Source organism: Denticeps clupeoides, chromosome 3 (assembly GCF_900700375.1).
Source record: "Denticeps clupeoides chromosome 3, fDenClu1.1, whole genome shotgun sequence".
Taxonomy (NCBI): domain Eukaryota; kingdom Metazoa; phylum Chordata; class Actinopteri; order Clupeiformes; family Denticipitidae; genus Denticeps; species Denticeps clupeoides.
In genome coordinates, this window is record NC_041709.1 from 558,946 (window position 1) to 836,747 (window position 277,802).

General features: G+C 43.6%; 19 protein-coding genes and 2 pseudogenes across 63 annotated transcripts; 11 read left to right on the plus strand and 10 right to left on the minus strand.

The window, feature by feature from the left end:
* Positions 1-1,337: 1,337 nt before the first annotated feature.
* Positions 1,338-4,565, plus strand: rab36 (RAB36, member RAS oncogene family). The gene is made up of 11 exons (XM_028972701.1): positions 1,338-1,525; positions 1,702-1,772; positions 2,459-2,550; positions 2,631-2,705; positions 2,904-3,005; positions 3,098-3,162; positions 3,621-3,672; positions 3,774-3,855; positions 3,983-4,073; positions 4,167-4,283; positions 4,480-4,565. Exons 1-11 carry the CDS (start codon positions 1,486-1,488, stop codon positions 4,530-4,532), a joined length of 840 nt encoding a protein of 279 aa, XP_028828534.1. The 5' UTR covers positions 1,338-1,485; the 3' UTR covers positions 4,533-4,565.
* A 965-nt stretch (positions 4,566-5,530) lies between these two features.
* depdc5 (DEP domain containing 5, GATOR1 subcomplex subunit) lies at positions 5,531-28,337 on the plus strand. 5 transcript variants are annotated; one of them, XM_028972693.1, is made up of 44 exons: positions 5,531-5,674; positions 6,764-6,814; positions 7,276-7,355; positions 7,475-7,562; positions 7,690-7,736; positions 7,905-7,990; positions 8,095-8,178; positions 8,253-8,302; positions 8,402-8,471; positions 8,560-8,638; positions 8,832-8,893; positions 9,032-9,101; positions 9,258-9,330; positions 9,478-9,581; positions 9,715-9,789; positions 9,929-10,063; positions 10,264-10,325; positions 10,581-10,654; positions 10,758-10,827; positions 10,911-10,947; positions 11,042-11,162; positions 11,304-11,530; positions 11,676-11,876; positions 13,842-13,977; positions 14,575-14,669; positions 15,027-15,086; positions 17,761-17,944; positions 18,373-18,536; positions 18,839-18,959; positions 19,102-19,269; positions 19,436-19,652; positions 19,735-19,868; positions 19,945-20,050; positions 20,282-20,344; positions 20,767-20,912; positions 21,008-21,088; positions 21,216-21,348; positions 21,717-21,825; positions 21,924-22,163; positions 24,107-24,276; positions 25,035-25,206; positions 25,292-25,352; positions 25,635-25,717; positions 27,823-28,337. In XM_028972693.1, the coding sequence occupies exons 3-44, from the start codon at positions 7,286-7,288 to the stop codon at positions 28,119-28,121; spliced, it is 4,827 nt and encodes a 1,608-aa protein (XP_028828526.1). In that variant the 5' UTR covers positions 5,531-5,674; positions 6,764-6,814; positions 7,276-7,285; the 3' UTR covers positions 28,122-28,337. The 5 variants fall into 5 exon arrangements, with proteins under 5 accessions (XP_028828526.1, XP_028828528.1, XP_028828527.1 ...); XM_028972695.1 differs by having other exon boundaries at positions 21,924-22,103; XM_028972694.1 differs by having other exon boundaries at positions 17,788-17,944.
* Positions 28,338-29,475: 1,138 nt separating this feature from the next.
* On the plus strand, positions 29,476-31,673 carry ywhah (tyrosine 3-monooxygenase/tryptophan 5-monooxygenase activation protein, eta polypeptide). Its single transcript, XM_028972703.1, has 2 exons — positions 29,476-29,819; positions 30,367-31,673. The coding sequence occupies exons 1-2, from the start codon at positions 29,733-29,735 to the stop codon at positions 31,018-31,020; spliced, it is 741 nt and encodes a 246-aa protein (XP_028828536.1). The 5' UTR covers positions 29,476-29,732; the 3' UTR covers positions 31,021-31,673.
* A 592-nt stretch (positions 31,674-32,265) lies between these two features.
* On the plus strand, positions 32,266-40,286 carry slc5a1 (solute carrier family 5 member 1). Of its 2 annotated transcripts, none has more exons than XM_028972700.1 (15): positions 32,266-32,533; positions 33,267-33,338; positions 33,636-33,740; positions 33,818-33,877; positions 34,571-34,675; positions 34,783-34,888; positions 35,546-35,626; positions 35,921-36,129; positions 36,965-37,100; positions 37,274-37,381; positions 37,970-38,120; positions 38,857-39,025; positions 39,098-39,313; positions 39,421-39,536; positions 39,640-40,286. In XM_028972700.1, the coding sequence occupies exons 1-15, from the start codon at positions 32,393-32,395 to the stop codon at positions 39,875-39,877; spliced, it is 2,013 nt and encodes a 670-aa protein (XP_028828533.1). In that variant the 5' UTR covers positions 32,266-32,392; the 3' UTR covers positions 39,878-40,286. The 2 variants fall into 2 exon arrangements, with proteins under 2 accessions (XP_028828533.1, XP_028828532.1); XM_028972699.1 differs by having other exon boundaries at positions 39,421-39,526; positions 39,663-40,286.
* A 1,065-nt stretch (positions 40,287-41,351) lies between these two features.
* On the plus strand, positions 41,352-45,931 carry LOC114787057 (uncharacterized). The gene is made up of 4 exons (XM_028974804.1): positions 41,352-41,358; positions 42,348-42,770; positions 43,132-43,326; positions 43,654-45,931. Exons 1-4 carry the CDS (start codon positions 41,352-41,354, stop codon positions 43,677-43,679), a joined length of 651 nt encoding a protein of 216 aa, XP_028830637.1. The 3' UTR covers positions 43,680-45,931.
* On the plus strand, positions 42,655-47,727 carry rnf208 (ring finger protein 208). The gene is given in 3 exon segments (XM_028972702.1): positions 42,655-42,793; positions 45,938-47,346; positions 47,348-47,727. Coding segments are annotated over 2 exon segments (825 nt in total). The 5' UTR covers positions 42,655-42,793; positions 45,938-46,626; the 3' UTR covers positions 47,453-47,727.
* Positions 47,728-48,620: 893 nt separating this feature from the next.
* LOC114786361 (uncharacterized) lies at positions 48,621-52,607 on the minus strand. Its single transcript, XM_028973416.1, has 6 exons — positions 51,737-52,607; positions 50,022-50,192; positions 49,801-49,936; positions 49,443-49,516; positions 49,252-49,334; positions 48,621-49,132 (listed from the first exon to the last, which is right to left on the minus strand). The coding sequence occupies exons 1-6, from the start codon at positions 52,265-52,267 to the stop codon at positions 49,060-49,062; spliced, it is 1,068 nt and encodes a 355-aa protein (XP_028829249.1). The 5' UTR covers positions 52,268-52,607; the 3' UTR covers positions 48,621-49,059.
* Positions 52,608-54,753: 2,146 nt separating this feature from the next.
* On the plus strand, positions 54,754-56,929 carry cimip2b (ciliary microtubule inner protein 2B). The gene is made up of 6 exons (XM_028974805.1): positions 54,754-54,758; positions 54,831-55,045; positions 55,427-55,581; positions 55,814-55,946; positions 56,072-56,284; positions 56,623-56,929. Exons 1-6 carry the CDS (start codon positions 54,754-54,756, stop codon positions 56,715-56,717), a joined length of 816 nt encoding a protein of 271 aa, XP_028830638.1. The 3' UTR covers positions 56,718-56,929.
* A 110-nt stretch (positions 56,930-57,039) lies between these two features.
* On the minus strand, positions 57,040-64,282 carry LOC114785151 (iporin). Of its 3 annotated transcripts, XR_003749016.1 has the most exons (12): positions 64,158-64,282; positions 61,417-62,719; positions 60,833-61,283; positions 60,033-60,695; positions 59,828-59,959; positions 59,259-59,338; positions 58,974-59,148; positions 58,796-58,901; positions 58,670-58,716; positions 57,944-58,601; positions 57,309-57,501; positions 57,040-57,207 (listed from the first exon to the last, which is right to left on the minus strand). XR_003749016.1 is itself a non-coding variant. In XM_028970956.1 (11 exons), the coding sequence occupies exons 2-11, from the start codon at positions 62,572-62,574 to the stop codon at positions 57,378-57,380; spliced, it is 3,579 nt and encodes a 1,192-aa protein (XP_028826789.1). In that variant the 5' UTR covers positions 62,575-62,719; positions 64,158-64,282; the 3' UTR covers positions 57,040-57,377. The 3 variants fall into 3 exon arrangements, 2 of the variants coding, with proteins under 2 accessions (XP_028826789.1, XP_028826788.1); XM_028970956.1 differs by having other exon boundaries at positions 57,040-57,501; positions 60,033-60,680; XM_028970955.1 differs by having other exon boundaries at positions 57,040-57,501.
* Positions 64,283-65,102: 820 nt separating this feature from the next.
* Positions 65,103-75,464, minus strand: atp8b5b (ATPase phospholipid transporting 8B5b). Its single transcript, XM_028974806.1, has 27 exons — positions 75,410-75,464; positions 74,800-74,858; positions 74,612-74,725; positions 74,351-74,449; positions 74,212-74,273; positions 73,980-74,052; positions 73,824-73,894; positions 73,631-73,713; positions 72,950-73,108; positions 72,121-72,209; positions 71,832-72,025; positions 71,505-71,713; positions 71,321-71,364; positions 71,031-71,196; positions 70,742-70,930; positions 70,503-70,618; positions 70,246-70,410; positions 69,997-70,108; positions 68,248-68,353; positions 67,960-68,101; positions 67,632-67,815; positions 67,326-67,549; positions 67,130-67,213; positions 66,736-66,981; positions 65,870-66,008; positions 65,657-65,787; positions 65,103-65,419 (listed from the first exon to the last, which is right to left on the minus strand). The coding sequence occupies exons 1-27, from the start codon at positions 75,462-75,464 to the stop codon at positions 65,156-65,158; spliced, it is 3,579 nt and encodes a 1,192-aa protein (XP_028830639.1). The 3' UTR covers positions 65,103-65,155.
* An 11,042-nt stretch (positions 75,465-86,506) lies between these two features.
* On the minus strand, positions 86,507-143,642 carry unc13bb (unc-13 homolog Bb (C. elegans)). 27 transcript variants are annotated; one of them, XM_028974943.1, is made up of 52 exons: positions 143,396-143,642; positions 137,004-137,033; positions 133,196-133,295; positions 130,418-130,535; positions 130,178-130,301; positions 129,324-129,397; positions 129,163-129,220; positions 127,612-127,641; positions 126,796-127,009; positions 116,257-126,129; positions 115,711-115,986; positions 115,542-115,611; positions 106,669-106,715; positions 106,363-106,441; positions 106,223-106,228; positions 105,487-105,561; positions 105,096-105,315; positions 104,417-104,644; positions 104,101-104,242; positions 103,653-103,822; positions 102,274-102,389; positions 101,764-101,927; positions 100,963-101,113; positions 100,810-100,878; positions 100,533-100,622; positions 99,875-100,012; positions 99,402-99,532; positions 98,486-98,571; positions 98,360-98,395; positions 97,712-97,753; positions 96,499-96,625; positions 96,186-96,282; positions 95,953-96,096; positions 95,292-95,369; positions 95,114-95,191; positions 94,933-94,953; positions 94,424-94,474; positions 94,309-94,329; positions 93,727-93,750; positions 93,113-93,193; positions 92,339-92,353; positions 91,873-91,899; positions 91,067-91,155; positions 90,801-90,947; positions 90,402-90,525; positions 90,222-90,275; positions 89,997-90,077; positions 89,754-89,901; positions 89,186-89,242; positions 88,720-88,812; positions 88,405-88,564; positions 86,507-88,222 (listed from the first exon to the last, which is right to left on the minus strand). In XM_028974943.1, exons 1-52 carry the CDS (start codon positions 143,415-143,417, stop codon positions 87,937-87,939), a joined length of 14,982 nt encoding a protein of 4,993 aa, XP_028830776.1. In that variant the 5' UTR covers positions 143,418-143,642; the 3' UTR covers positions 86,507-87,936. The 27 variants fall into 27 exon arrangements, with proteins under 27 accessions (XP_028830776.1, XP_028830774.1, XP_028830773.1 ...); XM_028974941.1 differs by having other exon boundaries at positions 94,309-94,326; positions 115,521-115,611; XM_028974940.1 differs by having other exon boundaries at positions 115,521-115,611.
* A 1,039-nt stretch (positions 143,643-144,681) lies between these two features.
* Positions 144,682-148,553, plus strand: stoml2 (stomatin (EPB72)-like 2). The gene is made up of 10 exons (XM_028972949.1): positions 144,682-144,885; positions 145,466-145,618; positions 145,785-145,884; positions 145,968-146,026; positions 146,190-146,291; positions 146,474-146,608; positions 147,074-147,218; positions 147,449-147,528; positions 147,630-147,758; positions 147,861-148,553. Exons 1-10 carry the CDS (start codon positions 144,844-144,846, stop codon positions 147,999-148,001), a joined length of 1,086 nt encoding a protein of 361 aa, XP_028828782.1. The 5' UTR covers positions 144,682-144,843; the 3' UTR covers positions 148,002-148,553.
* Positions 148,554-149,882: 1,329 nt separating this feature from the next.
* On the plus strand, positions 149,883-163,121 carry sec31a (SEC31 homolog A, COPII coat complex component). 6 transcript variants are annotated; one of them, XM_028972942.1, is made up of 28 exons: positions 149,883-150,051; positions 150,819-150,898; positions 151,097-151,220; positions 151,341-151,539; positions 151,633-151,869; positions 152,104-152,246; positions 152,355-152,454; positions 152,546-152,707; positions 152,884-153,036; positions 153,152-153,370; positions 153,566-153,640; positions 153,741-153,782; positions 154,436-154,582; positions 154,977-155,100; positions 155,202-155,380; positions 155,566-155,692; positions 155,806-155,951; positions 156,139-156,309; positions 156,708-156,932; positions 157,198-157,293; positions 158,894-158,996; positions 159,501-159,872; positions 160,021-160,056; positions 160,405-160,463; positions 160,579-160,800; positions 160,940-161,059; positions 161,149-161,220; positions 161,527-163,121. In XM_028972942.1, exons 2-28 carry the CDS (start codon positions 150,820-150,822, stop codon positions 161,704-161,706), a joined length of 3,912 nt encoding a protein of 1,303 aa, XP_028828775.1. In that variant the 5' UTR covers positions 149,883-150,051; position 150,819; the 3' UTR covers positions 161,707-163,121. The 6 variants fall into 6 exon arrangements, with proteins under 6 accessions (XP_028828775.1, XP_028828776.1, XP_028828779.1 ...); XM_028972943.1 differs by lacking the exon at positions 160,021-160,056; XM_028972946.1 differs by lacking the exon at positions 157,198-157,293.
* Positions 163,122-165,336: 2,215 nt separating this feature from the next.
* Positions 165,337-168,708, minus strand: enoph1 (enolase-phosphatase 1). Its single transcript, XM_028974167.1, has 6 exons — positions 168,167-168,708; positions 167,931-168,032; positions 167,347-167,549; positions 167,105-167,237; positions 166,378-166,501; positions 165,337-166,287 (listed from the first exon to the last, which is right to left on the minus strand). Exons 1-6 carry the CDS (start codon positions 168,248-168,250, stop codon positions 166,148-166,150), a joined length of 786 nt encoding a protein of 261 aa, XP_028830000.1. The 5' UTR covers positions 168,251-168,708; the 3' UTR covers positions 165,337-166,147.
* A 280-nt stretch (positions 168,709-168,988) lies between these two features.
* On the plus strand, positions 168,989-173,218 carry hnrnpdl (heterogeneous nuclear ribonucleoprotein D-like). Of its 6 annotated transcripts, XR_003749246.1 has the most exons (9): positions 168,989-169,189; positions 169,660-169,828; positions 169,909-170,070; positions 170,266-170,397; positions 170,475-170,580; positions 170,695-170,853; positions 171,486-171,586; positions 172,032-172,135; positions 172,872-173,218. XR_003749246.1 is itself a non-coding variant. In XM_028974164.1 (8 exons), exons 1-7 carry the CDS (start codon positions 169,101-169,103, stop codon positions 171,554-171,556), a joined length of 888 nt encoding a protein of 295 aa, XP_028829997.1. In that variant the 5' UTR covers positions 168,989-169,100; the 3' UTR covers positions 171,557-171,586; positions 172,032-173,218. The 6 variants fall into 6 exon arrangements, 4 of the variants coding, with proteins under 4 accessions (XP_028829997.1, XP_028829996.1, XP_028829995.1 ...); XR_003749245.1 differs by having other exon boundaries at positions 171,486-172,135; XM_028974164.1 differs by having other exon boundaries at positions 172,032-173,218.
* A 6,703-nt stretch (positions 173,219-179,921) lies between these two features.
* On the plus strand, positions 179,922-190,399 carry LOC114785265 (myosin heavy chain, fast skeletal muscle-like). The gene is made up of 41 exons (XM_028971248.1): positions 179,922-179,946; positions 180,204-180,239; positions 180,435-180,653; positions 180,758-180,901; positions 180,978-181,134; positions 181,307-181,334; positions 181,427-181,538; positions 181,640-181,732; positions 181,821-181,884; positions 181,958-182,056; positions 182,135-182,238; positions 182,696-182,834; positions 182,916-183,034; positions 183,123-183,272; positions 183,344-183,514; positions 183,598-183,898; positions 183,992-184,062; positions 184,163-184,250; positions 184,549-184,666; positions 184,751-184,874; positions 184,964-185,100; positions 185,208-185,463; positions 185,551-185,793; positions 185,879-186,055; positions 186,136-186,281; positions 186,369-186,459; positions 186,536-186,925; positions 187,024-187,150; positions 187,238-187,356; positions 187,457-187,653; positions 187,738-187,921; positions 188,022-188,187; positions 188,273-188,397; positions 188,485-188,793; positions 188,874-189,077; positions 189,168-189,293; positions 189,375-189,545; positions 189,632-189,736; positions 189,823-189,918; positions 189,992-190,123; positions 190,288-190,399. The coding sequence occupies exons 3-41, from the start codon at positions 180,447-180,449 to the stop codon at positions 190,306-190,308; spliced, it is 5,811 nt and encodes a 1,936-aa protein (XP_028827081.1). The 5' UTR covers positions 179,922-179,946; positions 180,204-180,239; positions 180,435-180,446; the 3' UTR covers positions 190,309-190,399.
* Positions 190,400-197,081: 6,682 nt separating this feature from the next.
* On the minus strand, positions 197,082-207,092 carry LOC114785409 (myosin heavy chain, fast skeletal muscle-like). 2 transcript variants are annotated; one of them, XM_028971655.1, is made up of 41 exons: positions 207,049-207,092; positions 206,909-206,947; positions 206,222-206,440; positions 205,986-206,129; positions 205,753-205,909; positions 205,502-205,529; positions 205,275-205,389; positions 205,089-205,181; positions 204,942-205,005; positions 204,756-204,854; positions 204,572-204,675; positions 204,341-204,479; positions 204,140-204,258; positions 203,902-204,051; positions 203,660-203,830; positions 203,276-203,576; positions 203,113-203,183; positions 202,943-203,030; positions 202,637-202,754; positions 202,429-202,552; positions 202,209-202,345; positions 201,856-202,111; positions 201,526-201,768; positions 201,260-201,436; positions 201,034-201,179; positions 200,856-200,946; positions 200,390-200,779; positions 200,165-200,291; positions 199,959-200,077; positions 199,662-199,858; positions 199,394-199,577; positions 199,128-199,293; positions 198,917-199,041; positions 198,521-198,829; positions 198,237-198,440; positions 198,021-198,146; positions 197,769-197,939; positions 197,578-197,682; positions 197,395-197,490; positions 197,190-197,321; positions 197,082-197,102 (listed from the first exon to the last, which is right to left on the minus strand). In XM_028971655.1, the coding sequence occupies exons 3-41, from the start codon at positions 206,426-206,428 to the stop codon at positions 197,082-197,084; spliced, it is 5,814 nt and encodes a 1,937-aa protein (XP_028827488.1). In that variant the 5' UTR covers positions 206,429-206,440; positions 206,909-206,947; positions 207,049-207,092. The 2 variants fall into 2 exon arrangements, with proteins under 2 accessions (XP_028827488.1, XP_028827487.1); XM_028971654.1 differs by having other exon boundaries at positions 205,089-205,389.
* Positions 207,093-221,399: 14,307 nt separating this feature from the next.
* Positions 221,400-228,614, minus strand: LOC114787060 (myosin-7-like; the record flags this gene model as incomplete). The annotated part of the gene is made up of 5 exons (XM_028974807.1): positions 228,588-228,614; positions 227,074-227,175; positions 226,892-226,987; positions 226,674-226,805; positions 221,400-221,408 (listed from the first exon to the last, which is right to left on the minus strand). Coding segments are annotated over exons 1-5 (366 nt in total), but the record flags the coding sequence as incomplete, so codon positions are not given.
* Positions 228,615-229,169: 555 nt separating this feature from the next.
* On the minus strand, positions 229,170-238,555 carry LOC114787063 (myosin heavy chain, fast skeletal muscle-like). The gene is made up of 39 exons (XM_028974810.1): positions 238,341-238,555; positions 238,105-238,248; positions 237,872-238,028; positions 237,622-237,649; positions 237,395-237,509; positions 237,209-237,301; positions 237,062-237,125; positions 236,876-236,974; positions 236,692-236,795; positions 236,462-236,600; positions 236,261-236,379; positions 236,023-236,172; positions 235,777-235,947; positions 235,393-235,693; positions 235,216-235,289; positions 235,046-235,133; positions 234,740-234,857; positions 234,532-234,655; positions 234,312-234,448; positions 233,959-234,214; positions 233,629-233,871; positions 233,363-233,539; positions 233,137-233,282; positions 232,959-233,049; positions 232,493-232,882; positions 232,268-232,394; positions 232,062-232,180; positions 231,765-231,961; positions 231,497-231,680; positions 231,231-231,396; positions 231,020-231,144; positions 230,624-230,932; positions 230,340-230,543; positions 230,124-230,249; positions 229,872-230,042; positions 229,681-229,785; positions 229,499-229,594; positions 229,267-229,412; positions 229,170-229,194 (listed from the first exon to the last, which is right to left on the minus strand). Exons 1-39 carry the CDS (start codon positions 238,545-238,547, stop codon positions 229,170-229,172), a joined length of 5,835 nt encoding a protein of 1,944 aa, XP_028830643.1. The 5' UTR covers positions 238,548-238,555.
* Positions 238,556-246,772: 8,217 nt separating this feature from the next.
* Positions 246,773-256,274, minus strand: LOC114785411 (myosin heavy chain, fast skeletal muscle-like; annotated as a pseudogene).
* An 8,309-nt stretch (positions 256,275-264,583) lies between these two features.
* LOC114785410 (myosin heavy chain, fast skeletal muscle-like) lies at positions 264,584-274,518 on the minus strand (annotated as a pseudogene).
* Between the last annotated feature and the right edge of the window lie 3,284 nt (positions 274,519-277,802).

Sequence of the window (277,802 nt, forward strand, 5' to 3'; positions counted from 1 at the left end):
CACAGAAAAAAAATAATATACACACACAAACACACACACACACACACACATATATATATATGTGTGTGTTTGCATTTCTTACCCTGGGTGCTGTTCCATAGACACATACAGTACAGGCCAAAAGCTTGGACGCACTTTCTCATTCAATGCATTTTCTTTATTCTCATGAATTGGTAGAATCTACCAAATTGTTTTACCTTTTTTTTACTGAAGGCATCAAAACTATGAATGAACACGTGTGGAGTTCTGTACTTAACAAAAAGTGGAGACCTGACCTCCACAGTCACCGGACCTGAACCCAATCCAGATGGTTTGGGGTGAGCTGGACCAACAAGTGCTAAACACCTCTGGGAACTCCTTCAAGACTGTTGGAGAAGCATTTCAGGTGACGACCTCTTGAAGCTCATCGAGAGAATGCCAAGAGTGTGTAAAGCAGGAACCAGAGCAAAGAAACTAGAATATAAAACATGTTTTCACTTATTTCACCTTTTTTTGTTAAGTACAGAACTCAGTGAGAATCTACCAACGTAAATGGTCATGAAGATAAAGAAATCACGTTGAATGAGAAGGTGTCCAGACTTTCCCAAATGGCTCTGGGGCTTTGGTGAATTAGTGTATGCGTGTGTGAAGCTGCTCATGCTTCTTCCAGTATAAAACTCTAAATTACAAACCCTGGAAGTTGTGGATTAGCACATGCGACAAGAAAGGCCAATAAGCACATTTTCCACACCATACATGTGTTAATTGTAAGAGTCTCGGTGGGAATTTAACTCAATTAGTGGAACTTGCAATTTAATTAAGTTTTGCCGGCGTCATGGCAGGCGACCTGGGATGGCCTTGACTAGGGACGACCTGACACTAACCGTGGAGCGATGTGCGATGGACACACACTCAAGTACAAAGCCAGCAAGTCTTTTTTGGTAATAAGGCATGGTTTTGTTATTTTTTTTTACGAATAAGGAAGCATTGCAGCAAGGCCACCATCAACTCCTGGGCTGAAACTGTCACTGTCCTCTGAATGTGTGTCACACAGAAGAGCTGGACAGTGGAGCTCAATCTAACTTGCTTGGCATGACACAGCAATCCGCGGCCCCGGCGCGATTTCCGGTCTGCGGGCGCCCCCTACGGCGAGGATGTGGCATTACACGCGTGTGCACGGGGAGAAAGAATTAATAATATCGATTTTTTTTTTTAAACCAGAACTGATGCCTATAATTACGGTGTCATTCTGTCGCCATAAAATGCGTCGCTCCGTCCTAACTGCTATTTCAGTCAACGTTGCCCAACATCTGAAATCCCGTCCCTCGCTTTCGAAAAACACGTGGGACAGCGAACAGGCGAAAAACCGACGAACACGTCGGGAGGAAGAATAATTAGACTACATTACACACACCGCCGAACGCCCGGCGACAGTCCCCGCTTCCTCGTCACGTGACGGGGGGCCTGGCAGAAACCGGGTTGCTATGGAGACTGGCACCGGACCTGATGCAGAAAGCACAGCGCCCGGCGACACACCGAAGCAAACGTGAGTACCGGCGTGCCCTAGATTTCACTGTTTTAATATGTCGCGTTTATTTTATTTTTTTTATTTTTCTTGCACGCAATAAAATTGGAAACGGAAACACCGGAAATGTGCATGCAAAGTCAGGCGTGACTTCATTTGTTTGGAGACCGTGAAAAATGAACTCTGTGTCTGCGCAGAATCGCCGGCGGGAGTGATGCGCTTCGTGGCCCCAGTCAGCAGAGACAGGGTCATACGTGACTTTCCAAAGGTACCTTCCCACGTCAGATCACAGGCCCACACACACACCCACACACACACACACACACACACACCCAGCACCATAAACCCGGTTTTAGAACTACGAAACAGATGGTCTCTTTTTGCAATGCAGTCTAAAACAAATAATAATAATAATGCAAAAACACCCAAGTCACAATGCCCAGTCACGTCAGCACTGTGTATTATTTTGTGTCATGGTGTTTATGATGGTATGCACACATATCCTGGGGGACGTATTTCATGAGATCGGGTGCATTTCAATAACACAGTTGTGAACTGTAAATGTTGCTTGCACGCAAAATAGAGAACTTTTGTTTGTTAATGCTAACATGAAATTGCAGACAGATGGCATGCCTTGAGCACTCGGTTTAACTGCCCCCAGAATGTCATATGGGGCTTCAGGCTGAAAGCGGCTTTTATGTAATTTACCTGGCTTATATACACTGGACTAGGTGGAGAAGAGATACCCATTGATTAGTGATTATCTACGTGTATTGGAGACGTCTGGGCAATCTGGCATAGAGCTGGTCCTAATTTTGAAGCATCAAGTGTGTGCACTCTTGCAATCTGAACGTACCAAAACGTATTAGGTATGAACAAAGGCTTCCTGTGTGCTTGTCTGTACTATAGACAACAGGCCCTGTATAATGCAGTCTTGTTTCTCGGATTGTGCAGTGCTATGACCTACAGGCATGTCTACAGATGAAGACTGACTGGAACACCCAGGCAAAGAAGGCCTGTAGGGACAGGACAACAGCACACCAGGGGTGAGCGCTTCTGTCACTACTTGACTGAATTAATTGGCAGGCAAATGTTTATTGACGGGCAATTTTTAATTTTATCAAAGGTGGGACAGAACAAGGATGTCTAAAGTGGTCGTAGTTGGAGACCTGAATGTGGGAAAGACATGTTTAATCAACAGGTAATGTAATGATCAGTTCAGTCATGAAATCCAGGAATAGCTTCATATTAAAATGACATTTTACATCAGAGAGATTAAAAACAGATGTTATGCACAATGTTTGGTGTAGCAATACAACAAAAAAGCCGAACAAATAATAGAAAACAACCATTTTTGTTGCAGCAATTTCTCTCTGACAAATGTGTTTGTTTCATAAAGGTTTTGTAAGGATGCATTTGACAGAGATTACAAGGCCACCATTGGGGTGGACTTTGAGGTTGAGAGATTTGAGATTGCTGGTTTGCCATTTTCACTTCAGATGTGAGTAGTTCAGATTGATGATGATAAGATACTAATACTAATAGGATATTACATAATCTTTAATGTGCAATGCTATATGTTAATGATTTTAGATGGGACACCGCTGGCCAAGAGAAATTTAAATGCATTGCATCCGCATATTACAGAGGGGCTCAAGGTAAGGCAGGTTCTGGCCACTAGCATACATGTTCATTTATTTATAAAGTACCAACTGCTATACATCAATATACAATACATACCTATATAAGCACAGACATATCCGAATAATATTCTGTGGCACAGAATTCATTTTTTTAACTTACACCTGGACACATTTTGTCCACAGATTTCACAGAAGTAAAAAGCTATTTTTCAGTTTGTGCACTGAACCGACACCAGCGGCTGCCATTTTGATGATGAATTTCTGTATTGTATGAAGGACAGAAAATAATTTTGACGACAAAATGTCATTTCTTTCACAAAATGCATTTTGTCTACAAAATAAGAAGTTGACACTTGGCGCCGATATGAATAGTTTATTCAATGCAACTATTACATTCACAGATCTTATCCCAAATCACATCAGACACACTTCTTTTATTTGATTCCTTTTCTTGCTTCTTATTTGATTAACAGTAATTGTGACAGCCTTCGACATGTCGGACATTAAAACCTTAGACCACACACGGTAAGATGAACACCACTGCTTTCAACAAAAGAAATACGGAGAAATACGGTTCACACCAGTGAGCTCCAAGGACACTGCTTTAAACGGTGTCTCTTAAACAGGCAGTGGCTGACAGAGGCTCTGAAGGAGAATGAGCCCAGTTCATGTTCTGTCTTCCTGGTGGGCACCAAGAATGACCTGCTGGTGAGGGTCTGCATTGCACTCACGCTCTGATCTTTAATCTTACCAAAAGCAGTCTTATCATTTGTGAGACATTTCCTGAGTAATGCAGGCCTAATAAAACTTTTAATTCTACTGATGTTGCGTGAAGTCTCCAGAGGCTCGTCTGAGGACTGAAATAGATGCTGTCAAGGTGGCACTGGAACTGCAGGCTGAGTTCTGGTCTCTGTCATCCAAAACAGGTCATTTAAAATTGTATGTGCTTTTCACCGAGATTTGTCTGTGATTAGAGGTGTGTGCTGAGAAAAAGAAATGCATTTTTCACCATACCTCAGGGGAGAATGTGAAGGAATTCTTCTTCCGTGTGGCAGCGCTGGCATTTGAAGATGCCATATTGAAGGAGCTGGAGGGAGCAAACCCTCCATCACGCATCGGTGAAGGAAGCATCCTCAGTAAGAGACGACATCTGGAACACAGTCTTACAGTTTGCCAAATATAAATAAAGCAGTAATATATGTTTTAATAGAATTAGACATATGGTATATTAAAGCTGTTGTAGAATTAGATAACTATTCATAGAATTATTCACTTTAATTGAGACTAATCTAGACTCTAGTTTAAACCAAACATTTAATCACTCTTTGCCAGGTGACACTGTGGACAAGGCTGAAGTCCAGGGGATGAAAAAGACCTGCTGCTGAAACCAAATGGTGGTGGCCTAGCAGGTAAGGAAGCAGACCTGTAATTGGAAGGTTGCTGGTTCGAATCCGCCAAGATGCCACTGAGGTGGCACTGAGCAAAGCATCGTCCCCACACACTGCTCCCCGGACATGACAGGCACCTGGGGGGGATCCGCAGTGTGTGGAGACGGTGCTTTGTTCAGTGGCACTTTGGTCTTTCAGGATTCGAACCAGCAACCTTCCGTTTACGGGTCTACTACTTTACCCGCTAGGCCACCACTGCTAAAAAGAAAAAGAGAGAAAAAGTCTTCATTTGTCCACATATAATAACATTAGACTTGCTTTCTGCTCCAAATTGTCTTTGGACATGAACATTTAAGCATGTAGCATTTCAAACCAATTCACACTGACCATAAAGACACTTTCAAAGTGTGCAAATGACAAAGACATTTTCAGGAGCTGTCAACTGTGAACTGGAGCGGAGCTGATGCAACCCAGATCTGCACTCCTTGTACTCTATTTCCCTCCTTCCGTGCTCATTTTTGGTCAGACTGGTTATAAACACTGCCTTTATCTGATCTCGTCACTGACTGGGAGACTGAAGTCGAAAAATGTCTAAAGTCAGTGAAGAGATCAGATAAACCAAATGTGTTAGGTATTAAAGTGTTTTTCTTGCTGATTTTTTGGACAACACAAATGTTTATTAAGTTTTAAATAAAATAATTTTGTACATTTTTAGCTAAATAAATGCTGCTGTTTGATTTTTGTAATGTTTTGTCATTTTACACGTTTGTATATTTATTGTGTGCTGTATACAGTCAGAACAAAACGATCATTTATAACCTAAATACAGAAACGGATATAAATTGAAATAGAATAAAACATAACGGAGTAAACAGAGTTGGTGGGTGGGCACCGAAGGCGTGATGAAAGACGACAATCGGATGTGGCCAATCAAGACAAACGTTGCAGAATATTTAGCCAATCAGTGACAGTTACACTCTCCAAAGGGCGGGATTCTGTCACGCAAACCGGAAGCGTACTGTCCTGTGCTTCAGGAGCCACAATAACACTGACAAGATGGTTTAGTCACTTCGGTAGAACGTTAGGTCGGTTAAGTATGTATTAATTTACGAAGACAACTCTAAAAGCAGCTTCTGAAGGTACGTTTTGCGAAACGCCTCTTGCAGTGAACTCGTTAACAAAGTGGCGAACAAATAAGTTGGTTAGCATCTAGCTGCATTGCTATGTCTGCTGCCGTCCCTTAGCGCTGAAGTTTTAAGTTGAAGCTCCTTAATTGCCGTTGTGCGGCTAAAGCTTCAGGGATCTTCAAATGGACCAGTAGCATTATAATGGACATGCTGTGTAGAGCATGACACTGGACTAAACGACTACTCTGTACTGTTCAAATTCAAAATTTATTTGTCACATACACAGTCATACACGGTATGATGTGCAGTGAAATGCTTTTTGCAACTGCTACAGACCACAGTATTGCAAATGTTGCAAGTAAACCAATATGCAAATATTGCAAACATAACCAAATATTACACTTTTACGTCTTTAACATAAAATATGTGTAACTGGTAGGGTGAAGGTGTGCAAATGAGTTACAGTTTATTTTTTTTACAATGTTTAAAGAAAGGAGAAAAAGGGCCATAAAAAAAAAAAAAAAAACCTGTTGTTGAGAGCTTGGACAGCCTGCGGGAAGAAGCTCCTCCTCATTCTCTCTGTGTTGGACTTCAGGGAGCGAAAGCGCTTCCCTGATCGCAGCAGAGAGAAGAGTCCGTTGTTGGGGTGGCTGAGGTCCTTCACTGTCTTCCTGGCCCTGGTGCAGCACCGTTTGCTGTGGATAGATTGAAGGTCAGGGAGCTTGGTGCGGATGATTCGTTCAGCTGATCGAACCACCCTCTGTAGGGCTCGCCTGTCCTTCATGGTGCTGTTCCCGAACCAGGTTGAGATATTTCCCGTCAGGATGCTCTCTATGGTGCAGGAGTAGAAGTTCCTGAGCACCTTGGAGGGCAGTCTGAAGTCAGACTCAGGCGTCTGAGGTGGTAGAGACGCTGCCGGGCCTTTTTCACCACGGTGTTGATGTGACAGGACCATGACAGGTCCTGCGTGATGTGAACACCGAGGTAACGGAAGCTGTCCACTTTCTCCACTGGGCTCCTGTTGATGACAGGGGTCTGGTAGGTCCTCTCCTGCTTTGTACTGAAGTCCACTATTAACTCCTTTGTCTTGCTGACGTTCAGGTGGAGATTGTTCCTCTGGCACCAGTTCACCAGATTTCCAACCTCCTCCAGGTAGGACGTCTCGTCATTGTCAGAGATCAGGCCCACCTGATCAGTACCTCCAAACATGGACAGATACATACTGCATATTAGACTTTTCCACCTGTTGGACTTTTTTTCTTGGACAAATCATCACCAACCCTGCACTAACACCAACTGCATGCTCACGCTACACAGGAAGGACATCTCTCTTTGTGTGTGGAGTTTTTCCTTGTGTGCAGAAGGGTCAACTGTAGGGCCTGTCAAAGGCCATTGAGACATATTGTATGTGGTTATGGGCTATATAAGAAATAAATGTTGTCCTTGTCATTGCATTAATAATCTGAAAAAACGATTGAAGCATTTATCTATATTGATTGCTATGAGCAGAGCAATAAGAAATGATTCTGTATGGTGTTTCTGCTGACTTTTGACCACTAAAATAACCACGTGGACCGATACGCAAACCGTAACCTGAAATTGATTTTCTTCAGGCTATTAAAAATGACCATCACCATGAGAACAAACAAGACTTACAAGCTGGTGGTGCATAAAAAGGGCTTTGGTGGAAGCGGTAAGTTGAAAGATCTCTGACACGTGTCATTGTCATTTTAGGTGTTCCTGATTATAAACGTGTGTGTGTAGGTGTTTTCTACTTAGTAAAATTGTCTCATTGTGCCCATATCCTCAAAGACGATGAGCTGATGATGAATCCCAAAGTGTTCCCCCAAGTCTCTTTAGGGGACATTGTAGAGATTGCACACCCCAATGATGAGTACAGGTAAGCTTTTTTTTTTTTTTTCATTTTCTTTGTAGTTAATTACAAGGCACATAATAATCTACATTTTCTTTATTTGTACTTTCTCTGTATCTTTTCTCACCTCTTTCTTATTCTCTTCTCCATCCAGTCCTCTTCTACTGCAAGTGAAAAGCCTGAAGGAAGACCTTCAAAAAGGTAATGCATATCCGTTGTGTTCTTCTGATGAAACAGTGCATGGTGACTTGTCCTTGAATGTCAGCTTCTTTCTTTCAACTAAACGCAGTGCTGTAAATGTAATTTATATAGCCTGTGAGAAAGCATTAAGCATTTATGTTGTTATAGCGCTTTCTAATGTTCTGACAGAGACCATCAGTGTGGACCAGACTGTGGCTCAGGCTTTCAAGCTTCGTGCATACCAGGATGTGGTCATCACCATCGTGGATCCTAAGGTTGTTAGAGATAGAAGCTTTACACCCAAAATCATAATGATTGTGCGTATGATGACCGTATGATTCATGAGTGGTTCTGGCCAAGTAATGTGTCATTTTGGCAGGATGTCACCCTGGATCTGGTGGAGCTCACCTTCAAAGACCAGTACATTGGCCGAGGAGATATGTGGCGACTGAAAAAGAGTTTGGTGAGTTTGTTTCACCCAACCCTCAATTTTGACAGCATTTCAGTGACATTGTGACACTTTTTTTTGCTATCTAGGTGAGCACATGTGCCTATGTGACCCAGAAAGTGGAGTATGCTGGGATACGGTATTTATGTCTTCTCAGAGTGCTTTGGCATCTCTTATCATTGGCTATCCTCTTTCGTCTACCTGTGTGTGAAGTTCTCGTCCTGATTTCTGTCCTCAGGGCCCAGGCCAGTGAATTGTGGGTAAAAGGTGAAAAGGTCACCTGTGGTTACATCAGTGAGGACACACGGGCAAGTTGTTGTACTAGAATAATTTAAAAAAAATATATATTTTCTGCTCTTAACAAATGTTTTATTCAATATTTTATGTCTTACACAGGTGGTCTTTCGCTCTTCCTCAGCAATGGTTTACATTTTCATTCAGATGAGTTGTGAAATGTGGGACTTTGACATCTATGGTAATTTTTCATTATTGCTTTATATTTTTTCTAGGTCTGACACTGTTATTCCAATGCTGAAAATTCTTTTCTGAGAGTGGTTAGTCTCAGCGCCCATATAAAAGAAACAGAGTGTGGTCTACAAGATTTCTCTACAAGAAGAGACACCTAGAGGTGTTTCTGATTCTGCGTTTCCTTATTCATTGATTTGTAGGTGACCTGTACTTTGAGAAGGCTGTCAATGGTTTTCTTTCTGACCTGTTCACAAAATGGAAGGTAAATATACTTAAATGTACATATCATATACAGAAATTCTGGCAGTTATACTTTCATTTAAAGCAAAAGCATCTGATCTTGAATTCTCATGCTATTGATGTACATCATTTACTATGATTTTGTTCACTGAATTACCAGGAGAAGAACTGCAGCCATGAGGTCACTGTTGTTCTCTTCTCACGGACGTTCTACATTGCTAAAACAATTGGTGATCTCCCCTTCCTCTCCAGTAATAGTGAATCTCAGAAGTTATTCAAGTATTGCAAATTAATGTTTGGAGAAGCCAGATCCACAATGCAAGTTCTGTGTTGTTCTTGCTGAGGATTTTCTGCTCTGATTGGCTGTACTCCTCATCCTTTCTCAGATGAGTTTCCAGAGATCCTGAGGGGTTCCATCAGGCAGGATCACGAGGGAAGGTTTTATGAAGATTTCTACAGGTCTGCCAGCTCAATTGCCATGATTTAATACCGTTTCTGTGACACATTGCTCATATTGGGTGAATTTCTGATGCTGTAATATTAGGCAGTGAACTTTTGTTCCATCAGTAAGTGACTGCTCCTCTTTCATTCTTTTTTGTGATGTAGGGTTGTGGCTCAAAATGAGCGCAGAGATGAATGGACTTCTCTGCTTATCACCATTAAGAAGCTTTTTATTCAGTACCCAGTGCTGGTGCGTCTCAAAGGAGCAGGTACAGCACACACTGACCAATCTGTGTTTTCTGGCTATAAGCCATTGACTCCATTAGCGTTGTTTTGTTACACGTTGATTCTTTGTGTGTGTGGGTGTGTGTGTGTATTAAATATATATCTGGATCAAAACAGATGGGTTCCCCTGTGGCCAGAACTCCACTGCTGCTCAGGGAAATTATCTGGAAGCAATCAACCTGTCCTTTAATGGTAAGTTCTTGTTTTTCATGCATTTATTGCAATAAACAAAACACGCTTCTTACATTTACAGCATTTTCTATCATTCTTAGAGCTGAAATGTTATAAAAACTTCTCTGACCTTGTATCATTTCCCCCCCCCTCTCTCCAGTTTTTGACAAGCACTATATCAACAGGAACTTTGACCGCACTGGGCAGATGTCTGTAGTCATCACACCAGGTGTGGGTGTGTTCGAGGTGGACCGACTACTCATGATCCTCACCAAGCAACGCATGATTGACAATGGTTAGCACTGACACAATGATTTTATCTCATTCTACCTCCTTGGCATTTTCCAACGTATGCCATTTAAAATGTTATGCATGGATGAGGGAGTTGGTAGCGACAACATGTGGTGGCGACGGTTAGAATTATTGCAGCCATGATGATGCTTATTAGCAGTTATTATGATGTTATTAGCAGTGCTGTACTTTTGCTTTACTCAGGAATCGGCGTGGACTTGGTGTGTATGGGAGAGCAGCCTCTCCATGCTGTGCCACTGTTTAAGGTCAGGCCACCTTCAGACGTATTTTCACTTGCAACGTGTCAATTTCATTGTCATAAATGTAATATGTCAAACCTTTTTGTGTGATTATTTTCTTTGAAACCTCGGTTCTAACACTCCTGACCTTCCTTTTAGCACCAGTGACATAAGTGTGTGAACTTGTTTACTGAGGAACCAGTATTTGCAAGATTAACATCACATGTGACATATTGAATGCTGATTTTTTTTTTTTGTATTTTTTGGTTTATGCTTCATCAGCTACACAACCGCACTGTACCTGGAGACTCCAGGTTGGGTGATGATTACAACCTGCCTCATTGGATCAACCACAGGTATGACAGTAGAAAATGATGGATGGAGCTGATTTCTTGCATATGGAACTTGTTTACATTTCTTTACTTTGTGTTTTGTGGTGTGTGTGTTTTGTGTGTGAAGCTTCTACACTTCTAAGAGCCAAAGCAGCAGCACCTGTTTCACCCCACGAATAAAGTTGGCAGGACGTAAGGTAACAAACCTTTTATTAAATAGTTTGTTTGCCCTTGTGTGGCTTTATTATTGTTTTTGAATTTTATATTCTATATGTATAAGGTCCATGCTGATAAATCCAAGAGCAGCAAAGAACATTGTAAGATCACTATTCATTTCCTATTTATTTTCTTTTAGACATAAAAAAAAACTTGCCTAAAAGCCTAATGTCTAAATTGTTGTGCTCTCTACAGCTCTGGGTGCACCAAAGGACTCTGAGAACAGCCTGCCTATCCAGGTGGACTATGATGCCTATGACGCTCAGGTGTTTCGGTTGCCAGGGCCATCGCGAGCCTCACGAAGCACCAATTTTCGGTAACTTAGCAAGCACAAGCTCTCCTGATGGCAATATGCCTAAAGGACATCAGTCAGGGTTATAACTCATGCAGCCAGTGTAAATTGCAATACAATACTGCAAGAGCATTTTATAGAATTAATATAGAAAATCTTTTTCAGATCGGGACGCGAGAGAGACTCCAGTGGCAGAAAGAGTTGGGGTTCGGCAGAGGCTAGTGGCGCAGTTTCAGGTATTGGAGGTGCTTCACCACCCATTCGGCCAGATGAACAACGTAGCCTGGCTTCTGATGACAGCTTGGGTCGCGTCTCCAATATTCTGCTCATCCCACGTCTGCCCCCCGCACAATATGAGGTCAGCAGCTCACTGGGCTACACCAGCACCAGAGGTGAGGCCACTGAAGCTTTCAAAGAATGGCAGTAGACATATTTAGCTTTAGTCACAGTGCCCGTCATGTTTTTTTTTCTTCATCATCACGTTAGCCGGGTATGACTGCTCTGATGTGTTAACCTGTATTTCTCGGCACCGGGTAGAGCTCTTGGAGAAGATGCTGGAGTCTCAGAGGGACTGGAGCGCTCCGGGCCGCTTCACGGTTGGCAGTGCAGAGTCCACGCTGTATGTGCGTCCTGGCGGCTACACCCCACAGCGCGCCCTGATTAACCCTTTTGCACCATCACGCATGCCCATGAAGCTCACCTCCAACCGCCGCCGCTGGATGCACACTTTTCCTGTTGGTAAGGGACACGTACACAGAGCTGACCTTGTGTATGCATGTTGTACACTACCAGTCAAACAATTGGACACCGTTTATGGGTCTTTACAATGTAGAACAAACACCAAAGATACTTGATAGAAATAACACACCCAAGGTTATGTAATAAACAAAAATAACAAATAAGGCACAAAGTTGAACTTTGAAAGTGGAGCAGGGAGCTTTTGCTGTGATTAGAGCATTTGACATGCTTGGCTTCTCTCCACCTCTCCACCAGTTGGACATTGGGGAGGGTCCTGTCCTGAAGGTTTATGCTGAACACTTTATCGTCCGCTCATGTTAAGGAGTATCTCGTGAAGTGGCTTTTGATGATGACAATAGTGAACAAAGCAGCCATGAAGGTAAAAGAGGTGGATTAGTCTCCACAACCACCACAGAGTGGGTGTGTCCAAACGTTTGACTGGTGTGTGTGTGTGAGTGAGTGTACAGTTGTTTCTATGGTGTATTGAAATAAAGTTATTTTGTAAGTTTCAATTTTTAAGTGTATGCGAAGAGTCAATATTTACAGTGTTGGCCCTTTTTTTCCAAGACGTCTGCAATTCGCCCACGCATGCTGTCAATCAACTTCTGGGCCAAATCCTGACTCATTAAACCCATTCCTGCATAATCAGTGCTTTGAGTTTGTCAGAGTTTGTGGATTTTTGTTTGTCCTCCCGCCTATTGATGATTGACCCAAAGTTGTCAAGTGGATTATGTTCTGGGGATTTTCCTGGCCTTGGACCCAAAATTTCAATGTTTGGTTCCCTGAGCCACTTAGTTATCACTATGGCCTTATGGCACAGTGCTCCATCTTGATGGAAAAGGCGTTGTTCTTCACCAAACTGGTCTTAGATGGTTGGGAGAAGTTGCTGGAGGATGTTTTGGTGCCATTCTTTATTAATGTCTTTGGTCTTAGTTAAAATTGTGAGTGAGCCCACTCCCTTGGATGAGAAGCAGCCCCACACATGAATGTTCCTAGGATGCTGTACTGCTGGCACGAGACAGGACTGATGGTAGCACTCGCCTTTTCTTCTCTGGACAATCATTTTTCCTGATGCCCCAAACAATCGGAAAGGAACTTCATCAGAGAAAATGACTTTACCCAAGTCCTCAGCATTCCAATCCCTGTACTTTTTTGCAGAAGATGAGTCTGTCCTTGACGTTTTTCTTGGAGTGTCTTCTTTGCTGCCCTTCTAGACACCAGACCATCCTCCAAAATTCTTCACCTCATTGTGCATGCAGATGCCCTCACACCTGCCTGCTGCCATTCCTGAGCAAGCTCTGTCCTAGTGGCACCCCGATCCAGCAGCTGGATCATCTTTAGGAGCTTGTTGGACTTACTTGGGCACCCTGAACCCTTCTTCACATCACTTGAACCTCTCTCCTCGAAGCTTTTGATGATCTGATAAATGGTTGGTTTACGTGCATGTTAGTAGCGCAATATCCTTGCCTGTGAAGCCCTTTTTATGCAACGCAATGATGACTGGACGTGTTTCCTTGCAGGTAACCATGTTTAACAGAGGAAGAGCAATTATTTCAATCATCACCTCCTTTTAAAGCCTCCAGTCTGCTAATCCAACTCAATCAGCATGACAGAATGATCTCCAAAAAATGGGCTTATGCTGATTTTTATGGTAAAGAGGGACTGCAATTCATCTGATCACTCTTCATAACATTCTGGAGTATCTACAAATTGCAATAATAAAATCAGAAGGAGCAAACTGTGACTATTTGTCATTCTCAAACAGCCATGTGAGTGGCCATGTGAATATATTAATGCACACAACTATTCTGTTTACATACCAAAGATCAGTCAATTATAAGCAAGCACACAACAGGGAAAACTACACACACCTAAATGTCTACATGTTCCATATGTGAAAGGTGTGTTGCATACATGGTAGCCAGTGCAGTGCAGACTTCAGACTCACAGTGGTTATGTATGCAGGCCCATCAGGAGAGCCCATCCAGATCCATCACCAGACACGACAGAACATGGCTGAGCTACAAGGCAGTGAACAACGAGACCCCGCCCATACCTCTGCCGAGCTTCTGGAGCTGGCCTATCATGAGGCTACAGGGAGGTGAGGCATGAGTACTGGGATCTTACATTTCTTCATTAAATGAGATGCCTGTTACTGTTGATAACCATGTAATTTGCGCAAGTGGTGTAATACGGACCCAGCCTTTGAATTAATAAGCAGCATCTGTGTGTGGTGGGTGAGAGGCACAAAAAGTGGGTAAATAAATAATATGATTGGAAATATTTTAGCAGTAATTGCATGGACTGTTCAAACCATGCAAACTCTTAACAAATAAAAGCTGGCACCAGTAATTATGCACATTAGCCAAAACATTATGATTCCCCCTTTTGCCACCAAAACAGCCCTGGCCTGTCAGGCATGTTTTGGTGACTGAGATCAAGCTGTCAGTAGCATATCCTTAAGTCCTGTAAGTTGTGAGGTGTGTCAGACTTATACCTCATTTAACAGATGCTCAATTTGGTCTGGAAAATTTGGAGGCCACATTTCAATATCAATACATTATTGGACCATTTTTGTGGCAGGATGCATTATCCTGTTGAGAGAGGCCACTGCTATCAGGGAATGAAGGGCTACTTTGAAGAGGAGCTGAACTAATATCACAAGGAAAATATAATGTATATGTCTCAACATGTTTAGGAGAACAACATCCCGCCATGCAGGGGAGAATGGACTATACGTCACTGGAGGTGCTGAGGAGTTCTCTGGCAGCCCTGGCAGCAGTAACAGTACTGGTATATATATGCATATGCACACTCACGCTAGCTTTCTTATCAGACTTTTAACTATAATATGCACCGAATTTGTATAGAATATGCAGCAGAAATACAGAAAAATTAGAGTGACAATGGGGCCTGTAGTGAATCTTGAGTATACCCAGAACATTCTTTTCATTAAAAATTTATCAAATGTCATGTGTGAGATAACAAGCATAGAATGAGTTCAGTGGTCAAGCATTCTGTTCTTAACTTACAACCTCTGCTGCGCCGTAAACTGCTGCAGAGTCAGTGTGCCATTGGCCATTAAAGGTGAATGAATCCACACAGTTTTCAACAAAGTAAACGTTCATTTGCATTATTGTACCTGATCAGGCACGCCCATCAACCGTGGCTCTTCTTTTGAGAACTATTCTTCTGGTGGACCAGATCCAAGTGAGTTTACAACACCTGCGTGCACATACACATGCAGTCGTGGCCAAACATTTTGAGAATGACACAAATACTGGTTTTCACAAAGTTTGCTGCTTACGATTTTGTTATGGTACTTTGGACTGTTGTGAAGAGTAATCACATGAATTGCAAAGTCCCTCTTTACCATGAAAATTAATTTAGTCCCAGAAAAACATTTGCACTGCATTTCAGCCCTGGCACAAAAAGACCTGCTGAGAGAGTGTTGAGGAGCCCAAGGCTGGAGATCATGTGAACATGCTGATTGAGTTGGAATAGCAGACTGGATGCTTTAAAAGGAGGGTGATGCTTGAAATCATTGTACTTCATGGTTACCTGCAAGGAAACACGTGCAGTCACCATTGCGTTGCACAAAAAGGGCTTCACAGGCAAGGACACTAACATGCACCTAAACCAACCATTTATCAGATCATCAAAAACTTCAAGGAGAGGGGTTCAAGTGTTCTGAAGAAGGCTTCAGGGGGCCGAAGAAAGTCCAGCAAGCATCAGGACCGTATCCTAAAGATGACCCAGCTGCAGGAGACGGGGTGCCCCCAGTGCAGAGCTTGCTCAGGAATGGCAGCAGGCAGGTGTGAGGGCATCTGCATGCACAGTGAGGTGAAGACTTTTGGAGGATGGCCTGGTGTCAAGAAGGGCAGCAAAGAAGACGTTTCTCTCCAAGAAAGACAGACTGATTTTCAGGGAAGACAAGGATTGGACTGCTGAGGACTTGTTATTTTTCTTTTCGATTTGTTTGGGGCATCTGGAAAAGGTGACCGTTACAATCAGTCCTGCCTCGTGCTAACAGCATCCTGAGACCATTCATGTGTGGGGCTGCTTACTCACAATTTTCCCAGAACACAACCATGAATATAAAATGGTACCAAAACATCAACAACAACTTCTCCTAACCATTCAAGAACCGTTTGGTGAAGAACAATGCATTTTCCAGTGGTCAATCCTCAAGAGGCGGCTGGACAATTAAAAATCCACAAATTCTAACAAACTCCAAACACTGATTGTGCAGGAATGGGCCCAGATGTTGATTGACAGCATGCCAGCGTGAATTGCAGAGGTAAAAAAAACACTAAATATATTGACTCTTTGCATAAACCTGAGGTAATTTAATTTACATTTACAACATTTATCAGACGCCCTTATCCAGAGCGACTTACAATCAGCAGTTACAGGGACAGTCCCCCCCTGGGGACACTCAGGGTTAAGTGTCTTGCTCAGGGACACGACGGTAGTAAGTGGGGTTTGAACCTGGGTCTTCTGGTTCATTAGCGAGTGTGTTACCCACTTGGCTACTACCAGCTATTAATTGTCAATAAGCCTTTGAATCTTATAAAATTCATGCAATTATACCTCAATACATTATAGAAACATCTGACAAAAAGATTTAAAAACAAAAAAGCAGCAAACTTTGTGAAAACCAGTATTTGTGTTATTCTCAACACTTTGGACACACGTACACATGTTCACATACAGTCACACATCCTGAGAGAAGTGGACCTGGGATATCTACACAGCAATGCACCACACAAACACATGCAGCACAGCATGGTTATGCTCTGGATCTCGCTGGTTGTCTGAAGGCTTGCTTTGACTGAGGACTGGAGCTGATGATTGCGACGTCAGACCAGGCCGACACCTGTCTGAATTGGCACAGTCGATGGAAAAAATGGTTCTTTAGTTCAGAGCACCCCTTTCAAATGTCATAATTCCTCACACGGCAAAGAACCTCTTTTTCATGAGTGTTGCGGTCACGTATGTCTTCACAGGTCAGGCCCCTCAAGGCCAGACCTAACCAGTCACGATCAGGCTAACAGGAGTGTCACTCACCCCAAAGCACAGAATATTCTAGAAGAATATTCATCAATTTCACTCAATTATTCATCACTGGTGTAGAGTCTTTTAAAATGTGGGGGTTCCTATGTGGCACCCGATTACCCTCCTCCGTCCCCAGTTTTTTTTCTTCTTCACTTCATTTCTTCTTGTTACTATTTTTCTCTCTTATTTGCCTAAATTTCTCTTTAAATATAAGGTAATTTTTTTTTTTAACCTTAAACATCCCAACACTAATGCCTGTGCCTGTGCTTGGTAGAGCTTTGCTAACTGGAATGATTAGTGTTGGCTTTTCCGAGTCTGTGCCATGGCGCCGATTATTTGATCTGTTTTGTGTGTGTGACGTTTTCACGCGTTTATCTGGCCTGCACAGTCTGACCTGTCACAGCCATTAATGGGCCGCATGCTGAGATGCACACTTCTTAATACCACTGTAATTATAATCAGTGTAATTGTGACAATGACAGTAATCCTCTACTCTCTTTTTCTTTCTTTCTCCCTCTCTCTCTCTCTCTCTCTCTCTCTCTCTTTCACTGTCTTTGTTCCTTGCTCACCGTTTCATGTGTCCATGTTTTTCTCTTCTCTTCACTTTACGTTTCTCTGTTCTCCACATTGTCTGTTTCATTATTTGTCACACTTTTCTTTTCTGCCTCTTTCCCCTCTTCCCCCTTCCCGTCCCTCCTTCCATGTGTTCTTTTTGTACCTGTTTTTGTTTTTTGTGGGTGTGGTGCGTGAATGTGGTACTGTATGCTTTGTGTGTGTGTGTTGGGGGGTTTCTTGTGTGCGTGTGTGTGTGTGTGTGTGTGTGAAGCCCTGCTGCTGTCTGCGCCCCCGACAGTGCCAAGTTTTTGCTGCACGGTGGGGGTGGACTGGAAGTCCCTGACCACGCCCGCCTGTCTACCGCTCACCACCGACTACTTCCCAGAGAGACAGGCACTGCAGAATGACTATACTGAGGGCTGCTATGACCTCCTGCCCCACACAGACCTGGACAGGTACATGATACATTTAGAAATTTACATTTGTCCATCAATAAAACAAGTAATGATGATAAAGTTCAGAATTGTTGTGTTTTTATGACCGCGTCTAGAGTTACTCTCGGCAGTGGGTCTCTTGGTGATGACTTGGAGACGCCACATCTGCAGTGTTCTGAGAAGATCCACTTGACCCCTGGATAGTTTCTAGATGTATTAATATCAGAGAATGTTATAAGGCTGGGATAGTCATGAGTGTTCAGTCCAGCTACATTTCTTCAGTCTTCAACCAAGCTGTACCATGATTATTTCATCAAATAAAAGTTCTGTTGTTGCCGTTTTCGAATCTGAAGCCGGAAAATAGAAACTGTTCCTAGATCAGGCCATGCGTTCTTTTGATTTTTGTTTTATGGGCTTTTCTCCATCTTCGTGGTTGCACCACGCTTCAGGCGGGATGAGGACGCTCCGGTGATGACGGCCCCCCAGGTTTTTGAGGAGTTCATATGTCAGCGGCTCATGCAGGGCTACCAGATCATTGTCCAGCCGAACAACAGGAAGCAGCCGCCACCCACGACAGCTCCACCACTTAGCAGCAGTCCCCTCTACTCCCGAGGTGACCTGACAGTTTTTCATACTCTCCAATGTCTGTAGCATTTCTACCAACTTCCACTTTTTATGCCATTTTTATCATTACAATTTAATCAATTGTGTGCATGCAGTTTTTCAGAAATGTTAATGTAGTGTGTACACTACTGTGAAATTTAATAGGAGTATTTTACACAACATGTAAAATGTGCTTGATGTAATTGTGCAAATATCATCAAGCACAACATTTAAATGTGTTCTCTGTGTCTTACTCTGTTAATACTGAAGTTTAGATGGCCATATTGACATGTTGATAATGTATGTGTGTAGGGTTGGTGTCGAGACGCAGGCCAGAGGAAGAGGAGAGTGTGTACTGGCTCAGCATGGGCCGCACCTTCCACAAAGTCTGCCTGAAAGACAAGATCATCACTGTCACCCGCTACCTCCCCAAGTCAGCCCCACCCCACACCTCCACCTAACATGCCAACACCGAATGGCTCTGTTCTTTCCTTCTCAATTAGATGTCTGAACATGATCTGTACATTCGAGACGGTTTAATCTTATTCACATGCCGTGTGTTGTCACTGGGGTAGGTACCCATATGAATCTGCCCAGATTCAGTACAGCTACAGCCTGTGCCCAGCGCACTCGGATTCCCACTTCCTGTCCTGCTGGGTGGAGTTTGGCCACGAGCGTCTGGAGGAGTACAAGTGGAATTACCTGGACCAATACATCTGCTCTGCAGGGTCTGAGGACTTCAGGTACCCGACCCACTGCTGCCCCCTGCTGCAGTATAAGTAATATACATCCACCCTCGCACTCAGCAGTTGAAAATGCATCTTTCCCTACATGACGATCGCTTTGAATATTTAATATTTTTTATATTCAATATTTATACCCATTTCTTGTTTGGCTTCAACGCGGCAGTTTAATCGACTCGTTGAAATTCTGGCGAACGCGGTTCCTGCTGCTGCCTGCTGGTGCTGCACGACGGGTGGCAGATGGAGATGGTCACTGGGACGTGTATGGCGAGGGCTGTGGAGCGACAGGAAGTGCAGACTGGGCGCTCCTGGATGGCTTCATCCGGTTCCTGGAGGGGCTGAATCGCATCCGCCGACGCCACCGTTCGGACCGCATCACTCGGGTGAGAAGATACCTAACAAATTGAGGTTGGTGGGTCATAGTAGTGCTGTTGAAGGTTAACTTGACTTTTCTTCTCTCTGCAGAAATGTCCTGGCATGAAGGGTTTGCAGGTCACTGGAACCCTCTCTGCTTACCCTCCTGAGCCTGTTGCGCCCCACCTGGCCAAGAAAGGAACATCAGCCCTCTCTGCTCTGCTGGAGTTGGACCAGACACAGAAGTAAGAACATTTGATGTGTTAAAGTTACACGTGTTGTGGTGGAACCTTCATGTTGAGTTCATTTCATTACCTGTAGGAGTCTGGAGGAGCAGCAGGTAGCCCAACATTGTGGGAAGTCAGGACCTCCAGGCGAAGCTTCATTTGCTGCTATTTCCACCACTTATGTAGATAGTCCCCGTAAGGTGAGACCCATGCAGCTCCAAATTGGACGTCATAAGGAAAATCGTGGAAGCTCATTTTTTTATTTATTTAGTGTAATTCTGTACTTGGGTGAGTATAGAGGAACATTTTGCTTTGCGCTGCCTTTTTTCCCCCTCTCTTTTCCCTTTGCTCCTCGCACTTTTCTCTTATTCCCCCCTGTTCTCCTCCTCTCTGATGATTTCGTGGTGTTTTCCTTTCTCCTGTGCTGACAGGATGCTACCTTCATTTTGGATTTTATTCGTAGCCCTCGCTCATCCTACATCTTTCACTCTCAGGTCAGTCACCGCTCCCATCTTCTTTTGCTTACAGGCGTGTCTCGCTTTCAAGTACACTTTGCATTTGCTACATGTCGCATCATCACCTTCACACCAATAAAATAACAGCCCTCCCTTGTTACGCCACAGAAATGGCAAGGCATGTGTGTGAGAATGTGAATGGGTTTTGAATCTGTCTTCCTGATGTCTTCCCCTAATCATAACAGTACAGTTAGTAGTTAGAGGTCATTAGGATGAACACTTAAAGGTGCTATGTATAAGATTTAGGGTTGACTCAGTACAGCTTTAAAATGTGCTTCATACATCAGATCATTATTTCATGGCAACTTGCGTTCTACATGTCATTTTTAACAATTGCTTTCTAACCCCACATTGTCTAAAGAAAAAGAGACAAAAAACATCAAAGGCCTTTCTGCTTCCAGATATCAACTGAACAACCAGCCAATAATACTATAGAGCTTGGAGTAACAGAGAAAGGAGCAAGCCAGTCTAGTGACAAGACATCTGCTGGTGGGGCTTCAGCACAGACCAGTGGAGATGTTGCCCCTGGCATCGCTGTAGAGTCCAGGTATGGGACATCTCGTCATCATTTTGCAAAAGAACTGGCCCATTTACTAGGCTGGGGTCTCCTTAACGTGTCCGCTTCTGTCCAATCTGCCACAGTGGCCAGTCCAGTGCTGCCGGACTCATACTGTCCTCATCATCAACCTTGTTTGAGATCCTAGAAGCAATTAAACACCCAACGTAAGCTTTACTTCGTCTCCATGGCTGTTGCTTGCTGTGTGTCTCTTTCTCCCATCATCTCCACTTCCTGTGTGTTCGTGAATAGTGATGTATGCATGTATGAAGTCTGTGTGTTTTTCCTCGGCAGCACCGGGGTGCAGCTCTTACCGGAGCAGAAGGGGCTGCCGCCCAACTGTTTCATCAGTGCGGAGGTGGTCCACTGGCTGGTAAGCACAGTGGAAGGAGTGGACACGCAGGGCATGGCTGTAGACATCATGCAGGTAAGCGGGCATCTGATGTCTGTAATGTCATTGGGCAGTGGTGACCTAGTGGGTAAGGACGTGGACTCGTAACCAAAGGGGGTTGTGGGTTCAAATCCCATACCGCCAAGGTGCTACTGAGGTCCCCTTGAGCAAGGTACTGTCCTCACAAGCTGCTCCCTGGGCGCCATTCGTGGCTGCCCATTGCTCGCTAAGGACGATGGTTTAAATGCAGAGGACACTTTTTGTTGTGTGCACAATGCTGTGTATCATTTTCATTTTCTTGTTGCACAAACGTTTTGAATAAGGCAACTTAAGAAATGACCGTGTTAAATAGTTTGTGAACTGTACGCTATCGATGTGTGTTTAACATGTGGTCACATGTGTAGAAAATGCTGGATGAGGGTTTGGTGGCTCACGCGTCTGGAGAGGCCATGCGCACGTTCGTTTACGGTTTTTACTTCTACCGGACTGTGGGCGAGAAAGACAGTGAGAGAGGTGAGGTCCACACACTTGCAAGTCTGCGTCTGTCTTGATTCGGGTTTTGCGATGGATTTCCAACCTTGTGGCTGACTGTCCTCCACCCAAACCCACAGCCCCCTCCACCCAGCTCCCTCCGACTGGTGCAGGGGTGTGGTCGGCGGCCGGCCTGGAAGACTTTGCCTTGTTCCAGCGGAAGTGGTTTGAGGTGGCATTTGTTCTGGAGGAGCGGCGGCCGTGTGACCTGCCCGCATTCCTGCTGCCCTGGTTGCCCAGCCGACCAGCATCTTACGCAAGTAGGCACAGCTCCTTCAGCCGCAGCTTCGGAGGACGCAGCCAGGCCGCCGCACTGCTAGGTACAACACAGCCTGCCCCCTCCATCAGACCATGCCCCTGGAACCCCGAAAAAAAGTTGAGGGAGAGCCAAGAGGTGGTGTCACACGAGAAAGTCAAGAACCAGTCTTCACCATAAACAACTAAATATCTAGTAATGGGCAGAAGATATCTTCTCGCCCATTACAATAACCCTACTAATATCAGAGCCATAAAGAGAGACCGAGGGGAACAAAATCTCATTTGAATGGCCATGGTGTTGACCCCATAACAGTTCATAACATTCTATAGTCTCTGTTAACCCTCATGCATAATCAGGGTTCACAAATGCTCAAATTAACAGTCACCCCTAGTAGTTTATAACTTCACCTCGACTCTTTGTTTGACACCATAACTTTGAATATCATTCAGTCTTTTGGAACCTCATCATACCTCATAGTTCACACTCATCAGAACAGATCTGAATCCTCTATAGTAACTTAAATGTACAGTTTTTACAGTATGAGATCATGTCTCTGAACGTTCGTTATTAAGCAAGGCGATAAGCAGTTCTGATAAAATTATGTTGATGTCCTTGGTTTTATGGTAGAAATTCATATTACATAACACCTGGGGCTTATTGGGACAAAGTCCAACGTTGGTGTGTTAATACACAAAGTGGTTTGTTTGTATTAATAAATAAGCAATATGTCATTTTTTTTAATAATTGGAAATCAAAAACAGTCATTTTTAAATTGAACACAAACATAAATATTACAGATTCAGACTTTTGGAGTCTAGCAGAGGTACTCAGCTCTGTTCCCTGAGAATGTGACTGGACTTACATCACCCACCCCTCCTACCTCCTCACTCTACCCTCAACACCCCTTGCTAGCATCAGTAGTGATCGGTGGACTGGAGTTGGTACAGTCCGCGGATATCTATGGTGGCGTGAACCAACTGTCCAATCTCAGCCTGCCAATCGGGACCCAGAATGGCCTCTGATCCGATAACTAATTCCTTTCGGTGGCATTTGAAATGTCCGGAGGACTAACTTGTCTGTCTTGAATGCGATGGCCGGGTCCGAGCACTGACCAGTGTGGAGCGGCTCTGTGTTCGGATCTCAGTATGTTTGGTACGTAGTGCATGCTCTTGCAGCTGTAGTGGCTGTGGTGCAGTAGTGCAGTGGTGTGGACTCGTCCCTGCTCTCTCTGTCTCTCGCACTCTCCCTCCCTTCTACAGAGGCCTAACCTAAATTTCTCCGCTCTACGCCAACACGGTTGAATGCAGCTTTTGTTTGGTTCTGATTCTGACTTTTCGCAGCGTTTGAATGGCAGCGCTCCCTGTGTGTCTCTAACTCGGACTTGTCTAAGTAACATTGCTGTAATTGAAAAGAGAAGGGTGGTCACTGAGCCTACGTTCCTATGATGGCTGTCTCTAGGTAGTGGATATGAAACTAGTTTTGAGAAACTAGTTTTCATTCATTTCACTTCATTCCACTATTCTATGTGTATACTTTGGATTATTATTTCATTACTTTTAATATACACACTGAAATAGCATCATATAGTCATAGGCATTTAGTAGTTTTGTTATTTAGTCAGTTCTTAAATAGATCTTACGTAATTGCATACAGTTCTCATGCATTCTTTAGCATTTAACATACACGGCAGCTGGTGAACATTTTAAGTTCATTACACAAATGAAAGTGAATTATTACATCATTTAAACAGAGAGCAGCAGTCTGAAGGCTGTTTCCTGGTTGTAGTGACCTTGAAAGTTTTGAGTATAATTATTTCTGGCCAGTGATCATCAGTTTTAGACTATGACATGAACTAACTCTACGTCTGGCCTGTATAACTGCATCCACTTCTCATCCGCAACACCAGCATCCACTTCCATCCACTGCTCCGCCTCTCTCTCTCTCTCTCGCTCATTCTCCCTTTACTTCCCCTGCCCTGGCCTTCTGCCGCTTCTCTCCCTTCAGCTGCCACCGTGCCAGATCAGAAGACCGTCACCTTGGACGTTGACGTGAACAATCGCAGCGATCGCACTGAGTGGTGCAGCTGCTATTACCATGGCAACTTCTCCCTCAACGCCGCCTTTGAGGTCAAGCTGCACTGGATGGCCGTCACCGCTGCGGTGCTTTTTGAAATGGTGAGGAGAGTGTTTCCAGAGTGGCCCACAGATCAAACTTTTTCAACTGACCTGGAAGCTCATGGTAGTCACGACTGAACAGCACCTGCCTTCTCATCAGTGGCATTTTCTTCAACACTGTCTCCAGATCATTAGAATTAGAATTTCAGCACGTTCATTCCCACTATAAAGCAGTACAGACTGTAGCCCTGCCCACTGTCACGGTGTGCAAAAAGCTTCAGCTGTGTGGAACGCTTGGTTAGTGATGATTGGTTCTGTGTAGCCAGTCTGCACATCTGCAGAAACCCCGAAACATTTCAGAGCTCATCAAGTACAGACCAACAGATGGTCTAGCATCCATTTATTATAAACCTCCAGGACATTTTATATGGTGGTTGATGAGATAATTATCACTGTAACACAGTCATGTTGAAGGCAAAGGTTCTGGTTTAGCAGAGTATAGAATTTATGGACAAACATATTGCACTGAAAAGGGATTATTAGAAAATTATAGAAATGGGAATTATCTACTTGTTGGAGTAATTGCATCTTTTGCTCTGGTTTTCCTGATTGAAGCATTATTTTGAGATTGCCAGGGGGTCTTGGAAGAATGTGCACTGTCTGCTGGTTTAATTAATCATGATTAATTGCATGATTAGCAGTGGATAAATAATATGGCAAATACATTAATGGGGACAAGCATGTTAACTACATTTAAATGGACATTGACCAGTTATTAATGTGAGAACATCAAGTGGAGTTGATCTCTTGACCCTCAGGTGCAAGGCTGGCACAGAAAAGCCGCGTCCTGCCACTTCCTGCTGGTGCCAGTGCTGGAGGTCCCCTTTGCCCTGCCCTCCTACCTGTATGGTGACCCGCTCCGTGCCCAGCTCTTCATCCCGCTGCACATCCACTGCCTGCTGCGCGATGGTTCAGACAACCTGTTTGATGGTGAAGTACAAGAGTGATGTTTTAATGATTATATATGATCCCAGGGCACATGGGAACACCAAGAAATGACATTTTTCTCCAATAGGGTTTGAACCGGAGACATATTGGGATCGAATGCAGCTGTTTCAGGAAGCCATCCTATACAGGTGGGTCACTGGCTTTAAACATCAAGCCCTCTATAATGTGGATAATGAACACAGAAAGGTGCCTAGAGGGTAACCAGAAGACCCAGGTTCAAACCCCACTTACTACCATCCTGTCCGTGAGTGAGACACTTAACCCTGAGTGTCTCCAGGGGGGGACTGTCCCTGTAACTACTCTGGATAAGGGCGTCTGGTAAACGCTGTAAATGTAAATGTCTGCATGTGTACATTGTTCACCACACGTCGATGTCTGTAGTAATGAAACAGCCACCTTGTTTTAAACAGGTTTGGATTTGTGCAAGACAAGTTTTCTGCCTCTGCCTTCAATTTCCCCTACGAAAACAAGCCTCAGTACATTCATGTTACAGGTGTGTATCTTTAAAGCGTCCATGTCGCACACAGAAACAGAAACACGGTTTTTTGTAATTACAGTTTGTACTCACAGTGGTTTGAATCTGCAACTGGATACCACCACAAGAACAGTGCACGTGGAGTTATGGGAAGCTATTGCTCATAAACGATGTCATGCTCTGCATCACAGACGGACAAAGCAACACTTAGCCAAATTTTGATAGGGCAGAAAGACTCTACGGTGTCTTTCAGCCCTATCAAAACTGCCCGTGATCCGAACTTGTCTCGTTCATCATACTGAAATGCCACATCGGGATCTTGAATGGGATCTAACCAGTTCACTACTACATGGAGTGCAAAATTATTAGGCAAGTTGTATTTTTGAGGAATAATTTTATTATTGAACAACCACCATGCTCTCAATGAACCCAAAAAACTGGAAGTAGTTTTTAGTTTGTTTTTATTTTTAGCTATTTTAGGGGGATATCTGTGTGTGCAGGTGACTATTACTGTGCATAATTATTAGGCAACTTAACAAAAAACAAATATATACCCATTTCAATTATTTATTTCTACCAGTGAAACCAATATAACATCTCCACATTCACAAATATACATTTCTGACATTCAAAAACAAATCAGCGACCAATATAGCCACCTTTCTCTGCAAGGACACTCAAAAGCCTGCCATCCATGGATTCTGTCAGTGTTTTGATCTGTTCACCATCAACATTGCGTGCAGCAGCAACCACAGCCTCCCAGACACTGTTCAGAGAGGTGTACTGTTTTCCCTCCTTGTAAATCTCACATTTGATGATGGACCACAGGTTCTCAATGGGGTTCAGATCAGGTGAACAAGGAGGCCATGTCATTAGTTTTTCTTCTTTTATACCCTTTCTTGCCAGCCACGCTGTGGAGTACTTGGACGCGTGTGATGGAGCATTGTCCTGCATGAAAATCATGTTTTTCTTGAAGGATGCAGACTTCTTCCTGTACAACTGCTTGAAGGTGTCTTCCAGAAACTGGCAGTAGGACTGGGAGTTGAGCTTGACTCCATCCTCAACCCGAAAAGGCCCCACAAGCTCATCTTTGATGATACCAGCCCAAACCAGTACTCCACCTCCACCTTGCTGGCGTCTGAGTTGGACTGGAGCTCTCTGCCCTTTACCAATCCAGCCACAGGCCCATCCATCTGGCCCATCAAGACTCACTCTCATTTCATCAGTCCATAAAACCTTAGAAAAATCAGTCTTGAGATATTTATTGGCCCAGTCTTGACGTTTCAGCTTGTGTGTCTTGTTCAGCCTTTCTTACCTTGGCCATGTCTCTGAGTATTGCACACCTTGTGCTTTTGGGCACTCCAGTGATGTTGCAGCTCTGAAATATGGCCAAACTGGTGGCAAGTGGCATCTTGGCAGCTGCACGCTTGACTTTTCTCAGTTCATGGGCAGTTATTTTGCGCCTTGGTTTTTCCACACGCTTCTTGCGACCCTGTTGACTATTTTGAATGAAACGCTTGATTGTTCGATGATCACGCTTCAGAAGCTTTGCAATTTTAAGAGTGCTGCATCCCTCTGCAAGATATCTCACTATTTTTTACTTTTCTGAGCCTGTCAAGTCCTTCTTTTGACCCATTTTGCCAAAGGAAAGGAAGTTGCCTAATAATTCAGGGTGGTAGTAACCTAGTGGGTAACACACTCGACTATGAACCAGAAGACCCGGGTTCGAATCCCACTTACTACCATTGTGTCCCTGAGCAAGACACTTAACCCTAAAATTGCTCCAGGGAGACTGTCCCTGTAACTACTGATTGTAAGTCGCTCTGGATAAGGGCGTCTGATAAATGCTGTAAATGTAAATGTATTATGCACACCTGATATGTCCTGCACACCTGTTGATGTCATTAGACCACACCCCTTCTCATTACAGAGATGCACATCACCAAATATGATTAATTGGTAGTAGGCTTTCGAGCCTATACAGCTTGGAGTAAGACAACTTTAGAATATCTCTGTTTCCAGAGCGTGACTTTTTTTAATTGATTCCATGTAATGCTTTAGCATTGTTTGGATTGACTGACTGTGATTGGAGTCCAACTGACCATCTATGCCACCTCTTTCAGGCACAGTCTTCCTCCAGCTGCCCTACTCCAAGCGGAAGTACACCTCCGGGCAGCCGCGGAGAAGGCGTAACTCCACCGCCTCAGCCAATCAGGGTCTGTTCGGGACCGACGAGCGTGTGGGCTACAACTGGGCGTACAACACGATGCTGACCAAGGCCTGGCGCACCGGCGTCTTGGGAGACGAGAGGCTGGCAGAGCGGCTGCTGCGTGACTTCACTGACTTCTGTTCCAACAAGGACAATCGGCTGGTGTCCTTCTGGGACAGCTGCATGGAAAAGATGAACTCGAGTGCACCATGATGAATGGATAAAAACTCTATGTTTTCCCAACTGTGTCCTCCATGAACCGAAGCATAATCTCAGTCAATCTGCAGCTTCTCAGCCTCATATCTGAATTCACTGAATAACAAGTGCTTTGGACTATTTTCTGACTGTTCTGCTGCTAAATCACTGTGGAATTGTGTGAATAATGTACGTGTATATATAAATATAAATGTATAAAACAAGATAATTGGAGTCATTGACTGCTCTGGCATAAGTTTGTCTGTATTGCTAGATATATTTATTTTATATGTTGTTATTACATTGTAATGCACGACTGTTTGCTTAACACGTGTCATGTACTCTGATCTCAGCAGCCGTGGGTGCCAATTACTGGAAAGCAGCAACCAAAATCACCTATAATCACATTGATTTATAAAATAAAGTTCTATTTTATAATCAAGATGAAACAAGGGCAGTGGTGGCCTAGGGCAGTGGTGGCCTAGCGGTTAAGGAAGCAGCCCCGTAATCAGAAGGTTGCAGGTTCGAATCCCGATCTGCCAAGGTGCCACTGAGCAAAGCACCGTCCCCACACACTGCTCCCCGGGCGCCGGTCATGGCTGCCCACTGCTCACTCAGGGTGATGGGTTAAATGCAGAGGACAAATTTCACTGTGTGCACCGTGTGCTGTGCTGCTGTGTATCACATGTGACAATCACTTCACTTTAACTTAAACTTAAGTGCCAGACATTCCAACGTTACCACTTTCCCTCATTTCAGCACCAGCCATGTTTTGCTTATGATTAATTGATTGAGATAATTATTATATTAATTCGTTTTGTGACGTGTGCTTTACATTAGTAGAGTGCAGCGATGGCCTAGCGGTTAAGGAAGCGGCCCCGTGATCGGAAGGTTGCCGGTTCGAATCTTGACCCGCCAAGGTGCCACTGAGCAAAGCACCGTCCCCACACACTGCTCCCCGGGCACATGACGAGTAAATGACACACTGCTGCCCGGGCACGTGTCATGGTGCCCACTGCTCACTCAGGGTGATGGGTTAATGCAGGGGACACATTTTGTTGTGTGCACCGTGTGCTGCAGCGTTCCACAATGTCAATCACTTCACCTTCAGCTGACAGTGGGTCAGTGCAAATCAGCACATCAGTAAGGAGTCAATAGAAGACCGCAGAGTTCTCCCCTGCCCTCGGCGGCCATTGTCTCTCCGCCAGCGTCCTCTGGGACGCGCATGCGCGCTCGGCTGCTGCGACCGGGGAGAATGCAGCACGCCGCACTGCGCATGTGCGCGCCTGCAGCGTAGCGCTCTATTTTTAGACCGTGACGTCACCGTGAAATATCAGCCTGCGCCGGACAAGCCCCGCCCCCTCCGCGCTCAGGCGAGATTGACAGGACGTTTGCGGCAGCGGCGGCGGCGGCGGCGACAGCGGCAAGACATCCGCCACCGGACAGCAGGAGCGAGCCAGCGTGTCGGGCCGGGAGGAGGAGAAAGAGGTCGCCTGCAGTCATTTGTCGCCGCATCCCGCACCGGCGACGCCTGTGACTGTGTGTGTGTGTGTTGCGTGTGAGTGTGTGTGCGTGTGTGGGGAGGGGACTCGTTAACCTTCCCGGTCTTTGTGGACATCTGCTCGGAGAATGGCTGACAGGGAGCAGCTCATCCAGAGAGCCCGTCTGGCGGAGCAGGCGGAGCGGTACGACGACATGGCCTCCGCGATGAAACTGGTGAGTGGACGCGGGGACCGCCGTGTCCGGCCCGGGGACCACTGAATGCAGGCGACGAGGACCGGCGTGCCGATCCCATTTTTAAACGTCGAAAGTACCGGCACCACATTAAAAATGTCCAAAACCCGCGACCTGGAACGTTGCGGTCCGCTCGGTGGCGGCGCGGAGGGCGGGGCGGAGGGCGGGGCTTACGGCGGGATGCTGATGAGGCGCTGATAAAAATACTAAATCAGGCCAAATTCCCGCATAAAAGAGGAAAGAATAATATATATATATTATAAATATATGTTATAGATATATTTTATTTACAAATGCCGCGGTTTCCCGCGAGTCGTCGCCTCGAACCCGCACAGTCCGGCTCCATCCTTTGTGTGCGGGTGGCAGGCGAGCTGTGTTCGGAATACAAACGTTCATTAGATTCGATGCAAGGTCAACCATACCCGACTTACGGCCTTTGCATTTTACCGTAAGTGCCATGATGGTTATTATGAATTTTAAATTCTCAACACAGTAAAATATGCACGTTTTATTTTCTTGTCTGCGCCAGGTGACCGAACTGAATGAGCCCCTCTCCAACGAGGACCGCAACCTTCTCTCGGTGGCGTACAAGAACGTGGTCGGGGCTCGGCGCTCGTCGTGGCGCGTCACCTCCAGCATCGAGCAGAAGACGGCTGCTGACGGCAACGAGAAGAAGCTGGAGCTGGTGCGCGCCTACCGCGAGACCATCGAGAAAGAGCTGGAGACCGTGTGCCAGGACGTGCTGGCTCTGCTCGACCAGTATCTCATCAAGAGCTGCGACGAGTCCCAGCTGGAGAGCAAGGTCTTCTACCTGAAGATGAAGGGCGACTACTACCGCTACCTGGCCGAGGTGGCCACCGGCGAGAAGCGCTCGGCCGCGGTGGAGTCTTCGGAAGCCGCCTACAAGGAGGCCTTCGAGATCAGCAAGAGCATGCCGGCCACGCACCCCATCCGCCTGGGCCTGGCGCTCAACTTCTCCGTCTTCTACTACGAGATCCAGAACGCGCCGGAGCAGGCCTGTCAGCTGGCCAAGGAGGCCTTCGACGACGCCATCGGACACCTGGACAATCTGAACGAGGACTCCTACAAGGACTCCACGCTCATCATGCAGCTGCTGCGAGACAACCTGACACTGTGGACCAGCGACCAGCAGGACAGCGAGGGCGGCGAGGCCAACAACTGAGCTCTAGTAGCCGATCCTCCTTTTCAACCCCGCCCATCATCTTCCTTCACTCTCTCTCTCTCTCTCCCTCTCCCTCTCTCTTCCCCCCCTTCCTTTTCCACCATCCGTTCCTTCACTCCCCTCCCCTTTCCTTGCCTCAGTGTGCCCACCCTTTTTTTTATGCTCTATATGCCCCTCCCTGCCAAATAAGGAGCCACTGAAGATTAGCATACTGATGTCCACTAGACCTTCTTCGACGACCATCATAATGTCCCTGTAACGCTAAACAGGGTGTTATCTGCATAAGTGGTTCGGCCGTGGGCCAAAAAAATGAATAAATTATAAGTCCACCTTTCCGGTGTCTTGTTGTGTCCATCCCTGCCCTGTTGTCCCCTTAAGCCCCGCCCCCCATGGACGAAATGTGTTCTGTCTGTATTTCTGCCAATACACTTTAACCTTTGTGTGCGCGCTGCTGTCCCCTGTGAATTGTGCAAACCACCCGCCCCTTAAACCAAAGCCCCGCCCCCACCACCCTCTGCCTGAAACGCTGGCGAGGGAACCATTACTTTTATGTATTATTGTTTGTTTTTCTGTTCATTTTTTTTTTAATACTGAGAATAATAATGATACTGCAAAGTCATGATAAAATGCCATTAAAGAAGTTGACTACCAGAGGAAGCTTGTTGCTTTTTCACTTACTTACTTACTTACTTACTTACATGGACAAGTGTCTTCCACAGCAAGACTTCCCAAACGACAAAAAATGTTGAACCAAACTCTTTATTCTGGAAGGTTTATGAACACTATGTACACTAACACAATAATATATCAAATAAATGATTATTTATCGCAGCTATTAATGGCTCGCTGAGAGAATACAACAAAAATGATCATTCTAACAACAGAAACCCGACCTTCAAACTGACAGCAGACTAAAGTCAGACTAGAATAACATTTTTATCCCCAATATGGAATAATGCAGTTACCCCCACTTATCTGTAGTTCTCTAATCAGCCTGTAGGGGTCCTTGAGCCGCAGTTTGTCGCTCTCCAGAACTGGGTGGCCGCTGAGGCATCCTCAATAATTCCTGATGTCGGGTGTGGTTCACGGCAGATGTGGGAAGTGAGCTTCCTGCTGGGCTGATTAACGATTCGCAGTTCGACTTGTACAATCATTGATTTCTGACAGCTTAGTAACCGATTCTCACACCACCGGATATTTACACACGCACACACACACACACACACACACACACTCACACACACTTACCTGGGAAGGCAGGCCATCATAAGCAGTAGGGCAGGGCCCTCAATGTCCAGATCATAAACCCTTTAAGAGCGGAAAGCGACACACTAGGCTCGTCTGACTGTTTACCTCCACAAACGGCAGCAGGATGACATGGGAATATTTCGGCTTTTCCCTGATCCGAAATGCGGACGCTGTCACCAACAGCACAAGGAGGCCCGTCGACAACCCAGCGGACATCTCTGTAATTGTTATATACTTTTTGGTGGTTTTAGCTGTGGGAATATGGGTAAGTGGCACCAAAGATCCTTATGTATTATATTTAAAAGAATTTTATCATCATGCCATTCACTCAAAGTTAGGTTTCATTTTGCTAAGTGCAGCCTTTTTTGGGCTTTTTGATTGCTGCTATCTCAATATGTGGTAGAAGGGCTCAGATGAAGGTCCACAGCTTGGAACCAGCTCCAGTGTTAATTCTCAAAAATGACCGAACATCCATCATGGTGGCTCTGATTGACTCACCCATTGAGCATAGATCTAGAAACAAGCTGCACTTATTAAAAACTGGTGTGAATGAGAAATGGGAGAATTAACACTCCTTTCCATACGGTGTTCAGAGAGTCATTTCGGTGATGATTGGGCACCTAGTTTTGAAGCATCAAGTGAACAATCAATATTTGCAACGGAAATAAAATTCCCCAATTTTACCTTGCAGAAAGCAGGTTTAGAACGGGCATGTTGTTAGGACGGCTATCACCTGGTATGATATCCAGTGTAGACTTTGAGATTTTGTAAATGATTTAAAAGTCTGGTTTCTGAGCAGCAATGCTCTTCGATGCAAACAGTAACATATTAAAGATAACATCATTTTTCTGGCATCAGAAGAGGTATATCCCTGTCCTACATGCCCCAATTTCTGATCCGTAGCAGTTTTGTCTCAACGAATTACAACGTTTGGCTAAATGCAGATTTCAGACGCTTTTCGTATATTTCATTCTGTATAAAAATTGTATTTGTGACAGGCGATGCTGAGCACCAGCCGAGGGACAGTGGGGGGATTCTTCCTGGCTGGACGGAGCATGGTCTGGTGGCCGGTAAGGCATATCCCATGAACCTTTGGGCTGACAGCAGTGCAGTCATATTTTTAAAGAACCATTATCCAGTAAAATGTACTTCACCCTTTCTGTTTGCCCTACGTGATTTTGAAGGCTGCTGGGGTTACGATAAGGAAAACACTAAAGGTTTTATTGCCAGCTGTAATATTTCCTTTTGCCCAACATGAACCTTTTTATTACACAGAGTCACTTAATTAGAAATAAAAAGCAATAAATATTCAAGCAGATTAGAAGGTTCAAGTTTAGAAGTGATATGATGTGTCCTGTGTTCTGCAGATTGGCGCCTCTCTGTTTGCCAGTAACATTGGCAGTGGCCACTTTGTGGGTATAGCAGGTACAGGAGCTGCTACCGGAATAGCCATCGGAGGGTTTGAATGGAATGTAAGTTGCTTCAGTCGCATCAGCCAACATCTCAGCTCCGTTTGGCTCTTTCCGCGTGACCCCCTGTTTGCTTGCAGGCCCTGGTGATGGTGGTCATACTGGGATGGCTGTTTGTGCCTATTTACATCAAGGCAGGGGTGAGATGCTTTTATGGCCCATTCATTGACTGCCTGTGTGTGTGTGTGTGTGTGTGTGTGTGTGTGTGTGTGTGTGTAAAACCCATGAATAACATGCCCAGCACACCCCTCCATAATGATAAATAATGGATAGAAACATTACTGGGCTATGGGAATCTGGGTATGGGTGTATGGGATATCTTTCACACATGTAAATCCAACCTGTAACGTAGTCAGGGTCTTCGTTCATGCAGTCATGGTCCACGGGTGTCTGTAGGCCCTGGACTGAGATAGGGATTAAAGACCCTCTGTGTAAAATACACACCCACCTGTATGAGAATGTTGCCAGATCCAAACTAAATCCTTCTGTCTTTCCCAATCTTGTGAAAACGACACCCTTTAGCAAATCTGGTTTGGTGGTCATGTGTTAGGGTTCTAAAGTGAGAACTCATTTAGTTTTGAAAAAAATACATCAGGAACCCCTCAAGGGAATCCTTCAAATGCAGCATTCAAGTTCATTAAACTGGCTTGATGTTCAAAGGTCAAGGTCACTTTTCTGAAGTTTGAATGTGAGGTCACATATCATTTACATTTTTTTACATATCAGGAATAAATGCCTCAAGGGGCTTTCTTAAGATTGTATTTGGACTTGTGATTTATTTGATTTTGGATTTGGTCAAAGATTAGACTGAAGGAGCCGCCTCTATCCTGTAGGTGGTCACCATGCCGGAATACCTGAAGAAGCGCTTCGGGGGTCAGCGTATCCGCATCTACCTCTCAGTCCTCTCCCTGGCCTTGTATGTTTTCACCAAAATCTCAGTGAGTTTAGTCTGACGCCCAGGCCCGGGTTCACACGTTTCCTGCTTGAGTTTATATACTCAAGATAGATCATCATGTCTGAACAAATCCCTGTCCCCCCTTTTCAGGCAGATATGTTTGCAGGAGCCATCTTCATTAATCAAGCCTTGGGGTTAAACATCTACTTGGCCGTGGTCCTGCTGCTTCTCATCACTGCTCTCTACACCGTCACAGGTCTGCCAGCCAAACCAACAAATGAACACATGGTGGTCCTTAACTTCCTCTCACAGTACCGTCCACACCAAAGCACATACTCGGTATCTTCACTGAGCAATAGTGTTTCATGGATGTGCTAAGAGCACTGACACGCTCGGCTTTAACCATAAAGCTGGGTCAGAATGGCCATCTTATCTGTGCATGCAGAGCACTGTTTAAATATGACGCTGAGATAGAAAGTCATTATTTAGAAATTTGAAAAGAACAGGAGCAGTAATGGAGGCCTTTCTGCATGAGACATTATGTGGCCTAATTACACATTTAACCTGATAAGCATCTCCTGATGCCTGAACCTTTATTCCCATTATATAAAACACATGAACTTGCATGCTGTAAATCAATAACTCAAGATACTGGAGAAGAATTTCTATTACTAGAGTTTAAACACATTAATTAATACATTTATATATATTACACATGTAATTAATACATTTATTCTATAGGTTCTATATTCAGAATGCATTGCTTAGATTTCAATTTCCTAATATTTTCTCACAATTACAATAATGAAATGTCTTAACGGTGTGTTTCATAGCCTTATAATACATTTTCTATATTTTTATATACTCTTATTTGGGACAAACTAGTGAAAATATTGTATATCTGTGTTTACAGGTGGTCTTGCTGCTGTCATCTACACGGACACCCTGCAGACTGTGATCATGGTAGTGGGCTCCTTCATCCTGATGGGCTTTGGTAATTTGCATCTCCCTTCCTGAAAGAAAAAGTACAGCTGTGTTTAACAACTCACAGTGTGATCTTTCCAGGAAGTTCGGGACTTTCCTGTCGGCCTTGTAAAGTATGAAAAGTGTAAATAGTTGTGGGATTTGCCAAAATTCCATTGTCGGCATTATGTTAAAACCTAAAAATGGAATCATGTTCTATCTGTGTACGTCTTATTTGGTTTTGCTTGTCCTGTCTATCATCAAGCTAATTGGTAATAAAAGTTATGAACTGAACCACATGCAAAATCCAATTTCTATTCTTCAGCTTTTGATGAAGTAGGAGGCTACGAGAACTTGAAGGATCTCTACATGAACGCCATCCCCTCTAAAGTGGGGAACATCTCTGCGGAGTGCTACACGCCGCGCCCCGACTCCTTCCATCTCTTCAGGGACCCCATCACAGGAGACCTCCCATGGCCTGGCCTGATCTTTGGCCTCACAATCCAGGCAGGCTGGTACTGGTGCACAGACCAGGTAAAGTCTAGCGCTTTCGTTTGTTCCTTTCACACCGCAGCCGAATGGGGTGGATTTCCCAATCCAAACGTCTTAGGATTCGACACACCGTTCAGATATCAAGGCCTTTTTGAGATTACAGGGATAATCATTAGTTTCATACCACTACCACCTTAGTTCACCCACGACACCTTCACAAACTTTACAAAGGCTTGTTTTTTTCAGCACTTTGAGCAAGGGGTCAGGATAAAAAGTGAACAGCATTTAAAGGAACAGGCCATCAAATTGGCCATTTTAAACGAAGCTGCTTATGACTAGAGAATAATAGTCATGTCATATTTTGAACACATTTGTACCTCAGGTGATCCCCATAGCTTGGGAGCATTGAATAAGATGCTTCAATGTATTAACTCTCTTGCATGGACACTTGACACGTTTTTAACCTCTTTAAACTACCATGCTTTGTCTTTTATGATAAGAACACTGGTTAATAGGCATTCAAAATGCTTAAAAGACTGAGTAGCCTCTATACATAGACAGGCATGCCTTTAGTTAGACGCTGTAGACAAAGATAAGATATATAGCCAGACGTGGCAGAGCACATCTTAAAGAACGGTTGTGACACATTTAGGCAATCTGTATTAGTTCTAGTGGCACCATTAGTAAAAGTCAATCGTTATCTGTGTCCTTTGCTCTTGCTGGTTTCCCCTATTTGGACATTTTCTCTTGTATTCCCTTGACACTTGGCAACATTTCTAGGCCCCTGTGTGAGGTGTCATTATACTGGTATATAGAGTGATACTCTCTCTCTCACTCTCTCTCTCTCTCTCTCGCTCTCTCTCTCTCTCACTGTCAGGTGATTGTACAGCGTTGCCTGTCTGCTAAGAATCTTTCCCATGTGAAGGCTGGGTGCATCCTCTGTGGCTACCTGAAGCTGTTGCCTATGTTTCTCATGGTCTTCCCAGGCATGATTAGCCGGGTGCTCTACACCGGTCAGTGCCAACAATTCAATAAAAATAGCTAAACTGCCAAAAAGGAAGGCAATCTGCATGACAAATGTGTCCAATCAGCAGGAAAAAGGTGTACAACTAAGGACACCTATGACAAAAAGGTCAATAATGTCTTGTTGTGACTCACTAACACGTTTGTCCCCCCTTCGCTCTAGATGTTGTTGCATGTGTGGAACCAGAAGAATGTAAGAAATATTGCCAGGCCAGTGTTGGCTGCACCAACATTGCCTACCCTAAAATGGTGGTAGAACTTATGCCCAATGGTAAGTTCAGCTTTAACTTCAGATTAGAATGAGATTTTGGTCGTCACATGTTTGCAATTAAAATGATAGAAAATTTGGTAATTAAATAATTTGTATGCCATATGGTAGTACCGTTTTTTTTTTGTGTATTTGACACACTTTCAGGCTTTTGCATGTGAAATTGAAGATTCTGTGGTAGTGGTTGCCTAGCAGGGCAGTGGTGGCCTAGTAATCGTAATGTTGCCGAAAACCCAAAACCACCAAAGGTGTCACCGAGCAAAGTACCGTCCCCACACGCTGCTCCCCGGACGCCTTTCATTGCTGCTCGCTAAGGCTGATGGGTTAAAAGCAGAGGACACATTTGGTTGTGTGCACCGTGTGCTGTGCTGCAGTGCATCACAATGACAATCACTTCACTTTCACATGCACCAAATACATCATTCTTCTGTGCAGGACACTGAGGCTGTACACTCTCTGTGGTGTTTTTTTGTGTGGAACAGAGCACATGACACTTGGCACCTCATGAGCAGGCAGTCAGCCATGGCGTCAGGCCCAAGCAAAATGTCACATGTCCAGTTCCCAGCTTGTCTTCCTCTGGTGTGTGTGCAGGTCTGAGGGGTCTCATGCTGTCCGTCATGCTGGCCTCCCTCATGAGTTCCCTCACGTCCATCTTCAACAGTGCCAGCACACTCTTTACCATGGACATCTACACCAAAATACGAAGAAAGGCCTCAGAAAAGGAGCTCATGATCGCTGGCAGGTGTGCATGCTTGTGTCATAGAATTATTGAGATGCTGTTTAATAAGTATGACAATAAACAATAAAAGAATAAAAGTGTTATTTTAATAGCACCACCTGCTCAAAGATTGGTGGAGACCATATACCATTTTTCAGCAGTATAATGTGCCCAGGCGAGTAACAAAAAATATTTAGGAGTGATTTAATTCACATGTTGAAGAGTTCAAGGACTTTAAAGGACCTTTAAATTCCCCAATTATGGCAAATCATTTTATTTATTTTTTGTGAGTGGCAAATACGATTCATCTTATTTTAATTTATCTAGTTTGATGTATTTTCAATCTAATTTATGTTTAATCTAATTTAGGGTAAAATTTCTTTCATTTTCAAGTACTTAAAATGAAGGAAATGAGAAATAAAATACTGCTAAAAAATACTGCTCACTACCTCTGACTTCTGTCATAATTCAAACCTTCATATCAGTTCTTCATCTTAAATTTTGTCTTCAGTTAAAACACATTAGAAGCTTTAGTCTCAAATGTGAGAAAAGTATTCAGCTTTAAATTCCCCAATCAAGCATCTGTTGTATGTGCTGGGCATTAAAAATATTGAATTTTCGTATTTGTTTTTCTTATTTAATTCATAAAGGTAAACCTTCATATAATCTACAGAACATATGTACTGTATTGTATTTTTATTTGATGTTGAAAATTATTGCAGAAATGTCCATCTCTCTTTTATTGTAATTTTCCCTGCAGGGTTTTCATGCTCTTCCTTATTGGCGTCAGTATCGCCTGGATCCCAATCGTCCAGTCTGCTCAGAGTGGGCAGCTCTTTGACTACATCCAGTCTATCACCGCTTACCTTGCCCCACCCATCGCTGCGGTCTTCACCCTGGCTATTTTCTGCAAACGTGTCAACGAACCCGTACGTTCCGTTCTGTTCCAGCTGTTGTGTGTATTGTATTATTACACTAGCGTCCTCTCCCTCGCGTTCCAGGGGGCGTTCTATGGCCTCATTTTGGGCCTGTGTGTAGGCCTGACCAGGATGATTGCGGAGTTCGCTTTTGGCACCGGCAGCTGTGTGTCACCCACCGACTGCCCCACCATCATCTGTGGGGTGCACTACCTCTACTTCTCCATCATCCTGTACACCCTCACCGGGATCCTGGTGGTGGCCATCTCCCTCATGACCAAACCCATCGATGACATTCATGTAGGTCAAAGCGTTGGCAGCTCTGTCAGTCTGACCTGATGCCAGGCTGCTTTCTGTTCATTTCATGCTTCCTTTACCACCATCCCGCCCCCTCATGTGTGCATTAGTTGTACCGTCTGTGTTGGAGTCTCCGCAACACAACTGAGGAGAGGGTGGACCTGGAGGCCGATGACTGGACTGAGCAGCAGAAGGACAGCTCCATGGACATTGAAGGTGGCAAATGGTTTTGTGGCACAGAATAGCCTGTAAAAACACTAGATCACAGGACATCACAACCCTGAGTCTAATCGAGGCATGGGCATCATCATCATCATCATCATCATCAGTAATGTTTTTCATCACTTTACAGAACCTAAAGAGGAACCCGGCTTCTGCAAGAAAGCCCTGAACTGGTTCTGTGGGTTCGAGCAGAGCAAGGGCCCGGAGCTGAGTCCAGAGGAACTGGCGGAGATTCAGAAGAAGCTAACCGACACAACAGAGAAGCCCATGTGGAGAAACGTGGTCAATGCCAACGCCATCATACTTCTTTGTGTCTGTGTCTTTTTCCATGGTTTCTTTGCCTAAAGGAAACAACCTTCCTGAGATTCGCAATATGGGTTTTAGTTGCACAGAGGACTGAGAACCAAACTGAGAACCTGCCAAGGAACCAAAATCTCATCCCATCTACCCTCGATAGTGGAGTGGCTGTCTGGTTATTTGTCACCTTTTATTTATCCCTTTATTTAACTGAAGGTGTGATTGGAGGTTCTATTATAAAACATCTCAAACATCAAGCTGACACTCTCACATGGGTGGAGGAGCAGTCTGATGTTTGGCCCCTACACACTGTTTTACAGTTCCATAATGTTTGTCACGTGAATGTATTTATTCAAATTCATGGTAATGATAGTATCTTTGCACACGTTGTACTGGAATTTTTGTGAATAAAACAAATGTAAATAGCAATTACAGTGCCACACCATTTCAAATAAAGACCCCGAGCCTTTACTATCAAATCCTAGTAGGTACATTCACTGCAAAGAAGAGCCAAGATGAATGAATCAATATGAGCGTGCTCTGAATCCATCTGGCCTTTTTTTGTTCTAAAATAAAGTCACGGCCAGTGTCCTTCTCATTCTCTGCATTCCTGATTCCTGCCTACTTCCCTCACCCCCTCTCCATCTGTTCTCCTCCTTCTGTCTAGTTGCTGTGTTGAAACCAGCAGAAATAAGCATCCTTTTATTGTATTTCAGGAAACCCAGTGAAATCTTGATCATACCCACTCCTCACCCTTTACATCAGTTCCGTACCTGAAGCATTCCAAATGATTACAGCAAATACGATTCATCTTATTTTAATTTATCTAATTTGATGTCAGTCTTCCTCATTTGGGTTTTACAGTGTGAACCGGGTCTCCATCTAATTTTCACTATACATTAGCCTCAGCAAAAAGTAGGTATACAGCTCGGCAGATATGATATATATTACAGACTGGCTGGACAGACCTGTGGTCAGCTGGAGCTTAAATTTCCTCACTCCAGCCTTGTGTCACTGTGCCTTAATAAGTAATGATAAGTAATGTGTAAATTATATTGGATAAGATAAAGCATCCACTTTCTTGCAACTTTTATCTGCTGGATATAAAGAAGTCCATAACATTTACATTTACATTTACAGCATTTACCAGACGCCCTTATCCAGAGCGACTTACAATCAGTAGTTACAGGGACAGTCCCCCCCTGGAGACACTCAGGGTTAAGTGTCTTGCCCAGGGACACAATGGTAGTAAGTGGGATTCGAACCTGGGTCTTCTGGTTCATAGGCGAGTGTGTTACCCACTAGGTCACTACCACCCATAATTGGGCAATCACCACAAAACCATCTGTCCTTGTAAATAATCTCATTCATGATCGTGCAGACACATTTACAGTACAAATGCATTTCACCTTCTCAGCTGCATAATGATAAAAATGACAGAAGCTGAGTGTCACACAACACTGTGACAAACGTCAGATGTTGGGTTGCAATACACAACAAATCAGCCAAAACATCATGCCTAATGTTGAGTAGGTTGGAATTTGGTCGCATGATCTGCCGTCTAGACGTTCATATTCGGGCTGTGTCAAAGTAGCTCAAAGTAGCTGATAACAACGTTCACGTTATCTGTACGTAATGTAACGTATTCTGCCCGGTGACCCCGGTTATTCACTTCACCTGGTCAGCGGTCCTAATGCTGTGGTTATCTCTCACCGTGGTGGATTGTAGGTCAGCATCCAATCCTGCGCCTTCTTACGTAACGTGTGTGCGGCTTGGTTTCATGCATTCTGCATTCTGCATGTTGCACAGTGTTCCGTACTCTTTTATTCTAATTGCATTTGCATTCCTTTGCATCATAAATGAAAAAAGAACGATACGATGGTATGAAATTGGTCCTGCGTCACACCTTTCTCCTGAGTGTAGAGTTGACCATGAGCCACATTTTATTATAAAAAGAGAGATAAAGAGAGATGCTGCTGGCTTTCATCTGTGTTTTGTGAAAGGGGGGGGGGGGGTTCTCAGGGCTGCGTTCTGATTGGCTGGAAATTTTAACTGGCGACGTGAAAACGTGATGCAGCCTGCAGAGGCACTGCAGCGGAGCACTGCAGAACGAGCGAGCGAGAGAGATGGAGAGATAGATAGATAGAGAAGAGGAGGAAGGGAGGGTTATTTTTATATGTGTGTGTGTGTGAAAGGGACTAAACACACACACACAAAAGCAGAATACACACGTTCACTTATACCTCTCACACAGTCAAAAAACACAAGGGAAGGGTGGGGGAGAGAGAGAGAGAGAGAGAGAGAGAGAGAGCACATGAATAGTGAAGCACTGACAGAAGCCGAGACGCAAAGAGACGGCGGGCAGGAGTCTCATCTGCTGTGAGAGAGAGAGGGAGAGAGAGAGAGAGAGAGAGAGAGAGGGAGAGGGAGAGCGAGCAGAAGAACGAAAGCCGAAGAGACAGATTCAGCAGCAGGAGTAGCAGAAGGAGAGAAAGAGAGAGAGACCAGTGGAGATAAGAGGGAGCTTTTCTACTGGACAACACTTCGGCTGAGCAAGTGAGGAAGGATGGAGACAGACAGGAGCAGAGGACAGCAGGGGAAGAAAGAAGCTGCGTGAAGGACAAAGAGGAGGAGAAGGAAGAGGAGAAGAGAAAGGCGTCATCACTCGCTCCATCACCACTCTGCTCGGAGGCAGACGAAGTGACGCACTCCTCCTTTTCTGACAGCTCGTCCTCCATCTTTTCTCTGCCTCCTCGCCTGTGTCCCTCTAGCCGTCTACTGAGCAGCGGAGCCTCTTCATCTCTTCATCTCGTTCCTTCCTTCGGTTCCTCCTCCCTCACGGATCATAGTGCTGCCAACCAAACAACAGGAAGGATAAAAGCGGGTCCACCTGCGCTGAAGACACGGCCTGGACAACAGAGAGGACACGGCGAGGTCCCAGGTGAGGACGCGCCGAGGTCCCAGGTGAACACCTTTCCTGTTTTGTGGTTTTCATGCTGCATCTCCATACATGGGGGGGACACGGCGTCAGCGTCTCACATTATCTCAAGACAGCTGGAGTCCAGATTCAGGGGGGGACGCTGCAGCGGGACACCGCGTCCACGGGGCTGCGATTGCATAACATGCCGCCAACGTGCCCCTCCCACACGCGGCTCGCGAGCGGCGGCTCAGGTGCTTGGCGGCCTTTCCTACTAACGCTGACCCCCAACACGTAGACACACACACACACACACACACACACAGGATGTACAAGATCCGTACGAAACTCACACACTGCCGCTGCGTTGTCATTCACAAAACAGCGCTGCTGCATGGACGAGGCGGCCATTTTGCAGATGCGCAGGTTCTTCCTGAGGGCCGAGGACAGCGGGGCAGGACGCGGAAGTTCCTGCGGGACGAACTTGGCTGTGCCATGCTGAGATATAACAGTGAGGTGATAGCATCTCCTTCTCAGGACATGGTGAGCATACCGCAGCCATCTCCGCATACTTCGACGGGTGAGGACTGCGCGACTGCATGCATGAAAAGTAGAGCCAGGGTGAGAAAGAAGGGATGATAGGAAGGAAGGAAGTGTGAAAAGTAGAGACGGCGAGAGAGAGAGAGAGAGAGAGAGAGGGGGGAGGCAGAGTCGGATGTGATCTGGAATGTTCTGGGTGTGTGTGTGTGTTATGAGGGAGATGGAGGATGAGAGGAATGTGCTGTGTGTGTGTGTTCTTGTGGAATGCTGGAAGGTGTGATAAGACGGTCCTGGTTGCCAGTTCAGCACTTCCTGTGTGTGTCTGCATGTGTGTTAACTGCCTTCTTTCTCTCTTCACCACCGTCAGGTAGGCTGGCACTTAATGGCCGGTAATTTGTGGTGGGGTCAGGCTGCCCGACCACAACCACAACACTTAATCCATCCCTCTGTGTGCCTGGAGTTGGCATGGGTGAACGGGCAAGTGGGTGAACCTTGTGTTAAATCACAGTTACATGAGATGGGATGTCATATATGGGATAAATCGGATGCAGAGGAACCCACACTAGGTAGTGGAGCTCACGTGGCTTTTCTCCACCAGCTTGGGACAATGGTGATGAAGAGGGCATCTGAATGGCTGGCAGGGCCTTGTGCACGTTGAAGCATTTTGCCTGTAAGGCCAGAGGAAAGATCCGTCCAGAAGCTTCAGGGACCTGCTGAGATCCACCTGCCGGCCAGAGGCTCAGTGCTGATGTTCGGCATGTTAACTAAAGGAGTTCTAATAACGGCCATGCAGGACGTTGAACGGGCGAGGATGTGAACTGGAGCTGGGTTGCCACCTGTGCATCAAAAAACTGATTATCAGCATCCTGGCCAATGAAATAACTTGCACGTGATTTTCTTTTACAGGATGGATTTTTCGTCATAGTTACAGAGTTCAGGCCACTTTAAAACAAACGATTTTGAAAGACGACACAATTTGGTGAGCTTTTGTACCACTTGCTCTGTAGCTGTTTCCAGGAAAAGACGTCCCAACACAACATGAATAGCCCCGTCCACGCCTCAGCCATTGGTGTTGTTGCTAAGCAACGTTCTTCAATCAATTGTCTGGTCCGGAGCAGATTTCTGTCATTTCTGTATGTAATCGAGGTCAAACGATCTAACTGTGAGATGATTGTTTTTGTGTGAAAATGTCATGTGTCGGCTTCTGATGCTTCTATACGTTGAACTAGATGTCCGTGTTGGGTTTTGTGATGCGGGCACGGCTGTTTTTACCTTGCTGTCTGTAAACTGTCTGTCTGTGTTAGACTGCTTTGCTGGATCAGTAATGGTTAGCGTTGGTGGTAAAGTTGAGTCCTGAATGGCGAGGACATTACAAGGTACCTGTCTTTTGTCTGCCAGCTGGTTGGACTCTTTTGTTTCCCATGTAGACACGTTTCATTTGAGGGTGTTCAGACGGTGTGGGTGGGGAGCAGAACGCCACTTCCATGAATGAATTACACCTTTAATGTATTGTATATACTGTATAATGTATCATACATACTTAATATAATATTTACATTTATGTACATTCTCTCCATAGATCAGGACACATTGAAGCATTACTTCATTTCATCATCAGATTCTTTTTTTTATTTCTCAGCCCTAGTGTTAAGAGTACACTAGAGTACACTACACTGCGTCCACACAACTGAGGAGGTACATGAAAATAATAAGAATTAATCGTCCATAAATAGAATCACCTCCATCGCCACCATCCTCTCTCTCTCTCTCTCTCTCCATCACCATCTAGGTCACCTCACTTGCTTTGTTCATTTTTGCGTTGTCATTCACCCCTCACCAAATACCAAAATGTGTCAGTCATCTTTCGCATGGTTCACGCACACGTACATCAGCATTAGTGACAGTGCTTATATATATGGTGCATATCATTAAAAAGCACACGACCACTTCACTTGTTTTTCAGTGTAATGGTGTAAAGCCGTAGCAACAAAAAGACTGTCTTATGTAATCAGCACATGTGACCCGCATCTTACTACATCCCTACTCTCTGGGATATTTTTATGTAACGCAGATTATGGTAATTCTTTCAAAACACTATTTTACATTCTGCTTTTGTAGATGGCAGTAAAGACTAAGCTTTTTTTTTATTATGGCACATTTTATAATTTATAAGTAAAATGATTTCTGTTGAAACCACTTCCTGTTTCTCCTGCTGATAAACTGCTGACCTGCTGCTGATGCGAATCTCTGATCAAAATCTGACATGAGCTGCACTGGTGATTATTTATAATCCTGACAGGATGCATGGGTTGTATTACTGACATGGTGTGAAGGCAGAAGCACTGCACTGGGACAAAATGTCCCAAACTCTATTTATCCTTCCCTCCCTCTCTCTCTCTCTCTCTCTCTCTCTCTCTCTCTCTCTCTCTCTCTCTCTCACACCTTTATGTCCTTCAGGGATGCAGATGGAAAGCTGCTGAACAGAGTTTAGAGTAGCATGGATGCTGAGGTCATTAAGGTTTTTTCTTTCCTGACACGATCCCTGAATTATTTCCCTATTTGCTGCGTGCAGAAGATGTGCATTTTCAAAGCGTCTTGTGCTCTATGTACAGACTAATGTTCTCTTTCCGTCTTTCTTTCTTTCATTTCAGATAAACTATCAAACTACGTGATCCCAGACAAACAGCCATGACTCCTGAGGCTCTTATCACATCCACGAGGGCCAGACACTCACAGCTGGCCTGACGGAGTCCCCCGACATCCAGGCTGCTGGGGGAACCATTTTGAGACCTTTCCACTGCCTTGTGAAACCGCCATCTAAAAAAAGAAGCCTTCTTATCAGAGCAAAAGAGGCCTGGCTCCTCTCAACATATCCGCAGTTGTTCGGGCCTAAAGACGAGCAGGCCTGTGGTGTAACCGCTCAAATACAGGAAGGAAGTGGCGCTTTTGACATTTGCACACGTGCAATCAGCGTTGCATCAGATGATGCAGAAATTGAACACGAGGATTTATCTCTGTGCGCTGTAAAAATGAGCCCTGTCTTTTTTTAGGGACTTACTTGTGAGCAGAATCAGCTGCACACGTTGCGTCTCGACACATCAGACGTTTGGTGCTGAGGCAGAGACGGAAGCGAAAAGGCAGCGGACAAACCACGGACACAGGAGAAGACAGCGAAGCCATGGACATGGCCATCCGCCCCCATGTCCCCTCAAATGGCTGACAATCTACCCGTGCCATTGCCCAATACAACCAGAACACCATCAGCAGCCGGCCGGAGGCTCTGGAGCAGCTTCTGAGACCACGACGCGAGGAATCAGCCATCACCTAATCTGAGACGCGAATGTCCTGCCTCAGGCGCCAGCCTGTGACCATCCCCATGGACACCGTCAAGATCATACAGTCGGAGAAGTTCCCCAGAGAATGCCCCATTCCGGTCACCCAGCCCCGCTTTGCCCCGCCCCCCCGGGTGGCCTGGGACGGAGGCGGACGGGTTATCGAGGGGGAGGTCATTGTCAACCAGGCCTGCAGCGACATCACGCTGGAAGCCGCCGGAGTTAAACCCCCCGCCGCGGCCCCTCCTCCCCCGCCGCTGATTCGCCGTGACCATGGCAACACCGGCGGGAGCTTCCTGGCCCAACGCAAGGCCAGTGTGGCCGGACCCACGGAGATCTGCTACCATCAGTTCCACTACAAGATGGACGACGTGATCGTCAACCAGTACGTCCTGCGCTCGTCCTCCACGTCCTCCTCCGCGTCCTCGTCCTCCTCGGGGTCCTCCTGCTCGGGCCCCGTCATGCCGTGCGAGCCGCTCGACTGCCCCACCTGCGGCCACATGTACAACTTCGCCGGGAAGCGGCCGCGCATCCTCTCCTGCCTGCACTCGGTGTGTGAGGAGTGTCTGCAGATCCTGTACGAGTCCTGTCCCAAGTACAAGTTCATCTCCTGCCCCACGTGCCGGCGCGAGACCGTGCTGTTCACAGACTACGGCCTGGCGGCGCTGGCCATCAACACCAGCATCCTGGGCCGCCTGCCGGCCGAGCCGGGGGCCGCCATGCAGTGGGGGGGGGGACGGCGACCGCAGCTGCTACCAGACAGTGCGCCAGTACTGCCAGTCCGCCTGCACCTGCCACCTGGCCAACCCGCTGTCCTCCTGCGGGATCATGTAGGGGGACTTCACACACTCACTGTCCAATGATGATAAGAATAATAATAATGTCAAATCTACACAGATGTACCTAATATATTTAATAGCACAGGACAAGAGCAGAGAGAAGAATAGCAGATAAATGTATTTTATGTATGAACTTCTCCTTTTACCCTCCCCTTGTTTGGATGTGGTCGTCATCTCTCTATATGGGAATGCCAAAGGGGGTGCAACCCCCCTCGTCCTGTTTAAAAAATGAGAAAACTAATAAAAGAATAGAAAACGAATAAAAACATGCACAGGGTGTCGCTCCACATTGTTTTACGGTTGTGCTTCTGTGGCCATTCATTAGACATCTTACACTAGAACAAGACTAGTTAAATTAAAGAAGAAAATGGCCTCGATATGTAAAAATTGGATCATGAAAGTGAAGTGATTGTCACTTGTGATACACAGCACACAGTGCACACAGTGAAATGTGTCCTCTGCATTTAACCCATCACCCTGAGTGAGCAGTGGGCGGCCATGACAGGCGCCCGGGGAGCAGTGTGTGGGGACGGTGCTTTGCTCAGTGGCACCTTGGCAGATTGGGATTCGAACCGGCAACCTTCTGATCACCATTGCACCACTGCCACAATGTAAAAGATTGCCTTGTTTCCTGTATGGTTCCGGAACTCTTACTGACCCAACGTAATGCCAACGTAACGGGTAAGGAAGAGGACCTGTAATCGGAAGGTTGCCAGTTCGAATCCCGTACAGCCAAGGTCCCTTGATCAAAGTACCGTCCCGACACGCTGCTCCCCGGGCACCTGTTTTACCATCACTTTCACTTTCAAATCGGCAGAATATATAAATGAAAGTGAAATGAAATTTGAAGTATCTTATTTTCATTTGCCATAAAAATAAACTGAACAAAAACTTAAAATTAGCTTTGATCTAATTGTCCCCAATTCTTAAATGCCACGTATTTACAGGCTCACTCATTCCTGCATTTTTCTAGCCGCCACTAAAAGACTCTGCATCTGGTTCCCTCAGATGCTGCATATTTTATCCAGTCACTAGTGCCTGAGGCTTCAGCACATCAATCCAATGGCATTTTCATGCAAAATGTGAACAGCATTTGTTTGTCACAGCTCTGAAATACAATAAAAGAATCACTCACACCCAGAACATTCAACTTTAAAACTCAGTCCTTTTATTCTATAAAATAGCAGCATTGTACAAACGAAAGTTACAAAAGATTTAGCATAAATAGTTGTGCATTCAACAAAAAAAGTGCTCTTGGTTCTGTAGGATCTTGAATTAATGAAGTACTAAATATTATATGGACCCGTCAGACTTGTGCTGCATAACTATGAGATCCACCTTCTGCCTCAAAGAAGTGCCTTGTAGCAAAGTGCCCTGTGGCCATAGAGGGTATCTGGTCCACACAGATGAGATCTTGTCCTCATCCACCTCAACTGATTCAGCACAAGAACTGGGTGGTAATCAGGTGAAAATCCAAAAACGTGTAGGACAGAAGCACTTCATCTGCTGGAATCAGATGATTTTTGCCCTTGCAAAAAGAGTGAACCTGTATGGACGATATGTGGAGAACCTTGCTGGTGCACGAGTGCGGACGAGGGACCGTCACTTCTTCTTGAACACGCTCCCCAGGCGGCGCATGCTGGTTTTTTTCGCTTCTGCTGGCACCGTCTGTGATCTTTAAAGGAAGAGGAAGCGCAGTGCAGTGGAAGGTCACAGTCATGCCTATCAGTTAATCAATGAAAAATATGTGCAAGTGTAGAAATGTGAGCTGTTCCAGTGGCGGCCAGGACTCACCTTCTGGCTGAAACGTCTGGCTTGGCCTCATTCCTTTTCAGAGAACCAATCTTGATCTTACTAAACCGTCCCTGCTGAGGAACCTGAACATGTGAAGTCAATTTAGATCCATTTTGCTGGAGAAATGCAAATATACATTCAATACATGAAGCCGTGCAAAGAAACATTAATACGGGATGGTCTGTGCTTACATTGTCTCTTACTGGGTGCTCCTCCTCAGGTTCCTCAGGTAGGTCTTCTACTCTGTTGGTCATGGAGCGCCCACCTATAAGACACAAAAGAACACTTAAACACATAAATAAGAACAGAAGCAGTAGCTACCAAGACCTAGAGAATTTATTTGAACGGATGTGAGAATTTAAACATTTTTTCCTTATTTGAATGTGGAAGGGAGCGTGTGGAATCAAAACTTGGCCGTGTGGTTTTATTGTACACTTTAAATGCATCAATAAATGACACGTGTCAATGACAGCCTTTAGTTAGATGTTGGTGGGAGAACAGCCTTGATTTGGATATGCACAGTAACATGGCTTTGGTGCGGAGACCTACTGAGTCTCCCGGTGAATGAAGCCGTGTCTGATGCGGCCCTCCGCCGGAAGCCAGGTAGGATGAGCTGGTCGCGACGTCTTTCAGGCTGTTGCCTGTTGCCTGTAAAACTTGCAGTTCTGCATCTTGACGATGAGGCCTGGAATTGAAACGTTGAGCGTGTAATTTGGTTAAGGAACTCCACCGTGGGCTTTCCTCCATCAGAGAAATCTGTGCATCCCTACCGCAGCATCCCACTGCTCATACTGTCGGTTCTGGAGGACCTCCATCTTCATCTCCAGGCCACGATTCTGTATCTGCAGATGGGCAATCCTCTCCAGCGCATGGCATACTTCTTCCAGGTACAGCAGACCAGGGGACAGCTCCTTAAAGACATTATCCTGGGCCTCCAGGTCCTGAGGAAATATGACGATATTCGTCTCCTGACTAAACTATCAATAAAAAATGGACTCGAGTTCATCATATTATCATGTAGTCCGGTGTTGATCTGCTCAATTTTTAGGAATTCGATATAAGAAATTTGCCATGTTGGGGTGGTAGTGGCCTAGTGGGTAACACACTCGCCTATGAACCAGGAGACCCAGGTTCAAATCCCACTTATCACCATCGTGTCCCTGAGCAAGACACTTAATCCTGAGTGTCTCTGGGGGGACTGTCCCTGTAACTACTGACTGTAAGTCGCTCTGATAAATGCCGTAAATGTAAAAATAATGTTTTAACAAACAAGATGCTGTATAAATGTCTCTATAAACGGAAAGGCATCCCCACTATCCACTACAGAATGTGATGTTCTGAACCCCCACACATTCCACTGCACATTAGGCAGGAACCATTCTAGTCATGTTTGGCAAAGCCTACCTGGACAAACTGGTTTATTGGTATTGCGCACGCCTCTTATACATGTGGTAACTTCTATTCATTGTGTGTGTATGTGTGTGTGTCTCTCTTCTAATCATTTTAGAGATATATGACCTTCTGTCCTACAGCTGGTTGTAAAGCATCATTAATCATTTGGCAACCATGAAAACTTTGACAATCAAGGTTTAAAGGGCGTACAACATTTTCACCTTATCTGCAGACATGGACGTTGCCAGGTTGTACTAGTTTTAGGACCCCACAACTAGAGAGGGACAAATGAAAAGCGCACTTTAATTGGATGATATTGGGATGAAGGGGATTCTCTCAGTGGGAATCAAAAGTCCACAGTTCCAATAGTCACATCATAAAGGTCACGGATGTGGAGTATTACTGACCTCCACTGACCTCATAAACCCATGTTATTATCCTCATGCTCTTTTAGTGCAAAGAGAATATGATACGCCTGATGTCCTGGTATTATGAACACTTCAGAAGGCAGCATATCTAAGGTTACATGCAACTGAACTTTTTTATGTTAGAAAGCTGGTAGAAAGTGTTAGAATGCCAATTTGTTAAATGTAAATGTAATGTAAAGGCTGAGCTTAAATTGCCAACTTTTCACTCTCTGTGAAAATCACAACTAAGCATGAAAAGATTAGCATTAGACATTATTAATAATAAATATGTGTAAGGTTTTATCTGTAAAACTTCAGAGGAAATTGTTTCATTCTGCATTTGTTACAAAAGAAAAAAGAAAATTATAAATACAAGAAAATTATCTGGTGATCCAACTAACCCTAAATAATAACTTACATTATCAGAATATGATTTACTAAAGTAAAGAAAAATGCACACCATATAAAACAGCATTCATACTGAAATAGTCCCAAAGGTAATTAATCAACAAAATACTATTATTTCTATAATAAAATATTAACTGAAAGATTAATACAAATATTTTCATGACATTATAATGTAATCTTAATTCCACACAGGCACGAAATAAACTGCGTTCGGGACGTAAAACGTGGGGCGCGTGGGCGTCCTTGTGAAGGAGTTGACTGCAGATTGAAACGGTTACCTGTTCTGCAGAAATACGGTCCAGGTCTGTTTGTAACCTTTGACCCCCTGTTTTAGGGGTCTGTTGGAGGCTGCTGGATCTCTGGCCGGTGCCTCGCTTCTGAACTCCACGTGATTGTGCCGGCACGGTGACAGACTTGGATCGTCCCCGGAATCCTGGGCAATTCGGAGGCGGGGGTCCGTGTCTCAGGATCTGGCTGTGAGCCGGGTCTGTTGGACGTAGTGCCTGTTCCACCGGAGGCCCCTGAGACATGCGAGAAGTGCAGGATGAGTGGAGAGACTGAATGGAGAACAGGGAAGGGGACGAGGAGTTCTCCAGCCGCCGAGCCACGGGGGAACACGCGTCCTCTTCATCCGGAGCCTCTTGGGTTGGAGTTCCAGCGCTGACCGTTTCCATTCCAGAGTCTTTGGACTCAGACCTTGTTGGGCCCTCTGAGAACCTGTAGATCCCAACTCCGTCAGAGTCCAGAGCAGACCGGCCCTCTGCCACCCAGGTTTCCATTAGACTTCCGAAATTCCGATATAAATTCATCTCCGGCAGGTAACCCGGGTAATCCGGCAGGTGCCTGAGTGCTCAACAGGAAGTGCTTTTGCTCACCGAAGACAAAACACCTTTGCAATGCTCCGCCTCCACAATTCAGCGGTGTAACACACACACACACACACACACACATTCATAAATACACTTTCTAGTTCCGCTAGTTTCAACACACCAACCAAAGCAGCTCCATTGGCAGCTGAAGAAGCCATTCATTATGCTGTCAAGACGCCTCCTGGACCTGCCTGAGCACCGCGCGCCGAGCCCTGGAATGCATCAGACGTGGTGGAATCACAGCGCCGGGGCACGCCTCACATCATAGCTATGTAACTGGCGAAGGCGAGAGACGTGTCCAACCGTGTCCAGAACGTGTCGACGGACGCCAGTTTATTCATAACAGCAACATTTCAACTGTCATTGCACAACAGTGTTAAAGAAATGAAATCTTTCCGGCCAGCCCGAGAGCTGGAATGGGTTAAATGGAGATGCCTCCTGAGTGATAACCGCGTTCCAGCACGTACAGATGGAGGGTGCACAGCACAAACGAGGATGTAATGTGTTTTGTAACTATTTCCTCTTGTGAATTCACATCATACCGTTCTGTTGGTCATGTCAGTCAAAATGTGGTTTTTGTGCCCATTTAATAAGAAACTCAATTCAATTCTGTTAAGCAGTTATGAGACTGGAAATTTTGATCAAAAGAGAAGAAACTTTGGTGGCTTGGAACTGTTGTTAATATGGTTATCAGCAAAAATGTCAGCAGGAGACACTGTGTCTTCATGGCGTCAGCCTTGCAGTTACTTTAGTTTCTGCATAAAAATGTAAAAAAAAAGTGAAGTGATTATGAAACACTGCAGCACAGCACACACAACGAAATGTGTCCTCTGCATTTAACCATCACCCTGAGTGAGCGGTGGGCACCATGACAGGCGCCCGGGGAGCAGCGTGTGGGGACGGTGCTCAGTGGCACCTCAGTGGCGCTTCGGGATTCGAACCGGCAACCTTCTGATTACAGGGCCACTTCCTTAACCGCTAGGCCACTGTAATCAGAAGGTTGCCGGTTCGAATCCCGATCTGTTAAAAGCAGAGGACACTTTTTGTGTACAGTACAGGTCAAACGTTTGGACACCTTCTCATTCAATGTGTTTTCTCATGACCATTTACGCATCAAAACTATGAATGAACACATGTGGAGTTATGTACTTAACAAAAAGGTGAGACCTCCACACACACATACACACACACACATTTGTAACCAGAAGGTTGCCGGTTCGAATCCTGTTCTGTTAAAAGCAAAGGACACATTTCGTGTATATATATAAAATGTTTTGTGTGTGTTTGTGTGTGTTTGTGTGTATTTATAGGCAGTGATTTGCATGCACACCCCCTCTGGCCCTCCCACTAACCTAGAACACCAGCCATAAACACAACTTTATACAGCTTATCACAGTATATTCAAAGGTCTTATGCACCAATACAAACCAGAGAAAACGAAATCCCCGTTTATCCTAAATGCAGAAAAAAAAAAAAAAAAAAACGACATATCAAACTCTCACATATTGAAATACATAAACAGTTGATTTCATAAGTTACCCATTTTCATGAAACAATGAGACCATGTGGAAGAGGAAGAGTCTCTGTTATCCTGTTGCTCTCCATCTGAAGACTTCTGCTCGGAGGAGATCCAACCCCAGATCTTCCAGGGGACACTACACCGCTGCTGTCGGTGGCAACAGGGACCAACAGGAGGGTCTGTCGCGATGTTGTCCCCTCTCGGATCCAGTATGGAGCCGCGTTATGGGATTACTTGGGCACTGAAGGTCATTACAGTCACGATTTTTGTCGTGTTTTAACATGTTCTTACGTTACGAGTCAAGTCCCGAAACAAAAAGTATTTCTGCGGTTGTGCGTGTTTTGTGTTTGTCGTCACCATGGCAACAAGCAGTAGTCTTAATTTTTAATGAGGCGGAAATAGGCGAAAAGTCTATGTGTGTGTGTGTGTGTGTGTGAGTGTATATATATATATATATATATATATATATATATATATATATATATATTACACACATATACATACATGTATACATAAATACATATTTATATTCTTTTCCTTCTTTTGTTTTTCTTTTCTTTTTTATTGGGGTCTAGATTGGGGGATTGTTTGAGCTGTTTTCTCTTGCAACCTTTTGAGAATATTGTTCTAATCTCTAGTCCCAATAAACAAAACCAAAAAAAAGCAGAGGACACATTTAAGAAAGTGAAAGTGAAGTGATTGTCATTGTGAAACACTGCAGCACAGCACACGATGACACAACGAAATGTGTCCTCTGCTTTTAACCGTCACCCTTGGTGAGCTGTGGGCACCATGACAGGCGCCCCCGGAGCAGTGTGTGGGGACGGTGCTTTACTCAGTGGCACCTTTGCGGATCGAGGTTCGATTCGTATCACCAGTCTACACCATCTTTACAACATAACTAGACATGGTGTAGCTCTATGTGGCCATTGGTCAGTGCAAGGTCAACATGAGATGAAAATGCCCAACTCTGGTTGTGATCAGTTATGCAGGATACTGCCCACAACTGAAGTTCCATTTCGGACAGACGTTCGGTCAGCTCACAGCTGGGCTCCTGTCTTCTTCTGAGTCTCGCCGTTCACTGCTGCAATCTGGACGCACCGCCTGCAGAGAGACAGATCCAGGATCTGTGGACGACATGTGGAGGAGCCGACAGAGAGACCGGCCACAACTGACTCGCACCATACCAGGCTATACTGGTAAAACTTAACTGGGGTTACCAGTATAATGCTGTTCTGACAAGGCCCTCTTTCACTTGAGCCTACAGAAGCACTTTCTGTGCCACTGCTTATTTTGGGTTCTAAAAAAAGTGAAAATGCAATATTGTACAACTTGTTGCATTGTTGTACATTTATGGCATTTACCAGACGCCCTTATCCAGAGTGATTTAAAACCAGTAGTTACAGGGACAGTACCCCCCTGGAGACACTTAGGGTTAAATGTCTTGCTCAGGGACACGGTGGTAGTAAGTGGGGTTTGAACCTGTGATTTTGTGGTCTTCTGGTTCATTGGCGAGTGCGTTACTCACTAAGTACACTAACCCAAATGTGTGTGTCGATGTTTTTTTTTTTTTATAAAAGGTTTCATTCCAAAACGACAGAACTACTTCTCTCGGACGTACACTGAAACCTGCCATGACGCTCTGGCCGAGTTTGAACGTGACCGGCAGAGGAGAGTTCAGATAGCGACTTCAGATGGGCCCATTACTACCTGCCAAAACAGCCATGGCACCAAAGTAAAAAAAACTAAACCCCAGACAATGCACAAAATACAATAAAATAAAATAAAAACCTGCCACACACAGTCACAATAGTCCCAGCGTTGGCACATCCAAATGGAATGATTTATGCTGGAGACATATTGTATAATTGCCCTCAAATTAGATCACTCACATTCATGGCAGCGTTCATTCCAGTGGCCTTTACGCTGTGTGTGTGTGTGTGTGTGTGTGTGCGCGTGCTCTGTAGTCTAGGAGACTAAACACACCTCTCACAGCCATCTCTATGGAGCCAATGACTGTCAAATCCCCGAACCCTTGGAAACCATGTGGCTCCCCCTACCTCATGGATGAGAACAGTCCACACAAGTATTTTATGTCAGGTAGAGAAATGGTCCTATTTGTCTTCATTTTTGTTTGAAGGGAAAACATGTGTGTGGGAGAAAAAACTATACTTCCTCATGACATCTTCCTGCTGTGGCTGGCTTGTGTGTGTGTGTGTGTTGAGGTTTCACTGGCTATGTGCCCAAGTCCCGCTTCCTCATGGGCACCAGCTACCCCATCGCAACCAACAAGGCACTCATTCAATTTGGCAGAGAGATGAGGAATGCAAGTTCTTCCCTGGGCCACCCTGGGGACGATGCTGTCACTCTACCCCACGTTCCTGCCATCTACCCACCAGACCGGGGCCTTCTGCCCTCATACACAGGCCATGTACTAGGTGAGCATGTTAGAATCCTGCACTGTTAGAGAGCAAAAATGAGATGCAAGCGTGGGTGCGAACACAAATGAGTAATAATTTTTTGGAGAATTAGAGAATGATTTTGCTATCAAAATGACTAACTTTTTGTGTTTTTATTTTTATTTTGCAATGAATTTTGTATTTTTCTTGTCCCATCCAAGGTCTAGGCCTAGCAAGACCCTAAATGAGTGAGATAAGAACGAAATTGACAGACAGACAGATATATATTGTGTGAATTGCATTCCTCACTACATCGCTATGTCATTTTCTTTGCTGCAGGCTACTACATGTAAATGTGTCATTACCTTTGTCCACAGGCTACAGGTTCAGATATGGACAAACCTTTGGACAGTCAACTCACAATGCCCTGGGGATTAATGGAGGACAGAGGAAGACAGACGTACAGACGTAATTCCACATACAGTCATCCATCCCCTGGAACAGTGATTAAATGGAGATGGTTTAAGCACCACTCAAAACAATTGTCCCACATGTTTGAATGTACGCAGCAAGATCTAGAAATGACCACCATGGGAGCATGACATCTATAACACTGATGCACTGATCTCAATGCAATACAATATACTGGATTTGACAGCTCACTTGAGATAATGCTAAATGCAAAGCAGCAAAACATAATGAATAAATATCATTTTATTGAACCACTTGTAGCCTTTTCAACACTTTAAGTGAAGGAAACGTCTCACAAACTGCTGTCAATTCATCACGTGGGTGATTGCACAAGACCATTTCATGAAACGCAGCACGTTTGCACATAATATTGCACATACTGTTATTACTGTAAAGCATGCCGGCCAGTGGCTCTCTCTTGACATGCTAGGGACTGACCATCACAGATGGAAATTCAGAATGTTTAGGCTGCATCCAGTTTCACTGCTGACCTGAGAGAAAACACGAACAATGTGTAGAAATAGCATTTCAACCGTTTCTTTCCAATATTAAAATGACCAGTCGCAGAGCGAGATGTAAAGCATGATAATACCATCTGTGTTTTTCAGCAAAGGAGTGTTTGTGCTTGTCAGAGAAATAGGCAGAAGCTCCGTGTCTTGGATTATTGTTCTGTGGTCAGAGTAGGGTTCCCTTGGGACTGAGGTTCTGGCTGCCTGCTTGACCAGTCGCTCTTGGCTAACAGATCCAGCCTGGACCCCTCCAAACTCAGCCATTGTGAGGGAAGTCTGAAAAAGGGAAAAGCATGAATTATCGGGAGGGATAAAAGGGGGTAAATATGTAATGTGGGTGGACTGTCCCTGTAACTACTGGTTGTAAGTCACTCTGGATAAGGGCGTAAATGTATATGTTCTGGCGTTAAATTACGCTGTGACGGGTGAATTCCATGTTGTCACGAGGAGGAAGGACTTTATAGAACTTGATCTGAAGCTGAAGGAGCGTGCAAGTCTCTGCCCACTCACTGATTGCCCCGAAGGGACAGATTTTTATTTCCTGCTTTGCACTTGTCACTGTTATCATTAGTGCTCATGCATGGTGAGAATGTGCATGCAGTCCCGCCCGGTGCTCAGATTAGAGCCTTACCACACATTCCACAGTGCTTCCGTAGTGGCGACAGTCACTCTACTCCCAAATTGACTACTTGTTTGTACCTATACAGCAGACACTCACCTCTTTGATGTCTTGGTTTCTTTGCGCTGAGGTCCTCCTCCAGCCCCAAACAGCCTGGCCCAGCGCAGCCCCTGTGGAGAATGGCCCTCCATGGCACCAATCCCAATCTGCTGCTTCCTACTTTCAGACTGTTTCATGGTGCTTTCCTCATTCCACTGATTGTCTTGATTGCTCTCAGAAGTCATCATCACCCCCTCTATGACAGATGGCTGCCTCAGCCACCATCCAGCAGCAGAGTCTGACTCGCTGCTGCCTCCCAGTGGCCAGCTGAACAACGTGCACTGGCCTGTCACGTTTACGGAGACTGTCTTTTGGATGCGGTCCTGAGAATCCAGACACGCCATCTGTGACCGGGGCGCCATCTCTCGGTCCTGCACTGGTATTCTTTCAGAGTTGATTCCACGTCCCTTCAACTTATTGGACGGGATTTCTGTCATTTGGCGGAAAGAGCAAGCTGATTGGGCAAGCTGTCCAGGATGAGAAGAAGGCGTCTGATGGGGTTTGTTCTCAATCAGGCGAGACTCAGAGAGCAGGTGTAGGTCAAAAGGCAGAGCAGAGAGTGGCTGCAGGAGCAAGACGAGCTCCTGATAATGTGTCCAACATGGTCCCTGCCACTGTGAGAGGAAACCCCAGTGGCGGTAGAACATCTGGATAACGTCTAGAGACAAAAGATGAGGTGACTTCCTGGGTACCCTCATAAAACATATAAGTAGTACCGACATTTACCTCGACAGCTATGCAGGTGACTGAACCAGAACCCCAAGGCCTGTGAACTGGCAAACAAAATACAAAAACACAAAGCTTGAGAAAATAAAATCACACAGAGAGTTACAGGAAAGCAAGCAGGCTTACTTGAGCAGACCCAGTATAAAGGCATTAAATCTCAGGCTGTTCTTGTTGAGCTGCGAGCATTTCTTCACTATGGAGACCAGGCTGTGGAGCCCCTGGGTGGATGGGCCTGCAGTAAACAAGACGAAGCGTCCATCATAATACAAACTTGTCACCTGTGTTTACAGCAGTCTATACGGACCTGGGCGTGTAGAGGCTAGAACCACGTCCCAGGGATGATTGCGTCGCTGCCCCACAATCAGGTCCAGTTTATACGGTTTAAGCTCATCCCACAGTATACTGCTGATGGCTGGACATAGATGTTTAAGGACCAGGTGACTAAGAGCAGGATTCAGTGAGCTGTTCCCTACTCTGATCTGTTCTCAGAAGATAAACAATTACCCCAGATTAGTGTATAATGAACATTATTAATGAATAATGTAATGTATTAAAGTATAAACTAATATAGTTTTCTTTTTTGATCTACCTTCTCATCTGGGTTTTGAGAGCTGTTCTCAAAATGTTCTGTGATCCTGTCCACTGCTGAGCTCACAGCTTTCAGAAACGCTAGAGAAAGGCAAGAGGGTTGAATATCATTGTCCATAATTTCCACGTTTTAATCTACGTTGAAAATATCTGGCAAGGTTACACAGGCCCAATGCAGAACATACAGTACGTAGAGAAAGAAGGACATGAAATTAGACTCTGTGGTAATGATGAGAAAGCAAACTGGGATCATCTCAAATGCACACGCAAACACACATATGCAAGTGGATTAGCCAATCATAGGCAGAGGAGGGGGAAGTAGGTCACAAATCAAAGGAAGCCCCTTCGGGGAAGTGAAGGCACTGCTGCAGAGTGGGCTGTCTCTCATTATCCCTGCACAGGGAGACAAGCAACACACCAGAGGGATGAACTGTCTCCAAAATCCAACCCAGCACTCTGCCTTCTGTCACAAAACTAAGTGCCAGAATAAAAATGTATCTTCTACCATTTCGGGAAATGTTGAGCACTACTATTTTGTGCCATTTGTACTCTGCTTCTTTTGGCTGGTACCTTTTTTCTGCAGCAGATCAATAGAGAGTGGCTCAGTAGAGGCGTCTGGAGATAAGATGAACTTCTCAGGTGGCCTGTCTGTCACGCAGGCAGACACACTCTGCTGCATCTGCTGAAGTTTCCACAGGAAGCCTGAACAGAACCATGCAAACAACATGCATCTGTCATACTGTCACCACTGCAAAGTGGTCTGCCAAATACTTACGGCGTGGCAGCAGCTCTTTTGAGGCGTGGGAGTTTGGAGAGAGGTCACAGCCTTGACCGCTGTGTCCCCAAGAAGACGGAGGCCGGGGAGAAGTAATGGAGGTGGGGCAGGGTGGAGAGTTAAGCGAGGTCACAGAGGTTAGGGCAGGACCAAAGCTGGAGGCTTTGAGCATGAGAGCGGGACCCGTGGACTCTTTCTCAAATGTCAATGGACCAATGGGTTGAAACAGGGGAACTCCCATGGGTGTGGGGCTCTGGTTTTGGTTTGATCCTATGACTGTCTGCTTTTGGTTTAAGTTGGTTAACTGAATCCCATGTTGGCTACTTGTTTGACCGTAATGTTGTCTAGAGGGGTCGTCTGAGATGGTGTGAGGGCTAGTAACATGAGTCCAGTTGCTGCGAAGGTGCTTTGGGACAGGGCTGGGGGTACAAGTGGAGCAAGTGTCTGAACTGGACGTTCCCAATGGCGATGGACGAACAAGGGCGGGAATCGCTTTGCTTTTGCCTTTGCCCTTGCTCGATTTGCAGAGGTACTGGCTCAGCAGAGAGCCCAGGGGGCGCTGTTTTCCCGCAGGGGGCTGTAGGATAAAAGGCTGAATTGGCAGAGATGTGGGTCTCTGCTCCTTGCTGTAGCGAACCACGGTGGGATCTGAGGAGCACGCCTCTGGGCGATACACAAGTCATTAAACAGCAGGTGTTAATTAAACAGTAAAAGCCATTTACATTTAAAGCATTTATTAGACACACATTATCCAGAGATAAATTTGATATAATAGCTTTTATATTTTTCAGCACACTCACCAGCAGTTTTTGAGCCGGTTGCGATGCAGTCCTCATGCGGATGATAGGATACTTTCCGATTGTCCCAACTAGTGGAAATGGCTTCAGCATCTTTACAAACTTCTGCTTTATTGGGGGAGAATGCTCTCAGTAGCTGTGTTGAATGAATTTCAGAGGAATGGTCTTCAGAGCTGGTCTTAAGGGAAGACATACTTCCATTTTCCTTCTTGCAAAGAGCAACCTCTGCATAGCTAGCAACATGGGGTTGGTTTGGAGGTGAGAACATGCCCGCACCAGTCTGCAGGTGACAGGGACAGCTTGGCAGACGAGGCAGAGCTTCAGACTTTGGTGAGAGAGTGAAATTGGTGATCGCCTCACAGCTACGTGACAGAGGGTCTTTTCTGCACAGTATCTTCTCAGGGGGTCCTCCAGGGTTTCTACTGGTCATCTCGTCAGCTTGTTCATCTTCCTTCTGGTGGAAGACATGGTCAAATTGTTTCTTAAATTTGTCAGATAGCTGTAATTAGTTTTACGGTCAACTATGTATCAACTAAAAAGTTGTGCTACTGATCTTTAAGTGACGTTATTGACAGGTTAATGCCTACCTTTTGCACCATAACATCAGGCTTGGTCTCCTCCCCTTCAACTTGCCTAAAAAGGAAGTACTCAAAGTGTGGCAATGGGCTGTTCTGGCTGTGGCCTTCAGAACAGCTGGTTACTGAGGACCAGGATGGGCTGGGTGATGACTGTGTGGACAGATCGCAGGGCACCAGCTTGTAGTAATTCTGGGTGGTAGCTGTTAGTCGAGTTTGAGTCTGGAGGCAAGAAGCCAAGTCAGATTCTTCCATAGATGACAGACCTCGTTCCATTCGGTAGATGTTGCAGTTTGGGTCCAGAGCCTGGGGGGACCAATAAAAGCCTGGGTTGGAGCCCTCTTGAGAGAGAGACTGTCCATCATGGAATTCACCATCAGGCTTATCGAAAGCATGCGACACAGCTGGAACAGCATTATTGGCTTTGTTGAAGATTGTGCTGAAGTTGACCAGCACTCCATCTGAGCTGTTGCAAGAAGAGTCACTTGCATTGTCTACATGGCCTTCCGTTAATGATCCTGGATGATGTCCAGAGCGCCGAAAGGCTTCCTGACTCAACGTTTGCTTATGGTTATTGAAAAGATGATTTTCTGGACCACACCAATCTTGTTCTTCAACCACTGGTGTTCTTCTAGAATTCCAGTGCCGGTGCTCTAACCCTTCCAGACAGAGCCCATCCAAAACTTTAGACATCACAATATTTTGACTAGGCAGCAATTTGGTTCTATTTTCAGGGATGTCTTTAATAACGCCACGGGAATCTCCGTGAAGCTGAAAAGAAAAGTCCTCTTGATATCTGTGCAAGTTGTCTCCCTCGAAGTCATCATCCTCGTCCTCATCCTGGTTACTATCTGCAAGGAAAGGATTTTGCCACCGTGGTGTTCCCCGTTCTCTTATCTGCTTCCCTTTTTTAACCTTGAGGTTTAATACATAATTTTCCGGTGTTGCTTTAGAAGACTTTTCTCCACCCTCTTCTCTAGAATTTGCACATTGTAAAAGGCTGCTGGACTTCACATCATCTCTATTCAGACCACCCTGGGAGGGTTCTGGGGCAGAACGGGTGTAGGTCAGGCTTAAAGAGCAGGGATGGCTGGGATGTTTCCACCCATGAAGCAAAGGTCCTTGGTGCATGATCAGGGTTTCTCCTGAGAGATTGTGGGAACTGTCCATCTCACCTGTCCACCAGTTAGAGGTGAGCAAGTTTAAAGCCTGGGCCTTAATTCAAATGGGTGACACCAGGATCGTGATGAAAAGGCCATGGAAATTTGAATGTAATTTCAGTATTGGGGTTTGGGATATTAGTTTCCAGAAGCATCTACAAAAATCAAGAAAACCAGATATGTTAAGCTTTCTAATGCCCTGTCCACATGGGAACATTCTTCTCTAAAACGGGACAATTTCTATCCAATTCATACGGAGAAAGGATGCATAAAAATACTGAGCCCTCAGCGTCGTCCATGACAGTGTTTCACTGAGCTATAACGATAAATTCAAACACATTCAGTATGAAGAATGAATGAAATGATCTCCACACTACACACTTACTAAACGAGGACACAGAGAATGAGAAACCATCTGTCCCCGCCTGCCGCGTACAGTTGTCCTTTAACATCCTTACTGAGGACTACACTGAGCATGCACACTGATTTATTCCACGAGACTGGACTCCAGGACATGGCACACTTATCTGGGCGCTCGGCATATGCACACAAATGAGGTTTGGTCATAGTGATGGGAGTTCTGGCATCTGAGAGATGTGTAAATAATCTATACAACAATACACCTTATTGTATAGTTCATTCTTTACAATAAAAGGAGTAAAAACCCAAGTAGTCCCTGTCTCTCTTAAGTCTTTTATTGTGAAATGTCATCACTGTTGATGAAGATGGATTCGATTTGGTGGAACTGTTGACAGCCAATCACATCTGTCCAAAGGGATATAATCTGTAAACGATAACATCTGGTATAGAGAGAGGGACCCAATCTGCTGAACCCACACAACCCCATCCACCCCAGACCCCCACCGCTTCTCAGACAACAACAACAACAACTGAGAATTAATGCCCCAGATATTTCAACAGACTCGTCACTGAACAGCATATTCTAGAAAACCATTAGTCACCATTTTAATAGAATATTGTGATGCTGGGCATCAGTGGAAAATTATTCCCAGGTTCTGTTTAGTATTCCGAACCAGAAGAATGACTACATTTCAGAAATGAGAACTGCTTTACATCTTCACTTTGGTGGGATTCAGGAAAAGATCTTTGTCCTGAATATTCAGACTGTGAACCAGAGCCTGATTGAATCGTTTAATATCTACAGTTCATAGTAAGATCCAGTAATCATACACAGAACTGCACTGGGTCGTTTTTAAGATCCCGAGTATATGGCATGCATCTGTATAGATGCCAGGAGGATCATGTCAATATGGGGGGACACACCCCCATATCCACACTAAAGGAAAATTCCATCAAACGCACCGCGACGTAAATCGTTTCTTTCGCTAGTTATTTTTATTAAAACGAGCAAAGGAGAAATAACTTCATGCACATGACCGGACACGGTGCCGAACGTTCCAACGAATAATTTAAAAAAAGGACCAGAATACAGAATGTAGGTCAGGGGCTGACTGTCCTTAAAAAAAGCCGCGACACGATTCCCTCATGCCCCCATAATAAAGCCTTATTATAAGCAGCCCCCAGCCCGCGTGTCGGTAAGTGTTGTGGGGTGTGGGAGGAAGCCCGACCTACCCCGTCCTTCGTGCCAGCCGTCCTGGAGGGACGTGGGTCGTGTCGGCGCAGCGGAGCGGTGGTGGGAGGTTTTCCCGGGATGACCGGGCGTCGGTGCGTCACTGCGCACAACTTGCGCGTCTCCTTTAGGGGTCATTACAACCCCGACAACAAACTCGTCCCTCGTCCGACGTGAAAACATCGATTATTCCCTCTGGGTTTCATAAACCTCGGTTTTTATTATTTCAGCAATCAAGAAACGGTCAGTTATTAGGATTTTTGCCATAATACATAACATAAGAAAGTACAAGTGAATAAAAGCAGCATTGCCATACATACATGCCAATGTAGAAAGAAAAGGATTTATATTACACATGCAAATCTAGTCAAGACAGCAAAAAAATGTTTGTCTTTTATGTTGTAGAACATTCATCTCGTTCACGTTTCCACCAACTCATCAAGATCAGTTCAAATCTGAGTGTTGAACAGTGCTCTTCAGTGGGGGTGCTCTTCACTTCCTATTGGTCAGTCGCACAGCTGAAAAGCCTCATGAACCACACTCACCTATAAACCAGAAGACCCAGGTTCAAACCCCACTTACTACCATTGTGTCCCTGAGCAAGACACTTAACCCTGAGTGTCTCCAGGGGGGGACTGTCCCTGTAACTACTGATTGTAAGTTGCTCTGTATAAGGGCGTCTGATAAATGCCATAATTGTAAATGAATAAAATAGTAAGGAGACATAAATTGTCATCGTTGTATTTGTTTATTGAAGAATATTAATTCCCTGTAATGTTTTAGAAAAAAAGAATGAGGTTTAATTCAACATCCACAGTCTCAGTGTTCAGAGGAAAAGAATATTCCCATTTTAGGAGCTCTTTTTTTTAATCCATAGCACAGGGACGTACTGTGGGTGGGAGTCTGTCGTGACCCCTTCAAACGTCCCCGATGGCAGCAGTCACGGTAGCATCACCAGCTCACACTGCTGCTCTACAGGTGAGGGGGTGCGAGGGCGGGTTTATAGCTGCTGGTTCTCTGGAATGGTCCGGTACATCTGTGGTGAGGACTCAGCCACAGGGGAACCAGCAGCAGAGGAGCGCATGAACAGGGCGGGCCGAGTCTTGATTGGCCGACGCAGGAAACCTCCAGAAGTGACCAGGTCGCCGTATCCACGCGCGTGGGAGAACGCATAACCTGAGCGGCGTGTGCTGATTCGCCGAGGCCGGATGCGACGAGGGGGAGGAGGGGGAGGGGCTTTAGCCTGTCTCACTTTGTGCCGCACCTGGACAGAGACGAAGGGGCATAGAGGGAGGGAGTGAAACTGATCAGAAGATGTCCAGGGGGTCTGAGACATTCTGAGAGTGACATTCTGTGACTAAGTTCAGGTTTCTGATTCAGGCAGCCCGGGCCGACCAGACCTCTGCTATGGGGTCTGTCTCTAATGCCCAGTTTCCTGCTTTGTTATGAACCTACTGCAGTTTTTATTGCAATGTGTGTGTGTGTGTGTGTGTGTTTGCACCTTATCATTGATATTAGGCTTCAGCTGTAGCCGTAGGAAGCGATAGGCCAACACAGGCAGGACACACAGAATGGATGTGAGAAAGACGGTCAGCCACACGTTGGGCTGATTCAGGGAGTTTCTGGCCACACCTGAAACCCAAACAGACCGATCACATCAAGCAGTGCGTCACAATGCGTCCACTGGGGGTGGACAAAGAGGGAGGGGACTTACCTATGAATGGGAACGAGGAGGGGAAGATGAGGTACATGCCGTTGCTGTACATAGTGAAGGAGACGGCGAAATACACGGACATGCTGCCCCACAAGAAGAACTGATTCACCGCTGTCCAATAAAACGTGTCCAGACCCAGCTTAACAAAGGCACAGAAGCCATCAATAAGCAAGCGCTTCTATAACGGTCACAATCATTGCTGAGGGATGGACGCGTATGGTTTTTACTAATATTGGTGCTAGATGCTAACTACCGTAAAGTCAAAGATTTACATAAGTAGCTTAATAGCTAAAACCCAAAAATATCCATCATGCTGATTGTACATGTGAGAATGAGGAAGAAGCATCCATGAGAGCTGTCAGTCAAATTTAAACCATGCTGACAGAAGCAATCAAGCACCAACTACAAAAAAATGTAGTTAGTTTATCTTCTTCAAGAAACAGATAACTACAGCGTGGTTATTTCTTGTTTAATCTATTTATGTAAAAATTACTTTATACTAACATACTAACCACACAGTTCAGCACTGTGCTTGGCACCAGTATGAAGATATCTATTGTCATTTCAAATTGTATATGTACAATATAAATATTCTAAAAAATTATATTATAAAATATTATAAAAAAATGGTGATGTTGTTGGCAGAATGGCAGTCGTCAGGAACTGGCTCCAGACGGGGCACTATGGCTCTGCAATTCTCTGTGTTTGTTCCCAATCGTCCTGATCGTGTGCAGCTTTTCGGTATAAATGTTTGCCATTTGTGCTTTGTCCTTATCGGGTCCTTAACATGTCTGTCATGTGTTGCTGCGTGAAGCCACGTGCCGTTTGTGATAAGCCGTGCGAGTTTTGTGGGGTTAAGGACATACTTGCATGTTGACGGCTACAAGCAGACACGTCTGGGCCAGCAGGGCAAAGGACTGGTAATCGGCAATGTCCTTGCCGTCATCGCGCACCGTGTCGTGTATGGCTGCGTAGGGGATGAAGAAAAGCACCAGGGAGCTGTAGCAGCTGTGCATCAGGCAGCCCACAAACGCCCGTGCACTGAAGTACATGTTCAGCTGGCCAGGACCGTATAACTGGGGGTACTGGAAGCTCCACCGGTCATTCACGTCCTGTAGAGGCAAGTTCAAAAGCCACTTACTACCATCCCTAAACATGACACTTAAACCTGAGCTGCTCCAGGGGGACTGTCCCTGTAACCACTGAGTTGCCCTGGATAAAAGTGTCTTTTAAATGTCACCTAGACAAACGTAAATTTACCTGATCAAAGAGACTAAGGCCGAGGACAGGTAGCGCCGTGTACACCAAGTTGTACAGGGTAATGAACCATTCATCATATACTGTCTATGAGGAGAGTAAAGAACAACAACAAAATGTTTTGAATTGGACATTGGACAAATATGGCCACAGTGAACCATATTTCCATCTTGTCTGGCCAACTTTTACTTTCTCTTACCTGTGCAGAAAAGCCACAGAAGAATCCGTACCAGAAGTGTACAAAGGTGAAAGTGAAGTTCTTGTAGAAGAAGTAGCACAGGAACTTGCACATGCGCAAGTAAGACCACCGTCCATGTACCAGAAGGAGGCGCTGCAGGTAGCGGAACTGAGCAAAGGAATAGTCACTGGAGAGCACCGCCTGCATGCCCTCCTGCCCGCTGATGCCAACACCAATGTGGGCCACTGGAGGAAGATGAGGCAAAGAAAAAGTTGAGGACCTATAAAGTTTCTGTCCCGTGTTTCTTCTTGCTGTTATAAAACACACCCTTGATCATGCTGACATCATTGGCTCCATCCCCAATGGCCAGGGTGACAGCTTTCTTGTGCTGCTTCACCAGTTCCACCACCTGGGCCTTCTGCAAGGGTGTCACCCGACAGCAGATCACTGCCTGGCACATACAAGCCGTCCTCAGGAGCTCCAGCCTCAGGTCTTCTTGAAGAGCAAAGGCCTGAGGAGAAATTGATGGTGAACTGGTTAAAGTGGTCATAAAGGGTCAAGCCCAACCTGTAATCAGCTAGAATGAGTTATTAAGAATTGAAAAAGTTTTATATCAGACTTTACATCGAAAATTAAATTGTATTATCTTGCTTACAAGACTATGTCCATTGATGACAAGACCATACTCCCCATCCACCTTCTCATCCTCCACCACCAGAGACTTTTTAGCCAAGATTCCACTCTTGAGGAAAGGTGGATCATCTGAAGATCCTGGGCACATTTTCCTTCTTGCATTCCTGCCAGTGATTGACAAATAAATTGAGGGTTGTGAGGCAAAATATAGTTTCCAGAAGGTCTGTTCACATTTTTACACCATGGAGGTCCATGTAGATATTGACTGTCTGCATGTTCAGGATAACATCACACAGCAGTTACGACATACAGCAGTTCCTCCTTTACTTCTTCTGCTGTGTTCGCTGCCACAGTGAAGACCTCTTTCATCTCCTCCCTCAGCATGTTGCAGGAGTAGCCGATATTCTCAGCCGTCTCTGTAATGCAAAACACTCAAAATTGAATGAAGGCATTCTTTGAAAAAGAGTGATGATTTTTTGACATTGTGATACAACACAGCAGGCCTTTAACCCATCATCTTGGTGAGCAGTGGGCATTCATCAAAGGTGCCCAAGAAGTAGGACGGTAGTGTGTGTGGGGACGGTAGTGTGTGTGGAAGCAGTGTGTGGGGACAGTAGTGTGTGTGTGGGGACAGTAGTGTGTGTGGAAGCAGTGTGTGGGGACGGTACTTTGCTCAGGACGGTAGTGTGTGTGGGGACGGTAGTGTGTGTGGAAGCAGTGTGTGGGGACGGTACTTTGCTCAGGACGGTAGTGTGTGTGGGGACGGTAGTGTGTGTGGAAGCAGTGTGTGGGGACAGTAGTGTGTGTGTGGGGACAGTAGTGTGTGTGGAAGCAGTGTGTGGGGATGGTACTTTGCTCAGGACGGTAGTGTGTGTGGAAGCAGTGTGTGGGGACAGTACTTTGCTCAGGATGGTAGTGTGTGTGGGGACGGTAGTGTGTGTGGAAGCAGTGTGTGGGGACGGTATTTTCCTCAGGACGGTAGTGTGTGTGTGGGGATAGTAGTGTGTGGAAGCAGTGTGTGGGGACGGTAGTGTGTGTGGAAGCAGTGTGTGGGGACGGTAGTGTGTGTGGAAGCAGTGTGTGGGGACAGTAGTGTGTGTGGAAGCAGTGTGTGGGGATGGTACTTTGCTCAGGACGGTAGTGTGTGTGGGGACGGTACTGTGTGTGGAAGCAGTGTGTGGGGACGATAGTGTGTGTGGAAGCAGTGTGTGGGGACGGTACTTTGCTCAGGACGGTAGTGTGTGTGGGGACGGTAGTGTGTGTGGAAGCAGTGTGTGGGGACGGTAGTGTGTGTGGAAGCAGTGTGTGGGTACGGTACTTTGCTCAGGACGGTAGTGTGTGTGGGGACGGTAGTGTGTGTGGAAGCAGTGTGTGGGGACAGTAGTGTGTGTGGAAGCAGTGTGTGGGGACGGTACTTTGCTCAGGACGGTAGTGTGTGTGGGGACGGTAGTGTGTGTGGAAGCAGTGTGTTGGGACAGTAGTGTGTGTGGAAGCAGTGTGTGGGGACAGTAGTGTGTGTGTGGGGACAGTAGTGTGTGTGGAAGCAGTGTGTGGGGACAGTAGTGTGTGTGTGGGGACAGTAGTGTGTGTGGAAGCAGTGTGTGGGGACGGTACTTTGCTCAGTTGTACCTAGGCGGTTCGGGATTTGAACCGGCAAGCTTACAATTACAGATCTGCTTCTTTTTAATATTATAAACAAAATAAACTACAGCATAAAATAACTAAAATATCTCAGGGTGGTAGTAGCCTAGTGGGTAACACACTCGCCTATGAACCAGAAGACCAGGTTCAAACCCCACTTACTACCATTGTGTCCCTGAGCAAGACACTTAACCCTAAACTGCTCCAGGGGGAGACTGTCCCTGTAACTACTGACTGTAAGGAGCTCTGGATAAGGACGTCTGGTAAATGCTGTAAATGTAAAATCAGTAGATTAAATGAGACTGGGTTTCAATTGAGAGCAACGTACCTTCAGGGTTCCTTAAAAATGAATGTTTGAAGTGATTCGGGGCGGAGCTGTAATGTTATGTACTGTAATGCCCAGTGGATCTGGTCTCACCCTGCTTGTCACCAGTCAGCACCCAAATCTTGATGTCAGCCTTAGCGAGCTGCTCAATGGTCTGAGGCACCCCATCCTGCAACTTATCTTCCACGGCAGAAGCACCTAAAAGCTGACCACAACAAGCACATGAACTTTACACGGAATATTCCGACAGAGGTAAACGTAAAATCAAATTGTGCCCACGCCAGTTTCCATTCGATACGAATACGTTAATTGAGTCTCGCTTTAAAGATTGCTGAGAGTCACCTGCAGCTCTTTCTCAATCTCCTCATAGATGGCATCCAGCTTCTCTTCTCGGTCCTCCAAAGAGGTACTGGCCGCGTGGTGACGCAGTCTCCACTCCTCGAAGTACTCCTCATCCAAGTCTTTGTAGGCCAGCACCAGAGTCCGAAGGCCATCACCTGCATATTCCTGACCAGCAGGGACAGAGACATTTCTTTATTTTTTTGCCGTGACAGTCCAGACGAGGACACTTGCAGCGGCGGTGGCACAAACGCACTCACATTGAGGTGTTCAGTGGTGACCTCCATCAGTTTCGAGCAGGAGGGATGTAGCCTCTCATAAATAATGGTGTCCGCTCCTTTGCAATAGAGGGTCAGTTTCCCTTCTGGACTACGCACTAGGAGACACACACACACACACACACACACACACACACATTAAATGTGCTGGCCACTACTTCAGTTCAGTAAAAATCACTTCTTCATGACATAGTTTATCCACAGCATAAATTCATAGTTACCAATGACAGACATCCTCTTTCGAACATTGTTGAAGTCCAGCACAGCCAGCAGCTCATAGGTGATGCTGGTGCCCATCTCTATCACCTCAATGCTCTCCGGCGTCCGAGCTTTAAACACAAAGCCAAAGTTCCTTGCTGCTGTGACCAGGGCTCCTTCATCCGGGGACTGCGCCTGATACACCAACTCACCTACGCGAGGAGAGCAGAGGTCAAGCAAGTCCTCATTCCTCAAACATTGGACTGCTGAACCAAGCACATGCCTGGAAAACCCCCAGCAGGTGGCACTCACCCTCCTTCTTCTCCTCTGGCATGACGGTGTGGCAGAGCGCCAGCAGGCGGAAGAAGGCCTGAACCTCTGCAGAACCCTGCTTCACTGCCTCCAACAGACTGAGGTCGTGAAAACGAAACTTGGGGTCAGCCAGCCGGTTCCAGCTGAAGTCCACGTGTTCGGTCTTCTGTGAGATGCATGAGAATTTGCATTTGCTAGCTGTCAGATTTGGCTTCACAAAATGAAATAAAGATTTCGTACTAGTCAAATGATCAAACGCATGTCATATCGAAATGTAAAAATCTGCATACCTCTGTAATCTCCATTCTCTGTCCAGTGAAATCCAAGACATCCCCTACAGAATGGTATGAAAAAGGTTTTTTCCAAAAACCACACATTCACAATATCATAAATTTCCTCAATGATGAGCTTTTGGAATGATTGAAAAGCATTGAATGGAAGTCTGCTGATGTCTTGGGAAACAGAAAATCTCACCATAAGACCTGCCATTGATGGAGCATTTGTTGAACGTCATGATGTTCTGTGTGAGCGTGCCAGTCTTATCACTAAAGATGTATTTAATCTGGCCCAGCTCCTCGTTCAGAGTAGTGGTGCGAGCTTGGGCTGGTGTGTCACTGTTGGTGTGGTACATCTTCCTGTCCCAGTCAATGTAGTAGCTGTTGCCCAAGCGAATAATCTCCACACTGACCCACAAAAAAACAGGGGACAGAGACTCGTCATATTTGTTGCTGAGTAGGTACTCAAATTGGACAGTCAAGCCCGACCTTTTGTAATGTGAGAAGTAAACCTGCACAGGCAGACCTGACATAGAGAGAGATGGGCACTACTGTGTTGAGAATGATGACGTAGGACCAGAACGTGAGGAAGGCAGAGAAGGCGGCGTTGGCCCCATTTTGGCGGGGGAGGAAGACAGTGAAAACTGAGCCATCCTGGTATTCCCAGATCCCCTTTCCAATAGCCAGGACAGTACACATGAACACCAAGAACCCAAAGATCTGTCAAAAGTTACAACAGAATGTACCATAAATAAACCATAGAATGTACCAATGTACCATATGTATGCTATACAGTGTGTGTATAATATACTTACACAAAGCACCAATACATTCATCAAATGATCAATGCTGGTGCGCTTGAACATTGTCTTCCCACAGTTTTGCATCAACTTTGTGTCTTGACCTGAGAAGGACACAATGATGGTTGTATTACATAAATATAATTTTCACTATTTTTCTTCACTATTTGCAAAAAGTATGATATCAAGTATCATATGATATAAAAGTATCATCCTACTCAATAACACCCTCATCTATGAACCAGAACATAATAAAATCACAGGTTCAAACCCCACTTACGACCATTGTGTCCCTGAGCAAGACACTTAACTCCAGGGGGACTGTCTGTAACTACTGATGGTAAGGCGCTCTGATTAAGGTTTTCTGCTAAATGCTTTAAATGTAAATGAGCAAAGGAGAGTAAATACTTTACCGTAATATAACACTTTAGTATTCACTAAATATTTAAAATATCTTGCTACATTTTTGCTCTGAGGTTGAAAACAAACTGAGTCCCATGAAGTCCCACAGGGATCAATTTCAGGTCCATATATATTGACCAGCTTTGAGTAAAATTCAGGTGAGCTTTAATTATTGCATATGCATTTTTCAATGTGTGTAAACATTTTATATTTAAATGAGTCAGAGTCTTCCCTACGTTCCCAAGGGCCCATATGCTCATCTACAACTTTGGGTTGGCATTCATTTTACTTCCTTTGCTAATTACCTAGGAGAGGACTAAGGTTGTCCAAGTCTGAAGCCCTCCATGATGAGAGTTGGAGACACCTGCACTGGGAACACAGGACCTTGGGAACATCGATGCAGCTATGTACAGCCATGGGGAGCTATGACATTTTCTCATACCTCCAAAGATGACCAAGCCAAAGCACCACTCTGTGTTCCTTAGGGTGCAGCCTCTCAGCAGTATCTTCTCATTGTCGAGAGCGTACGTATGGCTTTGGAAGGTGAGGTTCCCAGTGAACTTATCCAGACGATTGTTTGGGGGCTCACATCGAACCTCCCCTATGAGTACAAATTGAAATCAGATCTTAGACACAGCATATTTGTTAAGGTTTGTTAAAGTTTCAATTAGTTTAACCGTGTACAGTTTCATCTCTTGCTTTAAATGAAGGTTTCAGGTTTAAATGCTGAGTGTTTCTTATATGATTTTTAAAAAGAGATTTACATTTACAGCATATAGGAGATGCCCTTATCCAGAACAACTTAGAATGAGTAATGTCGTGGCCTGACATTGTGTGGTTCCACGTTACGGTCCAGAGTCCTGATTGTATAAATCTACCCTGGCTGGGTATTCTTGTTGTTGGGTCGTTGTGCCTTGGAATAAATGCCCTGTCTGTGTAAGTTGTGCAATTGCATCCTATGTTTCCTGCTGGCATGAATTTGAGTCACAGGAACGGTCCCCCTGGAGACACTCTTGCTCAGGGACACAGTGTTAGTGGGTGGGCTTTAAGGTGTTTGTGGTCTTCTAGTTCCACCCCGGCACCATTCCCTAATCATACTTACATCTATCTTCGTTTGACTTACCATCAAATGCAGACAGTTGCTCTATACTGTCACCCATGTCTCCAGTGACGGTCAAAGCCTGTTTCACTTTCAAATTAGTCTCCCTGAAGAGTGAAAAACAACAAGAAAGAGTGAAGTTCTTTAATCTTTGAAAAAACGTCTACAGACTAGGATGTCTGCTGAAATAAACGTGAGGGGTGTATGTAATTCTGACCCGTCCAGCTCAGCTGTTTCAATGTAGACCAGGTTCAAAGGCTCACTGCTGGACAACAAGAGAAGATCTGCCTGAAATATCAAAACAACATGGGAACTTTCAGATTGCAAATGAATTTTCATTCCTTAGTTCAATTTAGCTTTCAAACCCTCTCACCGTCACAAACTGGTTGCTCTCCAGCTTTATGATGTCGCCTACTTGAACATTCATCCATTTCTCACTTTTTAGCCTGAGTGGTTCAGAAGGAAAGGACGTGAATGAAAAATGAACAATTGTCAACAATGCAATCAATCAACAATTGAACGAGCATTTTGATATGATCTGATGTGCTTGTCTGCATCAGGCCAAAAATGAAAGTACCACCATTGATTAGGCAGAAAGAACTCACTCTCCATTGAGAAGCACCTCCACCTTTCGATTGTTCACCTGTCTGTCACTTCTGTGTCTATTCTGACGGGCCAAGAAATGGAAAGATTTTAACAGAGAAAGAGCAATTTTACAGGGATAAAGCTTGCTTAACAACTCACAATGTCATCTGAGGCATCTTTGGCTGCTGTCATTGAGAGCACCAGCAGCAGAGGCACCACGGTTGTAAACCACGCCAGTGAAGAAATCTCTGGAATCAACTAGAAAGGAGACAGAGAGAATTTTCCACTGGATGTTTTGTGGACACTTTGGCTAAAGGTTGTTCGTTGCAGACTTTTTAACAAAAAGGAACTGAGTGGCTCAATAATTATTTAGTGCTTCTGCTTCTAATGAGAGCAGTGAAAGTCCTTTCAGATAAATACCTGCAGAATGAGGAGGCACAAGAAGTAGGCATTGGCCAACCTCTGAAACTGCTCGAACAGATTGAGGGGCAGGAACGTGAGCAAATTGTATTTGGAGGTCTTGATGGCATTATTCTGGAGAGAAGATGAAAATCAGTGAGCACATTCCCTACGTACAATATAACACACGAGTTAGTCTCAACACTCACAGCATATTTATATGACAGGTTAAACTCTCTGTCATTGGCTCGTAGATGCCGCTCCACCTCTGGAAGTTAGAGAAAACAAGAACTTTAAAAATAACTTTAAATTAGCACATTAAACATCTTAAATGTATGTTGAACAAGACGACCATACCCCATATCCCTGAGCAAGACACTGAACCCTGAGTTGCTCCATGGAGACTGTCCCTGCTGATTTTAAGTCATTCTGAATAAGGGTGTTCGCTAAATAGCATAAATGTTGCTTTTACAGTGTTCTTTTTACAAGTATCTATAACAATAGGTACAGAGTAGCTAAATGCAATATACTGTACCTAAAATGAACGTTAGACACATTTTACGTCATTTACCAGAGGCCCTTACAATCAGTAGTTACAGGGACAGTCCCCCCCTGGAGACACTCAGGGTTAAGTGTCTTGCTCAGGGACACGATGGTAGTAAGTGGGATTTGAACCTGGGTCTTCTGGTTCATAGGCGAGTGTGTTTTACCACCCATTTTATTACATAATATGTATACACGCACTGTAATAAGGCCTTAAGTGTGACTGCGGTGCAATTGGAAAATGTGGGATCCTATCAGTGATCTGTGTGCCGTTACCCTGAACCTTCTTCCCACCGCACTCCAGACCTAACGAGGACAACAGAGAGCCCATCTTCAGTCCTTACATGTCCATGATTCAGCCAGCAAAGACAGTCAGAGGACGAGCCAGAAGACCATCCTGTAAAACAGGTTATTTGACTGAGAAACAATGCAGCGATGGAACCAGGAATGATAAGGCTCGCAGTATCCTGAGCTAGAGTTAATGTGGTTAATAATAAACCTGCCTGTGAAGGAAACGGCGAGTGTTATCAGGGGGTAGCTGCTAACAAAGGTACAATTTACTGACAAAAACCTGTAGACCTGCTGCAGCTTCAGACACAAAGTCGCTACCAACACTTATTACGTTGGTATAGCATGTTCTGGTATTTTGTTCAACAGCAATGCGGTTAGTTAGCAATGCTCCCATAGTTTCTGGCCTATTTGACACATCATTTGGGTTTGGGTTTATTTGAAATATTCTAAATGAAAACACACACCCAACGTGTGAATATGAACCTTGTCATGAATCTTATTCGTAGATTACAGGTTATTGGTTGAACTAAAATTGTCTGATGCCACAGAGCCTTTTTATAACATAAACACAAGTAATGAGAAATTAAAGCAGAAGTCTAACCATGTCTTGTAATGTCACCATGTACCTCAAGAGGTTATAGTTATGTATCAGTTATTTCAGGGTTATTGTACAGTAGTGAGAAAAGTGTTTGCCCCCTCTCTGATTTCTTACTTTGTTTGTCACATTGAAATGTTTCAAATCAAATAATTATTTTCAGTCAAAAACCAAATTTTAAAAAACCTAAAAAAAACAGGATTTTATTAAAAACATAACTTAACAGTGGTTCATTAGAACTGAGTTCACTAGAGCGCAATGACGACTCATCCAAGAGGTCACAAAACACCCCACAACAACATTAATTCTGCTGTCCACAAAAATTCCTGGAGAAGAATGTCCGGCCATCTGTTCGTGACCTCAATCTGACACGAACTTGGGTTCTGCAGCAGGACAATGATCAAAAACACAGCAACATGTCCAACTCTGATTGGCTGAAGAAAGCAGGATGAAGACTCCAGAGTGGCCCAGTAACAGTCCTGACCTAAATCCTATTGAGATGCCAAATACTTCATTGCAGTTGTTGGTAATAAGGGCGGCCCAACCTTATATCACGTTTAGGGGCAATCAGTTTACCACACAAGGCCATGAATGTTTGGAGGTTGTTTTTTCTCTCCTAAATAATAAAATCCTTCATTTAACTGCATTTTGTGTTCACCTGTGCTTTTTTGACTAATACAGGGAGTGCAGAATTATTAGGCAAGTTGTATTTTTGAGGAATAATTTTATTATTGAACAACCACCATGTTCTCAATGAACCCAAAAAACTCATTAATATCAAAGCTGAATGTTTTTGGAAGTAGTTTTTAGTTTGTTTTTATTTTTAGCTATTTTAGGGGGATATCTGTGTGTGCAGGTGACTATTACTGTGCACAATTATTAGGCAACTTAACAAAAAACAAATATATACCCATTTCAATTATTTATTTTTACCAGTGAAACCAATATAACATCTCCACATTCACAAATATACATTTCTGACATTCAAAAACAAATCAGCGACCAATATAGCCACCTTTCTTTGCAAAGACACTCAAAAGCCGGCCATCCATGGATTCTGTCAGTGTTTTGATCTGTTCACCATCAACATTGCGTGCAGCAGCAACCACAGCCTCCCAGACACTGTTCAGAGAGGAGTACTGTTTTCCCTCCTTGTAAATCTCACATTTGATGATGGACCACAGGTTCTCAATGGGGTTCAGATCAGGTGAACAAGGAGGCCATGTCATTAGTTTTTCTTCTTTTATACCCTTTCTTGCCAGCCACGCTGTGGAGTACTTGGACGTGTGTGATGGAGCATTGTCCTGCATGAAAATCATGTTTTTCTTGAAGGATGCAGACTTCTTCCTGTACAACTGCTTGAAGGTGTCTTCCAGAAACTGGCAGTAGGACTGGGAGTTGAGCTTGACTCCATCCTCAACCCGAAAAGGCCCCACAAGCTCATCTTTGATGATACCAGCCCAAACCAGTACTCCACCTTGCTGGCGTCTGAGTCGGACTGGAGCTCTCTGGCCTTTACCAATCCAGCCACGGGCCCATCAAGACTCACTCTCATTTCATCAGTCCCTAAAACCTTTCTTGGCCCGGTCTTGACGTTTCAGCTTGTGTGTCTTGTTCAGTGGTGGTCGTCTTTCAGCCTTTCTTACCTTGGCCATGTCTCTGAGTATTGCACACCTTGTTCTTTTGGGCACTCCAGTGATGTTGCAGCTCTGAAATATGGCCAAACTGGTGGCAAGTGGCATCTTGGCAGCTGCACGCTTGACTTTTCTCAGTTCATGGGCAGTTATTTTGCGCCTTGGTTTTTCCACACGCTTCTTGCGACCCTGTTGACTATTTTGAATGAAACGCTTGATTGTTCGATGATCACGCTTCAGAAGCTTTGCAATTTTAAGAGTGCTGCATCCCTCTGCAAGATATCTCACTATTTTTTACTTTTCTGAGCCTATCAAGTCCTTCTTTTGACCCATTTTGCCAAAGGAAAGAAGTTGCCTAATAATTATGCACACCTGATATAGGGTGTTGATGTCATTAGACCACACCCCTTCTCATTACAGAGATGCACATCACCTAATATGCTTAATTGGCAGTAGGCTTTCGAGCCTATACAGCTTGGAGTAAGACAACATGCATGAAGAGGATGATGTGGACAAAATACTCATTTGCCTAATAATTCTGCACTCCCTGTATTTAAATTTGTTTGATGACCTGAAACATTTGAATGTGACTGACATGAAAAAAGTATGAAAGAGAGGGGGCCAACACTTTTTCAGACCACTTCATATACAGCACTAGCATAACATCAGTGTAATTCCTCCTGATTTGGGGATCATTTGAAGCATTCTCTGAAGGTTTTAATCATGCATTTCAAGTTTTGTTATAATTTGGATTGGCGATTGGATAATGATAGCAGAACCGACAAAGCTAGTCATGAATCAACCAGTAACAGGTGTGCACTCTGATGTGCACAACTATCACAACCCTATAAAACCATAAACAGCTCACTGATTAACCTCTGTATTGCTGGAGAAAATGGAGAACAGCACCACCACACAGGCAGAGGAAGCCCTTTGAAACCAGGATACAAAGGCAGAAGTCCTAATCTCTGTCAGCGGATGGTTCATAACCCTGAAATTCGACCTCTCAGTGCACATAGTCCTCACACTGCCGTCCAACCCTCGATTTTATTAATCTTATCTCTCGCACTCCTCATTCGTAACTGCTGGGAACAGGTAAAGACACAATAAACTGCACACACCCTGCCCTTGTAAAACTAAGGAAAACACGCTCATGTGCATATTGCAAACTCTTCCCAGCATAGAAGTTATTCCCGACCAAACAGTGAAATAATCAAGTCAAGTGTTTAAGTCATTTTTGTTCATTATGGCCAAACATGTGCATTACCCTGCACTTCATGCAAGTGTCTGTCTAAAGTAAAATCAGTGTTTTTATTCCCATTCAAACATTTCAGATAAAGTATTTCAACTAATCACTTTAAACTTGGCCATGAAGGTCATCATGACCAAAGAAGAAACAGCCTTGACCCCCAACTCTACATGAAGATATGTCCTAGCTAACTGTCCATGATGTGTATGATGAGAATAAATTAGAATGATTGTACACTATAAAACTGACACAAATAAACCCAAAAAGTCATGAATAAAGACAAAAAAGACTCCTATTGACATACCTGGCAATAGTCCTTGTAGGAACTGTAGAGTTCGGACCACTTAAAAGAACATAATACAACTCATGTGACTCCAAATCCAAGCAGATATTTTCAAAGGAATACAATTTCCAAAAAGCCCTTCTGCCCCGAGAACCAGCCTCAGGTGGAGTGGACAATGGTGCAGTGTGGAGGGCGCGGCAGGTAGGGTGGATTCCTCGTTTCCTGAATGAGCAGGAGAATACTGACGTCAGTGGAGGGGCTCTGGACAGGAGGCATTCTGGGTGGAGGCCTGTTGGTTGGTGGGATACGATCCCGGGCCCGTCTTTAGACTGCACGGAGGGCGGGAGTCCACCCCCTCTACACCAACACCATTAGAGAGTCTATTAGAAACCCCAGCAGAAAGTGAGCAAACAATGGTGTGATCTTTGGACTGTGGAAGTGGTGAGAGTGAACAAGTGGCAATAAATAAACGGATGGGAGGAAGCCGCTGCTGCGCAAATAAAAAAATCCCATATGACCATGTATATGAAAAAAAGGTGTCCACAAAAACTGACCATATTACAAATGGTTACTGACCAGTGTGCTCCTACCATCCTCTCTGCATCCATGTCATGTCTGGAGACCTTTTCTCTCTCCATTCTGCAGATTACTCTCCGTTGCACAGGCTCATATGAGCTACATAGGCATTCATATTTTAATGCCAGAGGGCATCACAGCAAAATGTGTCCTCTGTCCTCAGTGTGTGTCTCAGTGGCACAGCAAAGTGTGTCCTCACTTGTCTCAGTGGCACCTTAGCAGTTTAAATCCTTCTGATTACAGGTCTGCTTCCTTACCTGCTAGGCCACCACTGACCGAATAGCAATCAAAACGATGTTTGGGCAGCTTTGGGAAGTCCGAGGAGACATGAGACCAGGGGCGATGGGGGCGAGGCAGAGGAAGAAGAAGGCCTTTTGGCCTTTGGTTGTTGACCTTGTGTGCGGTGACGTTTGCCTGTACATTTGTGGCCAGGCCTAGTTTCCTCCAAATGTGACACCTGGCACCAAAGACCAGAGAGTTTTGTTTCTCATTGTCTGAGAGTCCTTCCGGTGGCTTTTGGCAAACTCCAGGTGGGCTCCCTTTTACTAAGGCATGGCTTCCCTCTGGGCACTATACCTGATTGGTGTCTTTGCTGCAGAGTGGGGAAGTGGTGGCCTAGCGGCTAAGGAAGGTTCAAATCCCGACCCGCAAAACCAAAGCACCGTCCCCACACACTGCTCCCCGCTGCTCAAGGCTGATGGTCAAAAGCAGTGTCTGCACAATGACAATCACTTCACTTTCGGATGGTTGTCCTTCTAGAAGGTTCTCCTCTGTCCACTCTGGAGCCCTTCTCCCATGGTTACCCAGTTTAGGTGGCTGGCCAGCTCTATTAGCCATTCTCACCAGAAGATGCTACTATAGCAACAAAAATTCGGCCTGCCTCTCAGACATATTGGCATGGATGTCTGAGCAACACCTCCAACTCAACCTATCCAAAACCAAGATTCTGATCTTTCCGGGCAACAACTCCCCTCAGCAAAACCTTTCAATTCAAATTGGCTCGCTACTGTTAAAGTTTAAAGTGAAGTGATTGTCACATGTGATACACAGCAGCACAGCACACGGTGCACACAGTGAAATTTGTCCTCTGCATTTAACCCATCACCCTGAGTGAGCAGTGGGCGGCCATGACAGGTGCCCGGGGAGCAGTGTGGGGGGACGGTGCTTTGCTCAGTGGCACCTCAGTGGCACCTTGGCAGATCGGGATTCGAACCGGCAACCTTCTGATTACGGGGCCGCTTCCTTAACCGCTAGGCCACCACTGGGTTAACACCCACGGCGTCTGCAAAAAGCCTTGGAGTTTGGACTGATGACAAACTGAGTTTGAACCATCACGTTGCTCCGATCTCCAGATCCTGCAGGTTCACTCTCTACATTCGCAAGATTCGCCCTTTTCTCTCGCAACAGGCTACGCAGCTCCTCGTCCAGGCAATGGTCATCTCCAAACTCGACTACTGTAACTCTCTCCTGGCTGGAGCCTCTGCAGTCACCATAAAACCACTCCAGATGGTCCAAAATACGGCAGCCCGTCTTATCTTCAATCAGCCAAAATACACCCATGTTACACCTCTTCTTACCTCCCTCCACTGGCTCCTGGTAGCTGCTCGCATTGAGTTCAGATCCTTGATGCTGCCTACAGGGCTGTAAATGGAACTGCCCCCTCCTATATCAATACAATACTACCTAGCTACACCCCTGCACAGAAGCTACAATACTACCTCCTACATCAACACAATACTACCTAGCTACACTCCTGCACAGAAGCTACAATACTACCTCCTACATCAACACAATACTACCTAGCTACACTCCTGCACAGAAGCTACAATACTACCTCCTACATCAACACAATACTACCTAGCTACACTCCTGCACAGAAGCTACAATACTACCTCCTACATCAACACAATACTACCTAGCTACACTCCTGCACAGAAGCTACAATACTACCTCCTACATCAACACACTACTACCTAGCTACACTCCTGCACAGAAGCTACAATACTACCTCCTACATCAACACAATACTACCTAGCTACACTCCTGCACAGAAGCTACAATACTACCTCCTATATCAACACACTACTACCTAGCTACACCCCTGCACAGAAGCTACAATACTACCTCCTACATCAACACACTACTACCTAGCTACACCCCTGCACAGAAGCTACAATACTACCTCCTACATCAATACAATACTACCTAGCTACACCCCTGCACAGAAGCTACAATACTACCTCCTACATCAACACACTACTACCTAGCTACACTCCTGCACAGAAGCTACAATACTACCTCCTACATCAATACAATACTACCTAGCTACACCCCTGCACAGAAGCTACAATACTACCTCCTACATCAACACAATACTACCTAGCTACACTCCTGCACAGAAGCTACAATACTACCTCCTACATCAACACAATACTACCTAGCTACACTCCTGCACAGAAGCTACAATACTACCTCCTACATCAATACTACCTAGCTACACTCCTGCACAGAAGCTACAATACTACCTCCTACATCAACACAATACTACCTAGCTACACTCCTGCACAGAAGCTACAATACTACCTCCTACATCAATACTACCTAGCTACACTCCTGCACAGAAGCTACAATACTACCTCCTACATCAACACACTACTACCTAGCTACACTCCTGCACAGAAGCTACAATACTACCTCCTACATCAACACACTACTACCTAGCTACACCCCTGCACAGAAGCTACAATACTACCTCCTACATCAACACAATACTACCTAGCTACACCCCTGCACAAAGCTACAATACTACCTCCTACATCAACACAATACTACCTAGCTACACTCCTGCACAGAAGCTACAATACTACCTCCTACATCAACACAATACTACCTAGCTACACTCCTGCACAGAAGCTACAATACTACCTCCTACATCAACACACTACTACCTAGCTACACTCCTGCACAGAAGCTACAATACTACCTCCTACATCAACACAATACTACCTAGCTACACTCCTGCACAGAAGCTACAATACTACCTCCTACATCAACACAATACTACCTAGCTACACTCCTGCACAGAAGCTACAATACTACCTCCTACATCAACACACTACTACCTAGCTACACTCCTGCACAGAAGCTACAATACTACCTCCTACATCAACACAATACTACCTAGCTACACTCCTGCACAGAAGCTACAATACTACCTCCTACATCAATACTACCTAGCTACACTCCTGCACAGAAGCTACAATACTACCTCCTACATCAACACACTACTACCTAGCTACACTCCTGCACAGAAGCTACAATACTACCTCCTACATCAACACAATACTACTTAGCTACACTCCCGCACAGAAGCTACAATACTACCTCCTACATCAACACAATACTACCTAGCTACACTCCTGCACAGAAGCTACAATACTACTTCCTACATCAACACAATACTACTTAGCTACACTCCTGCACAGAAGCTACAATACTACCTCCTACATCAACACAATACTACTTAGCTACACTCCTGCACAGAAGCTACAATACTACCTCCTACATCAACACAATACTACCTAGCTACACCCCTGCACAAAGCTACAATACTACCTCCTACATCAACACAATACTACCTAGCTACACTCCTGCACAGAAGCTACAATACTACCTCCTACATCAACACACTACTACCTAGCTACACTCCTGCACAGAAGCTACAATACTACCTCCTACATCAACACAATACTACTTAGCTACACTCCCGCACAGAAGCTACAATACTACCCTCCTACATCAACACAATACTACCTAGCTACACTCCTGCACAGAAGCTACAATACTACCTCCTACATCAACACACTACTACCTAGCTACACTCCTGCACAGAAGCTACAATACTACCTCCTACATCAACACAATACTACTTAGCTACACTCCCACACAGAAGCTACAATACTACCTCCTACATCAACACAATACTACCTAGCTACACCCCTGCACAGAAGCTACAATACTACTTCCTACATCAACACAATACTACTTAGCTACACTCCTGCACAGAAGCTACAATACTACCTCCTACATCAACACAATACTACCTAGCTACACCCCTGCACAGAAGCTACAATACTACCTCCTACATCAACACACTACTACCTAGCTACACTCCTGCACAGAAGCTACAATACTACCTCCTACATCAACACAATACTACCTAGCTACACTCCTGCACAGAAGCTACAATACTACCTCCTACATCAACACAATACTACCTAGCTACACTCCTGCACAGAAGCTACAATACTACCTCCTACATCAACACACTACTACCTAGCTACACTCCTGCACAGAAGCTACAATACTACCTCCTACATCAACACAATACTACCTAGCTACACTCCTGCACAGAAGCTACAATACTACCTCCTACATCAATACTACCTAGCTACACTCCTGCACAGAAGCTACAATACTACCTCCTACATCAACACACTACTACCTAGCTACACTCCTGCACAGAAGCTACAATACTACCTCCTACATCAACACAATACTACTTAGCTACACTCCCGCACAGAAGCTACAATACTACCTCCTACATCAACACAATACTACCTAGCTACACTCCTGCACAGAAGCTACAATACTACTTCCTACATCAACACAATACTACTTAGCTACACTCCTGCACAGAAGCTACAATACTACCTCCTACATCAACACAATACTACTTAGCTACACTCCTGCACAGAAGCTACAATACTACCTCCTACATCAACACAATACTACCTAGCTACACCCCTGCACAAAGCTACAATACTACCTCCTACATCAACACAATACTACCTAGCTACACTCCTGCACAGAAGCTACAATACTACCTCCTACATCAACACACTACTACCTAGCTACACTCCTGCACAGAAGCTACAATACTACCTCCTACATCAACACAATACTACTTAGCTACACTCCCGCACAGAAGCTACAATACTACCTCCTACATCAACACAATACTACCTAGCTACACTCCTGCACAGAAGCTACAATACTACCTCCTACATCAACACACTACTACCTAGCTACACTCCTGCACAGAAGCTACAATACTACCTCCTACATCAACACAATACTACTTAGCTACACTCCCACACAGAAGCTACAATACTACCTCCTACATCAACACAATACTACCTAGCTACACCCCTGCACAGAAGCTACAATACTACTTCCTACATCAACACAATACTACTTAGCTACACTCCTGCACAGAAGCTACAATACTACCTCCTACATCAACACAATACTACCTAGCTACACCCCTGCACAGAAGCTACAATACTACCTCCTACATCAACACACTACTACCTAGCTACACTCCTGCACAGAAGCTACAATACTACCTCCTACATCAACACAATACTACCTAGCTACACTCCTGCACGCTCTCTCAAATCGGCAAATGAAATGAGACTGAAAATTCCTTCTTCACGGGGTCTCCGATTCCAATCATCTCTGTTCTCTGTTGTTGTCCCTGGCTGGTGGAACAACCTGCCCTCCTCCACACGACTACCACCACGACTACCTCCGAGACTATCACCACTTTTAAGAAGCAGGTGAAAACCCTCTTATTCAAAAAGACAAATCTAACACTTACACACGCACATGCGTACACATTGCACAAAACAATAAAAAAAAATATATACATTATAATTTTTTCTTCATCTAGCACTTAATCTCCGAGCATGCTCTTTGCTGACTTAGTTTTGTAAACTCAAAATTCGATAGAAATCGAACGAGAATTGCTGGTGTCTTCCTCTTGTAAGTCGCTTTGGATAAAAGTGTCTGCAAAATAAAGTAAAGTAAAGTAAGCAGCAAAAAACAGAGGTAATAGCAGCACAAAAAATAAGATAAATATGTATCTGTGTATATCTACAAACTTACAATTTAAACAATTTAACAAAATGTACCGAAGTGTGTTAGTTTGTCTGTGTGGTCAGCTGTGAGGTCTTTGTTATAGAGTCTGACAGCAGTTGGAAGAAAAGACCTTCTGAACCTCTCCTTCCCACATCGTGGGTGCAGTAGCCTGCCACTGAAGGAGCTGCTCAGTGCTGTCAGTTTCCTGCATGGGGTGGGAGATGACAGCTTAGCCACCATTCTCCTGTCACTCACCACCTCCACTGGGTCCAGAGGGCCTCCTAGAACAGAGCTGGCCTTCCGGATCAGCCTGTTCAGCCGCGTCCTGTCCCCAGCGGAGATGCTGCTACCTCAGCAGACCACACCGTGCTGATTCTCATCCAGCAATTCTCGTTCGATTTCTATGGAGTTTATAAAACTAAGAGCCCTGATAAGGCCGAACTTGTCAGAAAAAGAACATGCTCGGAAATTGTTATGTGCTGGACGAAGAAAAACATTTATTTTATTTATTTAGAATTTAAGCAAAGTAAAGATACTTTTACTTGATTACATTTTTTCAGTACTCTTTCGACCTCTGGTGCAGTGTCCCAATGTATGTGACCTTGTCATGACCTTCACACTACCTGAGAGAGACAGGGGAGAGGTTCTGAGAACATAACTTTCTTCCAGCCACGTTTTACTACGATTAATGGCGTATTGCTTAGATCCCCCAATTCCAATTCTCAACAGCCTGACCAGTGCAGACATTCAGCAGAAATCAGAGCTTCCATTAAATGCACCAAGATCACTAATAAATAAACTGAAAAAGGTTGAACAACCACAGTATGTGTCAAATACTTTACTTTTATGTACAAAAAAATATATATTACAGGGAATGTGTGTATAACGAAATTGATTCACTGAAATTATTTATCAATAGTTAGTTATTGTACAAATACAAAGTTTGACAGATTCATTTTACCTGGAACACAATATTAGCTGTAAAGATGGAGATTAGTGCAAAAATAATAATGACCGTAATAAATTTAGAAAAACTGAAACACTAAAGTAAAATCTTGCTCAACTTGGCACAAGGAACACTTCTGTTACAAATAGTGAAAAAATAAACAGCCATACACATACATAAAGCACACCTATATTCACACAGTAAATGTGATATTCTACTATTTGTGCACAGTTTAATGATATATATATGTATATAGACACAATTCATCTACTCTGAATTAATTGGCAAGTGTATATTAGAAATACGGGTAGTTTGGCAGTGGAAATACTATTCTACACTGATTTCTGTCAAGTTACATGCTATATATAAATGGCATTATGTAGGAATCACTTCAAATAGTCAGTGGCCAGTTCACATGAACAAAAATATATTAAATGGGGAAACAGGAAAAATAAATCCAACAGAACATACATTAAAAAAAATGACAAGTAACAGTAAACATTGACAAAAACATTAATACAAAGCAATAGAAACATTTTTTTGGGGGGGACCCTATAAAACTTAATTAAGGTTTAATCAGACAAAAATATTTAAAATTTATCAACATTTCACTAAATAAGGCCGCTTAAAAAAAACAAAACATCAGATTTGCGTAAACCTCAAGCTTATAATTTGCTCCGCCCATTTTCTATTGCCCACCCAAATCCCTCCCACCCAACAATAAACAGAGTGACGTTAAATACAGCATAATAAATAAAAACCATAAATAACAAATAAATAAAGTGAAATTGGTGGAAAGCAGCGATGCAGCTACTGGCTGTTTTACCATCTTTCTTCCACGTTTAATGCCCTTAGATCACTGAAAACGGGACATGGAACACTCCGGAAGTGCTCCGGAAGTGATGTGTGTATTGCTGCTCAGGAACTGAAGTGGGTGAAGGCACAGTGTAAATGAACACATTCCCGTGTCTTTTCATGAAATGTTCATGCTCATGACCCGACACCAGCTGTAAAGTGACTGATATGCGATCATTTCCATTCGCACCATCCACAATATAAGGCATCAGAATGACAGACAGGCCAAAATGAAACGTGTGACCCTGTATGTTCCCGTGGAGGCGCCCGAGTGGACACAGTGAGTCCAGTGACGAACACACGTAAAACAACCAACATTGCGTGAAATTGTGTTGTGGGTTATTCAGGAATAGCCGTGTTAAGTCAGTCTGGTGGGAAGCGAGATCGATGCAGTCTGTGATCTGGGTGACAGATGCACAGTCCTCAGTCGTAGCCCCATCCCTCCATAGGTCTCATCTGCCCTCCTCGGCTGAACGGGTCTCTGACTTCAGTTTGACGAACTCTTTTGCCACCTCGTCGTTGCTGCGCTGCGACAGGATGCGGAGGGCGGTCAGGCCCGTGTCATCCATGTGCACTCGTGCTCCCAGAGGGCACCAGCAGGCACAGCTGCCCCTCTGTGCCACGTCACGCAGCTGCATGACGGCAACACCGACCATCCGGTCCGCCCTTCCGAAGCAGTAGTCCTTCACACAGACCTGGAGCTCATAACAATCAGGGCCATCCTCATTTCCCAGAATGCTAAAAGAAAATGTGTGGTATCAGCAACATAAAACTAGTACTGGCGTATAGAAAAGGAGATATTTAAAAGGCACGCAAAACGGATCAGAACGACAATGAACAAAAATTACGATCCAGAAAAATAAAAATCAGTCTGCACTGGTGGTTCTTCATGGTGTAAATGTTGAAGTTCCAGTACTCACAAGTGGAACGTCTCGTTGAATTTAGGCGCCCAGCTGTTATTCTTAGACTTAGTGGTGAACTTGCGCTTTTTGTCACTGAGGTGCGGCCCTATCATGGTGATCTCCACAAACGGTCGGAACATTCCAGAGGTCTGCCACTTCAGGTCATTGGCTGCCACGACTTGAGAGGGGAGGAGAACATGGAAATCATTTCTCATGAAAATTGGACATAGAAACAAACAGTGTTACAAAAAATGAAGATTATCTGAATAAAGCAGGAATAATTCCATCTCTAGAACTGATTCTCAGTTATGTATAAGGAAGACCAGTACACACCTTTGACTGTTACTTTATGTTCTCCAGTCCCAGGATGAGTGAACAGGTCTATCTGAATGGACACTTCTCCCACTGGTTTGTCCACTCCGGAACCTAACATATCGAAGCATGAAATCCATTCCGATTAGTAACAGCAGCAGAATAGTAGTGTAAAGGTGTAAAAGGTGAGGGACTGCAACGATCAGGGCGATTTAAAAATGTAGTAAAATTACCATATTGGCCCTTAATTGATGGGCTGGGCCATTGAAGAGTTCAGGACAGGAGGGGGGGGGGTAATGTAACCTGTCCACTGGCAAACTGAAACTATGACCCTTTCTTCCATGTTGGAATGTATCTAAGCGTCATTTAAGAAGAGCAACGTCCACCATCGCATGAATTGTTGCACGCGTGCCGAGGTCACAGGGCAGGTCAGATTCATTGGAAGCAGCAAGTGGACATGCACCCTGTGAGGTACAGTGACACCTACCCCTGCTGGGCTGTATTTTCTCACTAGGCGTTATCCTGATACCCTTCCCATTGTGCACTGATGCGAAAGCAGTGAAGAAGAAGACAAAAAAAGCAACAAGAGACCAGAGACAGAATGGCATTAAAAAACAAGAACAAGAGGGCGAAGCAAACAAATGATCATTGGAAAAGTGGACAAGAACATAAACACATGACACGGTAGCATGGTAACATAGTAACATGGTCACATGGTAACATGGTAGGGTGAGTGCATCGCACAAAACGACCAGCAGAGGACACTGAATAACCAAAAACAGAATTACTTGGAACTCACATTTTCTGGAACATATTCTAATGACTAAGATCTATATATACCGAATTAAAAAAGAAAACTTTGCCATCTATAGTTGAGACAAAGTCCTACATGTTATGATTCTATACCTACAAAGAACAAGATCAATTTAGTTGCTAGAGTAGACACACACAGCTGCTGTGTGTTTATGCATGGGTGTGTTTGTAGTGAGCGTGTGCGTGTGTGTGTGTGTGTGTGTGTGTGTGTGTGTGTGTGTGTGTGTGTGTGTACACATTACCCTGAGCGTGTTGCGTGGTGACAAAGGTCTTGATGAGCGTGTCAGTCGTCTGTGTGTACAGAGAGAGGGCATGGCGTAAGGAGGAAAGTTCCGGACTCTTCTCCAGAAAAGCCTTCTTCAGGCCGTTCCCTCCAGCATGGAAGAATTGCTGAGACAGATGAGAAATTTCGTATTTTAATTCATTACACATTTTTCCATTATGGCACTAATGTCCTTCTTCTTCAACTGGTGAAATGCTCTCACCTTGACTGTGTCCAGAGCCACATGCATGACAGCGCACTGCTTTGGTGTGAGGCTCTTGGCCTCACCAGAGACCATGTGCTCCTGAAAGACCAATGAAAGCCCAGTGTGGAAACCACCAGCATTCTTCTAAAACTACAGACTGGCATCTAAAAAAAACTTCTTTTTTTTTTTCTCCTCGAGTTAATGTTCTATTTCCTGTCTTGGTGAGTGATGATCAGCTCATACCTTCAGTTTGGAGAGCTGCCCAAGTTCTTTGGCTGCTGAAAGAATCTGAGCACCCTATAAAAAAAATGAACAGGATTGATGGAGGAGGACCAAATGCCAATGGCTCAATTACTTTTGGCTAATTATTCAATAAGGAATAAATAAATAACAATACCCTGAATGGCAGAAAAAAATGCTTACGAATGTGTCATTGCCCTGAGGAAGAACAATGGTCTTCTCCAGACTGTTCATTACGATCCTCCAGAGCTCCTTCAGGACTCGTTTCAGCACGGTTTTCTCACACACCGCTGCAAACAGAGTCAGTCTGTGCGCACACACACACACACACACACACACACACACACACACACACACTTCCATTTACTGGATTCATGTTGCAGGGTAAGTTTCAGAGCTTCAGGGTATTTGCCTGATGTCTGTCTGGACTACCAATACGGCAACAACCTGTCTCAGATACAATCTGCTTTCATGTCACACACTCACGCCGGAGGAGTAAATGCCTGAAGACACTCTGAACTACCACAATCCCTTTACCACCATTTCAGGCAAAAACAGAAGAAATGTGATGAAGACACTCACTTCCCATCCAGGAAGTCCAGAAGGGGCCGCAGAATGTTGTCTGTGTCTGCCTCCACCGTGTTTCGGCTGTTGCCGTTGACTGGCCCTTTGATTTGGTAGAGCAGGCTGGCCATCTGCCGCAAACACTCCTCGATCCGGCCCTGAAACCTATAGAGGGGAAAAAGGTTGATCAGTGCTACCATGTTCCTGCCTCTGTGCGAGTGTGTGTGTGTGTGTGTGTGTGGGTGTGTGTGGGTGTGTTTTGTATTGCACGTTGATGTACTGACGTGTTCCCAAACGTGATGCTCAGCTCATCCAACACGTTGTTCAACTTGACCTGCAGGTCATTCAGAAGGTCACTGGCCTCAGGGTCCAACTACAGACAGAGATGGGAAACCAGAGGGACAGACACATGTGAGATAGTGGTTTCTCTTCTCTGGTTGTTGTTGATCTAGTCACACTTTGCCCACCAACAAAAAGGCTGGATACCTGAATGTCCCACTCCAGCAGAGTATAAGAACATCTAACACAGGACCAGACTGTTCATTCAACCAACCTACTGTTATGAAGGCTATGGGCCTTCATAATAATCCATAGCTGTAAGGTAATATGACCAACCAGGTGACAATTCGCTTCCCAAACCCGATTTATAAATGAATAAATAATAAATGTAAGGTACGGTGATAAACAGGAAGCTGTCACAGCACAGCGAGAGGGGAGGAAGAGAAATCACTCGTTCGTTCAAGAGCACTCAGCCTCCCTCGGCTCTGGCTCCCTTCGCCATGTCCGACCCGAAGTGCCTGGGCCACCCCCCTCGGGCCACAGCCCGGCTAATGGGAACACTGTCCACCTAATTAAGCTAATGCTCCAGAGAAGAGTCCGATTCATGTGCTGCCAGGAAGGCAAGAGCGTCTACACGGGATCCATTAGGTAAAATTAAACGTGAAGGATTCTTTTTTTTTTTTTTTGCGTCAAGGAAAGGAGGGGCTGTGAGAATAGAATTTGAAAAAGCAGCACAGAGAATATGCATGAGCCATATTCATAGTGAATGAGAGTTGTGTCATCTGGCAGAGCTTGAAATGAACAAACTCACCTGTTTCTCTCTGTCAGTCTTTTCGGGCTTTTCAAAAAAGGAGTGAGAAATAAGAAATATAAGAAATGCTTACGTTATGTAACAGGAGGAACTAAAAGGTTTACAGTTCGAAACTTCACCTAAAGAGCAAACTACTGACTCAGTTCCCGAAAACCACAAGCATGGGACCAGTAGGACAAACAGCGACAAGATAGATCAACGAACGTTCTTCTTATGAATACTACACCATGTCTAAACTAAATAGTGACATAAAAATGACCACCCAGCATCAGTTACAGACAATTGGGGAAAAACTATATTACTAAATTAAGTGTATTCTGAGATAGACACTATTGTCTTTCTAAAAAGTGCCCCAAAAAGTACTACAAAATGTCAGTAAAGAACTATTAATGAAAATGAATGATTATTAAAATATTTATTTTATAATGCCAGTGCTATGTGTACAATATATTTTGCAGGAACCCACCTTCTCCTGACAAATCTATTGGAAACCAAAAAAAGAAAAGAAGAACAAAACAGAAATTCATTGTTCTAATTTATAACTGCAAGATATTGAGTGAAGTGGTGTATCAGACTCTGATGAAGAAAGGTTTTTAGTTTGAGTAGAATAATGGTGGAATGGAAGAGGGAGGAATTACCAAAAAGCCACAGGTCACTAGTTATTTAATGAATTAACGACAAGACAGATTAAATTAGGGTACGGGGCTTTTTTTCCCCTATTCACGTCAGTGCATTAACAACATAAGAAAAACTTCTCATTGTCGGTCTATGTTGGCCATATATTGTATAAAAGAGATGCATAGAAATATTGGCAGATACGATCATTCTGCAGAAGTGAACGTTTTTGGATCATCCTGCAATCATCATGCAGAAAAGGATGTTTTCCAACTGTGAACCACCGCTTTTCAACGTAGTGAATTTTTGGCACCGATAAGAACAAAGACGCACCAACTCTCAGATTTGAGAGCAACACTTGGTGGTCGGAGTCCAGTCTGTGCCACGAGGTTGGGGTGGTTAGCCGGGGGCCAGATTTCATTAATGAGCATGAGCCACTCCCCCCAGACTGAGCATCAAAGGCACTTCATGACTTGATGGTTCCGCCTCCAATGGCGAAATGGCATGTCTCACAACTGCTGACGAGGACTGATGGGACTGATGTCACCAGCACTGAGAGGTGGGCCGAAGTGAAAAGTGCGTGAGAATGAGGGGGGGAGGATCAACCCGCACAATGACAAAGCACCTTCTGGTTCCCATGACAGACCTCTGGCGCCTGTTCTACCTCGTCTAACACCTCCTCCTCTTCCTCATCACTTTCGTCCAGCTGAGGGTCGAGTGGAGCAAGGAGAGCAGACAGTCAGCCTTTATTCGCCAATTATTTCTCATATATATTTACACATTGGCAAACAGGGATGTGCTCTAGACCTATTCTATTCTGGGCCAATATCAATATTATTCACTTTAAAAAATGATTCTTCCTGCTGCTCTTTAGTACCACCTACTGTTTTTTTCTCAAAAACTGCAGCTTAGTAAGCTACCACTATGCTACAAATGATCCAACACAACATTTATCCCATGGAACAGCGATGAAACACAAAAATCAACCTCTGCTATCTGTCAATGTCATCTTACTTGTCACTAGGCCAATGGCAAAGTGCATATTGTCTAATGCATCTGTGGATCTACAAAACGGTCATATTCCCTTCAATACACACAATGCAGAAGAGGAATAAAAAGAAGTGGTGACTGTAATAAAAAGTAAAAAAAGTTAAAGTCAAATGAATAACAAATCTGAGTGTGAATACCCATGTATGAGCATACATGAGTATATATAGTCTGTCCTCAAGACACACCCACCTCATATGATATCGTTCTGGTGTTCTGAGAAGAGAAAGAAAAGAGTGGCCATATGCATCATGGTAAAAAAAATAAAATAATAATAACTAAACTAAAATGAAGGATTTTATCAATTCATTGACTTGTTGGTAACTAACATGGGATTTTAGATTGTAGATGACATACACTTCAGAACAGTGATTAAAATTCACTAGGACCATTTGTGTATTTCTGAATCGTATCCACTGTAGCATCTCAATTTCAGTCAGAGATGATAATTAAAGGAATATCGCACAAATCAGAACAAATTTGTAGTGATCAAGAAATCACTACTCCTTCAATTTTATTTCAGCAGCGTACTGCACTTCCATCACCTTTGCATTCTCGACAACATGCATTTAAAGGGATACGGCTAAAAACGTGTCAGAGGTGCCATGAGCGTTTCTCTCAATCTAAAACTAGTAAAGCTACATCAGTCACAGGTTATGCATTCACACAAATGCGCTAACTACAATAAAGCGATCATTTCAGTTCATGATCATTGCATTAAAAACACCCAAATCTCTTCTGCGCGGTGTCTTCACTAGTTAGGTGAATACCTACCGTTCCATCAGCAATTTCCTGCTGTGATATGGTCATAGGGAGACACAGAGCGTTTGATTAACACACGATTCTACACTTTACTAAACTTTCTGCATGTTCTGGGTGAAAAACGCACCTCCACCTCCCCCTCCTCCTTCTCCTCATCAGGCTCCACCTCCTCATCCAGCTTTAGCCAAACAAGATCAGAAGACACTCAAACCTCTTACACGGTGTTAAAAGTTACCTCACATGCATGACTTCAGATATGTCTGCCCTTTTCACAAAATGTTTGTGATGCTGGCGTTTTGAGAAATTATGATCAGATAAATGTGTTTAAAACCAGCAGCTTTTCCAGTACAGAGAATACAGTGCTACTGATACAAAAACCCCAGAAAATATGTAAATGTCTTTTGAACGCTGGCTCTATATTTGCTCTCGATTTAATCCATGATCTACATTCCATAGAAAAACACGGGACCTTGGGAGTGTCTAAAGATTTAAATAATGTCACTACTAATACCTAAAACAAGCTAATGTGCCAAAATAAAAGGCTGTAAGTAGAATAGAAGGGTCTCAATGACACACAATCTATCAGCATAGTCTACAGGGTCGGTTCTATTCTAACACATGCAGAAACATTCCTACCCCGGCTTCCACTGCAGCAATCTGAGGATGCAATTCATGAGTAATATTTGAGAAAAAAAACACAAATTTACACAAAACCTCTTTTTTTTTTTAAATAACAGAACCGCACTTTTTTTTACCAGATTCAACCCCATACTTGAAATACCGGCAAAAAAATGTGATCCCACCCGCCGCCTCTTACTTGTTTGGCACCCATGGACTCAAACATCTTCTCCAGCAGGACTCTTAATTGTTGGACGTTGTTCATTAGCACACACGGCTAGAGAGCGAGAAAATGGAAAATGAATGACACAAAATGTACAAATTAAAAAAATCTAATGCAAATCTGTATTTTAAAATGTATTTTTTACAAGACTTACAATTTTTTCCTTGTCACAGTAGGCTGGGAAGCTCTTCGTCAAAATGGCACAGTACTGCACCAAGACTTTAGAAATGGTCTATTTTACAGGGAAAAAGAAGCAACAAGTCATAACCGTAACTCTAACAAACCCAAGGCAAATTGCTAGCTGTGTGTAACGTAATTAAATGCTTTTTAATTATAATTATACAGATACACCATATATCTAGACCAGATTTGTAGCAAATGTATGCATTGGAATCAGGGTCATTAAAAAAAAAATAAAAATAAAAAAACATTTGTTCACAATCCTGAAAAATAATACAGTAGGAGGACATAATGCAGGCGAGAGGAAAAAAAAAAAAACAAAAAACAAAAAAAAATGTTCCCCCGGCCAAGTCCTCCCCTGAGAGTTGACTGAGAGAGCTGGATTAAATGGCTTCCCCCCTAATGAGAACATATTGAGTTCTTAGATTAATTTATGAGGTCACTTGGGACCACTTTTAACGTAAGTGCCATTTCAGCGAACAAGCAAGGAGCTATAATGTGGTCGGGACTGTGGCACTCAGGGCTGCTGGCGGCCAGATGAAAATGGAGAACACTTACATCTCGAGTGCAGTAAAGGCGTCTATTCGAAGGGGAGTTTGGGATGTGGAAAGGAGAATGTCATGGTAGACATTTACCTTGGCAAACCGCCGGCTATACTGGGACAGGACTCTGGGATCGGGGCATTCCAGCTTCTTGATGATCTCAAAGCTCTGATTGAGCTGCGTGAAGACGTCTACCACCGAGCAGGAGAACAGGGCGAGTTCGGACATCTGCTGGAACTGCTCAGAATATTGTTGTCGCCAGTCAGTTTGCATGTACAAGCAGCTCAAAGAAAGCTAAACATGAAGATCCCAGTTCTGGCACTCACTCCATCCTTCTTATCTCGTTCCAGGGCCCCATGCATGAACTCCATGGACACGTCCTCATTCTCGTCCAACCACTGGAGCACGAACTGCAGAAACCACCTGCACAAGGGAAAAGCTCATGCCTGCACCATAGACGGCCCCCATTCTTCTTCTGAATGTCACTTTATACCACATAACATTACAGTTATGTAACTGTTCAGATCTGAAAGTCGGGTCTCTCAGTTTCAGATTTTTAACAATATTCTTAATCTGGGTGACCCATGATCCAAAATGAAAAAGAATGCCTCATGGCGTCCCCACAAAGCATGCACTCACACTGGGTAGTCTGGGATGACCCCTTTGAAGGTGGGCAGATCCTTCACGTACTCGTTGTACAGCCACTTCACCTTGAAGTGCAGGTTCATGTATTCAGCACTCTTACACAACCTGTGCTTTTCATGCTCTGAAATGAAGGAACACAACACAACTGAAACACATGAAATAAACACTGATCAAAACCACCATAACAGGTCCCTTTATTAAACCAGACCTACCTTGTACACAACACTACGTTCAGGTAGTTGCTTCTAACAATCTAACACAAGGAAGATCACTGAAAATATACGATCTGGACTTTTTTTGTTTGTTTGACCTTCTATCCAAAAACTAAAATTTGGTACTGCTGGTGTTTAGAAGTCTGATCGAGGACAATATTTTCTAGACACATACAGTTAAGGTGGATTTACACAGTTGCAAGTTAGTGGACAATTTGTAAATTGATATTTGCATTGTAACCCCAAAAAAACTCCACCTTCATATATTTATATTTGCATTGTAACCCCCCAAAAAAAACTCCATGTGAGGTGGCAAAAATACCCTTTAGCTACACTCAGGAGATCTGAAGAGGAAATGTGGACTTTGAAGTGCACTTCTTGAGGGTATGAGCCCTGCATTTCTCCACCAAGACAGCAGGAATGTGGGAAATGGAATTGGGGAAGCGTTAGGAACACAACTGGGAAAATTAATCTATGCTACTTTTTTTGGCTACAGAAGAAAACGTCAGACGTGGATTATAGGTCATGTAGCGGCTTGTATAAATGCGGTGAAAATGTGGTGTTGCAGCTGTGCTTGAGAAGTGTATTAAATATAGAGGAATTTGATAGTCTCCAGCTAAACGTGGCAGGGAAATAAAATTCTATAAGATTGGAGCATGTTGAATTTATGCTGCTTTTCCACTCATCAACCTCCCCCACCAGCGCGGTTCGGCGTCAAGTAACCCTGAAATCTCTTACACCCCTCTTCCTCTCCCCGTTACAGTTCCATATCCCTCTACCCATCTGCCTTGCTCTTGATCGTGTCCCTCTGATTCCTCTACTCGCCAGGCAAAAAATGTCAAATAATGAACATGAACCAAAAGTGGTAAAACGTGGCTGCTACTCCAGGACCTGACCCGCACATATGGGGGGTCTCTGTCTCCAAGAGCACCTGGGGAGTCTGGGAACACTGCTGCAGAGGGGGAGAATGGGATGGGGAAACATGAGCATCTTACCAGCGAAAAACACCCGCCCACGCCGGCGAAAGGTAGAGGGGGCTGAACAAAGACAAGGAGCATGATGAAGGGGAGAAAAAGAATGAAATAAGAGGGAAATGACAGTACTGACAAGGATTATGTGCCACACAGGATGAGAGGCATCTGCGCTGCATCTGCACAGTGTTCACCAACGTCACACCTTTTGAATGTGTAAATATATCTGAAATCCAGATTTTACATTTAGTTTAATAGAGAGGTGCATGTAAGCATGAGTGACAACTCTCACACACCCAGTTTATAGATGGATAGATACGGTACTCCCCCACTGGTCCCAAAAGGGAAATTCAGGAAATTCCAGTATGTTGACCAATCGGTCAATAGGTCACACACCAACATCTCCTTCTTTCCCCTCCTGTATCTAAGCTCGTAATATCCCTGGTCATCAGGCTACATAAGGTGGACATCTCAGTTCCGTGGAAGCTTCCAAATCAAATATGAATATTGTGACATTAGTAAACACGCCCCAAATGCGAAACGCTCATTGTTGTAATGAAAAACTGCATAACTCATCTCACTCGATGAACCTGAACGACAAACTAGGTAACTGCAGCCTCAGTTGCTACCACAATTACATCTCTATAACTGCCCTAATCCACAAACTCTTACCCCTGTCCCACTGCCTGTGCGCAACGTTATCCATGACTGAAACACAGAGGGCAACAGGGCAATGGGGACTGCTCACACACAATCGACATGTGCTGGTGAAGGGCTGTGGTGTGTGTGCTGACTGACCTTCCATAGCATACTTCATATCCTGAGCGAACTGAACCCACATCACCTCGGCACTCAGCTTTCCCACGTTCAGCTCCTGGGGAAACCTGCAGAGACATGGAGAACATGTGGGACAAACAGTCACACTTAAATGGTCCCTTGTCGGTTCGTATTTCCTGCTTTATTAAAGTGTGAACTGCAGTGCTAGAACTGGATCTCTGGGGTAATTACGGTCATTCCACCTATACACACACATGCATCATACTCCCCATTCCTTGTTCAGCTGTCTATAGGACACTTTGATAGAGGCTGTTCTGAAGAATCAAATACAGGAAAAATTGTATGATTCAGGAATCAGATTCTTCAGACCAGACTCTCTTTACCTTCATAACTGAATTGACGGTGACACAACAAAATGTGTCCTCTGCTTTTAACCATCACCCTTAATGAGCAGTGGGCAGCCATGACAGGTGCCCAGGCAGCAGTGTGCGGGGACGGTGCTTTGCGTTTTTTTTTTTTTTTGCTGTTCAATACACCGCCTCACAGTCTTAACGTTTGTTCTACAATGTACACTGGGACGTCACTTCTCTGCACAAGGTGGTCCTCAAAATATGATTGGCTTCATTACCATTCAGAGACCAGATGAGTTGCTGTTGTGCTAAATCTTCAGATGCAACAAAGCCAATATATGTCTGTTCAGAAGTCCTCTATAGCAAATGCAACAGAAACTAAAGATACTTTATAAAATAGTCACAGCAGGAACAAAAAAATTAACCCAAAATTTATAGAACCCATTAAACACAACATTGTGTTACAATAAAAATGTAGGAGTCATTTGCCAAGAGACTTCAGCTGCCCTATTATTTCAAACCAATGAGCCAGTCAATGGTGGGGTGTGTGTGTGTGTGTGTGTGTGTGTGTGTGTGTGAATACTGACTGGTTAAGGACAGGCGTGTATGAGTTCCGGTCCTCCTCGATGATTGACACGATGAGAGTGATTAGTTTGGGCCAGAAATCCAGGTTCTTGATGCTGGGTCCCTGTTCCTCGGGTGGAAGCTCCTCTTTGTTCTGATGAACCAAGACACAAAAAAAAGTCAGTCAAGCAACTTGCCTTCATCAACTGCATATTTCAATATTCACACTTTTCCAAGTATGAATATTGTCACAAAACTGAGTCATTGCTATGTGGCACGTCACATCACCACGGACACAGTGCAAAATGACCTTGATGCATGTCATTGGCCTTTGTCCACATGAGCTGAAATGAATGCACTTAATGCTCTGCATTACGCCAGCCAGGGAATTTCATCATCGACGGCTAAATTATGTTTGGTGGTTTTAAATACTGTAATTACAAATGTCAAAAAGTGCTACTGGGCCGGCTTGACAAGGAGCTTGGCAAAGACCCACCGGGTCCGTGGCAGGGTACTGGCGGCTGTAGAGCTCCTGGCAGTTGTTAAAGATGTACTCGTAGGTGGAGTTGAGGCAGGCTTTCACACAGTCTCGTACCACCTGGCTCGCCCGGGGTGGGCTCTGCAGCTCCTGGACCTGTAGAGCGTCAGGAAGTGGTGACGGCGTATTCAAAAAGAAATTAATATGGCTGCAATGACATAGTTTCACATAAAATAATCGAGTGGCTACACCAAATGCCACTTGATACCAGGACCCTGGGTTGCTTCGGGGTACAAGCTCTGTAATTAGTGCCATCTTAGTCACCCTGAATAGGAGCCACAGCTAAATGAAATGTAAAGATCCAGCGTCTTTAAGATTAGTCTGCTCAATTAATTTCTCAGTTCGCATTTTCTCGCATTTAGCATTCAGCACCAGCCATTAAGCAGTTTGAGGGGGAAGATAATCTTCAGTTATAGGTGTACGAATTTCTCAGTGCACCACATTTATGTGGTAAGGTGGTAGTAGCCTAGTGGGTAACACACTCACCTACGAACCCAGGTTCAAATCCCACTTTCTACCATTGTGTCCCTGAGCAAGACACTTAACCCTAAGTAAGTTGCTCTGGATAAGGGCGTCTGATAAATGCTGTAAATGTAAATGTTATGTCACCATTTACCTTCATCCTAAAAAATGTAATGCTGGTCAGCAGGTCCACCGTGGACTTGAGATCCTGCAGCCGGTCTTTACTGCTGGCAGCAAAGTTATTCTACAGAACAAGACAATTCATTCAGATCCTCTAGTTGCAATTACACACTTTCAGTTTAGATATTATCTGAGTTGAAAGGTAAAGGTAAAGAAAGGAGTCAGCATTCACTACCTACAAGGTAGAGCATGCAACAATTACACTCTCTGTAAAGATAATGGTAATGAATACATAAATATAAAGTACATACTCGGTATGTGGAAAGATCAATACGCAGGGAGTTGTGCAGCTGGTCCAGAAGTTTGACAAAGCGCTCTTTCTGCACAGGTAAACACAGGGCGTATGAACAGGGAGCCAGCAGAAGAAAATTGAATGAAAATGAGCAGAGGAATGGACTCCGTACCCCAAAGTTGGAAGCAGCAAATCGGTGGCTGGCAGAGACGTTGGTGGAGGCCGTGGTGTGGGCGTAGAATGCGTTGATGTTGGCCAGCAGAGTGCTCATCACAGCTGGGACCCCAGGGCACATGTACTTGGAGGACAGGCAGGCAAAATGCCTATTGCAAACAGATCGTGTTCAGAAAGCATTCTGTTCCGTTACACTGAGTGAACATTAACCAGTTCTACATGCTGGCATGCAAGATGCTGTCCAAAGAATTTTCAGCCATTATTTCTGCTTATTGTTCACAATACAAATTCAATAAAAGCATTTTTTTAGATGACAGCCAGGCCCAACCTGCACTTGTGTTATTGGGTAAGAAAATGTCTTGACCAGTTGTCAATTCCCTACCACACAGGCCAGCAAATCAGTTTAACGTTTTAACTAATTACTTGACTGGGGGGGTACCAGCACGTTCAAGGTTTTTCCACGCAGTGTGTCATAAAGGGTGACGTTTAATCGCCTCTCAGTAATTGGATGGATGTGTCGTTCCCCTCTATCAGCCTGAGCTATGGCCACATGACGTTCATGAATAATGTGCTTGGTTAATGGACAGTGTGTCAGCACCACATCTTTCAGGGACAACTCCCTTGTGGCATCATTCATCTTCATTGTGAGACCAGCGGGCTACTAAATTAATTCTGTCAGTGAACTTCTGTCTGCTTGTCTAATGCCTAACTGTCACAGTTTAAAAAAAAAAAAAAAAAAGTTCTCTCCCTCCCCTTGTTAAGGCAAATCTGACCAATTTTACTTGACATCTCCACTCACGTCATCGCCTGGTAGATGGATTCAATGCCATAGCGCATGGCAAACTCATCCACTATCTCCTGCCCCACGTCATCAAAGTAGACCTTCCAGGCGTCATCGCCACGTGCATCTGGAATTTTTACCACCCCCTGCCCCAACACATCTGTTGTGTTGTGGAAGAGGTTCTGGGAACGGATGAGACACAAGAGAACAAAACCAAAATTATTAATTATTATTATAAATATAGATCACAATACTCTAAATTAAGATTATATTCATGTTTATATTGAAGATATCAACTTATCACAAAGCAGTAATTAAAAAGTCATCCTTTATGCTTGATACAATAATTGCAGAGTACACTGACACACTAGTTAAGTGATAAGGGAGTTGTGTTTGTCCCTGAATTATCTAGTAAACACCAGTAAAACTGTATTTTTAAATCCAGAAAGAGCACAAAGTGTGTGCAGCAAATACAACAGTGCAGCAGAAACGCAAACTAGGACACATAGGTCTTAAAACGTGGTTTACCTCATGCAGGCAGGTGTACTGGATGTGATAAGGGGCAACCTTCTCCTCACCCTTGATTTCCACACTAATCTGTAGGCGTATTGCACCAGAGACCGCAGACTTGTCTGTTCTTTTTTCTGCACGCACGAACACACACACACAATAACTTACAACTGTTCCACAGCATGAACAAAACAAGTGCTTAGACAATAACTTAAAATCAGCTGACAATGTATGTGAATTTATGGCGTATACTGAGAACAAACTGATACACAAGTGCACACCCAGACACACTCCGCACAAGCTTTTTTGGGAGAGCCAGCTTCACTCTGGCTATTTCCCGTGACAGCCACATTATTAGGGTAATTCGTACGTGTCGGCATAATGGGCGATTTCCGACTTAAGCCCCACGACCGAACAAGAGGGAGAGCTTCTCTAAAAGGTAGATGAAAGAAATGAGACCTGAATGCATTTTGTACATTCTGGTAGGAGTCTAGGAAACGGAGGAATGACAAGACCAGAATAAGTATGACAAGACCAGAAAGTACAGAATATCTATTGTTCTTTCAAAATGTTAATGATGCAGTGAAGCAGAATGAATATGGAAAAGGGGTCTGAGAGCGATAGACAGGGAGGTGGAAGGGGGCTGGCAGCGCTCTGATTGGAGGAAAGGAGAAGCCTGCAGGCTCTCCGTGCCGGGGTAATTGGCCGAGAAGAAGAGCAGAGGCAGCCAGAGGATACGTGGGTAATGGAGTTCACACTCATATCTCAGGGCTCCTCGGCACCTCATATGTAGAGCAGGGCTGAGAGGCTTCTATCCATTCGCACGGCAAAATGACTTCTGACAACGAAATCAAACTTTTTAAATATTCCTGATACTCCAAATTTGATCAGAGCTATGACGCAGACTTTGGGGTGGTTGGACAAATGCACCAAGGTTACTCATGGGACACAATGCTGTAGAAAAAGAGGAAATTCAATAATAAAACGCTTAATGAAATCTGCAGCTCACTGCACAATGACTGCGGCGGCTTTCTGAGGTCGCATCATATAACTGTAGCGTATAATGCCGGTGATCCTGATTCTGAAATATTAGTATGGTTGTACGAATATATCCTGGAATGAGCTGAACGGAGCTCCGATTCTAATTTTCTCTCAGCCTTGTTGGGAGCTGTGATGGTGGTGTCAGGTCATGACCCGAGGTTAGAACCCAATAGTGTTTACAGACAGGCTGACAGGGACTAGACAAAAATCACACACACACACACACACACACACACACACACACACTCAGCAGACAACGACAACAAACAGGCCCACTCATGAACATCTTTTGGACTCTGATAATAGAATATTATATTTATTTGCCATTTACAAAGACACACAAGGCTCCAACTGACCGAGGTTGTACCAGACATCCATCTCCCCGCTGAGCGTGCGGACTTCAATGATGCTCTGACCCAGGAAGTCATCAGACTCCCTCTTCAGACGCTGCTTCACCCGGGACTTGATGTCATCGTCCTCATCCCAGACTCTGACTTTAATGCGATCTGAAGAATTATGGCATTCACTAGACCAGAGGGGGGAAAAACAGACTGTCCAACAGAGGCAGCAAACAGCAGACAGGTCAGAAATAAGCGGTCTGCCTGAACAGAGGTCTACCAAAAGCCATATGACATGAAACCAAACCTCAGAGCACATGATCCGAGACATCTGTACCACTTAAGGATGGTACAAGCTCAAGGTTAATTTAACCTGACATGGTTCATCGGGACAAGGATTGCTACAAGGGTAAAGCAATAATTCATTGCCATTTAGCAATAAAAATGGTCCTGCATGTGGACTCACAAGTGGAACTTCTCTTCCCACACTGGATTGAGGTTGCCATAGATGGTCTTTGTCCTCTTCTTGGTTTTGCCAACCTGAACAGTGACATAGGGATCGCTTGAACCAGTTTTATCCTTCGCCTGCAATCCTTGGGCACACACAACTGTGGAAATGAAATCAGAAACACTATAAAGGAGGGGACAAACCACAAAATGTGTGTCCATATATAATCGTCCATTCTGTCCAAAACCCAATATGGTTGACAAACCAGGATCATGCTAATGAGGTGCTGTAGGCAAGACTTGTATAGCAGGCTGGACTGGTTCCAGACTGGTACCTGTGATGGTGATCTTGGCTGACCATTTGGAGGTGCCATCCAATACACTCTGCTTGATGGTTTTCATCTGCTGGGCATGGATGGCCTTGGTGACAGCAAACACGTCACGGATGACGTCGAAGATCTCCGGTTTGTTGCGCTCGCGGATCTTCATGCGATCTTTCATGGCCATTATGATGTTCTGTGTGCGGTCCTCTGCACCATGTTTACAGCTCTTTTCCGCGGCACCTGTATAGCATATGAGAGAATGATCAGAGGCCACATGCAACATGCAGAGCTGTCTCCTGAGCTTTTATGTTTGTTGAATTTCATACATAATTCAATTCGACTGTACAGTTCAACAAAGAAAAAAAAAATAAAACCAGTCTAGACAGTCCCATTGGGAAAGTAACAACTGCATTTTAATATTTGTAAAAAAAAAAAAAAAAAAAAAAAAAAAAAACTGCACACACTTCTGTCCATGACGAATGAGTTCACCATGCTATATGAAAATCAGAAATCATTTTGGTCAGATTCCTTTAAATCAAATCACTGATATTTTAGCTAATGGACCAGTCAGTGGTGAAGCTGTCAGGAAGGGCTTTCCATTTGGATAAGCTCACCTCACAAAAGCAGGATTGGACAGGTTCTGTAACCTCCATAAACCCCGAAGCGACGGCCCCAGTAACATTTTACTCACGCTGCAGGCAGTCAGCATTGAGCAGCTCCTGGCACTTTTCATGGCATTTGACCCCACATTCAGTGCAGCGCATGCCCTGCCGAGCGATTCCCCACAGGAGCCCCTCACACTCGTAACAGTAGGTGGGCGTGGTTGCCGTCCACACCTCAAAGTTGTGGGGGGTGGTGCAGGAGATTGGGTAGATGAGTGCCTGCAGGGTCTTCTTGTAGACATGGTTTTTCTGCAGAAATTAATGGATGTTTGTGAGGAAAAAGAAACCAAAAAAAAAATGTAATGTAATTTAATGGTGAACAATACTGTTATAAAAACAAGGTACCATCGGAAGCACAAACATCTCAAAGTCTTTCTTCGCAAGCCCTTTCATCCATTGGCCTGTGTTTAAAAAGCTTACCAGCTCCTCGTCCTTGATAGATGAGCGTGTGGCCATGGCAGATGCAATCCCAGCCTTTCTGGCCTGTACCAGTGACTACATTGCAGGCAGGAAAAGAAACAACAATCAGACATAGTTTTCAGCATGAAATCCCATGATTCAACAGTTATCCACAGTGTTAGGTCTGAGGAGAGGTAGCCCACCAAGGTTCATCAAAAGGAGGTAAGAACATTTCCTAGATTAGCCACTTCTAAGAAAGGGAAGGTTATTGTAGGAGTAGGCATAGGCATGGAAATATGGAGCAACCCCAAAAAACACCACCCATCCAGGTTTAGTGCAAAGACTAAGCAGCTAAACCCCTCAACTCCATACTCACGCCCCCAATCTGAAGCGAATGTCACTGACGTAGGAAACAAATTCTAGACAGAATACCAGTATAAATGGAACATGGAGAGAAGTAAAAGATGAGAAAATGTTGATCTCTTATATTAAGTAGGGGGCCAGGCAAGTAGGTCGCAAATACAAAGTAATATTGCCAAATTTGAAAATATGTTGCTGTAAATTTTGGAGCATTTCCATTAATTAATCTGAACTGTGCTCTACATGTATTTGCATACGAGTATAATACTGATACTGTGAAAGCAGTATTATACAAGGACTACTTGTGCAAAGTAATCACTACTTAATATAGAGTCTGAATTCTGTCCCCACATCCACTAAAGGGTTGCCAGTCAGGGATCTTCGCACAAAGACTTACCATAGCCTGACCAATGATTGCATTCAAGAGAGTTGCAGAAGGTTCATTTAAAATGTTTACATGGGGAAGAAGAGGAAAAATTACAGGACTCATTTGTAACATTGCCATACGGTGTTTGATGGACGGACTCGTGCACTCACCACATCGCTAACCAAAGGAATGGGCTTCTTCTTACGGAGGTCGGGCATGCTGTCAATTCCAAACAGTCCACTGCTGCCCCTGGAGACAGAGCCATATACATGGTTGCACTAACCCCAAATAAATCATTTTGCTGGGATGAAATATGACCGCAAACAACTACTAGTAGGCATTTTAGGGTTGATGACCAGAGGTCGGCATTGTCAATCCCCAAAACAACAGACCAAAGTCTAAAATCCCAGAATTATTGGTGTGACAAAATAATTTCACATGGTGACCACTACAAATAATCATCGGTTTTAACTTACCCAGCTTTGATCCACGCTTGTTTGGAGCTGTCTCCATTCTGCTGACCCTGTGCAGTTCAGAAACATTGTTAGACGAGTTTCTAAAGAGCACAGCACCAAATGGAATCCCTGATCTACATAAGACATTTGGGAGGGTGATGGTGAATGATTGAGTTTTATTTCAAAACACAAGTTACCCGGACAAACCTCACACTCCTGCAAAAGCATCCAGTGCAAAAGCTTGTCAGAACCTTCTCATAAAGTCTCAAATGAAATTTCGGGTATAGTGACCGCATGGACATAAAACCGCCTAGATCGTTTCTTCCTGAAAACCACATTTATAAGACAAATAAACAGTTACATTTCTTAAATTAAAAAAAAAAAAAAAAAGAACATGAAGCCTACAACAAAGTATACACCCTGTGATGGCGTCCCCCAAATTTCATCGTTCTTGTGGCACAGCACTGAGTAAACTTAAAAAACACGAATCAAGCACAAAGTCCCAGCACAAACACAAACCTGCCTCAAGTAAAAACCAACATACAATGCAACATGATCACAAAAAAATGATCTTTAACATGATCTTTAAAAATTAAGACTTATAGTACAACTCATGAGATGTGCAAGACTGAAAAAGAAAAATGAATAATGGGGAACATGCTTAGTATTATCACAGAAATGTGGACTTAGGGTACAAGTGATTTTAACCTGATCATGTTCCCTGGTTCTGTCTGTGGAAAACAAAAAACAACAAAGCAAAGGGTTATACAACAGTACACGGATATTAAACCATTGGCTCTGAAACAGGACCTCTACTGATGATGGATTTACACGTTCTCGGTAATAATATCATGATTTCCACCAAGAGCTGATTTACCTTCCAAAATCGTGGGCTTGCATCCATGTTCAGTTCTAGACAGTCTGCGTCTGCTCTCTCTTCTCTCCTTCAGGACATTTTGGAAGTTGGTCAGGCACTTTGGTTGACTAAGATCAGCCTTACGTAGGCTTAAGTCTGTAGAGTCTTGACTGATCTCTAAACTTTGGGAACAGTTTTCCTCAGTCTCCGAACAAAAAAATTCTTTTCCTATTTGAGGTTTGTTCATACAATCTGTTGTATGAAAGGATAAATATTCCATGGTAGTACATGGAGTGCCAGCTGTGGAGTCTCTTTGATCCTCCTGTGCACTGATTTGAGGAGACTCATGATCATAATAATCATCAACTAGGGAAGACTCTCCACTGTCCTGCTCTTCAAATGGCCCAGAACGAACAGAGGGAGCATCAAAATCTTCCATTTGCCATTTGTCCGAATCGCCCTTTGCAACTTCTCTTGACAGGTTCTCACCAATCTGAAGGTCTGATTCCTCTAACTTCTTCATAGATCCTTTTAGACTTTTTCTAAAGCTGGTCACAGCCTTCCCAATCTGCACTGCATCAAAGCCTGCATTTGGACTGTCAGAATCATCCACTCCTTCATTGGGGAACATCTTCTCACGCCATTCTCTCTCATTGCTCCCAGCTGAATCAAAGTCCAGGTTCTCTACAGATGGACAGTGTTCACAAGAGGACTGGACATCCTGGCAGCAATCTTCACACTCAGTGAGTTCTACAGTGGAGCGGCTCAGGCTCCTGGATAGCCCACTGCCTAGCTCATCAGCATAAGCATCTATGGTGTGATACCCTGAGCTCCGGGAGTAAGGGCAGTTTGCCGAACAGTCACACTCAACAAGAGCTGGAGGCTTCCCCCTAGGTGTCCTCCAGTCTACTGCACTGGACGAACTGGACGGGGAGTTGAAGTAATGTCCAAACAGCAAGGACAGGTGCTCTGAACTGCCCTGAGATGTGTGACCTGGCGTGCTGCTGGTCTCTGCTCCTCTGTACCCATCCCATGACTCAGGACCTTCTTCCAAGCTGTATGGACAGGAGCAGGCGTCCTCCTCACTCCAAGCAGCATCCCCACTCCAAGGGCCCTCACCACTTGTACTATCGGGCATTCCTGTACTTCTCGACTGGAATCTGCTGTCCTGCCCAATTCCACTGGAACTGTGACAAGAGGATAGTGAACTGGTACTTTGGAAGTCCCCATCATATAGTCCCTCCATGAAAAATTGGCCTTCATGTTCAACTTTGCAGGGGACATCCGAAAAGTGGCATAGATTTTTCTGAACAGGACGTATTGAGGCGACGCGTTGATAAGTAGGGTCACACCTTCTGGTTTTGGAGGAGTCTAGCCTCTCTTTACTTCTGTCCCTGCAGTACTGATCCAACAGTGGGCTGCTGCTCCTCCTTGTGTGAAAAGTAGCAGCAGTGACTTCTTCTTTACTGCGTCCCATTTGTCTTTTAGGTGTCTGTGGGTCAGCGGTCGCTCCAGAGTAAAGCTCCTCAATCTCAGTGAGCACAGCATCAACACAGCAGGACACCTCATCCACAGACCCTTTAACAGATGTCAAGTATTGCCTGAGGTCCGAGATCTCTTCTTGAATCTTGTTTATTCCTCTGAGTTCTTTTAAAATGTGATCAACTATGGTACTGGACGTTCCTCTTTCGCTTTCAACCTCTTCTTCACTGGGATTCAGTGACTTGTCCATGGGACCAACATCTAAATAATATGAGCGGCTGTCCACACCAACTGCTGCGTTTTGTGATGCAACCGCATTGGGGTGTTTGGTGCATGTGACCCTAACATTTCCCTCCCGGTTCAATTCTACCTCGCCAATAAAGGATTTACTGGAGGTCCTGATGTGATGACCACGACCATTTGGAACAGAGGCCAAATGTGAAAAATCACAGCTAACAGTTTGTTTTGGCCTACATAACAAATGCTCTTCAAATTCCACAAAAGAACCGTGAAGGGATGAGTCCTCCACTTGGCCTTGTAAGAGTTTCTGGATCTTCTTTCGAATTCCATGTCTTGTTGTGGGACTCTGGGACACCTTGGCTAGATCCCTCTTCTTTGGTGACGAATACTGGGGGACACCCATAGCATTTGTTTCATCTTGTTCACAGGTGCGGCTCCTGGGGAACATTCTGCTCAGATGAATTTTCCTAGCGATCAATCAGCGCTCTAATGCTCTGATACAGATGTTCCAAAAGGACATCCATCTCACCTGAAGTGTGAGAGAATTTTCTTGAGTATCTCATCACACAGCATTAGGTCATGGCAACAGCAAAGTGAACTGAAAAAAATATTATATTCTAAAGCAGTTTTTATGGATCAGTGTTCCTTTCACATGAAAACAAGATGGTCTTAAGATGCATTCAATTCAATCAATTTAGGATGTAATTTCAAGTTGTCAGGTATGTATCCAGTCCAAACAATGATGATCAGTGATTTCATAAACCTTCTTACCCTATGCATGGACATCTTCTTGTAAGAAACAAAGTATTTACAGACCAATAGTTCACTTTTACATTGCACTTAATCTTTCGGTTCAGCATGTCAAAATCACCAAAATCTAGTTAAATAATGCCCTTCAGCTTCCGGCACACAAAGGGACACAGCACTCACTAAAAGCAGAGATACAGGAGGTTTCCAACCCTATTATTAGTAGCTGCAGTCTAATCTTAGCGGCGCTCTGATGGCCTCTGAGGTTAAGTGCTGTGAATTTAACACAAAAAGGCTCCTATGTCAATGTTTACAAAAACTACTACTTTATATGACTTCATATGTGCACAATATTTTACACATTCTAAAAACGTGAAGGTCTTTAGAAGAATATTGCCCGTTTAAATTTACGAGTTCCCGTGTTTTCCACGGAATCGAAGCTACGTTTCTAATTAACCATTGAGGCAGACAGCAGATTATCGTGAAACAAAGAGGAATCACTGCTGACATCCGCAAGACAGGATAGCAGAGGGTGGCTTTTGGAGCAAATGACAGAGCTGGCATCTGTTGGGGGGAAAAAAAGACTCCATTCCCACTGCGCGTCTGGACATTTTAAACACAGGCTGAGTGATGATCCAGCTGCGTGCACTGTGTGTCATTTTGTGTTAAGTGAGATCCTGCTGCTTGTAATCTGTGCCACAGCGTTTTCCCCCTCACTGCTCCTATCACATTGTGACAGGGACAAGCCTGGGTGCCTTTTAACCCTCGCCATGCACCCTGTCTCAGTCACCATGGCAGTCTAAATGGAGGTCTGAAATTAAAGTATAAAGGGTCGCAGTTGTACTTGCTCAAATGTACTTCGATTCCTCTTAAGGGTAGTAGTGGCATCAGTCCCACTAGTGTGTTAAACGGTTTCAACAACAACAATGATAAAAATGGGTGAGACGGGATTGTTGGCAATGCTGGTAGGGCTGGTAGTAGCCTAGTGGGTAAGACACTCGCCTGTGAACCTGAAGACCCAGGTTCAAATCCCACTTACTACCATCGTGTCTCTGAGCAGGACACTTAACCCTGAGTGTCTCCGGGGGGGACTGTCCCTGTAACTACTGATTGTAAGTCGCTCTGGATAAGGGCGTCTGGTAAATGCTGTAAATGTAAATGTTGGCCACTCGTTTCATCTACACAGCCTATGAGCATCAGGCTTCTATCTCAACCAGTGCTACGGCAGATTAGCAAATCATAAATCAATCCCAAAGCTTGCCTAACTTTGACACTATTGGAACGGGCACCCTCATAGGAAAAAGTATTAGCTGGGTCCTAAAGTGAACACGAGGTTTAATTGTAATCTCCTCCTCCTAACAGGACTAATGGGCCATGTGTGTACGTCTCTGTGCTGCCTGTGTCCAGAAGCCCTCTGCAGCAAATACTATTGTGCAGCAGATGTCACAGTCATTCAAGTAAGCAATGGAAATGCAACTTCCTTCTAATGGACGCTGGTACCTGTTCCAGGCACAGCTGATGGAAGTGACCCATGTTGAAATTCTGCGCCTGCCTCCGTCTGTTACTTTCCTCAAAATGAATTCAGGGGATGACATGATCTTTTACTCTGACTGGGGCAGTATGTAGCAAGGGCGACTCTGTTTGTGGGGACACAGTTTGGCAGAATGCCTGGAGTCTGGAAATGGTAAATGAGAGATTGGGTTCTCAATTGGCTTTTTTCTAGGAAACATCGTTGATCAGCCAAATCAATTCGCTTATCCCCCCCCACAACATGTGGCACTAATGCAAATAAACCTCTTTGCTCTACATCCCAGCATTCTGTGAGTATGCAGAAAAGTTCCAGCATTAGCCATCTATGCCATACATAGCCTCCACTGGTGGAGGATGGAGTGGCTGCACTCTTCGCCAGACACTCAATCATCTCAAACCTCCCACCTGGGGTTTAACCTCCATCCAATAGCTCTCCTACACTGAAGGTGTGCATTAGCCTGATAAGAGAGCAGGCAGTAGAAATGCATAATTAACTATGCCGCTGAAGTGTGCCAGATCGATTGAATTATTAGATGATGTCCAGATGATGCAAAAAAGCCAGGACCAAATGCAGGACAGACATCAGTTCTTGCTGAACACACACAGGCATGTACAGGGGTCAAAGGTGCCAGAGCCCATCCCAGGATACTGGGCATAGGGCAGGGACTGTACCAGGGCGGGGCGCAGGCATTCCACAGGGTGCACACACACATATGCCTTCGGGCAGTGGGAGGAAAGAGGAGGCCCCAGAAGTGTGTGTGTGTGTGTGTGTGTGTGTGTGTGATATATATGTTCTGAGGGAAATTCTTCGGTCCTAAAACATGCTCAATGCCAAGAAAGGAAAATACCATGATATATAGAACAGTACTAGTACTCAAAATAATAAATTATAAGTACCTATGGCAGGTATAATAATATGAAATTCATTAGTTCAATTTAGGTAGAGATAGAATAGGTACTGCTACTGCAAAAAAAAAAAAGAAAAAAAAAGCCATCTACTATGCCACACCTCTATTCGAAATTTACTGTTCAAAATGTTCAATCCTTCATTCTAACCTCTTTGCCCCAGTCCCTGTCAGACAGCATTAAAATGCCATGTAAGAGTAAATGAATATATTCCAAGGTGGCTGCAGGCATATCTTTTATCTCTGCTCTGTGCGTTATGGGCTGTGGCCTGAGGAAAACGCATGAATCATTTTATTTGTTTTGAATCAATTTGTCAGAATGTTTCAGTCTTTCAGTCAATCACAGGGCATTGATTTCATATAGCGAGGCCAAAATGAGAAATAAATAAATTATTTACACACACACATACACACACACACACACACACACACATATAAGAATTTAAAAAGTTATCATTAAGTAACTATTGTTGATAGAAAATCTGACATCACTCAGAACACTTCTCATAAAAACAGTTCATGCAAAAAAATACTTTATACTTAATACTTAAGTCAATGCATCTTACCTCATGAAGGCACAACACTCCTAAATTACAAGGCTATGTGATCGGTTTGTGTCAGTATCCACGGGGATTAACAAAATGTACATTCCAAGAGCCACAAACAAGCAGGTACAACTGAGCAAAATACAAAAAAAAAAGAAGGTGTTTTTCATTCTTATTCTGTACTTCACCCGGCCTGATAGAGGCACAGCCTGGGTAATCCATCGCAGACCAGCGATGTGAAGAAAACGGACTGAAGACTCACATAACAGTTCTGGTCGCAGAGAGTATCTCTCGCTTCTATCTTGCTGCTTCTCACTTGCTCTCCTCTATTCCTCTCACAGCAACTCCCACTTCATCGCTCATGCTCTCTCGCTCTCTCTCTCTCTATATGTCCTCTGGCAATATATTCCAACAAAAACCTAATCTGAAACTGTCAAAACGCCAGCAGTCCCACCCTCCCCCTCCTCTTTTTATCCCATCCCCTTGTCCATTCCCTTCCTCTTTATTCTCGCACACCAGTCTACTGCGCAAAGCCCGTGGAATAAACGCTGATGGAAATTAAACACTTAAAAAAAAATGCATAGTCTGCAGCAAATGAAACATTAAGCAACAAGTACAGTAGCTTCTGACTGACCAAACAATACATTAAAGTGAAGGTTCCTGTCATTGTGATTTACAGCATTGCATAGCACATGGTGCACACAACGAAATATGTCCTCTGCATTTAACCAATCACCCTTAGTGAGCAGTGCGCAGCCATGCAAGGCGCCCGGGGTGAAGGACGGTACCTTCCTCAAGGGGACCCCAGTGGCACCTTAGTGGTTCAGGATTTGACCCTGCAACCTTTCAGTTGCGAGTCTGTGTCCTTAGCCACTGGGCCACCACTTTCCCTGCCCCAGCTGTGCATGCCATGTCTTGAGTGAATTCAATTTATACCTTCTCCTTTGCTAAATTCAATCAGAGAGGGGAGACATTTACACAATCATCTTAAGCCACCCCTCCCCTCTGTAATCACCATAATGGAAGACACACCAACAAAACCATAAACCTGACGTACATCAGAATGTGAAAACAATCCTTTAATGGAATATATTTCCACCACGTTTCACCATAATATCTCTTTCAAGGCCCTTTACTGCCCAATTTATACTTATAATCATGAGAGAAAGCAAAAATACCACAAAACATATATGCTTTTCATATTGAAATATAGAAAATCACAACAGAAGTGAGAATAACTAAGGTTCACCACTTTCTCTCTAAGGGTCTCCTCAATACATTTACATTTACAGCGTTTACCAGACGCCCTTATCCAGAACGACTTACAATCAGTAGTTACAGGGACAGTCCCCCCCTGGAGACACTTCAGTGTTAAGTGTCTTGCTCAGGGACACGACAGTAGTAAGTGGGATTTGAACCCGGGTCTTCTGGTTCACAGGCGAGTGTGTTACCCACTAGGCTACTGTTTATACTGTCCTGTGCTAAATACCCTAAACACTACAGATACTATTTTTGAATACACTAGAGACAGAGCTCCACACCTTAATACACATTTGCCTGCAGCATACACAACTCATCTTACCACCAGCATTACAGATCACATGATTCTAATAAATTGTTTTCTCTGAATATTTAGCTTTTTTTTTATTAAAAATATATATTAGTTCTATAGGATAGACAACATGGCCTTAGCAAAATGTACCAAAACAGATGTCGCATACAGTATCATATTGTACAAATTACACAATTAAATGATAGATTTTCAAATGAAGTTACACTCCAGATGTAAACCCAGAAATGTTCGTGTTTTTAGAGCAGCCTCTGCAGGCAAATAGGACAACACACACCACACACACACACTCGCTATCTGCTCCACGTCCTCTCACTCCCCATCTTTAATTACCCCGCCAGACTTTATCGGCGATGAAGAGAGACAGCATCGCTTCTCTCTCTGACCTTGGCAAGTGCAGATTAGTGTTACCAGTTCTGGAGAGGTAGGTTCTTTCAGAGTCCTCCCATGCCCAACAAGTCCAACCCCAGGGTAGAAACTGTAACGATGGGTCTGGCCCTGTTTAGGCTGATAAGGCACTGGGCTTCACACATCAACCTTCTCTCCAACCCAAAGCGTCTAACCCGTGCCTATACAAGAGTGAAGAACTGCAGTCATACTGAAGCTAAAGCAAACCCTTTAACTTATGACAGGCCTGGTTAATGTCACTTGATTTAAAATGAGTCCTAAGATATCTGTGGTGGGGCTGGTTGGGATGAGAACTGTTTTGAAACCACACATTTGGTGAAAAAAGGAAATGCACTTCCAACATTCCCCAAAACTGTCAAGAAATAAAACTCAATCATAACACTGGTAAAAACATGGCAGGTCCACAGCAGGATTTATACTTACCCATGAGTCAAATACTATGCCTTATGGGCTTGGATATAGGGTCAAGATTAGGGTTAGACTTTAGATTGGGAACAGTGTGCGAGTTTTGGGGAAAACTAGACTTCAGAAGGAACAAAGGAATAAGGAAAGAAGTTGGTGGGGTGAAGGGGATGGGTTCCCTACTATACCTCCTGAAGCTGAACTCTCACTTTATTGATAGCTTTGAGCCAGCGTAGTCTGGATGGAGAAAATGGAAGGGGAGGTCCATCATCCTGAAAACTAAGAAATGCATTTCAAGTTAAACATTTGCATTCATGTGTTTGATAATATTTTCATCTTGTTCCCTGTCATTATTTCAGAATATTCTGAAGAACACACCTTTTTAGCGATTGATCAGGTCTCATCTCCACGGAGCTTATGTCTGCTTTTAAAGCACCTCTTATTGTAGAAGGTTCAGGGCCCTCTTCTTCCCGCCAGCCTGAGTGGCCATTGGATGCCAAGTGTCCACTGCTAGAAAGTTGGAAGCCACTATGGTAGGAATGATGTGATTCTTCTAAGTCTAAACCAGCTCCATTCTCTTGGCCGATCTCACTTAGTTGAGAACTCGTTTGACTTAGGTTTCCTGAAGAGCCAAAATGACTGCTGTCCACTGGGCTGCGTTGTGGATAAAAAAAAATAAAAAAATAAAAAATTATACATTATACATCATTTTAACACACACACACACACACACACACAGGATTGGGGTTTAGTACATAAACATTTTTATCACTAGTGATAAAAAAATATATAGACACAAAAAGACAGCATAAAAGGGATTTTTCACTTTTAGGAGCACTGGGGACTATTTTTGCACTCTATTAGCTATTTAGTGCATCATGAATGGCCTAGTTGAAAGCCATTTATGATGATGCTGCTACTAGCCTTTTCATTTTCAAAAGGTCCTTTTCATGCTGCACTCCTGAGGGTACGTCTGCTGGGGGTGAGGGATCACACAAAGACTCATTTGGGGACAATGACAGCGGAGGGTCTTGCTCGGCTATGTTTATGTGAGGTGGCGTTGAGTTATCTGTTGTACTTTTCAGATCCTCCTTTAGGACATCTCCTTCTGACTTTTTGTCTGTGCTTATCAGAACTTTTTCTGTAGCTAGGTTTTGGTCATCACTATTATTTATGTCAGCATCTTTTTGCATAACCAATTTTTCAGGTTCTGTTGCTGCAAGTGTTCTGTTAGGTGCTACGGCCTCCACTTTCAGCCGTGTTGTGCCAAATGAGGATTCATTTGGCTTTGTGGTCTCATTCTGCCACGGAAATCCAAATTTTGTTCCAATTGCAGATGCCAATGATGCCTGGTCCTTGGACAGTAAAGGCTTTTCTTCTTGAAACAATCCAGTTGAAAAGGACTTAAATCCAGACAGGATACCACCTCCACCTGGTTGTGACAATGTAGGCAAACCTCTTGGCACACTGGGTGCAGATGAAAACAATGATCCCAAGGATTTTCCACCATCTCCAGATCCAACTGCGAAACCAAATTTTGAGGCAGACAACCCAGATATGTCAAACAAGGATTTGGCTGATTCTGATTGTGGAGTTACGTTTGATTCTTTGGGTATGATGTAAGGTGGAGAAACAGATGTGTCTACCTCCTTAACTTCAGGTTCTCCAACAATAATTAGTGGTTCCTCGTGTATGGTCTCTTCCTCAGCTGTGATTTCATCACCTTTACAAATAAGGGGCTGACCAGATTCATTGAAGGCATTCTTAGCTGGTGTATTAGTTAGAATTGTGCCATTAGCAGGTACAACTTGGCTAATATCTGAGATTTGTTTGATATTTTCTTGTTCAGGGGATATGATCGAGTCCCTCTCAGAATCAGCTTGTCTCATTATTTGACCACTGATTACACTCTCTTTGTGGATCTCAGGTGGAGGTTTAACTGTAGGCTTCACTGCTTCTGTGGTCTCAGGAGGTTTGAACATCCCAAAGAGGTCATTTTTTAATGAGTCTGTTGGTAAACTGCTTGCAAAACCAAAGATAGAGGGTTTCGTTTGAGTCTGGGGTCCTGAGAGAGTTGAGGGCTTGAAGAATGAAGACTGTGTCTGTGAGAAAAAGCCACCGGATGTTTTAGATGGTGCACTTTGAACAGAAAACATCTTGGACATGAAACCTGAAACCATGTCAGCTGAAGAGTCTATAACAGACTTCGCTACATCAGGAGGCTTGCCTTCATCTTCAGCAATAGCACATTTAGGCTGAGTAACAGTATCTGGACTAGATTCACTATGGAAAGCCTGATTATCTGATTTTAATGACTGTTCTGGTACTTGGGTTTCAGGAACAAAGGATGAACTAGGCTTGTTTTCCACTTGACCAGCTGAAGGATCCTTTTCCCCTATGCTCCTCTGATCAGCTGTAGGTGGAGAAATATCTAATTCATTTGATGTTTGAGACAATGGTGTTTCCTGTTGTAGTGTAACAATGGCTTTAGGGTCCTTTGTATGATCAACATTTCTTTCAACTGCTGGCACAGTAGTGTTCTCTGGCACTAAAGCAAAGTTTATATCATCCCTTACATCATGCGATTTGGGAGGCTCTGGTTTCTTTTCATCTGTGAATGGCATACTGAAAAGGCCAGAGCCAGCATTTCTTGGTGTACTTCCCTCACCACCTTGGGACAAGAGAGAAGGAACCTTGAAAAAGCCCTCTTCTTCTGATGCTTTGGATTTCTGAAAGGGACCTGTCTGGCTGGGACTACCAAACATAGAGAATAAACCTTTTCCAGGGATGTCTTTTGAGGCAGATGCACCAGGAAGAATTCCACCAAATAATGATGAAGCTTGTGGGGTAGTCTGTTGGGAACCAGAACCTCCAAACATAGAGAGTAATCCTTTGCCAGGTGGTTCCTTTGGAGCTGAATGTGCAGATGCTGCTGCGGATGGACCAGTTTGATCAGGACTTGATCCAGAGAACATAGATAACAGACCTTTTCCTGGAATATCCATTGAAGTAGAAGCTCCAGAGAGAATTCCACCAAAAACAGATCCAGACTGGGAAGCTGTACCTTGCAATCCTGCAGCTCCAAGCATTGAAAATAAACCAGAGGCAGGAGATTCCTTGGGAGGAACAGTGCTGTTAGGTGATACTTCAGGTATAGAATCCACATGTTCTTTAGGTACTTGAGCGATGACATTGGTGGAATTTATAACTGTAGAATCAACTGGAGCTAGCAGTGCTTCAGAACATGTAGAGCTGAGGGTCAATAAAGTCTCTGTCTCACTCAGTGGTTTATTTGAAGTGGTTACATCTGAAATGGATGGTAAAGATTCTACTTCTTGATTGGGTTTCATGTGTTCCTTGGAGCTCAGACTATCAGAGCCAGAGTTAAGATGGCTTTGAACTATGGTTTCGGCAGGTGACACCATTTCTGTAGCAGATTTAGTAGCTGAGGTAGCTTGTGTTGGTGGCTGCTGTGGACTTGATGTCCCAAACATTGAGAGTAAAGTTTTTGCAGGACTGTCATTTGAACTAGATGACCCAGACAATAATCCTCCAAGAACTGATCCAGACTGGGAAGTACTCTGTTGCACACTTGGGCCACCAAACATTGAGAACAAACCTTTAACTGGTTGCTCTCTTGGTGGAACAGGGCCTGAACCAGACGTATTTGAAGCGGTGGTTGGAGGTGTTGACTGCACACTTGGTCCACTAAATATTGAAAACAAACCTTGCACTGATGTCTCCTTGGGTGGCTGTTTTTCTGAAAAGCTGGATTGTGCCATTGAAGGTGGTGGTGGTTGTGAAGCTGAACCACTAAAAATAGATAAAAGTCCTTTAACTGGTGTCTCATGTGGTGGGGCAGGCCCAGAAGTAGACCGAGATGTGCCTGTATTCTGTGTATCATTCACTGGCCCAGATGGTGCAGGCTGTGGACTAGATCCACCAAACATTGACAGTAAACCTTTTCCAGTGCTTTCATTTGAAGTGGATGAACCAGGTAAAATACCACCAAGAATGGAACCAGACTGTGATTGTGTCTGCACACTAGAGCTACCAAACATTGAAAGTAATCCCCTACCGGGTGGTTCTGTTGCAGGGGGAACAGTGGTGCCAACTGAAGCAGGTTCAGTTTGTTGTGAAGTGTTGGCACCAAACATTGACAGCAGACCTTTTCCATTTGGATCTTTGGAGGGAGATACTTGAGGCTGACTTTCACTGGAAACCACTGGATCCAGCTGCTGGCCAATACCAGCAAACATAGAAAGAAAGCCTTTGCCTGGAGAATCTCTTGTTGGAATACTTTGCTCTTTAGGGGGAGTCGATTCTTGGTTTTGAATTTCAGTGGACACCACACCCTGTGGTGGATCCTGCTGATGACCAAGACCAGCAAAAATGGAAAGTAAACCTTTGTCCTTTGGCTGCGCAGAGTCTGCTGTATTTTGAGAAACTCTTGTGTCCTGAGGTGTTGTCTGTTTTAGGCTTGATCCACCAAACATGGACAATAATCCTTTACTTTGAGATTCTGCTTCATTTCCGGTTCCTAAAAGCATATCACCAACAGAAAAACCAAAAAGTCCACTAGTTTGTTTAGGTATGCGTTCCTCTTTTGTCTGACTTGTTGGTGGAGCAGTCTCAGACCTCCTTGGAGCAGGGATTGAAAATACTTGAGAGGTAGTCTTGCTTGGTAGCGGACTCTTTAAGGTGTGTGATTGATCGTTCTGGCCAAAACTGGTAAGAGTTTGTTGCTTCTGAATTCCTTTGGGTCGTGAGGAACTCTGGTGAGCACTCTCTGCTACTTTGTCATTTCTCTGAAAGACATCAGACGATTGTTTGATTGTGGGTTTTTGCTGTGAGGAGGTTTCTGAACCGACCAAGTCTCCCATTGATCCCAATAGATTGGATCTCCCAGCACCATCATTATTAGCATTTTGACCAAGAGCAGTCCCATCCGTCTGTGGTTTTACTTCAGGGGATTTTGATATATCAGGCTCTTCAATTCCTACTGCAGATTTGAAAAAGTTCAAGAAACCTGTTTTTTCTACAGGTTTGTTTGCCGTCTGGTTGTCTTTCTGCAAAGTTAAATTATTAGATTTGTCCTGTAGGTTTTCAGTACTTTGTTTAGGATGCAATGAACTGTGAGATACTGGCTCCGTTGGTTGTGACATTGTGCTTTGTCGAGAAAGTCTAGGCTTCTGAGATGCAGTGACTGCTGACCCTCCTTGAGACAAGGGTGGTGTGGGTAAAATTCTTGAGGCTGACACAGGCTTTGATTCCTGATTGCTTACGCTATGTGTGCCTGACTCTTCCTTAATAATCCTTGATTTCAGGTTCTGGAGTCCTGTAGAAAGTATATTCTTGCCCTGCTGGTCAACTGCTGGATCTTTTCTATAATCAGGAGGGGACCTTAAGCTAGAAATATCTTTATTAGATTCAGATTCTGGTCTTTTTCCTACTATAGAGGATATGAAAGATGATATTTTCTTAACTGATCTGTTTGGTTGTTCCTCCCCAGGAGAAACATGTTTTCGCCACTCTTCTTCTGGAGTATCATCTACATGCTTCACTCTTACTCTGGATGATGAAAGATGCCTCTCTCTTGGCTTGTAACAGCCATATAAACCAATAGGGGATGCATTTGTTGTTGAAGCAGAAGCCAGTGACACAGACACCTTCTGTGAAAGAAGTTCCTTCATGCCTTCATTAAATGCCAGGCAGCTTTGGTTATGAGATGTAAGATCCATAGCCTGTAGGAGAGGGTCTTCATATTGGGGTCCATCCATTCTAACTTTATTTAGTCTGTATGAAGAAAAATGTACAGGAGCTTCGTTCTGAGAGGCAAAAGAGCTCTCAAACATCTGTGAAAAGCGCTCCAAATTTAGGTTCATAATTTGGTTCCCTTTTCTGTATGCTGCAGACAAGTCAAGTGGAACGTTAAGAAGTTGACCATCCTCTCCTGGACACCAAATTAGCTCATCTTCATTATACAGTGGGATTTTGAAACCACATACAGTTACCATTTCATTAAAAAGCCAAGCACTGGGATAGCCATCAGAATGACAGTCCATTGATTCTCCATCTGGTGTGCATGCATATACATATTGCCCAGAACCATTTGTAAGCAGAGCATAAATATATTCATGGTCAGAGTAAACAAAATACCCATAATCCCCATCATCTGCTGGCCACCACATCCCCTGTTCCAAAAGTGAAAGCCACTGATTGAACCATTCTCCTTCTTCAAGATACATAGAGTCCTCTATCTCACAGGTGGTAGGTGTTGGGCAATAATCATTATAGAGTCCAGCTGAGTCAAGATAATTTCCGTTATCCATCGAATACCCATAATAGCCTAGGGTTTCATCAAAATCCATTGGTCTATTTGCTGAATAACTAAGATTTGGTGCACTCTCTTCATAGTAACCCTCATGATATGAGACCCCATTCAAGCTGTAGCAGCTGCCCTCATTAAATGAGTGCCATTTACCAAATTTACCATGCCCTCTGTTAATGCTCAAATTCAATGCGCCTCGGTCATCTGTCAAATTGTCAGAATTCCCGATATTGTCCAAGCTGTTAGTCCACATTCTTTGTTGCTTATACCCACTTATATCTCTGGCAGAACCTGGCTGTTTGTACATTTCATTGTGTGCATTTTCCATCCAAGGATTCACAGATAAATTATGTGGATTCCTGTATGTATCAGAAGCATTCCATGATTGAGAGGATTCCTTTATTGAGGTCCAATCTGTTGACTGTTCATACCAAAGATCAAATGGGTGGTACTCTTGTGATTGCTCATTTAATTGTTGCCATAGAACAGATGAGTTAATCCAGTTTTCATCATTGTTAGGCACAGCTCCATATTCTGTGGTTGTTCTTGGTTGTTCTTGTAAACTAAACTGTCTTGGTATGTTAGGAATAGAACTGCAACTCATTTGATCATACTGTTGAGGTACAACTGGGGACGTATAGAGCGGAAAGGAGTAAAGGTTTTGTACACTGTACGATGTTCTTCGCTGGTTCAAATCACTGGGATCTTGGTAGTGATATAATTGTGGTATATTACCAGTGCTACTAGACGTGTATGGCACCCTGCTTTGCAATGATCGTTCATAACTAGACGTTGTTCTTAAATCCAGGCTTTCTGAATCCCAAGAAAGAGGTGCATATCCTCGCTTATAATCTGGACCATGATAATAAGTCATTTCAGGCATCATGCTATTCTTTGTATTTTCAACTGATTTTGGAATGGAAGGATTTTGAGTTGTTTTATATATGCTTTGTCTTGGTAAGGTATGAGAGTCTATCTTCTGTTGTGTATTTTGTGAGGATGGTTGCTCCGGTTTAGATGAAGGCACTTCCTCTGTTGACATTCTTGTAAACAGACCTGACAGAAAGCCTTGTGGGTTTCCTGATTTTTGCTCAGATTTTCTGCCTTGTTCTTCAGAAGGCAGCGGCCTGGACATTTCACTACTAGATTGTCCTGGTTTAGTCGAAGGGCTGGACAACGACTCTTGCTGGGACTGTAAAGGTGACAGCCTATTACTTGGTGATGAGTTTTCAGATGATGTTAGTTTACTGAAGAGCCCAGACAATATACCAGACTGACTGGTATTATCTTGAGATGCATGTGTAGGGTTTTCTCCAGGAGCCCATGCATGTGATGATATTTGGCCCACAGGAATGTTTTGTGGTGAAGTATTTTCAGAAGATGACAACTTAAATATGCCAGATAGTAGACCTCCTGACTGATTTGATGGTTGAGGAGAACAGTCTTGAGAAATACATTGTTGCTGAGCAGATTCACATTGTTTTGAGATGGGCTGAGATGTTGCATACTGATTTGAGGTTAAATGATCAGAAGAGGATATTTTGAAGAGCCCAGAGAGAAAGCCACCTTGTGGAGGTGACGGTTGCTGGGGAGTACTTTGATTTGCCCTGGAATTTTCTGGCCTCTGTGCTTGTTGTTCTACTGGCTTAGTCACTTGGGCTTTTGATAGTAGAGTGTCTCCTTGCCTCTGTGCCTCAGGATTTTGATTGTGAGCTTGAGGCAAATTTGGATTCTCACTATCTAAGACCCTGTGATGCTGAGAGGCAGGTGTTTGGCTGCTGGAAACATTGTCAGTAGAAGCCAGTTTTAATAGACTGGAGAAAAGCCCCCCCTGATTAGAAGGTGGTTGCTGGGAGGTTTGCGGCTGTGGTGGAGGCTGGGTATTGGTTGATAAATTGTCTGTGGAAGCAAACTTCAACAACCCTGAGAAAATACCCCCTGCTGGAGCAGTCTGTGAGGTCTGGTGTTGTGAGGTATTTTGTGAATTAGTGGCATGAGTGAATTCTCTACTCAATGGACTTTGACTGCTGGATGACAAATCACCCACTGACGTAAATTTCAAAATTCCAGAAAGAAGTCCAGGTTGAGACTGGTTGGCAGTAGGCGATGCCGTGGAATGAGATGAATCATCAGAGGATGGTTTGAAAAGGCCTGAGAACAAACCTTGAGGTTCTGGAGGTGGAACAGAAGAGGCTTGCTGAGGAGGCCTCACCTGCATTGGTTGTGTTGGCCCTTGAAGGTTCCTGTGCTGTGCACCCACAGCACCCGGTCTTGGGACAGAGGAAACGTTAGACCTCTGATTCAGAGGTGTTTGTGGTCGGGAAGCCTGCACAGGACTATGATTCAAAGATTTTGTATTTTGTGGTTGTGTGCCCTGGATGTTCTCAGTTGAGCCAATCTTGAAAAGGTTAGAAAACCACCCTGTATCTGTGTGTCCCTGCGATTGAGTTTCAAGGGGGACAGTACTGCTGCTTGACTGAGGTTGTTTAGAATCGGACTTTTTTGAGATTTCAGTGTTTGTTGGGTTCTGCTGAGTCATTTTGGAGGAATTACTCGTTTCCTCTCCAGAGGCAAATTTCAAAAGCCCAGAAAACATTCCCCCTTCAGCCTTTGCAGGCTGATGATCAACTGGCTTCTCTATGGTCACATCCCTGGGAGATCCGAAAACTGGAAATACAGTGGCAGCCTGTGGCTGGTTGTGTGTGGATACTGGTGATACGGGGGCTATTAAAGAGTTAAACGTTCTCCTAAAAGGACTGAAGAGATTTCTGTCAGCAGGGGCTGACTGATGCAAAGGCGTTGTAGTTTCATTAGAAACTGTGTGAGGTGTTCCTTCCCCACAATTCTTTTGGGTCTCCACATACTGAGGACTACTCTTATCCAACACTCCAATGGTTCCAATATTGTACTGAACTTGTTGATTGGCATGTCTCTTGTCCACATCAAGATCCACAGATCCATCTTTTGATCCAGTCCTAGATGTGCAATCCATCAATTCTGAGGAATTTACAACTCTTTCAGCAGAAAACATTTTCAGAGGGTTCATTTTTCCCAGCATAGAGTTCACTGCTGTGCTGTGCTGATTTGAAAATGTCTCCTGGACTCGGTCAGCTCTGGCTTTTTGAGCTTCGGTGTTTGTTGATTTGATCTGGGTGTCATCTTTAGTCTTGACATTTGATGACTGCAACGTCTGCAAGGAATGCACAGAAAACTTTCTATTTGGGTCCTGAGTAGGTGACACTATGGCGACAGGTGTGGGACTAGGTGAATTTGGAATAAAAGACAACAGTTTTGACAACCCAGTGTCATTTGGAGCAGCATCAGATGTTTCAACAAAGTCTGATCTTTGTTTCTTTGAGCCTGTGCTAACTTTTTCAGTGAAGGAGCTGAATAAGGAAGTCACAGCGTTCTTTACACCAGAAATACCCTGTTCATGAGCACAGTTTGGCTTATTCTCTCTTGATTGAGACTCCTCCCTAGATTCTTTGAAAACAGCGGGTGTGTCCTCTCCAAAATATTCAGATCTTGCACTGCCTTGAGACGACAGTCGTGACTTTGGAAGATTTGGGGATTTGGGTAGCGATCCATATTTGCTGATCTCTTCTTCTTTCTCAGCAAGATATTCTGATACTGTTTCAACCAGGCACTGTAGCTCATCTATAGGATCAACATACTCATCACTGGGTTCCTCTACAGGAGAGAGCATTGCTTCTGGTGCCCACCCACCAAATTTTCCCTTTCCACTTTTCTTATCCCTATAGCTCTGAACTTTTTCCATACGACCACCATAGGAGGTGAATCTGCTGCGTGCATTGTCCCTCCCGTTCTCTGAGTATATGGAATCAGCAAATGAGGCATAATCCTCCATTTCCTCTTCAGAGCCAATGGAACACTGAAACTCATCCTCAGAGTCCATGGCAATACCTTCATGTAGTCTTGCAGCCTCCTCTTGATATGCTACATAGTTTTCCAAGGTGTCTTCTAACTTATTTTTGGCCCACATTCTTGTCTTGTAAAGCAGGCCATTCTTATATGGCTTAAGGCATGGTTTCATGTTGTCTTCTTCTTCCTCCATTTCTGCAACTTGACGCAATACTAGCTCTCCTCTCTTCCGGCGGAGAAGAGCAAGGTCAGGAGGAAAATGTTCATCCCGACTGCCGTCTACCTCTGCTTTGAGAAGACCCCCAGGGTCTCTCAGCCTCTTCCTCCTTCTGCGGTCAATGGTATCATAACCCTCTGGATATGCTGCATTCAAGATGGATCCACCTTTTGAGCCTCGGTTTATTTCAGGACATTCATGTGACATGCGAAGAACAGAATTATGACTGTCATTCTCCATCCACTGGTCATCCTCCTGTTCCATAAATTCATTTTTACTACGCATTTTGTATTTAGCCTCCCAGTCTTCAATACCCATGCCAGAATCTACAGGAATAATTCTAACTCTTCCCCTGTGGTTTGGGCTTCTTAAAGTGATTAATTCAGTTATAAGGTAAAAGGAAAGGGTGAAATAGAGAGAAAAAACAAGGAAATAACATAAGATAAATGCATAAACTGTAAACACATATAACCTAATAAGTACAGAATAAATGCATTATAGTGGTTTTACAAATATATATATGTATGAATGTGTGTATGAGATAAGATGAAAGAATATTAACCAATAATAATAATAAACTTTTGGGACATTTTGTTCCTTTGTTTAGATCTGCTGCTTTCTTCATATGCTATGGATTTATCCGGATCAGCTTTCTATCTGCCCACATAGACTGAGATTAACCACAATCTCAATGAACCACATGCTTGTCTAATACATGTCACAGGGGTATAAAGTTCATGCCATGTCTGAGAGCCAGCACTACTATAACTGGTCAAGTTTCAGCTAACAATTACAGTTCATAGCTACATGTTAAGGTCAAGGAAATATTTCTTGATAATAATAAATATAAAATATAGATATATACTGACACACACAGAAGGAAACCCACTGGAAACTGCATTTCTAATACAATGTTAGCACATTTTAATGTTCCTTTTTACATATTCATGTAAATATTAACCTACACCATACAAGAGACAACGTACGCACATAAATCCTTAAAAAAAATGAATATCAGAACATGAACACAAACCTGCTCACATGGTGGTCCCTGTAGTCCAACTGTAAGCTGTGCACAGAGTCCATGCAAGAGTCCAAGTGCTGCTGGAGATGTGGGCCTATGGGGTACTGATGCACAGAGGAATTGGGCTGGGCAGTTGTGTGGTAACGTGGTGGGAGACTGTTACTGGTCTCACTCCGATAGTCACTGTCCCGGTCATCAACTGCACTGTCAAGGTCATCCAGAGCTATATAACGCAATAATATACATTTAGTGAAACAAGAGAATAAAGACACCACCTACTACTAGTTATTCCAATCAGCCCTTACAATTACAGACATGTACAGGTATACATGACAAAATATTATGGCTAACCAGTAGACCATACACACAATATTAATTCAAAGAAGTGCTCCCTTCCAGGATATTGGCTATTTGTGGGCTCAGACAACCTTTTGTGTGAGTCATCTGATGACCCTGGTGAAGGCTGCCCAGGGGGACAGTCCAGCTGGTCTTTATCACACTACTAACTGATAAGGAGGGGGAAAAAATAGCCCTTTAGTGCCAGGACGAATGAATGGGCACTGAATGGGCCCATGGCAACTGGTGAACTCTCTCTGTCCTGTTTTTGATGTAATGCCATTACACTGTCGATTCTTATAAGAGCACATAAAGTATGACAATTAGGGGTATTGGTAGAGGGGGAGACAGGAAGACTGTGCTGCTCAGGGCGATGTAATTTAGGGGCTAGGGGGCAAGCACAAAGCATAAACCATCTGAAATATTAAAGGGGAAGGATTAGGACGGGTTGGAGAATATATGGTGAAAGCTGTAAAATTAATTACATACTCAGTGAGTCGGCCCATCCAAAATAGGTGCCTGGCAAGAATTTAAACATCAGCAAGTGAGACACGTGTTACAGAGCAAAACCAAACCATGTGGCCATTGCTGAGCTTTACATTTGATACACACATTCAAAATAATTGTTCATAATCTATACATGATCTGTAAGCAAATAAACATTTTAATCATAAAATCATGGATCTATATAAATGTGATTGTAATAGGTCACGCCTTTTTTAGGGTCATATTTTAAAGCCAGAACATTTGGTTAAATAAACTAATTTCAACAGGTCACTAACACACACACACACACACACACACACACACACACATATATATATATAGACTATTCATAATAACTTAGGGATATTGTGAGAGACTTAGTTGATGTCAAACATATGATGTTTGTTTCATTTCAGACATTTTTGGGATAGGGAGCAATGTGTATTGGGTTGACAGACACACCTCATTTTGTGTTTTTCATGTAATGGTCTCGTTGTGCCTTATATTGGGGACAATACCAAGAGACAACCTTTCTCAACGTGGCATCAGTAAGTCATTCCAAGTTCATTACGACGTCACATAACGGACGCCTTCGGGTCGGTGGCAGCCAGTCAGATGTTGTTCGTGAACTTGGTGTGTCTCAAAGTGTCATCAGCAGACTTGCATCAAGACACAGAACTACTGGCAGAGTTCATGACAGACCCAGGAGTGGAGAGACCACAGTGATGACCAGAACCTAAGGACTGGGGTACTAGGGTTTCCAGACTAACCATCCGCTTTGGCTTGAATGCCAGACGACTGTTGCAGGAGACTCCACTGACACCAAGACACCGCCATGAACATTTGCAGTGTGAACAAGACCCTGTGACCTGGACAATGCAGCAGAGCTCTATCGTCAGGTGTCAGGTCACCTTGCACAGAAATTATGGTTGTCACCGTTGCCGGAGAAGGCAGGTGAGTGATACACTGAGGTCAACATGGTCACCAGGGTTTGCTTCGATGGAGAGGGTGCAAAGGTCTGGGCAGGAATCACTGAACCTGATAGAGCACGTACCAGTTGAAGGCTGAATGATCGTACCCCACCCCCACGTGACCTGGCAGGACTGAGTGTAGAACTTGTGGAAGAGTGGAACGCATTGCCTCAGAACAATTTCATGAGGTTGGTGAGGAGCATGAGATGTTGCGGTCATTGCGGCAAATGGTGGAAACTCCCACAATTAACATTGTCAATTTTTGTTAATTGGGGCTATCCCTGTTATTGTCTCATTTTTGGGATGATAAAAATTAATGAAAATGGTGTATCTTCTCATACATTATTAGTAATATCAAAAGGGACTTACTTATTTCATTCAAATTCAGAGCAAATAGGAAAAATCACTCATGTAAATAGCAAAATCCCTAAATTATTGTGAGTATTGTATATGTGCGTGTGTATTATATGAACACACACACACACACACACACATATATATATATAAAACGGACAAAGACTATGAAGCATCTCTTGTGCTACAGCTCCATCTAGTGGATCATTAGGGTGGAATTCTTACTTACAACACTGAGAAGCAGCTGAAGGGATCACACGACCCTGGATGTCATCATGGACAGCATACTAAGGAAACAGAAAAAACAAGATATATATAAAAAATAAACTGCCATACACTGCCTTCTACATTCATCATATTTTTTGCTTGAATTTTCAATTGAAAACTTACTTCATCATGTATCCTCAAAGTATTGATCTGCTCCAATTTACCAGTCCAATAGCGTGCCTCATCCTCTGGGATTTCTACCCATAGAGAAAGATAAGACAAGCCCTCTATAACATACAGCCCACTTTTCTAGACCCAATTAGAATTTACTCATTCAGTATTCAGTCTTTTGTAAATATATTATAACCTGCAATCTAGACAGACATCCAAACTTAGTCAGGCCTCTTAATCTCTGTTCAACCGTGAGACATTATGTTGCCATAATAGTACCAAAAAAACCTATGTGCCCTAGTTAGTTCTTTATTAATTAACTCATCAGCAAGGCGCTTATGTTACTAAAAGCACTGAATAACCAAGGAAGGGGTCGAACATATGCATGCAGATACTACTGTTAAGGCATTACCCTCTTTAAAACAGCATTCTCTAAAGCACACTAAATGCTGTTCGAAAAAGACAGATGTGAATCACAAATCTGGATCCAGAACCAAAATGGCTTCCTATCTTTTAAAAGAACGTAAGACATTAAAGACAAACTTCACAGACAGTATAAAGCGCGAAGCGTTCAAAGGGTTCATGATCAAAACCGAGCTGTCTAGTGAATTGAATCAATGGGAGAAAAATACAAGAGGGGTTTGCTGAACAAGGAAACCATTGCCTACAAAGGCCTGACCTTTAACATCACACCATGGCCTAGTGAAAGGCACATGGCTTCTGTTTGCATGCTTCTACCAGCATCAGATGAAGAATAAAGGTAACCTTTCATACAAGAAAATGTGACTGCGTTGTGTCGGTCCTCACTAAAGAAGATGATTGTTGATCATATTGGTGACAAACTCAATATATTTCACACATCTTACCAAAAGGGAGCTCAAAACGGGTGTCCAACAGGACTTTATGACATGTGGGGTTCTTAGTGCCACAGATCTCATTTGCCTTCATGAGAACCTCTGCATCCAAGAATGTCCATTCCCCCGGTCCCTCCTGTAAGGGATAGAAAAAGGGGGGGGTTTGGATGATTATGATTTGTACTAGCTACCCTTACATTTTAAAAAAATGTGTGTGTGTATACACATATGCATGAACGTGTACTAGCCTACCTCGTCCGACTGACAGATGCTCTTGAGGGGAATCCATGCTGTGCCAAGCATTGTGTCCCAAATGAGGCCCTTGTTCCATACCTCCACAATGAGCCCCAAGTCCAGCCTACTGATCTCACTTTAAAACAAAAAGAAACAAAGAATTCTAAACTTTATCATTTTCTACTGGTTTTGATCTGAAATGCAATGGTTGGATACTGGGATGTTCTGGGTGATGGTAAAAAGCAGAGGACTTGTTCCATTGTGGCACCGTGTGCTGTGCATCACAATGACAATCACTTCAATTTCACTTTTCATTTATTTGTCTAGTGCATTATAACAAAAGGTCAAATTATGGTCCCAAATCCACATTCCAGTACAGCTCAACACCTTAAATATGTTCCAGCTAACCCACTTGAGTAATTGAGTTGAACATCAACTCAGCAATATTTTAAGCATAAAAAAACTGAATGAATTTATAAAAAAAGAAGAAAAATCAAATGCAGTTCGAAAATCAAATAAAGTCCTGTTTTTAATGTTCCTAGGAGAATCTAGGAGAATCATAGTTTGATAAAAAAATGGGGTGTGTAAATAAATGGGGTGTGTAAATAAATATTTTACTGTGGCAGAATAAGTATAGGATGTACAGTGCACAGATTATCAAATGAAAAATACATATTTTCTGTGAAGGAGTACACTTCGCTAGAAAGAATACTGCTCTGGGTGTCTTAGTCTATGTCCATGTCATGGCCTATTGTTTGTGTGCCTCTGTCCAGCAGTGAGACGGACATTTTACAACCCTTCACCCAATTAGCCATAGCTGTGCCAGTAACATCTATACATGTAGAATTACCCCATTTACTTGTGCCTCTGCACTCCCGGATAGAGTCTGTCACCCATAGATAAATGTGTTGATGCCACCTCACTGCTGATGCCACCCCACTGCTGATGCCAGACAGATGAGTCAGACTCTAAGCAGAAAGAGCATGCAGGAGCAAGTGGGGTATTGAAGCAGACATGAAAGAGTGATGCTAATTAACACGAGGGTTCTATCTTTGGTCTTCAGAGAAAAGCCAGGTGTGACAGCGCTGCCACAAAGAGACGACGTGCATGAACCACACACACACAAAGTCACAGCTTCCTTGATTATATCCACATCTAGTGCTATAACAACATATAGTGCTACACCTGACCACATTGAGCCCATCTCAAAGAGAGCCACAAAGGACCACTGCAGGCTTTGTTAAGTAATGAATGCACATGTGGCTGCACTTACAAGGCAGCATAGCAAAATGATTGCAATATTTGGATCAACCATCACATACAGAGCATCAGCGCTTAAAGCATCTCAAGCAGTAATTTGTATTAAAATAGTTTTTGGAAAATTTTATATATTTCTAGAATAACAGTAGTTAACTTAATGGCATAAAAGTGTTGGACAACTTCAACAAATATAGAAACAACATTAAAGATGCATTTACTAACTCATTTATGATTCATTACATTGTCTGTTCACTGTTTATGGATGCAGACAACCACCAGCCCAGAAGAGGTTTGGTCGAGTAGGAAAAATAATGTTTCCGTTGCACAGAGAACACACACGCACAACCATACAACCGATGCAAGTAATTACTAATTGATAGGTTGCTATAGAGACAGATGGATGTCTTTGTGGCTACAATGCAGGAACCGCAACATCAATGCACTTCAATCGCTAATGTCCCACCCCACCAAAACCTCACTCACTCACACACAAAATCATGTAATAAATTAGCACTCAAAACAGGCCCACACAGACCATCCTATAGGGCCAACATTTAAAACATTTCATAAAAACAAACTCCAGTTTCTGTCTTGACATGTGCCTTTGATGAACATCGATTTGCCACTGACCTGACCTCAAAAAGGCTGGAGAAAAAATTGTGGTGGTTTGCAGTTACATTATCAATCAAACCTCACACTTCACAGCAGCCAAACGCTGTAAAAACGCAGTTGTTCATCAGAACCGGCAGACGGATTGGACAGAGCCAGGATTGCAAAATACTGCAGCTGATTTGTAATAATCTTTCGAGTAATAACCACCAGGACCACAATTTCCTTCCCTGAAATAAGTCGCCTGGCAGAGGTGTGTGTGTGTGTGATCCACGTAAATCAGTCACGGATGCGGTCAGGGGCATCACGTTTAACTGGAGGCTCTGCCCAGCAGGGTGGCAGGTGCGTCGGAGTGATGTGGACACACCGGAACTCATTCATGCATCTTTCATATGCACGTGTAAACAGGGGCAGGCCAGAACAGGAAGGAAATGTGACTAACAGTTATTGATTAGAGGCCTTTGCACATAAGACGGTCTGTTTAAAGGGGCCTTACAGTCAATCTGGAAATGTCTCCAAAATACAGTTTTCATTTGCAGCAATGATGTGATGTCTGGTGTCATGATTGATTACCAATTACTAAACAGGAGGCTGCTGTGTTGAAAAAAAAGGTTCATTTTATCAGAGATAAAGGTACATAATTATAATAAGACCAATATAAAAATGGAATTGCACAAATGAACTCCAGTAAGCAGATGCCTCTCCTCCAGCTCAGCGAGCTGGGGACCTGACTTCAGGGAGGTCATGGTATTTAGATTTTGTTTTGGGTTTTTGTGTCCCACCCCCCAAAAGAGAGCACCATTCCAACACCATTCCAGTTCCCAAATCCCATCTATCTGCTGCTCCGAGCAGGACAAAACAAACAGGCAAACAGACACAATGCAACTGCAAGGGTGGTTCTGGGTGGTTCTGGGTGGGCGTACTTACAACATGAAGTCCTGCTCCCAGCATGGCTGGTCCCCCCGCACCGTGATGGTTGTGCTTTTGACATTTTGCACCTTCAGCGTAACATAGGCGTTAAATTTGTCTGCAACAGAGGAAAGACATATTTGCGTGTGGTGAAATGCTTTGCATGGGGAAACATATCCACGCTGGGCTGGGCGGGGTCACAACAATCCAAAGGATAGAGTGTAGTTAACGGGCCATGGGAAAGTGACGCCGGCGACGGGAGATTAGTCTGCACTCCTCCCCCCCACCCGCCGCAGTAATCTCCGGGCTCAACATGTTACGATATTCATCGGCTCATCCATTTTCTCTGCCAGTGGTATTTATTATGAATCCATTTTGTGGCGGCTGCTCCGTGGGGAACAGAGGGATGATGTAGAGGAACCTACAGTCTACTCTGGTTCCACAGTGGACAAACATTCTTTGGTTTTGTGGCATTTAACCTACAATGAAGGAGATCTTGAACACTGCATAAACCATCTAAGCCAAACCTTGATGATAATTGTGATGTAGACTGTACTGAAATGCCTGAGACATTTTGAAATCATTTGGAAGCACCCTACCAAAGTGACGTGGCTACTCGCGGCAAACCAGCCCGGAGCGGATTAGCAAGAACGTGACATAACCCGCGCGCCAGTTTTTCATTTCCTGCCCTGCAAAAAAAGAACACGGAGGGAGGGGTGGAGAGCGGCTTGTGGATGAAAGCCCTTCAAAGGGGTTCTGCAGGCCAACCACAACCCCTGCTATCGTGCCGGAGAGGAGCTGGCGCCGGATTAAGAGCCCTATAAACAAATGATGCCATGATGCCACCAATCTTCTGCATTTTAGAAAGTCTGGGCACAGCTGCATGAATCCACCCTGAAGGGACATATCCGATGGGACATTGACCGTTACAATAGTCTGGTTCAAACCTATCCAGGTTTCCAGGGTGACAAAGACCGTCTGCTATCACCATGGAAACAACGTAAACAAAATTGTATGTTTAATTAAACCAATGTTGAAACAGGTTTGAGCACAAGGTTCGTGCAGCAGTGGCTCACTTAGATATCCACCCTGTTCTGGTCTAAAATGAATAAATAAATGAATGAATGCAATTAAATGTTCTAAAAAAAAAAAAAGTCTACATTAAAAGAGGTCTGTCTGATCAGATCAATGTCAATGAGCCCAAGATTGCTTCTTTATATACCAGGTCAATACCAGGCCACTGTGTGTGTGTGTGTGTGTGTGTGTGTGTATAGAGGGCAAATTGCAGCCCAAGAGGCCTGAGTGGTTTTAGTGTTCAATCCCATAATGTAATTGCATTGTTGCACCAGTAGATCCCAGTACATCTCCTGAGGATCCAAAGGTCTGCACATTTTAGACATCTGGCACCTTCAGACCTCCTGAGCACAGATCGGGCAGGGATACTCTCAATTCTGAACAAATTTTTATTAAAAATGTATTTTATTGGAAATTTTTACATGCCATGGCAAGAACCAAATCTATAAGGGGGGAAGAATAAGGTCCATTATGTATAATATGGTCCAATATTTCGACCATGTGGAAGAGGTTCTGGATGTTTGCTCTTAATGTATTATTGACAGGTATGGCACTTTAACTGATAAATAAATCAGGGAAACTTGGTCTTCTAGAAGAAATGACATTTCCGCACTAAATACCTCATGCATTTTGAAGAGGGAAAGAGCCTCTGTTCTCCCCAATCTAAACTGTGGGGAAAGCAGTAGTGCTTTCCCCCTAAATTTATTACAGAATTTCCTTATGTTCGTTAAACAATAGATAAAGAGACTCTGTTATCCTATAGTTCTCTGAGCAGCAATACAATATTGTGTTCCATCTGTAGACACTGATTATAATTTGTTTTATAGCTTCCTGATTAATTTAATTTCAATGAGCTTAAAAAACTTTAATTAGTGGTGATGCAACTTATTAAAAGACGTTTTGAGGTCTTGATGACTATTACTAACCAAAATCGCGGAACAGCAGCAAATCAATGGTTTATCGACGATGCTCATGTGGATAAATGTAGTCATAAAAAAACACATGGCAACTGTAACCAGGCTGCGAATATCAATATTTAAAATGTATTTTCTATGCAGGAGTGTGTGAATGGTTTTGTGTAAGAACTAACCAGACTGTTTGTTTTAGGACAGGTTCAGTGATTTAACATAATGACTGTTACAATAAATTGTCATATTAACACGATGACAAGTGAAAGCTCATGGAAATACAAGACTGTGGCCAAGCTGAGCTGAGCCTGCCGTTTCAAAGACCCACTCAGTCCACAACAGAATAAAAGAGAAGATCTGCTGCGGACCTATTCTCATCCGCGAGACCTGCTATTTACTCTGCGTCTGGAGGTCACCGGAACACGGTTGCAGGCTGTTGCAGCATCGGGTGAAGTGTTTGCCCTGCAGCCAGTGTCACAAAGGGAGGCAGGGCAAGCAGGCCACCGGGAAGGTCTGTTTCCAGGGCGTTTATCTCCATGACACACAGTGGGCAACAGGAATGAAAGGAATCGGCCACTGTCCTCTCAAGATAAATCCCAAAGTCTTTTGGGAGTTATCAGGATTTAAACTGTTGCAGGACGTCCTCCAGTCATGTTCACCAATCCAGACATCTATGGCACATTTTACATCAAAGTCGTATTTGGTCCTGTAACAACAATAGGACCGTTTTCTGTGGTAAAAGTTTAATTGTATGGCAAATTGTCATGGTGTCATTTGGGCCACCTTAACAAAACGAAGACACTCAAATCTGATGTTTTGGGGTACACGGAGATCCGATGAATAATTGAAAAATCCAATCTGAGCAAAATAATCTGAATTTAACAACAAGTATAACATATTCGTTCACAAAAATTAACAGAAAAATGACAGAATATCATGGGAAGGTGCAAACACAAAACCTTTTTGAACCTCTCTCAATCCAAAAATCAACAAGCCGTAGACTAAAATTCTGAAATCCAATGGAGAACATGGACAGATATAATGTCCTGCCTGTATTGAAACAATTGCCATTTTTAAAAGAACGGCCTTTTATGTTATAATAAAAGACGATCGGACTGAAGGATTTTACATTATGAGGACAGTTAAAAAAATATGCAATTAATCAGACATTACTATCCTCCCGTCCCACTGCACTTGCGCTTACAGCCAATCAAGCAATTTAGAAAATTGGTCAGTGCCCGCTAAGCATGGGAAATCCTTTTAGCACACTGACAAAAAACAAACACAAAAAGCTGGTTCACTGGTGCCGAAGAATGCGGTCACGGGGCTTATGGGATAGGTGTGAAGGAAAACACTTATCCCGCCCTGATCTGTACTGTACACGCGCTTCCGAGGTGCAAGGACATGCAGCCATAAGGAATTGACCTACACCAAACCAACAACCACATGGTTGCAAGTGAAGTGTTAAGGTGCCGAGGGACACTAGTCCGACACTCTTCCTTCACCCTTGTTTCAGTGACCATTCTCCAATCTAACATTGAGCCGTTGTCTGCACAACCCTGGTTTTCATGACAACACATCAGGAGTCTGGGTTCCAATCACAATACATGAGGCACAGAAGTTTTAATATAGTGCACACATTGCAATGCAAAAATTGATCAACAACACACACACACACATAATTCCACGCAGAACAGGGTCACATTGGACAATACCTTTTTAATTATTTAGCTTTGGCTTTATTTTCCCCTTTTATTTTACTGAGGCATGTCAGTGTAACATGAAATGGAGTTAGGATTTAATAGACAAATATAAGAGAAAAGGAATAAAATATAGACGTTTACCTGGGGGGCCTTGGAGTACACCTTTCTTTACTGAAAAGAGAGGATAGATAAAAATATATATTAGTCATGGTTGAAAGCACATAAGCAACGGCAAGTGTCAATATTTAAACCATAACACAATTGCAAAACCATAATGCGATGATTAGAACAAAATAGAGAAATTATTTAAAAGATGATATGTGGGCTAGGTTGAAATTTAAAGAGTCACTCGTCATTTTATATTCATATAAGTTGGTCTTCCACTGCTGATTTGGTGCTCGGAAGATCACAAAAGAAATGTGACCTGTATCCTTTGACTGATGATGTTATTAAAAAAAATGAACTTAAAAGGTATGACCTCATGTTTATACATCAGGATTCTGTTTCACACACCACCACCACCTTCTAATTCTTCACCAGACTCTAACAAAAGGCTTCAGCCACCTGACTTCTATAATCCCTCACAGCAAAAGCCTTTAATGCACAATCCAGTCTTGTCTGCAACACCACCCAGTTCTGGACTGAACCACATCTTTCTTAATATCCCACACACACACTTCCTTTTTAAACTACCTGCCAGCTATAAAAGTGGCTCTTGGGTGGTTTCCAGAAAAGGCATTATGGCCTCCTAAGGTATGACTGTGCACAAGCCACTGCACACCATGCATAAGCAAACAGCATCACACTCCATTCACCGCAGCACAAGACGACAGAATTTAGCATTCATCTGAAACACACACACACACAACCACAAGCAACCTGACTCTACACAGCCAAGCCCTGACCCCAAACTTTTAAGAGGGTAAACAGAGATTACTTAAACAAGCAGATTCTGTGTGTGGCTCGACTGTATTTGAATGTGTCTTGACTATAGGCAGAATGGGAGATCTTTTAGATTGTTTGTAGGACATTCTTCTACAACTGTCTGCAACTGTTTTTGTGAAATTTAATGGATAGAAAATGCTGTTGGTGGTCACTGGCTGTAGTGAAATAAAGTGAAAATGCAGGTCTGTGGGTCTTAAATAAAAAAAATAAAAAATAAAAAAAAACTCACTCGACAGAAACACACATCTCCAATATGTGTATAGGTGTTCACAAATGTCACCACTGGGTCACCCAGAGGCAAAATGAGCTCGGGTCTAAGTGGGCTTCACAAGGATTTGTTTGAAAGCATCACATGGCAGCCTTTGGATCAGTTTGTTGCGGTTTCCTAAATGCGGTCAGCATGATGTGATCAACACAGGGTGGTCGGTATAATAACTTCGCATTAAACCCAACAGGCTGCCAGCACCTGCATGTATTCAGTTACAGTACACGAAAAGTACTGAATTCCATACTTTTGTAAAAAAAAAAAAAAAAAAAAAAAAAAAAACATGCTGTATCATTACATTACGGTTTGGTTTGGTAATACTTCCGGGTAGCTAACGTCAAGGATTGTTCATATATCAACACCACTCACCCGCCCACCCACCCACCCACTATCAGACACCGCTTAATCCACATCAGGGTCAGGGGTGCCGGAGTCTATCCCAGATCATGGGACACAAGGCGGGGACTCAGGGTGCCAGCATACGGCAGGGCACACGCATCATTCACTCACCGCCAATTTAAAATGACCAATGCACCCGACGAGGGAGAAAACCAGAGAGGTCCCACACAGACACCCAGTGGGGGCAGCACCCAGCAGACCAGGGCCAGTTCAAGACAGGCATATACCAGCAGGCAGACAGAAAAGGGGCACAGAGTGGTGACAAAGACAGGAAACGGGTGGGGTGGTGGTGGGGCTGCTCTGGATAACTGTTTTTCTCATGTAATTGGATTGCACTTCATCAGGTCTCTGCCCTAAGGCCTGAACAACTAAGGTGTTCCACCTGAAGGCTGAGATGATGCTGGTTTTGCTCCTAGGGCCACTGTACACAATAAGGCGGCATTTCCTCAGGGGGAAAATCTCAATAACCTTTATAAATCGCTATAAAAACATGACATTTACTTTAATTGGATGACTAATATCAAATATATTCAAACCAAACAATAACTATTGCCAACATTAAGAAAACTAAGACGGTTGGCCAAGTTATATAAACTGTGCTGTGATTACATCAGTTTTATGTAAAGGAGAAACCTGTTGAGTGCAGAGATGTGTTGGGGTTTGACAGACACACGTTCTCCAGTCAGGCTCACAGTGGTGCTTGTGGGATCGAGAATGAAAATTAAGTGCTTGAGAGAATCTGATCCAACTAAAGGCCAACAAGGAAATGATAGGTTCGACCCGACCCCAACTAAATGTATAGAAATTGACTCTGAACCCTACCAGACCCACGATTTACAGCTGTGCCGCCTAAAGAGAAACTTGGCACTGGCTCATTTGCATACTAACAGTGATTGGATGTTTAGCTGGGGGGAGGAGCAGGGGGAGATCGGCACAAAAACAGGGCACGGAGGCAGGGAGCACATGGTGAAACATCATCTCATTTGTGCCTTTTCCACTGGATTCTTCAGCTACTGTATATCTTGTCCATATTCAGTTTGTGGGTAATTTATAGTTTTCTTTCTCAATTTAAGGGGGCAAGACGTTTATTTGAGTGGGCATTGCCCCCTTGCCCCATTGTAGAGTGGCCCCACTGCAGACACAAATAAACTAAATGCTGATACTACCTATAACAAGTTGGATAGAAGTAAAGATGAAAAGATTTAAAATGAAAAAGTGTTCAAAGTTCCATTTCTATGATCAACACTTTAAGGCACTCATGTAAGTCACTCTAGATAAAAGCAACAAGGTCCCCACACACTGCTCCCCAGGCGCCTTTCACGGCTGCTCACTCCTCACTGAGGGTGATGGGTTAAATGCAGAGGACGCATTTTGTTGTGTGCACCGTGTGTTGCGCTGTGTGTCACAATGACAAAAACAATCACTTTCAATTTTATGTAGGACCACAGCCTGCGAGCATTAAGAACATTTATGAAATTGACTCATCACAGACTTGCAGACTATCAAACAAACCTGGAAAAAACATTTCCTAGTTCAGAAACCCAACGCTGGTTAGACAATAGCAGTCGGACAGGGAGAGAGGAAAGCAGGAAGTTTGGGGAAGGGTCCACGGCTTCCATTTCCCTCTGCAGCCAGCGAGGTGGAGGCTACGGCGACAGGACGGAGGGGACAACAGATGGCCAGGGGATTACACTCGCAATCCCTCAGCTCTCCCTCTCGATCTCTCTCAAAACCCAACTGCAATCTCTCACTACCTCTCACTCCCGGTCACTTTTGATGCCTGTGCTGCTGTGTACAGTGAACTACAAAAAGCTCAAGAAGTGGGACTGATGCACATTTACATGGAGAATTAATATTAATATTCACATCAACTGGCAATCCTTCAACTCAGCCTGCACACAGAGCAAAAATTACTATACTGCAATATAATTACGTCAAGACTTACACATTTCACAAGTCAGGATTTAGATGAATGAAACGACACGTGCACTTGCATATTCTGCCTGCTGATTCGCCCAGTCCAGTGGCAATGAAACCATCATTAATTCAATGGTCTGTGCTGTGGACACATCATACTCGAACACAAAAATACACTCTCAGCATCCTGCTGTGGACTCATCATGTGCATCATGACATGGACCACGGGCAAAAACAATGCCTATTCTGAGCCGCCTTTTCCATGGACATTTAGTCTAGGACAAGCTTAATACAAATTTTAAAACCTTTTTTTCATCTACATATCTACACCAAAAACATGAAAAATGTTCAACGTTACTTCCCAGCCTAATTTTTTTTACCCACAGACATAAACCAACACGGACAATTCTGTAGCAAATACACAAAGCTTGAAAGGCAAAAAGATTTTGAACCAGTTCAATGATTTGTCGATGTGGCAGAAGCTATGGCTCAGTGGCAGAAAAAAAGTATCCTATATACTAGTGCTGCACGATTAATCTAATCGCAATCGTAATCGCGATTTCAGTCTGTGCAATTACATGAACGCAAAAAGCTGCGATTTAAATTATTAGTACATGGATTGGATCGGATATGTTGCCGATCCATTCTCTCATTATCTCAAAGTTTGCGAGCTGACTGAAGTCTCACATCTCACGTCTCACATCTCAGTCGGATTCAGTCAGTTTCGACGCATATACATGTCGATGGAGAGAAGTGTATAAAAATGCCTCACTCTTGTGCTGCTCGGGGCTGTACAAATCGCTGTACGCTCCAAACCAGATCCTGGGGGATTACATTTCATAGGTAAGGCTGGACAATTGTTTTGAATATATTTGGCCATTATAAAATCCCGTTTTATAAGTCTTAACATTAGCTAAGCTAGGCTAAGCTAGCGAAGCTATGCATTCCTGTGTTCAAGTCAACCTCCAAACAACGTTTTGGCTAAATGTAGGCATTAACTATTTAGACTGTTCTTAGCTGTTTAGTTAACTTTTTTCAAACTTTGAAGGTTTCCTAAAGAAATTCACCTCAGTTTACAAATCTTAACCTTAGCTAAGCTAGCAAAGTTATGCATCCTTGTGTTCAAGTCAGCCTCCAAACAACGTTTTGGTTAAACGTAAGAACTATAATACGGGATTTTATAATGGCCAAATATAATCAAAACAGTTGTTTAGCCTTACCAGGGTTTGTCGTTCGACAGTAATGTAAAAGAGTTTTTGTGATTATTTAATTTTGTAGAATATTGCACTGGGCATTTCAAGTTGTTATAAGTAGTTTGTATGTTTCACTTTGAAATTAAACATTTCACTATTAGTATGCGACTTTTCATTGATATACAAGCAAGTGTCCTTTATCATATCGCAATCGCAATATTGATCTCAATAATCGCAATATGTCTTTTTCCCCAAATTGTGCAGCCCTACTATATACCATATATGATGGAACATTTCACTTAAACAACCTATAATCCATCCATGGATTATTGCAGACAAGCCCAACCTCAATGGAAGCAGAGCCTCCTCAAACAACAAAATAATTAGTAGAAATCAATGGTCCAGGTTTTTTTAAAGATGTTGAAATCGGACTGGGAAGGGGTCACGGGGGTGGGGGAGTGGGTAATGGTTTAAAGGATCTTTGAGGAAGTGCCTCTCGTATTACATTCTTTCCTGATCCTATAATATCAGGGTGGACCATGGTGCTTACCAGAAACTGTATGTGTACTCCACCTGAATTTTATTTCCTTCTTCGTGAATAACATACCAACATGTTAATGATTGAACTTTACTGTACATCATATTAGGACACTGTACACTATTGTTCCTTTTTTATTGAAATGAAAGTGAAAGTGAAGTGATTGTCATTGTAAAACACTGCAGCACAGCACACGGTAACACAACGAAACGTGTCCTCTGCTTTTAACCATCACCCTTGGTGAGCAGTGGGCAGCCATGACAGGTGCCCAGGGAGCAGTGTTATGGGGCCGCTTCCTTAACCGCTAGGCCACCACTGCCAAATGTCATAACAAATGCCTTTAATTACATAATAATAATAATAATTTTTAAAAATCTATAAAAAGGATTAGGAGGATGATAATAAAACAATGTAGGAAGTTTGTCAACTGTGGTTGGGGGGGGGCGATTGCAAAAGCAGCATCATGGAGACATTGAAAATTAATAAAGTTAATGGAGTATAATAACAATCTGTGTATATGTAATACAAAAAATAGCATAAAGTAACTTGTGCAGCGCTATTACCCCAAGTATAGAGAGGGAACAGAAAAGAAGCGAATTTGAGGGTCTGTTCGGACTGTGAATTTAATGGCGTAATTATTAAAATAGAAGTTGTCTTTTTTCTTTAGTGTGTAGTGTTATATGTTGGTGGTAGCTCAGTACAAGCTGCTCCAAGTTCCGAACTACTGACAAGAGATAAAAAAAAAGGGGAGATGATGGAGATGCCGATTTTATCAACAATGGAGAACAAAAGAGATGCCAAAACAATGCCATTATAAATTAAGGCTCCGTTCATTACGCTTTTTACAGAAACGTAAAAAAAAGCTTGATCTAAACTTGAGTATCATAATGAGTAACTGCACAATTATGTTCGTTTTTCATCGCAAAGCACAAAACTTTGAAAAGGCTAAAAAAAAAAATGTAATAAAATGTGGAAACGTTCGGTCGCAAACAGCTGGTGCGTCGAGCGCTGCTCTCACATGAAATGATGTAAGAAGCCCTCACTGGCGGTGAAATCTGCTGCCATCGTCATCCTCACCGAATCGCGTTTTACTACTTCACGGCTGTCGAGCGCAAATAGTCATAAAAAATAAAAAAAGTTTTCTTAAGCAAACTCGACATGATGCCAAAACCGGCCGGGAAGTTGGGATGCCTCCTGGCTAAAATAAATGCGCGAACTAGTAACGACTGCGGTGTAAAGAGCAGGTAAAAAGAAGTAAAAAGAAGTAAAAACCGACCTCTCACGCAGAGCAGGGACATGGCAATCACTGTGGAAAATCCCGCGTTAAGTCTTCCCCGGCAGTTTAAAGGGACACATTAGTTGTCGGTCCAGCCGGAGGTCACTTCACAGAACTCTCCGTGCGGCCGACGTCCACCGCGTTTTACAGACTTGCATCAGACGCCCGAGGAAAGTAAGTTGGAGCTGCCGCTGGAGCGCACGGATTTCCCGACTTCTTGCGCCATGAGACATTTTATCCGCCTGTGGTCAGGACACGGCGTTAAATGAGTGGGATTGAACAGTCCTGATTGACGGTCTAAGGCGTCCAATCGCAAGATCGATTTACCTAGGTGGGCGGGACTTTATGCTTCATTGACCAATGAAAGTGTTGTGTGACCCCGCCCACCCAGACTGGGCAGACAGGTTGCAGGAGGAACAGGTGGTGACGCTGGGAGTTGGGGTCCAGACTGGCAGAGAAATCGACGCCGCTGTTTTGAGAAAGTTTGAAGTTTAAATCTGTGACACATGACACATTCAGGCACTCGTGCAACTTATTCTTATCAAGTCAAATACTTTGTGCAAAAAAAAAACGTCATGCAATCTAAGAGTTGTTTTCATTTATTTACCAGTTATATGTGAATTGAGTTTTGTGTCACATTCCTCTCTCTTTAACTCTCATATAAAATGAAGTTTGCATTGTGCTACAACATATTAATCTGGAGGATACAGCTGTGGATGTATACGTTATTCCTTTTCTGGAGAGTTCAGGGTACGTTCTGCATTTCAGCCGGAGACGCCTAGTGGCCGAGTATTGATTTGCATTGATCGCACGGAGAGGAACGCTTATTGAACGACTTGTCTCATGAGTGTTATTGTGCTTCTTGATGTAAGACGTGCTGTTTAAATAGCCTAAATATGTACACAGTTTGTATTTATAAAAAAATACATTTGCGTGTTTTTGTCAGGCATGTGTTAATGTCACATTCACCGTCCATTCCAAGTCCAGTATTGTTTCTAACTATAAAGTCAGTCAAATTTTGCTAGTAAACTGGAACTAACGCAAAGGGAATCAGGCCCACGCCCTATTTGCATGAGGTTTGCGTACTTGCTCAGAGTTTGCGCACACTTGTACAACCAGGCGCCCCGGGTCCGCCTCCCAGATGGGGAATGGCGACGCCGGGACGCGCTGCGTGTTTTTAAGGAGCCTCGTACACGGTCGATTAGCACAATGCCTCTGCGTGGCCCCTGTCCGTGGCCTCGGAACTACTGTGTGCGGGGCTTAGTTTCCCGCGGCGGGACGGACCCATTTGAGGGGCGCAACGTGGAACACGCAACTCCACTTTCCTCTCGAGTAGCTTTGGGTCACGCTGCTGGCCGCGGATAGGAAGCCCGGTCCGTCCGTCCGTTCGTTCGTTCGACCTGAACGCGTGGATGCGTTTATAATCGTCGTGGGTGCAGTAGAGAAGTATGCTGAGAACAGTCTTGCGAAGCGGTGGCGCTCTTTTAAAGGTGAGAAGACGGCTGGCTGCCATGGCGAAGCACGTTTTACGTGGATGTAGCAAAATGATAACATTTAAAGACATTAACCTCTCGCGTAGCTATTTTAATAAAATTGTTGTTTGTTTTATTTCGGCCGCACTTCACGTGTACTGCATATTGCATCAGATGAACCTTCATTTATGGCATTTACCAGACGCCCTTATCCATAATCAGTAGTTACAGGGACAGTCCCCCCCTGGAGACACTCAGGGTTAAGTGTCTTGCTCAGGGACATGATGGTAGTAAGTGGGATTTGAACCTGGGTCTTCTGGTTCACAGGCAAGTGTGTTACCCACAAGGCCACTACCACCCTGTACCACCGTCATCGTATGTGAACTTGAATAGTGTAGCTGGGCAGAATGTTTCACTTATTGTTGACTTTAAAGTGTTTATTCAACTAAACACTTTAAATAACTTTGATAGCAACAGAAAGGGTTGAGCAAGAACCCTTCCTTGAACTTTCATCAGACTGCACAATTTTCTTATCTGTGATTCTCTCATGCCAAGGCTTTCTGTGTTGTTGCTCTAAATCTTTTTCATTTTTGTGTAGCATTCACAGCGGACTGTTCCTGGGCTGTGGGTGACACCTGTCCAACAGCGATGGGCTTCAAGTCTTCCCATGAACACCGTAGTGCTGTTTGTTCCCCAGCAGGAGGCCTGGGTGGTCGAGAGGATGGGCCGCTTTCACAGGATCCTGGAGCCGGTGAGAAAACATGTTTTGTCCTTTTTATGAAAGTGAAGTGATTGTCGTTGTGAAACACTGCAGCACAGCCCAACGAAATGTGTCCCCTACTTTTAACCATCACCCTTGGTGAACAGTGGGCCCTCACTGCCATTCTAATGCTTCTAATTGTTTCATGTGTTTGTAGGGGCTGAACTTCTTAATTCCAATACTGGACAGAATTCGCTATGTGCAGAGCCTGAAAGAGATTGTTATTGATGTCCCAGAACAATCTGCTGTATCGCTTGGTCTGTTAAAAAAAAAAAAAAAACTTTTTGCCCAATCTCAAGCTACACACTGTGTGGTAATCCGCGCAACATCTCCATTTCAGATAATGTAACGCTACAGATCGATGGTGTGCTGTACCTCAGAATACTGGATCCCTTTAAGGTACATGTGTGACGCAGCTTCGTGTGATTTTTATATACATACATACATACATACATACATACATATATATATATATATATATATATATATATATATATATATATATATATATATTACACACACACACACAATTCTGACGTTATGATGTGGTGTTTCTCTTCAGGCCAGCTATGGTGTAGAGGATCCAGAGTATGCTGTCACGCAACTTGCTCAGACCACTATGCGGTCTGAGTTGGGAAAGCTGACCCTTGATAAAGTGTTCAGGGTATTCAGATCATTTTATTGTCATTCAATCAGTGCACAAGGATTGTTGAATGAATGAAATTATCAGCCCAGGGCTTAATATACAGTCACAATAAATAAAAGCATGTTGAAAAAGTAATGTATAAATAAAATAATGTAGTATGTATTTGATTCCATAATGAAATATTGTGTCTCCCCACTTAGGAAAGGGAGTCACTGAATTCCAACATTGTCCACTCCATTAACCAAGCATCAGATGAGTGGGGGATCCGCTGCCTGCGCTATGAAATCAAAGACATACATGTACCTCCTCGTGTTAAAGAGTCCATGCAGATGCAGGTGAGATGAACAGCATTTTGAGCAGAATTTCTGACTGGTGCTTTAGTCTCCCAGACAGTCTGTGAAAACGAAAAACAAGCCATTACTTCATTAATGTATTTGTGACACATTTCACAAGTTGACTGCACATTGATTGAAGTGTGGAAAGCGTTTGACGATGAAGAAGCAGATGTGAAAGTGTCATCACAAGGCACATCATTAATTAAATGGTTTGTGTGCACAGTTGAATATTTTCTGGATGTGCATGGGACATTAATGGTAGTAAGTAGAATGTTGTTCATGTCTGCTGCCCACCAGAAATTTCCCAAGCTACCCAGCCACTCCGTCCATTGGCACGTGTTTCTTTATATACCTTTATGTCTTTCAGGTGACTCTGGTTGAATGTATGGCAGTGTGAGCATTATCTTGCATTGTGATGATGTATTGAGTAATGCACTAAGGCTTTTCTTTACATATTGAAATCAGGTGGAGGCTGAGAGGAAGAAGAGGGCAACCGTGCTGGAGTCCGAGGGGACCAGGGAATCAGCCATCAACGTGGCTGAGGGACGTAAGCAAGCCCAGATCCTTGCTTCTGAAGGACAGAAAACCGAGCAGATCAACAAAGCAGCTGGTGAGCTCACTTTATAAATCCAGAATACATTTATTCCTATTCAGAAGTTCATGTATTATTGTCCTTTTGTAATTAATCGATTGTAAAATTCATTGTTGATAAGAAACCGGCATTCTAAACATAGCATTATGCTGTATAAAAGTCTGATCAAATATCTTATGTATTATGAAGCATTCCATTGATTTTGAAATATGTGTAGACTTAAATTTACATTGATGTTTTCCCTCCAGGTGAAGCTAGTGCGGTTCTGGCTAAAGCAGAAGCTAAAGCTAAGGCCATAAAACTGCTGTCAGAGGCCCTCACTAAGCAGGTCTAATTGTTACTCTGATTATTGATAATTGTGATTTTTTTTTTTTAAAGCTTATGTTGCATACTTATTCTCAACAGTAAATTGACTTATTGTTTACTCAGAATGGGAATGCTGCAGCATCATTGAGCGTGGCTGAACAGTATGTTGCTGCTTTCTCCAACTTGGCCAAAGAGTCAAACACAATCATCTTGCCCTCCAACACTGGGGACATCAGCAGTATGGTCACACAGGTAAAATATGGTCTTGTATGCAGTCCTTCTCAATGCTTTTGCATCCAAAAACACAGTCAGCTCTACCAAGCAGTCACAATGCCCTCTTTTTTTTTACTACAGGCCATGACAATTTACAGCACCCTGGCCAAGCAGAGCCATAGTAGAGGAGATACAGTCGCTGCTGAGGTCCCACAAGGTCGACTGGATGAGGAAAAAGCCCAGGCAGAAAATCTTGCACCCCAGCCTACACCTCACCAATAAAGTAGGCAGCCACTGCCCTGGGAGCAGACAGAGTCCCGGCCACGAGTCACAGGCCATGGTGAAAATCTGAGGCTATGGCTACATCTCTGGATGTGATCATCGTAGCTAGTGACAGAAAGACACACTTGAACTTTTGAGACATAAATGACCAGCCCTGACCAGCAGGGTACAAATATGGACAAGGACAACATGTAACTGTCTCATTAATGGGTTTACACAAATCTGGGTTCCTGAGCCAGTGGTTGTTAGTTCATCTAATGTCCTTCACTGGTTTTAAAATGTAGTAGATGCGAATGTCTGCTCATGGTATTCATGTTATGATATGTATTGATGTTCAAAATGTGTTTGGGTTAAGTTTATATGGCTACATAATGCCATGGAAGTGGAACAAACAAAAAGTGAAGGAGGAATGAATTCCACCTTTTATTGAGGGGGGAAAAAAATAATTATAACAAATTGATGGGTTTATAAACTGATATTTTGGGTTGGTCCACTGTTAAATTTGGTTACAGGCACTGACAGTTGTAAAAGGTATTAAAAATAATAAGACAAGTTTTCCCACATTTTTATGTGTTAAATTTTAGAAAGTGAAGTGATTGTCACATGTGATGCACAGCACACGGTGCACACAGTGAAATTTGTCCTCTGAATTTATCCCATCACCCTGACTGAGCAGTGGGCAGCCATGACCGGCGCCCGGGGAGCAGTGTGTGGGGACGGTGCTTTGCTCAGTGGCACCTCAGTGGTACCTTGGCGGATCGGGATTCGAACCGGCAACCTTGTGATTACGGGGCCGCTTCCTTAACCGCTAGGCCACCACTTCCCTTGTCACATCGGGCAACAACAGGGTATATTGTTTCAATAATTTACAGCTGAAAACCACTGCACTCATTAATGAAGCACTAAAACATGACTCGTAGCAAATGTGGGATCAATTACATAATTGTTTCCCAATTCATAATGAGCCTACATTTTTGAACGGTATAGTATGTATAACATCTTTAAAATACTGAGCTGTTTTTAGGCAACTACCACAAAAATATTATATATATATATATATATATATATGTTTAAAGGCAGATAAATTAAAAAAATACTTTAATCAAAGCTCTATGTCAACATAATGTATCTTATGTTGACATATCTCTAATGCTGAACAGCAATGTACTCAAGTAGAATAAGTGAAGGACCAAAAAACTGTAGTGACTAATAGTGTTAAGTCGTGAAATGTTGCTAGCAAGAAGTGTCTGGTGAGATACTGTTTTTCCCCTCAGCTTTGACAACATGCAACAGGGTTAAGCCATAGATATAAACACTAGTTATCGCGTTGAATGGGGCGCCCATGGTTGCGAATGCGTCAACAGAGCCGCCATCTTGGGACGGGCTGGCGCTACTTTTAAACGAATGAACGTTTTTCTGGGCCGAAGTGGAAAACAGGCATTACAAGCCAACAGGCTTTTGTATGGATTTGTAAAGATCTATAGATAATGAACTCTACAGGGTACATTTTTCATACAAAAAAAAAATAACTGTAGACAGGGCAGGTCCGTACACAGAGGCATTTGGTATAGATTTGTCAAGAACTGCAATATTTACAGGTGTCAGAACAAAAGCTGTGTCTTTAATGTGGGGTGGGGGCGGGAAGACAGATGCTCTGGTCCATTAACGTGAATAACGTTATTTGTCGAACACAAAATTTGATGACGATACAATAGAATCTTACTCTATGAAATGCGCAAAAGTCCCTCGTCTTCGCTCGTGCCGGGGCTGCATGAACTTTGAACCCGGTGTTGACGCGTGCTGAGACGCTGAATGCGGGGGTTCAGCCTTTTGCATCTCGTGGGCGGGCTCGTTTCGCCGGAAGTGCGTAGCGTTGGGGGCGGGGCCTCTTGTGCCACGTTGATGGAGAGCAGTGGGGACGTGGAATTCTGTTCCCTATCAACAGCCCGGCTGCTGGCGCTGCCTGCTAAAAACTGAGACTAACAGTGCGCAGCCCAGACCTGGGGGTCTCCAGAAATCACTGTCGTTGTGTGAGTGTGAATGCGTGAAGGTCAGTATGTTTTTGCGTTATCAGTAGTTTAGTGTTTAATAAGTGACCTGCGGTGTTGCTCAGTATTCAGCGAGAGCTTCAGAGCTAACCAGTGTTAGCATGTGTTGTATCATCCAGTCCGGAGTGTTTTTTCTTGACACGTTATTGTGCACCGGCGAGATGTGTGTTGTCTTTAATGGCAGACGTTTTGCAAAGTTGCATGGCGGCATCGAGATGTCACAGCTTCCTCTTCACTTAACACTGGGCTGCTGCTGCCGCCGCCGCCGTCATCGTGTCTATTAAATGGACTGTAGCTAATCCTAGCACTTGGCTAACTTTTACAGTGTCACATAGTTATTGATTAGCCAATTCTTCCACGTAATATGGTGTTTGATAATGCACCTTTCATTCATTCAGAGTTGCGCTTTTCGGAACCGCAATTGTGTTTGATTGCAACTGCATTTCAGCCTCCTTACTAAAATAAACGTGCTCTAATGTCTAGACAAATGTTGCAGTTTGTTTTGTACTAAAGTGCCTTTCTAAAGTCCGGGGCATTTGTATTGTGCTCAGGTTCGCATGAGCCAGATTATTGGGCTGCGGAGCGCTTGAGTTAAAACAAAAGCATCCATAAAGTCGTCAATGACGAAAAAAACGTGTTGCCATCAAGATACATTCAAGATCCTTTTTTTTTTTACATGCGTGTTTAACATTCATGTTGTTGTTAAGATTTTTTGGCCTGTACAGAAGACTTCTCAACTCGATTTTTTGCTCTCTTCGTTGTCCTGAAGGATGAAGCTGAAGGAGATTAACCGCACAGCCATTCAGGCATGGAGCCCGGCTCAGCACCACCCTGTTTACTTGGCAACAGGTAAGGGAACGTGTGCAGAAGAAGTCCGACTGACAATCCAGATAAATGTGCATGGGTAGTTTCTGATGGTTGGGCCAATTCCTTTTTTTATTATAAAGCACCATCATTAATATTGAAAACACATTGTTTGCCAGTGTTGTCAATATTATTGTTGAAATTATTGGCTGATTTTTTTTTTTTTTTTTTTTTTTTATAAAGGCACCTCGGCCCAACAGCTTGATGCTACTTTCAGCACCAGTGCCTCCCTGGAGATCTTTGAGTTGGATCTAGCAGAACACAGCCTGGATATGAAGTCCAGTGGCACATTCTCATCTCCACACAGGTGAGCAGTTTCTTACATTAGTTGTGTGGTATTTATATCACCCTACAATACATTCTCTTACACACCTCTTTGATTTTGATGAGTTGGTCATAAATGGGGAATGCGATTTTCACACCTTAGGTACCACAAACTAGTGTGGGGTCCACATGAAAGTGACTCTGAGGACTTTCCAATGGGAGTGTTGATAGCAGGAGGGGAGAATGGGAACATCATTCTCTACGACCCTTCCAAGATCGTCTCCGGAAGTAGTGAGGTGGTTATAGATCAAAGCAGCAAACATACAGGCCCGGTCCGAGCCTTGGACGTCAACTCATTTCAGGTAGAGCCTCACTGTTATCGGATTTTTGTCAAAGTAAACCATGTTCCAGAATGGGTAGCGTTTTAATTATATGTTGCTCCGTCTCCTTCACAGACAAACTTGGTTGCCTCGGGAGCAAATGAGTCAGAAATCTACATCTGGGATTTGAACAGCTTCAACTCCCCAATGACACCAGGCCCCAAATCTCAGCCCCTGGAGGACATAAGCTGTGTGGCATGGAACAGGCAGGTTCAGCACATCCTTGCCTCTGCCAGCCCCAGTGGCAGGGCGTCTGTGTGGGACCTTCGGAAAAATGACCTCATTATCAAAGTCAGCGACCACAGCAACCGGGTATTTGGTTCTTAATTTTTTTTTTTTTTTATTCTTTTCAATCCCTTTAAATGTGATTCAAGTTTAGTTATGCAGTTGCACTGACTGTTGAGGTTGCAGCTTCCAATCTTTCTCTTATATGGTTTTTCCCATTTTCTCTTGTCCTACATTAGTTGTGTTAATTCTGATGTGTAAATGTGTTTTATAATATTCTGCTCTGTCCTCATGTCACCTTTTCCCCTGTGTTTTGTGCAGATGCACTGCTCTGGGCTGGCCTGGAACCCGGACGTTGCCACTCAGTTGGTGCTGGCTTCTGAAGATGACCGAATGCCTGTCATTCAGATGTGGGACCTTCGTTTTGCCACGTCACCCCTCAAGGTCCTGGAGAACCACACAAGGTAGAAGAACATTTCTCTGGATCATATCTGTTGCAACAAAACAGGTTGTTTTAAGTGATGGCTATATGTCTAGAATGTTTTTAAAGGTGTGTGTCTGTGTGTTTTCAGAGGTGTCCTTGCCATTGCCTGGAGTTTGGCAGATCCCGAATTGCTCCTGAGCTGCGGCAAAGACAACCGTATTCTCTGCTGGAATCCCAATACTGCTGAGGTACATGGATTAGTGGAACAGCACAGATTAATACTGTATGTGATTTGATTTATGGAAATGAAAATTTATTTGTAATGGTTGCGTGTTCTAGGTATTGTATGAGTTGCCCACCAGCACTCAGTGGTGCTTTGACATCCAGTGGTGTCCCAGAAACCCCGCAGTTCTGTCTGCTGCCTCCTTTGATGGCCACATCAGTGTCTACTCCATCATGGGTGGGAGCAATGATGCAGTCAGCAGCAGGCAGGCAGACCAGGTAAAAAGATCACCCTTCATTTGAGACATTGGGGATGCCCAGGGTAATCCTACCACGTTCTGTGTTCCTCTTGCACTATTTTATTGTGTTTATGCATGTCAAACTCTTAAGAATTTTCACGTACGTTTACTTGCAGTTTTGGTTTTCTAAAACTGTGTGTTCAATTTCTCAAACAGATCAGTACCTCATTTGGCAACCTGGACCCCTTTGGCACAGGACAGACTTTGCCACCATTGCAACTTCCTCATTCTACAGCAGCCAAGACCTCCGTAACCCCATTAAAGAAACCGCCAAAGTGGATCCGCAGGCCTGTGGGAGCCTCGTTTGCTGTGAGGCTTTTTACCGCGTGTCTTAGCAGTATCCTGCCCTGTGTAGCATGGACATTGCCGGGTTGCTGGATCTTAAACTTTGCTTTAATCAGAGTTTTTATTTTTCTTGTTGCAGTTTGGTGGCAAACTGGTTTCCTTAGACAACAGTCAACCCTCACAGCAGCAGCAGCAGCACGTGGTCCGTATCAGTCAGGTTGTCACAGAAACGACTTTCCTGGAACGCTCCAACCAGTTGCAGGCTACCTTATCTTCTGGCAGCTTTGTTGAATTCTGCCAAACAAAAATCAGTGCAGCCCCAAATGAATTTGAAAGGACAGTGTGGTCTTTCCTGAAGGTAGGAGACTGCAGTAGCTGACGGAAACATGTAAAATATACGAAAGCGTGTTTCTCAGACTAGTCAAACAGTCAAACTTTTCCTATGCTAAATTGTTTCAACATTTGTGATGAGGATAATAATAGTGATCACTAAACCCATAACATTTAATCACTGACCTCCACATTTAAACACACATTTTAATTTATTCTGCAGGTTAACTTTGAGAGTGACAGCCGTGGAAAATACCTTGAGCTCCTGGGATATAAGAAAGAGGAGCTTGCACAGAAGGTAAGCTTTAGAGAACAGTCTTGGAATGTTTTTGCTTTTGCTGGAGGATCATGATTCCTTTATCATTGTTGGCATATCTCAAGGTGATGTGTCCTTTCAGGTTGCCGAGGCTCTGGAGGCAAAAGACTCCCAGCCAGAGCAGGTAGTATCCTTTCCTGTTTCTGCATGTCTTGATCTATAATAATATTACAAATGACTACAATATAATCAGTGTCATCACTGGGCTTAAAGAAATGCAGTTGGAGACAGCAGTCTTTCTCTCTTTTACTTTAAATATGCGCTGTGTTTTGGCTAAATATTTCACTAGCTTCAGCCATTTATTGTAAAATAACATATTTTCTGTTCTTCATATTGACAGAGGAAGTACTGTGTACTGATGTTTAAGAGCAAAAATGTACAAATATTTAAAACTTAAAGCCAAACACGTGGTTATATTAAGTAATACAGATAATACTGGAGATAGTTTAGTTTAACTATCTTGTTTGTGGTGTTTGGCATTGTTGTGTGGTCCTTCTTTAGTAGAATATATAATTAGCATGTTGCAGTATATACTTGTTTTGCTTATTTCAGTTTTTCTGCAGTTGTTATATTTTAATCCCTGAATTTACCTTCTTATTGGGTCAGAAATGTCCAGTTGGACGGCTTCTTATATAGTCTGTTCTTGGACGGTCTACATGTCTTTTAGGGTAACTGAGAACATCCTCCAGGGCTTTGCTTGCACAGATTACTATAAAACCAGAACTTGGTGCAACACCTTCATTTAGCCTAAATCGAGTCCTTGTGTTCACACTTCAGGTTGATCTGCTGAAAACGGAGAAGGAAAATGTCTGCCTGCCTCAGACCGATGGTCTACCTGATGCTGAACCCGTATTTAACCCTCCTTCTGAGCTAAAGGATGCTATTACTGATGGAGCTTCTCCTGATGATGACATAAACCTGGAGGTACTTTGAATGATGATCTCCTCTATAGGCTAACCTTTGTGATCATCCATCAGTCACTGATGGATGACTCCACAGGGCTTAGGGACTTAATTTATGAATCTGTGATAATTACTGCTTTATTTGATCAAATTTAAGGTGTGTGTGTGTGTCTATATATATATATACACACACACACACACACACACACCTTAAATTTGAACATGATCCAGTTGTCCAACACCATGTTGTGGTATCTTTAAGGGAAATATTAATGTCAAATGCCACTAATACAGATTCATTTAGACATTTAACCATTCCATTTATTCAGTTACATAATTAACCATTTATAAATTATATTCATTTTATCTCATGTCAGTTTGACCACAATAACTTTGTTGTTCATTCACTTTCACAGGCTGAGGAAGAGGCAGCAAAGATTGAGGAACCTGAGGAAATGGAAGAACCAGAAGAACATGGAGAAGAGCTTGAGTGTTTTCCTGTAGTTGAAACTGAATATGTCAACAGTAAATATAGGAATGGTCAGTTTGACCTCTTTAATTTCTTTGATTATTTTTTAATAGCATTTTCCCCACTCTTCTCCATTTAAATGTTAAGGTGACTCTGGTGAACTTGCTTGTAGATGTTGATGGCCTTATAACCCAAGCACTGCTGACTGGAGATTTTGAGAGTGCAGTGGACCTCTGTCTACATGACGACCGCATGGCAGATAGCATCATTCTGGCAATCGCAGGAGGACCAGAGCTCTTAGAGAAGACACAGAAGAAGTATTTTAGCAAATCACAGAGCAAGATAAGCAAGGTACCAGCTGATTTTTCCATCTGAAAGAGAATGATTTGCATTTATTTTCATATTAATCTCCAGCTTGTTCCAGCTCAGGAGTAAAAGTATCTTTACAATTTATGCAGGTATTTCATGCATTGTGTTTTGTTGTGTGAAAGGATTCATGTTCCACCAAATTACGTGGCTTCTTTCCCATGATGCAGCTCATCAGTGCTGTGGTGATGAAGGACTGGCGTAACATTTTGGAGACGTGTGACCTGCACAGCTGGAGGGAGTCCCTTGCTGCAGTCATGACTTATGCAAAACCAGACGAGTTCTCCTCTCTCTGTGGTGAGTTCTTGGTATCATCTATGATGGGATGCTTTGAGAAGATCTGTCTTGGATTTGGTTTTCATTTATTTTTCTTTACCACAATGCAATGAATGACCTTTATCTCTGTTCAGGCCTGCTGGGATCCAGGCTGGACAGAGCTGAGGACCAGGCTTTGCAGACCCAGGCCTGTCTGTGCTACATTTGTGCTGGCAGTTTGGAGAAGCTGGTGACTTCCTGGGCCAAGGAACAGGACTCTCACTGCCCTCTCTCCTTGCAGGTGAGTCAGAACTACAGGTCATGAATAGACAGATGAAGTGTTAACCCTTAGGAAATGTGCCACTATCTTTTGCTAATGGATTGTGAATAATTGATTTTTCATATGATTATGTGCATAGTGGGAACATGGTAGACTACAGAATGGACCGTGTGTGAAAAATAGCTCTGACTTGATGCCTTTCTTGCAGGACCTTGTGGAGAAAGTGGTAATTCTACAGCAGGCTGTGGAAAAGTCCAAAGGTTCTGCTGCCTCCATAGTGGGCCCTCTCCTGGCGCAGAAGATGAGCCAGTATGCCAGCCTGCTTGCATCCCAGGGAAGCCTAGACACTGCTCTCTCCTACTTGCCAAACACTGATCAGGTGACTGAACTAACCTACTGTAACCACTGATCTCTTGAGTCTGCCCAGAAACTCCACATACTACCACTGTGTCCCTGTGTGTCTCCAAGGGGACTGTCCCTGTAACTACTGATTTTGTAATCGCTTTTGATGAGGCCGTCTGATAAATGCTGTGAATGTAATATAATTAGGGAACTTAATGTTAGGTGTGCTAGCCTCATACCTGGCAACTAGGCAACCCACAGAGTTATTATTTACTAACACTTAACCTCATGATGCTCCAGGGTGATATAAAGATGGGTTTTTCCATTAAATGACATGTAATGTTGCATAATATTCTGAAGTCTTTGTAATGTCCTGTAATTGTGCGGTTTACTGTCTCTAGCTCAGTGTTTCATACCTCTTTTGACTGTCCACAGCTGACTGTTCAGCAGCTGAGAGACCGACTAAGTAAGGCCCTTGGCCACCATGCTATGCCCCCCACGGGTCCGGTGGCTCCAGGTCAGACTCGGCGTCCAGAGGTCCCTGCAGCTGTGCCAGGGCAGGGCTACACCCACAACCAGCATCAGCTGATCCCTCAGCAGACCCCTGCACCTGTAGCAGCCCCAGCTCAGACACACGCTGCTCCTCAGTATTATCAGCAGGTACTTGTGCAGAATGGAATGATCAATATACAGATTTTATACAGCTAAACAATACAAACACGGTTTATTGCTGAGCGTAGTCTCACTTGGCGGGTCTTATATGGTTTTTTTTTCCTGTGGGATCTTTGTTCACATGAAGTCTCCTCAGTTCGATCCACCCCAACCTGTGTGTCTGACTTCTGGCGTTTACACAGTGAATGTGTATGTGTGCTTTTGGTTCGTCATCCTGTGGGTCTTCCATTAGTGTTGTTTCTGTTGTGTTCAGGCTAGGTCCGCCTCCACTATCACTTCCTGGAGTAACCAAACCCCCACAGCCCTTCCCAGTGTCCCTCGCCCACTAGGCCCCGTCTCTGACCTGAAGGTACAGCACCCGTTCTCTTGCTGTACCCACCCCCTACTACAAAGCGTACCATACTAGCAACAGCCTTCATTTCACTGCTACACATGGGTCTCTATTATTCTGTGGGCTACACTATCCTCTGTATTAGTGTTTTCGAATCCTGTTCACCTTCTAATTTCCCAATCCAAGGGCAGGTTTGGGAAACACTGATCCATTTTATGTTTTTAATTAAAACAGTTGTAAAATAAGTAAGTTTGGTGTTTTAAAATGTATAATACATGCTTTGTGTTACCTTTATTGTTTGAAAGTATTTTCATGTGTCTTGATGGCATCCTTTAATTTTTCTGAATTTAAATTGAACTTAAATGGAAGTGAAGTTACATTGTAAAATGTATCTTTAATTGTGACTCTTAATTTATCGTAATTCAAACTGAATATAAGAAATTGCAATTATATTCCTCAGTGAAATGTATCCTTTCCAAATGCAATTTAGCTAAATTCATATTATCTAAACTTTTCTCTGATGTAAAAGTGCTGCTGTTTAGAGACTGTTTTATAATGCATTTCCCCCTTACTAACTTCATTTCCTCATTGTTTGCATTCAATCGGTTTTCTCCCTATGAAATCAGCTAATCCTTTTTTTGCTACTGTGGTACGATACAACAAATTTAAAGCTTTAAGGCAACTCAAAATCTCAACTCCATGAACTGTCAGCTAGATTTACTTCGTCATCCCCTTCACTTTTGAGGACCCACAGTGTTTGTAGCTGTTGCATTCTGTGTTGGCTGGTTTGCCAGCAACTCTAGCACGTGATCCTGCTTCATTGCAGTGTTGTGCAGCACCTACCGTCCCTGCCACGTTGGTGTCATTAAACAGTGGGAAAGCAGTGGCGCAAATTCAAACTAAGGCAGTAGCATTGCTTTTAGGAATGTTATTAGGAAGAACTTCATGAGCGTGATCTGATTAGCTTGAGATGAATACCTGTTCATACAATTAATATATAAAATAATAATACTTAAGATAAAATACAGTTATTTTGAAGAGCATCTGGCCCTCACTGAATTTGCAGAGAAAAACTGGCACTTGGAAAAATGTAGTTGACAACCCTGATGAAGGGTCTTAAATTTTATGAAAGTGGCCTTAAAAAGTCTTTAATTTGGTTTCACAATGACAATCACTTAATTTTCAGGTGAGCGAGGTAAATATTCAGGTACATTACAAGAAGAACTTATTTACTGGCAGAAAACAAAATTCAGCCTAAGATAAAAGCTACTAAAAGCTTCTCATGTGAGCAACATCTGCTCTTCATACTGGGGTTGGCTTTTGCTCTTTTCTTTGCTTCACTATAGCAGTAGAGATTTTCTTCTGGAGTACCTGTTTTTGGTTTTTCCTCCAGGGAATTTATGCCTTCATAGCTTTGCTTGTGTACTGAAATGTAGTTCCTACCTTCTTAACGGGTGACTGAATTGAAGATATTTGCCTTTTTATATTCCCTGTTTCTCATAAGCAGTCATATGACCGTGAATAATGGAAGTGGAGAATAAGCACTCTCGTTTTCTCCTCAAACTCTTTCTTCTTTCTTCAATTTTTCTCCTGTCCCTAAATGTTTCTCTCCACACAGACTGAACCGACATGTCCAGGCTTTGGTCTTCAGTCTCCTGTAAACGCAGCTCCAGCAGTGTCATCTGGACCGGGTTTAATGTTCTCCCAGCAGTACCCGCAAAGTAAGTTGTGTGAAGGCGCAACAAAATCTCGTCTTTGGAATGAGCTGACGTTAAGCGTCCTTTTACTTTGTAATGTCCCTGATTGGCTGTTGAACGGCTCCGGCTTCAGACGATGCCTTTGGCTGCTTGCATTGCTTCTGCTTTTCATTGTTGTTCATGATGCTCCAGGCTAGAGAGTAGCTCTCTAAAAATGGGGTAACCTTTAGGCCGGCTATTCCGACCCGGGTTCAAAACTGCCCCTTTATGTAGAAGATCGGACACCCCTGACTGCCAGTATGCTCATCAGAAGCTGACAGTGCAAAAGACATCGTCTGAAATGTTCTTGTCCATTTTCTACCCTTTGTCTCTCACTAATCGTGTCATAGCAAGTGTAAATATTAACAGTAGAGGACTCACTTCCAGTAATGCTTGATAAATTAGCATTAGCATGTTAGCCACACTGATTGCTTAAACTAATGGCCTCTGGTTTCTCCCACTTTCTCTCCTCCTCTGTCTGAAACTCAGCCTTCCCCCACATGCAGCAATTCACGCCGGGGGTCGGAGGTCCAGCTATCTATAACCCTCTTCAGTACTCTTCCAGTATTGCTCCCCCTCCTCTTCCGCCCTCTTCCTCCGCCTCTGCTCCTATGTACCCCGGCCCGTACTCCCACTCTCAGCCCCCCGCACCCTCGGCGTACCACTCCGCTCCTGCTACACATCCTCCTCCACCAGCCTGCCCCTCTTCCTCCTTCTCTCCTGCTCTCCTGGCAGGCGGAGCCTCTTTCCAGCATGGCGGACTGGGCTCTCCAGCCTCACACTTGCCCCCTCCGCCGACCGGACCCACAGGTACAGAGCAGCCTGTCCCCCCTGCCCTGGTACCCGCCTCACAGAGAACAGGTCTGCACCAGCGCCAAAATCTTACTGGAAGCGCAGGGATTTTTATGGAAATCTATGGATTTGTGTTTAACTGATTAGTTGAGTTAATGCTGATTCAATTAACAAAACAACTGTGACTAGATCCTGGAATTTGATGTTTTATTTGCAGAGACGTTCATACAAGATGAGACATTACTTTTGGAAGGTGAATTTGTTTAGTCGGCCCATAAAACACCCTTTTATTAATTAAATAATCTATTTATTCAATCCATTTCAATTTACCTCAATCCTCTAATCATCTAATAATCAGGACTGTCAGTGCTTATCCCTTTCCAGTCCCCCAGCGAAGCACTGACACTGCAAAAGTCATAATTGGTGGTGGTGTAATTTTTGGCATTATTACCATAGTGATAATGAGGGTACAGATTCAAATTAAACATATTTTCATTTCAAACACGTACTAGTTTGATATAATTCGTAATCAGACTCCAACCACTTTTTTTTTTTTTTTTTTTTCGGTGGATTGTGAGTAAACGGTGATTTTGTATTTTAGGACCACAGAATGGCTGGAATGATCCTCCTGCTTTGAACAGAGGCCTGAAAAAGAAGAAGGTAAACTGGAAGTGGGTGTGGTCAATACTGGACCCCTGGTATAAGTGTCTGGGTATCTGACTACAGCTCCTGCTGGTTCACTGAGTATTCCTCTTTTGTGCCATGTTGTCTTCAGGTTCAAGGGAACTTTGCTCCACCGGCCCCCATCACCGCACCCATCATGGGGGAACCACCGGCTCAGATGAACCCCTGCATGCAGGCTTTGCAGCCTGGCAGCCAGGCTCTCTACAACCCCAATCATCAGCAGACCATGGCCCCCTCACAGCCCCTGAACCCAACCACACCCATGATCAATGTAGAGGGAGCTCCTGGTGCACCCATTGGAGATGTCATTCAGGTAACCCTAAGCTGTTCTTTATCTCTGTTCTTTTCTAAATGCCAGTATTTAAATACAGCAGTATGTACGAGAATCAATTACAACGTTTAAAAAAATATGGTGTATGGAGGCTGTAGTTAATTTATTTCCCACTTTGCAGCCTTTGCAGTCCATTCCAACTGAAAAAATAACAAAGAAACCTATCCCAGAAGAGCACCTCATCCTGAAGACCACATTTGAAGGACTGATCCAGAAATGTTTAGCTGCTGCTGCGGACCCAGTGAGTGTAGAGACATTTGAGGAGAACAATCTGAATGGTTATACATAGGACATGGAATATTTTTGGTGTGACCTTTTTCATTTCTTCAGCAAACAAAGAGGAAGCTGGATGATGCTACCAAGCGGCTGGAGTTCCTCTATGACAAGCTTCGGGACCAGTCTGTGAGTATAGTAACACAGTCACTGTGTGATCTCCTGTGTATTGTTTGGCAGAGGAGATATATTGAAGACCATAGATGGATGCATGCTTTTCTGTTTATCATATCAAGGCCCATGCAAACTAATAATACAGTTTATGGTTTTAAATTTTTTGTTTAATTAAATTACATTTCTGTAATGTAACCTCTTTTTGACAAACATTCTGGAGTTTAAAAACTCTTGAGATCGATGTCAGTATCTTTACATTACCAGGATATACTGTCATTGAATTAGCCCTGACTCACACCATGTGACTGTTTCTGTCCATAGCTGTCACCTGCTATTGTGGGCGGACTGCACAACATTGCCCAGAGCATTGAGTCTCGCGCCTACACTGACGGCCTCGGCATCCACACACACATCGTCAGCAGCAGCAACTTCAGTGAGACCTCAGCATTCATGCCTGTGCTCAAGGTGGTGCTAACGCAAGCCAACAAGCTCGGGGTGTGAGCAGCGAAGCACCGACCTGCACTCACATGCTGCCACTCTTATCAGTGTTCGTGCAACGTAGAACAAGCCATCGCTGCGCTGTCCCACCTACAGGGACACAGGACCAATTTTTGTTGAACCTCGCCAGTTTTTGACTCTAATTTCTTCTTGTTTAGTTTTTTCAGTTTTATTTTTTATTTTTTAATGATTTTACAAAGCAGGGTGCAATGGAATTTTAAAAAATTGTAAATGCTTTATAGCTGCTATATAATTTGACAGATCGGATATGACAGCCAGGCATTAGTTAAGAAATGCCTCAGCTCAGATCATGTATATTTTCCTACTGTTGCTCCTTGAGGCAGGTGTTGTTCACCTGGCTGTGAAAACAGGTAAGGTTTTTAATGGTTTTGATTGAATGCTGCACGGCTCCACTTTACTGAGGACACCCCAGCTATGTCTGCATGCTTAACAGCAGGGATGGCAAAGTTCAGTCCAGAAAAGTCGAATACCAGGTTTTCTAACTCTCCATAACTGGAAAAGTACCTTCATCTGGAACCTGTGCAAGTTTATGTCTCTGCTGTACTAAATGTGGCCATCCCTGCTTTAAACTGAGCTTGAGGCCCATTTTGGTTTTCTGTAGTGGTCATTATAATAATTATATGCCATTTCAATCATTTTTATTTAGTCTTGTTAAACATGCACTGCTGGGATTTTTATTCACTCGGCTATAGTGCGTGTATTACCTCTTTTATGTGATCTTCTACCTGGCTCCAGTCTAGTGTTCGGGCCTATTTTATTTATTCAGCCTCACAGCTGGCAGGTAAAGATGTGCTCAGATTTGAGAAGACCCATATAATAAAAATATTACCCATGCGAGTGGGTTTATTTGCGAGTCTGGATCTGCCTTAGATTTTATTGGCATTTAAGTACACAGTGCTTGATTTAAGAACAAGCAAATTTTATTTGGTAGAAATATTTTTCACTTTATGGTAGTAATTTGTTGCTATTGAAAGAATTATGCATCAACAAATTGTCAATACTTAATTTTCATACCACACAATCACTTTATGTATATTATCAATTATGTCTTATGAGTGGTCTCAGTCCTGTTTTTATTAGCTTTGATGCATGATGTAAAACAAAAAGGACAAAGGACTTAACTTAGGACTGTGGATAGTTCAAAAGCTAAAGGGATTTTTCATTTTTATGTTTAAAGTCAATATGGAATCACGTCACGTATTAACCTGTACCCCTCAGAGTTTGGTCATGTACTGTATCATTTAAGAAAAAAAAACGATGTCTAGAAATGCAAAGAAGACAGAAGTTAAAAAGGATAAAATGAAGCGGAAAATGTATGAGGCTATGAAACTGAAAATTACATTGCTTTTTATGTTTAACTTTTTAATTGTTCTTATTAATAAATTTGTTTATATGCAGAGGTTTGGAATTTCTTGCATTTTGAAATAACTCAACCACATCCTGACTCTTCCTCCCATCTACCACCAGTAGGTGCCACGAGCGTTTATGCTTGACATTTAATTTCTGGTATTCGGGCATTCCAGGTCTTTTTAGCATTTGGTTCACAAAAGGTTGTGATGTGTCTCCAAAAATGATCAAATTGCGACAAGTTCAATTCCTAAAATGTTACAATTACATTTCTATCTAACTATGATTGCTGGTCTCCTTTAATAATCCAACTCATACAGAAATCACACTATACCCCACCGCAAAGGTTGTAAATCCACTAAATGATTCATTTGCTGATGAATCAATTTACTGATGGCACAGTGTTGCTTATCTTCCCATCTACCATCAGCAGACCAGAACTGTTTGCTATATTTGCTCTGCTTTGTTGAGGTGTTCATGACTTGTTTCACATCCCAAAAACACAGTAGACCTGGGGTCACCTTCAGGACGTTGTCTGCAGAAATGTCATGCATGATGATCCTGCAGGCTGCTGAGGTTTACTCACTGTTCCTAATCTCTTCGAATTCATCATTGTATAAGATCCACATGCATAAAATATACTTCATTATATCTACTAATACTAATACTACTACTACAGGTTTGCTGTCTGTTATATTTACAAGTTCCTTATTTTATGTCCTTGATTCTGCTGCCATAAGAAGAGCTACATTTTTGTTGTTCCAGCAACAGTGACAATACAGACTATTCTATTCAAACTGGCTTTTTCTTTGTTTGTTGCTTGAATATCTTCACCTATATATTATTTATTATTATTATTATTATTTGACTCATTTCAATCAATGGGACCATTAATAAGAATATGTGTAGAATGAACATTAGTGCCTGGCTATTAGCCTGTACGTTTAAACACATATTTTCATTTGTAGAACACAGTTCACCAAAATGTGCACGCATAGTATTTCTAATTGCAATACGAACTCCGATTCCACCCGTACAGACAACGCCATCTCCCATCTCATCCACACAGCACTCACCCACCTGGACACTCGAAAGTGAAATTATGTAAAAATGCTTTTCATGGAATACAGTTCAGCATTTAACACGATAATCCCTTCCACACTCACCACCAAGCTGGAGCACCTGGGACTCAGATCATCTCTCTGTCAGTGGATCTCCAACTTCCTTACCGGGAGACCACAGGCAGTAAGGATGGGTGGACATGTCTCAGCCTCCATCACTCTCAGCACTGGAGCCCCCCAGGGCTGTGTTTTGAGCCCCCTGCTGTACTCCCTGTACACCCATGACTGTACAGCCACTACTAACTCCACCACCATCATCAAGTTTGCTGATGACACCGTCGTGATGGGCCTGATCTCTGACAACGACGAGACGGCCTACCTGGAGGAGGTTGGAAATCTGGAGAACTGGTGCCTGAATGCCAGCAAGACAAAGGAGTTAATAGTGGACTTTAGTACCAAGCAGGAGAGGACCTACCAGACCCGTCATCAACAGGAGCCCAGTGGAGAGTGGACAGCTTCCGTTACCTCGGTGTTAACATCACACAGGACCTGTCATGGTCCAGTCACATCAACACCGTGGTGAAAAAGGCCTGACAGCATCTCTACAATCTCAGACATCTGAGAGACTTCAGACTGCCCTCCAAGGTGCTCAGGAACTTCTACTCCTGCACCATAGAGAGCATCCTGACGGGAAATATCGCTTTCGTTTCCTGAAGTCCAACACAGAGAGAATGAGGAGGAGCTTCTTCCTGCAGGCTATACAAGCTCTCAACAGCCACAACACTACATAGAACTCCAATACACTCCAGCACTTTCAAACTTCTGGACTCGAGTCCCCCAGAATTCTTGCACACATTTTTTACTTTCACTTTACTGATTTGCACACCTTCACCCTACCTGTCACACATATTTTATGTTAAAAACATAAAAGTGTAATATTTGGTTATGTTTTCCAATATTTGCATATTGGTTTTCATTGTATACTTGCAATATTTGCAATACTGTGGCATGACATAATGACAGATCTCAACCCATGCATTTTAGAAAAAATATTACATATTACAACTTCTTTTGTGGACATGCACGTATGTGTGTAGCTTGGAAAATGTCTCGGTTGAAGAATGGGGTGGAACTGTCCATTGTGCTGAAACCAAACAATGCATACCGCACATGCTAAACAGAGTTATCAACACAAGGCATGGTATTCCATACTTTTGGAGTCTTTAATAAAAAGATTGTTTCATGTTCTGTTATAACACTGGTAATTCCTTTACAGCAGTTGAGCATTTTTTTAGATACTGCTGTTGAAAACATTGGCACCTATGACCTTACATATTCAGTAGCATTTACAGCAGGGTTTCTCTTTTATCAGAATTATTATTAGTTATTTATTCCTAGTTATAGATAAGAGTCATTAGTTTGGAATGACTGATGGAGGTGGAACCACTAGACAGAGAAACCCTGCTTTACAGAATCATAAACTCTAACCATTGCCATTATGGTATCAATGTAATTCAGCATAACTCTACAATACAGCAAAAACTAAAACACAGTTGTGTGTGTGTGTGTTTAATCACAGTTTCAGTGGAGAATCAGTCTGGCTAAAGAACACATTACATTCAAAATTAAAATCTAGGGAGGACATTGGACAAACATGTATCTGTAATTGTGCTACACCACTTTTTACCATGGAGAGAAAGAGGTATTTTAAAACTGGCAACCTTCTGAGGAGTTTATTTCAAAACAGACAAGAATATCCTAGAACACTCCTGAATGCTTGCTCTGTATAACTTGGCACTGCCAAATGGCCTTTTCCCCCCCACACCAAAATACTGAAGCATTTCCTCCCATGGTTCAGTCTACCAGTAGTCAGCACCATATGGGGGATGAATGCACGACTTACAAAAAAAAGTGGGGGATAAGGGGGCTGAGGTGAGGCGGGATGAAATAATAAATATGGCACACAGTCCTAAGAAAACGGTGAGTTTCAGCACCCATTATGTTCTCCTCCGGGGTTAACCTCTTCCGGTGAGTTCTAACTGACTGAAGGACATGACAGTGCTGTAGTGGGCGATCTCCTCGTCGGTAAGCTCCATGTTCCCAGGGCGTAGCACGACAAACACGTTCACCCCAGCCTCCTCAGCAGCCTTCGCCTCTACAAGAGACGCACAAATTAAAAAGGGCCAACATTGCGCATGACCGCGTGCACTGGGGTTAAAAAGGGGCAGAGCCAGACGCTTCCTACCTCTCGTGACATCAGTCAGGAACACAATGTCTTCAGGTGCACAGCCAATCCTCTCAGCAATACTCTCATAGCTTTTGCTCTCGACCTTTGCGCCGATGTTGGTGTCAAAATGGCCATCAAATAGCTGTAAAAGTAAAGCAAACAAAAAAAAAAGACACACAGCCATGTAACTGACATCCTGGTAAAACAATTACGTAACTGTGGGTGTAAAATGAAATATTTTGAAAGACAACAGACTTCTTTAAAAGGTCTTAGTGGTCCCCTAATATAATAATAATGTATCTGAAGTCTCCTTCTGAAATTCAGCCATTTTCCCCAGGAAGTGCCATTTCTCTGTCTGTAGCTTTAAATGCTAATGAGGAGGAGAGAGGCGGGACCGGGAGGAGAGCAGCCTATGGAAGTTAAGAAGGCATTCGTGGAAATAAAGTAATCAACAAAATCCATTATCCATCCACAATGTTTTGTGCAGACAAGAAGTTGTGTTGGCATTTATCCAGAAAAATAAAATTAACCCACTGGATCTTCAGAAGCTCGCGAGACAAGTTTTAGAAAGGGGAAGTAACCTTTCCCCTTATGACATCATAAGGGGACCAAAGAACTCTTTACACCCATCACCATTTCTAGCCACTGAAGGACCATAGACAGGCTGGGGGAACTCGTATCAATGTTAAAAATTTCACTTTGTGAGATTATTCATGATAGGGGACCTTTAACAAATGACACTCACATCTAAAAGGTCTCCTTCCACAGAATAGCCAAACAGCAGCTTCTGAGCTTCCACACTTCCTGAGGAGTAGATGTAGACCTTCATCCCATGGTGACGCCATTTCCTAAGAGCCGGAACCACATCCTGGTATACTCTACAATACACAACACATAAAATAATCAGCAAGTTGCCAATTCCTGCTGCTATTTTAAAATGAATTAGCAAATTGCGTGAACCGTTAGTAAGCCGTTCGAGACACTTACTCGCCTTTGATTCTCCCAGAGTTATAGGCTGCCCTCCACATGTGGCCCTGCAGCTGTTTCAGTGCGGTGGTCTTCCTATCCGCAGCCATCTGCCACAGCACATTCTCCACGACCTCGCGGATGGCCTTCTCCTCGTCAGTGTGCACCGTCTGGTCCACGGTGTGCACAGGACCAGCCCGGTTCAGCCTGTGGTCCTCCTCGGCCTGCAGGCACCATATCTTCTGAAACAACTGGCCACTACACAACTATGTTCTCCCACGCTACCATGTAAGGTGGCATGAGTCCCTGCACACCGGCGACTTTACTTAAATTACAACGGTGGGAATGAGCTGAATATGGACAAATGCACAATTTCAGGCAGCAAATGAACATAAATGAATGAGTTTAATTCCCTGAACAGATCCTGATGAAGGCTCTCACTACCCACGTGGTCAACCACTTTTGAATGAATGGTATTTAAAACTGGTAAAGAAAAACACACCATTTCTTTACACCTCTTTTAGAAAGATAATTCACCAAACAATACTAGCTGGGTAGCAGCAAGGCCAGTCGTGTTACATCGGTCAGAATTTCCACGGATTTACCTGCTTCTTCAGCTGCTGCACATCCTGCTTGCATTCGTCCTCTTCCCAGTGGTCGGTCAGATACTCCTCGAGGTGTTCTTTTATGTAAGGGAACAAAACGTCCTGGGACAAAGCAAAAAAACGTGCGCCGTTAGCATGCTAGCGACCGTTTCCGTAGAACACGGTCCAGCACTTTCCACGCTGCCCGCGACGCTGGCGTGGCGTGGCGTGGCGTGGCGTGGCGTGGCGTGGCTTACCTTCACGAACGTGATCGGTGTTGTGGTGCCTTCGATGTCCAGTAAAAAGGCAGCTGTGCCTACTGGTACCGTAACCGTGGCCATGTCCCCTCACAGCCACTGCGAACAGCAGATGCCCCGTGTCCAGACGGTGTTGTGTTAGACAGACCCCCCGGAGCCACTACTGCTAGTGGCATAAATACCAGCTTTACTTGCACACGTTAAAAAGAATAAAAGAAAGAAAGAAATGTGCAAACCTGACTAAACGCATTCTCGTCATTTGAGGTTTGTGATCAAAAAGCTGCTCAGAATTGAACCCGGAAGCGCGGCAAAGCAACAAAACAGCACGATATTTGTAAAGGTTTCAGACTACAGTTAGATGCAGAGTAAAATCGTTTATGATATGCCAATGAATCAACCTTCTAGTTTAAACGCTTTCACGATTTGGTGCTAAAAGCAAGACAAAATGCTACGTTCGGAATTAAACGTAGCTAAACGTGCTCTGCGAAATTGGACGTGAAATTACTGGAACTCTACACCTGTAGCTAAAATGCAAAATTAAATCGAATAACAGCATGCTTAGTTTTGCATTTTAAGAGTTTCAATGACAAAACTCAATGGCAAACAAGTAGGATTAAAATCCATCACTGGCATAATATTACACATAACACGCAAGTAACAGCTACTTGGTAAATAATAATTCTAAGAATCACAATAATATTTATATATATTAAAAAATCTCAGTATAAACTAATAAAAAAAAAGGTTTTCAATTTGCATTTCGCCTTTTGGACCGCATTGCTTTCCTTACCTTTCCTGCCCCTCCCCCCGCTCGCGTCATCGGCCACACCTCCTTTTCCGCTTTCGGCTCGACCCGTCGCAGCCATTTTATCAACTCGACGGCGCCGTGTTTACCCGGTTTCTTCCTTTCCGCGTTTTTATTCATCAGCTCAACATGCAGACCGATGGCCAGATCGACTTCAGCGCAGACGAGTTTCCAGAAGGCTCCAAAATAAACGCGAGCAAGAACCAGCAGGACGACGGGTACGTTTGTGATGCGGTGGCGCTGCCGGCCGTGTCGTCTATTGTGGACAACGTGTAAAAAGTAGAACTCGGGCCGCGTTGGTTTAACATTTTTAAACGTCGACTCGTGTGACCCTTGACTTTTGTTCTCACCGATCAGCTGCCCGATTGCTCGCGATGACCGAAAAGTGCAATAGTTTTCGTAACATAATGTCCGCCGACGTCATTCGTCGAAAATGGTAGCATGGCGCTAAAAAGGCGCGATTGTTACTCACATCCGTGAAGTGGGAGCGCAGTCGGTTCTTTTAAACAGTTCCCGCGCTCCAACCAGACGGCTGGGCGACAAAGCGCGTCCCTTATTATTGTAGGCCAGGATTTAACTGCGAAATTGACAGGGTTTTAACTTTTCTGGCCAATCAGGCGAGGGAATAGTCAAAGTTGACGATATGTGCCACAAAACAACACGGTTTGAAGGAAATTGTTCTTCGCAGGAAAATGTTTATTGGAGGTCTGAGCTGGGACACGAGCAAGAAAGACCTCACAGATTACCTGTCGAAGTTCGGCGAGGTCCTGGACTGCACGATCAAGACCGATGCCATGACGGGACGCTCACGGGGCTTCGGATTCGTGCTTTTCAAGGATGCGGAGAGTGTCGAGAGGGTGAGTCTTTTTCCAGGACAAAGCTGATCTTTTTTTGCGAGCACCTCCTCATGTTCCTTCTCTTTTGCTTGTCGCTGCAGGTTTTGGAACTGAAAGAGCACAAGCTGGATGGGAAGCTGATTGACCCAAAGAGAGCCAAAGCCGTCAAGGGCAAGGAGCCGCCCAAGAAGGTTTTTGTTGGAGGACTCAGTCCAGACACCACAGAAGAGCAGATAAGAGAGTATTTTGCAACGTACGGGGAGGTAAGCCTACAAAAGTTCATTATTATTGATTTATTTTATCTAATTGTTGCATCTTTATTGCAATGGTTGCGTTATTTATGGTTTGTTAATGGTTCCCTGCTCCTTGTTGACCTATTTTTTCCAATTCAACCCCTACTAATTTGCATTATTCGCTTGCTAATGATAATGAAAATAATTGTTTTTCTCATTTGGCAGATTGAAAGTATTGAGTTGCCCATTGATTCCAAAACCAATGAAAGGAGGGGCTTTTGCTTTGTGACCTTCGTGGATGAAAACCCCGTCCAGAAGCTCTTGGAGAACCGATATCATACAGTTGGATCTGGAAAGGTATTTGGCCAAGACGAGCAGCCATGCATGTTCATGAATGTAGAGAAGCTGGCACTGACGTTGACCTGTCTTTGTAGTGTGAGATCAAGGTCGCCCAGCCCAAGGAGGTCTACAGGAAGCAGCAGAACCGAAGCGAGAGGGGGTACGGCGGACGAGGTGGGTTCAGAGGACGTGGGAGAGGAGGTAGAGTATCTGTGCTTTTAATGCCGCAGTCTGTGTTGCCTGACGCGCCCCTCTTTATCGCTTTTTTTCTTCTTCTTCTTCTTCTTTTTCTTCTTTGCTCATTCATCTGTCAAGGCGATGGCTACAACCAGGGCTACAATAACTACTATGGCCAGAGCTACGGAAGCTACGGCAACGGGTACAACCAGGGATACAACGGATACACAGGCTATGATTACTCTGGCTATAATTATCAGAATTACGGATATGGTCAGGGATACGATGACTACAATGGTAAGTGAAGTCCGAAGCTCTGGGGCATCTTTTTGTGATATCCAGTGTTCTTAAGGAATACAAAAATACATTTACATTTATCCGGAGCGACTTACAACGTGCTTCCATGTCACCGTGGATGAAGTGGCCGATTCTGGTTCACTAGGACCCCCAACTATGAATACAATCTTTTTATTCACTCTGTTCTGGTTTCTAGACAATAAGAACTTTACAAGTGCATCTAAATATTCTCTAAAGAGGAAGCTCTAAAAGTAATTAAAATCTGACCCATTGAATGTATAATGAAGGAATAGATCGGCCTTTTTCTACCTTTACAACCACAACGTTTACAGCAACGTGCTGCTTCCGTATTCCGGCACCCCGCAGCAGCTTGACTCCTTTTAAAAGTCACGTGAATTACAGCTGCTGGTCTATGCCGGAGCGTGGTTGGGACCCCATTTTACTCGGCTTTTCAGGGGTATCATTAGTTTGTTTTGAACAAATTTCGGTTTTTCTGGTTTCGTTTGTCTTCCCCCTCTTCAAATTTGCACATTTCAGAGAACGCATGGGCGTGAAAATGTGCCGTGAAGTCGTGGAAATTCTTTTGTAAAATGCTGTAAGAACTTAAAATAATCCTGCTGCTTTGCTCCTAGGCCAGCAGAGCAACTACGGTAAAGCTTCACGAGAAGGTGGTAGCCACCAGAACAACTACCAGCCGTACTGATGTACCGACTCCACCTGCATCCACGCCATGGTAAGGAACCGCTTCCGCTCTCAGCTGTGCCCTGTCCTCCCGACTTAAAGATCAATAGACAAGTTTAAAATTCGGAACCCCTCCGGACTCAGTGGATTGCGTTGCACTGATGCGCCCATTTTAAACGCTGAAACTGAATGTCTATAGATCTTTAAAATGCTGATTCTTTCTGTAGCGGGGTGCTTAATTTCCCAGCTTTATTTTGTGTGTGTTCTTTTCACGTTCGGTTTTAGTCCTCGGGAAAAACGTAAGCGTTTTCCTGTAGAATTTCCCCCCCTTTTTCCTCCTGCCTTTTTAACAGGTGATCATGTGGAAATGACATAGAGACTTGATAGCAATGTTAACAGGTAAAGTACTGCTAAAGGGTACAAAGTAAGGGCCTTTCCTTATTTTTATTTCCTTTCCTTTCCTAATTCTTATATTGTACCTTGTTTGTACCTGCCAGCGGGGACTTCATTGCAGGCCGTGTGTCACCTGACCACGAAATTCTCTGGGCGTCGCACATAGCGGGCAGAGAGCAAGGCATGCACAAGAAAACGCTGTCCTGTGGTATGGTCTCTTCAACTTCCTGTACCAGCGTAAAACGAGCCAAACAAACTGAAAATGGAAATCTCACTTTTTTTCTAATTTAACTTTGACTGATGGTTTTTTTAACGATTTTCAAGATGGTGTTTCTTCCAGGAAATGTAATAATGAAAGTCTAAAAGTTGTGCTTTTTAATTTGTTCTCTCTTTTTAGTGTCTTTTTGTATTTCAGTTGTGGAACTTCAGAGTTTGTGTTTTTTCTCTTAAGATTTCCTTAAATGACCCTCCCCTTCTGTAAAAATGGTGTAAACTCATAATGCTTGCTTTTTCTTTAGAGCCCCTAGAGAACTGCAAAAGATAAACCGCACATGTTTTGGTTTTTTCTTTTGTTAAAAATCTAGATTTTAAAGATCATGTGTAAGCCTGTGTCACGAAGCTGTAAAAAGCTGCCATTGCTACCCGGGACGCCCCTCCAATCCTCCACGATTTGTCTTTCAGTCTGTTGCCTCGAGCAACGATACGGTCCCGTGCGTATAAACCTCACGATGGTGAGACGGGCTTTCTGCTGGTCGGTGTGTGACACTTTCAACACCTTCCCCGGATCTTCAGATATTACATATGATCTTTAACACGGCATGACGAAAGCACTTTTTTAATAGCCTAAAGTTGGCAGCTCAAGAAGCTTAACATGGATGTGAAGTTTCTTGTGACGCGAGGCCCGAGCCGAGGGACTGATGTGTGTGGCGTGTGTTCTCTTGCAGGAAGTAGGCAGGCCGAGAGCGCAGCGATGCGGAACCGCAGGAGGAAACTCGAGGATTCCTGTCCTCCTGGACCCAAAACGTCTTTGTGTTATTTTAAGAGAAACTACCCTGATTTGTTTGTCCCGAGACCACCACGTGTCCCGTCTCACTTTGTAAATAGGGAGGCTTTCTGTTTTGCAATTGTCTTGTCTGTCTTTCTTTTTTTTTTTTTTTTTTTTTTTTTTTTTTGATAGTCTAGGCTTTGTGCTGCCATGTGTTCTTAAACCTTGATTTGCAACTTACCGTTTTGGTTAAATTTTTCCTGCGTTTTTGATAAAGCATTTATTAAAGAGGGGGTACCAAATGTATTCATTTATCGTGTGCGCGTGTCTATTCATTTTCACTTTAACGTTTTACGGCATTTGGCAGATGCCCTTATCCAGAGTGACTTTCAAGTTACTTCCATGTTACAATCGATGAAGTGATCTAGGACCCCAACTATGAATACAATCTTTTTATTCACTCTGTTGTAGTTTCTATACAGAAGTCAGACAATAAGAAGGTTACAAGCTCTAAATCTAAATATTCTCTAAAGAGGAAGGTGTTGAGCTGCCGTGTGAAGGTGCTCAGTGACTGAGCTGGAAGTTCATTCCACCACCGAGGGGCCAAGACGGAGAAGAGTCTAGATGAGCGTCTTCCTTTTACCTTCAGAGATGGAGGGACCAGGCGAGCAGGACTGGAGGCTCGGAGTATACCAGGTGTAATAAGGGCTGTGAGGTAGGATGTGGTGTGGGAGAATTTGGGAAGAATGAAGGTCAGTCGTGCTGCTGCATTTTGCATTGTGTACCAAATAATAGTGTAAAAAATGTTTTTATTGAATGTGGTTTTCAAAATCAGACTGAATCCTAAGAACTATATAACATGACTGGGAAGGCTTTTATATGGATATATTTTAAATCAATGATTAATACACAGATGGTTATAGTATAATTGTCGCTGCCATAAAACGGTGTTACGTCGCCTGCCATCTAGTGGATATTTTGGGAACATCAGGCGTAAAACTTGAGAAGCAAGAGGCTGAGCAAACGCCGTAAGCTGGGTGTACACCGATCGTGTACTGTCGTGATGTAAACGCCCAGCTCAACCTAAATCGAATGTTGTACGGTCCGATTCTTGGTCGCGGCCTGACTGCTCGCTACACGGGCGATATGAACACATCGAAGCAGAAGAACCCACATCAGCAGTGATACTAAGCAAAGCAAAATGCGCTGCAGGAGGCAGCTTTGGAATGTAAGTGGGTGTCTTTAAAATCGTGCTCTAACGTTTACATTTAAGGACTCGTTTAAATAAAAATGGGTGGAAGCGTCTGCCCTCTAGTGGCCAATGTGGGTACTGGCCCTTTTAATTTCTAACCACCAGGGGGAACCAAATCCACGTTTTTTTGCAGCTGATTAATTTTGCGGCGTGATATGCATATTATTTCAAGACGGTGACGAAAGGAGTGAATATGTTGATGCAAATGGATCTGTGACTCTCGCACTCCCTCTACTGTCCAGCCAGCGCTACTGACACCGGCCATAGCCACGTGAAAACGTGGCGTACCTCGACTTCGAGTATGTTGTTGACATTATGCATCAATGTATGCTTGAAGAAACAAGAATATCTGTCATGAAATAGTTCTATACATGTCATCCAGCTGTTATTAAGTGGATAGGCAAGTTTAGTGCATTTAATGGTGAATAGATCAATGGAGTGGGCAGGATAGGTTTGTAAATGCAGGATTGTAGTGCTTCTCAGTGAAAGTTCTCTCATATGTTTCCTGGTGACACAAATCAGATGACCCTTTTTTTTTTTGGCTGCAACATGGTTTTATAGGGGCAGTGGTGGCCTAGCGGTTAAGGAAGCGACCCCGTAATCAGAAGGTTGCCGGTTCGAATCCCGATCCGCCAAGGTACCACTGAGGTGCCACTGAGCAAAGCACCGTCCCCACACACTGCTCCCCGGGCGCCTGTCATGGCTGCCCACTGCTCACTCAGGGTGATGGGTTAAATGCAGAGGACAAATTTCACTGTGTGCACCGTGTGCTGTGCTGCTGTGTATTACATGTGACAATCACTTCACTTTATTTATTATTTATAGACATTCTATTTCAGGACAGGAAGTGAAACACCCTGTAGTAATCAGTTGAGGTAAATCTGAAAATAAGAGGACTACACTGTTATTACTTTTGCCATCATTTAGATATAAGGATTGTTAGACAGTGGCAATAAAAAAATGGTCTGAATTATTACTTATGTCGCCATATCAGAACAGCAGTTGCGACTGCACATGGGCAGGGTCAGAAATACATGTGCCAATGACAGCAGAAATGGATGGATCACAGGCGGCGTTGTTCAGAGACTCCCACATTTGTTGGTGAAGATCCAGTGACACCGCGTGGGTGTCCATCAAAGAATTTCCTTTTACGGACGTGGGCTTAACTGGTCCTGTTACATTCTGTCCTGCAGCTGTTGGGAACCAGCATTAGTGCAGTGCAAGCAATTTCTATGATCAGGTGGTTAAAATAACCTTGTGTCATTTATTTCCTTATTATAAAAAGTGCGTCTAGAGACTAAGTTATAATAACATATAAAAACTATAGTGAGTAGTAGTAGTAAAGCTCTACAATATTATTTTATATTTTATTATCTCTAAAATGAATGGTAACTATAGATTAGTTGCAATAAAATGAATGTAAGCCACAGCATAATAAAAATGCATATGTAACCCATGCTTGACAAGAGTCACATTAAGTTAACAAGGGCTGTCAGCGTGCACGCCTCATAAGTCAGTTCCATCAGAGGAAATAAATAATATGCTTGGGGAAGCCCTGAGAAGCCGCTGATGACAAACTATTTACACATCTAGACTCGCTGCCAATAATAGAAGCCGCTAACCTTCGGAGATGGCACGGGTCCCGTTCTGACATGCCCAGCCAAGCAGGCTTCCGCAGCAATGTGTACGGTGGCTGTGGCATGGGACTTAATCTGATGCGCATGATTCACATTGTCACAGGTGCTCAACATGCCCTTTTTATGGACTAAAATGTTTCAGAATGTCAGTGGACAGCGTTGTCTGCAATAAACATATTTCATTGAATGACTTTTACTCCGGACTTCCTGGGCTGTCTTGTCATAGAAATAAACACATAATAAAGACGATGTTGGAGACAAATTTCACACCGTACTTGAATTCTGCTATGGTCTTAGTTTAAAAGAATGAAATACTCAGCATACGTTTGAAAAATGTGGTTTCAAAAGAATATTTATTTATGTTTATTTTAAATATCAGTTTAATAATAGGACAGAACTCTACATGAAACTAAAATGTACAATTTGAATTAAACAATATATACTAATGTGATGTGTAATATATGCAAGAATTGCATATATCATAAGCTTTTACATTTGATCATGCATGCAAAACATTAAAATAAGCACATTGCTGTTATATGCTCCTGCACTGCCATTTAACTCACGTTATTCTGCATCCCAGTTCACATTTTGGTGCTCCATATCATTACATACTTGAGTTATAAAAATTAAATATTGCTTTTGAGAGCTATGTCATGTTCACGTGCAGGTCTAAGGGGTGCAGTGCATTTGGCTGGAGTTATATAGGGAACCCTGAACAGCCCTTCCTGCTCAGCAATCTAGAAATAGAACCTAAATGACCTGAGAGGTAAGATTTGACGCAAAATCTTCAAGAGGTGTTAGGTTGAGATCTGGAGACTGAAGCTAATTTGATATTATTTGCAGCATTTTCATACACATTGTGGAGTTTCATCGTTATTTCTCACTTATTATGTGGCGTCACTATGTATTCTTTTACAGATAATCATTGCACATGTTAAATTGTAGTTGATTTGTTCACCTGATCGAAGGTCAATGTGTTTTTTTTTATTATATCTGGGTTCTTTTTTATTTGTTTTATTGATATTGTTTCAATTTTTACATTAATTGCTTAAAATAAGACTGAAATGGTCATTTTGCTCCCTCTGTATGCCAGTTGCCTGATAAGCTTGAAAAAGACATGCGGTGGTTCAGAATTATTTTTTCAATTGTCAGTTAAGTTAAAGTTTTGTCTTTGACCAAAACTCTCTGTACGCTGAAGTCTTATTTATACCCTCTACAGCCGAACAAAGCTCCAAAATATGGCTGCAATGATATTCGTTGGTTACTAAAAGCACACATTACTTCACACTGGCTGCCCTTTACTGAAAGGGGTGTTAGAGTTGAATTTTTAACGTTTTGAATGGATTACAAGTCCCTCAACGGCCCACCTCTACAATTCAGATGTTTAAAATCCAGGTTGAAAACACTGATTTTCTCCTCGGCTTTTAATTCACGGTCCTCCTGAAGTGGCACTTTTTCCTGCCAACTTGGAGTATTTTTATTTAAATGCTTATGTATTTGATCTGCTATCATTTGTATGTATTGTGTCATTTTACTAGTACATCTGGTCTTCTTTTCACTGCACTTATGCAGAAACCTCCCTGTATTAAATGTGTTTTATAAAGAATATTTGACTTGGCCTGTTTTATTTGAATTTTTTTTCAAGATTATTTCTCAAATAACTGTTTCTGCATCTTCAAGGCTTTCGTCTCTTGGCAGACACAACTCTCTTCAGGTCAGAAATCATAGGATAACATAGGTCAACGTAACATCAAAATTTATTCTCACTCACCTGTAATGTTTTACTATTGCTAAATATAGAATATCGGTAAAGTATGGAAAGACATTATGGTGAAAAAGAGAGACATGCTAGTAAAAAACCCTCATGTATAATTGTCATACATGTTTACATTTAAGGAATGTGGCAGACATGCTTATCCAGAGCGACTTACAACGTGCTTCCATGTCACCATGGATGAAGTGGTCAGTTCAGGTTCACCAGGACCCCCAACTATGAATACAACCTTTTTATTCACTCTGTTCTAGTTTCTATACAGAAGTCAGACAAGAAGAAGGTTACAAGTTCATCTAAATCTTCTCTAAAGAGGAAGGTGTTGAGCTGCCGTGTGAAGGTGCTCAGTGACTGAGCTGGAAGTTCATTCCACCACCGAGGGGCAGAGACAGAGAAGAGTCTAGATGAGCGTCTTCCTTTTACCTTCAGAGATGGAGGGACCAGGCGAGCAGGACTGGAGGCAGACAAAAAACTGTAAAACAAGCATTTATACTTTGCAACTGAGCTGCTTCACTCAGGCTTTGAATCCAGATGTTTGTAAAATAGACATGCACCAATTTTCCATCATTGTTCAGTAATGAAAAATTGTAACTCTTAAATTTTAAATTGAAATTAACTTTTAACTTTAAAACATAAGAAGATCCCTAATGACAAGATGAAAGACACAATGCGCCTGGCCACCATCCACCAGTGTGTAATATTTTACACCACCACATATGCTGTTCAGGCTGCAATAGGCCTGTTTTCTGTCATGTCATGACTCCACCTGTGAAGATGCTGCAGCACCATGGAGAGCTCCATGTATTAGTGCGCTATGGCTGGTCGGCAGAAACCCCACCTGTTGTCGGCCAAGAACATGAACTATAAAATGTGGGTGTGTCAGCAGGCGGTGGGACATAGATCATTCTTTATGTGCCGGCTTTAAGCTTCCCAGCGTCATAACTATGACTGCCTCCTCTCTCCTTTAAACTGTTGAAACTTGGTTCCAGAGGCAGGTCTTGTCACTTTTTTCGTTGGTATGCAATCAATGGCCTAACAGTCACAGAAAAATTGTATTTTGTACATATTTTGCACTGAAATAAAGTTTCAATGAAAAATATTTGCAACAGATCCTGCTTGACATGAACAGTGGTGTAAAAATTAAGATGCTTCCTCAATAAACTTTTTTATTTGAGAAGTCAGTGAGTCTGCCAGTGTTCCAGTGACAGTTGCTCTGAGCATCTGTGCTCTTGATCAGCCTCATAACAGGCCGGTCTTAGCATCGAAGGGCTTAATCAGGTCTTTAATTCTCTCCTTTTCAGGCTAACAGAGATAAATGGCAGTCTCCGCATCCATACTCATGGTGACAAGGCATTATGGATCATAAATCAGAACATCACTATACATTCACTATAAAGAACTTAAGCAGTACAAAGAAGAGACAAGCACCTATCCCGTCAAGCTCCAGTGTGGCAGCAAATGATGGCACCAAGCTGAAGGTTATTCTCTACATAGCGGTCCAATTTGCAGATGAATTCTGTGTCAGGCAAAGTCAATCAAAGTCCAATACACTGAGTGAAATCTGATGCGTTGGCAGCATTTCAGCCTCTAAAAGTCAATCTAACTTGGGACCCACTAAACATTAGATTTACAGGGTCATTCTTGCAAAGGCCAGACAGCTATAAATAGATAGGGAAAGTGAAGTAATTACCACCCTGATGTACTCAATTTTACAGATTTATGAATATATGTATGGTTTAATGATGCCTCATTTTTATCATTTGAAACCAAATGACAGAATCTTTATATATATATAAACATGACACTATACCAGCAGCAATGCGCTTCACTCTCCTTGCAATGGAATGCGTCCATAAAATTTTATTAGCCTCGCCCGAGCCAAAAAAGGTTCAGTGATGAAAAGCATGCCGCCATGTGTTTTAAAACGAATTACTTCTGAACAATTTTACCATGAAGCATGTAGATATTTGTTGGTTAATTTTCAACACTCGTTCATGCAATGATGCCTCCAAGAAAAACTTGAATGAAACATGAATGACAAATGCCACTTGTGCAAATGGACAATTCTTATTTTTTATGTTTATTATTTAAATCAGCATTTAACTGGTTTAAGAGCTGACGTGCCTGGATGGCAGTGTAATGGATGCATGATGTACAACAAATATGTAAAATACACATATCCACATCTAGGCTTCCAAATCCATCCTCACATCATAAATTGTGATTGTAATTACCCATACATGTGACATTGCCACAAAAAACTTGAGCTGGCCTATTTTTGGCATCTGCTTGGTGTGCAGAATGAGCTCAATATAAGGCCTTGGGGGAGAAGCATCAGCTGCAGTGAAGACCAGAGGGGATCCTGACTGTGGTGAGACCCTCTTGTACTGAATTTGTCTCACATTCTAGAGAAACCTTTTTTTAAATAAAAAAAAAAGTTCTACTGAATGAGACAGTCTAATTGCAATTTGGGTGTTTTAGTGGAATTTGATATCAAATATTTGCCTTAATAATGAAAAACTGAATTTCTTTTCACATTCCGGTTTTGTGCAGCTAAAGTTGGTTATCTACATGTGAACGGTGATCATGAACCTGCTAACTTCATCATGAAACTATTTTCTTTCACAGGGCTGTGGACAATTCATCTGGTCATTGGCAGAAAAGGTTGGATAATTCATCCCTTGGAGAAACCCTTCTTTAATCTCTCTCTTCTTCTTAATAAACAAGGAAAAGAAAGGGATAAACTATAATGAAACAGTCTACTTTCCATAGTTGCTCCTCGTGCTCCCATGCATGAATCTGTACTGTTTGTATTAGTCTTTTAGATCTCATGGATCTCTGATCATTTCTGATCCGCAGTGATCTGCCACCATGAGTACGGACGCGGAGATGGCCATTTATGGCAAAGCTGCCATTTATCTCCGTAAGCCTGAAAAGGAGCGAATTGAAGCCCAGAGCAGGCCCTTTGATGCTAAGTCCGCCTGTTATGTGGCTGATAAAGAAGATCTCTACCTCAAAGCTACAATCAAGAAGAGGGATGGTGGCAAAGTCACAGTTGAAGTCCTTGACACAAAAGAGGTAAGATATGTCATTACATATTTTTTATGTACATATCATTACTTTTTTCTTGCTGCTTACTGTTATAGAAACGTGATTCAATTATGTTGTCAAAATGATTTCAGGAAAGGACAGTTCCAGAGGATGATGTCAGCCCAATGAATCCCCCCAAGTTCGACAAAATTGAGGACATGGCCATGATGACCCACCTTAATGAAGCCTCTGTGTTGTATAACCTCAAAGAGCGTTATGCAGCATGGATGATCTACGTAAGCAATAAAAAGCTCTTTAAAATGACAACTTTCGAATGGTTCTCCTTTGTAACACATTGCTGTCTTCCTGCAGACCTACTCTGGCCTGTTCTGTGCAACTGTGAACCCCTACAAGTGGCTCCCCGTGTACGACCCAGAGGTGGTGTCTGCCTACAGAGGCAAAAAGCGCATGGAAGCCCCACCCCACATCTTCTCTGTCTCTGACAACGCCTATCAGTTCATGCTTACTGGTGAGACTTTCAATATGATGGTCCTTTTGAGAATATTGCAAAGCGGATTCATGGATTTTGAAGTGTGTCTATCAAAAACTGTTGAAAAAAAAAACAGCTAAGAAAGTAACTTGTCATTTCATTTCCAAAACCTACTTCAAAAGTTAATTTCATTGTTATGTTAATACCATAGATAGAGAGAACCAGTCTGTCCTGATCACGTAAGTGTTGAAAACATCATTAAAACGAATATCATGTGATTATGGCAATCTTACAGCTATCATTATAAAATTTAAACTCTTCTCCTACCTAGTGGAGAATCCGGTGCTGGAAAAACTGTGAACACCAAGCGTGTTATCCAGTACTTTGCAACAATTGCAGTGGCTGGTGGTGAAAAGAAAAAGGAGACTTCCGGCAAAATGCAGGTATGAACCACTATTGCTTTATTCCTCAGTTGATTAATGAATGTAGAATAAGTTCATTCTGAAGTGTTCTGTTTTCAAATTATTTTATTTATGGACTGCAGGGATCTCTTGAAGACCAAATTATTGCTGCCAACCCACTGCTGGAGGCTTATGGTAATGCCAAAACCGTCAGGAATGACAACTCCTCTCGCTTTGTAAGTGAACAGGGAATTTTTTTTTACCTGAATCATAATATTGGTGAGTGCAGTTAATCCTAAAATTATTTCATGGTTGTATTGACAGGGTAAATTTATCCGAATTCACTTTGGCACAAGTGGAAAATTGGCCAGTGCTGACATTGAGACTTGTAAGTATAACCACCCAGTCACTATGAAATACATCTTAATAATATAACTAAAGTATAAATGTCTCCCAAACAGATCTGCTGGAGAAGTCTAGAGTTACATTCCAGCTTCCAGATGAGAGAGGCTACCACATCTTCTACCAGATGATGACCAATGAAAAGCCTGAGCTGATTGGTAAGCCAGAAAAAAAAAAAAAACAGTTTGTAGATGCAATCTTACTAAAGAAACTAATGACTCTTTTGTGTCCCTCAGAAATGACCCTCATCACCACAAACCCCTATGACTTCCCCATGATCAGCCAGGGTCAGATCACTGTGGCCAGCATTGATGACAAAGCTGAGCTGATTGCCACAGATGTGAGTACACATATATTTCAGAATCAGAATCAGATTCAGAATCGTATTTATTGGCCAAGTAAGTGCAAGCACATACAAGGAATTTGATTCCGGTAGACGGTGTCTCTCAAGTACAATGTAGGAAAAAACAACAACAACAAAAATCAACAACAATGTGCAAGGATGTGGTGTTATTGTACAAATTGTGGATTTGTTTGTGGTTTATAAATAACTATTATAAATAACTATATTTAAGGCTTTTATCAAACACCATTATCCAGAGCGACTTACAATCAGTAGTTACAGGCTGCCTGGAGACACTCAGGGTTAAGTATCTTTCTCAGGGACACAATGGTAGTAAGTGGGGTTTGGACATGTACCTACGGCAGCCCTGAGTAGAAAATCTAATGAACAAATCAAACTGCTCATTGGTTTGTATGTAATCTTTTCCAAATTCCTCCAAAATGTTCTACCTTAGACTGCCATTGATATCCTGGGCTTCAGTGGTGAGGAGAAAGGTTACATATATAAGCTGACTGGTGCTGTGATCCATCATGGTAACATGAAGTTCAAGCAGAAGCAGCGTGAGGAGCAGGCTGAGCCTGATGGCACAGAGGGTAGGTTGGAAATAGAGAATATATTACCTGGTTTTACACGGTTTCTTGTTCTCTAGCAGTGTTTTAATATGTTTTTTGCAGTGGCTGACAAAGTTGCCTACCTTATGGGCCTGAACTCAGCTGATATGCTGAAGGCTCTGTGCTACCCCAGAGTGAAGGTCGGAAATGAGTTTGTGACAAAGGGACAGACTGTTCCTCAGGTAGGTAACATGTTACAGATGATATTTTATTTCACAAGAACAGGTCTTTGTGATCACTAACCACAACTTCATCAATTCTTCGTTTCAGGTCTTGAACTCTGTGAGCGCCCTGGCCAAGTCCGTCTATGAGAGGATGTTCTTGTGGATGGTTATCCGTATCAACCAGATGCTGGATACAAAGCAGCCAAGACAGTTCTTCATCGGTGTGCTGGATATTGCTGGTTTTGAGATTTTTGATGTAAGTATTACTAAACACATATTATTCACCACTAAACAGTTCTAAACAGTTATTAATGTCTCTCTGAACAGTTCAACAGCATGGAGCAGCTGTGCATCAACTTCACCAATGAGAAACTGCAACAGTTCTTCAACCACCACATGTTCGTTCTGGAGCAAGAGGAGTACAAGAAGGAGGGAATTGACTGGGAGTTCATTGACTTCGGCATGGACTTGGCTGCTTGCATTGAACTTATTGAGAAGGTACCTTTACATTTTACTCTGTAGAAACACACAAAACTATTGTATGTGCATTCATTTCTAATGAACTCCTTACCTGCAAACAGCCCATGGGCATCTTCTCCATCCTTGAAGAGGAGTGCATGTTCCCCAAGGCCTCAGACACGTCTTTCAAGAACAAGCTGTATGACCAGCATCTTGGCAAGAACAACGCCTTCCAGAAGCCCAAGCCTGCCAAGGGCAAGGCTGAGGCCCACTTCTCACTGGTCCACTACGCTGGTACTGTGGACTACAACGTCAGTGGCTGGCTGGACAAGAACAAGGACCCACTGAACGAGTCTGTTCTTCAGCTGTACCAGAAGTCATCTGTGAAGCTGCTGCCTGTCCTGTATCCTCCTGTTGTTGAGGGTAAATATGTTCAAGATTTAACACATTTTTATAACAAATTTTCTTGCTTGTGGTATTGCTCTGACAATCATGCTTAAAAAATATAATGAACAGAGACCGGAGGTGGCAAGAAGGGAGGCAAAAAGAAGGGTGGTTCCATGCAGACGGTGTCCTCACAATTCAGGGTCAGTGTTTAAATGCTAATAATAGCCCAGTCTGGGCAATCAACTAGACTTCATTTATTACAGTCGGAAAATGTTCAACTTTTATATTTTCATTCCACAGGAGAACTTGGGCAAGCTGATGACTAACTTGCGCAGCACCCATCCCCACTTTGTGCGCTGTCTGATCCCTAATGAAATTAAGCAGCCAGGTATGATTATAAAACTGGTCATAGCCACTGCTAATGTGTGAATTTTACATTCATAAATATGTTGTCCATAAGGAAGCGGACCCGCAATCAGAAGGTTGCCGGTTCAAATCCCTGAATTGCCAAGGTGCCACTGAGGTGCCACTGAGCAAAGCACCATCCCCACATACTGCTCCCCGGGTGCCTGTCATGGCTGTCCATGGGTTAAAAACAGAAGACACATTTTGTTGTGTGCACCATGTGCTGTGTATCACAATTACAATCACTTCACTTTCTAGAAACATTTGTCTTTTTTTATCAGGACTCATGCAGAACTTCCTGGTTATCCACCAGCTGAGGTGTAATGGTGTCCTGGAGGGTATCAGAATCTGCAGAAAGGGATTCCCAAGCAGAATCCTCTATGGTGACTTCAAGCAGAGGTGCATAAGATCTTCCCATGGTTATATATTTCATATCATGTCTCTGAAGAACAATCTATTCTAACTATATTCTCTGTATTTCAGATACAAAGTGCTGAATGCCAGTGTTATCCCTGAAGGTCAATTTATTGACAACAAAAAAGCCTCTGAGAAACTCTTGGGGTCAATTGATGTTGATCATACTCAGTACAAGTTTGGACACACTAAGGTGATAACTCCTTCTTAGCGAATCAGCCTTTTTTTTACTTATACAATGAAAGTATCTCACAAAGTATCTCATGTTCACATTGTGCACAGGTGTTCTTCAAGGCTGGTCTGCTGGGTACTCTTGAGGAGATGCGAGATGAGAAACTTGCCACCTTGGTCACAATGACTCAGGCCCTCTGCCGTGCATACCTCATGAGAAGGGAGTTTGTTAAAATGATGGAGAGGAGGTTTGTACATGACTGACTATATTGTATATTTAAAAAAAAAATCATGAATGATAAATTACAAATATCAATTAACATATACAACATAACAAAAAAACATCTCTACACAGGGAATCAATTTTCACCATCCAGTACAACATCCGCTCATTCATGAACGTCAAACACTGGCCATGGATGAAAGTGTACTACAAGATCAAGCCCCTCCTGAAGAGTGCTGAGACTGAGAAGGAGCTGGCCAACATGAAGGAAAGCTTTACTAAGTGCAAAGAAGATCTGGTAAAAGCAGAAGCCAGGAAGAAGGAGCTTGAGGAGAAGATGGTGGCACTGCTCCAGGAAAAGAATGACCTGCAGCTGCAAGTGGCATCTGTAAGTAACACTGACCAAATGGAATAAATTGATCAATAAGAGTAAAGATCTCATTCTTAAGCCTGCTCATGTCCATGGTTCACCTAGGAATCTGAGAACCTCACAGATGCAGAAGAGAGATGTGAAGGACTCATTAAGAGTAAGATCCAGCTTGAGGCTAAACTCAAGGAGACCACCGAGAGACTGGAGGATGAGGAGGAGATCAATGCTGAGCTGACTGCTAAGAAGAGGAAACTTGAAGATGAGTGCTCTGAGCTGAAGAAGGACATTGATGACTTGGAACTGACCTTGGCTAAAGTGGAGAAAGAGAAACACGCCACAGAGAACAAGGTTTGTGGTTGTTAAAGGTTTAGGGTTATGATCCATAATTATTGAGCCAAGTCTGTATTTACCTGTTATTTCCTTCTGTGTGCAGGTGAAGAACCTGACTGAGGAGATGGCCTCTCAGGATGAGAGCATTGCTAAGCTCACAAAGGAGAAGAAAGCCCTCCAGGAATCTCATCAGCAGACTCTGGATGATCTCCAGGCAGAGGAGGACAAAGTCAACACTCTGACCAAAGCCAAGACCAAGCTTGAACAGCAAGTGGATGATGTGAGTTGTCATGAATTACAAACTTTTTACAAATACAATTCCAATTACATGAATAAACAACACATTTCATATTTATTCAGCTTGAAGGTTCCCTGGAGCAAGAAAAGAAGCTCCGAATGGACCTTGAGAGAGCCAAGAGAAAGCTTGAGGGTGACCTGAAGCTGGCCCAGGAATCCATCATGGACCTTGAAAATGACAAGCAGCAGTCTGATGAGAAGCTGAAGAAGTATGGAAATGTCCACATTTATCTCTACATTAATCTAACAAGTGAAGAGTATAATTTTGTTAAACTTCTTTGAAATGCTTCTCACAGGAAGGACTTTGAAACAAGCCAACTTCTGAGCAAGATTGAGGATGAGCAATCTTTGGGTGCTCAGCTTCAGAAGAAGATCAAGGAGCTTCAGGTAATGTAATGTTGATAGAGTTTTAGAATTATTTCTGATTTGGATTCTATCTAACTTATGCTGACTGCGTTTTCAGGCTCGCATTGAAGAACTGGAAGAAGAAATTGAGGCTGAGCGTGCTGCTCGTGCCAAGGTTGAGAAGCAGAGAGCTGATCTCTCCAGGGAACTTGAGGAGATCAGTGAGAGGCTTGAGGAGGCTGGTGGAGCCACTGCTGCTCAAATCGAGATGAACAAGAAGCGTGAGGCTGAGTTCCAGAAGCTGCGCCGTGACCTTGAGGAGGCCACCCTGCAGCATGAAGCCACCGCGGCAGCTCTGCGCAAGAAGCAGGCCGACAGCGTGGCAGAGCTGGGAGAGCAGATCGACAACCTCCAGCGTGTCAAGCAGAAGCTTGAGAAGGAGAAGAGTGAATTCAAGATGGAGATTGATGATCTCTCCAGCAACATGGAGGCTGTTGCTAAAGCTAAGGTTGGAAAATGTACTTACTCCTTTTACACCGTTACAGTTCTCATCAAAAACATCATTAACAGAGAAATTATATTTTCTTCTTCACATGACACTACCAGGCAAATCTTGAGAAGATGTGCCGTACTCTTGAGGACCAACTTAGTGAAATTAAGTCTAAGAACGATGAGAACCTTCGTCAGCTCAATGACCTCAGTGCCCAAAAAGCAAGACTTCAGACTGAAAATGGTGAGTGTAAAAATATTGTTATGTCTTAGTTTACCCTGATTCATGGTGAATCTACACATTCATACTAATTCACTTCTTTTAAACCAGGTGAGTTTGGCCGTCAACTTGAAGAGAAAGAGGCTCTTGTTTCTCAGCTGACGAGAGGCAAACAGGCCTTCACTCAACAAATTGAAGAGCTGAAGAGGCAGACTGAGGAGGAAGTCAAGGTAATGTACTGCTGTAAAGAAAAGGATGAATATTTCACTAGCAGAGGAATATTTAAGATTATGCCAGATTATGGAATATTACATCTTCCTATTTTTACAGGCCAAGAATGCCCTGGCTCATGCTGTGCAGTCTGCCCGCCACGACTGTGACCTTCTCAGGGAGCAGTTTGAGGAGGAGCAGGAAGCAAAGGCTGAGCTGCAGCGTGGAATGTCCAAGGCCAACAGCGAAGTTGCTCAGTGGAGAACCAAATATGAAACTGATGCCATCCAGCGCACTGAGGAGCTTGAGGAATCCAAGTATGAAGCAGACAGAGGAAAAGATTTTAATTTGAAGAATATTTGCACATGAAGTCTATACTCAAATCTACACTCATTCACCAGGAAGAAGCTGGCCCAGCGTCTCCAGGAGGCTGAGGAGCAGATCGAGGCTGTGAACTCCAAGTGTGCCTCTCTGGAGAAGACCAAGCAGAGACTCCAGGGTGAGGTGGAGGACCTCATGATTGATGTTGAGAGGGCCAACGCCCTGGCTGCCAACCTTGACAAGAAGCAGAGAAACTTTGACAAGGTAATGGATTTCATTTTGGTTTCTGTAATAAGACAGTCATCAGCATTCCAGATTATGGAGCAATTGGTGAAAATCTGCTCTTAATTGTTATTTAATACAGGTTCTGGCAGAATGGAAGCAGAAATATGAGGAGGGCCAGGCAGAGCTGGAGGGTGCCCAGAAGGAGGCTCGCTCTCTGAGCACTGAGCTGTTCAAGATGAAGAACTCCTATGAGGAGGCTCTGGATCAACTGGAGACTCTGAAGAGAGAAAATAAGAATCTGCAGCGTAAGTTAAAAATGTGACTTTTTACTCCCTTATTGGTATTTTACTTCTACCTGCTTTCTAAACCGTTTCATAATGTCTTCAACAGAGGAGATTGCTGACCTGACTGAACAGATTGGTGAGACTGGCAAGAGCATTCATGAGCTGGAGAAAGCAAAGAAGGCCGTGGAGACTGAGAAGTCAGAGATCCAGACTGCCCTTGAGGAAGCTGAGGTAAACTTCTACCACAATGCATAAATGTGTCTTTCCAGATGAATATGCTGCATTTGCCCACATATTACTTCATGGTTGGCTTAACAGGGAACCCTTGAGCATGAGGAAGCCAAGATTCTCCGTGTCCAGCTGGAGTTGAACCAGGTCAAGGGTGAAGTTGACAGGAAGCTGGCAGAGAAGGATGAGGAGATGGAGCAGATTAAGAGGAACAGCCAGAGGGTCATTGACTCCATGCAGAGCACTCTGGACTCTGAGGTCAGGAGCAGGAATGATGCCCTCAGAATCAAGAAGAAGATGGAGGGAGACCTCAATGAGATGGAGATTCAGTTGAGCCACGCTAATCGCCAGGCTTCTGAGGCACAGAAACAGCTCAGGAATCTGCAGGGACAGCTCAAGGTATGTAAACCTCATCATTGTTTCCAGAGTATATTTAAAATGTCTGCAGAAGCTTCACATTCTGGTGTTCTACATATCAGGATGCTCAGCTGCAGCTTGATGATGCTGTCAGAGGACAGGAGGACATGAAGGAACAGGTTGCCATGGTTGATCGCAGGAACACCCTGATGCTGGCTGAGATCGAAGAGCTGAGAGCTGCTCTGGAACAGACAGAGAGAGGCCGCAAAGTGGCTGAGCAGGAGCTGGTTGATGCCAGTGAGCGTGTTGGACTTCTTCACTCTCAGGTACTTTCTTGGTTTCAAGTTGTGGCAAACCACATGTCAGAATCTAGAATGATCAACTAACATTCCATGTCTCCAAATGTGTGGTCCTAGAACACCAGCCTTTTGAACACCAAGAAGAAGCTGGAAGGTGATCTGGTTCAGATCCAGAGTGAAGTGGAGGACACAGTTCAGGAAGCCAGGAATGCTGAGGAGAAGGCCAAGAAAGCCATCACTGATGTAGGACATAATCTTTTGTATTTTTAAAATATGATTTCAATTTCAACTTTAGTAAAAAATGTACTTATCCTAATCTTCCAGGCTGCCATGATGGCTGAGGAGCTGAAGAAGGAGCAGGACACCAGTGCTCATCTGGAGAGGATGAAGAAGAACCTGGAGGTCACAGTAAAGGACCTGCAGCACCGCCTGGATGAGGCTGAGAATCTGGCCATGAAGGGTGGCAAGAAACAACTGCAGAAACTGGAGTCAAGGGTGAGCTGCTGATTTAAGGATCACCTGAATGTGACACCAACATGTCCTCAGAAGCAGAGGTAACTGTTTCAGTTCATTCTCTGAAGGTACGTGAGCTGGAAGGTGAGGTTGATTCTGAACAGAGACGTGGAGTAGATGCCGTTAAGGGAGTCCGCAAATATGAGAGGAGAGTGAAGGAGCTCACTTATCAGGTACGAAATCCACACATGGACTTTATTCACATGGAACACATTTAATCACACCAGACCCAGTTAACCAAGTTTCATATTTCTTCTAGACTGAAGAGGATAAGAAGAACATCAACAGACTGCAGGATCTGGTTGACAAACTGCAGCTGAAGGTCAAGGCCTACAAGAGGCAGGCTGAGGAAGCTGTAAGTCAAGATTTACTTTCATATATTTCATGTCTTTTTAAATCAAAATTAAACAAGTGAATTCTATTTCCAGGAGGAACAAGCCAATTCCCACTTGTCCAAGTTCAGGAAGGTGCAGCATGAGCTGGAGGAGGCTGAGGAGCGTGCTGACATTGCAGAGTCCCAGGTCAACAAGCTGAGGGCCAAGAGCCGGGATTCTGGCAAGGTAAATATATGTCTCTATGCTCATAATCTTTTCATGTTTTATATTTTTTCATGTAATTTATTAGCATTAATGTAATGTTCGCTCTCTGTCATCAGCCTAGGACATTTTTGTTAAACAAGCAATAGCCTAAAAGAATATCTGTGATATTCTTCTTTTTTTTTCAGGGAAAAGATGCTGCTGAGTGAAATTTCAAAGCTCTTGGAGTTTCTTCAGGATTCATATAATATGATATTCCTGTAAAAATGTTTATGTTGCATATTAAATTCTATTATATAATTCTCATGTTTGTTGTCTTTATTATCTCTGTGTTACATCCGGTCAAATAAATCTTCCCTAGAATCCTCCCCTCCCAAATTGAGACACACTCATGAAGTTTTAGGGACATTTTGAGCAAAATCAACACACACTGCTCCCCGGGCACCTTTAATGGCTGCCCACTGCCCACTGGGTTAAATGCAGACGTGTCACGACTGCATTTAAAAAAGGAACAATTCAGGCCTGTAAACGTGACTCGGAGGCCGAAAAAAATTTAAAGAAAGGAGAGAACATAAACTTGCCCGCAGGTGTGTGGAGATTGCCTGAACTCAAAATACCAAACCGAAACTGAAGTTCGTGCTCAGAGTCCACGAAAAGGCTGGCTCCCTGGCGTGGTCCCGCATGCCGGCCCCGGACCCTCGGCCTGGCTCCCAGGCGTGGTCCCGCATGCCGGCCCCGGACCCTCGGCCTGGCTCCCAGGCGTGGTCCAGCATGGCGGCTCCGGACCCTCGGCCTGGCTCCCAGGCGTGGTCCCGCATGCCGGCCCCGGACCCTCGGCCTGGCTCCCAGGCGTGGTCCAGCATGGCGGCTCCGGACCCTCGGCCTGGCTCCCAGGCGTGGTCCCGCATGCCGGCCCCGGACCCTCGGCCTGGCTCCCTGGCGTGGTCCCGCATGCCGGCCCCGGACCCTCGGCCTGGCTCCCAGGCGTGGTCCCGCATGCCGGCCCCGGACCCTCGGCCTGGCTCCCAGGCGTGGTCCAGCATGGCGGCTCCGGACCCTCAGCCTGGCTCCCAGGCGTGGTCCCGCATGCCGGCCCCGGACCCTCGGCCTGGCTCCCAGGCGTGGTCCAGCATGGCGGCTCCGGACACTCGGCCTGGCTCCCAGGCGTGGTCCCGCATGCCGGCCCCGGACCCTCGGCCTGGCTCCCAGGCGTGGTCCAGCATGGCGGCTCCGGACCCTCGGCCTGGCTCCCAGGCGTGGTCCAGCATGGCGGCTCCGGACACTCGGCCTGGCTCCCAGGCGTGGTCCCGCATGCCGGCCCCGGACCCTCGGCCTGGCTCCCAGGCGTGGTCCAGCATGGCGGCTCCGGACCCTCGGCCTGGCTCCCAGGCGTGGTCCAGCATGGCGGCTCCGGACACTCGGCCTGGCTCCCCGGCGTGGTCCCGCATGCCGGCCCCGGACCCTCGGCCTGGCTCCCCGGCGTGGTCCCGCATGCCGGCCCCGGACCCTCGGCCTGGCTCCCAGGCGTGGTCCCGCATGCCGGCCCCAGACCCTCGGCCTGGCTCCCAGGCGTGGTCCAGCATGGCGGCTCCGGACACTCGGCCTGGCTCCCAGGCGTGGTCCCGCATGCCGGCCCTGGACCCTCGGCCTGGCTCCCAGGCTTTTATTTGCTGTCCGGATTGGGCTCAGGTGATGAGCCCAGCTGCAGTCAAACCTGACAGCCGGTCTGTGGTTGATGTGAGCCTGCAAATGGTGGCAGTGAAGGGTTTGTGATGATTTGTACAATAGGAATGAAAAAAAAGTCCTACAGTTGTATGGTTGGAGAAGTCCAGAATGTAGTCCAGTGTCATGGTCTACATTACATGTCCATTATGGTGTTACTGGTCCATTTGAAGATCCCTGAAGCTGTTGATGTTGATGAAGGTGTTATGTGCAATTAAAGGTTGTAAAAAAATTGGAAATCTGTAATATAGTGCTCTAGTTTCCAAAGTATTACGGTATGTATAGCTACTTTGCTATCATTTGGAAAACATGAACTGTCACAACCATGGTGGCATGACGAGGCAGGTGAATGGAGATCGAGTACTTCGAGCAGCGGAGAGAAAATACAAGAAATATCAACTTGACTCAGACCTACTGTATTACCAGAATCTTCTGCTTAAATTCTCCACTAACCTCACTGCTGCTAAAACTTCTTTCTACAAAGCAAAAATAGAAGCCTCTGCCCACAACCCTCAAAAACTCCACAACATCTTCTCAACTCAACCCTCCGACTCCCCCTGCCCCATCTTCCCTAACTGCTGATGATTTTGCCAACTTCTTCACAGGGAAGATAGAAAAAAACTGTGAGACATTCTCCACCACCAATCCTACTCTACCCTCTGAAAACCCTACAACTACTCTAAATCAATTTTCTAAGCTCACATCTGATGAAATCATTCAGATTATATCTACAGGCAACCCAACCACCTGTCTACTAGATCCAATCCCTTCTGCAATGTTTCAAATTGCAATGTTTCAAATCTCCCCTGACCTCATCCCTTTCATTTCTTATATCATAAACAGCTCAATCTCATCTGTACCATCTGCCTTTAAAACAGCCAGGGTTCTTCCAATCCTAAAGAAACCCACTGCTGATCCTACAGACATCAACAACTACAGATCAGTTTCCTTCCTCTCATTTCTATCCAAAATCCTTGAGCGCTGTGTCTACAATCAGCTATCACTTCATCTGTCACAGAACAACCTCCTGGATCCTAACCAGTCTGGCTTCAGAACAACTCATTCTACTGAGACTGCCCTTCTGGCTGTAACCGAGCAGCTACATGCGGCCAGATTGGCAAAACTGTAAAACCCGCCTATCAGCCCAATAACGGAACCTGATACGACGGTGAAGGGTTTAACGTGTATGACGTTTTTTGACGCAAAATAAAATAACGAATCTACAAAACTAATTTATTTATCAACCGGATAAATAGTCTTAGATCTGTATAATCTGACTCCAATATAACTACCAAGACTATTCACTTTAGATGGGTAGTTGGAATGAAGAGGACAATAGGAACTGAATAATTTATAAAGTCAGGGAGAACTAAAGACTCTGCAAATTTGCATTGACTTAACGAATCTTGATCAGCAAAACAGTGGCCAGTTAATAGATCAAGTATAATTAATAAAATAACTTTCTACCATGCGGATTTGCACCGACTGATAGGCTGATCACACCAGGGGTAGGAGAAAAGGAACTCTCTACGGTTCACATAAAATACCTACTTACGTGCTATAGGATCAAGAAGTTCTTTAAACATACATAAATCTGGCGTGTTGCCATACGATCAGAAAGTTCCCCCTATAACCAACAACTTTAGTTGACAGAATATTCTATAACAAGACTGGAGATTAAGGATATCAATAGTTACATTTATTATGATACATAATCTTCACAGTTCTACAGATATAGTAAATGCAGTTCCTTAATTGTCCAAAACAAAATAGAATGAAAATCAATCCAACATACCCAACAGATGTTACACACAGCTTTGGATTAAAGAACAGGTAGCAGAGCTCTTAAAACCATCGCATGTGTGGGAGAACCTGAATGCAGTAACTCCTAGAACGGCATGTCACCTTCCCTTTTGTATCCTCGATCTGGGTCACTTTGGGGGGGTCACTATACGACCCCCTCAAGTGTTGGAGATCTTTGATGTTGTTTATGATTTGGTTTTAGTAATAACATATTTGTTGTATCTTATATCTGTTTAATTTATGTGACAGGGGACATTGAGCCAATGAAAATCAATCTAAACACGCATGTATTGTCATGATACCTCCATATATATATTGTACTCAAATTAAACACTCAAGGAACCTTTCTGCTTCCCCCAGAGGTGAGAGGGGCTTTCCCGCCATCCTCAGGATGATGAATCTGTGGGAGAGATCTCATCCACCCGTTCTCGTGACCATTTGGTAATAATTGTCCGTGGGGGTCAATCTTTGATCTTGTGACCATTTGGTAGAGAATAGTCTGTGGGATCGATTACGTTTCCTGGTTCCCGTGGTTTTTCTGAGGTGTCAGGATGTCCCCTGCTGGGACAGGCCTGGTCCTGCCGGGAACCTTACAAAACCGTCATCTGTGCTTATTCTCCTCGACTTCTCTGCAGCATTTGACACCGTCAACCACAAGACTCTCTTGTCAATCCTGAAGAGGCTTGGAATTCGGGGCTCAGCATGGCAGTGGTATGCTTCCTACCTTGATGAGCGATCTTACCAAGTGACTTGGAAAGGATCCACCTCTACCTCACGTAGACTCTCCACTGGTGTCCCTCGAGGCTCGGTGCTAGGTCCTCTCCTTTTCTCCCTCTACACGAGATCACTTGATGAGGTCATTTCCTCACATGGATTATCCTACCACTGCTATGCTGACGACACACAACTTGTCTTCTCTTTTCCTCCCTCAGATCTACATGCTGCTTCCAAAATCTCTGCATGTCTAACCGACATCTCGTCTTGGGTGGCAGCCCATCACCTCCAACTCAATCCCACCAAAACTGAACTAATATTCATTCCAGCCGATTCTTCACCACATCAGGATCTTGCTATTTACCTGGACAACTCACAGCTCTCTCCTTCTACAACAGCCCGCAACCTTACAATAGACAACAACAATAGACAACCAACTCTCCTTCTCAACTCACATCAGCAATCTTTCCTGCTCATGTAGATTCCTTCTCTACAATATCAGACAAATCCGCCCTTATCTGTCAACCCAGGCCACCCAGTTCCTGGTTCAGTCCTTAGTAATCTCAAGACTGGACTACTGCAACTCCCTTCTAGCTGGTCTACCTCTATGCACCATCCGACCTCTACAACTCATACAAAATGCAGCAGCATCACTGATCTTCAACCTTCCCAAGTTCTCCAGACCACCCCTCTGCTACGTTCCCTCCACTGGTTCCCAGTAGTTGTACGCATCAGATTCAAGATACTGATGCTGGCCTACAAAGCCAAACATGGAGTAGCACCATCCTACCTCACAGCCCTTATTACACCTCGCACTGCACCTCGTATACTCCGAGCCTCCAGTACTGCTCGCCTGGTCCCTTCATCTCTGAAGGTAAAAGGAAGACGCTCATCTAGACTCTTCTCCGTCTTGGCCCCTCGGTGGTGCATATGAATGATGAATGATGGCTGGTCCAGTATTCACAATGGACGAGCGGCGGTAGTCCTGCGCAGACGGCTTCAGGCCACTGTGGTTCCGGCACCTCGTCCGCAGGCGCCTTGTCCCTGGCCAAATTTGGCTTCATTTTCCACAGGGTTCCAACCCCTGCCTCTCAGTCCCATGTCTAGTGGTGCTGAAGGTGATAAGCTGCCATTCAGCGGGGCGAGCCAGAAATTGACTGGCACGGCGGGCATCTGCGGACAGTGGACCAGGTGCAGGTACCACACTGGCCTGAAGCTGTCTGCGCAGGACTACTGCCGCTCGTCCATCATGAATAACAACAACAACTACATTTATTTCTTATATAGCCCAAAATCACATACAGTACATCTCAATGGGCTTTGATAGGCCCCACACTTGACCCTTCTGCACACAAAGAAAAACTCCACACAAAAAGTCTCTAGAAGAGAGAAAAAAAGAAAGTACCAGTTCCAGTAGTGACCCCGCACCCATTGATCGAAGGGGGCGTGGCGGGTCATAAAGAACTAAAAGTTCACTCAGGTACTGCGGGGCGAGACCACTTAGAGCTTTATAGGTCAAAAGTAGGATTTTGTAGTCAATCCTAAATTTGATGGGTAACCAGTGCAGTGATTGTAAGACTGGGGTGATGTGGTCAATGATGACACCTAGATCCTTCAATACTTGGTGAAATAGAAAGGCTATCCAGGGTTATGATGTAGTCAGCCACCTTGAGGCCCAAGTACAAGAGCTTCTGTTTTGTCAGGGTTTAACAGGAGAAAGTTGATGAGCATCCACTGTCTAATGTCCTTCAGACAATTCTCTATATTGTTCAGCTGCTGCCTCTGATCTGGCAATGCTGACAGATACAGCTGTGTGTCATCAGTGTAGCAATGAAAGCTAATACCGTGTTTTCGGATGACGTCACCTAAAGGTAACATGTATAGGGAAAATAGTAACGGGCCTAGGACAGAACCTTGTGGAACACCAAACTCTACTTTACTATGTGAAGACGAAACACCATTGATGTCCACAATGATCTGAACTATTCAAGGGCTGTTCCCTTAATCCCAATAACATTCTCTAACCTGGCAAGGAGAATAGCGTGATCGATAGTGTGGATGATGAATACCGGACCAGTCATCATTCATTTACCATTCATCTCAGCTGTTCATCTTCTCTTCTCATCTCGTCTCATCTCGACTTGACTAATCTCATTATCCACTCTATTCATAAAGACTCAGTGTATGGACTACCTTCCCTCCTACGTGGACCGCTTTGGCGGGCACGGCAGTGTGTCGTGCCTAGGAGGGGGGTACTGTCATGACCTGGTCCGGAAGGGGTTACTCCGGTCCGGGATCACGATAGTCCTGTGTAATGTTCCCTAATCGGAAATGGCACAGTAAAAACACTGTTTGACTGTCATTGCCGGGCCTAATTTGTTTAGGGCCAATTACAGCTCTTATTTACTCCAAATAGTCTGCGGTGAAAAACAAGGTGAAAAAAAACCTAAGACTTTTTTTTGCAAAAAAAAGTAATGAATCATTTTATTCTTGTAAAGTGTGTATGTGGGAAGGAACTGGGGTTTGGGGGTGTCACAGGCAGGGGCAGCTTCAGGCAGCTTCAGTGGTTGGGAACCACTGTTGTAGAATTTTATAAGATGTGCACAAATAGTTATAATAAATTCAACTGAAATGCTGAAAAAAATTAATCTGACACAATGATGTGTTAAAAAATAAAACTTTATTTTTTACATTGCCTGACATATTTTATGAGACATGTAAAAAAAAGATAGGAAAAACACACTTATTCAGCGGCATCCTTGCCCTAAACAACAAAAAAAAAACGATTAATCAACCTGTATAGTTCATTACTCACAGTCACAGTCAACATATTTCAGCTAAATTTCTTTACCTTGCCAGAGTCCCGGCTCTTGGCCCTCAGCTTGTTGACCTGGGACTCTGCAATGTCAGCACGCTCCTCAGCCTCCTCCAGCTCATGCTGCACCTTCCTGAACTTGGACAAGTGGGAATTGGCTTGTTCCTCCTGGAAATAGAATTCACTTGTTTAATTTTGATTTAAAAAGACATGAAATATATGAAAGTAAATCTTGACTTACAGCTTCCTCAGCCTGCCTCTTGTAGGCCTTGACCTTCAGCTGCAGTTTGTCAACCAGATCCTGCAGTCTGTTGATGTTCTTCTTATCCTCTTCAGTCTAGAAGAAATATGAAACTTGGTTAACTGGTTTCTGGTGTGATTAAATGTGTTCCATGTGAATAAAGTCCATGTGTGGATTTCATACCTGATAAGTGAGCTCCTTCACTCTCCTCTCATATTTGCGGACTCCCTTAACAGCATCTACTCCACGTCTCTGTTCAGCTTCAACCTCACCTTCCAGCTCACGTACCTTCAGAGAATGAACTGAAACAGTTACCTCTGCTTCTGAGGACATGTTGGTGTCACATTCAGGTGATCCTTAAATCAGCAGCTCACCCTTGACTCCAGTTTCTGCAGTTGTTTCTTGCCACCCTTCATGGCCAGATTCTCAGCCTCATCCAGGCGGTGCTGCAGGTCCTTTACTGTGACCTCCAGGTTCTTCTTCATCCTCTCCAGATGAGCACTGGTGTCCTGCTCCTTCTTCAGCTCCTCAGCCATCATGGCAGCCTGGAAGATTAGGATAAGTACATTTTTTACTAAAGTTGAAATTGAAATCATATTTTAAAAATACAAAAGATTATGTCCTACATCAGTGATGGCTTTCTTGGCCTTCTCCTCAGCATTCCTGGCTTCCTGAACTGTGTCCTCCACTTCACTCTGGATCTGAACCAGATCACCTTCCAGCTTCTTCTTGGTGTTCAAAAGGCTGGTGTTCTAGGACCACACATTTGGAGACATGGAATGTTAGTTGATCATTCTAGATTCTGACATGTGGTTTGCCACAACTTGAAACCAAGAAAGTACCTGAGAGTGAAGAAGTCCAACACGCTCACTGGCATCAACCAGCTCCTGCTCAGCCACTTTGCGGCCTCTCTCTGTCTGTTCCAGAGCAGCTCTCAGCTCTTCGATCTCAGCCAGCATCAGGGTGTTCCTGCGATCAACCATGGCAACCTGTTCCTTCATGTCCTCCTGTCCTCTGACAGCATCATCAAGCTGCAGCTGAGCATCCTGATATGTAGAACACCAGAATGTGAAGCTTCTGCAGACATTTTAAATATACTCTGGAAACAATGATGAAGTTTACATACCTTGAGCTGTCCCTGCAGATTCCTGAGCTGTTTCTGTGCCTCAGAAGCCTGGCGATTAGCGTGGCTCAACTGAATCTCCATCTCATTGAGGTCTCCCTCCATCTTCTTCTTGATTCTGAGGGCATCATTCCTGCTCCTGACCTCAGAGTCCAGAGTGCTCTGCATGGAGTCAATGACCCTCTGGCTGTTCCTCTTAATCTGCTCCATCTCCTCATCCTTCTCTGCCAGCTTCCTGTCAACTTCACCCTTGACCTGGTTCAACTCCAGCTGGACACGGAGAATCTTGGCTTCCTCATGCTCAAGGGTTCCCTGTTAAGCCAACCATGAAGTAATATGTGGGCAAATGCAGCATATTCATCTGGAAAGACACATTTATGCATTGTGGTAGAAGTTTACCTCAGCTTCCTCAAGGGCAGTCTGGATCTCTGACTTCTCAGTCTCCACGGCCTTCTTTGCTTTCTCCAGCTCATGAATGCTCTTGCCAGTCTCACCAATCTGTTCAGTCAGGTCAGCAATCTCCTCTGTTGAAGACATTATGAAACGGTTTAGAAAGCAGGTAGAAGTAAAATACCAATAAGGGAGTAAAAAAGTCACATTTTTAACTTACGCTGCAGATTCTTATTTTCTCTCTTCAGAGTCTCCAGTTGATCCAGAGCCTCCTCATAAGAGTTCTTCATCTTGAACAGCTCAGTGCTCAGAGAGCGAGCCTCCTTCTGGGCACCCTCCAGCTCTGCCTGGCCCTCCTCATATTTCTGCTTCCATTCTGCCAGAACCTGTATTAAATAACAATTAAGAGCAGATTTTCACCAATTGCTCCATAATCTGGAATGCTGATGACTGTCTTATTACAGAAACCAAAATGAAATCCATTACCTTGTCAAAGTTTCTCTGCTTCTTGTCAAGGTTGGCAGCCAGGGCGTTGGCCCTCTCAACATCAATCATGAGGTCCTCCACCTCACCCTGGAGTCTCTGCTTGGTCTTCTCCAGAGAGGCACACTTGGAGTTCACAGCCTCGATCTGCTCCTCAGCCTCCTGGAGACGCTGGGCCAGCTTCTTCCTGGTGAATGAGTGTAGATTTGAGTATAGACTTCAAGTGCAAATATTCTTCAAATTAAAATCTTTTCCTCTGTCTGCTTCATACTTGGATTCCTCAAGCTCCTCAGTGCGCTGGATGGCATCAGTTTCATATTTGGTTCTCCACTGAGCAACTTCGCTGTTGGCCTTGGACATTCCACGCTGCAGCTCAGCCTTTGCTTCCTGCTCCTCCTCAAACTGCTCCCTGAGAAGGTCACAGTCGTGGCGGGCAGACTGCACAGCATGAGCCAGGGCATTCTTGGCCTGTAAAAATAGGAAGATGTAATGTTCCATAATCTGGCATAATCTTAAATATTCCTCTGCTAGTGAAATATTCATCCTTTTCTTTACAGCAGTACATTACCTTGACTTCCTCCTCAGTCTGCCTCTTCAGCTCTTCAATTTGTTGAGTGAAGGCCTGTTTGCCCCTCGTCAGCTGAGAAACAAGAGCCTCTTTCTCTTCAAGTTGACGGCCAAACTCACCTGGTTTAAAAGAAGTGAATTAGTATGAATGTGTAGATTCACCATGAATCAGGGTAAACTAAGACATAACAATATTTTTACACTCACCATTTTCAGTCTGAAGTCTTGCTTTTTGGGCACTGAGGTCATTGAGCTGACGAAGGTTCTCATCGTTCTTAGACTTAATTTCACTAAGTTGGTCCTCAAGAGTACGGCACATCTTCTCAAGATTTGCCTGGTAGTGTCATGTGAAGAAGAAAATATAATTTCTCTGTTAATGATGTTTTTGATGAGAACTGTAACGGTGTAAAAGGAGTAAGTACATTTTCCAACCTTAGCTTTAGCAACAGCCTCCATGTTGCTGGAGAGATCATCAATCTCCATCTTGAATTCACTCTTCTCCTTCTCAAGCTTCTGCTTGACACGCTGGAGGTTGTCGATCTGCTCTCCCAGCTCTGCCACGCTGTCGGCCTGCTTCTTGCGCAGAGCTGCCGCGGTGGCTTCATGCTGCAGGGTGGCCTCCTCAAGGTCACGGCGCAGCTTCTGGAACTCAGCCTCACGCTTCTTGTTCATCTCGATTTGAGCAGCAGTGGCTCCACCAGCCTCCTCAAGCCTCTCACTGATCTCCTCAAGTTCCCTGGAGAGATCAGCTCTCTGCTTCTCAACCTTGGCACGAGCAGCACGCTCAGCCTCAATTTCTTCTTCCAGTTCTTCAATGCGAGCCTGAAAACGCAGTCAGCATAAATTAGATAGAATCCAAATCAGAAATTATTCTAAAACTCTATCAACATTACATTACCTGAAGCTCCTTGATCTTCTTCTGAAGCTGAGCACCCAAAGATTGCTCATCTTCAATCTTGCTCAGAAGTTGGCTTGTTTCAAAGTCCTTCCTGGGAGAAGCATTTCAAAGAAGTTTAACAAAATGATACTCTTTACTTGTTAGATTAATGTAGAGATAAATGTTGACATTTCCATACTTCTTCAGCTTCTCCTCAGACTGCTGCTTGTCATTTTCAAGGTCCATGATGGATTCCTGGGCCAGCTTCAGGTCACCCTCAAGCTTTCTCTTGGCTCTCTCAAGGTCCATTCGGAGCTTCTTTTCTTGCTCCAGGGAACCTTCAAGCTGAATAAATATGAAATGTGTTGTTTATTCATGTAATTGGAATTGTATTTGTAAAAAGTTTGTAATTCATGACAACTCACATCATCCACTTGCTGTTCAAGCTTGGTCTTGGCTTTGGTCAGAGTGTTGACTTTGTCCTCCTCTGCCTGGAGATCATCCAGAGTCTGCTGATGAGATTCCTGGAGGGCTTTCTTCTCCTTTGTGAGCTTAGCAATGCTCTCATCCTGAGAGGCCATCTCCTCAGTCAGGTTCTTCACCTGCACACAGAAGGAAATAACAGGTAAATACAGACTAGGCTCAATAATTATGGATCGTACGTTTCTGTAAACCTTTAACAACCACAAACCTTGTTCTCTGTGGCGTGTTTCTCTTTCTCCACTTTAGCCAAGGTCAGTTCCAAGTCATCAATGTCCTTCTTCAGCTCAGAGCACTCATCTTCAAGTTTCCTCTTCTTAGCAGTCAGCTCAGCATTGATCTCCTCCTCATCCTCCAGCCTCTCGGTGGTCTCCTTGAGTTTAGCCTCAAGCTGGATCTTACTCTTAATGAGTCCTTCACATCTCTCTTCTGCATCTGAGAGGTTCTCAGATTCCTAGGTGAACCATGGACATGAGCAGGCTTAAGAATGAGATCTTTACTCGTATTGATCAATTTATTCCATTTGGTCAGTGTTACTTACAGATGCCACTTGCAGCTGCAGGTCATTCTTTTCCTGGAGCAGTGCCACCATCTTCTCCTCAAGCTCTTTTTTCTTGGCTTCTGCCTTTGCCAGATCTTCTTTGCACTTGGTGTAATCTTCCTTCATGTTGGCCAGCTCCTTCTCAGTCTCAGCACTCTTCAGGAGGGGCTTGATCTTGTAGTACACTTTCATCCATGGCCAGTGTTTGACATTCATGAATGAGCGGACGTTGTACTGGATGGTGTAGATGGATTCTCTGTGTGATAAGAAACAGGTTTTCATCTATAACCGTTAATTATATGTGTAATAGGCAGATCCTGTCTGTTAGATTTATATAAATCCATGTTACAAACCTCCTCTCTGTCATCTTAACATATTCCTTCCTCATGAGGTATCCACGGCAGAGGGCCTGAGTCATTGTGACCAAGGAAGCAAGTTTCTCATCTCGCATCTCCTCAAGAGTACCCAGGAGACCAGCCTTGAAGAACACCTGTGCACAATGTGAACATGAGTTACTTTGTGAGATACTTTCATTGTATAAGTAAAAAAAAGTCGCTAAGAAGGAGTTATCACCTTAGTGTGTCCAAACTTGTACTGAGTATGATCAACATCAATTGACCCCAAGAGTTTCTCAGAGGCTTTTTTGTTGTCAATAAATTGACCTTCAGGGATAACACTGGCATTCAGCACTTTGTATCTGAAATACAGAGAATATAGTTAGAATAGATTGTTCTTCAGAGACATGATATGAAATATATAACCATGTGAAGATCTTATGCACCTCTGCTTGAAGTCACCATAGAGGATTCTGCTTGGGAATCCCTTTCTGCAGATTCTGATACCCTCCAGGACACCATTACACCTCAGCTGGTGGATAACCAGGAAGTTCTCCATCAGACCTAGTACATAACATGCATTAGTGAACTGACACCCATGATCAAATATATTTTGTTGTGTATGTGTTTTGTTTCTGAATTTGGTTAAATGATTCTGTTACACTTAGTCAGTATAAGACAAGACATGTAGAGAACACGTTTTTATATAAGAGTGAAGTAGTTCATATTTGTGTATAAATGTTTTTTTTTACCTGGAGTCTTAGACTCATTAGGAATCAAGCAACGCACAAAGTGGGGATGGGTGCTCCTGAGGTTGGTCATCAGCTTGCCCAAGTTCTCCTGTGGGTGTAGTTATTTCATTATCATTAATTCATCATAACTGTGTGAGGGGTTTCTGACTAAATCAATTAAATCCACTGACCCTGAACTGTGAGGACACCGTCTGCATGGAACCACCCTTCTTCTTGCCTCCCTTCTTGCCACCACCACTCTCTGCAAGACAAAATATATAAATATAAAACTGACACTTCAGTCTGAGAAGTTTGATCTGAGAAACAAATTATTTGCAACATAAAAATCTTTACCCTCAACTACAGCAGGGTAGAGGACAGGCAGCAGCTTCATTGAAGACTTCTGGTACAGCTGAAGAACAGACTCGTTCAGTGGATCCCTGTTCTTGTCCAGCCAGCCACTGATGTTGTAGTCCACAGTACCAGCGTAGTGGACCAGTGAGAAGTGGGCCTCAGCCTTGCCCTTGGCAGGCTTGGGCTTCTGGAAGGCGTTGTTCTTGCCAAGATGCTGGTCATACAGCTTGTTCTTGAAAGACGTGTCTGAGGCCTTGGGGAACATGCACTCCTCTTCAAGGATGGAGAAGATGCCCATGGGCTGTTTGCAGGTAAGGAGTTCATTAGAAATGAATGCACATACAATAGTTTTATGTGTTTCTACAGAGTAAAATGTGAAGGTACCTTCTCAATAAGTTCAATGCAAGCAGCCAAGTCCATGCCGAAGTCAATGAACTCCCAGTCAATTCCCTCCTTCTTGTACTCCTCTTGCTCCAGAACGAACATGTGGTGGTTGAAGAACTGTTGCAGTTTCTCATTGGTGAAGTTGATGCACAGCTGCTCCATGCTGTTGAACTGTTCAGAGAGACATTAATAACTGTTTAGTACTGTTTAGTGGTGAATAATATGTGTTTAGTAATACTTACATCAAAAATCTCAAAACCAGCAATATCCAGCACACCGATGAAGAACTGTCTTGGCTGCTTTGTATCCAGCATCTGGTTGATACGGATAACCATCCACAAGAACATCCTCTCATAGACGGACTTGGACAGGGCGCTCACAGAGTTCAAGACCTGAAACGAAGAATTGATGAAGTTGTGTTGAGTGTTTTGGAAAACCCATTTTGGTTAAATAAAGGATCATTTATAACATGTTACCTACCTGAGGAACAGTCTGTCCCTTTGTCACAAACTCATTTCCGACCTTCACTCTGGGGTAGCACAGAGCCTTCAGCATATCAGCTGAGTTCAGGCCCATAAGGTAGGCAATCTTGTCAGCCACTGCAAAAAACATATTAAATACACTGCTAGAGAACAACAAAGCGTGTAAAACCTTTTAATATATTCTCTATTTCCAACCTACCCTCTGTGCCATCAGGCTCAGCCTGCTCCTCACGCTGCTTCTGCTTGAACTTCATGTTACCATGATGGATCACAGCACCAGTCAGCTTGTAGATACCAGCTTTCTCTTCACCGCTGAAGCCCAAGATATCAATGGCAGTCTAAAACACAAATATTCAGGGAACATTTCAGAGAAAATATCAACAAATGTAAAAAATGTTTTTTTTTGTTCTGAATCTGAACTGTTACTCACATCTGTGGCAATCAGCTCAGCTTTGTCATCAATGCTGGCCACAGTGATCTGACCCTGGCTGATCATGGGGAAGTCATAGGGGTTTGTGGTGATGAGCGTCATTTCTGGTGGATAAAAATGTGTTACTTTCTTTAAGTAAACGGCATTGATACATTGAACAATTCTTCATGTTTTTCAAATTTACCAATCAGCTCAGGCTTTTCATTGGTCATCATCTGGTAGAAGATGTGGTAGCCTCTCTCATCTGGAAGCTGGAATGTCACTCTAGACTTCTCCAGCAGATCTATTTGTGGAGGAGGAGATTCATTTCATATATGCAGATTCACATTACGATATCTTTGGCATGAATTTGCCATTTCGTAGTACGTACAAGTCTCAATGTCAGCACTGGACAGTCTTCCAGTGGTGCCAAAGTGAATTCGGATGAATTTACCCTGTATGAGACATAAACACCATATCAGTATTACTCAAACATACTTACATTTAGAAATTAATTTCTATCTTTAACGTTACTTACAAAGCGAGAGGAGTTGTCATTCCTGACGGTTTTGGCATTACCATAAGCCTCCAGCAGTGGGTTGGCAGCAATAATCTGGTCTTCCAGAGATCCCTGCAAAGTATAAGAAGCCGATTTAATATTTGTTCCATAAAGTAAAACAAACAAGGATCTCAAGAGGTTAGATAGTTTACTGCAGAACCCGACCTGTATTTTGCCGGATGTTGCCTCCTTTTTCTTTTCACCACCAGCCACTGCAACAGTTGCAAAGTACTGGATGACACGCTTGGTGTTCACAGTCTTTCCAGCACCGGATTCTCCACTAGGTAATAAGAAGAGTTTAAGAGTGTTTTTAAGTAGAGTAACAACGATAGCTGTAATATTGCCATAATCACATGACATTAGTTCAGAAAAATGATGGTTTTAACACTTACGTAATCAGGACAGACTGGTTCTCTCTATCTGCAGGATGTACATAATATTGTATTTAATTTTGAACTATATTTCTGAAATTGCTTACTTGCATACTATAATAATAGTTACATAATCACAATAATGAACTTGTGATATGCAAATAAAACAATTAAATTAATTTAGTAAATTCAAGTTAATCATCCTTAGAGACGAGGTAGTACATATTGTATTTCATGAATCCTCAAAATGGAAGTCATATTGAAAGTCTCACCAGTAAGCATGGACTGATAGGCGTTGTCAGAGACAGAGAAGATGTGGGGTGGGGCTTCCATGCGCTTTTTGCCTCTGTAGGCAGACACCACCTCTGGGTCGTACACGGGGAGCCACTTGTAGGGGTTCACAGTTGCACAGAACAGGCCAGAGTAGGTCTGCAGGAAGACAGCAATGCGTTACAAAGGAGAACCATTGGAAAGTTGTCATTTTAAAGAGCTTTTTATTGCTTACGTAGATCATCCATGCTGCATAACGCTCTTTGAGGTTATACAACACAGAGGCTTCATTAAGGTGGGTCATCATGGCCATGTCCTCAATTTTGTCGTACTTGGGGGGATTCATTGGGGTGACATCGTCCTCCTTAACAGTCTTTTCCTGATATCATTTTGACAACATAATTGAATTGGAAGTTTCTATAACAGTGAATTGGACAAAAAACAAGACCTGAGTCTTGTAAAAAGTATTACCTCTTTTGTTGTAAGAACTTCAACTGTGACTTTGCCACCATCCCTCTTCTTGATTGTAGCTTTCAGGTAGAGCTCCTTATCATCAACCACAAAGCAAGCGCTCTTGGCATCGAAGGGCTTGTTCTGAGCCTCGATTCTCTCCTTCTCAGGCTTACGGAGATAAATGGCAGCCTTGCCAAAAATGGCCATCTCCGCGTCCGTACTCATGGTGGCAGCTTACTGAAAGTGTCATTGCAGATTTATTACAAAGAAAATGTATTACATTACTAACTTTATAATAAATGTTACTGTCACTTTGGAAAGTCAAATATTTAAATTCTCGCCAAATTTCTATAGAAATCGAACGAGAATTGCTGGTGTCTTCCTCTTGTAAGTCGCTTTGGATAAATAAAGTAAAGTAAAGTAAAGTAAAGCTCTTGCACACAGATAAATAACTTGTGTGCACAAGCATTGGCAGTGAATCCCAGCTTTAGCCTCTCCTTTATCAATAAGTCTGAATTCCATCCAGCATCTCCATAATGGGAATCATTCTCACTTGCAAATGTTATTTACATTTACATACTTGACTATGCAATTTATAACAGTTTTTTGGGATCTTACTAAATAAGGCCCTTAAAATACTGAATACTGATTGAATTACAGTATTTTAAATGAAATTACTCATACACTGCTCAGCTTCTGTCTTACCTTCTTTTCACCCCAAGACAGAAATGTATTCCCAGGACACTGTAAGATATTTTGATATGGACATTTGTAATATTGTATAAATAACATTATTCCTACTTTTCTGAATGTAAAAATCACAGATCAACTAAAATGCATCTTACCTCAATGACGCTGGTCTTCTGCACCACTGTGTATGCTCCTCTCCTCCTGCCCTTTTATATTGCTTTTGCTTTGCCAGCCAAGCAAAAGTTATATATGGACATCACAATTCCAATATGGCCTGAATGAGAATCACTTAAAAACATTTGTCGCTGGCACTCAGTTCTGACGTGGTTTCCAGTTACCAGTTTGTGATTTATGCATTTTTGCTAAAACATTTTTTGTTTCAAACTGTAAGAACTGTCTTAACTATCCTTTATAGTTTATGGAAACTATTTCCCAATTTAAGTTTGTCTGTGAATACATTGTAATAAAGGATCATCTTATCTTATCTCTCATCTTATCTTACATATGGGGATTCATATGCAAAATCTTAAATCTTAAAATATTTAGGACAATATCATGCAATTAATATTACCTTACCAACCAAAGTCTTGTATATTACAATAATCTGTTATATTTTAAACAATTAGTTTCCATAGTGTAAAAAGAACCACTGTATATATTTTTTTAAATAAACTTAATAATATTGTGTTATAAAAAGCATTTACAGTATAATTTATATTTTCATGCTGTTTTAGATCGCTCTTGAAATAAAGTGTTACACATTGTAGGGACCTTTCAGAGAACTCCTCTCTTCAAATTAGGTGGAGCACAGAAGTTTCTATTCCCATCTACAAAAGGTCTGCTGGAAACTTAATGCCATAGCCCTTCCTAGCCATAAGCACGCACTGTGTCACAAATCTCAGTGCTGCATACTTGGACTTGGACCATGTAACACTTATTGCAACCAAGATTTTAAAAGAGTATTCAGTATTCATGTAATTAGTTTAATTTTGTCTTATCTACATCTTGTATTTGGCCATTAGACAGATTGGTTTAATCTCACACTTGTATTCGCAGCATCTTACATTCTAGACATTTTGCAGACTTTACATCCTGTAAAGACTTTGACGAGAGACCTGGGCGCAAATTATGCACGTGGGTGAGAGCTAACGTGCAGTCATAAAAATTGTTTTAAATATGCTGCTTGAGCAACAGTATCACCAGAGGCCACTTCTACTCAACTGTGGCAACAGGAGTAATGACAGCTGTTCTAATTGAATGCTAAAGCCTTTTTCCCGTGTTGTGTGGAGACTCCATTTGCCAGGTCACATTGCAGGGCAGAGTGCAGAAGAAATGCATGACCTGTGTAACATGGATTTCAACCACTTGGCAGGAGCATTTCCACAGATCCAAATATGTGCTTTAGCACAGAAGTAGACCACCACTGATGCAGAATTAGAACAGACCGTTAATCCAGTTTGTGTTCCAGTGACATGTTTAAGATATTTATGTAACCTCATCAAGCCACATGTGTCAGTCAACATAACTCATAGCAAAAGGAAATCCTATATAGAAATAAAGGTTTACATTGTAAATGGCCTTTGCTGTCTATAATCAAATGCTAGAAGTATTGCAAGGCCTAGATCCTTTTATGATTTCATAGAATAATGTAAACAAGTTTCTGTGTATGTAAAGAGAAATGTGCAGGAAGGGGAGGCAGAAGAGAGCAGATCTCTATATACTGACATAAACTGTGAGAAATATAAGATTTTATTTTAAACATTTGGCTGTTATGATTGATTGTTATTTAGTTGGTATACAGTGTGACACAGATATAGACTCTACAGCAAATGAAATTGGTGGAAAGGGTAATAATGGCATTAAAATACTGGTGTTACTAAAAAAAGTAATATTTTAGTATTGGACAATCAAACCAATTGCTCAAGTGAGTTCAAGTGATCTATATTGTAATTTCAGGTACATACATGTTAGACAGTACATAGTGAAACAAAACAATGTTTATCTGAAACATGGTGCTACATTAAACATTTAATCAAAGTTACATACTGACATAAAGTGCACGTGTGTGATCACAAGAGACTTTGTGTTCTTGACCCTCTCCAGACAAGACTCTGCAATTCTCAGTGGAGAATGGTCCCTCTGTTTTCTTCTGAAGTCCACAATCATCTGCCAGCTGAGTTTTCCTCTCATCTGCTGTGGTTAGACACACCACCTGATCACTGGAAGGAGGGTTGGATTTTTCAGTCATTAAGCAAAGCACCGTCCCCATTACATTTACATTTAAGGCATTTGGCAGACGCCCGTATCCAGGGCGACTTGCAACGTGCTTTCAAGTTACCATCGATGAAGAGATCAATTCTGGTTCACTAGGACCCCAACTATGAATACAATATTTTTATTCACTCTGTTGTAGTTTCTATACAAAAGTCAGACAAGAAGAAGGTTACAAGTTCATCTAAATATTCTCTAAAGAGGAAGGTCATGAGCTGTCGTTTGAAAATACTCAGTGACTGAGCTGTTCTGACCTTGAGGGGAAGTTCATTCCACCACTGAGGGGCAAAAGACGGAGAAGAGTCTAGATGAATGTTTTCCTTTTACCTTCAGAGATGGAGGGACCAGGCGAGCAGTACTGGAGGCTCGGAGAATACGAGGTGCAGTGCGAGGTGTACTAAGGGCAAATCCCCACACACTGCTCCCAGGGCGCCTGTCATGACTGACCACTGCTCACCAAGGGTGATGGGTTAAAAGCAGAGGACACATTTCGGTGGTAGTAGCCTAGCGGGTAACACACACCGTTGATAAAAGTTTGCAAACCCCCAATACTATGTGGACATGTGTCACATGATTCTTGGGGTCAGAATGTCATGCAGGCGGACAAAAAACACATTGAGGAGGTATTGTATTATGGGCCTTTGAGGCCTATACAAAGTCCAACCCTTTACACAGTTAAAGTCTGAACTTCATGTGCACTTTCAATAAGGTCAAACACGCACACCTGCAAGAAACTTGGGAGATAGGAGACGAACCAAGATAAGACTAGCAAGGGCAATAAATTATGGAGAGGCTTGGAATGCCCCCCAAAAAGACCCAATTGTAACAGCTGGGTGAACAATGCCTGATTGAGAGTTGTTCGAAGTTGCTCATAACCATTGCCAACTTCAAAGATTCTGCCTGGGCATTTGCAGACATGATAGTGGTGATCAGGAAATGGATGTCTTCAACATGGGAATCAACACGGCGCCTCAGAGCTACCATGTGGTGACTTATGAGTCCTGAGGAAACAGGATTCTGAGTGCAGACGAAAGGGATTCAGTCGGGATTTAATGCAGTCTGACAAAGGTATGGATTATAAAGTTACCGGCCACCCCGGAGTCCACAAAGGTGGTGGTGGAGACTGTGTGCTGGTTCCACTTCAGGATGAGAATGTGAGTCGGGATGTCGGTGTGGGGGAAGGAAGAGGCTCAGTTGATCGCACCTCTTCAATCAACTGGGTGACCCGTTTCCTGGATGGATGGATGGGGCAAGAGGAAGTGCAGTATACAGGCATACAGGCCCTCCTGAAATTGCCACTCTCTCTCCTGAATGGTGAGGGCCACCCGCCCAAGCTGCATGGGTTCCCCCCGGTTGTCTGGATGAGTTGCAGCGGGTCGGGGAGTCCGGTGCACAAGAGGCAGTTCTCGGATGAGCCAGCAAGTGGCGGTCGATGCGCAGAGCCAGTTGGATAAGGGCTTCATATGTCTCTGGCATCTCCCGGCTGACCATCTCACCGCAGATTCGCGAGGCCAGCCCTTCATAATAAATAATCCGGAGGAGTCTTGGCATTTCATGGTAAATTGGCTGACTGATGAGGAACGCTGCCGCAGATGGTAGAGGTGCGACGAGACGTCCTCCACGGATGGCAGAATGTGGTCTTCAGTTCTGCAACGAAGGCTGGATACGTCAGTAAAGTAAAGTGAATGTCACATGTGATATACAGCAGCACAGCACACGATGCACACAGTGAAATTTGTCCTCTGCATTTAACCCATCACCCTGAGTGAGCAGTGGGCAGCCATGACAGGCGCCCGGGGAGCAGTGTGTGGGGACGGTGCTTTGCTCAGTGGCACCTCAGTGGCACCTTGGCGGATCGGGATTCGAACCGGCAACCTTCTGATTGCGGGGCCGCTTCTTTAACCGCTAGGCCACCACTGCCCCCTTAGTCAGGGGTCTAAGGGTCTAAGAAACGCGACAATGGTGAGGAGAGGAGATACATCCACTGTTACACACACAAACAAACAAAGCATACAACAAAAACAGCATACGCAGGACAGACAACGAACATCATAATAGCCTAGACATAACCCGAACGGGAGCTTTACACAAAAGCACACTCAGCGCTTACACTGGTTCTTGGTCATGTTCCATTCCAGCCTCATGCACCAACTTTCTGAGCTCAAGTTCACGCTGACACTCCAGATGGCAAAAGATGAAGCTCCTGCACCATCTTGCGAGCCCATAATTATGGTATTCGCGTTCTGGTCAAACTCTCTGAATCGAGCCACTGTCACGTTTCTGCAATGAGCACTCACAGATTTTTACGTCAGCATTGGAGTAACTCGCCAAGAATGCCAGAAATGCTCAACAAGAGCACATCAGTAGGCAGTGCTGGGAAAAACTTTCCTATTAACCAACACGCTCCACAACTGAAGTAGAGTATCCTTCCGCCAAAAAACCTCACTACTGAGACTGAGCGAACACCACACGGCAATTCAAACAGCGTCTCTTTCAAACACTGTGCCAAACTAATGCAGAAGGAGCACTATCGAATTTGTCCACAAATGTTGTATACAACACAACACTTCCACAACACACAAAATGAATCTTGTGCTAACATTAGACCCACACCTGTGTACACAAACAGATCAAACTGCCCCCCCACACAAAACATGTGCGGCAAAAAAAAACCCTGAAAACAAAACGCTGAATACTGACAACCACCCCAGCTTACACAAACTCCTCTCCAGCAAATGTATACCTGAAGCCACAAACACAGCAGCAAAATTGTAAATCCGGTCCTAAACCTGCCTAACATCTTAACCTACCTGATCTTCGGAGGGTACCGATTGGAGGCAACTTTGAATGCCGGACGTCACCCTGGTCAGACTCAAGCAGAGGCTGCCCGTGTGACAGCGTACCCCCACCCGGAGTAGCTCCAAAAAAGCAAAGTAACAAAAGTGGTGCTCTGCAGGGAGGACATTGCCACAGCAAAGACCCCAAGAGACACCCTAATTTACCAGATATACAATTCTGATCACAAACACCAAACCAGGAGAAAACATCCTTGACGAGCCCCCATTTTTCAGCCTAAAGGAGAAGGTTGATCCAGCGGGGATAACTCAAGCACGCACAAGTTAACAAAAAGGGCACCTAAAGCTAAAAGGCTAACACAGGCTAACAACAAAGAGTCTATCACACAAAGCAACAAGACAGACAAATGAGATCCCCAATGGAGCTCCTTGCAGATCTCTGTGGACCCTGGGGACCTCCCAAAAGAGTAAGGGCCTAGCTGACCCTGGGGACCTCCTGAACCTCCAAAACTCTTTATATAGGTGGTGGTGACCAATAGGCAAATTGTAGGTGGAGCTGGTAGGCTTCAACTCCTCCCACGAACTCAACCTAAGATAGACAGGACACAAAAACGCAGCCAGACACACGGAACATGTGGGAGCGTACATCCCGGGACATAACAGTCAGCAACGCAGAAGTGGGGGCATTAATCTGCATTCCGCTGCCCATTCCGCAGCAGGGTTGGTCAGCAGTGAGATCTGCAACCGGGAAGTGAAGTAGCTGCAACTCAAAGATGAGAGACAATGTGGTTAGAAGCACCTCGCCAATCCCCTCGGTACCGCTTCAGCGCTCCAGGAGAGCCAGACTGGGATCCGTACAATGTTGCAGGTGGTGAGGGTGGTCTGCTGGACCACTTGATCACATAACGCGACAAATTCCACGGGGATAACAGATGGCTCTGTCATTCTGTCATGGTACCAGCGCGGGATAGGAACGTGAGCGCGGGTTGGGAGAAACCCCGGTGCGATTGGACGCAAGGATGCAGATAAGTTTCCTCTGGTTTAATATGCGAACGAGAGCTGCAAACCCACATAAATGTTGTCATTTGCGTTCTAGGTTCAATTGGGGAAGGGACAGGATGAGAGGGAAGAGTTGAGAGGTGAGAAGATGAGCAGGATCATTCTTATGGGTTTGAGAACCCATCACCACTGAAGAGGGTGGAGCCGTAGGCTTATTGATGACCTCTGGAAGAGGAACAACTTTCCCTCCAGCCGAAACGCCAGGCATAAACTGGCTGACTACACAATAACCCTGGATAGCCTTTCTATCTCACCGAGTATTGAAGTGAACGATCTAGGTGTCATCATTGATGCAGGTCTCTCATTCAATTTGCACGTAGATAATGTTACTAGGATAGCATTCTTTCACCTTAGAAATATTGCAAAAATAAGAAATATAATTTCAATGCATTACATCAAGGTTAGATTACTGCAATGCATTACTGTCTGGATGCTCTAGTAGGTGCATGAGTAAACTCCAGCTAATTCAGAATGCTGCAGCCAGAGTTCTAACTAGAACCAGGAAATTTGACCACATCACCCCAGTCTTACAATCACTGCACTGGTTACCCATCAAATTTAGGATTGACTACAAAATCCTACTTTTGACATATAAAGCTCTGAATGGTCTCGCCCCACAGTACCTGAGTGAACTTTTAGTTCTTTACGAACTGCCACGCCCCCTTCGACAACTGCTAAACAAGGACATACCATGAAACAAACCAGAGGGTCACCACAGACACCACCACCATTACAACTACAGCTTCAGGGATCTTCAAATGGACCAGTAACATCATTATGGACACATAATCTAGACCATGACACTGGACTACATTCTGGACTTCTCCAACCCTACAACTGTAGAACTTATTATATTGTACAAATCATCACCAGCCCTGCACTGACATCATTTGCAGGCTCACTCTACCCTGGAAGGGGGTCCCTCTCTGTATCACTCCTTCCCAAGGTTTCTTCCATTCTTTTTTCTCTCTCCTAGAGTTTTTGTGTGTGGAGTTTTTCCTTGTGTGCAGAAGGGTCAAGTGTGAGGGGTTGTCAACTGTAGGGCCTGTCAAAGCCCATTGAGACATATTGTATGTGAGTTTGGGCTATATAAGAAATAAATGTTGTTGTTGTTGATTTAGGGTTAAGTGTCTTGCTCAGGGACACAATGGTAGTAGGTGGGATTTGAACCTGGTTCTTCTGGTTCATAGGCTACTACCACCCTGCATTGACACTTTCTAAATATTTTAAATTATTATAAACATGGTTTCTGCAGGTTTAAGGAAGCCACATTTAATGACAGTTTGATAAAATTTAAGACCCTAAATTCATAAAACTGCAAATAACATGTGACCGCTTTACAAATAGTTCTGTCCAAACACTTATTGGAACTGAAAGTGCTAAAATATAATTGCTCTACAGAGTATGAAAGTGCATATATTTCACAACAAAGAACATTACAGTACTAACAAATTCTGTGAACTGTAAATGTAATAATTATGTTCTTCAGTCTTTGTCTCCAGCTCAGCTTCCACTTGTTCTAATTCACACATTTTTTCTTTGTATCTCTTCCGCAGTATGTTTGGTCTTGTGATGAGTTGGGCCATCAAGGCTCCGCTTTTCCCTTCAGCTTCTTCTGCAAGTTGATCGGCATCTTTATGTAGGCTGCTGGACACCTGTTGCAGAGTTTGCTTCTTTTTTGTTTCTTGCTCCAACAGATAAGACCTCACTAAACTGCTGGATAATTACATCACCTGCACAAAAAGGACAAACAAATCATTTTGATGCATTTTGACCATATACATGCACCAGATTTTTATAAATCTGTTTTGTTTTTATTTATCAATAGACTTGAATTTTTCAACATGGACTGATCTGCTGTATTCTCTCCTACCAGCGGACACTCCCTCCTGATACATGCTGGTTTTTCAGAAACCTCTGCACCAGCTTTGTCATATTTCTCTGGCACCAGTCTGGGTCACAATACATCCTGCTGGGGTCCAAACAGGCAACCTGCCTAACTGGGCGATACTTTAATGGACTCTTGTCTTGCACTTTCTGAATGATGGTGGACATCATCTTGATGCAGTCTTTCCTATACTCCAGCGCTGAGAGCTCCCCTATCTTTTTTTTTCTCTGAAGTTCCTGACAGATTAGAATGCAATAAGTCTAAGTGACCCATTATAACGGCAAACTATATTTGCTTCATCCATCACTATTACATTAAAGGTGAAACCCTACCTTGAGAATTGACTCTGCACCCAAGCCTACAGTGACAAAACGTCTCAGTATACTCTGAACGATAAAACAAAATGTCATAAATCATGCTAAATATGTTGAATATTAAACAGCCAAAACCAACATTACAAAACTGATTTGTTAATAATATGTGTGGGTGTGAGTATGTGTATATAATTCATAAATCATTCATATTAAGCATGATTAGATAAAAGGTATAAACTAACTTGAGGACAGATTATGTATAAATATACAGACAGAATTGTACACACACTGAAATAAATATGCAACATCAACCATTCCAATGCTAGGACATCATTACCTTCATCAACTCAGCCAAGTTGTCACAACTGCGGGCTTACGGGGGAAGGAAGCGCAGAAGCAGGACATTCTGGGAATGGGGTTTTATTAATAAACAAACACTAAACACAAAGAAACAATGGCGCGGTGGCCGAAAACAAATTAACTTAATTAAAGAACATAAACTTGTCCGCAGGCGTGTGGCGATTGCCAGAACTCAAAATACCAAACTGAAGTTCGTGCTCAGAGTCCACGAAAATGTCGTTCCTTTCGAAGGGGTGGAAATCTAGGGGTTATATGCGCTGTCAGGATTGGCCACTGGTGATTAGCACAGCTGCAGTCAATCCTGACAGAGCCCCCCCTCCAAGGGCTACGTCCTTGGAGCCCCAACAATACCATCAGTGGAGGCGGCGGGGCGGACGGCGGCAACCACAGGGCTCCTGCCCTGCTGTATCCTCCCCTTGGAGGACCCAGTCCCTCGGGCTGGCTCCCCGGCGTGGTCACGCTTGGCGGCCCCGGACCCTCGGCCTGGCTCCACGGCGTGTTCACGCTTGGCGGCCCCGGACCCTCGGCCTGGCTCCCCGGCGTGGTCACGCTTGGCGGCCCCGGACCCTCGACCTGGCTCCCCGGCGTGGTCCCGCATGGCGGCCCCGGACCCTCGGCCTGGCTCCCCGGCGTGGTCCCGCATGGCGGCTCCGGACCCTCGGCCTGGCTCCCTGGCGTGGTCCCGCATGGCTGCCCCGGACTCTTGTACCTGCACACAATAATCAGGGCCGATCCATCTGGGTACGTGTGGGCCCTGTCTCCACACGTCCCCTCTGATACGTCTCATGTCACCCCCTGCACCACGCAGGGAGATTGTCCCGGAGCCTCCGGCGACTGTTCCAGGCACCCCAGGCTGGTGCCTTCTGGGACTATGCAGCCCCTCTCACTGCAAAGCCCTGGTGCCAAGGGCATTGCCAGACCATCCGGCTAGCCCCTTCTGCGTCCGTTGGGACAAGCAGGCCTGTCCCAGCTGGGTCCTCATGCCTACCCGGGGGCTCTATGGCGCTCCACCCCTCTGGAGGCGGGCGCAGGCCCATGCCTGGCCCGCCCTCCTCACCGGCTACCGGAGGACCCAGCTCAATCGCTTCCCCACCTACCCTCCCCTCAGGAGGAGCCCCCAACCCGAACTGCACCCCCCCAAAAAATTCTTTGGGGGAGCACCCCCCCAGCTGGCCTTAGGGGTACCTTGGGGCTCGTCCACCTCGCCTTGGACCGGTGCAGTCAGGTTGGGAACTCCCTCCCTGGGGTTCGGCTCTGCTGCTGGTTCGCCATCTGGTGGACACAAAGAGGAGAAGTGGGGGCAACATACGGACACATATACCACGCACACACACACAGACAGAGACAGACAGAAGAGAGGGTCATCTGGCTCCCTCTCTGGGATCTCCGGGACCTCCTCAGGGGGCACAGCCAGGATCTCGGGAGGAGCGACCTTCTCATCGCCCGCCAGTACTGGGTCTTCTTGCCCCGGATCCTGACTGGCGCTGGATGTGGAGGGGCAGAGTTTGATCCCTGGCTCAGGCTCTGGCCGATCAAACTCCGCCCTCAGCCTCTGCTGGAAGTCCCAAAAACTCCTGTCGGTCTCTCCCTGCTGCCAGAGGGCTGCACTCCAGCCCCATGCTGACCCAAGCAGACACGCGAGGACGATGGTGGTCTCATCAGTGTCTGCTGCCCGTCTGAAGGGTCCCGGGACCATTGGGCTGTCCCACATGGGGCTGGGCTCGTTGGTGGAGATGTCCGGGCAGAGGGAAGGCGGATCGGCGACTGGAGCAGGAATGGAGGATTCCCTGCAAGGCAGTCCCGGCAGCGCAGTTGCTGGCTGGCAACCTCCCGTCGCCCTCTTCCACCAGCTTTCCTCACACTGCTGGGAGGGACGTGGGTCTCCATGGACCTCGTGACGATCCTGGATGGGCATGATGGGCGGAGTCATCCCGGCACCGACCACCCAAACGGCGTCATCCTGGTCGACGTCCGTGTCAACCTCTTACCCCCGGAAGTCACGGGAGTAATCACGGATGCCGCGACGATCTCGGACGCGCACGCTGGGCGGAGCCATCCCGGCAATGACCGCCCACCGAAAATCCACGTCATCATCGCTTTCGTCATCTGTGTCCTCCCACCGGTGACTCCGAGGGTCGTCCACCCTGCGGACATCCTGGACCCATGGCGCGATCAGCTCCCATGGGCAGTACTCTGTACCACCTAGAAATTTGCCATTCGGGCTTTAGACTGCCCATCTCCTTGCTGGAGGAACGCCGCCGTTGTTGCCGCTTCTCACCCCCCTGGAAGTGACGTGGTTCCCCACGGACCTCTCGACGATCGTGGACAGGCACGATTGGCGGAGCCCAACTCGCGTCTCCCGTGCTCTCGTCGTAGTCATCGTCCGTGTCGTCCCAGTCTGGCCAGCAGAGCGCAGAGTTCCTGGCTCGACATGCCGAAGATCGTGGGGGTCGCGTCCTCTGCGCTCGCTGCCCACGTCACTTCCTCGCTGCTGCCGACGCCATCATCTTCGCTCCGCCCCCTCACCCGCTGACGTTGCCGCTTCCGGGTTTCGCGGGGTTTCCCGGGGGTGACGTCATCACGCGGCGCCGCGTACCATGGCTTCTCGGGGAGAAAACGCTCCACCAGAACGGGCGGCGTGTCTCTCCCCTGGCGTCCGCGTTCTCCGCGCCGGCTGCGTCCTTTGCGTCATTTCTTCTCCTCTGCTTCGTTTTACCTCTGCGCTTTTGGGTAGACTTACAGGGGAAGGAAGCGCAGAAGCAGGACATTCTGGGAATGGGGTTTTATTAATAAACAAACACTAAACACAAAGAAACAATGGCGCGGTGGCCGAAAACAAATTAACTTAATTAAAGAACATAAACTTGTCCGCAGGCGTGTGGCGATTGCCAGAACTCAAAATACCAAACTGAAGTTCGTGCTCAGAGTCCACGAAAATGTCGTTCCTTTCGAAGGGGTGGAAATCTAGGGGTTATATGCGCTGTCAGGATTGGCCACTGGTGATTAGCACAGCTGCAGTCAATCCTGACACAAGTCTGTGGTTAAGAATGGCATCACTGGTTCATCAGTTTGATATCTTGTTAAGAAAGGAGAGAAGGTCCTGGTAACAGCTATGTAGAAATGTAGCTTTGCAATGATGAGGGGGTCTTTCTGAGCAGCTTCAAGGGTGTCAAATGATGCAGTTCCTGGATTTGGTAGCTTCCTCATTCTGACTGCATCCACATACATGGTAAGAGATGGCTACACCTCCAGGGCTCTCTCTGCTACTGGTAAGTTTTCAAGCCATCTGTGGCTACAGAAAGCAAGTGGAAATTTTTCAGCTTTAGTAAAAGCAGTGAAGCCCTCTCACCTTGCTGGTACATTATGGAAGATAATGTGAATGGCTTTCAAATGGAGAAATATGGAGAAACCACATTTGCAGGCATTGTGTAGGGTATGGAGGCCACAGCTCCCAACCACGATCAGCTGAGTCCCCTTATACTGCTCACGTTGTTCTTCTTGAAGCAGTTCCAAAAACTTCCAGTTTACATTTGGTCCATCCATGGAGACTGAAAGCAGCTTTTTCAGATCCAGCTCCTGAGTGCATTCCTGATGAAAAACTGAGTGTCATTTATCAAACATATATAGACTAGGCAATAGCTGTAAGGTAAAACTAAGTAAAGCTTTATTATTGTGAAAATTTCAAAAATGCATTACTGTTTTTACACATTTTCCAATTGAAAAATAAAATGTTTTCTCTATTATAGATTCCAAGACAATTGAAATAATAATAACGCATCAAGTCTTAAGAACTTAAGAAATTCTAGTGTTCCATTTCAAAACAAAACATATAGTTAGACTACAAGTGTTGTATTAGTGTTGGCTTGTAACTTACATTAAAGTGATGTAGTAAATCCTTAGCTGTTCCATGACCCATAAATTGGGATCCCAAGTATCTGGACTGGACTCGATCCTCTTTCCAGTAACGAACATGTAGGTCCAGTTGCTTGGTTTTTGTCGTTTGTTTGAGGGTTTCATCAAACATCAATGTAAAACTGCCACAGTTGACATCGGCCACAAAGAGTTTTATGATGTGAGGAGCCAAACCAAATTTTGCTGTTTTGTCTTTACCACACGTGAAGATTTTAGCGATTTCCGAGTCGGGAAACAGCTCGGAAAATATCCCCGACTCCCTCATTAGCGCTGTAGGATTAGTGTCTTGTTACGCTGTTCAGGCACCACATTACCTTTGCCTGAAGGGTCGCGGTGGACCCAAAGGTGGTCCTGAGGTCTGTTACTGTAACTGATTTTCTCGCTGCTGGGTTCGGAAATGGAGCTGAAGTCTGTGAAACTGTTGAGACGGAACAGAACTGAGAAATGGCAGGCATCTGTTCGCGGCTTTTGGCAGCAGCTTTCTGCTTCTCGCTGTGCATACGCGACTCTACAGCTTTAACTCCCATAGAACCAAGTTTGAAAAGCTTTTTGAACAGCATACAGCGGGCCTCATAGCTATTGCCTGGAACGGGTTTTAACCATGTTGCAAAGGTGGGATTATCCATCCAGTTAACATTAAACTTGCACTTCCCCATGACTGACACGCCCACTAGCAATAAAATGCTAAAGCACGTACCTGAAAAAGGCCCCCTCCCACACACACAAACAGAAATGTTGGTGGTTCCACTCATTCCGATCTCATACACATAAATGCAAAACACCACCTAGAAATTTGCCAAATTATTTAGATATTACCAGAAAGACAATATAGCAAACTTCTGTGGTATTTTAAGACCTTTGAACGTGATTTAAGGATTGCTAGTCATTTTTAAATATATTTAAGGCCTTAATTTTGGAAAATGTAATTTAAGACTTTTTAATACTTTTAAGGATCCGCGGATACCCTGATAAATATTTAAAAATATTTTTAGACCTTGTTTTTTAGAAAATGGTGACAATGGGAATGCCATAGAAGTCAGCTACACTCAATAGCTGACCCAAAATTCTACCCCCACATGCAAAATATAGATGGACCAGAAAAACAAAGTGAACCAGCCGAAACAATGAACACCACTACACACACCCAACCACAATGGCACACTGGGTTGTTTACCAAAGTCAGTCTGCTACTGCGAGATTCTAGGAACTCCTAACTGACCAAAACAGTCAGGGAACTGAGATCTATCTCAAATTCAAATTCAAATTTTATTTGTCACATACACAGTCATACACGGTATGATGTGCAGTGAAATGTTTTTTGCGACTGCTACAGACCACAGTATTGCAAATGTTGCAAGTAAACAATGAACCAATATGCAAATATTGCAAACATAACCAAATATTACACTTTTACGTCTTTAACATAAAATATGTGTAACTGGTAGGGTGAAGGTGTGCAAATGAGTTACAGTTTTTTTTCAATGTTTAAAGAAAAGAGAAAAAGAGCCATAAAAAAAGAGCAGTAAGGTAAAAAGCGCAGAGTCATTTTGTGCAAAGTGGTTTTGTGCAAAGTGATTTTGTGCAAAAGAGTCCGGAGTGATTGGAGGTGAAAGTGCATGAGTTCTATGTACTATTGTTGAGAGCTTGGACAGCCTGCGGGAAGAAGCTCCTCCTCTGTCAGGATCCAGTCCGAAATGGGGGTTACTCCGGTCCAGGATCCGGACCGGAGTTTCATTGTTGTCATGTGTAACGTTCCCTAATCGTTTTCACCTGTGTTAATTGTATAAAGCTGCCCTGTTCGTTTCTGTCCGCTGTCAGGTCTTTAAAGTTATGTTCCGTGTTCACCAGTGTCTACGTCTCGGATGTCTCCCCTGTCCTGTGCTTCACCATTAAACCCCGGTTTCCTTGTCCCTGGCCTTCCATGGCTTCATTCAGCAGGGTCCCGACCCCTGCCTCTCAGTCCCGTGTCTGGCGGCGTTGAAGGTGAGGAGCGGCCATTCAGCGGGGCGAGCCGGAGACTGACAGGGAGCGGCGGTCTCATGTTGACGGCGGACGAGGTGCCGGTACCAAACTGGCCCGAAGCCGTCTGCGCTGGACAGCCGCCGCTCGTCCATCGGGAATACCGGACCATTCATTCATTCAGTCATTTATCATTCCTCCCTGTTCATCTCATCCTTTCTATCCTTGTTCACGCGAATCGATTCCACTCGATTCACCTTGTCCACTCGAACCATTCAGACTCTGTCTTTGGACTTTCCTCCCTCCTTCATGGACCGCTTCGTCTGGCCCGCCAGGTGTCGTGCCATAAAAGGGGGGATTCTGTCAGGATCCGGTCCGAAATGGGGGTTACTCCGGTCCAGGATCCGGACCGGAGTTTCATTGTCGTCATGTGTAATGTTCCCTAATCGTTTTCACCTGTGTTAATTGTATAAATCTGCCCTGTTCGTTTCTGTCCGCTGTCAGGTCTTTAAAGTTATGTTCCGTGTTCACCAGTGTCTACGTCTCGGATGTCTCCCCTGTCCTGTGCTTCACCATTAAACCCCGGTTTCGTGATGTCAGGTGAAAGCGTCCTTCATTCCTCGTCATTCCTCGTCACTCTTCATCCTGCTCTCCGTTCACCCGCCGCGTCATGCCCGCATGGACGTGACATCCTCATTCTCTCTGTGTTGGACTTCAGGGAGCGAAAGCGCTTCCCTGATCGCAGCAGAGAGAAGAGTCCATTGTTGGGGTGGGTGAGGTCCTTCACTATCTTCCTGGCCCTGGTGCAGCACCGTTTGCTGTAGATAGATTGAAGGTCAGGGAGCTTGGTACGGATGATTCGTTCGGCTGATCGAACCACCCTCTGTAGGGCTCACCTGTCCTTCATGGTGCTGTTCCCGAACCAGGTTGAGATATTTCCCATCAGGATGCTCTCTATGGTGCAGGAGTAGAAGTTCCTGAGCACCTTGGAGGGCAGTCTGAAGTCTCTCAGGCGTCTGAGGTGGTAAAGACGCTGCCGGGCCTTTTTCACCACGGTGTTGATGTGACTGGACCATGACAGGTCCTGCGTTATGTTAACTCCGAGGTAACGGAAGCTGTCCACTCTCTCCACTGGGCTCCTGTTGATGACAGGTGTCTGGTAGGTCCTCTCCTGCTTTGTACTGAAGTCCACTATTAACTCCTTTGTCTTGCTGACGTTCAGGTGGAGATTGTTTCTCTGGCACCAGTTCATCAGATTTCCAACCTCCTCCAGGTAGGCCGTCTCGTCGTTGTCAGAGATCAGGCCCACCACGACAGTGTCGTCAGCAAACTTGATGATGGTGGTGGAGTTAGTAGTGGCTGTACAGTCGTATGTGTACAGGGAGTACAGCAGGGGGCTCAAAACGCAGCCCTGGGGGGCTCCAGTGCTGATGGTGATGGAGGTTGAGACATGTCCACCCATCCTTACTGCCTGTGGTCTCCCGGTAAGGAAGTTGGAGATCCACTGACAGAGAGAGATGAGCTGAGTCCCAGGTGCTCCAGCTTGGTGGTGAGTGTGGAATGGATTATTGTGTTAAATGCTGAACTGTAGTCAATGAAGAGCATTTTAACATAATTTCCCTTCCGAGTGTCCAGGTGGGTGAGTGCAGTATGGAGGAGATGTGATATGGCATCATCTGTGGATCGGTTGGGACGATACGCAAACTGTAGTGGGTCGGGTTTGTCTGGTAGTGAAGAAATGATGAAGTCTCTGACCAGCCGTTCAAAGATCTTCATCACTACTGAGGTGAGGGCTACAGGGCGGTAGTTGTTGAGGGAGGCAGGATGGGTTTTCTTGGGGACCGGAACAATGATGGACTCCTTGAAGGATGTAGGGATCACCGACTGAGATAGAGAGAGGTTGAATATTTCTGTAAACACAGGTGCTAGCTGGTCCGCGCAGGCTCTGAGGATTCTCCCCGAGATGCCGTCTGGTCCTGCTGCCTTCCTGGTGTTCACTCTCTTGAAGGCTCTCCTCACGTCATGCTCGGTGATGACTAAAGCGTTCTCGGTGCTGGCAGTGTCCTCCCGTCTGCAGCTGTTGGAGCCGCTAGCCGTAGCATTGCTAGCGCCTTTAGCTGCAGCCTCGAAGCGAGCATAGAATGTATTTAGCTCGTCTGCCAGAGACACATCCGCGTTCGTCGTACCGGATGTTGGTGCTTTATAGTCCGTTAGTGTCCGTAGTCCCCGCCACAGGCTTCTAGAATCATTCTGTTAGAGTTGTGACTCCAGTTTCTTCCCGTAGCGCTGCTGCGCCTCCTTCACCGCTTTCCTGACACTGTATGATGCAGCCTTGTATGGTTCCATGTCCCCGGAAGCGAGCCCCGCATTATAGGTCGCGGTGCGAGATTTCAGAGCGTCGCGGATGGTTTTATCCACCCACGGCTTCTGGTTGGGAAACGCTCTGATGATCGTTTTCTGAATGGTGTCGTCCGTTAGTTTCCCAATGAAACTCACAACTGCTTCCACAAACTCACTGATGTTTCCGGAACTACTCTGGAACATGTCCCAGTCTGCGTCATCCAGTGCATCCTGAAGAGCGGCCACCGATTGGTCCATCCAGCGTGCCACCTCCCTCTGAACCGGAACTTCCTGTTTAAGCCTTTGTTTGTATTTAGGCATGAGGAAGATGGCGGTGTGGTCGGATTTTCCAAATGGTGGACGAGATTGTGCCCTGTATCCGTCCTTTATTGTCGTGTAGCAATGGTCCAGTGTCCTTTCGCCCCTGGTGGGGCAGGTGATGTGCTGATGAAAATTCGGCGCGGCGCGTTTGAGGCTGGCATTATTAAAATCTCCTGCCACAATGAGCGCAGCATCCCAGTGCTGTGTTTAGTGCTGTGTGAGCGCCTCCTGCAGTTTGCATAAGGCAGTGTCCGTGTCCGCTTTTGGCGGAATGTAAGCGGCGCTGATTATGACCGATGTGAACTCCCGAGGAAGGTAAAAGGGACGACACTTGATGGACAATAGTTCCAGAATCGGCGAGCACGAATGTGTGAGGGGGACAATGGAATTGCACCAGTTGCTATTTACCATCAAACACACTCCGCTTCCCCGTGTCTTCCCCGAGTCGCGTATCCTGTCCATGCGGTGGACCGAGAAGAACTCGGCCGGCTGGATGGCGTGGTCCGGCACCGCTGGGTTCAGCCATGTCTCGGTGAAGCAGAGGAGGTTGCAGTCCCGGATGTCTCTCTGGAACTTTACCCTGGCCCTGAGGTCATCGAGCTTGTTCTCCAGTGAATGGACATTGGCGAGCAGGATGCTAGGCAGAGGTGTGCTGTGTGCACGGGCCCTCAGCCTGTTCCTGACGCCGGCTCGTTTCCCCCGGGACGCGTCGCGTCCTTTGTTCTTCCTCAGGATTTCACTCGGCCAGCTGGGATCCGGAAAAGCAGTCAAAGTCTTTGTATTGTAAGTGCATTGTATACTAATAGAAACAAGAGTGTCTCTACTGTATTTAATGCGTTGCATGGTGGTAGATTTGCCGGTGTAGGGTTGTTAAAAGTGGGTTTAAAAAACAAAAACAAACTAAACTTGGTTGGAGCCGTCGCCATGGCAGCCGACCTCACCGGCACCCTCTAGCTAGTCTTCATGGAAGTAACTGGTTTTAGGCACCTTTAAACACAAAGCTCGCAACTGAGACAGAAACACTCGGCGCAAAGTGTCGAAAAAAAAAAATGATAAAACAATAAACAAACATTAAAAACAGCGTCCGTTGGAAGGACCCACTCAAGACAGAATCCAGCTGGACAGCTCTACCTAAACAGAGTTTGCAAGAAAACCCACATAGGCAGACAAAACTCCTACTTATCCAGGTGAGAACAGCTGGCGAGGTCCACAGCCTACACATTTACATTTAAGGCATTTGGCAGACGCCCTTATCCAGAGCGACTTATAACGTGATTATACGATATCCTACTACTCATAGTCAGTTACAAGACTGCTCTGACACTTTTACACTTTACAAGCTCTGATGCACTACATTGTTTACATTGTTTACATGGTTTGCACTCTCCACCATGTGCCCTTACTTGTGTTTTTTGTGTTTTTTGTGTTTTTAAATTTTATATTATGCTTATTGTTATACCTTTGTATTTAATGTTATTGTTGTATTTAATGTTATGTGTTGTATTTAATGTTACTGTTTGTATTTTAATGTTGCACCATGGGTCTGAGAGTAACGCAATTTCAATTCTCTGTATGTCCTGTACATGTGGCAGAATTGACAATAAAGTTGACTTTGACTTGACTTTGAAATCCCGGACGAGCCCCCTAAATTTGTTTTATTTCTGGTCTAGGGTCAGGGACATAGCAAATGGGATAAAGGGAGCAGAAACTCCACACAATTGCACTTAACTGTTTATTACAAACAATGTATATAAACAGACAAAAGCAGTTCTGGTCAGATGAGTTGTGATTATGTCTCTGTTCTTTTCTTGTATTTTGGTCACATTCCTTCGCTTCTTACCACTTAATTCTCGCTTCACACCACTACTCTCTTCTGTTCACAAACAGATGCCATTTTGAGCCTTCTGCCCTATTACAGCCCACCAATCACGACAGGTAGGTGGAGGAGTCCAATCATAGACTAATGTCACACTGACTGAATCACACACTACAACATTACAGAGAGAGAGGGAGAGAGAGAAAGACAGACACACAAACAGATCATAGACACAGACCGCTGTGGGGTTTTTGTCTGACTTGTGGACTTGACATGGGCATTGAAATTTTTGAATGTAAGTACTTAAATATTTGTGCATTGGAACATGAAAACAATAATAGGAATACTATAATACTCTCAGTCCACTTGAAGAATGAATCTTTCACAAATTAGTGAAAAACTATTACAATCAGCCACAACCTGAAGGCTATAAAAAGTAGGACTCTGTGGCATGGTAGGAAGCAAAAGGTTTGATCAAACTCAATTGGCATTAACTAGGTGACAAAGCCATATCATGTTGCATTTCAATAGAGATTCTGAAAGAAGCACAAACAAAACTGTATACATAACAATGCTTTATTTAAGTTACATAGTCATTCATTTTATGTGACATGTAAAAAAACCTTGTTAATGGTCATTTATTCAGCAGCCTCTTTGCCCTTTAAAACAAAAGATAAGAAATGTGTTAATGAACTTCATTAAAAGGAATATCATGGATTTTAAAAAAATACAACATTTTAATTACCTTGCCAGCATCACGACTCTTGGCCCTCAGCTTGTTAACCTGGGACTCTGCAATGTCAGCACGCTCCTCAGCCTCCTCCAGCTCATGCTGCACCTTCCTGAACTTGGACAAGTGGGAATTGGCTTGTTCCTCCTGGAATTAAATACAGTTATTTAATTTTGATTTAAAAAGCTGCATTCATTGAGACATGAAATATATGAAAGTAAATCTTGACTTACAGCTTCCTCAGCCTGCCTCTTGTAGGCCTTGACCTTCAGCTGCAGTTTGTCAACCAGATCCTGCAGTCTGTTGATGTTCTTCTTATCCTCTTCAGTCTAGAGGAAATATGAAACTTGGTTAACTGGGTCTGGTGTGATTAAATGTGTTCCATGTGAATAAAGTCCATGTGTGGATTTCGTACCTGATAAGTGAGCTCCTTCACTCTCCTCTCATATTTGCGGACTCCCTTAACAGCATCTACTCCACGTCTCCGCTTCCCCGTGTCTTCCCCGAGTCGCGTATCCTGTCCATGCGGTGGACCGAGAAGAACTCGGCCGGCTGGATGGCGTGGTCCGGCACCGCTGGGTTCAGCCATGTCTCGGTGAAGCAGAGGAGGTTGCAGTCCCGGATGTCTCTCTGGAACTTTACCCTGGCCCTGAGGTCATCGAGCTTGTTCTCCAGTGAATGGACATTGGCGAGCAGGATGCTAGGCAGAGGTGTGCTGTGTGCACGGGCCCTCAGCCTGTTCCTGACGCCGGCTCGTTTCCCCCGGGACGCGTCGCGTCCTTTGTTCTTCCTCAGGATTTCACTCGGCCAGCTGGGATCCGGAAAAGCAGTCAAAGTCTTTGTATTGTAAGTGCATTGTATACTAATAGAAACAAGAGTGTCTCTACTGTATTTAATGCGTTGCATGGTGGTAGATTTGCCGGTGTAGGGTTGTTAAAAGTGGGTTTAAAAAACAAAAACAAACTAAACTTGGTTGGAGCCGTCGCCATGGCAGCCGACCTCACCGGCACCCTCTAGCTAGTCTTCATGGAAGTAACTGGTTTTAGGCACCTTTAAACACAAAGCTCGCAACTGAGACAGAAACACTCGGCGCAAAGTGTCGAAAAAAAAAATGATAAAACAATAAACAAACATTAAAAACAGCGTCCGTTGGAAGGACCCACTCAAGACAGAATCCAGCTGGACAGCTCTACCTAAACAGAGTTTGCAAGAAAACCCACATAGGCAGACAAAACTCCTACTTATCCAGGTGAGAACAGCTGGCGAGGTCCACAGCCTACACATTTACATTTAAGGCATTTGGCAGACGCCCTTATCCAGAGCGACTTACAACGTGATTATACGATATCCTACTACTCATAGTCAGTTACAAGACTGCTCTGACACTTTTACACTTTACAAGCTCTGATGCACTACATTGTTTACATTGTTTACATGGTTTGCACTCTCCACCATGTGCCCTTACTTGTGTTTTTTGTGTTTTTTGTGTTTTTAAATTTTATATTATGCTTATTGTTATACCTTTGTATTTAATGTTATTGTTGTATTTAATGTTATGTGTTGTATTTAATGTTACTGTTTGTATTTTAATGTTGCACCATGGGTCTGAGAGTAACGCAATTTCAATTCTCTGTATGTCCTGTACATGTGGCAGAATTGACAATAAAGTTGACTTTGACTTGACTTTGAAATCCCGGACGAGCCCCCTAAATTTGTTTTATTTCTGGTCTAGGGTCAGGGACATAGCAAATGGGATAAAGGGAGCAGAAACTCCACACAATTGCACTTAACTGTTTATTACAAACAATGTATATAAACAGACAAAAGCAGTTCTGGTCAGATGAGTTGTGATTATGTCTCTGTTCTTTTCTTGTATTTTGGTCACATTCCTTCGCTTCTTACCACTTAATTCTCGCTTCACACCACTACTCTCTTCTGTTCACAAACAGATGCCATTTTGAGCCTTCTGCCCTATTACAGCCCACCAATCACGACAGGTAGGTGGAGGAGTCCAATCATAGACTAATGTCACACTGACTGAATCACACACTACAACATTACAGAGAGAGAGGGAGAGAGAGAAAGACAGACACACAAACAGATCATAGACACAGACCGCTGTGGGGTTTTTGTCTGACTTGTGGACTTGACATGGGCATTGAAATTTTTGAATGTAAGTACTTAAATATTTGTGCATTGGAACATGAAAACAATAATAGGAATACTATAATACTCTCAGTCCACTTGAAGAATGAATCTTTCACAAATTAGTGAAAAACTATTACAATCAGCCACAACCTGAAGGCTATAAAAGTAGGACTCTGTGGCATGGTAGGAAGCAAAAGGTTTGATCAAACTCAATTGGCATTAACTAGGTGACAAAGCCATATCATGTTGCATTTCAATAGAGATTCTGAAAGAAGCACAAACAAAACTGTATACATAACAATGCTTTATTTAAGTTACATAGTCATTCATTTTATGTGACATGTAAAAAAACCTTGTTAATGGTCATTTATTCAGCAGCCTCTTTGCCCTTTAAAACAAAAGATAAGAAATGTGTTAATGAACTTCATTAAAAGGAATATCATGGATTTTAAAAAAATACAACATTTTAATTACCTTGCCAGCATCACGACTCTTGGCCCTCAGCTTGTTAACCTGGGACTCTGCAATGTCAGCACGCTCCTCAGCCTCCTCCAGCTCATGCTGCACCTTCCTGAACTTGGACAAGTGGGAATTGGCTTGTTCCTCCTGGAATTAAATACAGTTATTTAATTTTGATTTAAAAAGCTGCATTCATTGAGACATGAAATATATGAAAGTAAATCTTGACTTACAGCTTCCTCAGCCTGCCTCTTGTAGGCCTTGACCTTCAGCTGCAGTTTGTCAACCAGATCCTGCAGTCTGTTGATGTTCTTCTTATCCTCTTCAGTCTAGAGGAAATATGAAACTTGGTTAACTGGGTCTGGTGTGATTAAATGTGTTCCATGTGAATAAAGTCCATGTGTGGATTTCGTACCTGATAAGTGAGCTCCTTCACTCTCCTCTCATATTTGCGGACTCCCTTAACAGCATCTACTCCACGTCTCTGTTCAGTTTCAACCTCACCTTCCAGCTCACGTACCTTCAGAGAATGAACTGAATCAGTTACCTCTGCTTCTGAGGACATGTTGGTGTCACATTCAGGTGATCCTTAAATCAGCAGCTCACCCTTGACTCCAGTTTCTGCAGTTGTTTCTTGCCACCCTTCATGGCCAGATTCTCAGCCTCATCCAGGCGGTGCTGCAGGTCCTTTACTGTGACCTCCAGGTTCTTCTTCATCCTCTCCAGATGAGCACTGGTGTCCTGCTCCTTCTTCAGCTCCTCAGCCATCATGGCAGCCTGGAAGATTAGGATGAGTACATTTTTTACTAAAGTTGAAATTGAAATCATATTTTAAAAATACAAAAGATTATGTCCTACATCAGTGATGGCTTTCTTGGCCTTCTCCTCAGCATTCCTGGCTTCCTGAACTGTGTCCTCCACTTCACTCTGGATCTGAACCAGATCACCTTCCAGCTTCTTCTTGGTGTTCAAAAGGCTAGTGTTCTAGGACCACACATTTGGAGACATGGAATGTTAGTTGATCATTCTAGATACTGACATGTGGTTTGCCACAACTTGAAACCAAGAAAGTACCTGAGAGTGAAGAAGTCCAACACGCTCACTGGCATCAACCAGCTCCTGCTCAGCCACTTTGCGGCCTCTCTCTGTCTGTTCCAGAGCAGCTCTCAGCTCTTCGATCTCAGCCAGCATCAGGGTGTTCCTGCGATCAACCATGGCAACCTGTTCCTTCATGTCCTCCTGTCCTCTAACAGCATCATCAAGCTGCAGCTGAGCATCCTGATAGGTAGAACACCAGAATGTGAAGCTTCTGCAGACATTTTAAATATACTCTGGAAACAATGATGAAGTTTACATACCTTGAGCTGTCCCTGCAGATTCCTGAGCTGTTTCTGTGCCTCAGAAGCCTGGCGATTAGCGTGGCTCAACTGAATCTCCATCTCATTGAGGTCTCCCTCCATCTTCTTCTTGATTCTGAGGGCATCATTCCTGCTCCTGACCTCAGAGTCCAGAGTGCTCTGCATGGAGTCAATGACCCTCTGGCTGTTCCTCTTAATCTGCTCCATCTCCTCATCCTTCTCTGCCAGCTTCCTGTCAACTTCACCCTTGACCTGGTTCAACTCCAGCTGGACACGGAGAATCTTGGCTTCCTCATGCTCAAGGGTTCCCTGTTAAGCCAACCATGAAGTAATATGTGGGCAAATGCAGCATATTCATCTGGAAAGACACATTTATGCATTGTGGTAGAAGTTTACCTCAGCTTCCTCAAGGGCAGTCTGGATCTCTGACTTCTCAGTCTCCACGGCCTTCTTTGCTTTCTCCAGCTCATGAATGCTCTTGCCAGTCTCACCAATCTGTTCAGTCAGGTCAGCAATCTCCTCTGTTGAAGACATTATGAAACGGTTTAGAAAGCAGGTAGAAGTAAAATACCAATAAGGGAGTAAAAAGTCACTTTTTGCAACTTACGCTGCAGATTCTTATTTTCTCTCTTCAGAGTCTCCAGTTGATCCAGAGCCTCCTCATAAGAGTTCTTCATCTTGAACAGCTCAGTGCTCAGAGAGCGAGCCTCCTTCTGGGCACCCTCCAGCTCTGCCTGGCCCTCCTCATATTTCTGCTTCCATTCTGCCAGAACCTGTATTAAATAACATTTAAGAGCAGATTTTCACCAATTGCTCCATAATCTGGAATGCTGATGACTGTCTTATTACAGAAACCAAAATGAAATCCATTACCTTGTCAAAGTTTCTCTGCTTCTTGTCAAGGTTGGCAGCCAGGGCGTTGGCCCTCTCAACATCAATCATGAGGTCCTCCACCTCACCCTGGAGTCTCTGCTTGGTCTTCTCCAGAGAGGCACACTTGGAGTTCACAGCCTCGATCTGCTCCTCAGCCTCCTGGAGACGCTGGGCCAGCTTCTTCCTGGTGAATGAGTGTAGATTTGAGTATAGACTTCAAGTGCAAATATTCTTCAAATTAAAATCTTTTCCTCTGTCTGCTTCATACTTGGATTCCTCAAGCTCCTCAGTGCGCTGGATGGCATCAGTTTCATATTTGGTTCTCCACTGAGCAACTTCGCTGTTGGCCTTGGACATTCCACGCTGCAGCTCAGCCTTTGCTTCCTGCTCCTCCTCAAACTGCTCCCTGAGAAGGTCACAGTCGTGGCGGGCAGACTGCACAGCATGAGCCAGGGCATTCTTGGCCTGTAAAAATAGGAAGATGTAATGTTCCATAATCTGGCATAATCTTAAATATTCCTCTGCTAGTGAAATATTCATCCTTTTCTTTACAGCAGTACATTACCTTGACTTCCTCCTCAGTCTGCCTCTTCAGCTCTTCAATTTGTTGAGTGAAGGCCTGTTTGCCCCTCGTCAGCTGAGAAACAAGAGCCTCTTTCTCTTCAAGTTGACGGCCAAACTCACCTGGTTTAAAAGAAGTGAATTAGTATGAATGTGTAGATTCACCATGAATCAGGGTAAACTAAGACATAACAATATTTTTACACTCACCATTTTCAGTCTGAAGTCTTGCTTTTTGGGCACTGAGGTCATTGAGCTGACGAAGGTTCTCATCGTTCTTAGACTTAATTTCACTAAGTTGGTCCTCAAGAGTACGGCACATCTTCTCAAGATTTGCCTGGTAGTGTCATGTGAAGAAGAAAATATAATTTCTCTGTTAATGATGTTTTTGATGAGAACTGTAACGGTGTAAAAGGAGTAAGTACATTTTCCAACCTTAGCTTTAGCAACAGCCTCCATGTTGCTGGAGAGATCATCAATCTCCATCTTGAATTCACTCTTCTCCTTCTCAAGCTTCTGCTTGACACGCTGGAGGTTGTCGATCTGCTCTCCCAGCTCTGCCACGCTGTCGGCCTGCTTCTTGCGCAGAGCTGCCGCGGTGGCTTCATGCTGCAGGGTGGACTCCTCAAGGTCACGGCGCAGCTTCTGGAACTCAGCCTCACGCTTCTTGTTCATCTCGATTTGAGCAGCAGTGGCTCCACCAGCCTCCTCAAGCCTCTCACTGATCTCCTCAAGTTCCCTGGAGAGATCAGCTCTCTGCTTCTCAACCTTGGCACGAGCAGCACGCTCAGCCTCAATTTCTTCTTCCAGTTCTTCAATGCGAGCCTGAAAACGCAGTCAGCATAAATTAGATAGAATCCAAATCAGAAATTATTCTAAAACTCTATCAACATTACATTACCTGAAGCTCCTTGATCTTCTTCTGAAGCTGAGCACCCAAAGATTGCTCATCCTCAATCTTGCTCAGAAGTTGGCTTGTTTCAAAGTCCTTCCTGTGAGAAGCATTTCAAAGAAGTTTAACAAAATGATACTCTTCACTTGTTAGATTAATGTAGAGATAAATGTTGACATTTCCATACTTCTTCAGCTTCTCCTCAGACTGCTGCTTGTCATTTTCAAGGTCCATGATGGATTCCTGGGCCAGCTTCAGGTCACCCTCAAGCTTTCTCTTGGCTCTCTCAAGGTCCATTCGGAGCTTCTTTTCTTGCTCCAGGGAACCTTCAAGCTGAATAAATATGAAATGTGTTGTTTATTCATGTAATTGGAATTGTATTTGTAAAAAGTTTGTAATTCATGACAACTCACATCATCCACTTGCTGTTCAAGCTTAGTCTTGGCTTTGGTCAGAGTGTTGACTTTGTCCTCCTCTGCCTGGAGATCATCCAGAGTCTGCTGATGAGATTCCTGGAGGGCTTTCTTCTCCTTTGTGAGCTTAGCAATGCTCTCATCCTGAGAGGCCATCTCCTCAGTCAGGTTCTTCACCTGCACACAGAAGGAAATAACAGGTAAATACAGACTAGGCTCAATAATTATGGATCGTACGTTTCTGTAAACCTTTAACAACCACAAACCTTGTTCTCTGTGGCGTGTTTCTCTTTCTCCACTTTAGCCAAGGTCAGTTCCAAGTCATCAATGTCCTTCTTCAGCTCAGAGCACTCATCTTCAAGTTTCCTCTTCTTAGCAGTCAGCTCAGCATTGATCTCCTCCTCATCCTCCAGTCTCTCGGTGGTCTCCTTGAGTTTAGCCTCAAGCTGGATCTTACTCTTAATGAGTCCCTCACATCTCTCTTCTGCATCTGTGAGGTTCTCAGATTCCTAGGTGAACCATGGACATGAGCAGGCTTAAGAATGAGATCTTTACTCGTATTGATCAATTTATTCCATTTGGTCAGTGTTACTTACAGATGCCACTTGCAGCTGCAGGTCATTCTTTTCCTGGAGCAGTGCCACCATCTTCTCCTCAAGCTCTTTTTTCTTGGCTTCTGCCTTTGCCAGATCTTCTTTGCACTTGGTGTAATCTTCCTTCATGTTGGCCAGCTCCTTCTCAGTCTCAGCACTCTTCAGGAGGGGCTTGATCTTGTAGTACACTTTCATCCATGGCCAGTGTTTGACATTCATGAATGAGCGGACGTTGTACTGGATGGTGTAGATGGATTCTCTGTGTGATGAGAAACAGGTTTTCATCTATAACCGTTAATTATATGTGTAATAGGCAGATCCTGTCTGTTAGATTTATATAAATCCATGTTACAAACCTCCTCTCTGTCATCTTAACATATTCCTTCCTCATGAGGTATCCACGGCAGAGGGCCTGAGTCATTGTGACCAAGGAAGCAAGTTTCTCATCTCGCATCTCCTCAAGAGTACCCAGCAGACCAGCCTTGAAGAACACCTGTGCACAATGTGAACATGAGTTACTTTGTGAGATACTTTCATTGTATAAGTAAAAAAAAGTCGCTAAGAAGGAGTTATCACCTTAGTGTGTCCAAACTTGTACTGAGTATGATCAACATCAATTGACCCCAAGAGTTTCTCAGAGGCTTTTTTGTTGTCAATAAATTGACCTTCAGGGATAACACTGGCATTCAGCACTTTGTATCTGAAATACAGAGAATATAGTTAGAATAGTTTGTTCTTCAGAGACATGATATGAAATATATAACCATGGGAAGATCTTATGCACCTCTGCTTGAAGTCACCATAGAGGATTCTGCTTGGGAATCCCTTTCTGCAGATTCTGATACCCTCCAGGACACCATTACACCTCAGCTGGTGGATAACCAGGAAGTTCTCCATCAGACCTAGTACATAACATGCATTAGTGAACTGACACCCATGATCAAATATATTTTGTTGTGTATGTGTTTTGTTTCTGAATTTGGTTAAATGATTCTGTTACACTTAGTCAGTATAAGACAAGACATGTAGAGAACACGTTTTTATATAAGAGTGAAGTAGTTCATATTTGTGTATAAATGTTTTTTTTTACCTGGAGTCTTAGACTCATTAGGAATCAAGCAACGCACAAAGTGGGGATGGGTGCTCCTGAGGTTGGTCATCAGCTTGCCCAAGTTCTCCTGTGGGTGTAGTTATTTCATTATCATTAATTCATCATAACTGTGTGAGGGGTTTCTGACTAAATCAATTAAATCCACTGACCCTGAACTGTGAGGACACCGTCTGCATGGAACCACCCTTCTTCTTGCCTCCCTTCTTGCCACCACCACCACTCTCTGCAAGACAAATTTAACATTTATAAAAAAAATATTAAACTGACACTTCAGTCTGAGAAGTTTGATCTGAGAAACAAATTATTTGCAACATAAAAATCTTTACCCTCAACTACAGCAGGGTAGAGGACAGGCAGCAGCTTCATTGAAGACTTCTGGTACAGCTGAAGAACAGACTCGTTCAGTGGATCCCTGTTCTTGTCCAGCCAGCCACTGACGTTGTAGTCCACAGTACCAGCGTAGTGGACCAGTGAGAAGTGGGCCTCAGCCTTGCCCTTGGCAGGCTTGGGCTTCTGGAAGGCGTTGTTCTTGCCAAGATGCTGGTCATACAGCTTGTTCTTGAAAGACGTGTCTGAGGCCTTGGGGAACATGCACTCCTCTTCAAGGATGGAGAAGATGCCCATGGGCTGTTTGCAAGTAAGGAGTTCATTAGAAATGAATGCACATACAATTGTTTTGTGTGTTTCTACAGAGTAAAATGTAAAGGTACCTTCTCAATAAGTTCAATGCAAGCAGCCAAGTCCATGCCGAAGTCAATGAACTCCCAGTCAATTCCCTCCTTCTTGTACTCCTCTTGCTCCAGAACGAACATGTGGTGGTTGAAGAACTGTTGCAGTTTCTCATTGGTGAAGTTGATGCACAGCTGCTCCATGCTGTTGAACTGTTCAGAGAGACATTAATAACTGTTTAGTACTGTTTAGAAAGTGGTGAATAATATGTGTTTAGTAATACTTACATCAAAAATCTCAAAACCAGCAATATCCAGCACACCGATGAAGAACTGTCTTGGCTGCTTTGTATCCAGCATCTGGTTGATACGGATAACCATCCACAAGAACATCCTCTCATAGACGGACTTGGACAGGGCGCTCACAGAGTTCAAGACCTGAAACGAAGAATTGATGAAGTTGTGTTGAGTGTTTTGGAAAACCCATTTTGGTTAAATAAAGGATCATTTATAACATGTTACCTACCTGAGGAACAGTCTGTCCCTTTGTCACAAACTCATTTCCGACCTTCACTCTGGGGTAGCACAGAGCCTTCAGCATATCAGCTGAGTTCAGGCCCATAAGGTAGGCAATCTTGTCAGCCACTGCAAAAAACATATTAAATACACTGCTAGAGAACAACAAAGCGTGTAAAACCAGGTAATATATTCTCTATTTCCAACCTACCCTCTGTGCCATCAGGCTCAGCCTGCTCCTCACGCTGCTTCTGCTTGAACTTCATGTTACCATGATGGATCACAGCACCAGTCAGCTTGTAGATACCAGCTTTCTCTTCACCGCTGAAGCCCAAGATATCAATGGCAGTCTAAAACACAAATATTCAGGGAACATTTCAGAGAAAATATCAACAAATGTAAAAAATGTTTTTTTTGTTCTGAATCTGAACTGTTACTCACATCTGTGGCAACCAGCTCAACTTTGTCATCAATGCTGGCCACAGTGATCTGACCCTGGCTGATCATGGGGAAGTCATAGGGGTTTGTGGTGATGAGCGTCATTTCTGGTGGATAAAAATGTGTTACTTTCTTTAAGTAAACGGCATTGATACATTGAACAATTCTTCATGTTTTTCAAATTTACCAATCAGCTCAGGCTTTTCATTGGTCATCATCTGGTAGAAGATGTGGTAGCCTCTCTCATCTGGAAGCTGGAATGTCACTCTAGACTTCTCCAGCAGATCTATTTGTGGAGGAGGAGATTCATTTCATATATGCAGATTCACATTACGATATCTTTGGCATGAATTTGCCATTTCGTAGTACGTACAAGTCTCAATGTCAGCACTGGACAGTCTTCCAGTGGTGCCAAAGTGAATTCGGATGAATTTACCCTGTATGAGACATAAACACCATATCAGTATTTCTCAAACATACTTACATTTAGAAATTAATTTCTATCTTTAACGTTACTTACAAAGCGAGAGGAGTTGTCATTCCTGACGGTTTTGGCATTACCATAAGCCTCCAGCAGTGGGTTGGCAGCAATAATCTGGTCTTCCAGAGATCCCTGCAAAGTATAAGAAGCCGATTTAATATTTGTTCCATAAAGTAAAACAAACAAGGATCTCAAGAGGTTAGATAGTTTACTGCAGAACCCGACCTGTATTTTGCCGGATGTTGCCTCCTTTTTCTTTTCACCACCAGCCACTGCAACAGTTGCAAAGTACTGGATGACACGCTTGGTGTTCACAGTCTTTCCAGCACCGGATTCTCCACTAGGTAATAAGAAGAGTTTAAGAATGTTTTTAAGTAGAGTAACAACGATAGCTGTAATATTGCCATAATCACATGACATTAGTTCAGAAAAATGATGGTTTTAACACTTACGTAATCAGGACAGACTGGTTCTCTCTATCTGCAGGATGTACATAATATTGTATTTAATTTTGAACTATATTTCTGAAATTGCTTACTTGCATACAATAATAATAGTTACATAATCACAATAATGAACTTGTGATATGCAAATAAAACAATTAAATTAATTAGTAAATTCAAGTTAATCATCCTTAGAGACGAGGTAGTACATATTGTATTTCATGAATCCTCAAAATGGAAGTCATATTGAAAGTCTCACCAGTAAGCATGGACTGATAGGCGTTGTCAGAGACAGAGAAGATGTGGGGTGGGGCTTCCATGCGCTTTTTGCCTCTGTAGGCAGACACCACCTCTGGGTCGTACACGGGGAGCCACTTGTAGGGGTTCACAGTTGCACAGAACAGGCCAGAGTAGGTCTGCAGGAAGACAGCAATGCGTTACAAAGGAGAACCATTGGAAAGTTGTCATTTTAAAGAGCTTTTTATTGCTTACGTAGATCATCCATGCTGCATAACGCTCTTTGAGGTTATACAACACAGAGGCTTCATTAAGGTGGGTCATCATGGCCATGTCCTCAATTTTGTCGTACTTGGGGGGATTCATTGGGGTGACATCGTCCTCCTTAACAGTCTTTTCCTGAAATCATTTTGACAACATAATTGAATTGGAAGTTTCTATAACAGTGAATTGGACAAAAAACAAGACCTGTGTCTTGTAAAAAGTATTACCTCTTTTGTTGTAAGAACTTCAACTGTGACTTTGCCACCATCCCTCTTCTTGATTGTAGCTTTCAGGTAGAGCTCCTTATCATCAACCACAAAGCAAGCGCTCTTGGCATCGAAGGGCTTGTTCTGAGCCTCGATTCTCTCCTTCTCAGGCTTACGGAGATAAATGGCAGCCTTGCCAAAAATGGCCATCTCCGCGTCCGTACTCATGGTGGCAGCTTACTGAAAGTGTCATTGCAAATTATTAAAAAAAAGCCACAAAACAAAATTTTTTAAATTGTTTATGGGGTGTGTATGTTTAAAGTTGAAATGTTTTATACAGATCATGAATCAAGTTTTCTTTGATCTTTTTGCTACTGTCTTACCTTCTTTTCCACCCCAAACAGAAATGGATTACCAGGACACTGCAAGATACATTGAGGTGCTGATTATTTGTAGTACTGTATAAATCATGTCTGACCTTTTCTTAAAGTTAGAAAAGTAAATGAAATGTAAATATCAATGTTCTATTCAATGTTTTATTTGTCAACACATCATAACTACATGCAATAGTTAAGAAAAAATTTCAGTCTTCCAACATGCGTCTTACCTTAAATGTGTAATGACACTGGCCTTCTGCACCACTGTGTATGCTCCTCTCCTCCTGCCCTCTTATATTGCTTTTGTTTTGCCAGCCAAGCAGAAGTTATATATGGAGAACATGGCTCCAATATGGCCTGTATGACAATCGCTTGAAAACACTTGTCACTGGCACTCACTTGTAACGTGGTTTCCAGTTACCAGTTTGTGATTAAGATGCATCTTTGCTAAAACCTTTGTTTTGATTACGACAAGATTTATGTTCTAATTTATGTCCTTCAGCATTCCACTTGATTTTTAAATTCTTTTACAAAAGAAACAATGCTAATGCATATAATTTTGTTTCTTGGTCTAAATAAGTAATAAAATCTGACTAGATTATCTAGACATGCAAAACAGTTAGCATACAGAATACATGAAAACATATAAGACATAGAAAATCTAAGAAAAAGCAGCTATAGATATCAGTGAAACAGAGTGAATGGAAACTGAATGCAGAATTGGGAGTGGGCTAAAATAATATACATTTAGACCTCTCCTCAATTTTGAAGAACTTTCACTAAAACTAAAGAAGCCCTTTCTTCAAAGTAAACGCTATAGGCATACATGGCACTCTAGTCAGGATGCAGATTATTTTTAAATCTTATGGGGATCATGGGGTTTTCGTGACAGGCAGAGCTGTAGCCTTACACCCCTCTCCATGATGGTGTGGGTTTCCTGCAGGTTCTCCATTTTCCTCCCATCGTCTAAAGGCATGCATGATAGATGGATTGGTGACTCTACGTTGACTTTACATTTACATATATGGAATTTCCACTCAGTGGTTACACCTGGAGCACAGTGTCTTGCTGAGGAACACAATGGTAGTTAGTGGGGTTTCGAACCTGTGACTTTGTGTTTGCTCACTAGGACACTTCCACCAGCCGTGTGTGTGCATTTACATTTACATTTACAGCATTTATCAGACACCCTTATCCAGAGCGACTTACAATCAGTTTACAATTACAGGGACAGGAGCAATTTAGGGTTAAGTGTCTTGCTCAGGGACACAATGGTAGTAAGTGGGATTTGAACCCGGGTCTTCTGGTTCATATGCGAGTGTGTTACCTGCTAGGCTACTACCTACCACTGTGTGAATGTGTGATGGCTTGCACTCTAGATGTTCTACAGACCACAGTAAGTTATCTTGGGAAACAACCACCTTTAACACAATAATCAGAAAAAAAGAACCACACATGGCTGTGCTATACACATTCATCACTCATGAATCCACTTCCTAACATAACACCAGCTTTATTGAGGGGGATGGGTGTGTGGTGTGAAGTGGGTGGTGGGTAAGTTAACATACAAGAGGGAGGTGAATGGCCCTGTGAAGTGGGGTCAAAGTCAAAGTGAACTTTAATCTCACCATATACAAGTCCACAGAGAGATGAGACTGTGAAGCTTTTGGGATTCACAGTGTGCAAAATAACATGGTGCAAATGGAAATGTAAAATAACACAACAACATGACAAAGGAAACTGTGCACTGACCTATAAGAAGGTGCACCTATAAGAAGACCTATAAGAAGAAGTGCGACAAACACATGGACAGCAATATGATATAATACGATATGATAGCATGAAATAATAATATGGTGTATGCATAGTGTGCAGCATAGTGTGTGGTGGTAAGAAATGCATCAAAGTGCAGTGTGGATTATTTCAATAATGGTAATCGCTTTGGTAAGAAAGGAAATGGTAATTTCCTTTCATAACATAACATAACATAAGGCAGAACACTCAACTAATAAATGGAGATGTGCACCACAAAATAGAAACTTTCATTTCATCGGAGTCACAGAAACATGGTTGAGTTATAACGACAGCAGTGAATATACAGTTAAAATTCTATAAATGTAAATGTACAGTTATGTGCAAATACTGGTTTGCTGCCTAAGTGTTTTAAAATATTTTTGTCAGTTGTTTCTGTGGTGTAAAATTACAAGCATTTTTATAAATTTATAAGGATTTTATTGACAATTACATCACATTATGCAAAGAGTCATTATTTGCCGTGCTGACCCTTTTTTCCCCCAAGACCTCTGCAATTCACCCCGGTATGCTGTCAATCAACTTCTGGGTCAAATCCTGACTGATGGCGACCCATTCCTTCATAATCTGTCAGAGTTTGTGGGGTTTTGTTTGTCCACTTGCCCTGGATTAAGGTCTGGGGAGTTTCCTGAGCCACGAACCCATATTTAAATGTGTCACAACTCAAACTTCACCTGCAATTCCGGGCCAGGTTTTCCATGTGTTCCATGTCTCGTGTTCCCTGATCAATTAAGGCATTTGGCAGACGCCCTTATTCAGAGCCTTGATGGGATCCACGTGTATGTGAGATGAGACACATAACCTGAGCAGCTCCAGGGGGTCTCTCCCTGATTTTAAGTCGCTTTGGATATGGTTGTCTGATAAATGTAGATAAGTAAATTTTTACCAGTTATCCCAGTTGCCTTAACCTCCGTCCAATGGGCATGCAAATCACAGAGTTGTATTGCGCTGAAGTTACAAAAACTCTGTAAACTGTAAGATCATGTATGCTATATAGACAAGAGCTGTAATTCTTGGCATGACACAGGTCGAGTCAGGTTCGTACTCAGTTTCTTTCAGTTTAGCTTTGGCTCGGCTTAAGCTCACGCAGTAAATGATCGGTCAGCAAACACAAATTTCCGGTCTGTAGTTCCTATCCTTGTAAAAAGACCGTGGGGAGAGAACGGAGTGAAAAAAAACTCTCTCTCTACACACAAAAGCACTGTATTCAAACCACTCCAACCTGATGTTACATGGCACAATAGAGGTTAAAAAATTAACAGTTTCTAATTTATTAACACCGGTAAATAATTATTGCAGTTACATGTGAATATTTTATGTAAAAAAGGTACCAATGTTACAGAGAAAACCAAAATGAGAAGAAAAAGTAAAGGGAGAGAGAGAGAGAGAGAAGCCATGAGAGAAAATTAGATGATAGAGCAGGCTCGAAAACCAGAAAATCCGGTTTCGATGGAAAGACAGCTGGAAAAGAAAGTGCACAACAAAGGCACAGGAATGTCCTGGCTCCGTGACAACTCTTCTTACAGACGGTCGCTATGCAAAACAAAAGCGTAGAAAGGCCATGGTCCTGCGACGCCACATCTTAAATCCTTACCGTATGATTCGCATGCTTGTGGCATGTTTAATAATACATAAATTAGTACAATAATACATAAACTAGTACAAACACGTATTATTTAATCATTTGCTTTTGCAATACAATACAAATATCCAGCACAATTTGGCTTTTTTATCAAACTTCCATGACCTAAGCAAACGTTGTCCAGGGCTTAAAACTAACTTTGCACAGACATTTTTTCAAGAAAACATACCTGCTTTTTGTGTTCAATTTAGCCTTTCAATAATATCAGTGTATCTTAAGGTTATGTTTTAGCAGGCTTGGCTAAACTGCACTAAAACTGCAGGCTTACTTACTTGCTTACAAGTGAATCAGAATCAGAATATCATTGTAACAAGTACGACGAAATTAGGTGCAGTCCTTTAGCTGGAGAGGTATCATAAATACTGTGTGTAAAAAAAGCTAGCTTAAATACAGGGAGTGCAGAATTATTAGGCAAATGAGTATTTTGTCCACATCATCCTCTTCATGCATGTTGTCTTACTCCAAGCTGTATAGGCTGGAAAGCCTACTACCAATTAAGCATATTAGGTGATATGCATCTCTGTAATGAGAAGGGGTGTGGTCTAATGACATCAACACCCTATATTTACATTTACATTTACGCAGACGCCCTTATCCAGAGCGACTTACAACGTGCTTTCAAGTTACCATCGATGAAGAGATCAATTCCGGTTCACTAGGCCCCCAACTATGAATACATCTATTTTATTCACTCTGTTGTAGATTCTGTACACAAAGTTCGACAACAAGAAAATTACAATTTAATCTAAATCTTCTCTAAAGAGGAAGGTCTTGAGCTGTCGTTTGAAGGTGCTCAGTGACTGAGCTGTTCTGACCTCGAGGGGAAGTTCATTCCACCACCGGTGGGGGTCAAGACATACAAGAGTCTAGATGAATGTCTTCCTTTTACCTTCAGAGATGGAGGGACCAGGCGAGCAGTACTGGAGGCTCGGAGTATACCAGGTGCAGTGCGAGGTGTAATAAGGGCTGTGAGGTAGGATGGTGCTACTCCATGTTTGGCTTTGTAGGCCAGCATCAGTATTTAGAACCTGATGCGTGCAGCTACTGGGAGCCGGTGGAGGGAACGTAGCAGAGGGGCAGTGTGGGAGAACTTGGGAAGGTTGAAGATCAGTCGTGCTGCTGCATTTTTATTAGTTGTAGAGGTCGGATGGAACATAGTGGTAGACCAGCTAGAAGGGAGTTACAGTAGTCCAGTCGTGAGATTACTAAGGACTGAACCAGTATCTGGGTGGCCTGGGTTGACAGATAAGGGCGGATTCGTCTGATATTGTAGAGAAGGAATGAGCGGGAAAGATTGCTGATGTGAGTTGAGAAAGAGAGTTGGTTGTCTATTGTTACTCCAAGGTTGCGGGCTGTTGCAGAAAGAGAGAGCTGCGAGTTGTCCAGGTAAATAGCAAGATCCTGATGTGGTGAAGAATCTGCTGGAATTAATATATATATCAGGTGTGCATAATTAATATATATATCAGGTGTGCATAATTATTAGGCAACTTCCTATCCTTTGGCAAAATGGGTCAAAAGAAGGACTTCACAGGCTCAGAAAAGTCAAAAATAGTGAGATATCTTGCAGAGGGATGCAGCACTCTTAAAATTGCAAAGCTTCTGAAGCGTGATCATCGAACAATCAAGCGTTTCATTCACAAATAGTCAACAGGGTCGCAAGAAGCGTGTGGAAAAACCAAGGCGCAAAATAACTGCCCATGAACTGAGAAAAGTCAAGCGTGCAGCTGCCAAGATGCCACTTGCCACCAGTTTGGCCATATTTCAGAGCTGCAACATCACTGGAGTGCCCAAAAGCACAAGGTGTGCAATACTCAGAGACATGGCCGAGGTAAGAAAGGCTGAAAGACGACCACCACTGAACAAGACACACAAGCTGAAACGACAAGACTGGGCCAAGAAATATCTCAAGACTGAAGGTTTTATGGACTGAAAGGTTTTATCCCACCGCTGCCATTATTTTCTTGGGGCAGTGGTGGCCTAGCGGTTAAGGAATCGGCCCCGTAATCAGAGGGTTGCCGGTTCGAATCCCGATCTGCCAAGGTGCCACTGAGCAAAGCACCGTCCCCACACACTGCTCCCTGGGTGCCTGTCATGTCTGCCCACTGCTCACTCAGGGTGATGGGCTAAATGCAGAGGACAAATTTCACTGTGTGCACCTTGTGCTGTGCTGCTGTGTATCACATGTGACAATCACTTCACTTTTATTATTTTTTATGATGAAATGAGAGTGAGTCTTGATGGGCCCGTGGCTGGATTGGTAAAGGGCAGAGAGCTCCAGTCCGACTCTGACGCCAGCAAGGTGGAGGTCGAGTACTGGTTTGGGCTGGTATCATCAAAGATGAGCTTGTGGGGCCTTTTCGGGTTGAGGATGGAGTCAAGCTCAACTCCCAGTCCTACTGCCAGTTTCTGGAAGACACCTTCTTCAAGCAGTGGTACAGGAAGAAGTCTGCATCCTTCAAGAAAAACATGATTTTCATGCAGGACAATGCTCCATCACACACGTCCAAGTACTCCACAGCGTGGCTGGCAAGAAAGGGTATAAAAGAAGAAAAACGAATGACATGGCCTCCTTGTTCACCTGATCTGAACCCCGTTGAGAACCTGTGGTCCATCATCAAATGTGAGATTTACAAGGAGGGAAAACAGTACACCTCTCTGAACAGTGTCTGGGAGGCTGTGGTTGCTGCTGCACGCAATGTTGATGGTGAACAGATCAAAACACTGACAGAATCCATGGATGGCAGGCTTTTGAGTGTCCTTGCAAAGAAAGGTGGCTATATTGGTCGCAGATTTGTTTTTGTTTTGTTTTTGAATGTCAGAAATGTATATTTGTGAATGTGGAGATGTTATATTGGTTTCACTGGTAAAAATAAATAATTGAAATGGGTATAAATTTGTTTTTTGTTAAGTAGCCTAATAATTATGCAAAGTAATAGTCTCCTGCACACACAGATATCCCCCTAAAATAGCTAAAAATAAAAACAGACTAAAAACTACTTCCAAAAACATTCAGCTTTTGTTGTCGTTCAATAATAAAATTATTCCTCAAAAATACAACTTGCCTAATAATTCTGCACTCCCTGTAGAAGACATATACTAATATAATACAAAATATGATACCAAATATAAAATTAAAGGGTGATGTAAGCAGAGTGTATTACAAACTTGGTTACTACTACCCTAATATAAACTGTAAAAATTGTGGGCATATACCTAAAAACTACCAACAAATAGCAGATAAAGTAAAATATTCCGCATACTTTCAACTGTGGGAGCACAGAGTGGGAGCTTGTTCCATAGTGGGTCCAGAAACTGGGAATGCCTGCTCATATTTCCTCCTCAGACAACTTGTTGGGACAGTGAGCAGCAGCTGATCATATGACCTCAGTGCCCTTGGTGGACAGTAAGGATGGATGAGGTCACTCATATAGCCTGGCACTTCCTGCTTCAACGCTTTAAAAGCAAACATTAACATTTTAAACTGCACTCTAATTTTCACCGGCAAACACTGGTATGATGTGGCAGGATTTTGGGGGGATTTTGGTCAGCAGGCAAGGGCTCAGAGAGATTGGTCCGGAGTCATATCGTGTCCATTTTCCCTCTCACCTTTGATGCACACCAATTGGCCTAAAGGACTAACATGTCTAGCGAGGATGCTGTAGCTGTAGCTCTCCATGCTGGTCCCACCTGGAGAACTTTATAAACTTTAGCTCTGCCTTTAACACCATCCTCCCTCACAGATTGGTGTGTAAGCTGTGAGATCTGGGACACCCACTCTGGTGGGGCTCATTTCTCATAGAAGTGTCCTTCTAGTGTTGTTCTATTGAGAGCATCCTAAATGACATTTTATCTCTACCTCCCAATTAAATCCCAACTTCTTTTTCATGTCCAATAAAGTTTCATGTTCAATAAGGATTCATGTGCAATAGGGTTCTACCGCCTCCTTAAAATTATAATGTTATATTTTGTATTCTAGTGTATTATTTTAGTATATACACTGGCTTTGACCTTTCGCCTTATTTTCTTTCCTTGTTATATATTTATATTTACCTCTCTGGCTCGGGGACTGTTACATTACAGATATTCTGATTCTGACTATAATCTAGTTGAGAGTTAAGGGAGGATCAATGTGTCAGAGTCACTAAAAAAAAACATGCACTTCACTTTGCTTAATACGGTATGATAAAAACCTAATGACCGCATTTTTTTTATTTATCAAATTTAAATTCTGGATCAAAAAAATCTAATCATTAATTTTTACTGTTAATTTAAGAATTTTACAGAGACTCTGTAGAGGAGGCATTGAGCTGCACCACCACCTTCGTCTGTCAGTGAGGATTTTAGCAATATGAAGCTATTTACCTGATTTTGTGGAGCCTTTGGTTTTATCTGAACTGTGTACTGATGCAGTGATGGATTTTCATTCCTTCATATTAACATTCTAAAGACTGTGTGAGAGCATGGTTGGAGGTAGAAAAAGCCATTGGCACTGTGGTCTGAAGGAAAGTTTTTTCGGGCATTACACAGGTGCCATATAATTAAGCATGTTGCATCATTCTGTATTGTAGATTTGCTTCTGCATGGATGAAAGGCTTATAAATAGACACACAACAACACTGTATATATAATAATGCTTTATTAAGGTTTTTACATAATCATTCATTTTATGTGACATGTAAAACCACTTGGAAATGTTCATTTATTCAGCAGCCTCTTTGCCCTATAAATAAAAAGGAAAAAAAGGTGTTAATGACATTAAACAATTATTATAGGCACAGTACTTCATCAACATCCATATAAAATTACTTAACAATACAACACAACTGACAGACTCAATATAATATTATAATTACCTTGCCAGAGTCCCGGCTCTTGGCCCTCAGCTTGTTGACCTGGGACTCCGCAATGTCAGCACGCTCCTCAGCCTCCTCCAGCTCATGCTGCACCTTCCTGAACTTGGACAAGTGGGAATTGGCTTGTTCCTCCTGGAATTAAATTCAGTTATTTAATTTTGATTTAAAAAGCTGCATTCATTGAGACATGAAATATATGAAAGTAAATCTTGACTTACAGCTTCCTCAGCCTGCCTCTTGTAGGCCTTGACCTTCAGCTGCAGTTTGTCAACCAGATCCTGCAGTCTGTTGATGTTCTTCTTATCCTCTTCAGTCTAGAAGAAATATGAAACTTTGTTAACTGGTTTCTGGTGTGATTAAATGAGTTCCATGTGAATAAAGTCCATGTGTGGATTTCGTACCTGATAAGTGAGCTCCTTCACTCTCCTCTCATATTTGCGGACTCCCTTAACAGCATCTACTCCACGTCTCTGTTCAGTTTCAACCTCACCTTCCAGCTCACGTACCTTCAGAGAATGAACTGAAACAGTTACCTCTGCTTCTGAGGACATGTTGGTGTCACATTCAGGTGATCCTTAAATCAGCAGCTCACCCTTGACTCCAGTTTCTGCAGTTGTTTCTTGCCACCCTTCATGGCCAGATTCTCAGCCTCATCCAGGCGGTGCTGCAGGTCCTTTACTGTGACCTCCAGGTTCTTCTTCATTCTCTCCAGATGAGCACTGGTGTCCTGCTCCTTCTTCAGCTCCTCAGCCATCATGGCAGCCTGGAAGATTAGGATAAGTACATTTTTTTTACTAAAGTTGAAATTGAAATCATATTTTAAAAATATAAAAGATTATGTCCTACATCAGTGATGGCTTTCTTGGCCTTCTCCTCAGCATTCCTGGCTTCCTGAACCGTGTCCTCCACTTCACTCTGGATCTGAACCAGATCACCTTCCAGCTTCTTCTTGGTGTTCAAAAGGCTGGTGTTCTAGGACCACACATTTGGAGACATGGAATGTTAGTTGATCATTCTAGATTCTGACATGTGGTTTGCCACAACTTGAAACCAAGAAAGTACCTGAGAGTGAAGAAGTCCAACACGCTCACTGGCATCAACCAGCTCCTGCTCAGCCACTTTGCGGCCTCTCTCTGTCTGTTCCAGAGCAGCTCTCAGCTCTTCGATCTCAGCCAGCATCAGGGTGTTCCTGCGATCAACCATGGCAACCTGTTCCTTCATGTCCTCCTGTCCTCTGACAGCATCATCAAGCTGCAGCTGAGCATCCTGATAGGTAGAACACCAGAATGTGAAGCTTCTGCAGACATTTTAAATATACTCTGGAAACAATGATGAGGTTTACATACCTTGAGCTGTCCCTGCAGATTCCTGAGCTGCTTCTGTGCCTCAGAAGCCTGGCGATTAGCGTGGCTCAACTGAATCTCCATCTCATTGAGGTCTCCCTCCATCTTCTTCTTGATTCTGAGGGCATCATTCCTGCTCCTGACCTCAGAGTCCAGAGTGCTCTGCATGGAGTCAATGACCCTCTGGCTGTTCCTCTTAATCTGCTCCATCTCCTCATCCTTCTCTGCCAGCTTCCTGTCAACTTCACCCTTGACCTGGTTCAACTCCAGCTGGACACGGAGAATCTTGGCTTCCTCATGCTCAAGGGTTCCCTGTTAAGCCAACCATGAAGTAATATGTGGGCAAATGCAGCATATTCATCTGGAAAGACACATTTATGCATTGTGGTAGAAGTTTACCTCAGCTTCCTCAAGGGCAGTCTGGATCTCTGACTTCTCAGTCTCCACGGCCTTCTTTGCTTTCTCCAGCTCATGAATGCTCTTGCCAGTCTCACCAATCTGTTCAGTCAGGTCAGCAATCTCCTCTGTTGAAGACATTATGAAACGGTTTAGAAAGCAGGTAGAAGTAAAATACCAATAAGGGAGTAAAAAGTCACATTTTTAACTTACGCTGCAGATTCTTATTTTCTCTCTTCAGAGTCTCCAGTTGATCCAGAGCCTCCTCATAGGAGTTCTTCATCTTGAACAGCTCAGTGCTCAGAGAGCGAGCCTCCTTCTGGGCACCCTCCAGCTCTGCCTGGCCCTCCTCATATTTCTGCTTCCATTCTGCCAGAACCTGTATTAAATAACAATTAAGAGCAGATTTTCACCAATTGCTCCATAATCTGGAATGCTGATGACTGTCTTATTACAGAAACCAAAATGAAATCCATTACCTTGTCAAAGTTTCTCTGCTTCTTGTCAAGGTTGGCAGCCAGGGCGTTGGCCCTCTCAACATCAATCATGAGGTCCTCCACCTCACCCTGGAGTCTCTGCTTGGTCTTCTCCAGAGAGGCACACTTGGAGTTCACAGCCTCGATCTGCTCCTCAGCCTCCTGGAGACGCTGGGCCAGCTTCTTCCTGGTGAATGAGTGTAGATTTGAGTATAGACTTCATGTGCAAATATTCTTCAAATTAAAATCTTTTCCTCTGTCTGCTTCATACTTGGATTCCTCAAGCTCCTCAGTGCGCTGGATGGCATCAGTTTCATATTTGGTTCTCCACTGAGCAACTTCGCTGTTGGCCTTGGACATTCCACGCTGCAGCTCAGCCTTTGCTTCCTGCTCCTCCTCAAACTGCTCCCTGAGAAGGTCACAGTCGTGGCGGGCAGACTGCACAGCATGAGCCAGGGCATTCTTGGCCTGTAAAAATAGGAAGATGTAATGTTCCATAATCTGGCATAATCTTAAATATTCCTCTGCTAGTGAAATATTCATCCTTTTCTTTACAGCAGTACATTACCTTGACTTCCTCCTCAGTCTGCCTCTTCAGCTCTTCAATTTGTTGAGTGAAGGCCTGTTTGCCTCTCGTCAGCTGAGAAACAAGAGCCTCTTTCTCTTCAAGTTGACGGCCAAACTCACCTGGTTTAAAAGAAGTGAATTAGTATGAATGTGTAGATTCACCATGAATCAGGGTAAACTAAGACATAACAATATTTTTACACTCACCATTTTCAGTCTGAAGTCTTGCTTTTTGGGCACTGAGGTCATTGAGCTGACGAAGGTTCTCATCGTTCTTAGACTTAATTTCACTAAGTTGGTCCTCAAGAGTACGGCACATCTTCTCAAGATTTGCCTGGTAGTGTCATGTGAAGAAGAAAATATAATTTCTCTGTTAATGATGTTTTTGATGAGAACTGTAACGGTGTAAAAGGAGTAAGTACATTTTCCAACCTTAGCTTTAGCAACAGCCTCCATGTTGCTGGAGAGATCATCAATCTCCATCTTGAATTCACTCTTCTCCTTCTCAAGCTTCTGCTTGACACGCTGGAGGTTGTCGATCTGCTCTCCCAGCTCTGCCACGCTGTCGGCCTGCTTCTTGCGCAGAGCTGCCGCGGTGGCTTCATGCTGCAGGGTGGCCTCCTCAAGGTCACGGCGCAGCTTCTGGAACTCAGCCTCACGCTTCTTGTTCATCTCGATTTGAGCAGCAGTGGCTCCACCAGCCTCCTCAAGCCTCTCACTGATCTCCTCAAGTTCCCTGGAGAGATCAGCTCTCTGCTTCTCAACCTTGGCACGAGCAGCACGCTCAGCCTCAATTTCTTCTTCCAGTTCTTCAATGCGAGCCTGAAAACGCAGTCAGCATAAGTTAGATAGAATCCAAATCAGAAATAATTCTAAAACTCTATCAACATTACATTACCTGAAGCTCCTTGATCTTCTTCTGAAGCTGAGCACCCAAAGATTGCTCATCTTCAATCTTGCTCAGAAGTTGGCTTGTTTCAAAGTCCTTCCTGGGAGAAGCATTTCAAAGAAGTTTAACAAAATGATACTCTTTACTTGTTAGATTAATGTAGAGATAAATGTTGACATTTCCATACTTCTTCAGCTTCTCCTCAGACTGCTGCTTGTCATTTTCAAGGTCCATGATGGATTCCTGGGCCAGCTTCAGGTCACCCTCAAGCTTTCTCTTGGCTCTCTCAAGGTCCATTCGGAGCTTCTTTTCTTGCTCCAGGGAACCTTCAAGCTGAATAAATATGAAATGTGTTGTTTATTCATGTAATTGGAATTGTATTTGTAAAAAGTTTGTAATTCATGACAACTCACATCATCCACTTGCTGTTCAAGCTTGGTCTTGGCTTTGGTCAGAGTGTTGACTTTGTCCTCCTCTGCCTGGAGATCATCCAGAGTCTGCTGATGAGATTCCTGGAGGGCTTTCTTCTCCTTTGTGAGCTTAGCAATGCTCTCATCCTGAGAGGCCATCTCCTCAGTCAGGTTCTTCACCTGCACACAGAAGGAAATAACAGGTAAATACAGACTAGGCTCAATAATTATGGATCGTACGTTTCTGTAAACCTTTAACAACCACAAACCTTGTTCTCTGTGGCGTGTTTCTCTTTCTCCACTTTAGCCAAGGTCAGTTCCAAGTCATCAATGTCCTTCTTCAGCTCAGAGCACTCATCTTCAAGTTTCCTCTTCTTAGCAGTCAGCTCAGCATTGATCTCCTCCTCATCCTCCAGCCTCTCGGTGGTCTCCTTGAGTTTAGCCTCAAGCTGGATCTTACTCTTAATGAGTCCTTCACATCTCTCTTCTGCATCTGAGAGGTTCTCAGATTCCTAGGTGAACCATGGACATGAGCAGGCTTAAGAATGAGATCTTTACTCGTATTGATCAATTTATTCCATTTGGTCAGTGTTACTTACAGATGCCACTTGCAGCTGCAGGTCATTCTTTTCCTGGAGCAGTGCCACCATCTTCTCCTCAAGCTCTTTTTCTTGGCTTCTGCCTTTGCCAGATCTTCTTTGCACTTGGTGTAATCTTCCTTCATGTTTGCCAGCTCCTTCTCAGTCTCAGCACTCTTCAGGAGGGGCTTGATCTTGTAGTACACTTTCATCCATGGCCAGTGTTTGACATTCATGAATGAGCGGACGTTGTACTGGATGGTGTAGATGGATTCTCTGTGTGATGAGAAACAGGTTTTCATCTATAACCGTTAATTATATGTGTAATAGGCAGATCCTGTCTGTTAGATTTATATAAATCCATGTTACAAACCTCCTCTCTGTCATCTTAACATATTCCTTCCTCATGAGGTATCCACGGCAGAGGGCCTGAGTCATTGTGACCAAGGAAGCAAGTTTCTCATCTCGCATCTCCTCAAGAGTACCCAGCAGACCAGCCTTGAAGAACACCTGTGCACAATGTGAACATGAGTTACTTTGTGAGATACTTTCATTGTATAAGTAAAAAAAAGTCGCTAAGAAGGAATTATCACCTTAGTGTGTCCAAACTTGTACTGAGTATGATCAACATCAATTGACCCCAAGAGTTTCTCAGAGGCTTTTTTGTTGTCAATAAATTGACCTTCAGGGATAACACTGGCATTCAGCACTTTGTATCTGAAATACAGAGAATATAGTTAGAAAAGTTTGTTCTTCAGAGACATGATATGAAATATATAACCATGGGAAGATCTTATGCACCTCTGCTTGAAGTCACCATAGAGGATTCTGCTTGGGAATCCCTTTCTGCAGATTCTGATACCCTCCAGGACACCATTACACCTCAGCTGGTGGATAACCAGGAAGTTCTCCATCAGACCTAGTACATAACATGCATTAGTGAACTGACACCCATGATCAAATATATTTTGTTGTGTATGTGTTTTGTTTCTGAATTTGGTTAAATGATTCTGTTACACTTAGTCAGTATAAGACAAGACATGTAGAGAACACGTTTTTATATAAGAGTGAAGTAGTTCATATTTGTGTATAAATGTTTTTTTTTACCTGGAGTCTTAGACTCATTAGGAATCAAGCAACGCACAAAGTGGGGATGGGTGCTCCTGAGGTTGGTCATCAGCTTGCCCAAGTTCTCCTGTGGGTGTAGTTATTTCATTATCATTAATTCATCATAACTGTGTGAGGGGTTTCTGACTAAATCAATTAAATCCACTGACCCTGAACTGTGAGGACACCGTCTGCATGGAACCACCCTTCTTCTTGCCTCCCTTCTTGCCACCACCACCACTCTCTGCAAGACAAATTTAACATTTATAAAAAAAATATTAAACTGACACTTCAGTCTGAGAAGTTTGATCTGAGAAACAAATTATTTGCAACATAAAAATCTTTACCCTCAACTACAGCAGGGTAGAGGACAGGCAGCAGCTTCATTGAAGACTTCTGGTACAGCTGAAGAACAGACTCGTTCAGTGGATCCCTGTTCTTGTCCAGCCAGCCACTGACGTTGTAGTCCACAGTACCAGCGTAGTGGACCAGTGAGAAGTGGGCCTCAGCCTTGCCCTTGGCAGGCTTGGGCTTCTGGAAGGCGTTGTTCTTGCCAAGATGCTGGTCATACAGCTTGTTCTTGAAAGACGTGTCTGAGGCCTTGGGGAACATGCACTCCTCTTCAAGGATGGAGAAGATGCCCATGGGCTGTTTGCAAGTAAGGAGTTCATTAGAAATGAATGCACATACAATTGTTTTGTGTGTTTCTACAGAGTAAAATGTAAAGGTACCTTCTCAATAAGTTCAATGCAAGCAGCCAAGTCCATGCCGAAGTCAATGAACTCCCAGTCAATTCCCTCCTTCTTGTACTCCTCTTGCTCCAGAACGAACATGTGGTGGTTGAAGAACTGTTGCAGTTTCTCATTGGTGAAGTTGATGCACAGCTGCTCCATGCTGTTGAACTGTTCAGAGAGACATTAATAACTGTTTAGTACTGTTTAGAAAGTGGTGAATAATATGTGTTTAGTAATACTTACATCAAAAATCTCAAAACCAGCAATATCCAGCACACCGATGAAGAACTGTCTTGGCTGCTTTGTATCCAGCATCTGGTTGATACGGATAACCATCCACAAGAACATCCTCTCATAGACGGACTTGGACAGGGCGCTCACAGAGTTCAAGACCTGAAACGAAGAATTGATGAAGTTGTGTTGAGTGTTTTGGAAAACCCATTTTGGTTAAATAAAGGATCATTTATAACATGTTACCTACCTGAGGAACAGTCTGTCCCTTTGTCACAAACTCATTTCCGACCTTCACTCTGGGGTAGCACAGAGCCTTCAGCATATCAGCTGAGTTCAGGCCCATAAGGTAGGCAATCTTGTCAGCCACTGCAAAAAACATATTAAATACACTGCTAGAGAACAACAAAGCGTGTAAAACCAGGTAATATATTCTCTATTTCCAACCTACCCTCTGTGCCATCAGGCTCAGCCTGCTCCTCACGCTGCTTCTGCTTGAACTTCATGTTACCATGATGGATCACAGCACCAGTCAGCTTGTAGATACCAGCTTTCTCTTCACCGCTGAAGCCCAAGATATCAATGGCAGTCTAAAACACAAATATTCAGGGAACATTTCAGAGAAAATATCAACAAATGTAAAAAATGTTTTTTTTGTTCTGAATCTGAACTGTTACTCACATCTGTGGCAACCAGCTCAACTTTGTCATCAATGCTGGCCACAGTGATCTGACCCTGGCTGATCATGGGGAAGTCATAGGGGTTTGTGGTGATGAGCGTCATTTCTGGTGGATAAAAATGTGTTACTTTCTTTAAGTAAACGGCATTGATACATTGAACAATTCTTCATGTTTTTCAAATTTACCAATCAGCTCAGGCTTTTCATTGGTCATCATCTGGTAGAAGATGTGGTAGCCTCTCTCATCTGGAAGCTGGAATGTCACTCTAGACTTCTCCAGCAGATCTATTTGTGGAGGAGGAGATTCATTTCATATATGCAGATTCACATTACGATATCTTTGGCATGAATTTGCCATTTCGTAGTACGTACAAGTCTCAATGTCAGCACTGGACAGTCTTCCAGTGGTGCCAAAGTGAATTCGGATGAATTTACCCTGTATGAGACATAAACACCATATCAGTATTTCTCAAACATACTTACATTTAGAAATTAATTTCTATCTTTAACGTTACTTACAAAGCGAGAGGAGTTGTCATTCCTGACGGTTTTGGCATTACCATAAGCCTCCAGCAGTGGGTTGGCAGCAATAATCTGGTCTTCCAGAGATCCCTGCAAAGTATAAGAAGCCGATTTAATATTTGTTCCATAAAGTAAAACAAACAAGGATCTCAAGAGGTTAGATAGTTTACTGCAGAACCCGACCTGTATTTTGCCGGATGTTGCCTCCTTTTTCTTTTCACCACCAGCCACTGCAACAGTTGCAAAGTACTGGATGACACGCTTGGTGTTCACAGTCTTTCCAGCACCGGATTCTCCACTAGGTAATAAGAAGAGTTTAAGAATGTTTTTAAGTAGAGTAACAACGATAGCTGTAATATTGCCATAATCACATGACATTAGTTCAGAAAAATGATGGTTTTAACACTTACGTAATCAGGACAGACTGGTTCTCTCTATCTGCAGGATGTACATAATATTGTATTTAATTTTGAACTATATTTCTGAAATTGCTTACTTGCATACAATAATAATAGTTACATAATCACAATAATGAACTTGTGATATGCAAATAAAACAATTAAATTAATTAGTAAATTCAAGTTAATCATCCTTAGAGACGAGGTAGTACATATTGTATTTCATGAATCCTCAAAATGGAAGTCATATTGAAAGTCTCACCAGTAAGCATGGACTGATAGGCGTTGTCAGAGACAGAGAAGATGTGGGGTGGGGCTTCCATGCGCTTTTTGCCTCTGTAGGCAGACACCACCTCTGGGTCGTACACGGGGAGCCACTTGTAGGGGTTCACAGTTGCACAGAACAGGCCAGAGTAGGTCTGCAGGAAGACAGCAATGCGTTACAAAGGAGAACCATTGGAAAGTTGTCATTTTAAAGAGCTTTTTATTGCTTACGTAGATCATCCATGCTGCATAACGCTCTTTGAGGTTATACAACACAGAGGCTTCATTAAGGTGGGTCATCATGGCCATGTCCTCAATTTTGTCGTACTTGGGGGGATTCATTGGGGTGACATCGTCCTCCTTAACAGTCTTTTCCTGAAATCATTTTGACAACATAATTGAATTGGAAGTTTCTATAACAGTGAATTGGACAAAAAACAAGACCTGTGTCTTGTAAAAAGTATTACCTCTTTTGTTGTAAGAACTTCAACTGTGACTTTGCCACCATCCCTCTTCTTGATTGTAGCTTTCAGGTAGAGCTCCTTATCATCAACCACAAAGCAAGCGCTCTTGGCATCGAAGGGCTTGTTCTGAGCCTCGATTCTCTCCTTCTCAGGCTTACGGAGATAAATGGCAGCCTTGCCAAAAATGGCCATCTCCGCGTCCGTACTCATGGTGGCAGCTTACTGAAAGTGTCATTGCAAATTATTAAAAAAAAGCCACAAAACAAAATTTTTTAAATTGTTTATGGGGTGTGTATGTTTAAAGTTGAAATGTTTTATACAGATCATGAATCAAGTTTTCTTTGATCTTTTTGCTACTGTCTTACCTTCTTTTCCACCCCAAACAGAAATGGATTACCAGGACACTGCAAGATACATTGAGGTGCTGATTATTTGTAGTACTGTATAAATCATGTCTGACCTTTTCTTAAAGTTAGAAAAGTAAATGAAATGTAAATATCAATGTTCTATTCAATGTTTTATTTGTCAACACATCATAACTACATGCAATAGTTAAGAAAAAATTTCAGTCTTCCAACATGCGTCTTACCTTAAATGTGTAATGACACTGGCCTTCTGCACCACTGTGTATGCTCCTCTCCTCCTGCCCTCTTATATTGCTTTTGTTTTGCCAGCCAAGCAGAAGTTATATATGGAGAACATGGCTCCAATATGGCCTGTATGACAATCGCTTGAAAACACTTGTCACTGGCACTCACTTGTAACGTGGTTTCCAGTTACCAGTTTGTGATTAAGATGCATCTTTGCTAAAACCTTTGTTTTGATTACGACAAGATTTATGTTCTAATTTATGTCCTTCAGCATTCCACTTGATTTTTAAATTCTTTTACAAAAGAAACAATGCTAATGCATATAATTTTGTTTCTTGGTCTAAATAAGTAATAAAATCTGACTAGATTATCTAGACATGCAAAACAGTTAGCATACAGAATACATGAAAACATATAAGACATAGAAAATCTAAGAAAAAGCAGCTATAGATATCAGTGAAACAGAGTGAATGGAAACTGAATGCAGAATTGGGAGTGGGCTAAAATAATATACATTTAGACCTCTCCTCAATTTTGAAGAACTTTCACTAAAACTAAAGAAGCCCTTTCTTCAAAGTAAACGCTATAGGCATACATGGCACTCTAGTCAGGATGCAGATTATTTTTAAATCTTATGGGGATCATGGGGTTTTCGTGACAGGCAGAGCTGTAGCCTTACACCCCTCTCCATGATGGTGTGGGTTTCCTGCAGGTTCTCCATTTTCCTCCCATCGTCTAAAGGCATGCATGATAGATGGATTGGTGACTCTACGTTGACTTTACATTTACATATATGGAATTTCCACTCAGTGGTTACACCTGGAGCACAGTGTCTTGCTGAGGAACACAATGGTAGTTAGTGGGGTTTCGAACCTGTGACTTTGTGTTTGCTCACTAGGACACTTCCACCAGCCGTGTGTGTGCATTTACATTTACATTTACAGCATTTATCAGACACCCTTATCCAGAGCGACTTACAATCAGTTTACAATTACAGGGACAGGAGCAATTTAGGGTTAAGTGTCTTGCTCAGGGACACAATGGTAGTAAGTGGGATTTGAACCCGGGTCTTCTGGTTCATATGCGAGTGTGTTACCTGCTAGGCTACTACCTACCACTGTGTGAATGTGTGATGGCTTGCACTCTAGATGTTCTACAGACCACAGTAAGTTATCTTGGGAAACAACCACCTTTAACACAATAATCAGAAAAAAAGAACCACACATGGCTGTGCTATACACATTCATCACTCATGAATCCACTTCCTAACATAACACCAGCTTTATTGAGGGGGATGGGTGTGTGGTGTGAAGTGGGTGGTGGGTAAGTTAACATACAAGAGGGAGGTGAATGGCCCTGTGAAGTGGGGTCAAAGTCAAAGTGAACTTTAATCTCACCATATACAAGTCCACAGAGAGATGAGACTGTGAAGCTTTTGGGATTCACAGTGTGCAAAATAACATGGTGCAAATGGAAATGTAAAATAACACAACAACATGACAAAGGAAACTGTGCACTGACCTATAAGAAGGTGCACCTATAAGAAGACCTATAAGAAGAAGTGCGACAAACACATGGACAGCAATATGATATAATACGATATGATAGCATGAAATAATAATATGGTGTATGCATAGTGTGCAGCATAGTGTGTGGTGGTAAGAAATGCATCAAAGTGCAGTGTGGATTATTTCAATAATGGTAATCGCTTTGGTAAGAAAGGAAATGGTAATTTCCTTTCATAACATAACATAACATAAGGCAGAACACTCAACTAATAAATGGAGATGTGCACCACAAAATAGAAACTTTCATTTCATCGGAGTCACAGAAACATGGTTGAGTTATAACGACAGCAGTGAATATACAGTTAAAATTCTATAAATGTAAATGTACAGTTATGTGCAAATACTGGTTTGCTGCCTAAGTGTTTTAAAATATTTTTGTCAGTTGTTTCTGTGGTGTAAAATTACAAGCATTTTTATAAATTTATAAGGATTTTATTGACAATTACATCACATTTATGCAAAGAGTCATTATTTGCCGTGCTGACCCTTTTTTCCCCCAAGACCTCTGCAATTCACCCCGGTATGCTGTCAATCAACTTCTGGGTCAAATCCTGACTGATGGCGACCCATTCCTTCATAATCTGTCAGAGTTTGTGGGGTTTTGTTTGTCCACTTGCCCTGGATTAAGGTCTGGGGAGTTTCCTGAGCCACGAACCCATATTTAAATGTGTCACAACTCAAACTTCACCTGCAATTCCGGGCCAGGTTTTCCATGTGTTCCATGTCTCGTGTTCCCTGATCAATTAAGGCATTTGGCAGACGCCCTTATTCAGAGCCTTGATGGGATCCACGTGTATGTGAGATGAGACACATAACCTGAGCAGCTCCAGGGGGTCTCTCCCTGATTTTAAGTCGCTTTGGATATGGTTGTCTGATAAATGTAGATAAGTAAATTTTTACCAGTTATCCCAGTTGCCTTAACCTCCGTCCAATGGGCATGCAAATCACAGAGTTGTATTTGCGCTGAAGTTACAAAAACTCTGTAAACTGTAAGATCATGTATGCTATATAGACAAGAGCTGTAATTCTTGGCATGACACAGGTCGAGTCAGGTTCGTACTCAGTTTCTTTCAGTTTAGCTTTGGCTCGGCTTAAGCTCACGCAGTAAATGATCGGTCAGCAAACACAAATTTCCGGTCTGTAGTTCCTATCCTTGTAAAAAGACCGTGGGGAGAGAACGGAGTGAAAAAAAACTCTCTCTCTACACACAAAAGCACTGTATTCAAACCACTCCAACCTGATGTTACATGGCACAATAGAGGTTAAAAAATTAACAGTTTCTAATTTATTAACACCGGTAAATAATTATTGCAGTTACATGTGAATATTTTATGTAAAAAAGGTACCAATGTTACAGAGAAAACCAAAATGAGAAGAAAAAGTAAAGGGAGAGAGAGAGAGAGAGAAGCCATGAGAGAAAATTAGATGATAGAGCAGGCTCGAAAACCAGAAAATCCGGTTTCGATGGAAAGACAGCTGGAAAAGAAAGTGCACAACAAAGGCACAGGAATGTCCTGGCTCCGTGACAACTCTTCTTACAGACGGTCGCTATGCAAAACAAAAGCGTAGAAAGGCCATGGTCCTGCGACGCCACATCTTAAATCCTTACCGTATGATTCGCATGCTTGTGGCATGTTTAATAATACATAAATTAGTACAATAATACATAAACTAGTACAAACACGTATTATTTAATCATTTGCTTTTGCAATACAATACAAATATCCAGCACAATTTGGCTTTTTTATCAAACTTCCATGACCTAAGCAAACGTTGTCCAGGGCTTAAAACTAACTTTGCACAGACATTTTTTCAAGAAAACATACCTGCTTTTGTGTTCAATTTAGCCTTTCAATAATATCAGTGTATCTTAAGGTTATGTTTTAGCAGGCTTGGCTAAACTGCACTAAAACTGCAGGCTTACTTACTTGCTTACAAGTGAATCAGAATCAGAATATCATTGTAACAAGTACGACGAAATTAGGTGCAGTCCTTTAGCTGGAGAGGTATCATAAATACTGTGTGTAAAAAAAGCTAGCTTAAATACAGGGAGTGCAGAATTATTAGGCAAATGAGTATTTTGTCCACATCATCCTCTTCATGCATGTTGTCTTACTCCAAGCTGTATAGGCTGGAAAGCCTACTACCAATTAAGCATATTAGGTGATATGCATCTCTGTAATGAGAAGGGGTGTGGTCTAATGACATCAACACCCTATATTTACATTTACATTTACGCAGACGCCCTTATCCAGAGCGACTTACAACGTGCTTTCAAGTTACCATCGATGAAGAGATCAATTCCGGTTCACTAGGCCCCCAACTATGAATACATCTATTTTATTCACTCTGTTGTAGATTCTGTACACAAAGTTCGACAACAAGAAAATTACAATTTAATCTAAATCTTCTCTAAAGAGGAAGGTCTTGAGCTGTCGTTTGAAGGTGCTCAGTGACTGAGCTGTTCTGACCTCGAGGGGAAGTTCATTCCACCACCGGTGGGGGTCAAGACATACAAGAGTCTAGATGAATGTCTTCCTTTTACCTTCAGAGATGGAGGGACCAGGCGAGCAGTACTGGAGGCTCGGAGTATACCAGGTGCAGTGCGAGGTGTAATAAGGGCTGTGAGGTAGGATGGTGCTACTCCATGTTTGGCTTTGTAGGCCAGCATCAGTATTTAGAACCTGATGCGTGCAGCTACTGGGAGCCGGTGGAGGGAACGTAGCAGAGGGGCAGTGTGGGAGAACTTGGGAAGGTTGAAGATCAGTCGTGCTGCTGCATTTTTTATTAGTTGTAGAGGTCGGATGGAACATAGTGGTAGACCAGCTAGAAGGGAGTTACAGTAGTCCAGTCGTGAGATTACTAAGGACTGAACCAGTATCTGGGTGGCCTGGGTTGACAGATAAGGGCGGATTCGTCTGATATTGTAGAGAAGGAATGAGCGGGAAAGATTGCTGATGTGAGTTGAGAAAGAGAGTTGGTTGTCTATTGTTACTCCAAGGTTGCGGGCTGTTGCAGAAAGAGAGAGCTGCGAGTTGTCCAGGTAAATAGCAAGATCCTGATGTGGTGAAGAATCTGCTGGAATTAATATATATATATCAGGTGTGCATAATTAATATATATATCAGGTGTGCATAATTATTAGGCAACTTCCTATCCTTTGGCAAAATGGGTCAAAAGAAGGACTTCACAGGCTCAGAAAAGTCAAAAATAGTGAGATATCTTGCAGAGGGATGCAGCACTCTTAAAATTGCAAAGCTTCTGAAGCGTGATCATCGAACAATCAAGCGTTTCATTCACAAATAGTCAACAGGGTCGCAAGAAGCGTGTGGAAAAACCAAGGCGCAAAATAACTGCCCATGAACTGAGAAAAGTCAAGCGTGCAGCTGCCAAGATGCCACTTGCCACCAGTTTGGCCATATTTCAGAGCTGCAACATCACTGGAGTGCCCAAAAGCACAAGGTGTGCAATACTCAGAGACATGGCCGAGGTAAGAAAGGCTGAAAGACGACCACCACTGAACAAGACACACAAGCTGAAACGACAAGACTGGGCCAAGAAATATCTCAAGACTGAAGGTTTTATGGACTGAAAGGTTTTATCCCACCGCTGCCATTATTTTCTTGGGGCAGTGGTGGCCTAGCGGTTAAGGAATCGGCCCCGTAATCAGAGGGTTGCCGGTTCGAATCCCGATCTGCCAAGGTGCCACTGAGCAAAGCACCGTCCCCACACACTGCTCCCTGGGTGCCTGTCATGTCTGCCCACTGCTCACTCAGGGTGATGGGCTAAATGCAGAGGACAAATTTCACTGTGTGCACCTTGTGCTGTGCTGCTGTGTATCACATGTGACAATCACTTCACTTTTATTATTTTTTATGATGAAATGAGAGTGAGTCTTGATGGGCCCGTGGCTGGATTGGTAAAGGGCAGAGAGCTCCAGTCCGACTCTGACGCCAGCAAGGTGGAGGTCGAGTACTGGTTTGGGCTGGTATCATCAAAGATGAGCTTGTGGGGCCTTTTCGGGTTGAGGATGGAGTCAAGCTCAACTCCCAGTCCTACTGCCAGTTTCTGGAAGACACCTTCTTCAAGCAGTGGTACAGGAAGAAGTCTGCATCCTTCAAGAAAAACATGATTTTCATGCAGGACAATGCTCCATCACACACGTCCAAGTACTCCACAGCGTGGCTGGCAAGAAAGGGTATAAAAGAAGAAAAACGAATGACATGGCCTCCTTGTTCACCTGATCTGAACCCCGTTGAGAACCTGTGGTCCATCATCAAATGTGAGATTTACAAGGAGGGAAAACAGTACACCTCTCTGAACAGTGTCTGGGAGGCTGTGGTTGCTGCTGCACGCAATGTTGATGGTGAACAGATCAAAACACTGACAGAATCCATGGATGGCAGGCTTTTGAGTGTCCTTGCAAAGAAAGGTGGCTATATTGGTCGCAGATTTGTTTTTGTTTTGTTTTTGAATGTCAGAAATGTATATTTGTGAATGTGGAGATGTTATATTGGTTTCACTGGTAAAAATAAATAATTGAAATGGGTATAAATTTGTTTTTTGTTAAGTAGCCTAATAATTATGCAAAGTAATAGTCTCCTGCACACACAGATATCCCCCTAAAATAGCTAAAAATAAAAACAGACTAAAAACTACTTCCAAAAACATTCAGCTTTTGTTGTCGTTCAATAATAAAATTATTCCTCAAAAATACAACTTGCCTAATAATTCTGCACTCCCTGTAGAAGACATATACTAATATAATACAAAATATGATACCAAATATAAAATTAAAGGGTGATGTAAGCAGAGTGTATTACAAACTTGGTTACTACTACCCTAATATAAACTGTAAAAATTGTGGGCATATACCTAAAAACTACCAACAAATAGCAGATAAAGTAAAATATTCCGCATACTTTCAACTGTGGGAGCACAGAGTGGGAGCTTGTTCCATAGTGGGTCCAGAAACTGGGAATGCCTGCTCATATTTCCTCCTCAGACAACTTGTTGGGACAGTGAGCAGCAGCTGATCATATGACCTCAGTGCCCTTGGTGGACAGTAAGGATGGATGAGGTCACTCATATAGCCTGGCACTTCCTGCTTCAACGCTTTAAAAGCAAACATTAACATTTTAAACTGCACTCTAATTTTCACCGGCAAACACTGGTATGATGTGGCAGGATTTTGGGGGGATTTTGGTCAGCAGGCAAGGGCTCAGAGAGATTGGTCCGGAGTCATATCGTGTCCATTTTCCCTCTCACCTTTGATGCACACCAATTGGCCTAAAGGACTAACATGTCTAGCGAGGATGCTGTAGCTGTAGCTCTCCATGCTGGTCCCACCTGGAGAACTTTATAAACTTTAGCTCTGCCTTTAACACCATCCTCCCTCACAGATTGGTGTGTAAGCTGTGAGATCTGGGACACCCACTCTGGTGGGGCTCATTTCTCATAGAAGTGTCCTTCTAGTGTTGTTCTATTGAGAGCATCCTAAATGACATTTTATCTCTACCTCCCAATTAAATCCCAACTTCTTTTTCATGTCCAATAAAGTTTCATGTTCAATAAGGATTCATGTGCAATAGGGTTCTACCGCCTCCTTAAAATTATAATGTTATATTTTGTATTCTAGTGTATTATTTTAGTATATACACTGGCTTTGACCTTTCGCCTTATTTTCTTTCCTTGTTATATATTTATATTTACCTCTCTGGCTCGGGGACTGTTACATTACAGATATTCTGATTCTGACTATAATCTAGTTGAGAGTTAAGGGAGGATCAATGTGTCAGAGTCACTAAAAAAAAACATGCACTTCACTTTGCTTAATACGGTATGATAAAAACCTAATGACCGCATTTTTTTTATTTATCAAATTTAAATTCTGGATCAAAAAAATCTAATCATTAATTTTTACTGTTAATTTAAGAATTTTACAGAGACTCTGTAGAGGAGGCATTGAGCTGCACCACCACCTTCGTCTGTCAGTGAGGATTTTAGCAATATGAAGCTATTTACCTGATTTTGTGGAGCCTTTGGTTTTATCTGAACTGTGTACTGATGCAGTGATGGATTTTCATTCCTTCATATTAACATTCTAAAGACTGTGTGAGAGCATGGTTGGAGGTAGAAAAAGCCATTGGCACTGTGGTCTGAAGGAAAGTTTTTTCGGGCATTACACAGGTGCCATATAATTAAGCATGTTGCATCATTCTGTATTGTAGATTTGCTTCTGCATGGATGAAAGGCTTATAAATAGACACACAACAACACTGTATATATAATAATGCTTTATTAAGGTTTTTACATAATCATTCATTTTATGTGACATGTAAAACCACTTGGAAATGTTCATTTATTCAGCAGCCTCTTTGCCCTATAAATAAAAAGGAAAAAAAGGTGTTAATGACATTAAACAATTATTATAGGCACAGTACTTCATCAACATCCATATAAAATTACTTAACAATACAACACAACTGACAGACTCAATATAATATTATAATTACCTTGCCAGAGTCCCGGCTCTTGGCCCTCAGCTTGTTGACCTGGGACTCCGCAATGTCAGCACGCTCCTCAGCCTCCTCCAGCTCATGCTGCACCTTCCTGAACTTGGACAAGTGGGAATTGGCTTGTTCCTCCTGGAATTAAATTCAGTTATTTAATTTTGATTTAAAAAGCTGCATTCATTGAGACATGAAATATATGAAAGTAAATCTTGACTTACAGCTTCCTCAGCCTGCCTCTTGTAGGCCTTGACCTTCAGCTGCAGTTTGTCAACCAGATCCTGCAGTCTGTTGATGTTCTTCTTATCCTCTTCAGTCTAGAAGAAATATGAAACTTTGTTAACTGGTTTCTGGTGTGATTAAATGAGTTCCATGTGAATAAAGTCCATGTGTGGATTTCGTACCTGATAAGTGAGCTCCTTCACTCTCCTCTCATATTTGCGGACTCCCTTAACAGCATCTACTCCACGTCTCTGTTCAGTTTCAACCTCACCTTCCAGCTCACGTACCTTCAGAGAATGAACTGAAACAGTTACCTCTGCTTCTGAGGACATGTTGGTGTCACATTCAGGTGATCCTTAAATCAGCAGCTCACCCTTGACTCCAGTTTCTGCAGTTGTTTCTTGCCACCCTTCATGGCCAGATTCTCAGCCTCATCCAGGCGGTGCTGCAGGTCCTTTACTGTGACCCTCCAGGTTCTTCTTCATTCTCTCCAGATGAGCACTGGTGTCCTGCTCCTTCTTCAGCTCCTCAGCCATCATGGCAGCCTGGAAGATTAGGATAAGTACATTTTTTTTACTAAAGTTGAAATTGAAATCATATTTTAAAAATATAAAAGATTATGTCCTACATCAGTGATGGCTTTCTTGGCCTTCTCCTCAGCATTCCTGGCTTCCTGAACCGTGTCCTCCACTTCACTCTGGATCTGAACCAGATCACCTTCCAGCTTCTTCTTGGTGTTCAAAAGGCTGGTGTTCTAGGACCACACATTTGGAGACATGGAATGTTAGTTGATCATTCTAGATTCTGACATGTGGTTTGCCACAACTTGAAACCAAGAAAGTACCTGAGAGTGAAGAAGTCCAACACGCTCACTGGCATCAACCAGCTCCTGCTCAGCCACTTTGCGGCCTCTCTCTGTCTGTTCCAGAGCAGCTCTCAGCTCTTCGATCTCAGCCAGCATCAGGGTGTTCCTGCGATCAACCATGGCAACCTGTTCCTTCATGTCCTCCTGTCCTCTGACAGCATCATCAAGCTGCAGCTGAGCATCCTGATAGGTAGAACACCAGAATGTGAAGCTTCTGCAGACATTTTAAATATACTCTGGAAACAATGATGAGGTTTACATACCTTGAGCTGTCCCTGCAGATTCCTGAGCTGCTTCTGTGCCTCAGAAGCCTGGCGATTAGCGTGGCTCAACTGAATCTCCATCTCATTGAGGTCTCCCTCCATCTTCTTCTTGATTCTGAGGGCATCATTCCTGCTCCTGACCTCAGAGTCCAGAGTGCTCTGCATGGAGTCAATGACCCTCTGGCTGTTCCTCTTAATCTGCTCCATCTCCTCATCCTTCTCTGCCAGCTTCCTGTCAACTTCACCCTTGACCTGGTTCAACTCCAGCTGGACACGGAGAATCTTGGCTTCCTCATGCTCAAGGGTTCCCTGTTAAGCCAACCATGAAGTAATATGTGGGCAAATGCAGCATATTCATCTGGAAAGACACATTTATGCATTGTGGTAGAAGTTTACCTCAGCTTCCTCAAGGGCAGTCTGGATCTCTGACTTCTCAGTCTCCACGGCCTTCTTTGCTTTCTCCAGCTCATGAATGCTCTTGCCAGTCTCACCAATCTGTTCAGTCAGGTCAGCAATCTCCTCTGTTGAAGACATTATGAAACGGTTTAGAAAGCAGGTAGAAGTAAAATACCAATAAGGGAGTAAAAAGTCACATTTTTAACTTACGCTGCAGATTCTTATTTTCTCTCTTCAGAGTCTCCAGTTGATCCAGAGCCTCCTCATAGGAGTTCTTCATCTTGAACAGCTCAGTGCTCAGAGAGCGAGCCTCCTTCTGGGCACCCTCCAGCTCTGCCTGGCCCTCCTCATATTTCTGCTTCCATTCTGCCAGAACCTGTATTAAATAACAATTAAGAGCAGATTTTCACCAATTGCTCCATAATCTGGAATGCTGATGACTGTCTTATTACAGAAACCAAAATGAAATCCATTACCTTGTCAAAGTTTCTCTGCTTCTTGTCAAGGTTGGCAGCCAGGGCGTTGGCCCTCTCAACATCAATCATGAGGTCCTCCACCTCACCCTGGAGTCTCTGCTTGGTCTTCTCCAGAGAGGCACACTTGGAGTTCACAGCCTCGATCTGCTCCTCAGCCTCCTGGAGACGCTGGGCCAGCTTCTTCCTGGTGAATGAGTGTAGATTTGAGTATAGACTTCATGTGCAAATATTCTTCAAATTAAAATCTTTTCCTCTGTCTGCTTCATACTTGGATTCCTCAAGCTCCTCAGTGCGCTGGATGGCATCAGTTTCATATTTGGTTCTCCACTGAGCAACTTCGCTGTTGGCCTTGGACATTCCACGCTGCAGCTCAGCCTTTGCTTCCTGCTCCTCCTCAAACTGCTCCCTGAGAAGGTCACAGTCGTGGCGGGCAGACTGCACAGCATGAGCCAGGGCATTCTTGGCCTGTAAAAATAGGAAGATGTAATGTTCCATAATCTGGCATAATCTTAAATATTCCTCTGCTAGTGAAATATTCATCCTTTTCTTTACAGCAGTACATTACCTTGACTTCCTCCTCAGTCTGCCTCTTCAGCTCTTCAATTTGTTGAGTGAAGGCCTGTTTGCCTCTCGTCAGCTGAGAAACAAGAGCCTCTTTCTCTTCAAGTTGACGGCCAAACTCACCTGGTTTAAAAGAAGTGAATTAGTATGAATGTGTAGATTCACCATGAATCAGGGTAAACTAAGACATAACAATATTTTTACACTCACCATTTTCAGTCTGAAGTCTTGCTTTTTGGGCACTGAGGTCATTGAGCTGACGAAGGTTCTCATCGTTCTTAGACTTAATTTCACTAAGTTGGTCCTCAAGAGTACGGCACATCTTCTCAAGATTTGCCTGGTAGTGTCATGTGAAGAAGAAAATATAATTTCTTTGTTAATGATGTTTTTGATGAGAACGGTAACGGTGTTAAAGGAGTAAATACATTTTCCAACCTTAGCTTTAGCAACAGCCTCCATGTTGCTGGAGAGATCATCAATCTCCATCTTGAATTCACTCTTCTCCTTCTCAAGCTTCTGCTTGACACGCTGGAGGTTGTCGATCTGCTCTCCCAGCTCTGCCACGCTGTCGGCCTGCTTCTTGCGCAGAGCTGCCGCGGTGGCTTCATGCTGCAGGGTGGCCTCCTCAAGGTCACGGCGCAGCTTCTGGAACTCAGCCTCACGCTTCTTGTTCATCTCGATTTGAGCAGCAGTGGCTCCACCAGCCTCCTCAAGCCTCTCACTGATCTCCTCAAGTTCCCTGGAGAGATCAGCTCTCTGCTTCTCAACCTTGGCACGAGCAGCACGCTCAGCCTCAATTTCTTCTTCCAGTTCTTCAATGCGAGCCTGAAAACGCAGTCAGCATAAGTTAGATAGAATCCAAATCAGAAATAATTCTAAAACTCTATCAACATTACATTACCTGAAGCTCCTTGATCTTCTTCTGAAGCTGAGCACCCAAAGATTGCTCATCTTCAATCTTGCTCAGAAGTTGGCTTGTTTCAAAGTCCTTCCTGGGAGAAGCATTTCAAAGAAGTTTAACAAAATGATACTCTTTACTTGTTAGATTAATGTAGAGATAAATGTTGACATTTCCATACTTCTTCAGCTTCTCCTCAGACTGCTGCTTGTCATTTTCAAGGTCCATGATGGATTCCTGGGCCAGCTTCAGGTCACCCTCAAGCTTTCTCTTGGCTCTCTCAAGGTCCATTCGGAGCTTCTTTTCTTGCTCCAGGGAACCTTCAAGCTGAATAAATATGAAATGTGTTGTTTATTCATGTAATTGGAATTGTATTTGTAAAAAGTTTGTAATTCATGACAACTCACATCATCCACTTGCTGTTCAAGCTTGGTCTTGGCTTTGGTCAGAGTGTTGACTTTGTCCTCCTCTGCCTGGAGATCATCCAGAGTCTGCTGATGAGATTCCTGGAGGGCTTTCTTCTCCTTTGTGAGCTTAGCAATGCTCTCATCCTGAGAGGCCATCTCCTCAGTCAGGTTCTTCACCTGCACACAGAAGGAAATAACAGGTAAATACAGACTAGGCTCAATAATTATGGATCGTACGTTTCTGTAAACCTTTAACAACCACAAACCTTGTTCTCTGTGGCGTGTTTCTCTTTCTCCACTTTAGCCAAGGTCAGTTCCAAGTCATCAATGTCCTTCTTCAGCTCAGAGCACTCATCTTCAAGTTTCCTCTTCTTAGCAGTCAGCTCAGCATTGATCTCCTCCTCATCCTCCAGCCTCTCGGTGGTCTCCTTGAGTTTAGCCTCAAGCTGGATCTTACTCTTAATGAGTCCTTCACATCTCTCTTCTGCATCTGAGAGGTTCTCAGATTCCTAGGTGAACCATGGACATGAGCAGGCTTAAGAATGAGATCTTTACTCGTATTGATCAATTTATTCCATTTGGTCAGTGTTACTTACAGATGCCACTTGCAGCTGCAGGTCATTCTTTTCCTGGAGCAGTGCCACCATCTTCTCCTCAAGCTCTTTTTTCTTGGCTTCTGCCTTTGCCAGATCTTCTTTGCACTTGGTGTAATCTTCCTTCATGTTTGCCAGCTCCTTCTCAGTCTCAGCACTCTTCAGGAGGGGCTTGATCTTGTAGTACACTTTCATCCATGGCCAGTGTTTGACATTCATGAATGAGCGGACGTTGTACTGGATGGTGTAGATGGATTCTCTGTGTGATGAGAAACAGGTTTTCATCTATAACCGTTAATTATATGTGTAATAGGCAGATCCTGTCTGTTAGATTTATATAAATCCATGTTACAAACCTCCTCTCTGTCATCTTAACATATTCCTTCCTCATGAGGTATCCACGGCAGAGGGCCTGAGTCATTGTGACCAAGGAAGCAAGTTTCTCATCTCGCATCTCCTCAAGAGTACCCAGCAGACCAGCCTTGAAGAACACCTGTGCACAATGTGAACATGAGTTACTTTGTGAGATACTTTCATTGTATAAGTAAAAAAAAGTCGCTAAGAAGGAATTATCACCTTAGTGTGTCCAAACTTGTACTGAGTATGATCAACATCAATTGACCCCAAGAGTTTCTCAGAGGCTTTTTTGTTGTCAATAAATTGACCTTCAGGGATAACACTGGCATTCAGCACTTTGTATCTGAAATACAGAGAATATAGTTAGAAAAGTTTGTTCTTCAGAGACATGATATGAAATATATAACCATGGGAAGATCTTATGCACCTCTGCTTGAAGTCACCATAGAGGATTCTGCTTGGGAATCCCTTTCTGCAGATTCTGATACCCTCCAGGACACCATTACACCTCAGCTGGTGGATAACCAGGAAGTTCTCCATCAGACCTAGTACATAACATGCATTAGTGAACTGACACCCATGATCAAATATATTTTGTTGTGTATGTGTTTTGTTTCTGAATTTGGTTAAATGATTCTGTTACACTTAGTCAGTATAAGACAAGACATGTAGAGAACACGTTTTTATATAAGAGTGAAGTAGTTCATATTTGTGTATAAATGTTTTTTTTACCTGGAGTCTTAGACTCATTAGGAATCAAGCAACGCACAAAGTGGGGATGGGTGCTCCTGAGGTTGGTCATCAGCTTGCCCAAGTTCTCCTGTGGGTGTAGTTATTTCATTATCATTAATTCATCATAACTGTGTGAGGGGTTTCTGACTAAATCAATTAAATCCACTGACCCTGAACTGTGAGGACACCGTCTGCATGGAACCACCCTTCTTCTTGCCTCCCTTCTTGCCACCACCACCACTCTCTGCAAGACAAATTTAACATTTATAAAAAAAATATTAAACTGACACTTCAGTCTGAGAAGTTTGATCTGAGAAACAAATTATTTGCAACATAAAAATCTTTACCCTCAACTACAGCAGGGTAGAGGACAGGCAGCAGCTTCATTGAAGACTTCTGGTACAGCTGAAGAACAGACTCGTTCAGTGGATCCCTGTTCTTGTCCAGCCAGCCACTGACGTTGTAGTCCACAGTACCAGCGTAGTGGACCAGTGAGAAGTGGGCCTCAGCCTTGCCCTTGGCAGGCTTGGGCTTCTGGAAGGCGTTGTTCTTGCCAAGATGCTGGTCATACAGCTTGTTCTTGAAAGACGTGTCTGAGGCCTTGGGGAACATGCACTCCTCTTCAAGGATGGAGAAGATGCCCATGGGCTGTTTGCAAGTAAGGAGTTCATTAGAAATGAATGCACATACAATTGTTTTGTGTGTTTCTACAGAGTAAAATGTAAAGGTACCTTCTCAATAAGTTCAATGCAAGCAGCCAAGTCCATGCCGAAGTCAATGAACTCCCAGTCAATTCCCTCCTTCTTGTACTCCTCTTGCTCCAGAACGAACATGTGGTGGTTGAAGAACTGTTGCAGTTTCTCATTGGTGAAGTTGATGCACAGCTGCTCCATGCTGTTGAACTGTTCAGAGAGACATTAATAACTGTTTAGTACTGTTTAGAAAGTGGTGAATAATATGTGTTTAGTAATACTTACATCAAAAATCTCAAAACCAGCAATATCCAGCACACCGATGAAGAACTGTCTTGGCTGCTTTGTATCCAGCATCTGGTTGATACGGATAACCATCCACAAGAACATCCTCTCATAGACGGACTTGGACAGGGCGCTCACAGAGTTCAAGACCTGAAACGAAGAATTGATGAAGTTGTGTTGAGTGTTTTGGAAAACCCATTTTGGTTAAATAAAGGATCATTTATAACATGTTACCTACCTGAGGAACAGTCTGTCCCTTTGTCACAAACTCATTTCCGACCTTCACTCTGGGGTAGCACAGAGCCTTCAGCATATCAGCTGAGTTCAGGCCCATAAGGTAGGCAATCTTGTCAGCCACTGCAAAAAACATATTAAATACACTGCTAGAGAACAACAAAGCGTGTAAAACCAGGTAATATATTCTCTATTTCCAACCTACCCTCTGTGCCATCAGGCTCAGCCTGCTCCTCACGCTGCTTCTGCTTGAACTTCATGTTACCATGATGGATCACAGCACCAGTCAGCTTGTAGATACCAGCTTTCTCTTCACCGCTGAAGCCCAAGATATCAATGGCAGTCTAAAACACAAATATTCAGGGAACATTTCAGAGAAAATATCAACAAATGTAAAAAATGTTTTTTTTGTTCTGAATCTGAACTGTTACTCACATCTGTGGCAACCAGCTCAACTTTGTCATCAATGCTGGCCACAGTGATCTGACCCTGGCTGATCATGGGGAAGTCATAGGGGTTTGTGGTGATGAGCGTCATTTCTGGTGGATAAAAATGTGTTACTTTCTTTAAGTAAACGGCATTGATACATTGAACAATTCTTCATGTTTTTCAAATTTACCAATCAGCTCAGGCTTTTCATTGGTCATCATCTGGTAGAAGATGTGGTAGCCTCTCTCATCTGGAAGCTGGAATGTCACTCTAGACTTCTCCAGCAGATCTATTTGTGGAGGAGGAGATTCATTTCATATATGCAGATTCACATTACGATATCTTTGGCATGAATTTGCCATTTCGTAGTACGTACAAGTCTCAATGTCAGCACTGGACAGTCTTCCAGTGGTGCCAAAGTGAATTCGGATGAATTTACCCTGTATGAGACATAAACACCATATCAGTATTTCTCAAACATACTTACATTTAGAAATTAATTTCTATCTTTAACGTTACTTACAAAGCGAGAGGAGTTGTCATTCCTGACGGTTTTGGCATTACCATAAGCCTCCAGCAGTGGGTTGGCAGCAATAATCTGGTCTTCCAGAGATCCCTGCAAAGTATAAGAAGCCGATTTAATATTTGTTCCATAAAGTAAAACAAACAAGGATCTCAAGAGGTTAGATAGTTTACTGCAGAACCCGACCTGTATTTTGCCGGATGTTGCCTCCTTTTTCTTTTCACCACCAGCCACTGCAACAGTTGCAAAGTACTGGATGACACGCTTGGTGTTCACAGTCTTTCCAGCACCGGATTCTCCACTAGGTAATAAGAAGAGTTTAAGAATGTTTTTAAGTAGAGTAACAACGATAGCTGTAATATTGCCATAATCACATGACATTAGTTCAGAAAAATGATGGTTTTAACACTTACGTAATCAGGACAGACTGGTTCTCTCTATCTGCAGGATGTACATAATATTGTATTTAATTTTGAACTATATTTCTGAAATTGCTTACTTGCATACAATAATAATAGTTACATAATCACAATAATGAACTTGTGATATGCAAATAAAACAATTAAATTAATTAGTAAATTCAAGTTAATCATCCTTAGAGACGAGGTAGTACATATTGTATTTCATGAATCCTCAAAATGGAAGTCATATTGAAAGTCTCACCAGTAAGCATGGACTGATAGGCGTTGTCAGAGACAGAGAAGATGTGGGGTGGGGCTTCCATGCGCTTTTTGCCTCTGTAGGCAGACACCACCTCTGGGTCGTACACGGGGAGCCACTTGTAGGGGTTCACAGTTGCACAGAACAGGCCAGAGTAGGTCTGCAGGAAGACAGCAATGCGTTACAAAGGAGAACCATTGGAAAGTTGTCATTTTAAAGAGCTTTTTATTGCTTACGTAGATCATCCATGCTGCATAACGCTCTTTGAGGTTATACAACACAGAGGCTTCATTAAGGTGGGTCATCATGGCCATGTCCTCAATTTTGTCGTACTTGGGGGGATTCATTGGGGTGACATCGTCCTCCTTAACAGTCTTTTCCTGAAATCATTTTGACAACATAATTGAATTGGAAGTTTCTATAACAGTGAATTGGACAAAAAACAAGACCTGTGTCTTGTAAAAAGTATTACCTCTTTTGTTGTAAGAACTTCAACTGTGACTTTGCCACCATCCCTCTTCTTGATTGTAGCTTTCAGGTAGAGCTCCTTATCATCAACCACAAAGCAAGCGCTCTTGGCATCGAAGGGCTTGTTCTGAGCCTCGATTCTCTCCTTCTCAGGCTTACGGAGATAAATGGCAGCCTTGCCAAAAATGGCCATCTCCGCGTCCGTACTCATGGTGGCAGCTTACTGAAGGTATAATGGGAAGAACCCAGACAGTACAGAGCATTGTTATTGGCATTCAAAAGCCAACAAGAATGTAATCTAATGCAATCTGCAAGGAGACTTCACTTTTTTCTTTGCCTACTTAGTGTGCTAGCTTTTTCATTTCAACGATGTGCTAATCTGGTTTCTTTGTCTGTGTCTTATTGATGTGTAAAGCCATGGTGACAAATGTTTCTCACCTTGTTTTCTTCCCCAAGCCACAGAAGAATGTCCAGGTTACTGCAGCAGAAACACATTTTTTTGTATACTATATGATCGTTTTGAATGCTCGATTCCTATGTTTGTGTGGTAATTGAATGCATATTCAATTATGTATTTATGGAATTTGATCAGCCTTTCCATTTAATTAAACTGCCTTCAAGAAATTAAGTACCAATAGGTGCATCTTACCACAAGGTTGAACGACACTGGCCTTCTGTACCACTGTGCATGATCATCTCTTCTTTGCCTCTTTTATAGCCTTGGATTTGTGAGCCAAGCAAAAGTTAAATATGGAAAACGTGCTTCTGATATGGCCTAAATGAGCGTCTTAAAAAGATCAGGTGAAACATTTGCTGCTGGATGTCAGGAGTGCCATGGACTCCTGTGACAGGTTTTTGATTACATTTATGTTTGATTGGAACTATTATCATATCCTCCTGTCTTTCCTAGTTCCTCTACATTTTTCAGTCCATCTGATTTCTTCAGCTATTTGTTATCATACTAGAAAGTGTTTAGACTTAAACTAGTGGTGATTTTGCAATTGCAATTTTAAAATTGCTTAAAATTGCTTTTGCAATTTAAGATCAGAAATTATGGGAGGCTTTACATTAGAAATTATGATGGCACCATTAATTCCAACTTTCAAATCTAATCTGAAATTTTCCATTGCTTTTAACTGTGTTTCATTTCTATTGCTTTTTATTTTTTGTTTTATTTTGTTTTTGTACATCACATTGATATGACCCTGTATTGTGTTTTAATTTTGCTCTATAAATACATTTTCATTTGATTTTATTTAAACAGTGTTTTATTTTTAATAGCCTCAGGGTCATGTTGGACACCAGAAGGCATAAGGTAATCTTGCCATTTGCTAGAAATGCCATGGGCTGTATCAACATGCTGGCACACCTTTCTTGGAATATGCTTTCGGTGTCATCCAACGTGCTGCAGTATTTATGTGTCAGTGTATATAACGTACGATGTTACCGTAAACGTTAATGCATCTCCCAGTCTGTGTTTTGCACCAGTAGGAGTTTGCAAGTAGCTGTTTCAAAATATGTAGTTAATTGTGTTCAATGTTTCAATGATCTACTACCAAAGTATACTGAGAGGTGAAGAGGTTATGCTGTAGAGCCTTTTATGATATGACACAAAATGGGTCTAGAAGAACTGACTGTCAACCTACACTGTGGTTCTGAGTTGCAGCCTTCAATGTCACATGAAGATGCTCATTTTGTAAAAAACACCCTATGAAATGTTAATGGGATCTTCAGCTGTGCGGTGAAAAACAGCCATAAAACTCAGAGCACATCCTTAACCTTGCTGCCATCACTCATTTCATTCGGTGGGTATGGCGGCAGAGTGTGGCTGTTTGCATACCAAAGGACTGGTTGGTGCTTCAGGAAGTACAGTGGATATAAAAAAAAAGTGTGCACACTCCTGTTAAAATGCCAGGATTTTGTGATGTAAAAAACTTTATTAATTCCATAACTTGTCCCACTTTTATTGAGACCTGTAATCTGTTCAATTCAATTGAAATGCAAATTTTGGTTAGCGAAAAAAAAAAAAAAACACATAATAAGCTGGTTGTGTAAATGTGCATACAATTAAAATGATACTTTATTGAAGCACCTGTTCAGTTATTAAGGCATTCAGTCTTCCTGGGCTGGAGTATTATCATTATGGCACATCTTCACTTCCCAAACTCTTTCTTGCCAAAGCATTACATCAGGCAGGGAGGCATCTCTTCAAGTCACCCTGGTGTATGGTGTTCTTTTGGTGATGCAAAGTGTTATTTTGGTGCCCAGAAAGCACAGACCATATCAGACCATAACACATTTCCCACATACTTGATGTATTTTTTATGTAAATATGGATGTTTTTTTTTAGTTCTGGGTTAATCAGTGTCTCTTTAATTCAAAGTCAAAGTCAACTTTTTGTCATCTCACTATATACAAGTACACAGAGAGACGAGATTGCGAAGCTTTGGAGAGGAGTGAACACAAGAAGACTGAATGCTGTACACTTATTCAAACAGCTTACTGTATATTTGTTCTCCAAACATTTTTTTTCAATTGAATTGTTCACATTTAAGGTGGGAGAAAAACCTATTTCTTGTGGTCAAATTTTTTATGTCTCAAGACCCTGCCAAAAACCTGGCTTTTCTACAGGCGTGTGTTCACTTTTGATATCCACTGTATGTGTGAAGAAGAGCTGATGGTGCCAGTCGGGACCACGGCGAATGAGGGGCACTGTTGCCTCCATTCCGTTTCTGTCTTAAAGTAGAGGCGGCACTGGCAGATGCCTGGGTAAAGCTGGATAGCAGGGGAAATAACAGCTGCTCTAATTGAGGATTACTTTCCACTTTGGTGTGCTTTGTGGCCGCTTTTATTGGCAGTTGCAGGTCAGACAAACAAGCAGGCAGCTTTCTGTTTTCCCTCCGGTTGCACCAGTGAATTAATCTGATACGTCGAGACTTCCGACATCTTGGAGGAAATATGTCAGTGACTCTTGTCATATATTTAACATCTGCACAGAACATTTACTGGTTTGTCACATTCTGAATAATTCAGAATCTATGCAGTTATCATAACATGTAAACATGCAACATTCCTATAGTAATTGTTCATCAGTGTGCCATTTTTTTTTTTGGCTTCGGCATACCACTCAAATGAAACCGGCCAGGAAGGGTAAACATACAATATATTGAACTGTCAATCTCTCTGCCACATAAACATTTATTGGCAGGAATTCCAATTATGTACCAGTCATTTAACACCATGCTGGTGCATTTCTGGTGATTTGCTGTGCGGTTGTAAATCTCCCGGTCGTCCGTTTCAACAGCACATGCCATTCATAGTGGAGGAGAGCTTCCCTGCAGCTGATGAACCTTCCACTATTTATGACCGAACCTCACACATGGTCATGCAAGCCAAACGGTGTCGCATTACGAAGCACTGGAAACTTTCCTGCGCTGTAGCGTAAGCTCTCCTTGCCATGTGCGTGTCGACAGCAAAGTCATCTGCCCAAGGACCATTTGGCAGGACTGCTTCTGAGCGGTCAGGAAAGACACCCCCCAACAATGTGTACTGCAGCACTGAGCCAAATCGGGGGGCAAAGGGTTTGGCACTCGGCTAATAAACATAGAGTATTAACTGTCAGCTTTTATATACTGTTATAAACCCATCAGTGTGACGAGTAAATCACTTGAATAATTTATAGATTCGGATTAGACGTTTCAGAATACTTTTGATTGTTACTTTGGTTTAGCTTGTGCTGATAAGTCTGTATAGTTCACACTATTAGTAAATGTAACGTGAAATTGAGGCACGGTTGGGGTTGGGGTAGCTTGGCTGGAGTCTTACGTCTGGAACCGCAACAAGCAATTTCCTTATATGTCTGGGTTATAAACGGCAACAATTTCACCTGCAGTGAGGGCGCATGGTCACTAAAGTTAGCAGCTTAGATTGCTGACCTGTTCCCTTGCTTGCCTTGCGCTTTGCTTTTGGAATTCATACCCCTGAAGTTATGCTTGCTGATTTTAGCA

Coding starts and splice junctions, on each gene's coding strand:
- stoml2 (XM_028972949.1), top strand. CDS start 144,844: ATGCTGAGAACAGTCTTGCGAAGCGGTGGCGCTCTTTTAAAG. Junction 145,619..145,784: donor TTCACAGGATCCTGGAGCCG/GTGAGAAAACAT, acceptor ATGTGTTTGTAG/GGGCTGAACTTCTTAATTCC. Junction 145,885..145,967: donor ACAATCTGCTGTATCGCTTG/GTCTGTTAAAAA, acceptor TCTCCATTTCAG/ATAATGTAACGCTACAGATC.
- LOC114785409 (XM_028971654.1), bottom strand. CDS start 206,428: ATGAGTACGGACGCGGAGATGGCCATTTTTGGCAAGGCTGCCATTTAT. Junction 203,577..203,659: donor GCATTGAACTTATTGAGAAG/GTACCTTCACAT, acceptor ACCTGCAAACAG/CCCATGGGCATCTTCTCCAT. Junction 199,578..199,661: donor GAGGAGCTTGAGGAATCCAA/GTATGAAGCAGA, acceptor CTCATTCACCAG/GAAGAAGCTGGCCCAGCGTC.
- atp8b5b (XM_028974806.1), bottom strand. CDS start 75,464: ATGGGCTCTCTGTTGTCCTCGTTAGGTCTGGAGTGCGGTGGGAAGAAG. Junction 73,109..73,630: donor GCAACTGTCTGCATTTGATG/GTAAGTCAAACG, acceptor TTGTACTCATAG/GGGAGGTTCGATGTGAGCCC. Junction 70,109..70,245: donor AGATTGAGAAAGAGCTGCAG/GTGACTCTCAGC, acceptor TGTTGTGGTCAG/CTTTTAGGTGCTTCTGCCGT.
- cimip2b (XM_028974805.1), top strand. Junction 55,582..55,813: donor AAAACAGCCATGGCACCAAA/GTAAAAAAAACT, acceptor CGTGCTCTGTAG/TCTAGGAGACTAAACACACC. Junction 56,285..56,622: donor ATACACAGGCCATGTACTAG/GTGAGCATGTTA, acceptor CTTTGTCCACAG/GCTACAGGTTCAGATATGGA.
- LOC114786361 (XM_028973416.1), bottom strand. CDS start 52,267: ATGAATTTATATCGGAATTTCGGAAGTCTAATGGAAACCTGGGTGGCA. Junction 50,193..51,736: donor ACCGTATTTCTGCAGAACAG/GTAACCGTTTCA, acceptor ATATTTCCTCAG/GACCTGGAGGCCCAGGATAA. Junction 49,937..50,021: donor ATGAGCAGTGGGATGCTGCG/GTAGGGATGCAC, acceptor TTTCAATTCCAG/GCCTCATCGTCAAGATGCAG.
- depdc5 (XM_028972693.1), top strand. CDS start 7,286: ATGACCATCACCATGAGAACAAACAAGACTTACAAGCTGGTGGTGCAT. Junction 19,270..19,435: donor GCAGGGTCTGAGGACTTCAG/GTACCCGACCCA, acceptor TCAACGCGGCAG/TTTAATCGACTCGTTGAAAT. Junction 19,869..19,944: donor GAGTTGGACCAGACACAGAA/GTAAGAACATTT, acceptor CATTACCTGTAG/GAGTCTGGAGGAGCAGCAGG.
- hnrnpdl (XM_028974162.1), top strand. CDS start 169,101: ATGCAGACCGATGGCCAGATCGACTTCAGCGCAGACGAGTTTCCAGAA. Junction 169,190..169,659: donor AAGAACCAGCAGGACGACGG/GTACGTTTGTGA, acceptor TGTTCTTCGCAG/GAAAATGTTTATTGGAGGTC. Junction 170,581..170,694: donor CAGAGGACGTGGGAGAGGAG/GTAGAGTATCTG, acceptor TCATCTGTCAAG/GCGATGGCTACAACCAGGGC.
- rab36 (XM_028972701.1), top strand. CDS start 1,486: ATGCAGAAAGCACAGCGCCCGGCGACACACCGAAGCAAAC. Junction 3,163..3,620: donor ATATTACAGAGGGGCTCAAG/GTAAGGCAGGTT, acceptor TTTGATTAACAG/TAATTGTGACAGCCTTCGAC. Junction 3,673..3,773: donor AAAACCTTAGACCACACACG/GTAAGATGAACA, acceptor TCTCTTAAACAG/GCAGTGGCTGACAGAGGCTC.
- sec31a (XM_028972942.1), top strand. CDS start 150,820: ATGAAGCTGAAGGAGATTAACCGCACAGCCATTCAGGCATGGAGCCCG. Junction 151,870..152,103: donor TCAGCGACCACAGCAACCGG/GTATTTGGTTCT, acceptor TGTTTTGTGCAG/ATGCACTGCTCTGGGCTGGC. Junction 153,037..153,151: donor CTGTGGGAGCCTCGTTTGCT/GTGAGGCTTTTT, acceptor TTCTTGTTGCAG/TTTGGTGGCAAACTGGTTTC.
- LOC114787057 (XM_028974804.1), top strand. Junction 42,771..43,131: donor AGGACACGGCGAGGTCCCAG/GTGAGGACGCGC, acceptor TTCACAAAACAG/CGCTGCTGCATGGACGAGGC. Junction 43,327..43,653: donor ATCTCCGCATACTTCGACGG/GTGAGGACTGCG, acceptor CACCACCGTCAG/GTAGGCTGGCACTTAATGGC.
- slc5a1 (XM_028972700.1), top strand. CDS start 32,393: ATGACATGGGAATATTTCGGCTTTTCCCTGATCCGAAATGCGGACGCT. Junction 33,741..33,817: donor TCGGAGGGTTTGAATGGAAT/GTAAGTTGCTTC, acceptor GTTTGCTTGCAG/GCCCTGGTGATGGTGGTCAT. Junction 39,537..39,639: donor GACATTGAAGGTGGCAAATG/GTTTTGTGGCAC, acceptor CATCATCATCAG/TAATGTTTTTCATCACTTTA.
- LOC114787063 (XM_028974810.1), bottom strand. CDS start 238,547: ATGAGTACGGACGCGGAGATGGCCATTTTTGGCAAGGCTGCCATTTAT. Junction 236,975..237,061: donor CAGTGCTGACATTGAGACTT/GTACGTACTACG, acceptor CTCCACAAATAG/ATCTGCTGGAGAAGTCTAGA. Junction 234,858..235,045: donor TAATGAGTCTAAGACTCCAG/GTAAAAAAAAAC, acceptor GTTATGTACTAG/GTCTGATGGAGAACTTCCTG.
- unc13bb (XM_028974940.1), bottom strand. CDS start 143,417: ATGTCCCTGCTCTGCGTGAGAG. Junction 101,928..102,273: donor AGTACACCTGCCTGCATGAG/GTAAACCACGTT, acceptor ATCCGTTCCCAG/AACCTCTTCCACAACACAAC. Junction 88,565..88,719: donor ACATAAAGTAACAGTCAAAG/GTGTGTACTGGT, acceptor TCCCCTCTCAAG/TCGTGGCAGCCAATGACCTG.
- LOC114785151 (XM_028970955.1), bottom strand. CDS start 62,574: ATGGACAGTTCCCACAATCTCTCAGGAGAAACCCTGATCATGCACCAA. Junction 61,284..61,416: donor CTGATGTTATGGTGCAAAAG/GTAGGCATTAAC, acceptor GTCTTCCACCAG/AAGGAAGATGAACAAGCTGA. Junction 59,149..59,258: donor CTCAAAACCCAGATGAGAAG/GTAGATCAAAAA, acceptor TTCTGAGAACAG/ATCAGAGTAGGGAACAGCTC.
- ywhah (XM_028972703.1), top strand. CDS start 29,733: ATGGCTGACAGGGAGCAGCTCATCCAGAGAGCCCGTCTGGCGGAGCAG. Junction 29,820..30,366: donor TGGCCTCCGCGATGAAACTG/GTGAGTGGACGC, acceptor TGTCTGCGCCAG/GTGACCGAACTGAATGAGCC.
- enoph1 (XM_028974167.1), bottom strand. CDS start 168,250: ATGGCCACGGTTACGGTACCAGTAGGCACAGCTGCCTTTTTACTGGAC. Junction 167,238..167,346: donor TCTGGGAGAATCAAAGGCGA/GTAAGTGTCTCG, acceptor TGTGTATTGTAG/AGTATACCAGGATGTGGTTC. Junction 166,288..166,377: donor CCTGACTGATGTCACGAGAG/GTAGGAAGCGTC, acceptor CGTCTCTTGTAG/AGGCGAAGGCTGCTGAGGAG.
- LOC114785265 (XM_028971248.1), top strand. CDS start 180,447: ATGAGTACGGACGCGGAGATGGCCATTTATGGCAAAGCTGCCATTTAT. Junction 181,335..181,426: donor AACCAGTCTGTCCTGATCAC/GTAAGTGTTGAA, acceptor TCTCCTACCTAG/TGGAGAATCCGGTGCTGGAA. Junction 181,885..181,957: donor CAGTGCTGACATTGAGACTT/GTAAGTATAACC, acceptor TCTCCCAAACAG/ATCTGCTGGAGAAGTCTAGA.